Source organism: Rhinoderma darwinii, chromosome 2, assembly GCF_050947455.1.
Source record: "Rhinoderma darwinii isolate aRhiDar2 chromosome 2, aRhiDar2.hap1, whole genome shotgun sequence".
Taxonomy (NCBI): domain Eukaryota; kingdom Metazoa; phylum Chordata; class Amphibia; order Anura; family Rhinodermatidae; genus Rhinoderma; species Rhinoderma darwinii.
The window spans coordinates 455798588-456042380 of record NC_134688.1 but is presented as its reverse complement, the minus strand read 5'-3'; the positions used below and the strand labels follow the sequence as shown (position 1 = coordinate 456042380).

At 44.7% G+C, this 243793-nt stretch overlaps 3 protein-coding genes across 14 annotated transcripts; all 3 read right to left on the bottom strand.

Annotated features, from left to right (window-relative positions):
- Positions 1-562: 562 nt before the first annotated feature.
- On the bottom strand, positions 563-88746 carry SYNJ1 (synaptojanin 1). Of its 8 annotated transcripts, none has more exons than XM_075854533.1 (32): positions 88195-88327; positions 84035-84184; positions 62556-62642; positions 59413-59680; positions 57925-58150; positions 55852-55935; positions 53730-53791; positions 51853-51949; positions 51566-51738; positions 50634-50715; positions 48339-48491; positions 41835-42000; positions 40322-40345; positions 39739-39930; positions 36904-36988; positions 36278-36418; positions 35521-35713; positions 35261-35419; positions 33205-33361; positions 31505-31622; positions 31206-31421; positions 29960-30038; positions 28962-29124; positions 26566-26781; positions 24824-24961; positions 21978-22016; positions 21134-21181; positions 19404-19468; positions 17625-17727; positions 16808-17037; positions 15791-15811; positions 7626-7711 (listed from the first exon to the last, which is right to left on the bottom strand). In XM_075854533.1, the coding sequence occupies exons 2-31, from the start codon at positions 84156-84158 to the stop codon at positions 15794-15796; spliced, it is 3906 nt and encodes a 1301-aa protein (XP_075710648.1). In that variant the 5' UTR covers positions 84159-84184; positions 88195-88327; the 3' UTR covers positions 7626-7711; positions 15791-15793. The 8 variants fall into 8 exon arrangements, with proteins under 8 accessions (XP_075710642.1, XP_075710641.1, XP_075710643.1 ...); XM_075854532.1 differs by having other exon boundaries at positions 15791-15814; positions 88195-88326; XM_075854527.1 differs by lacking the exons at positions 15791-15811; positions 88195-88327 and adding an exon at positions 88670-88746 and having other exon boundaries at positions 563-7711.
- Positions 88747-92650: 3904 nt separating this feature from the next.
- Positions 92651-126729, bottom strand: PAXBP1 (PAX3 and PAX7 binding protein 1). The gene is made up of 18 exons (XM_075854534.1): positions 126385-126729; positions 120374-120499; positions 118652-118828; positions 114057-114278; positions 113555-113658; positions 112159-112379; positions 110789-110978; positions 108990-109113; positions 106963-107065; positions 106025-106140; positions 104422-104621; positions 103159-103303; positions 102855-102976; positions 101902-101978; positions 101620-101686; positions 101293-101439; positions 96714-96868; positions 92651-94761 (listed from the first exon to the last, which is right to left on the bottom strand). The coding sequence occupies exons 1-18, from the start codon at positions 126629-126631 to the stop codon at positions 94644-94646; spliced, it is 2661 nt and encodes an 886-aa protein (XP_075710649.1). The 5' UTR covers positions 126632-126729; the 3' UTR covers positions 92651-94643.
- Positions 126730-160808: 34079 nt separating this feature from the next.
- EPCIP (exosomal polycystin 1 interacting protein) lies at positions 160809-196097 on the bottom strand. 5 transcript variants are annotated; one of them, XM_075850948.1, is made up of 3 exons: positions 195894-196097; positions 193943-193991; positions 160809-161755 (listed from the first exon to the last, which is right to left on the bottom strand). In XM_075850948.1, exon 3 carries the CDS (start codon positions 161722-161724, stop codon positions 161041-161043), a length of 684 nt encoding a protein of 227 aa, XP_075707063.1. In that variant the 5' UTR covers positions 161725-161755; positions 193943-193991; positions 195894-196097; the 3' UTR covers positions 160809-161040. The 5 variants fall into 5 exon arrangements, with proteins under 5 accessions (XP_075707063.1, XP_075707062.1, XP_075707064.1 ...); XM_075850947.1 differs by having other exon boundaries at positions 195912-196097; XM_075850949.1 differs by lacking the exon at positions 195894-196097 and adding an exon at positions 195395-195869.
- Between the last annotated feature and the right edge of the window lie 47696 nt (positions 196098-243793).

Genomic DNA, 243793 nt, shown 5'->3' with positions numbered 1-243793 from the left:
GAATTGTAAATTATCTTTGTCACTATGTAATGTCTGATATTGTTTGTTTCATGTTCCCTCTAAATTGTAAAGTGCTGCGTAATATGTTGGCGCTATATAAATAAAGATTATTATTATTATATCGAGTATGAACGCCATGTTTAGAAATACACGCACTTCCACACCTCGGCATGCTATCAATGAGTCTATTAATGGTGGTCTGAGGGATGTTATGCCACGATGAATGCACTTGGGCACGCAAATCATCAAGATTGGCTGCTGGCAGCTCCTTTTGCAATTGCCGACCAATGACGTCCCGGATGTGCTGGATGGGAGACAAGTCTGGAGACGCTGCTGGCCATGGCAGCACGTTTAAGCCATGCAAGCTGCTCACCGTAGCACGAGCAACATGCGGCCTGGTATTGCGACCATTGTGCCAAGGGTATCAAAATGTATTTTTTTCGGTCATGCACCGAGGCAAGTTTTAAATGCCCTTCCCCTCCCCCATTTGATCCTATGATATTAATATAGTTTAGGTCCCTTTATACACCTCTAGGCAGACGTAGTTCGAATAATTAAATCATTTCTGTTTTTTTTTTTTATTTCAACTTCACACCACACGTCACAGGACAGTGCACAGGTTACATTGTATCGATACTGTAATACTGCAGATCTCCAGTATATAATCTTATACACATACCACAGAAGCAATGTAAATCTTACATGAACATTATCACATATACCAGTTTTCAGAAAACAAAACTCCCATTTTCCTTTGCAGTGGATTATGGATCAGTAACATATAGTTGGTTAAAGGGAATCCTTAGTATAGGATTCTATGGCAGAATAAGAAGAGACGTTAATTGTACCTGTATAACGCAGGCAGACATTTAGACTTTTTTTTTTTTTGTGTACAACCCAAATAAATTTTCTTATAAGTACGACCATCAAAACATCCTAATAAATCAGCACAAGAACTATTGACGGTAGAGAATAGCGCTGTAATCCTCCGAAGGTACGGCATTGAACGTGTAGAATGGGTTTAAAGGGGAACTCATGTAGGTAGACCTCTTTCAATTAAAGCATCTATTAGATCCAGTGTTAAAGGGGTTGATATAAAAAAAAAAAAAAAAGTCTTACATTTTTTTCCCATCACAGCGCCTCTCTTGTCCAATCGCTGTATCCGGTATTGCAGCTTATCCCCATTCAAGCAAATAGAGCTGAGCTGCAGTAAGACACAGCCCATGGACAATTCTGGCACCGTTTCTTAAAATCATGGACAACCCCTTTAAAACAATGTAGCGGGTTATGTGGTAATTAAATCTGCTGATTGGCTGAGAGGGATCACATCGCCCGGTGGGCCGTTGATCGGTGCCATATAACCTGCTGACTAATAGATGCCCTAATTTAAAATAGGTGTTACATCAGATTTAAGTAACATCAGTGGGGTGGTTTGAACATGGGACTCCAAGGATACCCACACACGGCGGAATTGTTGCGAGTTTTTCCGCAGCAAAATATCTGCAGCATTTCTGTTGCATGCGCAGGGGGCCTTATTGAGAATGAATGGGTACCAGGGACTGTTTTAAGGGAGAGGCGCCTGCTCATAAGCCTCCTTCTCTCCGCTGAAACCAGTAGAAGTTACGGACACTCACAAGTGTTCTCGCTTCTACCCCACTTTGTATTGGAATATTCCAGGATTATAAAAACATGGCAGCTTTGTTCCAGAAACCGTGCCACACCTGTCCACAGGTTGTGTTGGGTATTGCAGCTCAGCTCCATTGAAGTGGGGCGGAGCTGCAATACCAATTAAAACCTCTGGACAGGTGGGGCACTGTTTTATGAAGAAAGCGGCCATGTTTTCATAATCCTGAACGCCAAAACACTGCCAACAAATCATGACTCTTGAGGCAAAAAAAAAATCAATGGAAATGTACAGATTGGGCGATACAAACATATAAGGCCATTTACACAACGACACGACGATATAGTCAATAAATAAGTACATAATGTACTTGTACAATAGTCATAGATTTAGAGGAGTCCTAGATAAAAGTCCTGCTCTCTACAAGCATTGATGCAACTTGCTTTTCTATAAAATATACAAGATAGAAGCACAATATAAAATACACTACCCTCCCTCCCTTACTCTATCATTTGGAATATAGTTTTCTTTTATACAATTATACGGCCTTAAAAATCTAGCGACTCCTTTAATATAGTAAAGTTCTCTTCCATGCTAGTGTATATACTACAAAAGTCTAATGTGAGGATAAATCTGGAATATAAGTTAGTGGTGGGCCTCATATCAAAACTGACCTTGTTACCCATAGCAACCAATCACAGCACAGCTTTCATCTTTCCACAGCAGTTTCAGAAATAAAAGCAGAGCACTGATTGGTTGCTATGGGCAACAAAACAAGTTTTGATGCTTTAGGGCCCACTGTCGTGACGTCTTATTAGATGATAAGCAAAATATTTGGAGAAGCGACCGTGTGAAAAGGTCAATATATTTAGAGCGCTTAGCCCTTAAAGAAACAAAAAAAAAAACAAAAAACACCATCTTCTTGCGTTTTAAAAAAAATGCTATTCTGCCGTTCCTTGTTTTTGGAAAAGCTGAGTGACAACCAATATGGCTACCATTACCGTTCCAGAATCCACAACGATCACCCATTTTTGCCAAATTATTTACCCTCACAGCTTTCACAGGGTTTGTCTATAGCTTTTTCCAAATCCTGAAGAACCAAAGCATAAAACCCCAGGTGGGTGCGGTTACTTAAAGGGGTTTTCTAGTTAGAAAAAATTGATCGCTTTCCTCAGTACAGGCAATCAATATCTGATCGGTGGGGGTCCAACTCTCAGCACGACTTCCCCCTTCATTCCTTATCTGCTCGAACTGAATCGCCGACACATGTATAGCGGCGCTTCATAGTATTACAGCCTTTTCCTATTCAAGTGAATGGGAGAAGGCGGTCATACTGTGAACTGCCGCTACCGGTGTGTCAGCGATTCACAGTACGAGCAGTGACAGGAATGAAGCGGAAGCAGCACTCACATGGGCCCCTTTTAGAAAGCTGATCGGCGAGGGTGCCGAGAGTTGGACCCCCACTGATCAGATATTGATGACCCATCCTGAGGTTAGGCCATCAATTTCTTCTAACTAGAAAACCCCTTTAATGGCGGCCACATTAGTGTCATCCAGCTTTCCCATGAACAGATATAACTAGGAAATAGCGGAATATAATTTTACAGAAGAAAACGCCTCATCTTGACTGGGGTTAATCCCTTTACATTAGGTGGAAATGCTCTGCAACCACATTAGCACTGTCCTCTATAGGACATCTGTGCAGGAATGTATATACGCGCCTCACAGTTCTTAAAAGCCTATAAATACTGTTGAATATTATTATTTTGCAATATATTAAGCATTCATACCTGTAAATTGGATTTAGATTTCTACACTATCTAAAAACACCTAATTTGGACCAGACAACCATACAGTGTACTCCTATAAACTACCGGCTATATATACAGCGCTGTATGTATATTACATATAACACGCAATGTTATTCTAAGTGTACATTTATTCCACTTGCACCAGAGGCAGCCATTTTGTGGGCAAGCCAATATTCAGGAAACAGTGCTTCTTCCTGGATAAATGGCGGCCTTGCTTTGGCGCAGCTAGTATACACTTTTTAGAAGCTCAAAAAATGGACCTGCTGAGGATTTACAGCAAGAAATGAAATGCGGAAGGAGATGATATGGGTCAGGCACAGAACTGAAGCTCAGTCATAGAAAGTGGTCTGAAATGTGAAGACAATTAAAGTGCATCGTACGAATATCCGCAGCGTCCTGGTGCATAGAACGCAGGTGGAAAACACTGGGATACGGTAAAATTCACGGACTATGCGATTAGTGCCGGGTTAATCTATGTCTAGACAAATAAAGCTGTGGAAAATAAAACCGGTCAATGATATTAGTAATGGTTTTCCAGTAGGGAAGGTTTTTACAGACTTCTATAGCAGCAGTTATACCGAGTGCAAAATATAGAAATAACGTGCCCCATATATATGGCGAACAAATAGTAACGCAGGTTTCTGAAATCTGTCTGATCACCATATACAACTGCTACACTAATGGCCGCCTACACCTGCGGCCATATTTTAGCATTCATATTACAGCCGCAATATCTGGACCTCCCGCAGTTCTACTAAAGCGGACTTGGGTCCCCATAGGATCCTATGATGATCTAAAGAGGTCGGTTTCTTTCCATATGTGAAGCTCATTGTCCTCCTGTAAAATGGTAACCGGCCGTCTGAGGACTATCCAACCCAATGTATTTTATAAGCACAGGTTCTCATAGATCGAATGCGCCATAGGTAATTGAAGACGCTGACAAAAAGTGGACGTGTTGCCCATGGCAACCAATCAGATCCTAGCGCTAATTTTTTTTTCCAGCGTAGGTTAGAAAAATCAAACAATGATCTGACGGGTTGCTATAGGCAGCATGACGGGTTTCTTTACTAGATTTCACATGGCGACACATTGAGTAAGCATAGCACCAAATGTTCTGTTTTACAACTAAAAAACATATCCTGTATCTTTAGGTAGTAGTCTCCACCATAGGTGACACACGTCATTAAGCATCAGTTACCTGGAGAAAATAACTGCAGGCTGCTTGAAGGGGAAATCCATCAAAAACCTCTCCCGATATGTTATTGGTCTATATTTGACCCCCTTGGTTTCAAAATGATATAGAGCGCTGCAGGTCCTTCGAGCAATGCTCAAGCCATTCAAGCACTCGGAGACTTCACCGCACTCACAACGGAGCGCTATTGCTTTAAATGGTGCCATGTTGTATTGTAACGTTTTCAAGTTTTGGAAATCCATGGAGATATCCCCAATCTTCAGGAGGTGTAACTTCTGTAACAGGGACCCCAACTATCAAGTGCCATTTGCAGCTACCATCCTCCAGCCAATATTATCTCCTATCAACCCTGAATGACACGTCAGATCTTTGGTCGATATTCCTTGTAAAATCATAAAAGTCTACCACTAAAAGGTTAGCCCTTCTGCGCCGCAAGGGTTGCCTGTGAGGGCCAGTAAAATTGCAGGAAGTGCTGGCTATGGGAAAAAAGTATGCAAGTCACCATGTCAGATTTTTGGCGCTGGTCGTATGGAACCTTTTTTTTCCCATAGTGAAAACCATGACCCATGCCGATCTAGAGCACTAGCCCTATGAGGAACGTCTTTTCCTATATGGTATACCACATTGGAATTGGGATTTTTTCAGTCATAAATACAGCTTTTTTACAAGTAATACAGATCACTTTAGTTTAGACTACAACTCCGTCTGGTTTGCCAGAGGTAGATACGGTTCCTAGCTTGAAATCTAGTCCTCAGCCTGCTATAGTATAAACTACTGCACATTTTATCAATGGCAAACAATGCCCGACATACGTACTGGGCCAGTCACTGGGTCCTAAATGTAAATTTAGTCGCATTACCTTACTCTATTTATGGCGGTTTGGTAAGAGGAAGAAGCCGGGAGACTCAAGCAGAGGATTGTTCTATTTTACGATTAAAACCATGTCGGGGATTAAAAAGGGAATTCATATTCCCTTAATAGGATAGTCACGTTTGCAAAATGGTAGTCAATACGGTCATGCTCTAATGGCATTTATAACCGATGGCTGTTGCAGTTAGCATGAAAGATTACTGGTCCATTTAACCACGTACACGAGTAGTAGAGCGGAGTTTGTGATATTTAAATGTATTGAATGCCTCTAAACTCGGATACATTGTGTATTGAGATACCTGCAGTCCTAAGTAAAACCACCGATACCCAATTATACTACATTGTTTGTGTATTGAGATACCTGCAGTCCTAAGTAAAACCCCAAATACCCATTTATGATGTCACCGCTACCTTACCAAATGACATCAGCTCTCCTAGGTTAAACTGTCTTTTGAGCCCCTGTACTAATTCTTCTATGAAACTGCATAACCAAATCCCAAGGCGGTGATTACAATGAGGGGGTTTGGGACCGAATCCCTGCGATTATTGAAGCATCTGCAAAAGAGGCGTCACTTTAAACTAACATCAATGAATAAACCCACTTCTTAGCCTTTTATGTTTTCAGGGAGACTTGGTTAAGGAGTAGTCAGACGGGTCATGGACAGCAATAGATTTTTCTTTGCCATCCATTATTATATCACAAATAGTCCGCCTATCGATCGGTGGTGATCGCTCAAAAACCACTCACCATTGATTCCAGCGCCCATACCTATCTATACTAATGTAAAACGCCCTACATGGAAATATTTGGTTTCTGTTCAAGTTATTGGACACAGAAATATTTGCCTAAAGTGGTTCACCTGTTACTGCAGTAAACATAAAGCATGTAATAGTAGTTTCCTACTAAAACAATAAAATAAAGCGAAACGGGCTAGGTCAATGCCCTTACAGATGCCCTGATAGTGGCTACAAATGCTCCCTCAGTGGATTAGGCAGTATCTTAGGTCTCAAGTAAATTGGGCTGAGCCGCAATACCAGGCACATCCTATGCACAAGAATGGCACTGTTTTTTTGGAGACAAAAAGCAGACCCTTTTTTCTGATCATGAACAACCCCTTTAAGAACAGGAAAAATCCTTATCTGGCCAACTGACTGCCATTTTGTAGGGTCCTTACACCCACTAGTTTAACTTCCTACAGACGCCCAAATCTTAATGGACCCCATCAAAGTGACAGGTTCCCTTTAAGTGGCTTTCCACTGAGAATGCACATTTACAATAAACAACGCCAAAAAGAAAGTCACATTTGAAATGTTGCAAAGATATACAGAAAAAATACGGAGACGCATTAAATAGTGGTTATGTACGAGTGAATTCCTCAATCGGGTAAACTTATTGCACGCCAGTCAATAGTATTATCTTGGTTACCGGTCTGCAAATTCAAAACTTTGTGACGAGTTTGCCAACAGCTTGGCAGCGGGTGGTTCATTCTTTGTTCTTGATGGGACACGTGGAGGGGCTGGTGGCTTTCTAAAAAACGTAGTAAATGAAGATCCAGCTGGAAGCGTGTTCCAGTTGAGGTCGAATCCGGACGGCTGGGAAGGGTTAAGTAAGGTGACACCATCAAGTTCTACTCCATTGGTGGGGGGTGACTTGTTTGCTTGAGTAGTAATGTTGGTATCTTCAAAAGTTACCCAACCAGTGGGATTTGGGGCCGGCCGCGTGGAAAAGTTGTGAGGCAACGAGAGACTTTTTTCCGCTGGACCCACTGTAAACATTGGCCTGTTTTGCAGCAACTCAGGTTGGCTAACAGAATGAGATTGATCGAATAGACTTGTCTGCAAAAACGTTGGAGCCGTTGGTATGGTGGCCTGGGTCGTAAATGGGTTTGCCGCCTCTGCTGACCGTTCTGTAAATGGGTTTGCTGTGTGGGTGATGTTTGCTCTACTGGGAAATGGGTTGGGTGATATCCTCAGGCTGTCCCGCGATCCACTACGGGCCGGGATTGGAGGAGCAGCAGACAAGCAATTCATATGATGTAAGGTATGAAGGTTATTTGCCGATGACGAAGGCAGCAGTATTGGCTCCTTTGGGGTTAATGCCGGTATGTGAATGGGTGCTGGCAGCTTTAAAACGGGAGGTTGATGAAATGTCAAGTCCACGAACGGATCACTGTTAAATAGACTATTAACTTCACCGACTTCTGGAGGATAGATCTGCAAGAAACAAAACGACAAAAAGAAAAGAATTCAGGTCACAAAGAAGAACAAAAACTATTTTTTGGTAGATAATCGAACGTCTCCCATTTCCAAAACTAAAATGAACGAAATGGTAGAATGTCCTACAAAAACAACAAACTTCTACTACACCGAGATACAACCATTCACCGGCTACAGAAATGAAAAGATCTACCCCACATGAAGGCTCTGTTTTTGACGTTCTTCTACTCGCCTCATGCAATATTCATGCAACAATTGGGTTGAAAATCCAATAGACTCTGGGTGGTCCGACAGTCAAAAAGCAAAGACGTGACTTTTTCCCATAGAAAATAAAGGGATCACTGACTTTTACCGCTGCATCTTGATTGCTTTCTTTTCTATGAATCTTATGGTCAGTCTCATAGACCAGGATATAAAACGTGAATGGTGCCGATGCTGTATGGGAACATTTCATACTAAGAGGATTGGGAGGTTCTCATATGGATACGCACCTGAGAAGAGATCCATTGCATAGAGCAATTTTATGAAATTTAAGGGGTTCTTCATGATTAGAAAAACATTGCTGCGTTTTCCCCAAAACAGTGCCACACCTGTCGCAGGTTGTATATGGTATTGCAGCTCAGTCTCGTTTACTTTAATAAAAACGGAGCTGCAATAGTGAACGCAACGCATAGACAGCACGGTTTCTTAACAAAAAATAAAGTTTTGCTAACCCTGTACAGCTCCTTTAACTTCATAAGAAGAGATGATCGTGTTTATAAATGATAGACACACAATGAACTAACAAGACCTCTACGTGACTATCCACTAGGATTCATGCCCATTTTGGAGCGACAGTAATCCTCATATTTGGGAATTTAGCAGTTTTTTTCTTTCTAGAAAAGGCCAACAAATTTCCTACAGGTCGTCTCATGATACGGTCAGCAGAACACAGCCTAAATTCTGTGAATGGACAGAAGGAGCTGCTAAAGGGTACAGTCTGACATCACAAAAGTTCCCCTGCTCCTTCCACTAGCAGAATACAGACTTCCCTTCAGTAGGATACTTGTGCTGTTCATGACCGAGTCCAAATTCCCCAGTAGTTGTCTATTACTATTACCCTATTGCTCCTGATCTTAAAGGGCCCAATTAGCCCATGTTCACACACCATATTTCAGTACGTTAACGCTCGTATTAAAGCATCGAAATAACCTGCAATCAGCTCCTTAATGAATTTAATAAGAAATATGCCTTGTATGAACTACGCAGTATATTTTTTTGCGGTCGCCATTTTCTTGTGTGCTGGATGAGGACTGGCCCCATGCACACTACAGTATTTTTCATCAGTAATTACAGACCCATTAATTTCTATTGGCCATGAACACCTTTCAGTATTTTTACTGATGGCGTCCGTGCTGAAAAAAGGATAGAACCCGTCCTATTCTGGTGAGTAATTACGGCAAGGACTATCCCATAGAAGTCTATGGGAGCTTCCGTAAATACGGACGCTACTGATGTGCATCCATATACCGTCCGTATTTATGGAAGCATTGCTAGGCAACATGTGGATGACAATTTGCAACCTCCCTCTTTTTGTACGGATCCGTATAGGTGGATGGAATACGGACAGTATTTACAGACACCCTTCCGTATATACACACGAATGAAATACAGATGCCTACTGATCCGTATTTACGGACTGTATTTCTGGATAGATGAAAATACTGTCGTGTGCATCCTCATGTACAATACTTTGTCTTTCCCTCCAACGCTCAGCGGTTTGTGCTGCAGACCTCTCCTCCTTCCTAATTCACGAACAGGCAGGAGGTTATCATCATGGTCTGCCATGTCGCAGATATAGTGGAGCTACTTCTTCACCCGATCGCCGTTCCTCCCTTAGCCCGTTAATTTACACCTACATTCTGCTTAAATCAGTCCCTAGGCTGCTGTAATCACAGGACTTTATTAAAGGAGTTGTCCAGAATTAGAAAATCATGGCTTTCTTCCAAGAAAAAGGGCCACACCGGTCCATGAGTTGTGTCGAATATTGCAGATCAGCTTTATTGAAAAGAATGAGGCGGAGCTGGAATACCACACACAACCTGTGGACAGGTGGGGCACTGTTTCTGGAAGAAGCCATGTTTTTCTAAACCTGGCCAATCTCTTTAAACGGACATTCCCACATTTAAAGGCATATTTACAGGATATGCCAAAAATGTCTGATAGATGCGGGTCCCACCTCTATCTCCAGAATTAGGGTTCCACAACCACGTCCCAGAGAATCAATGGAGAAGTGTCCATGAATTATGTAAAAAGCCGAGCTCCCATTCACTTTTGCAGGAATTACAGGCACAGCAAGCTCGGCTTTTTCTGTAACTCCCGGCCCCTCTCCATTTATTCTTCGCCTATATGCGTCAGCTCGCACCCGGGATAAGGTTGTAGGACCCCTGTTCTAGAGATGGATGCCGGATTCGCTTCTATCAAACATTTATAGCATATCCTGTGGATATGCCATAAATGTTAAAGATAGATATACCCCTTTCAAGTAGCAAGTTCCTTCTATAGACACACTACCAGCCTGGAACTCCCTGTTTGTGTAAGATAGGCCATCAATTTCTTAGGACTGCAAAACACCTATTTTCAGGATAGGCCATCAATACCTGATCGGTGGGGGTCCGACTCCCATCAGTCAGCTGTTTTGAAGGGGCTACGACGCTCGCTACTTTCCCTTCATTTCAACCTGCTCGTATTGTGTATCGCAGACACACATGTAGCGGCGGTTCACAGTATTACAGCCTTTTCCCATTCAAGTGAATGGGAGAAGGCTGTAAGGCTTCATTCACATCTGCGTCAGGGCTCCATTCCAAAGTTCCGTCGGAACGGAGCCCTGACAGACCCAAACTGAAACCATAGGTTTCCGTCACCATATATTTCAAAAGGGACGGATCCAGTGCCAATGGTTTCAGTTTGTCTCCGTTGTGCAAGGGTTCCGTCGTTTTGACGGGATGAATACCGTAGTACTAGCCCTGATGCAGATGTGAACATAGCCTTATACTGTGAACTGCCGCTACATGTGGGTATGCGATATTCCTTATCTGCTCGTATAGTGTGGCGGTGAAGCAGAGATCGCACGAGTGTCACGGCCCCTTCAAAACAGCTGATCGGCGGGGGTGCCAAGAATCGGACCCACCCACCGATAAAAGGTATAGATGGCCTATTCTGAAGAATTCTTAGGCCTGAACAACCCCTTTAAAATGATTGTGTACATCATATCTCCCGATCTATATGTTCCTGCAGATGATATCAGCAGGTAAGAAGTGAAGGGCTGCAGTATTTCAAGTGTCCTTCTACCCGGTCACATATTGAAATGAATTCCATATTCAGCCTGCAAGCGAACTCTAGAATAGAAACTTGAATTTACTCATGGAGGTGCATATCCCGAGAGGTTTTTAAGTGGATAAGAGGAGGTATATGGTAAACTGAGAAAAAGAATTGGGGGAACGTTGCTACTGGAGGAACATATAGATATAGTTGGTGTTGCTGAAACATGGCTACTCTTCTCATAGGACTGGGCTGTAAATCTACAGGGTTTTACAGTGTTTTGAAAAGACAGGGCGAATCAGAAAGGCGGTGGTGTATGTCTGTATGTGAGAAGTGATATGAAGGCAGTGGGGCATGTCTGTATGTGAGAAGTGATATGAAGGCGGTGGTGCATGTTTGTATGTGAGAAGTGATATGAAGGCGGTGGTGTATGTCTGTATGTGAGAAGTGATATGAGGGTGGTGGTGTACGTATGTATGTGAGAAGTGATATGAAGGCGGTGGTGCATGTTTGTATGTGAGAAGTGATATGAAGGTGGTGGTGTATGTATGTGAGAAGTGATATGAAGGCGGTGGTGCATGTTTGTATGTGAGAAGTGATATGAAGGCGGTGGTGTATGTCTGTATGTGAGAAGTGATATATGAAGGTGGTGGTGTATGTCTATGTATGTGAGAAGTGATTTGAAGGGGAGTGTGAAAGAGACATTAGAGGGTGAAGACTGTAAGGAGGTTGAAACCTTGTGGGTGGAATTACAAAGGGAGGCAAACACTGGAAAAATTACTTTTGGTGTAATCTATAGACCCCCCAATATAACTGAGGAGATGGAAGGTCAGCTATATAAACAGATGGAGCGGGCTGCACAGGCGGGTACAGTAGTAATAATGGGAGATTTGAATTGCCAGGATATTAATTGGTGTCATGGTTCGGCTTCAACTGCAAAAGGGGAGACATTTCCTCAACCTGTTGCAGGAAAATTTTATGGGCCAGTTTGTGGAAGACCCGACTAGAGGTGAAGCTCTGTTGGATCTGGTCATTTCTAATAATGCAGAGCTTGTTGGGAACGTCAATGTTCGTGAAAACCTTGGTAACAGTGATCACAATATAGTTACATTTTACATATACTGTAAAAAACAAACACAGGCTGGGAGGGCAAAAACACTTAATTTTAAGAAAGCCAATTTCCCCAGGATGAGGGCTGCAATTCAGGATATAGACTGGGAAGAACTAATGTCAAATAATGGTACAAATGATAAATGGGAGATTTTAAAATCTACTTTGGGTTATTATAGTGCAAAATTTATTCCTATAGGTAACAAGTATAAACGACTACAATTAAACCCCCATGGCTTACACCTTCTGTAAAAAGGGTAATACATGACAAAAAGGGCATTTGAAAAATACAAATCTGAGGGTACATCTGCAACCTTTGTTAATAAAATCTGTAAAAAGGTAATAAAATCAGCAAAAATACAAAAATGAAAGGCAGGTGGCCAAGGATAGTAAAACAAATCCTAAAAAATTCTTCAAGCATATAAATGCAAAAAAGCCAAGGTCTGAACATGTAGGACCCCTAGATAGTGGTAATGGGGAGTTGGTCACAGGGGATCAAGAGAAGGCAGAGTTACTAAATGGGTTCTTCAGCTCTGTATATACAACTGAAGAAAGAGCAGCTGATGTAGCCGGTGCCAGTGCTGTTAATATATCAGTTGATATACTGAATTGGATGAATGTAGATATGGTCCAAGCTAAATAAAATAAAAATGTGCACAAGGCCCCGGTACCAGATGGGTTACACCCTAGAGTTCTTAAAGAGCTTAGTTCAGTTATTTCCGTCCCCCTCTTCATAATATTTAGAGATTCTCTAGTGATTGGTATAGTGCCAAGGGACTGGCGCAGGGCAAATGTGGTGCCTATTTTCAAAAAAGGCTCTAGGTCTTCCCCGGGTAATTATAGACCAGTAAGCTTAACATCAATTGTGGGGAAAATGTTTGAGGGGCTATTAAGGGACTATATACAGGATTATGTGACAAAAAATAGTATTATAAGTGACAGCCAGCACGGTTTTACTATGGATAGAAGCTGTCAAACCAACCTGATTTGTCTTTATGAAGAGGTGAGCAGAAGCCTAGACGGAGGGGCCGCTGTGGATATAGTGTTTATATGAGAGGTGAGCAGAAGCCTAGACAGAGGGGCCGCTGTGGACATAGTGTTTTTGGACTTTGCAAAGGCATTTGACACTGTCCCTCATAGACGTCGAATGGGTAAATTGAGTACTATAGGTTTAGAAAGTAGAGTTTGTAATTGGATTGAGAATTGGCTCAAGGACCGTATCCAGAGTTGTGGTCAATGATTCTTACTCTGAATGGTCCCCGGTAATAAGTGGTGTACCCCAGGGTTCAGTGCTGGGACCAATATTAGTCAACTTGTTTAATAATGATAGAGAGGATGGGATTAATAGCACTATTTCTATTTTTTCAGATGACACCAAGCTATGCAATATAGTTCAGACTATGGAAGCTGTTCATGAATTGCAGTGTTTGGGCATCCAGTTGGCAAATGAGGTTTAATGTAGATAAATGTAAAGTTATGCATCTGGGTACCAACCACCTGCATGCATCATATGTCCTCGGGGGAGCTACACTGGCGGATTCACTTGTTGAGAAGGATCTGGGTGTACTTGTAAATCATAAACTCAATAACAGCTTGCAATGTCAATCAGCTGCTTCAAAGGCCAGCAAGATATTGTCGTGTATTAAAAGAGGCATGGACTCGCGGGACAGGGATGTAATATTACCACTTTACAAAGCATTAGTGAGGCCTCATCTATAATATGCAGTCCAGTTCTGGGCTCCAGTTCATAGAAAGGAGGAAAAATACATAGAAGAGCAACGAAGCTAATAAGGGGCGCGGAGAATCTAAGTTATGAGGAAAGATTAAAAGACTTAAACCTATTTAGCCTTGAGAAAAGACGACTAAGGGGGAGACATGATTAATTTATATAAATATATTAATGGCACATACAGAAAATATGGAGAAATCCTGTTCCATGTAAAACCCCCTCAAAAAACAAGGAGGCACTCCCTCCGTCTGGAAAAAGAAAGGTTCAACCTGCGGAGGCGACAAGCCTTCTTTACTGTGAGAACTGTGAATCTATGGAATAGTCACCGCAGGAGCCGTCACAGCAGGGACAGTAGATGCTTTAAAAAAGGCTTAGATCATTTCCTAGAACCAAAAAATATCAGCTCCTATGTGTAGAAATTTTTACCTTCCCTTGGTTGAACTTGATGGACATGTGTCTTTTCTCAACCGTATGAACTATGTAACTATGAATCAATGACTGTAAATGACATGACTAATCAGTCCATTTAAAGCGCACAAAAACAACATCAACATTAGAAATTGATGACTATAAGATATATCCAATATTTCTGCTCATTCATGGATATGAGATGACAACGCTGGGGAACACCCGCTGTTTGTTAGGAAAGTATTGATTTCTGCAGCAGTAAAAGTTAATACGATATAGCAGGCATCATGTCATGATAAAGAAAGCGATACCTATATTGTCCTAATACTCCAGCAATCTATTTGCTGCAGGACGTCCACACAGATATAAACGCTGCTGAACCAGTCAGTGCAAGGACGGTGATCCATCCCATCTACAAAGAACGTATAAACAAGAGCGTGCTAGTCAACGTGTATACTAACAAAAAGAAAACCTTCTTGTATCCTATGGTTTGTTTCTCATCGATCTCCATGTGGGGTCTTGTTCTGTAGCCCAACCAGGTGTTATGATTTGGGTCTGGTAAGTTTGCGTTTTTAATTGTTTTTATCCGGTCTGCGTCTTTTCTTGTATAATTTTTTTATGTTGTCATAAAAAAAAATCTAATTTGCTGGAGAGGCGCAGTCTGATATACGCGTTTCTCTTTTTGTTAGTATATGTAGATGGTGATGATATGTAAAACACTAATATGTCTTACTGCCAGTGAAATGACTAAATGGGTACACATACCAGCTGGCACATTAAATCACAGTGAATGACAATTTAAAACTAATGTATTTCATTACCGGACCACAGATAAATAATAAAATTCTGTTTGCCTAATGACACCACTAGAGGGAGCTCTCTACATGCAGATTTATACAGATACCCTTTGAAGTCAATAACCCTATTTTAAATAATCTCCCCCTAGTGGTGGCCACAGGCCAGAATTCGTTAGGGAATATAGAGCTAAAAAAAAACAAAAACCTATACACCTAATAAAATTAAACGCAGAATTTTGGACCTAAAAATGAAATGGTGTTAAAAGGTGGAGATTCACTTTAAGGGTCCCCAAAAGATTAAAGGTGCAAACTGGGGAGGTGTGGGGACACAAGATCTCCTTAAGAAACATGCCCCCACCTCCATACATAAAAGTTCATGTATTTCTGGTTTTATCCCATAAACATATCTTCATAAGAGACTTCCAAGCCGGTCTAGAACAGACTCCCCATTAGTGGGGTTTGCATGGCCTAGTAAAGACAGCAGTCGCCATATATCTGGGCACAAACGAACAATAGACCCCACTGCCAAGAAAAGTTTTCAGTTCTTGGAGGACAATTTAGAGAATACCAAGTAGTAATAGATGGTCCCTTCTTTATCATGACAGCAAACTGCAGCGGTAATGATGGTTATCCGGATTAATACAGATGACAATTATCAGTGACATGAGACGTATGGAACTAAGGGTGTCATTCACTGATGGATATAGAAATAGGGTGAAATGACTGAGGTACCTGTTACCCTGATGGTTGCTCCTGCTAGTGATAAAAAAGACAGATATTAAAGAAAAATAGATAGAATAAGAGATATACACAATGTGATAAACTCGACATGCACTGCTAAAGTTTCCAGCCTTAAACCTTTAAAAGGCTATGTGCGCTTTGGAACCATTTTTATAGTTCTATTGTATCGAAAATAAAAAAGAAACATTGGAAAAAAAAAGAAAAAAAAAGAAAAATAAAATTCATCCCATTTTGTGTATACAGCGTCTATGCAGACTTATGTCTACAAAGGGGTACATACCTTTTCATGTTATATTTTCCCAAGTCACAAATGACACAATTACAGTATGTTCGGTGGCCACGCTATATAGGCAACACAGAAGAGGCAGCGAATAGTATAAACTGCCTTTAGATTTGAGACCTGAGTTACCTTAGGCAGACTGGTTGTTAGGCATCGTATCCCTAGCAACCAGACTGTCAGTCATCAGTTAGCTGTTCAGCTCAGAGCAGGATTATACATTGACTTATACCAGTAGTTACAGTATTTTGTGTTTTGTTTGTCCTGCAATACAATTAAAGAGATCCAGTCCCTTCTCTCAAAGTGGAGAAATTCCAAAATGTCAGCATACAACGCATATTATAAGGCATGGCAATCCCTGCCATTTTGTGAGATCTGCACGTTTAATTTATACAAAATAGCAGCTTTTGCTTAAATGGATTGTACAGGATTATAAAAAGATGGCTTTTTTTTTTCTCAACTAAAAACAGCGCCATACCTGGCCACAGGTTGTGTGTGGTATTGCAGCTCAGACATTTACTTCAATGGATCTGAGCTGCAATACAAGAGACAACCCATGGACAGTTGTTTTTTTGAAGAAAGCAGCCATGTTTTTCTAATCCTGGACAACCCCTTTAAATGTATTTAAACTGTTGGTGGTTACCGTCCCTCTATGAGAATTTCCTCTCCAAAGTTCAATAAATGAATAACTGCATTAACTAGACCATGTATTTCACGGTGGCCAGGCTTACCTGTTGAGAAGGGGTTTGCTCTGAAGGCAGGTTCTGGGAGGATCGGCTACGAGGAGGGGCTTGAGGAGGAGGCGGGTCTAGGATTTGCACTGGGGCTGTTTGGGAAGTAGGATGCAACGTTGTAGGTAACAGAGGTTCTGCCAGTTTTTGGCAGGGTGGCTGGGAAGTTGGGCTGGGCTGGAGAGGGGCTGCAAGTTGGGGTTTCAAGGGCTCAGGAAGAGAATGAATCGCTGAAAGAGAAGTAGAAACACAAATATGTTTTATTAAGAAGACCATATGTCGACATTTTTCAGCAGATCTGAGCAGCAACGGGGTGTGTCCCTACACAGTGACGGTCCAATCAGCACGGACATTGTTGTCAGACGGTGTAGGGACACAACCTATTGTAACGCTTATTTTTCCATATAGTCATATGGCTCCAGGAGGAATAATAGAGGAATGGGACAAGTGAAAAGATGCCCCAAAATTGTTATTTAATGGGCAAAGCAATTTTTTACAAGACCACCACATTTTAGGAGCAAGGACAGCTCCTCTAAAGTACATGGAGGGACACTAAGATTGATAGTTCGCATGTGCACGCCTAAGCCTCTGTTTACACTGGCTTCATCGGTTCCACTTTCACAAGATCAATGACAGATACCATTGCCATATTATGGCTCCGCCATCTTCCCATTCCTTTACTAGGTAAAATAGACTGCTTTTCTGGTTGTGAGAGGAGACGGAAACCTGATAAAACGGAATGAGGACGCCAGTGGGACCAGAACCCGTAGACCCTGGAGTGATGTCACATACACCTTGTATAGGAGGATACACTTACCTTTGGCTGGCTCAGCAGCTTTTACTGGTGCCTCAGTATTTGGTCTTGTCTGTGCTTGTCGGCTTTGGGGGACACTAATAACTCCAGCACGAGGAGGGATTATCTGGGGAAAGGTTATGATAACAGTCATTTAGTGCATCTCAGGATCTGTTCACATCACCGTTCGCTTTCCGTTCCGGGGTTCCGAGGTTTCCGTCATGGAACCCCGCAACGGAAAGTCAAATGGAAACCACAGCTTCCGTTTGCATCACCATTGATATCAATGGTGACGGAAACATTGCTAATGGTTTCCGTTTGTCACCGTTCCGGCAGGTTTCCGTTTTTCCGACGGAATCAATTGCGCAGTAGACTGCACTATTGATTCCGTCGTTAAAACGGAAACCTGCCGGAATGGTGACGAACGGAAACCATTAGCATTGTTTCCGTCACCATTGATATCATATCATAACGGAAGCTGTGGAAACCTCCGACGGAACCTCGGAACGGAAAGCCAACGCTGAGAGTTTCCTCACCAAAATGATTTCTAATTAATCCAATACCATAAAACCAGAGCCTGAGGTGAGCGCTGGCAAGACATGACTGCTGTTCCCCTTCTTTATGGTCAACAAAGAGAAAATCACACCTGACAATCTGGTTGCTGGGGATACACGGCTTAACAGCTTTATCTTTTTAATATGGGGTTGTCAGGCAGCACGTCTCCCAACAATTAAATCCCAAGTCTTAAAGGGTCTGTCCAAAATAAGAAAAACATGGCTTTCAGAAATAAAAACAGCCAATTTTTTTCCAATTCTAGACACCCCCTTTAAGCCGTATCCAAGAATGGTCCCAAAAAAGCCTATTTTTATGCAAATATACACAGCCCACACCTTTTCGGTCGTTGGGCAGCACATCTGGAGCAACTGGTCTGTCTCAGGCTAGACCTGATTAACAGAGTTTTAACACTACATAAGGTTGCAACGTATCCCACTGTGTAGGCACACAGTGGGATACGTCACCCTAAGTCCCCGGGCACAGAGCTACTTGAAGCGCTGTGTCCGGGGGAAAACCTGCCGTCACTGTTCGTATATGAACTGAAATGTCAGGGGCTTTCAGCCAGAGTCCCCAGCCAGAGTATCGGTAGCTCTCTGGCCAGGGATTCCGCTCCTGGAGTATCCCCTGACATCACTGTCCATATATGGACAGTGACATCAGGGACGTATCCAGTCCCAGAGTCCCTGGCCAGAGAGCTACCGATACTCTGGTTGGGGACTCTGTTCAAATATGGACAGTGATGTCAGGGGCTTGCAACTACAGTGACATCAGGGGCTTCTCCAGGCACAGAGTCCCCTAGTCGAGCACTACTTAATGATCTTCCCGGGGACTCTGGCCCTGGGAAACTCCCTGAGGTATATGTCTAATGCTGACAGATGCCACACAGTGGCATCCGTCATGGATAGGCTGCCATGTAAAAAAAAAAAAAAAAAAAAAAGAAGAAAAGTGTACCGACGTATATCAGGCCAGTCCAAAAGGACGCTTTCAATCTCAGTCGGGATAATGGAAACCTTTGTGCATGTTTATAGCGTACCTCAGGAGCTTTCCTGACGTACATGATAAACGTAGGGCACAAACGTGGTGTGAATCACTTAATTCAGGTCATCGGCTCAGAGTGGAGGGCAGAGAATGGAGAGGAGGGTCATCACTATGTAAAGAATGTTCCTCCATCTCTTAATGCCGCACTTGTAGAAATGTATGTGGCATAACCCGCTACGCTGCTGGTATAATAGAGGATATGATGCTCACCGGTCGCACTGAAGCGCAGGGGGCAGTCACTGGCGCCCCCAACTGGGGAGGAAGTTGTCCACGAACTGAAACACAAAGCGAAAACTCAAAACCACTTCACTTTCACACAAGTAACGGTCTGCACACGGACCATGAGGCCGGCCAGACATTACACATGCATTAATAATCCATCATGAAAAGTGTACTATATTAGTATTTAAAAAAAAGTCATCATAGGTCCCGGGAGGTGCGCCAGTTTTTTGGCGCAGTTTTGCTTTGTAAATCTCCCCCACGGCAATCTAAATCTGAAACTATACAGTAGGTCCTTAAACATTCCCCAATTATAGCGCACACCAGATTTGTGCATTAATTGGTGACTTTTTGCCATTTTCCACCACTCACGGCACTTCTTAAAACACATGGTCGGGGCTTAGCGGGAAGGGCAGCCGAACAGATTCACTATAATTTACGAGAATAACTGGCTTAAATTACAGTGGGAATCTATCCTTTAGGGAATCTAGGGGCTTTTAGGGACCTAATAGAGGCAATCATTTAGATCAATATGGAGATTTTTGCGTAGATCCATCCCTTGGAGTCGGCTCTTGCAGATCACGCTATGAATGTTAGACCTTTTTTTTTTTTATAGATTCTCTAAACCACAAAGTAATAGAATAATAATATTCTTCATCCAGTATTTTCAGACTGCTCAGTATTAGGTCTTCCCAGCAGTGCCTCTGACGGAGGATACCGATAGCGGTGTGATTTTCTGTAGAAAATCTTTTACTCTTTATACAGGGAGTTATTTAATTACGTAGAAGTATTTCCTGATGTGCCCTATTATAGCAGATCTGTCACCCTAAATGCTTCCTCTTTACCCGGCTTCCGACCTCCCACAATATACTTGGGTAATGAACTCTATACTAGTGAATATTTACATAGGCCCCTTAGCATTGGTATCAGTGATCTGCAGATTACAGATTCCTTGCTACCCTACCCCAGGAGTAGTAGTAACAATAAAGAAATTAAAAAACACAAAAAAAAAACACATTAATAAATAGTTAACAAAATCCATCTTCATTTAGTTAAAAAAAATAAAAATGTGCACATCAATGTATTTAGACATGGGCATCATGCGCTCGTGCAATAATTCTTCACAACCAAATTTTTTTTTTTATTGCTTTAATCTAAAAATTACGAAACGGGTATCCAAGGCACCGTATAAGAATTAAGACTTAAAGGGGTATTCCCATGTTAGACATATCCACATTTTCTGTGAAGTTCTATATATCTCCATGGCAACAAACAAACCCTGTGTAGTCTGATCCTACAGTCATTATCTTCTATCGGTCTACAACGTTTTACAAACATACTTCAGTATGTAGGGGACCATTGGAAGGGAGAGTGGCTGCAGGATCAGACTACAAAGGGTTTGTAGTCTGTTGCCATGGAGACATATAGGAAATACTCAATCAAGACCTTTGTCTACAACTCCCATTTGTAAACACGCTTAATTTTTCTTTTTATTATAGGATTTGCAGCAATAAAAAAAAATGGTTGCAGAGGTAGACATAGTTTTTAAAATATTTGGTATCATTATACATAGAAAAAAAAAAAAGAGTATTCATGGGGTTATAGATTCCAACTATATTAGAATATAACATCATATGCCCTGTCTAGCGGATGTTAGTAGAGTAGTTTTAGGACACATGTATAGTACACTCATGCAGTCCGCAGTATGGCGGTCAATTTACCTTCCGCATCTCTGCGAGCGACCCCCGGGCTGGGAGGAGCACCCGCACCTTGTTAAAGAGAGAAAAAACACTAAAGATTGTAGAGACCAAAACAGGAGAACATTGACAGACAGGTGACAGGGAAGACGGCATCAAGCACGGAGGCACAACAACCAGCGTCCTATTGTACAATGTGTGCGCTTAGCAGTGCAGTGGGTTTTTGAACTCTGGGTCTTGTAGCGGTGGTATGTTCTGGTGCTGTATATTCGGAATACATTGCTGCTTTTAAAGCATTAACCCCCAAATATAAACATTAACTGGGATTTACATGTGATTTTATTAATTGTTTTCCACTTTTTTCAGGAAAGCTGGGTGACCACCAATATAGCCGCCATCACTGTCACCAACCTTTTCTTTAGTCCTGATTGGCAAATCTGTGCCATGAGGGAGCAGTGTGTTCACCAGAGTTGCCGATCAGGATTTTGTGAAAGCTGGGTGACAACCTTAGGTTGCGGGAAGTTCTTGGTAAGGTCACGGGCCTTGTGACGGGATTGTCTGCGATCTTGAGGTCATGTTGGTGTAATCCTGCAACTTTACTGCATATTAGGGAAAGTGCCAAAATGTTAATGGCACCTTCGTGTTCTAGAGGGAAAATGTGTGACCTGTACTATGTCATCCATGATGATGTGTCTGGGTGGTGTACTGAACTATGCCCATGAATATTGTACAGCTGACATGACATGATGGGACGGGAGATACACAGTAACAACACTACATGAATGTGGAAGGAAAGGGAGAGGAAATGTAAACTGGACAGGTGCCCAATTTACATTCAGCACAGGAGACAAATGGACGCTACTATTACCTCCAATCTCTTTCCTAGCTGGCGCAGGGCTTCTAGCACCTTAACATGGCACATGGAGAGCAGCAGAAAGTAGAACAGAGAGTGAATGATCAGTGTGATGTATCGCTGGCAGCACTGTAGTCCGGGCATGGTTCCGACATTCGAGACACGCACAGCTCTGCCTATAGTGTGCGTCATACAGCTCGTGTACCATACAACCATTATCTAAATACTGTCCAATGTAATCTGGAGCCAAAACATGGCATACATATCAGGGCATACAATGATGTGCAGCCATGTAAGAGTGGTCTCAGGATAGACATCGCTGGCATATCACTACGTTTTGCCACCAATGGTCGACTGACAGGGTCCGATTTTGGTGACCACTGCCAATCACTAAAACAAAGTGGAAGCGTTGCTCGGAAAGCACTGACAGTTACTCTTGTGGCTTTGCCACCAATGTGTACCCCGAGACAACCTCTTTAACGGAGAGACGTCACGTATGTGGAAGATGCGGTGTAAGGCCCCATGCACACGACCGTGCCCGCAATCACGGCCCGCGATTGCGGGCACGGCCGGCCGCTGACTGACAGCCGCATTTTCGGGCCGTGCTCCCATACAAAGTATGGGAGCACGGCCCGCAAAATGCGAAAGAACGGACATGTTCCATAATTCCCGGAACATTTCCACGGCACTGACACCCTTCCGTAGTGCTACGGAAAGGTGTCAGTGTTCAATGAAAGTGAATGGCTCCGTTTTTGCGGACCGCAATTGCGGTCCGCAAAAACTGAGGTATTTTGCTGTCGTGTGCATGGGGCCTGACCCTCACATAACCCAGATCCACGAAGACATTTTAACTTTAACTAAAGGAAAGAGAAATCGATTAGGACATAATCACCTGTTGTAGTCGTTTCCAAAATACTTAGGAAATAAAGATATCATACTAAATAAACCAAAAGTTTTATTTTATTTTGAACAAGTTTTGAATTGGGTTTCAATAAAAAAAAAAAAATGTTTAACTTTGAGATGCAGCTTTGATGTATCCTGGATACATAGAGCCTCTTTAACTGCAAGATAAAGCTTCTGTCACCAGATTCTCAAATCCCTATCTCCTATTGCATGTGATCGGCGCTGCAATGTAGAGAACAGTAACGTTTTGTTTTTTAAAAAAACGTTCATTTTTGGCCAAGTTATGAGCTATTTTATATATATGCAAATCAGGTTTGAAATGGACAACTGGGCGTTTTTTTTCGTTATGTCCAACTGGGCGTGTATTGTGTTTTTAACTGGGCGTGTATTGTGTTTTTAACTGGGCGTGTTTACATGTATGACGCTGACCAATCAGTGACCAGTCAGCAGCATACACTCCTCTCCATTCATTTACACAGCAGCGATGTGCAGCCACATACACAGAGATTAACGTTAATCAAGTGTCCTGATAATGAATACACATGACCTCCAGCCTGGACGTCATGTGTATTCAGAATCCTGACACTTCTGAATCTTTTCTGTGAGATTTGCAGCAAGGGAAACGAAATCTCGTTTATCTCCGAAATCTCGCGAGATTTCGTTTCCCGTGCTAGAAATCTGAAAGAAAGGATTCAGAAGTGTCAGGATTCTGAATACACATGACGTCGCGGCTGGATGGTCATGTGTATTCATTATCAGGACACTTGATTAACGTTAATCTCTGTGTATGTGGCTGCACATCGCTGCTGTGTAAATCAATGGAGATGAGTGTATGATGCTGACGGGTCACTGATTGGTCAGCGTCATACACGTAAACACGCCCAGTTAAAAACACAATACACGCCCAGTTAAAAACACAATACACGCCCAGTTAAAAACACAATACACGCCCAGTTAAAAACACAATACACGCCCAGTTGGCCATAACGAAAAAAAACAAAACGCCCAGTTGTCCATTTCAAACCTCATTTGCATAAATATAAAATAGCTCATAACTTGGCCAAAAATAAACGTTTAAAAAAAAACAAAACACGTTACTGTTATCTACATTGCAGCGCCGATCACATGCAATAGGAGATAGGGGTTTCAGAATCTGGTGACAGAGCCTCTTTAAAGCCGAATCAGTCAGGTTAGCGGGACTGACTGCTTTGGTGAGCTCTGGTCCAGACCACGTAGGTGTGGTCGATAATAGCTGGAGGGTGCGCTCACCCAAGCGGTCAGTTCCACGGACCTGACTGATTCATCTTTGACCGCAAGATGCAGCTATGTATCCACGATACTTAGAAGCAGTATCTCAAAATGTTCATTTATTAATTTTTTTAAATAAAATCCAATTCAAAAGTTGTTCAAAATAAAATCAAGCATTGATTTAAAAAATAAAAAAAATTGCAGTGGTCAGAGGTTGGAGAACACGGCTTGTTGAAGTTAGATGTTCTGTCACCACATTATAAATGCTCTATCCCCTACATAATATGATCGGCGCTGGAATGTAGATAACAGTGGTTTTTATTTAGAAAAAAACGATCAATTTTGAGCAAGTTATGACCTATATTAGATTTATACTAATGAGTTTCTTAATGGCCAACTGGGCGTGTTTTTACTTTTGACCAAGTGGGCGTTGTAAACAGAAGTGTATGACGCTGACCAATCAGTGACCAATCAGCGTCATACACTTCTCTCCATTCATGTAATCCGCACAGCGTGTGCAGTCACTTACACCCACATTAACGTTCCTGAAGTGATGTCTATTCACTCTCAAGACACTTCAGGAACGTTAATGTGTGTCACTTGCCGTCATTTACAGCGTCATCTCGAGTAAGTGACACACACGCAAAGGGTTGTCAATCATTGCATTGCTTACATTTGCTTATATCAGCAGACACAGAGTTAACGCTTACCTGATGGAGGTGGTGGACGCTGTGGGGGTGCTGGACGTGCCGGTGGGGCACCCGGTCTCGGAGGGGGTGCTCGTTTAGGTTCAAGAGTCAGAGATTGAGCTTCCTTTAGTACTACTGGCTGGAGGTCCACTGGAGATCCTATTACAAACATAGGTATATAAGAACTGCTATATTCCAGCATGCAGTTCCACGTAAGCAGTATACACTGTGTGGTATTCTGTTATACAACGTTGTCCAGCATGCTCTGCTACCACTCACTAGATATCGGCCTTTATTTTTGAAGATGTAACTTTTCCATAAAAACCCACTTCTGTATAAAGTTACTCGGTCCGATTAGGATTTCCTCTTCAAAATGTCACGGCTTTCATTTTATACATTTTTTAAAGATATGTTTCGTTTTTAGCTATGCACCAAAATGTTAAACAGATTTTGTCAATAACGGTAAAATAGTGAAGTGATTTCAGCAAATAAATAATTTTTTAAGTTTGTATAACGGAAAGTTATAATTGTTCTAATATTTCAAGATCTCTGCTTGCTGTCATTCAATAGGAACCTTCATGGTTTACTTCCTGGTAATATAAAAATCTGTCCTGGTCATGTAATGGACACACAACGGCATGGCTTGTTTGGTTGTGTTCATGGATTGCGGTCAATTTGCGTTTTAATCTGCTATAATCATGCTGAAGTTGCGTGATTTTGCATAGCTCCTGGCTAAAAAACCCCAAAAAAACACGATGACTGCAATATGTGAACACAGTCTTTATAGTTTGTGTCTTGTGAGCCATGCACCTGTGTGTCAATCACTTGACTAGGATAGACTTATCTACCAAAAAGGCTTTAGTTCAATGACAACAAGCAAAGATCTTGAAAAACCGTAAGGAATGGTTACAGAATATATTGACAAATTTGGCAACTTCTAATTATAAAAAACTGAAACGGAAATCCCCTTTAATATAGTTTCCGCTAAAATTGCTACAGAGAAGCAAATATTCGTAAATGAGTGTACTATGGGGACACAGGACGCCAAAAGATTTCTGGTAGTTGGATTGTGAGGTGACAGGAATCTAATATGTAGGAGTGCAGACGCTACAGACCACAGGAGAGGTGACAACACGACAGTCATAATGTCCTGACAAGACAAGGACATATTGGGGGAGATGTATCAAAACGGGTGCAAAATGAAAAGTGGAGTAGTTGCCCATAGCAACCAATCAGATTGTTTCTTACAGTTCTAAAGGGCCTCAGCAACCAATAAGGTTCAAGCTTTTGTTTTTCAATGTGCAACTACTCCAATCAGGTTCAAGCTCTCATTTTTTCAGAGGCCCTTTTGAAAATGAAAGAAGCAATCTGATTGGTTGTTATGGCAACTGCTTGACATTTCCTTTGATAGATCTCCTATATTGTTTTCTTGAGACTTCGGCTTGCACTTTCATGTGATGTATTATATGGGAGGTCTACAAATTCTCTACATCAATAAAAAATAAATATAAAAATCACAAAAACACAGATTATATCCTCATTTTTATTCGTGCAAAATGTCTCCAAAGAAAAGGTGGAGATGCAGCTCAAAGCAACAGACTAGATTACAGCTGCTATTTTGTCCTGCCAAGTTTACAAAAAGGAAAATATAAATTATTTCAGAACAGCCCCAATGGGTAATATTTATAACGCAGCCGAATTTTTATAACCAAATTGGGAAATGACAGTCACCTCATATAAAGCTCCAGTCTATGGTAACATACCTTGAGATGAGAAAACTGGGGGTCCCGGTGTCTTTGCAGGTGCACGGCTTGGACGTACAGGCAGAGCAGGAGGCGGCCCCTCTGGCATGGTGGGTGAGGGGCATGGACTTGAACGAGGAGAGGAGCCGGGGGATGACCCCATAGTGGAACATGACGACAGCTGTAGATGCTGAGGAAGTATTTCCTCCACTTCTGCACTGTAGTCGTCCACATCACCTGTAGGATGGACAGACAACTGCTCTCAATATCTGGAAACACCATCATAAAATAACACAAAATAGTATACAAAAAAATAAAGTGAACTCCAAAACTATTGGAATCATATGGCTTAGGTTCTGTGTCTATTCGGGGAATAGGTCAGGAAAATCTCCTACATCACATATAACTGTAGCCATCCCCTTGTATTAGAAAGTGTGATAGACGACGCGTTCCGTAAGGCCCTGTTTTGGCGTACATCCAGGCAATTATAGGCTATGGAGAGGTTTGAACATAACCGGTCTTTCCCACATTCCCCCTTAAAAAATGGGGTTCTACACCTCAATACACTGGGGCTTCAGTAGAGCGGCACATCCTGAATGGGCTCTCCTATATGGAGCAAAGGAGCATATTGTATGGCGTGGGTCCTTCCCCACATATGACAAACGGTTCTACCGCTCCGCTACTTCCACCACCTTGATGCAAGGAAGTATAATCTACACAGAATAAGGCCCCATGCCCACTTCAGTTTTTTCCTTCAGGGTGCTAGGCATTTTTCTGACGGCTAGCACACTGACCCATTCATTTCAATGGGGCCATGCACACTTCAGTTTTTTTTGACGGTCCCGTTGCTCCGTTCCGATCCCAAGTAGAGCATGTCCTACTTTGGTCCGAGATTCCGTGACCGTGAGGCCCATGCAAGTCAATGGGGCCGTCAAAAAAAACTGAAGGCACACGGAAGGCATCCGTGTGCCATCCATGTGTGACGGAGCCGTTGCCTAGCAACGGCCGGGCCGAAAAACATAACAGAAATATTACACTAATCAGCAGCCACTTGTCTCCATTAATCACTGATAGAGAAAAGAGGCTGCTGATTAAAAATAAAATATCAGTTCATACTTACCCGGTCGTTGTCTTGGTGACGAGTCCCTCTTCTTCATCCAGTCCGGCCTTACTTTCTGACGTGGCAGCCTGTGATTGGCTGCAGAGGTCGCTGCAGCCTGTGATTGGCTGCAGAGGTCGCTGCAGCCTGTGATTGGCTGCAGAGGTCGCTGCAGCCTGTGATTGGCTGCGGAGGCGGTCACGTGGGATGAAGCGTCATCCCTGGAGGCCGGCCTTCTGACGTGCGTGAACGTCACTACAGCCTGTGATTGGCTGCAGCGGCGACATGGATGAAATGTCATCGCTGGAGGCCGGACAGGAGGAAAGTAAATATGAATTATTTTTTTTATTACATTAAAATTGTATTTTACGAGCGCCGAGCATGGTACTGTCCAGGGTGCTGAAAGAGTTACCGCCAATCAGTGCAGCCCATTAACTCTTTCAGCACCCTGGACAGTACCATGCTCGGCGCACGGAAACGGAAACACGGAGTAAACACGGGAGTGCACACGGAAATCACACGGCTGCTAAAACGGACACACGGATCCGTCAAAAACGGCCGTGAAAACCGTGTCGGAAGTGTGCACGAGGCCTAAACACTAGGAGAATAAGAGATGAAAACATATCCATTGTGACATATCCTAAGAAGGTCTGTATCTGTGCAGCGGTTTCTCCATATCCCATAAGGTGAAATTGTAGTGCAGAACAACATGCTCAACCGCTGCTCCACACGACTCCTCCTTACTGCAGATGTGCTGGGACTTGGGTGTCCCATAATACTGACCGGTCACTAACCTTATTACCCATCGTGTGGATAAGGGGTAAATATGGTTTATGCAAATACCCTGTTTAAGAACTACAGCTACTTGATCTCAGTGACCGGAAACTGCAGGATTTGAATGGCTGCCCATCTCCTGCTGACTACAGACTACATTATACAGCTAAATGGACCGGTCAGCGACTGTTCGGCAGTCAAATAAATGTCTGCGTTGTCCCTATATTCCATTTCAATCATGTCTAGGTCCTTAAGTCCTAGTAGGACATATGGACATCATAGAAGGGGATACTCCACTCAGGTCCCCCCACTTTTTGTGGTGTGGAGGAAGTGGTGCGACCATGTACCAGCTTCCCCTAGTGATAACAGTTGATCGTTGGGGGTTATAGCTGGCGTACCTGTGGCGACCCCTGCTGGGAGACCACCCAGCTAAAGAAGTATACATTAGTCCTTCGTAATATTTGTTTCTGGCAGACAGTAAGCTACGTTATACACATTTAGACATTAGTAAAAATGTTAGATGCAGTGATCTCTGCCTGAGCACCTTCCATGTCGAAGTCAGCAGCGACCTCTACATCTTCTCCCAGCAGCGTGGAGCTTGTAGAGCAAGGCAATGCTACGGTTATCCTCTCTAAACTCATCTCCTCCTCCACCTGCGCTATCCAGTCTGGGTTCTTCAGCTGAACATTCATAGTCTTCCCGAACACCTGTGTTTAACAAGGAATCACACATTACAACCTCAGCTTTAAGATCATTCATTTTGCTAATAGCTTATAAGAATTGCTTGAGGCTTATTTCACATGTTGCACGCGGAGAAGGAGCATCCATTATTCATTTTATAGGACTCTCCCTGCGGATTTAGGAAGTGATCGCTTCATGGCGGCAACATAGGAGATTTCTTTATTGATTCCATATCCAGTATTATAGCAAAGTGGCGGAGAGAACAATACAAATGAGATCCGTCAATAAGGAGAAAACACACAGCGACGAGACAAAGAAACGGCGACCTCAGCATCCGACCAAGATCTGTCAGATGGATCTGCAGCCAAGCGGTGGGTGAGTGCTGGTGTTCCCAGAATGCTTTGCAGCGGTCAGTGAGCCCGTGGCTATGTAGCTGCGGGAAGTTCATAATAGAAAGTGCGTTATGGCTGAACCGGAGCACTTTCTACAAAAGGCTTCACTGACGGAGTCATTTAAAAGGATTTTCCAGTTTTATGTAAATTAAATGTATAATAACCAATTGTTCTATTGTTTTAATATACTTCGTCTTTCAATGCCTCGCCATTTTCAAGATCTTTGTTTGCCGTTCGTGAATGGGAACATTCCTATTTATACGTAGAGGCTGAAAACTTGCCCTGATCAAGCCCAACTGACACAGCGGCTATAGGTTTCCATGGGGCAGATATATGTCTGTTTTGTTACCATATAATGAGCATATGGCAAAATATCTCTATCTCCATCTATCTTTATGCGCCGCGCACTATATACTAGATACAGATCAGAAAATAAGTTGCTTTTAAAGTACACAAAATTTTCATTTACCTCAACACCATCAAGGTTTAGAGCAGCAAGAGCAACACTTCCTTCAAGGAACGTAACCCACATTTTATCCTCGACAAACCTGCAGATGAATAGTTATTACACCATTTATAGTATTCCATTCTGCACAGCAAATTAAAGAGCGCCAAAACCAAATCACTGATCCTTCTAAAGTGTATGGACGAGGGCCGCCACTTCCCATTATGTCTGCTGTAGGCGGAGACAAGGATTCAGCAGGTTACATTTTAGTTTGTTAGACCCGCTGTTCCCACAGGTTATTAGGCCCCCCATATTCCTCCTCTCCCATTAAAATAAACATGCATGCTCAGCTGCACCATGTTGGTCCGGATATAGTCATCGGTCAGACAAATATAAAAGCATTTAGCCGACAGTTATATCATTACGTAAAAAAAAACAAAAAACGTAGTTACACAGACTGACAAGTCCGGCCTCGTTCACATCTGCGTCAGGCTTCCGTTCATGGGTTCTATCAGACCTTTTCGTCAGGGAAACCCATGAGCGGAAACCATAGCTTTCGTTTGCATTACCATTGATTTCAAAAGGTAATACTTCCATTGCAAATGGTTCCGTTTGTCTCCGTTCCATAAGGTTTCAGTTTTTTTTTGGCTGAATCAATAGCGCAGTCGATTACACATCATGGCCTCGGTCATGAATGGACACCATGAAGCATGTGTGAACAGAGCCTTAGAGACCTTTTTTTTGGATTTTAAAGATTAGAGAGCTCAATGTGATACAATTTAATTTGCCTTCAGCCATCACCAGGAGGAGTGGACTAAAGACGGTATAATACAGCGTTAATAAATCCGACTACAGTAAACTCCTATGCTCCCCCTACTGGGGGCTGCAGAAAGCAAGAATTTTATTATTTCACTCTATGGCTGCTTGACAGGAAGCAAGGGGATTCTGAGCCCCGGTTTAAGAAAACATTTACCGTATTTTTCGAACTATAAGTCGCACCCAGGTTTTAGTCAACAAAAAATTGGGAAAAAATTATTTATTACTACAAAGCAAAAAGTAATTTGTAATTTCATAACACACAAACGCAGACATGTGAAAAGCTTTTCTGGGATTAGTTAAAAAAAAAAATTAAATATAATGTAATACCAGACACAACCCATGGACAAGCGTGGCGCGGATTATGGGGGAAAAAAAAAAGACTGAACTCTCAGTTTTGGGTGAGAAATTTCCTTTCAATTCTCGGGTATTTTAATTCTCAGAGAACTCTAACCTTATAAGTATGACTTCTCCGTAGCCTGAAAACTGCTGCAACAACTCATCAATCAGGTTATCATCAAAATAGTTGTCTTGTGGGGATGTGCTGTGTATGGAGACCATAACAGTCCCGTCAGGTGGCCCCTGCGTCGCAACAACCTCCTTATATATCTTCTGTCGCTCTTCGGCCTCCGTTTCGAATATATCTATATCGATCAGTGCAACAACCGGCCTTCAGAACACAAGACAAGCGGTCAGTGAGAAGAATACAAGTATACTGGTTAATAGGAGGTAATAATCTGCTCCCAACATTACCTGTGATCGGAGGTTTTCAACTCTGCTCTGCCATAGTGCAACAGCGTACCTGGATTCCAGGTATAAGGAATGTTTCTCCCTTCTTGTAAACTTGAATTTAGGAGGTCCAAATCTTCAGCTGAAAGTAATGAAAAACATTAGAAATAAGAAAAACATTCCAAAAACGTAAAGGAGTCATCTACCAGACCGATGTCCTCTCTAAGTATAGTGAAAGAAGAGCAATGGCCAAGCTGCAGATTAGAGCATTCCTACATGGTCTTATTAAAGCGAACCTATTAAACCAACTTATTGTCCCCCAAGGTGGACAGAAAAAGTGATCCCCATTCCAGGACTCTTCCCGTACCTTTAAGGCTGGCCATACTTTTCAGATAGATGATCGTCCGGCCAACAGCTATTCCTGCCGACTCCCCCATACACGAGCATGGATGTGGTCTAAATAGGGAGAAGGAGTAAACCTCTTCCAGACTCCACAGGGTAAGTGGCTTAACTCCTTGCACAGAAAGGATTGGGCATGTTGGAATCCACCATGCTCGACCCTTCTCTCCACAGACATCTGCTGTCAGGGAAGAGTCGGGACGCCGCCATACACATTAGATGGTTGGCTGGTCTTTAGGTCTGCAGTGTAGTGTCATGTGACCCCATTTGGCTCTGCTGAATGGCTGAGAGGGCTCACACGGGGAGAAGAATATGTAGAGTTACTTTCCATGTCAAGAAGCGGTTTACTGTACACAGTGCAAACAGACCCTCTAGTTAAAGGGTTATTCCCATCTCATAAAGTAATGGCATAGGATACGCAATCACTTTCTGATCGTTGTGGCTTCAACATCTGCGACCCTTACCAATCTTGACAACTAAGGGACTGCAGCACAGGTTTAGAACTGCATCCATTTCACTATTTTTCCCTGCACAGCGGCACTCCTGGCCACGCGGCTGTGCAGGACTCCACAGCACCGCCCCAGTCACTGCCGCCGAGAGGAGAAAACTTTGAAGAGGATTCAACCCTAACCAGCCCTACAGCCCCTTTATACTCCGGATTAGTGGAGATCCCAGAGGTTTTAACGTTATACCAGGATAGGAGACGGAAAAACCCCTTTAAGGGTATGTTCACACGCACTGTTTTCAGACGTAATTCGGGCGTTTTACGCCTCGAATTACGCCTGAAAAAACGGATCCATTACACCTACAAACATATGCCCATTGCCTGCAATGGGAATTACGATGTTCTCTTCCCACGAGCCTTTATTTTACGCGTCGCTGTCAAAATACGGCGCGTAAAATGACGGCGCGTCAAAAGACTTCTTGGGACATTTTTGGAGGCGTTTTTCATTGACTCCATTGGAAAAACAGCTAAAAAAATGTCCGTAAAAAATGCAGCAAAAAACGCGAGTTGCTACAAAAACGTCTCAAAATCAGGAGCGGTTTTCGCCAGAAACCAGCTCTGTATTTTCAGACGTTTTTGGTCGCTGTGTGTGAACATAGCCTAAGAGTTATCAGAGTATCTTACAGACGTGACAAAGATAAAGCGGCTGTTCAGGTCTCCAGGGAGTCAGCAGCTGTATCCACCGCTTCTGCCAGCCCATTACCTGCATAGTGAATGTTGTGACACGTCCCATTTACATGATGCAGCCAGAAGACGTCACATATGTAATGCTAAGCAACTCTGATGACTGTATATCGAAAAGAGATGACACACTAAATACCTGATCTGTCAAAGGGCCATTTTCTTCTCTTCCAGAGAATCCGATCTGTCCAGGCAGGGGTCCGACACTTTTCACTTGTGTCATAATCGTCAGAGAACAGGTCATATTTATAGGTGGGGGCAAAATTTACTTTTCCTTCTAGGAAACCCCGGAATACCTAAGAGAAAATGCTACGTGTCACGCTTGATCCAAAACGATGTACAAAAAAACCAAAGCAAAGCTGGATGGCGAGGAGAAGATCATCCACGAGATACGGGAACAGGTTATAATTCACTATGTGTTAGACAGAACGCAGCAGGTGTGCACAGGTCGTCCAACCATGACTGACCAGGCAGAGAACAACAACCTAAGTCATTGATATTAGAGGCGGCTCCCGGATATATCACTACGGCTCAACTGGAAGGATTCGAGAGAAAATGGGACAGATTTATTATTACTTTCCTAAACAGCTTAAAACTAGACCAGGCAGAAGACGCGTCAAATTTATTACATTGGCACAGTGGAAATTTGGCGGATCTTGCTGGACAGGTTAGACACTTCTTCCTTCTTACGCCACCTATTGGTTGGCTTACTTTAGACTGATATTTAGCAATTTTGGGATTTTTTTAAGCCACACCCCTTTTAACAAGGACACGCCCCTTTCCTATACACTTTCAAAACGGTCCAGTGTGGCACAGAAAGTGTCCAAAACATAAACCTGGAGCAAGGCAGGTACGCAAGTTTTTTGGCGCAAATTGAGCGCATTTAGCTCGGAACGATACTGCTTCTAAGTATACAGGACACATAGAAGCTGGATCTTAAAATGTAGATAAAAATGGTCTACAATCAGTTAAAAAATTGATTTCAAGAACAAACAAACTAGTAAAATTAAAGATCCTCGACAGTTCCATCCAGTGGACAGATTGTCAAATAAGCAGCAGTCTCTGATTCTGCGGTGGGAGGATCCGATTTAATGCAAAGTTGTTTTTTATTTTGTAAGGTAATTATATTTTATGTAAAAAAGGAGGACAACCATCTCTATAAACCCTATAAAGACGTCGCAGAGGTTAGCCAGAGTGGAGAGCCGCTTCATGGAGAGGATTCGGCTTGACCATGTACTATATTACAGTCCTGCATTCATTTGAAGGGACGCCTTGTAGAAGAACTTCTCAAATCCCCTTGGTGGTAACAGCGGAGCCCTGGGAGGGGGTTTCAGATACCGGATGGGACAACCCTTTATTCATTGTATAACAAAACAATTCTGCAACTTGTACTTCACATTGATCTTTGTCTGTTTTTACATCCAGAGATTGAAAGCCTATTCTGTTTATGTGCTGATCACACAGGTGCATGGTCCGTTACAGTGTATCAGAGCGCTCTTTAAATTAGCCCTGCACCTATGTTAATTGGACATTACGGCAGCCTCTGGGTATGTTCACACGCTAAAGAAAAAACAGCTGTAAAATACGGAGTGGTTTTCCAGGGAAAACAGCCTCTGATTGTCAGCCGTTTCTCAAACCAGAAAACTTTTTTTTGCGGCCGTTTTTTAAGCGGTTTTTCTATTGACCATAAAAAAAAACGCCCCAAAAAACAGCTCAAGAAGCCTGCACTTCTTTTTACAGGGAGTTTCTTTACGTGCCGTTTCTTCAAACGGCCGTGTAAAAAAACTGCCCCTTCGGAACAAAACGCCGCTTTTCCCATTAAAATCAATGGACAGGTGTTTGGAGGCTTTCAGCTTCTGTTCTTTCAGCCGTTTTTTAAGAGAGTTTACGGCCTTGAAAAACGTCTGAAAATAAGCAGTGTGAACATAGCCTAAGATGTTTGAAAGTTTGGAAGAATTGAAACACAAAGTATTTTGGAACTTGCAGAACTTTATTATGCAATGAATATGCGTTATTTACATAGTAGAGTTATTTGCAGGGCATGGAAAATAAGACTTGGTTTGCACAAGTGCTAAAAATGCATAAGCAAAACGCATCTATTAGACAGCGCCATTATAGCATACGCTGTTCTAGAGATAACCAAGCCCAATGCCACATGGAGTGGATAGAATATACAATCATATTGACTTTCATACCTGTCCACCATTCTTCTGGTTAATCAACTGATCTCCAACAACGAGAGAATCCCAGTTCTGACTCCTAATCAGCTCTTTGACCTCTTCGTTCGGTAGGTCAATGCGATAGTTAAAATCTCCACACCAGAAGACGTAGTCGTGAGAAAACAACATTCTCCCCTGGAGGAAACGACAACACCAGTCACATTCTAAGACAATGCTAATCCTGCACAACGTGGACTGGACCTTCAGAAGGTGAAGGAGGTCAGGCCGGCCCTTACCATCGGAAAGCTAAGCTTGCGGGCAATTTCATGATAATCCTCATTCCTCTCTTTTACTTGGGACTGCCCAGCTGCAAAGTGACTGCAGACAAAGCAGAGGCTGGTGGTATGGAACAACATCCTGATGGCCACTGCGCCTTTGTTCCCCGTGGCTCCCCCCATACCGGTCTTCACTGTGTCTACAGCAACATCCCTGTAATAGAAAGGCAAAACATGAAGAAGTAGTGGTCAGGTTAAAGGGGAGGACTAGTTTAGAAAAACCATTTCAATACACCTTTTTAGGGTATTCTGAGTTAATAGAGGGGGGGTCCCTTGTTCAAGAACCTGAACTCTTGGCCAGAGTGGAGAGCGCTTACGATGAGTGTCTCTTGCTCTGGAGGACCGGTCCGATCCTGCATTACACAGACAGCCCATCGATAGGAATGTACACTGTGTAATGCTTCATTTCACCTGTGGTGGCGCTGCAGGGAAATGGAACACGCAGGCTAGATTCGCACGAACAGGTCTGTTTTGCATCCGCAGAAAACGCAGTGTTTATCCTGAATTACAGTTCCGTGCGGCATCAATTTTTACAACGTCCGTGTGGATCTGGCCTTACTGCCAGGTTTCCTCACAAATTACAGCGGTTTACTGGGGGTCCTGGCAGGGGGACACTTTGATCTGCTTAGGCCAAGGATCTCGATGAACAAGTAGGGATTGTCCAAAGCGGAGAACTCCTTTAAACTACTGACCTGTGAAACAGATAATGACGACTGACCTGATAAAAGGGGCGTGCTGGGGTCTTATGAAAAGGAAGAGACAGACGCCAACCAGCTGCTCCGAAGCCAAGAGAACATACTTATTATCCCTGGAGATGGTCTTCTGGAGCTCCACAGCCCACAACTTCTGGTTGGTTGTGCTGTAGAAACAGATATATAGTTACTATCCGGAGAGAAGAATATTGTCATATTGTGATCAAGAACCAGGTTAGAAAACCTAAAGCACATAATGATTGACCATACAGAAAATTCCTTTAACCCAGACCGGATAGGAGCCACGTGACCAGATATTCTGGAGAATCAGACTGTCCGAGAAAACATATAAAAGTCACTTGTATAGAAAGCCCAAAATAAAACATTACACACTACATGTTATGATAATTTTTTTAGTTAGGGGAATTTGCCTCTTCTCAGTCGTCTGCGAAATTCTAAATGATATTTCCGTTCGGTGGTTGATAATCCGGCACTTTTTCTGACTTCCAGTATTAGATGCCAGATTAAAAGGCATTTCCCACTTTGGGTTCAATTCCAGACATAATAGGGCACATGTATTATTCAGTCTAGGATTTAAAAAAAAAAAAAAAATAGCGCCAGTATATAAGAAACACACAATGGTTGCGCTCACCTGGCGTTGACAATGTTCCCGGCATTCAATTCCACCATCTCCTCAAACCCGATGGCAAATATATCAATTGGTTTGCTTCTTCTATCTAAAAACAAACAGACCTTTAGATTAACTGTTTGGGTCAGTTCACACAGTGTTTTTTGGCGCTGTTTGACAAGGAAACCGCGTTGGGATAAGCACCAAAAATTACCACCTGACCGATTTCAATAGCGGGCAGAGGCGGTTTTGTTTTCCTGGGCGGCTTTTGACCGGTGACAGAAAAAAAAAAAAAAAAAGTGGCATGCTTTTGGAGTGGTTTCCATCTCTGACCTTAATAAAAATAATGCACCGCTCGTTTGAAGAAGCAAAAACCGCTGCGGAAGAGCATTAAACAAAAAAAACGCTTGCATTTCAAAATCTGCGTCAAAAATCCTGAAGATTCCCCTTCGGGAATTTCTCTGTACAATGAAAAAAGTTGAAGCATAATACACAATAACTGAATAAAAAATGGTGTCAAATGTACAAGTAAAACTGGAACCAATTTAACTAAAAAAAAAAATTATATATTTCGCCACTGAGACCACAAGAGGGATATGAGAGGCTGAAGAGAACATTGCAGGACCGATGGGAACACCGAGATAAATATAAAATCACAAAGTCTGACCCCGGACAGGAGAGAAATGAAACCGGTCAACGGGCAGCTGCTCAATGGCGGTCAACGGGCAGCTGCTCAATGGCGGTCAACGGGCAGCTGCTCAATGGCGGTCAACGGGCAGCTGCTCAATGGCGGTCAACGGGCAGCTGCTCAATGGCGGTCAACGGGCAGCTGCTCAATGGCGGTCAACGGGCAGCTGCTCAATGGCGGTCAACGGGCAGCTGCTCAATGGCGGTCAACGGGCAGCTGCTCAATGGCGGTCAACGGGCAGCTGCTCAATGGCGGTCAACGGGCAGCTGCTCAATGGCGGTCAACGGGCAGCTGCTCAATGGCGGTCAACGGGCAGCTGCTCAATGGCGGTCAACGGGCAGCTGCTCAATGGCGGTCAACGGGCAGCTGCTCAATGGCGGTCAACGGGCAGCTGCTCAATGGCGGTCAACGGGCAGCTGCTCAATGGCGGTCAACGGGCAGCTGCTCAATGGCGGTCAACGGGCAGCTGCTCAATGGCGGTCAACGGGCAGCTGCTCAATGGCGGTCAACGGGCAGCTGCTCCTCCCGGGCATCCCGCACACGCCCAGCGTGCATTTGTTTTCAATAGGGAGAGGAAAATAAGCAGACGTCAGTTCTCCGGCAGCAGTTTGTCTCCCGCGTATTAGATTTAGGTCGGTCATTCTTAAAGTTCGAGTCTTCATTACGTGTCGTGCGTATTATGTTGTATACTGCATTTCGGGGATGTTAAAATCCAACATGTCAGGGGAGAGAAAGATCAGGCATCAGCTATCGGGACAACCCCATACACATTAGATTTTAGGCCGGTCCCAACGAAATAAGCAGGTTTTGCCAACTTTCCTGTAATATTAGATACCCTAAGGCCCTGTTCACACAGTTTTTTGGAGGCAGAAAAAAAAAATAGCCTCAGAATTCCTTCAGATTTTGAACTGCCTGCACGTATTTTTCTGCGTTTTTTCGCCAGCAACCATTGAAACTAATGCAAGGACTGCAGGCAAAAAACGCTCCGAAGCAAGCGTCGCAGGTTTTTTCTGCCTCCCATTGATTTCAATGGGAGGTCGGAGGTAGAGAATGCGGCAGGAAAGGACATGCCGCTTTTTTCCCCGAAAGCAGCCTAAAGCCATCCCGGAAAAAAACTGCCTCTGCCTCCCACCAAAATCGATATGGTGGGGGATTTCGGACATTTTTCGCACTGATTCTGCGTCGAAACAGCACCATAAATTTTTTTTTAAGTTCTAGTACTTTTGCACAATAAAAACAAAAAAAAATACAATTGTAGTTATTTTGGTTTTGACACATTCACACTAAGGGTATATTCACACGGCTATTGTCAGCCATTCTTCGGGCCGTAAACGTCCCACAAAATGGCTGAAAAATCTGAGGCAGAACGCCCACAAACATCTGCCCATTGATTTCAATGGGAAATCCAGCGCTGTTCCGACAGGCAGGTTTTTTACGCCTCATTTTCCAAAGACGGCGCGTAAAAAAAACGCCCAATAAAAGCAAGTGCATGTCACTTCTCGAGCCATTTTTCATTGACTCAATAGAAATACAGCTCCAAAAACGGCCGTGCAAAAAACGCTAGTTTGATTAAATATGATCTGTTACGCCTCACAGCTCGAACGCAGTGAATCCATTATCGAATGGAGCGGAAGTTGAGCACGGGGGGCGGCCAGTCCATTCAAAGTCTATACAAATGATAGAAGCAGTGGAGTTCAGCGCTTGTCTATGTCAGTCAGTCCCATAGGCATTGAATGGACTGGCGAGTCCATGCTTGACCGCTGCTACATTCAATCTCCTCCTCCCTGCAGGATTGTCGTGGGGAAAAAGGGGGTTTGGGACCCAATTTCTTGCAATCAGTGGGGGTTTCAGCACTGGGGGCCCCCAGTGATCAAAAAATTATCAGGTGATAATGGTAGTTTCTAGGAATACCCCTTTAAGGCGGAAAATAGGCTGGACCTTAAAGGGTCAAAATTAGTACAAAGTATAGCAAAATATTAAAAACGGTTTGTGTTAAAAGAGCAACTTCACGTTTTATTTTACCCCCCCCCCTCCCCTCCATTTGTACATCGGTGTTTCAGTGGGGCGCGGTGTGCAGAAATACTTGCTGTAAGATTCAGATCTGTCAAGGTAATATTGGGGTGAATGGCTGCGGGTGTGTGTGTACTTCATTAAATTACGTCCTCAGTTACCCTGGAATTCCTGGACTCCGGCAATTTTTGGAGCGTCCAGCAGCCAGTCCGTCAGCGTCTGATTCTTAAAAGCGATGCTTCGGAACTGCTTCCCGCCATTCACGTTCCAGGTCCCAGTACAGATCCGGATTTTCCTGGGCTTGGCGTACCTGTAATAGTTCTCACACATGCTCCGTAACACTCTCGGAGACGCTACAAGAAACAAGGCAATATACAGTCAGCCGCGATACGCGGAGCGGCTGGTGGAAATACACGCATGCGGTCACACAAGTTAAAGGGGAGTTCTGGGCCACCTTAACAAATATTTACTGTAGAAATGGCTGTATGTGTTCACACTCTGCAGATCTTGGGACGGTGACTCATCGTCACTCACGTATTTAACTAGCGCCACATACACATCATCAATGGGGGAGAACCGAAGTAAAACACTGCGTGGCCGTGATCTGCGTTCGATGGCTGGATTGGTAGATTGCAAAGTGTGAGAACATACCCTAAACTTTATAGTGTTTCAAAGAAAACTTTTCAAGTGAAATTTGGGGGAAAAACATGGCGTTTATACCACTGACCGTCTAAATAACTATACCTGATTGTAACATGAGCTCAGATACTGACCGTGCAGCAGGAGGGAAGGAAAAGACAAGTTAATAACAGGTTAAAAAAAAAAAAAAAAAAAAGATAAAACATCCATCAGCCTCACAAATTCATGTCATCGGGTCCTTTTACACTGGCAGATTTCTGGCGCCAAACTACGTTATAGCAGGTTGATCAGCGCCCGTTTACATGGAGCAATCATTGCACTGTTAGGGGAAGAAGGAGATCGCTCATCCCCATACAGTTTGCATCATTGTCAGCAGCACATCCCTCGTTTATCTGCTGCTGATCACAGTGATATTTATTGCCAAGTAAAAGATGTGATCAGGCGACAAACGAGCGTTTCCCTGATCATCGGCCTTAAATACAGTGGAAATCCGTGACAGGCGGCCTGAAAACGAAGCCACAAAGCCTTAAATGGAGACTCTTGTGTGCAAGAAGAGAAGCGGCATCCTCTAGGGCAGGGGTCAAAAACCTTAGGCATGCCAGCTGTTGTGAAACTACAACTCCCAGCATGGACAGACAGCCAAAGGCTTTATTATTTCAGTCAGGGGCTGTCAGGGCATGCTGGGAATTGTGGTTTTACAACAGCTGGAGTGACGAAGGTTTGGTTAAGAGGATGTAACGCGGTAACATTGAAGCGGGTGTCTCGTCTCTACAACTCCTTTCTATGTGCCCTATTAGACGCTCTGGTGGACATGACCGGTCCATATAAAACCATTGTATGCCAGGCGGGCGTCAATTGTGAAAGGGGTCGTTGAGCGGAGATACCGTATTTAATATAGGGTGAAAGTGGAATAACTCTTTGACTTGAGCAATCTGGAAATAACGTAAATCTAGGGACTCGCTGATGAAGCGACATCCAAAAATGCCCTTTGCAGTTATTAAAAAGTTTCTATTAGAATCAACCGAATAGCTGCTGAAATCGGCGGGTTTGGCTGAACGGTCTGTTTTTCTTACTTCACCAGCATTTCACCTATTGATCTCTACTTTTGACTGGCCGCTGCAGTCAAAAGTTCATTGGCGTTATCCCCTCCCCTAGACTCCTCCCCCGACTGTAAATAACGGTCTGCAAACATTTTGCACCTTTTATGGTAATAATCCGGCAGTCTCGTTCGTTCCCCTTCTTATGCCGCCACCCACCACCGAAAACTGGCCTGCCCTGAATGCGATCAAAACTAAGGAGGCGGGGTTAACTCGGAGGGGCTTGAGGAATGAAGATATGACTAATGCTCATTAGCATACGGCGCGGGAACACTAAAAAAACTGAATACTAAAAAGTACAGAGCCGAGTTAGAAGAGAACTATAGGTTACATAGATTCACTCTTCCCCAGGTATTCCTGGTTTATATAGGCGAAGTGTTGGTGACCGGTTCCCTTTAAGATTCTTGCTCCCTCGACAAGAGAAGACAAGCCATGCAGTGTTAGAAACGTTCACATGAAATAACTGGAAGATTCTGACATTTTATCTAAAATATTTCCGTGAAATAACAGCAAATATTTACCATGTAGACTTCCAGTGGTCAGAAGAGCTCGCGCTTTATCAGCCAAGTCACTGTTTAGGGTGTTTCCCAGGAGCAGCACATCGATTGCTTCTTGTTTTGAGCCATCGAAAAAGTTGCTCTGTATCGTCCTGGTAACAGAGCGGGCGCCGTCTTTCAACTTTCCACCCTGTAAAGAAACCAAAACACGGCTTGTGAATGGTTTTCTTCTTCTTTAGAAGGGAAACTATTCTTTTGTGCAAAAATTTCAGTTTAAAGTTGCATAAAATACATTGCTCTACTCGTCTTATCAAGATTTTAATCTCTTCTCCATTTATGCCTGAAGCTATATTCTGAATTCTGTTGGTTTTCGGTCACTGGAAACCAGTGCATCGTGGGAGCTCAGAGTCCAGACGTGGCGGATATTTTCCACACACCCATGGCAAATGAGCCACGAATCCGCGGGAAAATTGCCAGTTCAAGTCAGGAGGACGAATTATAAAAATAAAAAAAAAGTTTCTTTCAAAAATAATGAAACAAAAAAAACATAGCGGGTATTGCCACGTTCGTAAAAGTTTGAATAGTTATAACATAACATTTAACCCGCACGGTGAACACTTAAAAAAAAAAAACTGAAAAAAAAAAACACACGGAATTGACGTTTTTTGGTCACCTCCTCCGCATGGAAAAAAAAGGGACTAAAGTCTCATGTATTTTTTTTTTAACTGGTAAGAGTAGTAAAACATAAAAACATCGTTTTGGTATCGCTGTAATCCTATTGACCCGCAGAATAAAGTTAACATATCGCACAGTCGACCTCAAAAAACCCCCATAAAAGAAAGAAAAAAAAAAAGTGGCATCACTTTGTCCCAGATTTTTTGCGTAATTCAGGATCTCCTGTATACCCAGTATTTGCCCCCTTCTGTTTGTACCACCTGAGGCTATGAGCCTGTGACTCCGAGGAGCGCTACAGAAAGAACCAAAATCATCTAGGTGCACATACAGAATAGACTCAAGACTTTATATAACCATATAATACACAGATGTATGAGCAGCCATCATCCCCACGCTGAACTCCATTTGCATTGAAATTTGTAAAGAAATAATGAAATTAGAAGACTAAAAGGAAATGTTTAATTAAATAATGGAAAACAAGAGGCCACATGGAGACCCAGGTAGAAGCAAAGCCTCATACTAACAATAGGTCACACACGGTACCAATGACAGGATACGATAATCAAATTTAAGTCTATCGTTTCCCTTCAATAAACTAATGACCTTTTGCAGTAGTTTTCTATTGCGCCGTGACAACCAGTGCACAGAACATCTTTATAGTGTTTAAAGAGTTAAATCATAAAATTTTGACTGCCTGCAGCCACCACTAGAGGGAGCTTTTACTGTATAGTTTTATTTTTCAGTAAGCTCCCCCTAGTGGTGGCTGCAGGAAGTCAGAATTTCTCTACGCAAGTATATTGAATCTTTGAAAAAAGGAGCAACAATGGCTATCAAATTATAAATGAATCAGCACAAAATGTGGAACCTATTTAGTCTATTAATATTTTACCATTAAAAAAAAAAAAATACATAAAAAAATACAGCTCAAGGGCGTACAGTCACTACGTTGTTAGGAGTATATCATAAGGAAAACAGGCAGTATTACACCAACGTCTACATGGGCGGATGGTAAGTTACCCCTTTACAATACGGTTTTACTTATACTACAAGAAGCTTCATTAGAAATACTCACCATTCACACAGGGAATCAGGAGGAACCGAGAGGGAGGAGGAGAAAAGCAGGCAAGAAGTTAGACGATAAGAACGTGGACTTAACAATAAGGAGAAGAAATGTAAAATAGAAACCATCAGTGGCATGCAAGGAGTTAATATGGCAATATAACAAAAGGTTAATTGACAAAACACTGAAATGTTAGTAATATTATAAAGCCAGGACTGGTCACATCTGCAGCAAGGCAATAGTGAGAATCAGCATTACATTCAGACAATGGCAGAGTCCACCATAGCGAGATAAGCGGTGCCACTGGTATCTACCTCTCCATGGGAATCCTGCCTGATTGTCTAAGGCAAAGATACTTGTCAATAGCGGGTCCTTGTTGTGTGGTGCCAGCTGCAAGATCTTGTGGGTGGCAGCTTAATGGGCAAATAACTTACATCAGATTGTTTGGGCGGATGGTTGGCACAAATTGCTTTTGTTGGGGTTGGGCAAGAATTGATAAAAAAAAAAGGGTTAAAAAAATAATTCATGGCTCCATAGGGTTTTAGGTGTTTTCGGTCTAATGGAGCGACACTAGAAAACGGTCAGATTGAGAGGTTATATTGTGCGGCGACTTTCAAGCCTCTACACATCAGGGGTCAGCAACCACCGGCACTCCAGCTGTTGTGAAACTACAACTCCCAGAATGCCCTGACAGCCAAAGGCTTTATTATTCCAGCAAAATACGGTCAGGGGATTTCTAGCTTCATAACAGCTGGAGTGCCGCCGCTTGCTGCCCCCGGATATACAAAGTTATCAAAGAGTAAGTGGAATAATGGACGTTTGGAAAGGCCATGAACACCTTTGCAACTTTTTTATTGCTTTAAAAGAACAGAAAAGAAAAACCCTGCAGTCGGACCCTGCAGTCAGTCATACTCTATTCATACATTCGGCAGGTCCGTGAGAAATAGGAAACAGATTAAACCTCCGAGTCTGCAGCACACGACTATTTAAAAAAAAAAAAAAATCAAGACTATTAGCAAAGTTTCTTGGAGGGGTTTTGCAACTTCATAAAAAAAGTGGCCAAGGGGAGGGGGGGGGGGGGATACAATATAACAAACAAAAAATCATCAACCGACAGCTCCGCCGGTGTTCCAGTGCGCCGTTGCTCTGGTTCTCCCTGGCGTGATTTATGGATACGGCTGCAGGGATGAAGTGCCCGTATACTGACGTAATCTTGCAGTCAATCGCTGGCTTTAGCGATCCTGAGCCGTTTACCCACTGAGACCAGTTATTGGCTGCAGAGATCACATGGGTATACAAGCATGTCAATCACTGGTCTCAGTGAGTAAACGGCACGGGTTCACTAAGGCCAGCGATTACGTGGGTATATGTGCGCATCATCGCTGCAGCCATATCAATAAACCGCAGCGGGGAGAACCGGAGCGGCGCCGCTGGAAGGCCGGGGGATCTGCGAGGTGAGTAATGCTTAGTTTTTATTGCATCCCTTCTTTCTTGGACACTTTTCAGAATAAGTTGGAAAAACCGCAAATTTTTTATTTCAGATGCTTTGGATCAAAAGTGGACATGCCCTTTATCCTGACAACAGCAATAGAGAACATGTCCAGTTGGTGAAGATCTACAACCATTACTACTGAAGCCTCATACGACTAAAGACAGTACAAAGGACATCATTTAGTATCACTGCAGATTTTTTTTGTATAAATTTGCATACAAGGAGGCTCTTCCACTTCACCACCCGGCAGCGCATCACTGCCTAGCAGCACGGCAGCAAGAACCAGCGTTTACTATGCAAGCGCTCATGGGACGTGAAACCATGCCACTCGGGAGCCATGCACTGTCTAACCCTAAGAAAAAACCTGTGTGTACATCCATCAAAAAATGGAAGCAGTGGTGACTTCAGCAGCCATGGCGGATACGGGAACACCGGCTCTAAGAGGTGGCTACTATAACGAATGTGTGTCAGCTTAAGGCTTTGTTCACATCTGAGTCGAGGCTTCGTTCATGTGTTCGGTCAGAGCTTTCCGTCAGGGGAACCCATGAATGGTATCCAAACGGAAACCATAGGTTTCGGTTTGCATCACCATTGATTCCAATGGTGATGGATCTGGTGCACATGGTTTCCGTTTGTCACCATCATGTAAGGGTTAATTTTGACTGAATCAATACTGTAGTCGACTGCGCTATTCATTCCGTCAAAACGACGGTACCCTTACACAACGGTGACAAACGGAAACCATTGGCACCGGATCAGTCACCAATGAAATGAACAGTGATGCAAACGGGTTTCAGCTTGGATTCCGTTCATGGGTTCCCCTGACTGAAAGCTCTGACGGAACCCATGAACGGAGCCCTGAGGCAGATGTGAATGAAGCCTTACACCCAAGGTAGAGCTTTCACAGCGCAAGAAATATCCCTGGAATGTGTTCACTTCAGATGACTAAAAAAGGACAATGGTTTCAGGCAGATCTTCCGGAGAGAGACGGTGAAAAGTTCATGACATGATCCCGAGCGCAGACCCAGACAGGGACGAGAACAGCCAGTCCTGATTTATCTGATATAAAACATACAAGAGACCAGATAATCCAGAGAATATTACGCAGGCTGCTCTGCAATTCCTTTCTATCAGGGCAGAACATCTAGAAATGTCCAACTAAATTGTGCGTATTGTTTACTCAACCGTCAAAAAAAACAAAAACAACGAAAAAAAATAAATAGTTTTTAATAACTTTCTTTAAAAGAAAATATTTAGGTCTCTATAATTGAACTACACAAAAAATATATATATATTCAGGTTTCAGCAAGTTGCATAACTATACTCTATATCAATACCTCATGGTTTTTCAAGATCTCTGCTTGCTGTCATTCAATGGGAACTTTCATGGTTTACTTCCAGTGGATAAAAATCTGTCCTGGTCATGTGAAGGATGCCCACGGCTTGTTCTAGTACAGTTATCAGTTTTATAATGAACCAAGTGGGGTCTCAAGCGGGGGACTCTATGCAGTCTGCCCTAATTGGACATATGGATAGGGCTTGTTTGAGAAGACTTCCCATACAGACAGCCTGTTCGTTCTCATGACATGTTCGTTTTAGTAAATACTTGCACTCCCTATAACGTATCTTTGTTTAGGCCCTGTACGTTCCAAAGGTATACATCAGGTGGAGTCCTGACGTATACCTTCAACGGAAGGCAGCCGTGTATCCTAGTGTACAGGCCTAAAGTGGGATATGTCGCCCGAACTCCCCGGGCACATTGTTACTTGAATCCCTGTGCTCGGGGAAGCCCCTGCCGTCACGGTCTGTATATGGACAGTGATGTTAGGGGATTTAAACTATCGAGTTCCCGGCCAGAGCATAGGAAGCTCTCTGGCTGGGGACTCCGGGACTGAAGAAGACTGACGTAAATGTCCATATATGGACAGTAACATCAAGGGCTCCTCCAGTTCCACAGTCCCTGGGCTAAGTGCTGGCTGATGCTCTTCCTGGAGACTTTGGCCCTGAGTAAGCTCCGAGGTATACGTTTAACGTATACCTCTGACGGATGCCATTCATTTTTGGGGATGGAATAGTGTGTTTTAAATCATACATATTGTAGAAAAGCTTAGTCTGGGGTGGCTGACCTTGTATACAGAGCACCCGGCTGGCAGGCCACCCCAGACGAAGCTTTTCTTAGTGAAACGTACATCGGGTATTTCTGGGTATGCACGGCTCCCGGTCTCAGTCACTTGCCTCATATACTTTTGTATCTTTTAAAGCACTTGCCTTACTAACTATTGCATTTCTTTGATAGGCTTGCAGGTTTTTCTGTATTGATTCAGAATGTTTCATTTTATACACTCTCTTATTTGCACTAGCAGCTTGACCATCCTGCCCCTACTATTAGAACTTGATTTATAGGTCTGGTGGATTGCTCATCTTCCTTACATATGTGACCAGATATTTTGTCCAGGATACCCATTTCTGTTTTATGTGGTCTGTAGCTTTTCACTTTTTACAATAAGTATGTTTTTAATGTAGATCAATAAACTTTATACTTTTTTTATTGCATTTCTTGGGTCTGGCACGGATGCCTCTATAGGTGTTCATTTGGCTTTAGGAGTGCTTGTTTAGATTCAAACACTTCGTTATTGGGACCATTGCTTGGTTTTGGAGCCTTTAGTACAGATTGTGTAGAAACACCCTATTAATTAGCGGAACCGTAACACCCAGTTGGCAATATCTGCACACATTTTACATAGGTTGAAAAGAGACACAGGTCCATCAAGCGGAACCATTCTCAATCAATCAATTCCACGTCTTTCATTACTAGATTAGTTATAACCCTTAATGCCATCCGTCTGTAAATAATTTCTCCGGAGGAACAAGAGAGGAACGGCACAATGTAGAATTCTAAGAAAAGAAGCTTAAAAATTATTTAATGGGAAATCTTTACTAAAAGCCGATATGTCAGGAGAGCGGACAGGACCTCTTTACGGTATTGTCAATGGGAAATAATAGAAACCTCCGTTTTCAAGGCATGTATGGCAGCAGAATGCAGGGCAAAAACAATTGATAATTGATATTTCGGGGCTCAAGCCGCTGCTCATATAGTAAGATATCTTCAAACATAACACAAGAAATACAAGCACAATATCACAAATACAGGCAAGCTACTCTGTAAATCCATCCAAGCCTATGGCATCACGTGGACTGCGCCGAAGAAAAATGTGCAGGCAAAAACGCCTAAAATCATAACCAGTTCCTAGGAGACCGGGACATTTAGCAGATTTACAAGACTCCTTCCTCTGTACCTCACCTTGGCTTTTCCCTCGAGAGCTCCAGTGCCGGCGTATATTTTACTAATGGAGTCTCCATTTGTGGACCACATGGAACGGAAAACTTCCTGGAAGCGGGTGACCAGCTGCGGCTTCTCCGCTAGACCAAGGACTTCAAGCTGTTTTAAGAGCATCTGGGTAGAGAGAAAAATGAGAAGAGATTAAAAAATGCAATAACGCAGCAAAGATCCAAAGCTTCAATTATTTAGTCGTTTACGCCAATAAATGTGAAATGTAAAAGGCTTGACAGAGGAATCGTTCTAAAAAATTCAAAGGATTGCAGTAAGCCCTGGTCCCCATAGAAACTATGTGGTTGAGCGATCACACGAGCACTTCTACCGCTCGTTTCAGTGATTAGTGGGGGTCTCAGTGACTCGGACCCCCACCGATTCAACAAACTTCTGACATATCACTATGACATGGAAGACGTTCGTTGAAAATTTCGTTGCCATTTCATCTGTTCTGACAATGAAAGGGTTAACACGATCAGGTCATCATTATATGGGGATTAATCGTGTCAATGTGTCGGTAAATCAGGGGGTACATTACAGTATTGATCTATTACAACCTGTAGTTGATCGCTTACATCGGACACAAGACTTTGGCTGTAAGTCAAGAGATACATTCTGCTCCGCTAATCTAATATGGAATAAATGGAAGAGACCCATTCAGTAAAGTACTTCCTCACATGTATATACAGTCAATTCATTATAATTCCCTACTGTCTTATTATTGTGGGTTAAGACTTATGTCCTGGAAAACATGAGTCATACCGGCAGAGCGCTGACGGACCATAGGGCAGGAGGACGTCTGGAGAGATTACAGGGGGGGGGGGGGGTTGTGTCACGTCAAGCGTTACTTATGTGTACCGGTCAAGATAATGACTTCTGCATAAATCAGTACTACACGTGGATATAAAAACTTTGTAACGCATCAGAGGAAAGTGTCACCTTCCTCTCCTTTCAACAGCCTGTAGTCCCCCTTTTCCTGTCTGCAGGCTCCCTGTAAAATGCTCAGAAAACCTCTTCAGTTACTAAAATAAAAACAACTGACTGCCGTAACTGAAGACGCTGGACAGAGGGGAGGGGGAGATGGTGCTGCAGTCTGCGTATAAGACTCCTGCTGTGAGAGGGGAGGAGGAGCAGCAGCAGGGGTGAGGCAGCTGATTGGTCAGAGCACACAGCACATCTCCACACCAAGAAGAACCTGCCCTCTAAGAACAGTCATACAAAGAAAATTAAAATACAAAAAAAAAAAAAAAGAGAGGAGGAATAAAAAATAAAATGTGAAGGTTACACACATTTCCGGCAGATCATCATCTAATAAACATCCACATATAAGTTATTATTTTTTTGTAATAAGAGCTCTTTAAGAGGGTTTTTCTCATAATCATTTATCACCTTTCACAGGAATGGCAAGGTAAGCTCGTTCTTGTGATCGGTGGGGGTCCACGTGGTTGGACCCCCACCGATCAGATATTTATCACCTATTTTGAAGATAGGGATAAATATGGATTATGGAAAAACCCATTTAAAAAGGAGAACCTTTCACCAAGCCCATAAATGTGCGGCTGAGTGCACCGTGTAATAGACACTGCTGCGCAAACCCGGTCACTTAAAAAATAAATAAAAATAATTCTATCCTCCTCCGTTATTTAGATATCGGTGCCGTTATATCTGGCACACGATATGTAAATAACCCCCTGAACTGTCAATGGGGCTCTTCATTATTTCTAAATGGTAAGATGGCGTATAACTTATTGCTCTGACGCTGTCCAATCAGCTACGGACAGTGTCAGGGCGGCTTTTGGTGTGTGATCTCTCTCGCGAGATCACACAGTCTTTTCATTCTGCAGAGAGCGCGCGTGCGCACATCTCAGATGTCGCCACTCCCGCTGATACTCCTGCCACCATGGAACAGAAGATCTATACAAACCTGGATGTGAGTAGAGTTCAGTTCAGGAGGTTATGTACATATCGGGTGCCAAATATAACGGCACCGATATCTAAATAACGAAGGAGGGTAGAACTTTTTTTCAAGTGAGACGGGGTTTGTGCAGCCCTGCCCATTACATGGTACACTCAGCCGCACACGTATGGGGAGGTGAAAGGATCTCTTTAAGCGGTTGCTGGAGAAGCAAAATATCTTCAACCCTGATTGTTCACATTTTATATCTATATTTAGAAGATATAGCAGCAAAACACACTGGCAATGACAACGCAGCGTCCAGAAGTCTTAGCCGGTACCCAAGCCATGGAAACTAATCTTATTCTCACCTCTAGCCCAAGAAAAGCCTGGACGCTGTTGGTCCTGTCCAGACAGTCCAAGCAGTTGGTCCTTATGCTGCCACTCTGTGTTCTATGGTAGGAAGTAGAAACACAAAGCACTTTACACACTTCTCTTCAGAATCCATCATACTGGATCCCCTGCTGTCATAAAGCACCGGAGAACGACTGGAAGCATGACACTAGTACGGCCATTAACCTAGGTCCTCAACCTGTGGAAGGTGTACCCCAGGGAATAACACGCCCTGTATCTAGGGGGTACTTGGTGTCCAAATGCGGTGCTTTTAAAATGCAGAACAGCGTCTGAACACGCCTTTGGGGTACCTTGTAATCTGAGTTAGGCAATACTTGACATAGAAACACTGATCTAGGAGACCAAAGAGGAGTCATTGCTCTAGGAGACGAATGTTATTGTCCCGGACACCTAGGAGTAGAGACCGCCATTGCTCTAGAAAAGGAGATTATATCTAATGTAGATTCTCGCTTTGTCAAGCAAGCAACAAAAAACATGAGGGGCAGCAAACTGACCTCTACCCACTGGATATTCACCTGTAGTTTAAAGAATGTCATATGTAGGTTACTTAAAACCCAAGCTCTTCTGCATCTTCATAGCTTGGTTAAATGTAATTATTTGATAATCATAATATAAATGTTTAAAAAGGGACATTAGGAAAAACGGATAGACGGTGATGCCTAATGCAGGCCTTGAGGTGGGTGGAGCATGACACAGGGATTCAATGAACACCAAAGACAAAATCCCTGTGTCATGCTCCGCCTCCTCAGGCCTTGCATTAGGCATAACACTCAGTGTTCCTTTAATAAATAAAAAAATCTAATAAGAGAAATTTACAGACAACAGATAAGGACGGGGCTGGTTATGTGGACCACATGTATTTTCTACCAGAGATCAGGAGTCATCAGACCTGTGAACTCCATCTTTATCCATGAAAAAGAAGCCGCACTCCTCCAGGAAACTGGCTACTTTGGGCTTAAGGATGCTGTGGAGTTTCTCAGCTTTGCCTCCTCGAACCATCTGATGGTAGTCAAAATTCACCATCAGGATATCAGACACATGGTCTGACGCTTTCAAGTGACTCTGCAGGAGAGACATGGAGTGCCGCGCATTAAAATTCAAGATGTTTCACAAATAAGTCCTTTCAAGTGAACACGTCTATATAATATATTTCTGGGGTGATCGCCCCACACTTACCTGAAAGGCTTTGCTAAGCATCGTTTCTCCCTCCTTGGACCCAAGAAGATTGGCAACCACTTGTCTGCCATAAAGTCTCTTGAGTGTTTGGAAATGCCTAATTGGAAGAGGAAGACGACATTAGAGCAGTTCTGGTCTATCCACAGTAAACACGCCAGGACACGGGTTACCTTAGAAATATTCAATGAGGTGTCCAAAAATGATACAAAAACATGCGTCAATGCTTTCCTAAAACAGCAGGTACATGCAATGTGATCAGCTCCGACACATGCCAAAAACAAGGGATATTTTTTACAGTCGAGTCACATTATTATGACCACCTCCTACTTTGGACGTTGGCAGCGCGTAGCCCATGAAGGCAGTGATGTGTGGTGGGCAGGCTTGGTGGGTATATAAGGTGTGTGATAAGCTGTCTGAACACATATCACTTGTTGTTGCCATGGGAAAAAGCAGCGATTGATCAGAGTTGCAAAAAGGGATAATTATTGGCTCTTGGGTCAAGGGCGGCGGTATTTCTCACACAGCGCAGTTTGTGAACTGTTTGCGTGCTGCTGGTGACAGTATCGTGAGTGGACAATTGGGAATAACAGACGTGGAAACTGCAGAGCAACTCGTGCCATTGATGAGAGGTGAACGTTGGCTATGAAGGTGCGCGAGGGCCGAACACCACGCTACACCGGAGCAGCTCACCGTGAAAATAAACCAGGCGGCTACCAGACGTGTCTAAAACTGTTCAGTGAACCCTACAGCGTATGGGGCGCCAAAGCAGACGGCTGGTCACTGCTCCTATGCCAACAAAGGTGCATCAGGGGAAAAAAAGGCTTCAATTTGCACGGCAGTAGAGGAATTGGACCACCAATGATTGGCAAAGGATTGCCTTCTGCAATGAGTCACATTTTCTGCTTCATCGAGCGGATGGACGTTGGCGTGTCAGACGAGAAGCAGAGAACAAACACCCTGTAACCATTGCTGGAAGTACACAAGCCGGTGGCGGCAGCGTTATGGTCTGGGGAATATTTCATGGCATTCTTTGGGCCCACTCATCCATGTGGAAGACACACTGAACCGATTTGGGTATGAATCCATCGTTGCAGATCACGTCCACTGATACATGTGGTTTGTCTTTCCTGGGGCAGATGGAATCTTCCAGCAAGACAATGCGACAGGTCACACGGCTAGAAATGTCCGACAGTTGGAAGAGCACGACCAAGACTTCCAAGTACTTCCCTGGCCCTTTAATTTGCCAGACTTTAACCAAGATGAGAATCTGTGGAACCACCTCGATCGTCTTGTTCACTCTATGGATCCTCCGCCACGCACCCTCCAGTAAATGTTAGATGCACTGCAGTCAGCACAGTGCCAGATACCTGTGACAACCGACCAGCACCTTATTGTCACTCCCAGCCCGTCCAGCTGCTGTCCGTGCTGCACACAGCAGTTACTCTAGATATTAGCGGCTGGTCATAATAATGTGACTCAACTGTGTGTATAAGTATTTTCCATTTGTGTCCATAGGCTATAAAGGGAGTGTTCTTTTGGCATCGGGTGGTATGTCCAGAAGCGCCCCACCGCTTCTAAAGCAAGATGCAAGACTGTTAAAATGTGTGCAAAAAACCCCAAAAACACAAGATAAATACTGCACAGAAGAATTGTGCTTACCCGGCTCATGTGTATTATAACTAATGTGGTAGGTAATGGACCCCATAACGGATACCGTCCAGGAGCCAGGACAACTCCGTCCACCCCTGCTCTGGCAGTACATGGAATACATCATCATATATTTTTCTTGGGTTGGTAAATGTGCGCAAAGGTTTTGCACCAAAATATAAAAAGTGTGTTCCTACCAAGACAATAAAGTACAGAATTACAGGACATACCTGTCAAATGCAGGTGCATTGGCCTCAAACCCTCTGGACATCCTTACACGGTGAGATCCCACCTACAGAGAATATTACAATAGGTTACAGGGTCATTGGATCTCAACCAATTCATGGTACAGAGGTGATCAGAAGGGTCGATGAGCCCTAAACTACCGGTTACAACGGTGGCAGACACGGACGACGACTCACGGACGCAGCGTAATCACAATCACTGCATGACTTTAATGCTGCCAGAGCACAAACCTCACTATTGGTAAAGCGATCCTGCCGGTCAGTCTATTTGATCACTATAACATAAAGCAATACTTTTCATGTGTAAGGTTACCATCGTATGGTCATAGCTTGACGGGGACAATAAATGTTCCTCAGCTTTACAACTCTCCCATTACCCGGACAGAACATTATACAATCATCAGATGCATCTTTTCAGAATGTAAGAGGCAATCTATACAATGACATTTTACGGCTTGTATAGCGATATCATCTACATAAAAAGTTGAGTAACTTTGTAAGTACATAACATCATTTATCTTGTACTACAATCTGTATTATACTCCAGAGCTGCATTCACAGTTCTGCTTGTTTTCAGCAAAAGAGTTGACATATTGTTGACAACCACATAACAGATTAGCCGAGCTCCTACATCCTCTTGTGTTCGTTTACTGTAGAGAAAAGATCAAAACTGCCCAGAATAGAAACCACTGTCATACTTGGTACAAGACTCTGAACAAGCAGGGAATTTGGGCCTCAGGAGTGGACAAGAATGGGCTAGAATATAGAACGTATTTCAATGTCAGTATAAGATGAGTAAAGCAATGTATCTGCAGTGGCTTGGTGCCGAGGTAAAATCACGCCCCCTCGGTGTTGGGGAAGTCATTAACTCTAAAGCCGGGCAAGATTTATTCAGGGGGTTGTCTCATCACAGACAACACATTTGATATGAGAGCCGGTCCCGAGACCCCCTGGCAAACCGCTGATTTTTCCTGGGGCCGGCTATACATCTCTTGTAACGGCAACTACAGGGAAAACGTAGTATTAAACGGTGGACATTCAGATGGAAGGGCCGAGTCTACCACAGCAAACGCCAATAGGTCATATAGACAAGAGTTATTCTGATGGTTTTCCCACGAGAGACATTTATGACACATCCGCAGGACCCTGAACCTATCTCCAGAACGGGGCCCCCTAAACCCCGTTCAGCCGCTCTGTGTTGCGGCTGAATGAGGTGTTTTCCGACCATAAAAAACGTTATATGGTCGGGAGTTACGTAAATGGCGTAACTCGCTGAGCTATGCTGTTTCCGTAACTACCATTCAGTTCTATGAGACTTACGTAAACAGCGTAGCTCCGCGAGATTCGCCGTTTACGTAACTCACGACCATATAACGTTTTTCATAGTCGGAAAACACCTCATTCAGCCGCAACACAGAGCGGCTGAACGGGGTTTAGGGGGGCCACGTTCTGGAGATGGGTGCAGGTCCCAGAGGTGGGACCCGCATCTGACAATTAGGACATATCCTGCAGATGTGTCATAAATGTCTTGTGGGAAAACCCCTTTAATGCAATTACCGTTTATTTTTTGTTTGTTTGTTCTCTATTGCATGAAAAAGAATGTCGTTCATACTAAAAAAAAACACAAAAAAAAACTAAAACGTAACACCATGTTGAATTGAGGTCCAAAATTCTGTTTGGATTAGTTTCAGAATCTATATTTATAGTAGTCGGGAAGGGTTTATCTAATACAGAGCACCAAATCCGCTGCACAGAAAGATTTAAAACATTCTGTATACCTGCAGCAACCACTAGGGGGAGCTTACTGCATACTGTTATTATTGAGTTCATTGTATAAACAGTATGCAGTGAGCTCCCTCTAGTGGTAGCAGCAGGAAGGGAGATTATAATATAACTGTCTGTGCATGGGATTTGGAGCTCTGTATCAGAACGCAGCTCTGACAGATATAAAGATATATTAAGAAATTAATCAGAACAGAATTTTGAACCTATTTACAGAAAGAAAATAAATAAATGGTATTCTGCCTATTACAAACTCTCACATGTTGACATGTTATTATACCAAAGGGTTAGTTTAATTCCACAAAGCCGATGATAAAACACTCACCTGCAAACCAGGCTGCTCCCAAAACAGCGGAACAGAGCCTCGGATTTGTATAAATGATGACACACAGTCATCAAGGTAGATCACCTGCAGAAGAACAAGACATCCAACACGCTCACTACAAAGAACACTAGAATAGAACCATCTGCTGACAGCAATAAATAGATCTATACCTAAACAGCGAGAAGACGGCTGCACATACATCACTGATAGGAGAGATACATCACAAGTCATACGATGCGCTGACATCACGCATTGAACAGCAGGACGAGTACGTTCACTCGCGGCAGATTTATTGTTAGACGTTTCTGTGACGGTCTTATTCATCTGAATGGAACTTGGAGAAATCCATGCACATCCGCAGACACCATCACATTCAGATGCACGCAACGGATCTTCTTTCGAAGAAACTTCTGCTACAAATCTGCCGCGTGTGAATACACCCTAAAAGCTGGCTACACGCATTAGATAAAAGAGGACAGCAATGGCCGATGTTTCAGGCCACTTGTGTTTGAAAAATTAACGTGAATGGCCAACGAAAAAGTCATCAGCGCGGATGAAAAAAATTCTGCCGCAGTCGGTCGACACTTCATGTGCATGGCATGATTGGGGAATCATTTGCCACATTGAGCTAGACCCACGGAGGTTTTTTTTTTTTTTTTAACAGACTCCCTAATTGGCCGGTTAAGTCTTTTCTGTTACTGGTGGGATCGTTCGTACGAACAACCCCGCGGATGCATTGCGGCCGATGGTGTTCTTTTACATGTATGGCCAGCTTAGATCGGCCAAAATGACATTGTATATGGACTGAACAAAGAGCATTACTGAAAACAAGGAGTCATTACTGTGGATCGGTGGAAAGATGGTGAAAGCAAACAGCATTAACGGGGTTATCAGAGCTTTTAAAACGTATGGCCTATCCTTAGAATCAGTATTAGATCGGTGGGGGTCCGACTCTCGGCAGCCCGCCTATCAGCCGTTAGAAGGTGCCGTGGCACTCGTATGAGCGCTGCAGCCTCTTCATTGTTCACATAGATTTCCTTTATGTTCGTAATTGCAAATCCCATTTCTTTCATAGCGGCTGTGCAAGGTGTAGCGGTGCGGTCCCATTCACTTGGCAGGTTCCCATAACCCTTTAAACGGGTTTTCCAGGAATACATATGGATTGATTACCCTTAGGATAGGCCAGCAATGTGTGATGGTGGGGTCTGGGTTGCAGTACAAACACTGTGGTTAGAAGAGCATTTAAGGGGCCCATTCATTCTGCTCCAGGGGTTGGTCCTCCAGCAATCACACATTGCTGGACCATATTAAAGACAGGCCATTGATGTGTTTTCCCGAAAAACCCCTTTAAAAGAAGAATCATCCATTTTTGGCCTTCAAATTAAGACCAATCCTTGTAGTCCGTTACGTTCACCAAGAACTCCAGATAGAACAGGTCATCGGATCATGAGGAGTTCTACATGGTTACATAGGACTACAGGTAAACCCATATGCCATTACTGCTATATGTACTATACTTTATACGTGATGTTGCAGTCACAGTAGATTTGCACCGGTCTCTTTATTTCCTTTTGTTAGAAGGTGCTGACCAACTTTATCTTTTACATTTTACATTTGGGGGTTGGTGACTGCCTCCATCTTGATCGTGGACTCTTCCGAACTGTCCAGTAGAGTTTTTTTTCATTTGTATAGAATAAAGCTTGTTCTTACCTACCCGGAGTGCTTTTTTTAAGGCCTAGGAGAGGAATAGGCGAGTCTTAGGTTGTACAGGTGGACTGGTTCATGTAAGGACCCCCGTATGAGGTAGTCTTGTTGTGGCAGGTGGGCTCACACAATTTGATCAAAATGTATACTAAACCTCACATTTACAACATATTCAATATACAGTAAAGCAATTTAAAATCATCCATACATCTTCGCTCCCGCAGGGCTTGCACCTGCACATTTATTTCACTTTATAACACGCAGCAGTAACATACACTAGTTGGGTCGGTTCTATGTAGCATAGAGACTAATACGGACTGTAGGCTTCATCTACATAACACAGTAATGTATATCCAAGAGCCAACTCACCTGCTCCGTTTCAACAAAATTTGCCACTTGGCCATTATCATTTGTGCCGCGCACATTAAACCTGGTCCCGGCTCGCTCACAGCTGAGACGGGAAATGATGCAAGCCTTGGCCTGCTTGTGAGCTGCATAAATCGTCCTAATCTCGACTCCCCCACACATAAGGCGCAGCAGCCAGTCATCGCAGTCCACTCCATAGTGCTTCAGATGGAGGTGCAGAGACTGGTTCCTGGTGGAGGAGAAAAGGGGCCAAATTATAAAGCAGTAACATTCGGATATTGGACTTCTCATACAAACACGCACATATACTGAGTCACCATGCTGCCCATACTCAAAAATACCTCAATACACTAGTTATATACGGAAGATAGACCAGCAATGCAGAGTCCAGGCTCCCTGCAGTGAATCTGTACAGACACGTAAAGACGGAACGCCAGAGACAAAGCAGAAAAGTGTAGGTGCCAGTATGGAGCCTTCCAAGTAATATACATATAGTAGATTGTGTCGGCCCACAAGGAGCCTGGCTTTTACGGTTTAGCCCCAATTGCCTCCAGGACGTGTTGCAGAGAACAGACCATTGCAGAGAAGCCGGATCCCGCAATGCAAATGAAAATGCAGGACTGAAAAGTGTGAAATTGTGAGATGCTTTCCCTCCAGGCTGCCGTTTATGGCTTTACTAGGGCTCGTATCTGATGGGTCTGCAGGGATATTGCATTATATAGCCTTCCATACCACAGCTGAAGAGATAACAGAGAACTTAAAGGGGTTGTCGGAGATTAGAAAAAGGGTCTATATTCCTATCCAGAAACAGCGTCACTCTTGACTATGCGGTGTATCTAGAACTGCCGTTCAGAACGCAAATGGGGCCGAGCTGAAATAGCAGACACAGCCCAGGGCATTGCTTGAACATGTCTGACTAGAACTCAAGGGCTTATGTTCATCAGGTGGATTTTTCTCCTTTATTTTACAAAACCGCACGAGATTAATTCACAGTCTAAGCCAAACATATCCTGCAGGAAGATCCATCCGATTGTAACCGGCAACCTCTCATATTCTCAGTCCTTTGAGAAACGGAGCCTCATACCTGCCCCAGGCTTCCCTGTGGATACTTCGTGTTTCCCGCACAGTAATACAGGACTCATCCGCTTATCCGGCGGCTGCACAAAACTGGTTGAACTAGTGATAAATTATCCTGCTGTCCTCAAACAAAACGGATCAGGGTTGAGAGGACGGAGTCTCCGTCATTATTGGAGGATCAAAGATTCAGTTTGTGGCGCTGGTCCCTTATCTAAATACCCTAGACAAGGCTTGTTGGCGCCCACCCCTACTCCCCCGGCACCAGGCATGTTCGCTCCAGTCACCCCTAAGCAGATTTTTTTGGATTGCTTTAAAGAAGTAAATGCCTGATAGGTGAGGATCCCACCTCTGGGACCCCTACCTATTGAGAGAACAGGGGCCCATTGACATTTGGGGCAATAGAGACAGACCCACCAAAAGAAGCGGTTGTCGGTTCTTTGCTCCTGTGTACTCCGGTGAGCATTGAGGCTGAGGTCCAGACTGACCCCTGCAGAAGACCAGGCAAAGTAGAAACTGCCAGAGTTTAGGACCTTGCGGACTTCAGAAATGCGATCTTCGTCTGTTGGATCTGTTCTTAAAGAAATAAACTCAGTGGAGGTCACCCGGAAAACTTCTGAGTCCTGAATCTTTCCTACAGACATACAGCCGGTGACCACTACCAGGTAATGGGACATGGTCTCCCCTGAAAATGACAAGAAAGAATAATCAGCATTATGTGCCTTGTTCTCAATCCCAGTAAGAAACGATGGACAGAATAACAAGGGAGGGGTTGTGTGTTATGGTATATCACAGGCCGGAAGAACTCAGGTGCTACTGATGAATATCACAGTTGCAAGAAAAAGTAAAAAGTGAACCCTTTGGAATTACCTAGATTTCGGCATGGATTAATAATAAATGTGGTCTGAGTTATCCAAGTCACAATTATGGACAAACACAATCTAACTAAACACACAAACAGTGGTGCGGTTTAGGACTTTTATTGGGCACATTAAGTAAACATCTGCAGCGCAGGGAAAAGTAGTAAGTGAACATCTGTTTAATAATGAATTGGCAAATGTGTTTTAATAAAGATGATTGGAAGCGTGGGTTTCACAGCTGCTTTGCCCATTAAAGGCACACAAAGCCTGGTTACTGACAAATCTGTTCTTCTCAAGAAAGATTAGTTAGTGTGAACTATACTGTGAGGATAACAACTTGCAGAGGATCTCAGAAGAAGTGTTATAGAGATGCATGAAGCTGGAAATATGCTACAAAATCATTGCTAGAACCAGGGTGTACACAAATCTATGGTTAGACAAATTGTCTACAAATGGTGAACAGTCAGGACTATTGCTACTCTCCTTAGGAGTGGGCGTCCTGTTAAGATAATTCCAAGAGCACAACAGGCAACCCTGAAAGATCTGCTGAAGTATCTACAAACTGCAAAAACCTCTCTTTATGTGTCCACTATTAGAATAAAAGTGAAAGCGAAGGATTTTAAAGGGAGGACAAAGGAAGCCGCTGCTGTCCAAAAAAAAAAGAAAAGAAGAACACTACTGGACACCAACACCTCATCCCACTGTGAAGTATGGTGGAGGGAGCATCATGGTTTGCGGTGAAGTATGGTGGAGGGCCTGGATGCCTTGTGATCAGAGGGAACAATGACTTGATACACAAAAGGTGTATCAAAACATTTCACAGGCGAATGTAAGGGCAGTAGTCCAGGACCCCAAGCAGAAGAGACGTTGGGTGATGCAACAAGTCACTGACCCAAAGCACACAAGCAAAATCAATGCAAGAATGGTTGGAAAAGAAAAAAAAAAAAAAGTCTGAAACCTGACCTTAAAGAGAACCTTTCACCTCCCCATACATGTGAAGCATGTAATGGGCAGGGCTGCACAAACCCTGGGGAACTTTAAAAAAAAAATCTACCCCCATGCGTTATGGAGATATCGGTGCCATTATATTTGGCGCCCGATATTTAAATAACCCCCTGAACAGTCAACGTGGTGTGTACTGGCAAGGGGGCGTGTTACTATGGCTGTGACACTGTCCAATCAGATATGGACAGTGCCACAGCATGAGAGCGTGCGTAGAAGTGACACGCCCCCTTGCCAGTTTGGCAGAAGAATAATCTTGAAAGCTGAAGTCTCTCTCTCTCCTCGCTCTTGCTATAACATGGTCCATATCTGATTGGACAGTGTCACAGCCATAGTAACACGCCCCCTTGCCAGTACACGCCCCGTTGACTGTTCAGGGGGTTATTTAAATATCAGGCGCCAAATAGAAGGGCACCGATATCTAAATAACGGAGGGAGGTAGAAAAAAAAAAAAGTCAAGTGCCCCAGGGTTTGTGCAGCCCTCCCCATTACATGCTGCACATGTATGGGGAGGTGAAAGGTTCTCTTTATCCCCATCGAGATGATGTGACATGACCTGAAAAGGACTGGGCACACAAGAAATGCCCCCCCTCCCCCCAAAAAAAGAAAAAATGATAAACTGGAACACATTTGTAGAGCGGAATGGACCAAATTCCTCCTCAATATGAAAATCTTATTTGCAGCTACAGGAAATATTTGGTGATGACCGCTGCTAAAGGGGGATCTACAGGTTAGTCAATTCATGGGTTCACTTACTTTTACTCAGACCACATTTTATTAGTAATCGATGCAGAAATCCAGGTACTTTCAAAGGGTTCACTTACATATATAGGTGCAAGAAAAAGTATGTCATTATATATACATATGTTCAGCGTCCAGAAATTACCTCAGTGATATTGGTTCCTAAATTCAAGATTTACAGCAAATATCCGGTCTAAACCGATATATTCAGCCCTGATATTTCTGCAATATGTTGTATCCGTAGCAATGGCAACTCTTGTCGCTGTGACTTTCACATTACCGCTTCCCTCCAGTAGAGATCAGCACAGCGCAAGGCATCATGCACATGACAGTCAACTTTATCCGCCATTACGGATCCGTAGTTGCAGCTAAAAATACTGAACAATTCATTTCTATGTCCCACGGACACATTCCCGTATATTTACAGGTAATGTAATCCGGGCCGTAGAAATGACGCGCAAAAAATAGGCCATGTCCTAATTTTTTGATTTTACGGACTGCACCTCTAAACTTTATAATGGGAGAACAGCCCACAAATTCGCATGACAGTCCGTGCCCGTAATCACAGGCCGTGTGCATGAGGCCTAATGGATTAACACATGGCCGATTTGTTGCAGAAATTTCTGCGACTTTCCCATTCATCCGAATGGGGCTTGCAAAAAAATCCACGCACATGCCGCAGAAACAACCACGTTCAGATGCATGGGACAGATTTGCAGAAATTTCTGCAACAAATCTGCCGCGTGTGAATACACCCTGGGTGAATGGAGTGGGCAGACCGCTGGCGATGTCACGTAGCAACGGCGGCTGCCCACCTTCTCGGTTCTGAAGCAGTCGAAGAATACTCGTGTCATTCACGAATAACTATATCGGCCTTTAGGTAGATGAAGCCAGAAAGAGCCAACATAATACAAGAAGAAATAAAAAACGTATTGAGCCAAGTCAAAGATCTCTTACCGAGATTTAACCGAAGAACTCCCAGGAGGCCGTACGTGTCCATGACTTTAGTGTACGTGCTCTTAATGGCTTCCTTTTCTGCAGAGGCTGCGAAATTCAAGAATAGACGAGACAGGAGTTACCAACCATCAATGTGAGAAGGAATAAACGCTTGGAATAGGTTAGAAGACTATATTAGGGAATTGCAGGAATAGAAATTCTGCTGTATAATAATATTGGAGTCAAAGCACAATAACAAACCCAAATGTAAACGAGTCTAATAGAAGTATAGACTGCACATACATTGTACTTCACCTCAAGAATGGTAAGCAACGTTAAAGGAGAACACAAAGTAAACCCAAACGTTCCCCTCAGACTGCGTTTACGTAAATATGGTTTTTGTAATGTTGGCTTGATCATACTAAACATGGCTTACAGGTGGACAGAAGATAAATATTGCGGAGACACAACATACAGCTTGACTGGAATCATTACCACATAGTCACGGTGGCATGATTATCAGTCTGGACTGTGATTAATGTCCCATGGCGGCCATCGCTGGACTATACAAAGCAGCGTGATATCTCTATGAAAGTCAATCTCAGCCACAGACGAAGGCATCAGCCGAAACGCGTGTTGGGTCTGGCGTCTTTCCCTGTGCGGGAGGTTAATATGGTGGTGTGTTCATCTTTGGATGTGATTGATCTTTCATAGCCCTGTTGGTTACTAGGATATGTGACGATGCCACGCTCTGACTGACGCGTTATAAATACATTTGCACTTTGTTATGGTTTTCTACTTTTTTGACCACTTCAATAAACCGTATCTTCACATAGAAACCAGTTTGATTTTTCTTCAGGTCAGGTGTGCTTGTATACCTTGCTCTTATCCCTGTATCCTCCAGTCTATACATCATACGTAACATGTACACATACCTTGATTTTATTTTGTACCTCCTGCATAGGCGGACGCCATATTTTACATTGTTTGACTCATTTTTAAGTGTTTTGCATCTATCCCCTAATAAAGGGATTCTTTTTTTTTTATAACAGTTCATAAACTTTGTGCCATAATTGACCCGTTTGTTTGAAGGCTGATGTCAATCTCAGTCTTGATGTGTAAAATAACACTGCTCAATAGCCAGAAGCTACACATAGTAATGCCATCAATGGCCACCAGCTAGTGTAGACGTTCCACTGCTAGTGATGCCATGGTGCAGCACGGGAGACAGAGGGTGTAATAAGGGAGGATGTGAGTTGTAAGTCAATGGATGAGCAAATAGCACAAGCAGGGTGATAGTCGGAGAGTAGAGCGGAGATGTATGGTGGTGTAGCATAGTGGAGAGCTTTGTAGACTGGGAGGAGAGTTTTGAATTTAATTCTACAAGAAAGAGGTCAACAATGAGCGACACAGAGAAGCGGCGTAAGTATAACTGCTAGACAGAAAGATCACCCTTGCAGCTGCCTTCATGATGGAGTGAAGAGTAAGTAACTGTTTAGTGAAATGCAGGTTAGTAGAGAGTTAGGGTAGTCTAGGTGAGAAGTGATCAGGATCTGGATTAGCGTTTTAGCAGTTGTTAGGTAGGGATCGATAGGAGAGATTTTTTTTTTTTTTTTTTTTTAGAAAAACGACAGGATTTGGCAGTGGATTGAATATGAGGAAGAAAGTACAGATGAGTCATATATAACGTCAGGACATTGGGCCTGATGTCTAGGGAGGATGGTGATGGAAACGCTAGGTTTAGGTGAAGATGGAGGAAATGGAAGGAGTAGGGGACATGACAGTAGACCCAGGGATGGACACTCACTTGTGGGATTTAGGAGAGCAGGAGAAATGTCCTGGGAGGATGTTTATAGTCCCTTACATTAGTCCGTAGAATCAGACACATTCCTAATGAAGTGTGCGAAATTTCATTAGCTTTGCCATAAACATCTTTCCAACTCAAGTCAGTCCTAAGTGGCTGCAAAACGTTGATATTACTGCTATACTGCATGGTTTTTGTTTATTTTCTTTAATTGCGGAGTACATTTTATGCTAGACGTATTTATCTCCAAGACATGAACACTGTAGTAAACCCTAGTACAAAGATCGAATGAGAACAGGAGTCATGGCGGGCCTCGTTGTAGATTTAGTCCCAAAAACTAGACTAAAAGCACCAATTATATAAAATCAGACCACATATAAAAGAGATATTATACACATCTGTACGCTGTACTAAGATTACCGCTCCGTGCACAGCGTACAATACAAGCCCCCCCCATCTGTCACACTACATCCAGTCCTACTCCAGCCGCTCGCATGGTCTGTGCACAGAAAGGATTAGATCCTAATAAGACGGAGAAATGGTGAACTACTACATGATCATTACAACGGTACAATACAGCGCCTCCGCTAAGAAGGTGGTTTTGTACAACAGCGAAATTCCTGTAATCCGGCATCGGATAAACCACACAGTTTTATAATCCAAAATTTTGTTTCTAGCACAAAACTACAATATAAAAAGTAGAATATTACAGAAGCAGAAGACGGACAGATAAGAAATGAGGAAATTTCACTAACGAAGTAAGGCTGCCGTACACGCAGCGCTAGTGTTTTACCGCGTGGCCACAAATACGGTACGCGGCACCATAACCACGAGAGAGAGAGAGATATATTTTTACATACACACACATTAATCCAGCATTTGATAATCCGGCACGCTGACCGGACTTCTTCTATAGTGAGAATGTAGGTGTCCAGACGTACATCAGAAAACGCTATAGGGGAAATGGTCAGGTTATCTTACTGGTAATAACACACGGGAGACCTCTGCGAGAAAGGTGTCACGTAACACGGAGGCCTAAGTACATTATCTATCGCGGGGGTAGAATTACACATGAGCCTCACACAAGAATATCCAGGTTACACCGAGGTCCAAGAAAATACTTCTAGACGTTACTACGTGGAAATCTACAGACACGATATAGAAGGTCTAGAAAACTGACCTTTATCTATAGACTCGGACTCTCCTGCTGTTGCAAAACTACAACTCCATCAATACACGCTGGGAGTTGTAGTTTCTGCACTGGTCCCCCAACCTTTGCCTCTCCAGCTGTTGCAATTTTTTTTCTCATAGGCATACATTGTCGTTTTCTGCAGCGTATTTTTATGCTGCGGAAATATAAAGGAAGTACGCCACGTGTGTCTTGCTTGTTAGTAACCGGCCACTCTGGCTCTCAGAGATGGGTCCGAACCACGGCACTCCGCTCAACGTCCATATACCATAATAAAAAGGTACCTAAATCTATTTACAGCATTTTTTTTCCTTTTAATGTTGATTATGGTAACCATTAATGAAAACCCAAAATGTAGTATCTCAGAAAATGAGATTATATTATAAGTCCAATTTCAAAAATGATTTTTAATACCGAAATGTTGTCCTACTGAAATGTACAGTATATGCACTCAATACTTGGTCGGGGTCCGACTCTGCATGAATTACAGCATCAATGCGGCGTGGCATGGAGGCGATCAGCCTGTGGCACTGCTAAGGTTATTAATGCGGCGTGGCATGGAGGCGATCAGCCTGTGGCACTGCTGAGGGGTTATCAATGCGGCGTGGCATGGAGGTGATCAGCCTGTGGCACTGCTGAGGGGTTATCAATGCGGCCTGGCATGGAGGCGATCAGCCTGTGGCACTGCTGAGGGGTTATCAATGCGGCGTGGCATGGAGGTGATCAGCCTGTGGCACTGCTAAGGTTATTAATGCGGCGTGGCATGGAGGTGATCAGCCTGTGGCACTGCTGAGGTTATCAATGCGGCGTGGCATGGAGGTGATCAGCCTGTGGCACTGCTGAGGGGTTATCAATGCGGTGTGGCATGGAGGGGGATCAGCCTGTGGCACTGCTGAGGTTATCAATGCGGCGTGGCATGGAGGTGATCAGCCTGTGGCACTGCTGAGGGGTTATCAATGCGGTGTGGCATGGAGGCGATCAGCCTGTGGCACTGCTGAGGGGTTATCAATGCAGCCTGGCATGGAGGCGATCAGCCTGTGGCACTGCTGAGGTTATCAATGCGGCGTGGCATGGAGGTGATCAGCCTGTGGCACTGCTGAGGGGTTATCAATGCGGCGTGGCATGGAGGCGATCAGCCTGTGGCACTGCTGAGGGGTTATCAATGCGGCCTGGCATGGAGGCGATCAGCCTGTGGCACTGCTGAGGTTATCAATGCGGCGTGGCATGGAGGCGATCAGCCTGTGGCACTGCTGAGGGGTTATCAATGCGGCCTGGCATGGAGGCGATCAGCCTGTGGCACTGCTGAGGTTATCAATGCGGCGTGGCATGGAGGCGATCAGCCTGTGGCACTGCTGAGGTGTTATGGAGCCCAGGTTGCTTTGATATAACACAGTGGACCAGCACTGCTGCTCAGTGTCCAAAGTCGTGTTATCAGATGAAGGTAAATTTTGAATTTCATTGGGAAATCTCGGTCCCAGAGTCTAGAGGAAGAGTGGAGAGGCGTCAATCCAAGTGTCTTGCGGGCCAGTGTGAAGTTTCCACAGTCAGTGATGGTTTGGGGGCCGTGTCATCTGCTGGTATAATATATGTTGAAGCCTGTGGTGGCCATTGTAACCAAGCATTGTCCTGAGCCTCCCAATAGTTTGTATAGGAAACACATGGAGGAGATGCCCAAAGCAACCAATCAGATTCCAACTCCTATTGTTCAGAGGTCCTTTTGAAAATGAAAGACGCAATCTGATTGGTTGCTATGGACAACTCATCCCCTTTTCTTTTGCATCAGTTTTGAGAAATATCCCCCATTGTGTGTCTTGTTTATACAATGACAGCGTGACAACTGATAGGCCTTGTTCACACGGCGTGTATTTGACGCATGCTTTAATCTTCCCATTGACATCAATGGGAAAACGCATAGTGCATACGACCAATGTTCCCTCTAAGTCTTGGCAGCTCCTGAGCGGGGCAGTTAGGGAGCAAATGACCAAATGTAATACCCCCAGTAAACGCTAATATAACATACTAAATAAGAGAATAAGAAAACTTATATTAAAATTACTTTTTAAAATACCATAATATTACAAGTCCAGCAGTAAAATAGACCGGTTTAAACACCAAATTATAGGCATCAATGAAAGAATCCCTCATTACACCACTGCCCCTGTAGATAGCGCTACACAGACCCCCCCCTGTAGATAGCGCTACACAGACCCCCCCCTGTAGATAGCGCCACACAGACCCCCCCCTGTAGATAGCGCCACACAGACCCCCCCCTGTAGATAGCGCCACACAGACCCCCCCCTGTAGATAGCGCTACACAGACCCCCCCCTGTAGATAGCGCTACACAGACCCCCCCCTGTAGATCGCGCCACACAGACCCCCCCCCTGTAGATAGCGCCACACAGACCCCCCCCTGTAGATCGCGCCACACAGACCCCCCCCCTGTAGATAGCGCCACACAGACCCCCCCCTGTAGATAGCGCCACACAGACCCCCCCCTGTAGATCGCGCCACACAGACCCCCCCCCTGTAGATAGCGCCACACAGACCCCCCCCCTGTAGATAGCGCCACACAGACCCCCCCCCCTGTATATAGTGCTACACAGCCCCCTCCCCTGTATATAGCGCTACACAGCCCCCCTCCGCTGTATATAGCGCAACACAGCCCCCCTCCCCTGTATATAGTGCTACACAGCCCCCCTCCCCTGTATATAGTGCTACACAGCCCCCCTCCCCTGTATATAGTGCTACACAGCCCCCCTCCCCTGTATATAGTGCTACACAGCCCCCCTCCCCTGTATATAGCGCTACACAGCCCCCATCCCCTGTATATAGCGCTACACAGCCCCCCTCCCCTGTATATAGCGCTACACAGCCCCCCTCCCCTGTATATAGTGCTACACAGCCCCCCTCCCCTGTATATAGCGCTACACAGCCCCCCTCCCCTGTATATAGTGCTACACAGCCCCCCTCCCCTGTATATAGTGCTACACAGCCCCCTCCTGTGCTAGCAAAGCTACTGCATCCGCCCGCAACAGTGCACGGGCTTTAGAGTTTAGTGAGCGGGCGGATCGTAGAACGCCTGTATTTTAAAAAGCGCTTTACAAAAACGCTAATGTTTGACACTTTCACACGTAGTTTTCTTTAGCGTCGTGTGAACAAGGACATATGGTAACATGGCATCTGAACGGGAACAGTATGCTACAATGTGTAAAAAGAAAAGTCGTTTTGCAAAATTAAACGTTAAAGATAGACCAGGAAAAAAAAAAGTCATTTTACAATCTTCCTTCTATGCGGAGATATGAATGCTTGAAGTTACAGGCCTAAAAAGCCTGATGCTGCACTACTGAGAGATTCTGATCCCGCAGCCCAATCGCGTTGTCACGGATACATTGTGTACATTCAAATCACCATCGACAGACATCAGAAAGTAGATGATATGGTGACAACAATACACCAGAGAGAAATCAGGAGGGGACCAGTCACCAGAACCTCTCAGTGGTGCAGCCGACTTTGGGCCTGTAACTTCAAGCAATCAAATCTCATAGGAGGAAAAAAAAAAAAAAAGAAAAATGTTGCACAGCAATTTATGAACTTCTGAATAAACAACCCAGAATGGCAACTGCCACATGTAAATGCCCACGCCCAGGCGGCTGAAACTTCTATTCACATATAATACATTGAGATGGCCTTGGGTATGTGGCGCGGTACAGCACAACGAGTAAATAATCCTGGATGTAAAAGGAGAGGAGTAAAGCATGGCAGCTCTGCATATATAAAACATTCATGACTCAGGAAGATTTATGGAGAACCTCTCAAGAAACCCCCCGGGGAGACGCTCAGCGGTGATCAGTACCCGGCCTGTGCCGGGGCTTCGATTGGATTCACAATTCGCTCACGTTGCTGGATCCATTGTTATATGGACGATTTAGTAAGTATTATTACGGCAGCGCTTCTAGTCAAGACAGATTATTTCCTATAGAAAAGTCAGCCAGTTGTATTTATTGATTTATTTCCGTAGCTTAGATAGCAGCAACGTATTCCGCAGCGCTGTACAAATAGATGACTCACATCAGTCCCCATCCCAAACGGGCTCGCCGGCTTACTCCCATATTACAACCGCAAATTTGTCATACGTCCAAAGCCATCTACTAAGGCTACATGCAGACGAGCGGGTCCGATTTGCGCGAGAAAAAAAAATGCAGCATTTTTTCTACATTTCATGTCCGTTGCGTATTGGCATCAGTGAGCTTGGAGTGTTTTTCATGTCCGTGCGAGAGGGCAAGCAATGTACCCGAAATAGTCTGGCCAGCGCAAGGTTATCTCTAACAATAACAGAGCTCTGAGTGATCTGGCTTTATTATGCCGCTTCCTCATTTACTTTGGGTTTCAATAACGGTTTTCAAGATCTGTGCTTGCTGTTCGGTTAGTGAAGGGGAACATTCTTGTGTACAATCAACACGTTAAAAACCCATCCTGATCATGTCCTGACCACAAGAGAGCGCTCATACACTTACTGGGGTATTTCCACCTTTTTGTTCTCACTATAGGTGCGGGTTCCAGAGCTAGAACCCGCATCTATCAGACATTTATGGCATAGAATTTGGATATGCCATACATGTCTGACATGGGAATACCACTTAAAAAGGGCTTCGCCCAGTTCAGAGATTGTATGATAAGGGTCCCACCTCTGTGACCTCCACCTGTTGGGTGACCTGTGATCCCTTGACCCCATATGAGCAAGCCAAGAATAACAGTGGGGGCTGCACAAAAAAGGAAACATCTGTATGTAAAGAAGAATGTTTCAATTCACTGACAGAAAGCAGAAATTCTGAAACTTTTCATTATACAGTAATTAAAGCTTTAATTACATAAAACAAAAAAAAAAAACGTGAAATTTAGAGCATTACTAAGACTCTGTTTACACCTGCATGCCTCTTTGTTGCCCATAATATTGCGTCATGCGGTGCCATTCTATCCAGCAAGCCGGTCTGACCCTTTGTAAGTCAGCGGTGTCAGGACATTCACTACAGCTGGAGTGACACTATCCGAGGGGGGGGGGGGTATATGCCCCCAGGATTTGTTTTGAGTTGACAAGAGCAGATGACGCAGAGACTGGCAGTGATTGAATGCAGGAGAATACATCAGACGACCACGTAGCTCGCTGGGTGGGTATACACGGCCTGGCAGCGCTTATCTGCCATCTGCTTCCGTGTGGTAATGTACAATGATCCTCTCAGCAGATATTGTGTATACAGCCGCTCACATCTCCCGGGTATAATGCTGAGGGAGCCATATCCAGAAGGTTTGGACATAAGCCTTGTAAATCAGGGACAGGACAATCACTGTAATGTCTGCGTTCACTTGGCAGCTAAAATGGTTACCTTTAATAAAAGTCCGGGCCCTCAAAATCTGTACCATGACCCGCCCCAAAAGTCACGCGCTACTGTGTGCAATCTATTATAAATCGTGCCCCTTTATAATACGGATGTTATCTTATCTGGCAGAGAAGACTTGGCCCCATATACAGCCTGTGCATTACTACAGCTTCGCCTCCGCATCCCAAACCTCTGATAGTCAACCCTCGGGTGGGCAAATATAAAGCACAGCCGTGAGCTCTGACCCTGTACACGGAGTCCCTATAAGTCCGTATTACAGACCCATAGGCACTACGTGTTTCCCGGTGTCTCTGGGAGTCACCATGTTCGCCAATAGAAGTAATGTTTATAGGGGAAAATATAGACACACATTACAGGCCCATAACAGACTACGGGCGCCATATTACCGATCCAGACAACTCAGATCCGTAATACGACGGGAGTGCGAACAATTCAGCAGATATTGTTCCGCAGGAATGGGTTTGCTGCCATTATGGAGTTCTACGTGTCATTACGCATGGTTTCATGGACCAACACGATCTAAATGTGACGGGAACAGCATTAACCCACTATTGGATGTGGGAGTGCATGAAGATGGAGTTTACACCATCTCCCCCACATTGCCAAATAACGGGGGGCGCACCATTTGGTTCAATGCTGTGATGTTTTGTATCTGGTATTTATGTCCATTTAGACTTGTCGCTACCTGGTGTCCACTAACGCACTGTCGTAATATTAGAATTTTTTTTTATATATTTTTGGATTTAATAAAATGTATAATTTTTAGGCCTCATGCACACGGCCGTGCCCATAATCACCACCACAGGCCGAATTTTCAGCCCGTTCTCCCATACAAAGTATGGGAGCACAGCCCGAAAAATAGGACACGCTGCATAATTACCGACACCGTTCTACAGCCCGGCACTTATCCCTAGCGATAGGGAAAGGTGTCCGCGGCCAATAGAACTGAACGGGTCCGTAACTGCTGACCATATTACAGTCCACAATTCCGGAGATTTTTTACGGTCATGTGCATGAGGCCTTCTAATGTATTGGTGTTTGACACTTTTTCGCAGTAGGTTATCATTTATCTAAGTTCACACATAGCGTAAATATTGTTGAATTTGTGCGGAAAATCTCGTCCACTTTGCTGCTGCTGTAATGCGCTGCAGACTTTCAAGAACGAAATTCTGTGGTATTTACGCTACATGTGAACTTACCCCAACAGTGGCATCCACCACCGGTAGGCTAAAATGGCTTCCATTTAACATATACGTCATGAAAAGCTATTGAAAAGCTCATGACGTATATGTTTAACGGATGGAAAAGAGATGGAATAGTCTAGTCTAGTCTACCACACTATTCTTTTTTTGGGTATACCGGCGTATTCAGTCAATGAAGCCTTATGGTAAGTCAGTAGAATTCCCAGCGTACGCGCAAATGTGAGGTGAACAGCGCCAGGTTTATACGCCTTCAGTAGAGAAGTACGGGATGGGCAGCAGCCATAGCTCAATAGAATGAAGAATTCCACAGTGATTACAGTAAATTAGATTATTACAAGACATTAGGAGCGGCGGGCGCTCGGCATCTGGCCTCAGGCTGCGCCTAATCTTATAGAACAGCCAGAGAAACGGGCAGATCTGTCAGGAGAAGCCGGCACTGTGTAGTTATGCACTAGAGGGGGTGCAGGGGTACCAATGGCACCTGTGCAGATGTATTTATTTTTTAATAACAGATCTTTTAAAGGGAACGGAGCTTTTTTTTTTTTTTTTCAATAATATAACCGTCCGCCTCTAATCCACTTTACACCCGACATGAGAACAGTTCTGGCCACCTGCAGCTACCTCTATGGGGAGCTTACTGCATAAGTTTTTACAGAGCTTCAATAAGAAAAAAACCTGTATGTAGTAAGCTGCTTAGCGCCCCCTAGTGGTGACTGACAATTTAATAATTCCCTAAAATCATAAATCACCTAAAATTCTGATCGCTGTGGGTCCAGCTGCAGGGACCCCCACAAATTATGAGAACGGGGAACCCAAACCCCCTAGATTTTCCTCACTGCAACCCCCACAGTAAAGAGGAGCTTCAGTGGAGTGGTGGTCCAGCAGGCGCCAGCCGCTCCATTCACTGACTATGAGAATGAGGGTAAAAGCCGAGCGCTGTACTCAGCAGCTTCCGTCAGGCCTATAGACTTTGATTGGAACGGCCTTGACCAAATCAAGAATATGCTTGATTTGGTCAAGGATCCACTTGTTAGTTTTCCCTGCTGTGCTCAGGTATAGGGAAAAATCAGCCTGCGAAGATCTGCCAACAGGGGACATGGGACACTCATACTCCCAGTAAGTGAGGGTCCCCGAGGTGGGCATGTAGATATGCCATAAATGTTGAAGATGGGAACATCCCTTTAAGAAAAGGATTGGTTTGTTACCTTCCCTTAAAATTTAACTAAACGTTTGACAAACTTCTGACATGTGATAGTGACATGTCAGAAGTTTGGATTGGTGGGGGTCCGAGGACGGAGACTCCCACCAATTGCTAGAACGAGGCAGTGGAAGCACTCGTGTGAGCGCTCAGCCACTTCGTGTTTGTTCAGCAGTTTCCGGAAATAAATGTATCGGTGTACGGACTCAATACAAAGTCTATGACCCCGTACTCCGATACATCGGCTTTCCGGAAAAAGCCGAACAGACACAAAGCGGCTGAGCGCTCCCACGGGCACTTCAGCTGCTTCCTTCTAGCGATTGGTGGGGGTCTCTCTGTACTCTGACCCCACCAATCCAAACTTCTGACATGTCACGATGTCAGAAGTTTTTCGAACGTTTAGCTACACTTTAACTTCTTCCCAACATCCGCCATATATATACGGCGCTGTCGGGCAGTGGTTCCCACAAAGCCCAGTACCATTACGGTAATAATGCGGGCTCAGTAGCTGAGCCCCCACCCGGACCGGAGCTAGCCTCTGATCCGGCCGATTAACCCCTCAGATGATGCGTTCAATAGAGATCGCAGCATCTGAGGGGTTTTTAGCCACCTGCACCCCAGCAGCAGGATCGCTGGGTTGCCGGTGGCTGCAGTGGCAACCGGAGGCCAATACTTGCCTCCCAGCAACCGAAGCCTCCTATGCCCCGCTCAGAGGGGGGGGGGGGCTAAAAGGCTTCCAGTACCAACGGCAAGATATGGTCGGCTCAGAAGCCGAGCCGGCGTCAACAACAGTGGATGTCCGCTGTAACATACACCCCGCTGTAGCGGCAGGAACCGGATCTAGCTCCGATCCCTGCCATTAACCCCTAAGATGCAGCAATCAAAAGCAATCGATGCATCTTAGTGGTTTGTAGCAAATCGGCAGCCCTGCCATTACGGAAGCAGATTAGGCCCCGCTCAGAGGCGGAGCCCAATCGGCTTGCTGTCAGTGAACAGTTGACAGTTCTAATACACCGCAAAATCTGCGCTCCTTCCCTTCTAAGCCTTGCCGTGTGCCCAAACAGCAGTTTATGACCACATATGGTATGGGGTATTTCCGTACTCTAGAGAAGTAGCTTTACAAACGTTCGGGAGCTTTTTCTACTTTATTCTTTGTGGGAGGTGTTTTTTTTTTTGAAAAATGTAAAAAAAAAAATATTTTCACGTCAAAATTCTAAGAAGATCTATGAAACACTTGTGGGATCAAAATGCTCACTACACCCCTAGATAAATTCCTTGTGGGGTGTAGTTTCCAAAATGGGGTCTTTGTTTTGGCACCACAAAACCTCTTCAAACCGGACATGGTACCTAAAATATAATCTAATAAAAAGAAGGCCCCAAAATCCTCTAGATGTTCCTTTGCTTCTGATACCGGTGCTTCAGTCTGTTAGGACACTAGGGCCACATGTGGGATATGTCTAAAAAGTGCAGAATCTGGGCAATAAATATGGAGTTGTGTTTTTCTTGTAAAATCTTCTGTGTTACAGAAAAAAAAGAATTAAAAATGAATTTCTGCAAAAAAAAAAAAAAAAAAAAGGAAATTTGTAAATGTCCTCTACATTGCTTTAACTCTTGTGAAACGCCTAAAAGGTTAAGAAACTTTCTACATGTTTTTTTTTTAAAACTTGAGGGGTCTAGTTTTTAAAATGGGGTGATTTATGGGGACTTTCTAATATATAAGGCCCTCAAAGCCACTTCAGAACTGGTCCCTGTAAAAATCGCCTTTTGAAATTTTCTTGAAAATGTGAGAAATCGCTGCTAAAGTTCTAAGCCTCGTAACGTCCTAGAAAAATAAAAGGATATTCAAAAAACGATGCAAATATAAAGTAGACATATGGGAAATGTGAACTAGTAAGTATTTTGTGTGGTATTACTATCTGTTTTACACGCAGATACATTTACATTTAGAAAAATGCTAATTTTTGCAAATTTTCTCTAAATTTTGCTGTTCCTCACAAATAAATATTGTATTTATCGACTGCATTTTTTCAATTCCATAAAGTCCAGTATGTCACGAGAAAACAATCTACGAATCGTTTGGATAGGTAAGAGTATTCCCAAATTATTACCACATAAAGTGACACGTCAGATTAAAAAAAAAAAAAAAAAAAAAAAAAAAAAAAAAAAAAGGGCTGTCAGGAAGGTCAAAAGTGGCCAAAGGGAAAGGGTTAAATATAAAATTTGGGCTCCGATTCTCTTCAAACATTATAACAACTGGGCACTTATTACAGCATAGTAACAAGACTTCTCTCTGGTATTCTCTCCAGTTAAACATTCAGGACAAATCACAGCCTCCAAATAAACCTCGTCACTGGTCAAGAAGGTGGTTACTTGACTGAAAGCAGCCATGTTTCTTTAGTGCCACACCTGTCCACAGGTTATATCTGGTATTGGAGCTTAGCCCCATTCATTTCAACAGAACAGAGCTGGAATACCAACAACCCATGGATAGGAGTGGCGTGGTTTTGGCAGAAAGCAGCCACGTTTTTTTAAATCCTGGATGACCCCTTTAAAAAGGAACATGGACCCTATATATGAATGATATCATGAAATTACAGGCTCATTTCTATTGTGTAAAAAGAATAAATAAGCAAAAAATACGTGTTCACCGCAGCCTGACATCCCAGTCTCTACATTCTTCCACGCCGTCCAGGAATTTCCTAAGTAAGCGAATGGATTACATTCATGTAGCAGGAACAGCCGACATAGGTCAGTATGATTTTCCTTTCGGAAAAGAGACCTCATTGACTTTTTGGAGCCTTGTGTAAAACTTTGCAGACATGAAACATTGCCCGAGTGAGCACTGAAATCTGGACTCCATCTACACTGCTGTGCCCACCTACCTGGCTGCTGCCTGTATGTAAGGACTGTCATGATGTCACCAGCTAATCCCTACAAAGGAAATATTATTGTAAGTGCTGGCTGGAGACTTCTCAACCACAGAAACACTCGTCCTTGTGTATATGCACTAAGAATATACAGTTACACACTATATAAGCTACACCATGCATATAGCCATTCTGGGATTTACAAAAGAGGCATGTTTCTCATAGTTTTAGACAATCTGTTTTAGTAAGGTTCCTGGAAAGTCCACAATGATCTACTTTTCCTAGTTTTGGCACATTGCTTACACCAGGGGTCTCAAGCACGCGGCCCCTGGGGCAGTCATCTGCGGCCCGCGGGACACAGAGCCGCTAATACAGGCTCTGCTCCGGGACTCTGTGGAATTCCCTGACATCGCTGTCCAAATATGGACAGCGATGTCTGGGGCTTCCCCAGAGCCGGAGTCCCGTGCAGAGCACTAGTATCGGCTCTGCTTCGGCACTCTGTGGAATTCCCTGACATCGCAGTCCATATATGGACATTGTTGTCAGGGTCTTCACAAGAGCGGAGTCCCGAGCAGAGCGCTAGTACAGGCTCTGCTCCGGAACTCTGGGGAATCCCCTGACATCGATGTCTGGGGCTTCCCCAGAGCTGGAGTCCTGTGCAGAGCGCTAGTATCGCCTCTGCTGCGGGACTCTGTGGAATTCTCTGACATCGCTGTCCATACATCAACAGTGATGTCAGGGGCTTCCCCAGAGCAGGAGTCCCAGTGATGTCAGGAGCAGAGCTGGAGTCCCAGGAAGAGCCTACTAGCGCTCTGCCCGGGACTCCAGCTCTGGGGTTGCCCCCAATATCACATTCCCGTCCAAGAAAATCCCTGACGTCACAGTGTATGGACAGTGATGTCAGGGGCTCCAACAGCAGAGGAATCCCCAGCCAAAGCGTCGGAAACGCTCTAGCTGGGGATTCCGCTCCTAGAGGGAGCACCAATGGAGCCATCTACTTGTGGCGGCATCTAAAAAGGGGCTGCCAATCTTGACACGTGTGTCTGCCAAATGCTGCCAACTGACAACTGAGCCGCCGGACTGCATTTAGCGACACTTAAACTGGATTTTTGAAATAAGCACGTGGAGAATTCTCTCAAATTTTAAACCTAGCGCTATTATTATAGTAATGTAGTATTATTATAGTAATGTAGTGTTATAGTAGTTCAAATAACAGATTAACAATAATTTTGTATTCTATCAAATTTGAAAGTAATGCGGCCCATCAACTTCCCATTTTTTCTATATGTTGCCCACTTACCCGGTCGAGTTGGAGACCCCTGGCTTACACAGTACTTGTTCCTGCACTCTTTTCACCTGGACTTCTCACAGACCGCCCCTTTGATTGCTGCTAGTCCAGCGCTCAGGAGCCCCTGATCATAGGGGGGGGAAGCAGTCACATCTGTTATAGGGGAAATGTAGTATTACACCCAGACAATATATGTAATACATGAGTCTGCCGGAGCGAAAGCCGCTGCTTGTTAGGAGCTTTCTGCTCTGGCGCAGAGGAGATCCCCTTTATGATGTCTATATACCCTAATGAGGCAATCATACCCAACTGATCATGAAGTGATAGCATACCCTAGCGCAGGGATACTCAGCTATTTTTAGAGAAGGTCCATTTACCTGGGACTGCCGTCAGGTGAAGGTCCAAGCTGAGCACCAACAGTAGGGCTATATTCATATGGGTCAGATTTGCCGTAGGCAATTCCAACCCGCGGATCTGCGGCAGAAGCCGGAGGCTCATCTGCCCCCTGTAGATAGTGCCACAAAATGCGGCTAACAGAGAGTGCCACACAGTTCCCCCTGTAGATAATTCCACACCCCCCCCCAAACAAATAAAACAAACTTATACTTACCTAGCCGCGTTCCCACGATGAATGAAGATGCTCTGCAGGCCTCCTCAGCCACGTTAGGCCTGCAGCCTATGAGAAGCAGAGACGGGACACTTGTGCAGGCCAGCGTGATGCAACGACATCATCATGCCGGCCTGTGCAGGGTTCCCGTCCCAGCATTTTACAGGCTTAACATCGCCTGTAACCTGGTGAATAGGGAAGCAGGGAGCAGATGGCATCCTGCTACACCATAGTATTAAATTCTATCTGCGTCCTGAGGGCGCAAATACAATTGAATGTGGCAGTCACCCGCGGATATGGGACACCAGGCCAAAAATTTTGGCTTCTGCCCCTGATGCATCTGGACGCCAGTGGTCCAGAAAGCTGGCATCCATGGTCTGGTTTCAGTCCGCGGTCTGCCAGTTGTGATAAGAGGTACAGGCTGACACCCACCGAAACGCATCTACTTGAGGCAGCATAGAAACCCTGTAGTACTGGACACGTAAGATAACTAGTTCATTTTACAGGCCCCAGACTCTTAAATATTGCAGGTGCAATTACACAGATGGTCTCAGAATGAAAACCCCTGTCCATATGCCCTATTAAAGCATATGGACGTCAGAGTGCGGCCCCCTGCTCAGTACCCCCCCCCTCGAGGTTTCAAAACGGAGAGCAGCTCAGGCATGTAATACTACAGCCGCTGCAGGAGAATTCTATGCCTAGATGGAGATAACCGCTAAGGGGTTAGAGAAGATGGACCTGCGGCGATCAGGCGACTCCCGCACCAGTTTGGTCTTAGTCAGACTTCAGGTCTCCTATTCCGAACATTAAGGTGGCTGTATGTATCGCTGACCACAATGAGAGTTCCTATGTGACTGGATACTGTGTGCCCTAAGAAGAGGCGTCTATGGAAATTCAGCCGGATATGATCCAGTAACTAGTATATAAAATATGCCTAGAAAGCAGATTTTAGCTAAAACAAAAAAGTGAAAGTCCGCATCATGTGACAGAACGGGAAAGTGAAACTAACGTTTAACCAGAAAAGGAACAAGGTGCGGTCTTAGATTACGAGAAGAAACTATTCACTGTTCAGCAACAGTCCACAGGGACTCCGGCTGCAACGTCTCCATGTGTCATAGCTGTAACACTGGCTTAAAGGGGTCCTCCAGTCTCATGCAAATAAAGCTTAAAGAAAGACATTTTTATTAAATAAATAAATAAAAAAAAATAAAAAAAGTTTGGTGCAACTTTTTAGATACATTTTATTAAAAATTGTTTTTACTTTGTGAGATACAGCTGCTTTGTATCCTGTAAAAATAATTTCTAATAAAAAAGTACTTAGAAAGTTGCGCCAAACATACTAATAGACATTTTTGTTAAAAAAAAACAAAAAAAAACAACACGATTTTAAAGGTGTCTCAAAGCAGATCTACCAGTGTTTTTATTATATTTTCTTGTATTATCAGGAGTTACATGTGATATATTTCCCTGCCTGCATCCATCACCTATAGACTACAATGGTATCCACTTATTATAAAAGCCATAAAATGCTAGGAAAGCCCATGAAACATGCGTTAAACGTATACCCGTGTCATATACCACGTCACCCATAGGATCTCATGATGAAAACCGCGTACCGTAACATAGGGTTTTTGTTGCGTGATAGAAAAGTGTAGTCCAATACGGTAATCCACCTTAAAAAAATAAAAATATAAGGTATGCTGTTGTATACCAGCCCGACAGAGGCTTTTACCCCCATCGGGCGAATAGAGCGCTATGGACATGTTCAGCGGGTAGGTCAGAAGCTTTCCGGATGTCCACGCTAAACACGCGGCAAAACGTAAATTGCAAGGGGCCTAAACGGAAAGATTAGAAGCTAAAAATGTGACCTAGTCCTCCGCTCACAAAAGGTGCACATTATAAGGACAGGGATTTCACTTTTACATGTAAACAAGGATTGTTTCCATTCACTGACAGCAGGTAGATCCTGAAAAAATGGTTGAAACACAAGTTATGGTAGAAAGTTGTAGAATATACAATTATTATTAAGATACGGTTGGCCTAAAGTACCGTTATTTCATGCAGATTTCTGGAATGTGACAAATTCATCATATAAAACATTGCCGACAGAGCGGTCCCCCCTCGTCCCCAGCGCAGACACGCGACATTGGTCATTATTCGCTGCGGACAGATTTTTTTTTTCCCCCTATCATTAAGATTGTGACTAATTACACAGCCATTAATTAATATTTCATCATCTCCCTCCTCAGAGCTCTTAAAGGCTTTGAACACCTTTGTCTAAATTTATTTTTTTTTTGTTAATAAAGCGATTCGTCCGGCTTCTTCCACACTAGCGTTAGTCCACGTTCCGTCAGAGGGAGAGGATCGATACATTAAATGGAAAGTAACGGCTTCATTAGAATTTTCATTGATTGCAATGGTAATTCTTTGGTTTCAGTTGCTTTCCATTTGTCTCCGTTTTTTTTGAACGGAAACAAAAACTGCCGTCTGCAGAACTTTTTGTTTCCATTCAAAAAAACGGAAACCTAGCGAATGGAGACAAACAGAATTACCATTGGTTTCAATATATGTAGAACCTACACATGGTCTCCATGACAACACCGTACCCTACAGAAAGCTGGAAGGGAAAATTTTTTTATCAGGATCTCTCAGTAGTGCAGCCTCAGGCTCCAATCACAGGTCCTCGTAGAAGTAAGGCTGTGTCCACATCACATTTGCCCCATACAATAACAAGCTGACCGGTAACGGTTAGGGGGGACCTCAAATTGAGAAGGGTTTGTGCAAGCCCGACAGCCCCTTTAAAAAGGGATTGTCGTATGGACACAGCCGCATGTAAACATTACAACACAAAGTCAACTGAATTTTTTTTTATAAAAATACATTACAAAGTTAGTATACTTGAGAGAGGTATTCCAGCCTCCAGCATTTTTCACCTATCCATTGGATAGGTGGAAAAAGCCAGATGAGTGAGGGTCCGACCGCTAGGTGCAGCTCCATTCAAAGTCTATGGGGCTGACGGAAACAGCCGAGCACAGCACACGCCCAACCTCCGCTTTATTCAATCTCCTCCTAGCTGACGAGTCTTGCGGCTGTGGGGAAAGGGGAACCAGGGTCTCCCGTTCTGGCAATTCGTGGGGGTCCCAGCGGCCAGACCCCCATCAATCTAGCATTTTTCACCTATCCAATGGATAGGTGAAAAATGCTGGCGACAGGAATACCCATTTAAATGGTTATTCCCTCTTCAATCGGACACGGATATGCCATAAAAGCAGGTGTCAGTTCTGGGACTTACAACTATCTCAAGAACGGGGGGGTGGGGGGAGGAGGGGTTGCCCTACCCCGATCCCTGTCTGGTATGGTGGCCCCCGCAGCCAGGCTGAGAATGAACAGAGAGGTGGCTGCAAATGTACGGAGTTCTCTGTACGGATTCCTATTGGAGTTCAAGAAACAGCCGAGAAAGTGTTTCCGGAACTCCCATAGGAATGAAGAGAGAAAACTGTGCATATATGGGACCACCTCACTAGGCGGGACAGGGGTAGGGCAACGGGGGGTTCTCAAGATAGGTGCAGGTTCCAGATCTTAAAACTCGCATCGATCAGACAATAAATGGCATATCCTGTGGATATGAAAGGTGAGAATATTCCTTTAAAAGGGATTGTTTGGAATTAAAGTCTAGCTAAACATTTGACAAATTTCTGACATGTCATAGTGACATGTCAGAAGTTTGGATTGGTGGGGGGTCCGAGCACTGAGACCCCCACCAATCTCTAGAATGAAGCAGCAGAAGTGCCAGTGTGAGCGCTCAGCAGCTTCGTGTCTGTTTGTCTTTTTCCGGAAAGCCGATGTATCGGAGTACGAGCTCATAGACTTTCTATTGAGTCCGTACATTTATTTCCGGAAAAAGCCGAACCGACACGAAGCCGCTGAGCGCTCACACGAGCGCTTCAGCTGCTTCATTCTAGAGATTGGTGGGGGTCTCAGTGCTCGGACCCCCACCAATACAAACTTCTGAGATGTCACTGACATGTCAGAAGTTTGTTGAACGTTTAGCTACACTTTAAGCATCCAAAAAGCCTTATTATGCTGCAGGATTCCTCATTAATAATGTGAACGATGAAAACAAATTGATGTCAATAATATCTGCTCATCTCCTCGGTGCAGCCGTCACTCCACGAGAACACGGATATCTGGGGAAATTAAAATGTTCCCGATGTCTAATGACTGAACAGCAAATCTTATGTCATTGAAAGCCTCATAGAGCCGATAAATCAGTAGACTTCTTAATCCTAAACTGAATAATAGAGCTGGATTGACATATAGACATCCTGTACAGAGCCGGATTACGGCCGCAACACCCCCCTGAACCGAACTTAGATCACAGTCCATATAACAGCGGCAACACCCGGACCCCTTGTGGTTCTACTGAACCCCATAAGGACCCAAGTTCGATGCAGTATTGTGTTGCGGCCCTAACATGGAGACTAAAACGTGTCTGAATAACGGCCATATGGAACAGGCCTGAGCCCTCTTGCACACGACCCAGTGCCACTCGGGCTGGTTTTGTTCATGGCATCTTTGTGGCACCCATTTTGACGGACCCATTCACTTCAGTGGGTGAATCGAACTCTCTGATCTGTGGACAGATAGAACATGTCCGTTCTTTCTCCGGATCACGGATGGGACTCAGACGGCCCACCCGGTCGTGTGCAAGAGCGTCCCAGGCCATGTAAACGAGCGCCGATCAACGAGACTCGATCTGTGCTCATTTGTGCCTTTCACAAGGAGCTATGGATGGTGATGGGTCTCGTTACACCGATCGCTCGTCCCCGTACATCATCATCATGTCGGCAGTGCGTCTGTTTACACAGGGAGATTTGCTGCCGACAATGATATTTTACTTTTTTAAAGCGATACGAACAGCAGATGATTGAGCGTTTGCCCGATAATTGGCCCGCGCAAAAGAGCCTTTAGTCTGTAAGGTGAAAGTGAATGGGATTTAGAGGAACCAGAAATCACTTGAACCCTAGAACAGAAATACTACAATAGATATTAATAGAGAAATGCCTGAGATGAGAACAACCCTCAAAATTTGATATAAATCTAACATACTTCAAAAATGAAAGCTTCAAAGTGATTGGTTGCCAGCTTTTCTGTTAGACGGTTTTGAGAAGATCCAAATTCCGTTATTTCTTAAGGCCTGTTCACATCCGCGTTGGCTTTCCGTTCCGGGGGTTCCGTCGGAGGTTTCCATCAGGTGAACCCGGCAACGGAAAGTCAAACTGAAACCACAGCTTCCGTTTCAGTCACCATTGATATAGATGGTGAAGAAAACATTGCTAAAGGTTTCCGTTCGCCACCATTCCGGCAGGTTTAAGTTTTTTCTGACGGAATCAATAGTGCAGTCGACTCCGCTATTGATTCCGTCATTAAAACGGAAACCTGCCGGAATTGTGATGAACGGAAACCATTAGCAATGTTTCCATCACCATCGATATCAATGGTGACTGAAACGGAAGCTGTGGTTTCAGTTTGACTTTCCGTCGCGGGGTTCACCCGACGGAAAGCAAACGCTGATGTGAACAGGCCCTTAGGTGTATCAACTATTGGGAAAACTAAGTGATAAACGTGACCTCCATTAAAGGGGATTAGCCAAAAAAAAAAAAAAGTATCTGCTTTTTTGTTTCCCGAGAAACAGCACCATTCTAGTCTCCTGGCTGTGTCCGGTATTGCAGCTCAGTCCCATTCACACTAGCTGAAATACGGACTATATGAGATTTTTCCCCATCAATACATCATCGTGAAACTCCATCAAACATTTCCACAGCTCAGTCCTAATACTTCAGTTCTAATGGAAACCGCACATCCCATATGGTGATCTCACCATGGGAAGTGTCAAATGACAAACTCAGCTCTGCTGCATCTGTAATGAAGTATAGCCGGTAACTTACAGAGAACAGCGACTGCTCCGGACTCAAACATCAGACATTCCTCCTTGTTCCGAGCCTCCACCATTACGCTGAACGGAGGGGGGTCCAGCTTGTGAAAGATCCTATATCCTTTACTAAACGCCATGATTCTGCTGGACTGGGAAGTACGACCTGAAAAAGACAATTATAAACCAAAAGTTAAACTCTGCAATAGTAGAAAATACAAAAAAAAAGGAACCGATCAGTACAAAGTTTTTGCATAAACCAGCAGTAAATGTGAATACATAAAACTTTGTGATTTTATTAAGGGAAGGCGACATCCTACAACCCGTAGTTCCCCTTTCCCTTCCTGCCGACTCGCTCTGGAAATGTTCAAAAACCTCCTCAGTCACCAAAAATCCTTCTAGTGTAATACAGTAAATAGAAGACCGGGAGGAGGGAGAGGCAGCTGCAGATCATCTCGCTATTAGCGTCAGCTCACACAGAGTAAATACTGCAGATTTTCAGCAACGGATTTCTCTGCGGCGAATCCACAACATAATACAGAATTAGCAGAGTGGACGAGATTAACAAATTTCATCCACACGCTGCGTAAATGAGAAGTAGAAAAAACGCCCAGAAATTGACCTGGGTGCGTTTGTTTTTAGTCCGCAGCATGTCAATTGTATTTGCGTAATCGCTGCTTATTTGTTGCAGCTTCAAGCACCGACCCAGCATAGCTTCCGGCGCCTGGAGGCAGGCAGAACAGCTGATCGGTGCGGGGTTGGGTGTCAGACCCCCACCGATCATTTACTGATGACCTATCCTGTGGATAAGTCATCAGTATGAAAGACAGTCCCCAGCCTGGACAACCCCTTTAATAGACGAGCAGAGAAACAGGTAACCAAAAGCAACCAATCACAGTACAGCTTTAATTTTTCCATAACGGTTTATGAGCTGATCTCTGATTGGTTGATATTTATGGAGCCGTCTCATGCTGCCTCTGTCCGTCCCCCATATACTCCTCTAGAAGCAATGATTCCGGGGGGAGAGACCTGTAACATGGCAGGTGATGGAATTACACTAGAAATATTTTTTAGGAAGCTAAATAACCTAATGGCATATTCAGGCAATAGTAGTTTCACTCCATATTAGATCTCGGCTTGCTTTCAGTGAATAGAAGCATTCTTGTTTATATCCAGAAGCTCAAAAACCTGTCCTGATCACATCTAACTCAGGTCTCATGCTCCTCGTACGGAACTGTAATACCTCAGAGCGCCGCCCTATGGGCTCCGTCACCGTTCAGGTAATGCGGCATCTGATGAAACATGGCACACAAAAAAAAACCCTCTATATGAAATGGGGGGCATATGAAGATACAGTAGAAGACTCTTGCACCTCTACGTAAGTCAGAGGTCTGCCTGAGGCCTTACACATGTGCACAGCTCCTTCCAAGACAGCTCCCTGACACATTGAAACGAGCTGCACACCTGCGTGAACGGGAAACAAAGGACAGGTTTTTAGCCTCTGAATGTAAACAAGGTTGTTCCAATTCACTGAGGACAAGCAGAGATCTTGGTGCGAAATTGACACAGAAAAATAAATATTAGAAAGTTGGATAACTTTCCATTATACAATGATCAAGCTTTATTTACATAAAACCTGTGACAGCGGGACAACCAGTGTTTCCTGAGCAACACCCCGGACGTCTTCTGATAAGAAGGGTCAAATATTTATTCATGATGGGGCCTGAAGGACTCTTTGCAGCAGCGCTAACCAATCGTTGCAAAACTACAACTTCCAGCATGTCTTGACAGCCGTTGCCTGCCAGGGCACGTTGGGAGTTGAAGTTTCACAACAACTGGAGAGCCGAGTAGTTACACTAGAAAACCACAGACAGATTTACCCCGACAAGGGATCAGATATTTTTCCATATTGGACCATTTCCTTGTAAATATTTTACTCTGACATTTTGTAACAATAAAAAACTAAATTTGAAATTAGCAAAAAAAAATCATCGGGTCCGGTAACGTCAGACAAACCTCCCAGATCTCGTGACGGATCCGTCTGTTACCAAGGTGCTAAATATCGGCCTCTATTATACACGGGCAGTTTACCAGTGACAGGTCCGTAAATAATATCTGTATAAACATCACATGCTGATGTCAGAACCGGACGATTATACAGAGATAAGCGGTGCTCCATAGGTGCTGCCTATCTCTTCCTCCAGAAGCAGCCGGTCACAGATCAGTTTTGTAGGAAGTTGCTTCTCCTAAATTTCTTCGTTCTGCTGAAAAAGAGGTTTATCAGCAGCTGCAGTGTGTACTATACAGAACTATGCCCCAGCCACCACAGAGCACCCCGGCACCCGCCGCAGAACACCCCGGCACAGCCGCCGCAGAACACCCCGGCACCCGCCGCCGCAGAACACCCCGGCACCCGCCGCCGCAGAACACCCCGGCACCCGCCGCCGCAGAACACCCCGGCACCCGCCGCCGCAGAACACCCCGGCACCCGCCGCCGCAGAACACCCCGGCACCCGCCGCCGCAGAACACCCCGGCACCCGCCGCCGCAGAACACCCCGGCACCCGCCGCCGCAGAACACCCCGGCACCCGCCGCCGCAGAACACCCCGGCACAGCTGCCGCAGAACACCCCGGCACAGCTGCCGCAGAACACCCCGGCACCCGCCGCCGCAGAACACCCCGGCACCCGCCGCCGCAGAACACCCCGGCACCCGCCGCCGCAGAACACCCCGGCACCCGCCGCAGAACACCCCGGCACCCGCCGCAGAACACCCCGGCACCCGCCTCAGCTGCCGCAGAACACCCCGGCACCCGCCTCAGCTGCCGCAGAACACCCCGGCACCCGCCTCAGCTGCCGCAGAGCACCCCGGCACCCGCCTCAGCTGCCGCAGAGCACCCCGGCACCCGCCTCAGAGCACCCCGGCACCCGCCTCAGAGCACCCGCTTCAGAGCACCCGCCGCAGAGCACCCGCCGCAGAGCACCCGCCGCAGAGCACCTCGGCACCCGCCTCAGCTGCCGCAGAACACCGCGGCACCCGCCGCAGAACATCCCAGCACCCGCCGCAGAACATCCCGGCACCCGCCGCAGATGCCTCAGAGCTTTTTGTAAAGGATGAGCGCATCACTCAATCATGGACAGGAATCACACTCTCCCCAAACAGAGGTTCTGCAGCAGCTGAGGTGTGAACGATAATGATTAATGTGCCCCCTATTATGTATTGTATAGAATATCAGGAGTCACCTCACAGTTCAGTCCGCCGGCAGCCTCGAGATTACAGTAGGGGGGACGGACAGACGGACGTTATTTTATATATATTTACATGCAGCGGTAGTGGTGCAGCATCACAATATCATGATAATATAAATATATCACAATAATGACAAGTCCTGGTAAAAAGGGAGCATACGACATGTCACGATACAAGATCAGGAGATGAATACAAAGTATCATCAGTTTATCCAGGGGAGACGATACGAGTCAGAGGCACCAACCTCCAGTCTGGACAACGATGGCATTGATAACGATTGTGAGCGACATCGGTCTATAGATCAGATACGAATATATAATCATCAGCAGCGTTTACAATGATGAGAGTTATAATCACAACAATCCGCACATATAATCATGGACACTTATACTTATTGCAGACAATTATTGACGGTCCTAAATCTTTCCACCGCACACTGACAGACACGACCGGACAGTATTCTGAATGTACAATTGGGACGCGTTGGGGGCAAAAAAAAAAATACCCCTTTTATTACGTCCAATCATATAATACACTTATTAAAGACAGAATTTCCCCAAATAAAAACAGATAAAAATTGAACGACAATCAGGAAGCAATCATTTATCTTGTTCTCTATGATTACATGGGATCACGATATAGGAAACCGTGTCACAATACATGACAGTGAGTCATGACCAGCAGAGTATCAGTGACACAACATACACGTCAGGAGGATGATAGAGTCACAGTCAGGTTGTGAGTGTCACGATACAGGTCAGGGCGTCGTGACAGGGAGTATAAGAGAAGAGGGGGTGAAGGGGCCTGCTAAATGCTCTGGCCTGACATATGCCCGGACATGACATCTGTCAGACCGGTAGATGGAAGGAAGTAGAAGGCCGGTATAGAGCACCGGGAAGGCGGAGATGCTGTCAGGCTATGTACATACCGCTGCCCGGAGACGTCCTTTGCTCCCAGCGACCACCGCGCACTGACGGCTCCTCTGCCGCGGGTGTGCGCTCGCAAGGTAACAGACGAAGGGGGCGCGCTTACCCCGCCCTAACCGAACCAAAACACGCCCATCACTCAAACCTTTAGTACGAGGCATCAAACAAACTCGGTCCCCGCCCCACGTTCGTTGTCATGCAGCATTATCCGCCATCTTTGATATGGGCACAAGGTGATTGTGGGCGCTGCTTCGCTTAATGCCGGATCAGGAACTGTATGACATGACTCTTTACTAAGCAGAAAGCTGTAGCCTGTAATAATAGAACAGCAGGTAGTCTGCATTCAGTGATGGGAGACATAGAACTGGGGGTTGGGATCCTGAGATGATGGGTGTGGTAGGAAGGTTATCTAAAATTAAATTATATATATATTTTTTTATTAGAAATGTTCTGTTTATAGAAAATAAGGAAACTTACCAATATAGTTATTATAAATTCAGTACCGTTCGCTCCGCCAGTGTCCCCGCCGGCTTCATACAGCAGTCACATGACCTCATCATGTCACCAATCAAAGATCTGTATACAGAGATGTCAACCTCTCATAGGGTGATACTAGAGCAGTAGGTAGCTGCAAAAATGGGAGCAGCCTTTTTGAGGGGGTGTAGTTTATCTAAAAGGGCGTGGTTACATATATTCAAACTAAAGTATATTAATATCAGACCGCATGCCAGACTTTATACTTACCCTCCTCGCTCTTGCTCGGCGCCGTTGTACTGGGTTCTAACGTTGGAAATCATGGATATTACCAGATGCTGAGTCCCCCTCCCCCCCCCTTGAGATGTTTTGCTTTTACCGCAGTCGCCTTCAGTGGCTTCTTGTTTGTGGCTCTTTCTGTCTTCAGTAAGTGAAAAGCTCAGTCATGTTGAGGGCCGATGACTCGGCCATTGAGGAATATTCCAAGTCTTAAAACCTCTTGTTTCTTTCATACTATGTTTTGGGTAATTTTCCATCCGTGCTGTAAAGCGCCGTCCTATCAGTTTTGCAGCCCTTCACTGAATCTCAGCAGAAAATCTCACTCTATACACTTCAGAATTCATCCAGCTACTTCTATCCGCAGTCACATCATCAATAAACAAGTGACCCAGTTCCATTGGCACCATACATGCCCATGCCATAACCCTGCCTCCACCATGTGTGACAGATGACGTCATATGCTGCAGATGAGGGCTGGCTCCAGGTGTATATGGGCCCTTGGGCGACAAGACTTCGTAAGCCCTCCTCCCCATAGGTTGCACCTTTGGGGTTCCCTCTAGGAGTGGAATCCCCAGCCAGAGCATTGCCGACACTCTGGGTGGGGATTCCGCTTCAGGAGAAGCCCCTCACGTCACTGTCCATATATGGACAGTGTTTTCCGAGGCAGCCCCAGAGCCATAGTATTGGGCAGAGCACTCTACCCCGGGACACCTGCTCTGCTCCTGACATCATTGTGCATATATGGACAGTGATGTCAGGGGCTTCCCCAGAGATAGAGTCCCGGAGCAGAGCCCCTCTGCCTGGGACTCCTCCTGACATCACTGTCCATATATGGTCAGTGATGTTGTGACTACGGCAGCGTCAGCACTCAGCGGTCGTGGGGTCCGTCACTCGCCCGGATTCTGACACCGGCACTGCTGCAGACCATGAGACCTTCCTGTCCTCCTCCATACTGTTCTCCTCCCATTATTCTGGCACAAGTTTATTTTAGTTTCATCTGTCCACAGAATCTTGTTCCAGAACTGGGCGGCTTTTTTTTTTTTTTTAGATGTTTTCTAGTAGTCTAATCTGGCCTTTGTGTTCTTAAAAAGGGGTTGTCCCAAGATTAAATGTTATCCCATAACCACAGGATAGGTGAGAACATGCTGATTGGTGGTGGTGGTCTACTGGGACCACACTGATTACAAGAATACAGGACATGTCCTATCTTTTGCTTTTTACGAGCTGTGCTCCCATACTTTGTATGGGAGAATGGGCTGAAAATGTGGGCGGCTTTCGGTGGCCGGCCGTGCCCGCAATCGCAGCCCACGATTACGGACATGGCCTTGTGCATGGCGCCTTAGAGTGTAATAAATCGTTGATCTGGCTGCTCCTAAATTTGCTCTCTGTTTATTTTTTTTCATTCTAATGATAGCCGTCTTCACATGGACAGGTGATCGACACATCTTAGATGGATTTAAAAAAAAATATAAAAAAAATTAAACAGCTGTGACAAAGAATTGCCATTCACTATGGTAGGTTTGATGGTGAATAATTTCTTCATGTCCTGGTATTAAAGTATGGCAAAACAATGAAAGATCTGCTTGTGAAATCTAAGGCTCGGAACATAACTTATTACACTATAAGGACTGATCACATTTTAAGGGGAAGGTCGCAGTTTTTTTTTGGCATGTTTGTTGACAGAAACCACGTCAGAAAAACGTGCCAAAAACACCTCCCATTGATTTCAATGGGAGGCAGAAGAGTTATTTTTTTTTTCCACATGAGCCCGGAAAACATCCGAAAATAAGCTGTGTGAACATAACCTATCGCTGTAGCAGAGAGCAGTGTCAGTGGAGGAGCCTCAGTGCTGGTGATATATAATGCAGCAGGGTTACTAGTTCTGTGTAGTACTGCCGATAATAATCTAAGAGACTTGCCACAGGAGTTATGTCCAAAGAGCAGTCATAAATCACATGCAGGCTTTGGGGTTAATTTATCAACCTTTGGGCCTGTTCACATCACCGTTACCCTTCTGCTGAAGGGTTCAGTCGGAGGTTTCAGTTGAGTTAACCCCCTCAACGGAAACCTCAGCTTCCATTTTATTCACCATTGAACGCATGACAGAAACGTAGCTGATGGTTTCCGTTTGTCACCGTTATGACAGGGTTCCGTTGTTCTTGACAGAACCAATAGAGCAGAACCCGGTCACATCGATGACAGACAGAAACCATTGGCTAGGTTTCCGTCATCATTGAGTTCAATGGCGAGGGAAACGGAAGCTGTGGTTTCTGTTTGGCTTTCCGCTGAGAGGGTTAACCCGACGGAACCGCTCAGTGGAAAGCGACGGTGATGTGAACACAGCCTTACTACACCAGAAAAGTCACAAAAGGGCCCAAGGGTTTAAATTTGCTATGCAAATTTCGACTTGCCCTTTTTGCGCCACCCACGACACTTTTGTAGAAAGGGGCGTGACCACTCCAGACCAACAAATTGATTCTAATTTACAACAGGCTAATTGTAACACAAGGACACATTAAAGGGCCTATTACACCGGCCAATTTTGGCAGGTGCAACGAGCGCGATCAACAAGACCGCTCGTTGATGGTCGCTTGTTTGCTCCTGTCACAAGGAGCTATGTATGGGGACGAGCACTCCTCACTCCAATCGCTCATCCTCATACATAATCATGTCGGCATATGTGCGGTCAACGATAATATTAAAGTTTATTTAAAAACGATACGATCAGCAGATGATCGAGCATTTGCTCGTTCGTCTGCTGATCACCGACCTGTTTACACACAGGGAAATTATAGTCAACGAGCTTTTTTTATGAACGCTGGTCTGCCCGATAATCGCCCAGTGTAACAGGGCCTTAAAGAGGCTCTGTCACCAGATTTTGCAACTCCTATCTGCTTTTGCAGCAGATAGGCGCTGCAATGTAGATTACAGTAACGTTTTTATTTTTAAAAAAACGAGCATTTTTGGCCAAGTTATGGCCATTTTTGTATTTATGCAAATGAGGCTTGCAAAAGTACAAGTGGGCGTGTTTAAAAGTAAAAGTCCAAGTGGGCGTGTATTATGTGCGTACATCGGGGCGTTTTTAATACTTTTACTAGCTGGGCGTTGTGCATAGAAGTGTCATCCACTTCTCTTCACAACGCCCAGCTTCTGGCAGTGCAGACACAGCCGTGTTCTCCAGAGATCACGCTGTGTCGTTACTTCCCCAGGTCCTGCATCGTGTCAGACGAGCGAGGACACCGGCACCAGAGGCTACAGTTGATTCTGCAGCAGCATCGGCGTTTGCAGGTAAGTCGATGTCATAAATTGTCATAACTTGGCCAAAAATGCTTGTTTTTTAAAAATAAAAACATTACTGTAATCTACATTGCAGCGCCGATCTGCAGCAATAGCAGATAGGGGTTGCAAAATCTGGTGACAGAGCCTCTTTAAGCGCGCATGTCTGGATCTTTCCAAGCGTACACGCTAACCGTAGGAAAACAATTTATATGAATGGGACCTTATGTGTAGTTTACCACAGGTTTCCGCTGCTCATATGCACCACACCATATATACTGTACATTGGTTACTAGCAAAGTACCATAAATACCCTATCTTAGTATTATTTTTTTTCAGAAAAATCGAAAATCGTCCATAGGGTTGAAAAAAAAAAAATCTAGATTAGAGAACAATTAAAAAAGCAAACTTAAGGAAATTTATTCATCATTTCAAGCACTTTCCAAAAAAGAAAAAATATATATACAGGAGATCTGGTCAGTAGTTTAGAGCTCAGCCTCTATACAAGATTATGACGTTTACTGTACACAACGCACAAAATAGGAGCCGACTGCAAACCGACATGAACATAAAGTATAGGATTAGACATGGCAGCACGTGGCAGGTACAGATCTGTCACGACACACATAGTAGAGCCCGATATACCGTGAGCAGAATTACATTTTCTATGTAGGAGAGCGAGATTGCAGCAAGATAGGATCCGGGTTCGTTATGGGATTCCTCTAACTTTGGGCACTGCTGAGAAGTTCTTTTAAATGGTCATTTCAGAGACGTTCCACTGTATATTTAATAAAGATGCTTAATCATGTGACAAAAAGTCATCGACAAACATCTAAAAAGTGTAACTAAGCTTTTCAAAAAAACTTTTGGCCATCAGAAGTTTTGATCAGTGCGGTTCCGAGCACCGAGACCCCCTTTGATCGCTGAAACTAAGTGGCAGAGGCACGCGGGTTAGCGCTGTGCCGCTTTGTTTCTGATCAACTTTCCTTGGAGCGGTGTACGGGCTCAATAGAAAGTCTATGAACCCGTAGACTGGTCGCTCAGCTCTCCGAGGAAAGCCGATCAGAAACGAAGCAGCACAGCGGTCACCCGAGTGCTCCTACAGCTTCGTTTTAGCGATTGGTGCGGCTCTCCGTGCTCTGATCCCCATCCTTCAAAATTCTGACCTGTCAAATATTTGTTAAGTTACCCTTTAACATTGTACCTTATTTTCCAAGCACATGTTTAGTCTCCTGCCGTAGCTGTTCCTTTCATTTATCTATCGGCATTGATCTATTCATGTCCCTGAATGTAGCAACCAAAACGAGAACATCCATTGTTTCCATTGCTGGCAGCATTCAGAGAACTGGAAAACATGATGCGCCGTAGAAATAAGGTTTATAGCAGAAAATGTTCACATCAGTCTTCACCGGCCGGTCACTTTTGACCGCAAGAATAATGCAGCGCTATTCTAAAACAGGATCCACAATGGAACAGGGACCATTAGACTCTAATGAAGCCCCATATCTTGTTATACACTGAATTACGCAAGCGTGATCACAACCAAAGTGACTATTTTTTTGGAGACTGAACAGCTTTATTTATAAAAAAAAAAACAAAAAAAAAAAACAAACGACTTCATGGAATTGCTCTCATCACCCCACTATTTAATAGGCTTGGCTTAGGACAAATATACCCCACACAATGGCTGCCTACTGTTTTATAGATGGGAGGCACAAGGTAGAAAATAAAACAATTAATCTAACTGGACGAGTGAGGCTTATAAGATGGAGATTGTAAAATGCACTTATGCAATTCATGAAGATACAGTTAATAAATTACATTACTTACATAGCAATACATAGAACAAGCAGCTCTTCACCAATCGCTAGAACATGTGAAATGTTACAGCGGTGTTATAGGGGGTCTTGGGGATCTTGCCCACTCTTGTCAGCAAAATGTTTGTCAGCAGAAGTTTAGGCTAGGGTCTCCGCAGCAATGCACTGTCACTTGGTGACCTCAATGTCATGGGCGACTTGCATTCATATTGGAAATAAGTCCCCAAACCCCACCCCGGCAAACCACTGAGGTTTCTGTAATCCGCTATTTTCCAGTGACTGTTGCGTAACCAAAAGTCGCCATGGACCACCAGCCTTAAATATACCGGAAGTTATGACACTTCATTGGTCAGTAAAAGCTTCACATCACTTAAAAAACGGATTTGCAATTTCTCCACAAACGGAAGCAATGTGTTGTCATATTGTCATGCCATGGCAGCCAGTAGGAACATGTGCGCTGACACATGGTTATATACACACAGGACTGGGCCAATATATTACAGCTCATTTTATATCGACTGTTACGTTAAAAACAAAATCTTTATACAGTATTAGAAGTTTTACAGACTATGTACAAAACAAGAAAGAGGTGAGGAGCCGCCATCTTATTTCCCGTCTGACGGAGCTTTGACGTCTTTCACGTTGTAATTGTTCGCAACAGACACCGCGTATTCCAGGGAGTGGATACTTGCGAGCAATTTCACTATCTGTCGGATTTGGTCTCTGGGAGGTAAAAAATAGAAAATACATTTGTTACGACAGAAGATTAAAAAACACAAACAGCAAACTGAATCTAGACAGTAGAAAATGTAGTGAGTGCTTCATGAAATAAATCTAATATCTGAAGAAAAAAAAAAAAGTTATCCTTAGGGTGGGCCATCAATGCTTAATTGTGATGGAGCACATGCGAGCGCCATGGATTTCTAATTGGTACTGCAGCTCAGTCCGGATCACTTAAATAGGACCGAGTTACAGTACTAAGCACAGCTGCCCACACACAAGCGGCAGTGCCAGTCCAAATCTTCTGACTGGTGGGTCCTGGGGGCTTGGACTACCAACAATCAAACATTGAAAGAAAGCAGAAAACCCCTTTAAGGCTGAAATCAAACGGAATTTTTTGCAGGCCGTTTGCCGCGAAATACGCTTTCTCTGCCTCCCATTGATGTCAATGGGAGGTCAGAGGCGTAAATGCCCAAAGACAGGGCATGTCACTTTTTACCTCTCGCGGTAAAAAAACAACACATCCACCTCCCATTGAAATCAATTGGAGGCATTTTCAGCCATTTTTTGGCGCGTTTTCCAACGCGGTTTCCACGTCAAAAAAACTGTGTGAACAGGGCTTAACCCCGCCAAGGAAATGTTTCACACGTCCTGGCAGGAAGGCACTTTAGTAGCCAAGGACGTATCGGATACATTCTCCTTCTAACAGGTCTGACTCTAGGTCGCAACTAGAACTCAGATCCAGGTCTTGTTAGAGATGTAAGATTCTCAGCCCGAGTTAGAGCAGGCTGAAGTGGCAGCGGCGTATATTTGCAGCTTTCACTTCAGCAGAGTGGAGGAGAGGGGATGACAACAGGGGGATGTGCTGGCAGTATGCAGGGCGAGGAGGAGAGAGTGTGATCCTCCTCATATACCTCAATGGCTGTAGATGACCCAACCGGAGATGGACAAACATTTCTTCATGTTATCACCATACTTTCACTTTGACTGTCACATATGGGGGGGGGGGGGGGGTTTGAGTCTTTTTTTTTTTCTCCCAAAAAAAAAAAAAAAAAAAAAAAAAGAGTATCCCTCTTTGCCTAATTTACTTGAATTGAAGACTACGGCCCCATGCACACGACCGTAAAAATTGTCTGTAATTGTGGACCGTGATATGGTCCGCAATTTCAATCCCATTCAGTTCTATCGGCCACGGACACCTTTTTGTATCGCTACGGATGGGGGTCCGTGGAGTAGAAATGTTCCGAAAATTAGGGAACATGTCTGTTATGCATTTTACGGGCTGTGCGCCCGTATTTTGTATGGGAGCACGGCCCAAATATGCAGGTGGCCGTCGGCGGCTGTCTGTGCCCGCAGTCGCGGGCCATGTTTACGGGCACGGCCATGTGCATGGGGCCTTAAACTGTAAACCGCCGCTACAAGTCAGTGTTGAGTAGCAAAGAGAATGAAGGGGAAAAAGCACTTGCTCAAGCGCCTCGGCCCTTTTAAAATAGCTGATTGAGGAGGATACTGAGGGATGGACTCCCACCAATCAGATATTGATGGCCTATACTGAGGATAGGCCAACAACTTTCGCTCTACGGAAAAACCCCTTCATAATAGCATTTGTAGACCCCATTAAAGCAAAGGAAAATGAGTCACCGCCAGTTCCTGTTTACATTAGGACTAGTGGGGTGAGCAAATTGTATAAGTTATAAAATACGATGAGAACTACAATACCCATATTATTCTCATAATCCTGACAACGGTGACTCTTAAACCTGGCAAATTAATTTCACAATACATCCCAATGGTTGGCAAAGTGGTCAAACACAAATGGAGTGAAACATTTGCTCACATTTAGTTAGGACAAATCAAAGATTTAAAGAGATTTAAAGAGGAAATTCAGTGTTTTCTGAGGGTAAAGACAGGTCATCTTACTGGTATTCGTGTCATATTAATCTATAGACACTCACCTGGCATTCCGCTTCTCCATGTCTGAACAGCCAATATTCTGCCTGTATATGACACCAGCCAGATGTGAGAGATACCGGGCAAAGTTTTCTAACTGTGGAATGGTTTTACCTCCTTTAAGGCCTGAGAACCACAGCTTCGGAAAACAAGCAATAACCTGGAAAGGCAAACAAAAAAAATAAAAACCAAAACAACCACAAAAAAGTCTGACGAATGATAAGCAGAGTAAATAGTGTCCTGGAACAAGTATCTTTTAGAAACAGAAGAGGAGACGTTTTAAAACAATATACGTGGGAGAGCGGACCCTATGACTTTACTAGGAACTATGGACATCAACCGTGGATTAAAGGGAGTCTCCACTTTTGCAAAACATCACATACGGTCTGGTACAGGTATAACAGCTGTGGAGATGTAAATCACAATGACTCATGGTCTGTCACAGATCAAGGGGCTGTTTCCAAGTCAAATCATCAGACTGTACCGTGCTCACAGCTGTCCAAGTAAGGAGCCATTTACAAAGTCATGTGCTGATTCAATTACTTCAATATAGTTTAATAGAGAAGCTCCATTTTTCTGATAGAGGGCTCCAAATCCCCAGCATAGCCATAGATTTAAAGATAGCATTCTGGCTGCGTGTAGCCTCCACTAGAGGGTGCTTAGGAGCCAACTGCATACGGTGTTATTATTGCGTTCAATGTATGAAATAAGCTCCCCCTAGTGGTGATTGCACATACTCAGCAGGTTTATTTTAAAGGGAAGGTGTCATAAATTTTTTTTTTATCATATTGCTTTTAGTATGATAAAAAAAAAAAAAAAATGTATTTATTTATGTTCGTGTGTTCTACTTTTTACTTTTTTTTAATTTTTACTTCTCTATGGGGACTGCCGTTTTTTTTCCATCTCTGTATGTGTCGATTAACGACACCTATAGAGATGGAATACGGCACATACATCCCCATAGAGAATCGGAACGGCGCATGAGCCGCTCCCACACAGACCAAAACGAAGCTCGTTAGCAGAGTGAAATCCGGCGCCATTTTCATGTGGACCGGAAGCCGCGGCCGGACAGGAAGATGACTACTTCCGGCCGCGGCTTCAGGTCATATGTTCAAGGAAGCGAAGGCGCAAGGCATAGGAGCAGGTAATTTATGTTCGTGTATGTGATGTGTGTATTATGTTCGTGTTATAATGTCTGCTGAGCACTGTATCTAATCCTCCTATACTGTGCAGTCGCTCAGAAAATGGCAGCACACAGTGTAGGAGGTTTGAAGATTCAACCTCCTCCTTCTCCTGGCACTAGCCAGAATAAGGGAGGGGGGATTGTGTGAGGACACTAGAGCGTGTGTGTCTACCCCAAATTTGCAGCATAAAGCAATGAGGTTGCTTTACCACATTAGCAAGGCTGCAATTTTGGGAACTGCTCCCTCTAGTGACCAGCACATGGAAATGTTATAAATTAGAATCTAATTTATAATATTTCCTGACTTGTGAAAAAATTAAAACAATGTGTAATCACTCAAATAATGATTGTTTAACTAAAAAAAATTATTAAAATAAATAAATTCTAGCGACACATTCCCTTTAAAGAGGCTCTGTCACCACATTATAAGTGCCCTACCTCCTATATAAGGAGATCGGCGCTATAATGTAGGTGACAGCCGTGCTTTTTATTTCGAAAAATGATCTATTTTAAACCCCTTTATGAGCGATTTTTAACTTTATGCTAATGAGTTTCTTAATGCCCAAGTGGGCGTGTTTTACTTTAGACCAAGTGGGCGTTGTACAGAGGAGTGCATGACGCGGACCAATCAGTGACCAATCAGCGTCATGCACTTCTCTCCATTCATTTACACTGCGCTAGCGATATAGTTATATCACTATGTGCAGCCACATACACAAACACTAACATTACTACAGTGTCCTGATCATGAATATACATCACTACCAGCCTGGACGTCATGTGTATTCAGAATCCTGACACTTCTGAATCTTTTCTGTGAGATTCCAGCAAAGCAAGCGTAATCTCGTAGTATTACGATGTAACCTGTCATTTCAAACAAGATTACGCTTGCCTTGCTGGAATCTCACAGAAAAGATTCAGAAGTGTCAGGATTCTGAATACACATCACGTCCAGGCTGGTAGTGATGTATATTCATTATCAGGACACTTCAGTAATGTTAGTGTGTTGATGTGGCTGCATATCTATATCGCTAGTGCAGTGTAAATGAATGGAAAGAAGTGCATGATTCTGATTGGTCAGAGTCATACATTCCTCTGTACAACGCCCACTTGGTCTAAAGTAAAACACGCCCACTTGGGCATTAAGAAACTCATTAGCATAAATCTAAAAATCACTCATAAAGTGGTTTAAAATAGAGAATTTTTCGAAATAAAAAGCACGGCTGTCACCTACATTACAGCGCCGATCACATTATATAGGAGACAGGGCACTTATAATGTGGTGACAGAGTCTCTAAGTCTAGGAGCCCAGTATAAGAAAAACAAAAGCTTCGACCACTATAAACATACATTAAGAAAGAATCAACACAGAATTTTTGAACTTATTTAGAATTAGGGAAAAACCCTAAATGATATTTAAGCGTGGACATTCACTTTAAGGGGTCTCTGTCACCACATTATACGTGGCCTATCTTGTACATAATGTGATCGGCGCTGTAATGTAGATTACAGCAGTGTTTTTTATTTAGAGTTGTGACCTATATTAGCTTTATGCTAATGAGTTTCTCAATGGACAACTGGGCATGTTTTACCATATGACCAAGTGGGCGTTGTACAGAGGAGTGTATGATGCTGATTGGTCAGTGACATACACTTCTCTCCATTCATTTACACTGCAGATAGCGATATAGCTATATCGCTGTGTGCAGTCACAAACACAATATAACGCTACTCATGTGTCATGACAATGAATATACATTACCTCCAGCCAGGACGTCATGTGTAGTCATTCTCCTGACCACTTCTGTAGCGTCTCTGATTTACAGCACAGCACAGCGAGATCTCGTTGTGAAGGACAGTTTACAGCGTAATCTCGAGACTACACCTGCTGTGCTGTAAATCACAGACGCTACAGAAGTGGTCAGGAGAATGACTACACATGACGTCCTGGCTGGAGGTAATGTATATTCATTGTCATGACACATGAGTAGCGTTATATTGTGTTTGTGACTGCACACAGCGATATAGCTATATCGCTATCTGCAGTGTAAATGAATGGAGAGAAGTGCATGTCACTGACCAATCAGCGTCATACACTTCTCATTGTTACAGTGTGATTGTGCAGTGACAGAAGCTGGGCTGGAACAATGAGACGTGTATGACGCTGATTGGTCACTGATTGGTCAGCGTCAGACACTTCTCTGTACAACGCCCAGTTGGTCAAAAGTAATAACACACCCAGTCGTCTATTAAGAAACTAATTCGCATAAATTTAAAATTGCTCATAACTTGCCCATAAATGAGTTTTTCAAAATAAAAACCACTGCTGTTCTCTACATTACAGCGCCGATCAGATCATGTAGGAGATGGGACACTTATAATCTGGTGGCAGAGCCTCTTTAAGCCTTGAAATGCAACAGGAATTGAATGGGTAAATGAAGTGGTTTTCGTTATCTTCAGTTATGATAAGGCAGTAGCAGAGAGCAGTGTCAGTGGAGGAGCCTCAGTGCTGGTGATATACAATGCAGCAGGGTTACTAGTTCTGTGTAGTACTGCCGATAATAATCTAAGAGACTTGCCACAGAAGTTACGTCCAAAGAGCAGTCATAAATCACATGCAGGCTTTGGGGGTCATTTATCAACCTTTGGGCCTGTTCACATCACCGTTACCCTTCTGCTGAGGGAGGGGTTCAGTCGGAGGTTTCCCTCAGGTTAACTCCTCAACGGAAAGGCAAACGGAAACCTCAGCTTCCGTTTCCCTCACCATTGAACTCAATGGTGATGGAAACCTAGTTAATGTTTTTTGTCTATCACCGTTATGACAGGGTTCCGTTGTTCTTGATGGAACCAATAGCGCAATAGACTGGACCCCCTCTGCTGTCACAATCGGATAGCAGGGAAGATTGTCTATCGATGCATAGCATGCATCGGGTAGGCTGAGAGCGCTGCAGCCATCTTGGACGACAGCAGAGGTAGTCCGGGTATCGGTCGATTGGTGGCACAAGCAGCTAAATGGTGAGGGCAACAGGCAAGTAAACTCTGTATTCCTCAAACTTAAAATTTTTAACTAAAACTGGAAGGTCGCTTTAACTGACCTAGGAAGACAAGACACCTTCCAGCACCTCCTGCAGCATCTTATCTCCCAAGAGTACAAAGGACCTGGCAGGTTAGATTCCAATATGATCAGACCTCATTTCCACTCACAGCAGAGGCCCTCACACACACTAGATGATCAGAGGTATCCACTGATAATTCACTCATGTTTATGGCCAGCTCTAGCGTTGCCAGACAAATGAATAAAGTTTCAGACTGCTGAATTTATATCATCCCTCGTGTGCATCGCAAGGGCCTGTAAATGTTCGCATAGCCAAAGCGACGGTACAATGAAGTATCCTACTCACACACTGCGCTTTCTTAATACTGTCTTCTCCGTTCTCATTATTCTGAAAAGCCATAAGAATATATCTATTTAGGAGTCCATCGATGGCCAGCTCCTGTAAGTTCTTATTGGAAAGGACTCCGTACCACTTCAGGAAGTTTCCTAGTAACTAAGACCATAAAAAAGAGAAATAAATACAACCGGCCACCCATCAAAAGTCTTCACAATGAGAAAAATATTAGTTCAAATTGGAGTTTCTGGATCATTTGCTTCCTAACAACTAGAAAAGCAGGAGATATTCTACCGTCATATATGGAGTGGCTCCTAAGTAACATACTGTAGTCCTTACCTTTACAGAAGACCAGAACTGGCGCTGGAAGAACACACAGGGCCCAGAGTTTTTATTCTCGATCACACTAAAAATAGATATTGAAAAGTTTAGATTAGTCTGTTATTATTGGGGTCGAGAATATATACAAATACGTTCGACCTCATGCACACAGTGCAGATTGTCAGTATTTGGGATATTTATTTAAGCCAAAATCAGAAGTGCTATTTATTTTTTCCTGGCGTTTAGAATCAGCATTTGCATACGAGCTAACCAGAAATTAACACAATCATAAGCACTTACTTTTTGGGATAAAGAGGCATAAAAACATCATCGTCCAACGTTCTCCTCATTCTCATTAACAGCGCTTTCAGTAGTGCCTGAGAAATACAGAACACTTCAATATGAACAAATATGGAAACGCCGGGTGCAATTATATGAGGATGCTCAATATTGGTTACTGTGGAAGGAAAGGCAAAGTAAAACGAGATTCACGTCAGACGGGACGGTTTCAAACGCCTACAGAGGTCTGACATTAACTGAAAAAACCCCACCAAGAACACCCTTTTGACATATGTTTTGCCATTTAAGTCTATGGGCATGTTAGTATATACATTGAGAGGTTTTCCTGGCATGTATGCAGACCATGCACCCCAGACTTGGCATTAATTGGGCTTAATAAGGAAACGTGAAATAATCGTGTATAAGTCAGGACACACTGAACATCAGTAAATTAACTTTACACAAAACACCACAATTAACCAAACCATTTAAAGTGTAATTCTATTTTCATTAAACTTTTGACATGTCAGAAATTTTGATTGGTAGAGACACAAGCACGGAGACGCCCACGATCAATAAAATGAAGCGGTGAGCGCTGTGCCACTTCGTTTATAATCAGCTCTGCTCAGCTTTCCACGGAAAGCCGAGCAAGCGGTGTGCGGGCTCAATAGAAAGTCCTTCTCCGAAGAAAGCCGAGCAGAAACGAAGCGGTACAACACTCACTTGAGTGCTTCTGCCGCTTAGTTTTAGTGATCGGTGGGGGTCTCCGTGCTTGGACACCCGATAAATTCTGACATGTCAAAAGTTTTATGAAAGTTTAGTTCTACTTTAAAGGACATGTAAATCTATTGCTGGGAGGAAAATGATTGGCCATACATTGTAGGCGAAGCCAAAATAAAACGACTTCTTATTCTAAGCCGTATATCCCTTCTGTAAGTAAGTAGAGTCGTCTTTTAGAACAGTGTTATTTATACCTCAGTGTTTTTGTTGTCTGAATTGACGACAGTCGGATATCCGCTTATTAGTTTCTGAAACACTGCTGCCAGCCTGTTGGTCTGCGTTGTAGAAAAAGGGTCCCACACGTTTTCTGCGACAACTGCGTGAACAAGAGGTAGAATAGAAACTGAGCAACTGAAAAGTATTAAACGCCTTTCACACTCCACATTGTCCTGAGCTCCTTTGTGACTAGAATGGTCCTGTGGTGGTGGCTTTATATAGAGCAGTTAGATTGTTGTCACCTTTATTACAGGAACGAGTAAGGAAATCAGCCACACATACCGGTTACTTTGGGTAGGATAAGCTTTTCCACTAATGAAGGCAAAAGCACAATGTCTGCATCTTCCTTGTCACATTCTTTCTCTTCACAGCCATAAAAGAGCAGAGATTCAAACCAGACCATACTTTCAAAACCACGACATTTGGGCTAAAAGAAAAAAAAAAGAAAAATAAGACTTTTTTCCGTTTATGACTGAACAAGAAGGGCTTGTTTACAAGGTCACTTTTTTTTTTTCTATTGCTAATGCTGCAGTTCTACTGTCTGCAACAATGGTCAAGTATCTCACCAGCAGGACACTCGTGCGGTTTACATGAAAAACACTGAATAATTTCAGATCCCAACTAAGACTGAAATAGTGTCCTGGGAATTGCAGTAATTCATAGCTCAGAATCACGAGGCACATAGTCCCCAAAGGAAAGCGGTCAATACACATCAGATAGCTATTGGTTGAATGAGTGTTTGGCCCATGGCCGTCTCTTACACATCCCACAGCGAGTGAGCAGGTTTCTTGTAATGAGTAGGTATGAGCCTGAAATCCAATATGCTTGATCCCTTAAACTTCTGCAGTCGGGGGCCGTCAGAAGGACCACCTACACATTAGTTCAGCCACTCTCACAAAAACTAGCAGATTCAGCAGACTTTGATCTAATGTCTATGGCCAGTTTAAGACTGTCCCTGATGGTTAAAGCCTTATTTGTGCAATGATCGTGCAAAAAATCCTAGTAACATTATGACGGCTCAATCGAGAGTAGATGGACAGATGCCACCTCAGTCCCTTCAATCTCTTTCTATAACTCCCTGACAAAAAGTTTAATGATGTTTTGTCTCTCTCGGGACCATTCATGTTTTGTTTTTGTTTTTTAAACCAAAGACCAAGAAGGGAACTGGTCACGTTAGACATGCTATAAAATCTGCGGGCTGCATGTTAGAGCAACATGAGCAGAGAAGAATGACATCTAGCTTTGAGGGAATAGGATCGTTTGGGCTTGTAAGTCCAGTGGATGGTACGACTCAGTGATTGACAGCCATCCTTTATGCATACCCGGAAATGCCAAGGCTGCCAATCACTCAGTAGTACCACCCAATGTACTTCAGGATTTAAAATACAAAACCAATACATTAATTTGCTCATTTCCTCTTCCTTTAGCCCACAGATCGGAAAGCATATCCAACATTTCAAGATCACGTCCACACACTAAATGTGAATGATCCCTAAAGATACCTAAAACATTTTCCTTGTGAATATCGCAGTGTTCGTAACCTACCTCCAGCGGGTCCCAAGTTAAAAGTTGGAGACGAACAAGAGGATTTAATAGTTTTGGTAAACATAGCCCAATGTATGCATCTTTATACGTATTATAGTAAGAGGAGCGCCAGGTCTCGAATTGAAATTTGATACAATCAATAGAATGAAAGTTCTCAAGTGCGTCTTCGAAAACTTTGCTGGATTCTTTCAAAATACGATCTGAAAGAAGAAAAAGAATGCATTAAAATGTTATGTTAGAATTCTCTCAGATTAGAGGTCTTCATGTAATCTCAATAGAAATAACGTTGGTAGATATTGATAGAGGTGGTGTAAGTCAGCGCTTACAGTCGTGAGGTGCGGCTGGGGAGGCAGTTTTGACAGACGTGATCATAAGCTGCACAGGGCTTTCTCTGGCTGCAGCAATTACGCAACATAGTGGACTCTGTGCTTTAAAGGGTAACTAAACTTTAAAAAAAACTTTTGATATGTCTTGATTGGTGGGGGTCCGAGCGCCAAGAGCCCCACCAATCGATAAAACGAGGCAGCAAAAGCACCGGAGTGATCATTGTGCTACTTCGCTTCTGATCGGCTTTCCTCAGAGGGGTTACGGGCTCAATAGAAAGTCTTTCAGCCCGTACACCGCTTGCTCAACTTTACGAGGAAAGCCGTTCAGAAACTAATCATCACATCGCTCACCGAGTGCCTAGTGCTTGGATAAGGTAGAGAATAGAAAAAAAGAGGGACCAATACGAGGCGCTGCTAATATCAAATTGGGTGTTTATTAATAGTAGGATAATGGTAGGCTACGCGTTTCGACGCAGGAATTGCGTCTTCATCAGGCCTGTACTTGGCTGTACACACCCTGGGTGTGTCTCCTCACTTCGCATCTCCACAGCAGTGAGCTCTCTGGAGATCGTTCCACACTCTTCAACAGTGTTATGCCTGGTCAGCATAACCCGACTAGGTGAGTGCAAATCACCCTAGCATCATTTGTTGTTCCTTGACCTCCGGATAATTGCACTATGTGGCGCCGTGTGTTTTCTCTTCTTTTCTAGTGCTTGGATACCCACTGATCAAAACATCTCTATGACAAGTTTTTTTTTTAAAGCTTCGTTACCCTGGGTTCAGAAGCCAAATTGCGCAATATTTTATAAGAACTTCGGTCACTGTTGAGGTCCAGGCATCAAATGTTCTGTCTGGCGAGGTCCCAGTAGAAAAAGGTTTAGGCCCCATGTACACGAACGTATTATTGCGGCCGCAATTCACCCGCAAATCTGTGGGTGAGTTGCGGCCCCATTCATTTCAATGGGCCCATGCACACAACCGTGGCTTCCACTGTCCGTGCATTGCGCAGGAGCCTGGACCGCAAAAAGATCGGACATGTCTTATCACAGCCGCATCTTGCGGTCCATGCTCGTTGAAATTTATGCACACGGCAATGTGCACGGCCCGTGATTTGCAGGCGGAAGCAGGTGACACTCCGTGGCCGCCCGTGCCGCATTTCAAAGCCTGTGAACACCACTACGGTCGCGTGCATGAGGCCTTACAGAAGTAATGTCTGTGTGTAAATATTATCCATAATGAAGCAGAACAAAAATAAATAAAATAAAGAGTCTACTCGCCTTTCTCCATGTTAAAATTGGTGATGTCTGTAGAGGTCTCTTCATCATCGCTAGAAAGACCTTCAAGGTGTTCGGCCATCTTACCAGAGACTTCACGAGCTTGTCGCCGCCGTGCTCTGAAATGAGGAATAATGTGTTCACTCTATAAAGGTCATAAGTGTTTGTATTTCGCAGAGACTTTGAGTGCCTTATGACTCAATTTGAGATACTATCAACTTTCTCAATCACTTTTTCCGTATCACCCATGGAGTTGTATGGAGTGGCAGTGCTCACACTCCACTGCCACTCCATACAACGTCAAGCTTCATACATTAGGAGAAATTGTGTTGCAGTCTGCTAAACAAGAAAAAGCATTGCAAGATAAAACAAAAATAGTGTGTTCACCCCACTCATTTCAGGTCCAGACTTAGGTAACAGCATTTCCACCTTATACACCAGTGTTAGACTCTTACCCAATAGTGACCAACGTACTGTGGACAGGGCATGCTGGGAGCTGTAGGTTCACAGCAGCTGGAGAGCCACTGGTTGGAGTCTACTGCCTTACACTATTAGGGTATGTTCACACACTGTTTTCAGGCGTATTTCAGGAAAAACGCCTCAAAAGACGACTGAAAAAATGGTAGCTAAACGCCTACAAACATCTGCCCATTCAATTCAAAAGGCGCTTTGTTCTGAAAGTTTTTTTTTTTACACTGCCGTTTTAAAAAACGTAGTGTAAAAAACGCCCCGTAAAAAGTAGCATGTCACTTGAGCCGTTTTTGGAGCGGTTTTTCATTGTGTCAAAGGATTAACCGCTCCAAAAAAACGTTTTCAGCTTCAGAAAAAGCTGAAAATCAGAGGCTGTTTTCTCTGAAAACAGCTCCGTCATTTTCAGCCATTTTGGATTCTGCGTGTGAACATACCCTTAGAATATGCATGATTTGTGCCGAACTTCTTACCTTCTGGCTTCTCTCTCGGCTATCCTCCGCTGCTTTGAATGCTCCTGATAAGCTGCTCGATCTCGCCCAAAAGAGTCTAGATTTGGTGCCATTACAGCTTTACCTGAGAATTCATATAATGAAACAGTTATTCAGATACTATTCGAAGGACATCTTCACATATAACTTCTAAGACACAGATCCTAAGGGGATGAGAAACAATACTTCGAGTTGACACTTCCTTAAACTAACCAGACATTTAAAACAGATTACAGACTCAAGGTAATCCATTAGTAGACAGTATAATGTGCAATTCCTTAAAGAGTCACTATAATTGCATTCTTCCGACCGATCTTACATCGTGTGTGTAGACACAGGGGACCATGGCGAGCGGTGCAGTTGTCGAGGCAACCAAACGACACACGAAGAGTGTTGTGCACAGGTCCTATTCTAATTAGAACAAACTCTTCAGGCGTTGTATTGTAAAGCCCAGTGCTCTCCTAGTTCCTCTTCCGACCAGACGAGAAAGACGCAATTATAGTGATACTTTAATGTACGTAGAATAACGGATCTGTAGCTGGAACGGGACCGGTGGCCAAACTACTTCATGGTTAACTTGGTGCAATGTACGTCCCCTTTTGCTTCTCGTCATCAGCCAATCACTGGGCACTTTGGTGACATGCTGTTATTGTAATGTCATCTTGCTGCGATGACAAACAGCCGTGGACCAGCGATCAGCAGTGCATGAACGGTAGGAAATGGTAGGGAAAGTTTTTTTTTTTACATAGTGAACTTTAGCAAAATCATGCCTACAGAGATCTTATTCTAACTCATATAACATAGGACATATTGGCTTTTAATCACCGGGGTGGTTGCCAGCCATTTAAGCCAAAAGTCTCAGTGTTGCATGTGCAGGCTCCAATGGTCTAAGCAGGGCATAAAGGGTGTAGCAGGTGTATCAGAGAACTAGCAAATGCCTTGTCAATGTAGTTTAAGAAGTAGATTTCAGTCATAATATAGCCTTTCCAGTGCTTTATAAAGTTGTCCATTTACTTCAGGAAATCCCTGAGTCCTGTGTGAGGTCCTGTACATCAAAGCCTAACATCATACCCTGTCCGCCCTGTGTCTTGTATACGGGGGAATAACCACGACATAAAACATTCCTATACCGAAACGAAAGAGTTTACTGTAAAATCATTATTATGGGACAATATAATAAAAAGGGTCTATCAATTAGAAAGGTAATTTACAGAATACATTACATGCAGGTTATTACTACTAGATGTCATCACTAAGCCATAAACAAGACTTCCTAATGGAGTATCTATTAGGCCCAGCTCACACTTTGAAGTAATGTTTTCTCTGTGCAGAGCAGTAACGGAGTCTAAAAAAAAAAAAAAAAGTCTGCATGAAAGTTATGAGGTTTTTTTCTCCCAAAAAAATCCATTAAGTTTGGGCTTTAAAAAAATAAAATAAAAAAAAATAAAAACGCATCAAAATGCAAAGTGTGAGTTTGGCCTAAGGTAGTCTTTGCAAAAGGGTAATTAAGAGCGACACAGCCCAGCAACAGGTAGAGGTGACAATGCGGGGTCTGCAGGTCACAATAAAGGAATGCCACAGCACTATGTGCAGAAGATTGCGGTCAGTCCTCAGCGCTGGAATGGAGAGAATGAAACCATTTTTTTTACCTGTGCAGAATGGGAGAGTGACAGGAGAGACAATATGTGGCAGAGGTTTTCTGTAAGCTGGATGTTGCTTATTTGCTAATACTAGGATAGCCTCATATCACTGTGTATTTTTGTACCATCTGACAGCCTGCAACACTACAGCAAAGAAACTGGCTATAAGAAGATATCACCGCAAAAGGGGCAGCACTGCAAAGTCCACCGTCACTAAGGTTAAGATCACACCTAGTTCAGGATAAGCCTGGGAAATGCTACAACAAACGGTACTAAATACATTTCCGGTACAGGCATATAATATACATTTCAGGTGATCTACTAACAAGGTTGTTTAATGAATAATAAAAACCTTCAAGATGGACTGACTTGAATGGCTCGAAAACTCCGAAGATTCATCTTTTATATCATCTTGTCGTCTTTGGACAAGGCGGGCAGCTCGCTGTTTGTACAGCTGGTACATTGCGGATTCGAGCTCATTTATCAGAGGAACCTGAGAAAATACAACATATGTACCGTAATACCATATTTTGTGCACAAGAAAAAGGGGGTGGGTTATTCCACGCAAAATGAAGTACTTTTACCAGTAGTGTAACGGGTTAACTAAAACAAAAGATGTATTTAAAGGGGTTTGCTAGGATTGCTGTAGGCGGGGTTACCATGTAAAGGACTACAATTCCCATGATTCCACTCTCACATCGCCTCACTTTACAGCTGCCTTCTCTATTACAAGGTGTAAGGTAGCGCTGTTATTACCCACTGTCTGCTACGGAGACAGCTCTGTACAGCATGTGACACAATCCCGAATTTTAAAGATCGGATAACCCTATTTAAGCAATATATTTACTGGGGACTAATCCGACATTATAGGAAACATACGATACCCTAGCCAGTCGATCCTTTATGATTTAAAACGGTTTTCTATATTTTAAGTATGATGGCCTATACATAAAACAGGACATAGATGTGATGGTGCGGGTCCATGTCCCCTAATATTGCAGCATCCTACACAGTGATGGTCTCCTCCATGTGGTTGTGTCTGGTACTGAAGCTCAGCCCCTTTAACTAAAATGGGAAAGGCTGCAGTAACCGGCACAGCTACACGCACGAGGACGGCACAGTATCGGATACCACAAAGGGGCTGCAGCCCCAAGGTTCAGACCCCCACCACTTAATATCCTAGATGGGCTATCAATAATGAAACCTGGGATAACCCCTTCAATACAGCATACGCTGACTAATATATGCCTTGGATCAATCAGCCGTGATGTTAGTCTTCCTGCCACACATTCATACTGGCGTATATATAACCAGTGACATACCCACATCTACAGTAAAATTCCAATAACGTGGCATCCTTAGACCGCCAATGTGAGTGATTATCAAAAATGCCAGACAATTGGAATTTTTTAATACACAAACAAAACACAATATACTGTGGCGGCCATCCTTTGTGGAAGTCATCGGGTGTCCATTGTAACTTAATACTCTTCACGGCTCCCTATGGGCTTTAGCGACTGATATGCCACCCTGAAGAATATACTATTCAGTATCCAATATACATAACTATATATGTAGGCCCATACCAGTATCTACACTACTACTATGGGTACCCTATGGACATAAGGGAACATACGTGTCTGGTTATTGGCTTCAGCATGTTCATGCCCCAACACGGATTTTCCTACGTGCCCATAGGAGACATACGCAGTAATAAAAGACACGTCAATTGTTTACTGAATGATTTCATATTATTAGGAGTGTTGCAGCAGTGCCTGATGCCAATAGAGAGCAGTGGCAGTCCAGCATACAACGGCTGCAGAGGACCCTGTACAATGTCTGACTATCAGGTGATTTATAGGATACTACAGAAAGAACCACAGGCATCTATTAAAACAACGGACACGTGTGATGCTTTCCCAGTATTTTAGGGAAAACAAGCAGGTGCATGAAGGTTCCCCGATGATAACGGTGATCACCACATCAGGAGGAAAACAATCTGAGAAAGACGGGGTCTCAACTTTTTATATAAGAAAGGCATTAAGCAAAAAAAGAGGGGAGCAGAAAACTTTACATCTTCATGTGCTACATAAATATCTATTTTGCACATTTTGGTGACTTTTTTTGGCATAGACATACAGAATAAAGAGAAATTATTGCATTCTTACCTTTTCACGGAAACACTCAAGCAAGTCTTGGACATACCCTCGCATTTCTTGCAAAAACTGATACCGTTCACCGTTACCTCCCGAACACAGTTCCAATCGAGTAATAGAATTATTGGAATCTTCCTGGCTTTTCTCGTGCTTCTCGTAAAGTTCTAGATTTGCTTTGTGCGCGTCCTCCATTGCGTTGAGCCTGTATGTGGCACAAAACAGAGTTACAAGTTGGTATACTGCATTGTGTGCTAGGAACACATTCACACTGGGCAGGTGACATTCAATGGCAGCACATTGGGCTTTAGCAACAGAAGAATTAAAAAAGCCCCCCCCCCCAAAAAAAAAGTTACAAATCTGATGCAGAATGTACATTAAGACTTATCACTGATACAATATTATGTTGATCCACGCCAGACAATAAGCCTTGCGGTGCTGAGAAGAGACCACACTTCTAAACTGAAGGAATTCTGGTCATTCACATTCCAGACAATGCAGAGATATGACCAGCTATAACCTGATTGGGAAGGGTAAAGTCGGCTGAGTGGTCCAGCAGCAGGACTTTCAGCTCATTGTCGGGGACCAGTCCCAGAAGGAGTTATCCATGCCAGACACAACCCCTTTAACTCATTTCTGGGACCCCCAGCTATCAAGAACGAGGGCTCCGTGATCCACCTGGTGAGGCGGTCGAAGGATCCAGGCAAAGATTAAATGAAGGAATGGATGTAGCCAGAACTTGCGCAGCAGTTTCCATAAAACCCATAGACGAGTGGAGGGAGCCAAGGACATGCGCGGCCATCTCTTCATTAAACCTCCGTCCTGATGCAAAGGCCGCACGGGGGTTTATATACGGTGCATGACTAGCCCTTTAAGCTCACCTATACTGTATGCAGAACAGATATCACTACACTACTTTACCGCTTTTTTGCCATTTCTACCAGATTAGGAAATTCAAATATTTTATTTTTTTCTAAGATACGAACAAAAAAGTTTAGCCTTTAGATCTTAAAATCCAATCCTTTATACCAGTCGGAGGCACAATGAGCATTTTGTGCGATGGCAATTGAAGCTTGACTTATGTATAAACCTGTATACCTTCTGTGAACTCAGCCATCTCTCTCCTTCATACATAAAGGGTTTCAAAGTGCAACTGTCCACAAAGTAGCACTGACAGCCCTGAGTTTTTGGCACATAAGGACATATCACTTCACTAGGCTTTAATGACTTTCCAAGGCATTTGCTCATTTCTTGCTTCCATCCGCGTTCTTCAAGCAGTTCATTGTTGTAATACAAGAGCTCTGCGTCCCTGGCCCCATGCAATATGAGTCAGGGACACTGAATGCCTGAGGTAGTTCCCCAAATGGAAGGATAGTCTGCCCTACCTGTCTTTAAGCTGTTTCTTTACCAAATCAATAGTAACAGGAGTCATCTCATTACTGGGAGTTTTGTAAGTGACAGAATTATCTGGTTTCTGAGATTTTGTCTCAGCAGCTCCGTAGGCAGCGTAAGTGTAAGGGATGTTGTAAGCGGAACCGTAGGGTATTCCATGGTAAGTGCTGGGGTAGAACAAATTATTTGCTTCGGCAGGCGGTGGTGCTTGAACCTAAAAAGACAAAGCACAAATACAGATCCATTATATCCAGATGCTTACATGTATATGAAAATATTGGTTATAGATGTGCATTCAAAAAAAAGCTATATATCGTGTTATAGGGCCCAGTGGAGGTAATAGTTTATGTTTCCCTGAGCTTTATTTGCAAAAATAATACAACATTTATCATCACAGATCAAACCTCCAAGTATACATTAAAGGGGTTCTCAGGGCATTTTATATTGACGACTTAAAGGATAGGTCATCAATATCGGAAATACTGGAAATGCAGCTCACTCCCGTTCACTTGAATAAGACGAACTGCAATCCCAGTGCCGGGAGTCCACCGATTGATATTTAGGAGCTATCCAAAGGAAATTCAATAAATTAAAAAATGCCTGGAGAACCCCTTTAACCTTCTACATGAGAAGTGGAGTAACTTTGTATATAGGTGTTTCTATTATTCCTGCCTGCATTATAGTCCCGAGCTGCATTCACAAGTCTGTCGTGTTCAGAGCGGAAATCACGTAACATTCCCTGTTGGCACAACATCTGTCAGCAATGTCCAGTAATCTAATATATGAAACACTAACTACTGCCCCCCGGCATTATAGGAGCTCAGCTGTAAGGGGAGTACCTGACAAAACGCATTGACTGTTTCCGATAACCAACAGAATCATTAAGGCAACTGGAGACTATAATACAGGATGTAACGAAGGACCAGTTCAAGATGAGCAATGCCAAACGTTAAGAAAGGTATTAAACATTTTTAAAGCCAAATTGGTGATAAAAACCTGAACATATCCTTTAAGCTGGTCCTCCACAGACAAATATCTCACCGACACACATGAACTGTGTCAAGTCTACCTGCCCGTGAAGCCCATCAGGACCCTTCTGTGCCACCAGTGAGATCTTAAGAGTGGCAGAGGGATCTGTAGCATCACAAAGATTATCCACCACGCCAGAATCTCTAACTTACATAAAGAGATTCACCCGCAATTCCCCTCAACCAAGCAATATATGTCCTGACTTTTTAATTTGGATCAGGGAATACCACACATCATTGTACTGTACAAGACATTCATATCGGTATCAGTAGACCAATTTCCCGTAATGTTTGGGATAAAATTCTTCCAGCATAACGTCCCAGGGGGTACAGCGATAAACAGATCATTAAAAATACATGCCTGTGGTATGCTAATTCCTTTCCTGATCTGTTCTTGTTCCCAGCGGCTGATCTCTTCATCCTGTTCCCCTGTTGCTAGAGCGTCATCGTCACTGTTCTCAATACCTAAAAGGGAAAAAGGTAACAGACACTTAAACGGACAGCATGCTTTTTGTTCCAGTTATAAATCTGCTGTTTGCATTATGAAGACTTTCAGAGCAAAAACAAGTCATGGATTAAGCTGCAACATAAAGGTGATCTTTTTTAATCTTCTCAGGAGGTAGAGTCTCCTTGCAGAGATCTTTAGGGCAAAGCTCTTGTACAAAGCCATAGGTGTATATAGATCTTATATACACACACATATATTTCTGCATGTATAAGAGTCCAATGCAGAAGGGCTGGTGATTATGACACAATCATAACGCTTATTCTCAACTAAAAAAACAAAACGAAAACCCCTCCCTGCTCACTTACCAAAGCTCTGGACTCATTTTCTCAACAAGACTGAAAGTTTTAGAACATACCAATTTCCTCAGCAATCTTCTGCCTTTGCGTCTTCTCTCGTACTGAAAAGATTATACGACGCTTTTCATCATCATCTTCGTCATCGCTGGCATCGTTCTCGTCCTCACGAACCAGACGGCTTTTCCCACCTTCCAAATCAATGGACGGGATGTCTCCAAGTTCTCGAGCCAATTGTCTCTTTTTCCGAGCAGCGTGGATGAAAGCTGCATCTGGAATCTCTCCTTAAACATTAAGGAAAAAAACAAAACGGTAGATCAGTACAGTGTAGACTAAGGCCGCATTCACACGGTGTGAATTTGACTAGGATTTTAGCGCAGATACCGTGCTGAAGTGGTCATCAAATCTGCAAACATTTTATCTCCAATGAATGTGAATGTAGTTCTTGTAACCCAGTTTACTTGCTCCAGAAAATAATAATCACCCACTGGAAGAATGAGCATGTACGATCTTCTCGAAAATTCCACACGGATTTGAATGGGGCAAATCCTTGTGCAGATCTGAAGAACATTATCATCACATCTGTGGCAGAAACCAGGGTCAGCTGCAGATCCTCTTCTAAATACACCTCGGATTAAAAGGAACTGTGACTGCGGTTACTGCCCATTGGGGTATATGCAATAGGGGCTTGCAAAAAACGAGCAGCAGTTTCCTCTATGCACATGAGCCTGGCCAGCACCGTCCCCGAAGAGTAGATCCAAAACTGAAAAGCTTTAGCTGTCCCGGCACTACATACTATATATGCATTGCAGAGGTAATTCAGTAAATACTTAGATATATGGCTCCTCCCCTTTGTGCTGCCCCATTTTTCTTCCTTTATACGTGTATGATGGATATGGCGTAGAATCCTCCACATCTGACATTTTTGTCGCCATTCTTCATGGGACGATTCTCATTTTAAAAACGTTCAGGATTGGTATATTGGATCTCAATTTTATGCTGATACTTCGGTTTGGATGAGTCTCCCTAAGATCACTGTATTTTGTTTTTTTCTACTATTGTGATTATTTATGGGTCTTTGTCACGGTGTGTTTCACTCCTTATTGGTAAACATACTTTATTATTATTATGCACTATTTTGATTGTACTGTTTAGTGCCATATTATGCATTATTGTAAATCTATGTTTTTACATGATTTGTACACATTACATATGGATTGGACATGATGTAATAGTGTCATATTATACATGTCCCTGTTCACACACTAATTGTTCCGCATTTATTTTTTTTGCGGATTGAATTGTAATATTTTATTCTATCAGCACGGGGACTTTAATTTCACTTCTTGTCATCAGATCTGTATTTGTGTATCCTGACTGTATAATAATGACCGTATATAATGTTATACGCGGTGTATTCGGATATCGGTGGATGAAAAACAATTTTTCCATTAGCGGTCACATTAATTCTGACATGTTCAGATCTTCTATTAATCTTGACATTTATTCTAGGTCTTCCTCCTTTTTCTTGTACTACATGCACATCCTGGCCGCCCTCCCATTCACCCCTGCCTCCTTGTGGTGGGACGGGCGTCTAGTGATGGCGGCCATCTTGCCTGCCTTCCAATGAACTCATGGGCTAATATGCATTTTGACAATGTTCTTACGATCAGTATTTCCCGGGCGGCGGACTGTGCTCCCCTCCCTTTGTGGGGGACGGGTCAGTGTGATTGCAGTTCGCTGCACCTGAGTTTTGTTCTGTGAACAAACTCACAGATCCACACCCTGTTTCCATGCGATGATACTCGGGAGGAATCTACCAATGGGATTATATTATGTAGGACTTTAAAGGTAAATTGCTGTTTGTTATCTGCTGTATGTTTTAGTCGTTCATTGGTGGGTTGTGCTTTATATACCCTCATATCTGTGCTCCTTGGTATAGCCCCCGGAAGAAGCTACGTGCAAAATACGTGTTGGGGGTTGATCCCCCCCATAGTTCTGGTCTGTATGCCTCCTTAATTGTACCTTTCTGCTGTCTGGTTTTTTATACTACTTTGCTTTGGATGGTTTCTATCCATATTCATCGTATTACTGATGTACCAGTCTTTGCATGCAGTATTTGCACTTTACTATAGAGGCTGTGGGACCCGACCTATGGGTAATGTTACTGCCAATGTACTTATTTTTAATGATTTTGTCTTTCAATAAAATATGGTCTATTTTTCGCTAATAATGGTTCATGTGTGATTTCTTATATAGGTGTTCATACTATATACATTGCAGAGGTAATTCATTTTAAAATGGATTGTGTCAAGTGATAGTGGGGCGATCATCTACAGACCATACACCCCGCTTATCTAACCCCTGGCGATCAGCTGTCAGTCGGGGGAAGCTGTGAATCGGTAACATTCTGGCCTGGTACCTCAGGACTGGAGAAGCCCCTGACGTCACTATCCATATACAGACCGTGACGTCAGGGGCTTACCCGGGCTCAGTGCTTAAAGAGGCTCTGTCACCAGATTATAAGTGTCCCATCTCCTACATGATGTGATCGGCGCTGTAATGTAGAGAACAGTGGTTTTTATTTCGAAAAACGATCTATTTTGACCAAGTTGTGACCTGTTTTAGCTTTATGCTAATGACTTTCTTAATAGACAACTGGGCGTGTTTTTACTTTTGACCAAGTGGGCGTTGTACAGAGGATACAAGAAGAAAAGATTTGATCCAGCGCTGCAGTGATGTTCTTTAAAAAGGAACGTATTCCCACTTTTATTGGTATCAAAAAAAAGACTTGTTAAAATGTCAATAACAGGCTTGGCGTCAAGGCTGGTGCCATGACTAATGAATGCCATGACTAAGAGCACCAGCCGTGCTTGAAACGCGTAGGCCCATTACACCTACCGAATACTGCCTTGACGCCAAGCCTGTTATTGACATTTTAACAAGTCTTTTTTTTGATACCAATAAAAGTGGGAATACGTTCCTTTTTAAAGAACATCACTGCAGCGCTGGATCAAATCTTTTCTTCTTGTACCATTGCTTACCGTGGACCGTTGCGGAGATCCGGGCGAAGCAGGACTGTCAGGAGGCGAGTTGGTGAGCTGGAGGTTTCCTCCCCCTGTATTACGTTGTACAGAGGAGTGTATGACGCTGACCAATCAGTGACCAATCAGTGTCATACATTTCTCTCCATTCATGTACTCAGCACATCGTGATCTTACGAGATCACGATGTGCGGTCACATACACACACATTTACTGAAGTGTCTGGAGTGAATAGACATCGCCTCCAGCCAAGACGCCATGTCTATTCACAATCCCAACACTTCTGTAACGTTTATGTGGGACTTACAGCACAGCGTGATCTCGTGAGATCACGCGGTTAGGCCTTATTCACACAAACGTGTCCGTTTTGCGCGCGTAAAAAAAACGCAGCATTTTTCCTGTGTTGCAGTTCCGTGTGACAATAGTCTATGGTGCTTGTCAGCGTTTTTTACGCGCGTATGTCATGCGTTTTTTACGTCAGCAAAATAAACTGAAGGAGGTGATTTTCTTTAGCAACTGTTGCGTGAATCACGGACAAGTATAGTACATAGTGAGTTTTACGCAGCGGACACGCGCTGCGTGAAAAACACTGAATGTCTGAATGGCCCCATTGACTTGCATAGGTCCGTGTGATGTGCGTTGTTTTCACGTGCGTAACACGGACGTTAAAATACGCTCGTGTGAATAAGGCCTAAATGACAGCACAGCGTGATCCCGATGTGCTGTAAGTCCCACACAAATGTTACCGAAGTGTCGGGATTGTGAATAGACATGGCGTCCTGGCTGGAGGCGATGTCTATTCACTTTTAAGACACTTCAGTAAAGTTAATGTGTGAGTAAGTGACAGCACATCGTGATCTCGTAAGATCACGATGTCTGAGTACATGAATGGAGAGAAGTGTATGACGCTGATTGGTCACTGATTGGTCAGCGTCATACACTTCTCTTTACAACGCCCACTTGGTCAAAAAGTAAAACACGCCCAGTTGTCTATTAAGAAAGTAATTAGCATAAATCTAAAATAGGTCATAACTTGGTCAGAATTGATAGTTTTTCTAAATAAAAACCACTGCTGTTCTCTACATTACAGCGCCAATCACATTATGTAGGAGATGGGGCACTTATAATCTGGTGACAGAGCCTCTTTAAAGTAGCGCTGTGTCCATGGAGTTAGGGCAACGTATCCCACCGAACGCCTATACATTAGGATACGTCTGAGGTATACGTGGGGACTCCACCCGACGTATACCTCCAACGGAAGGAAAAAAAAGTGTGATGTGAACAGGCCCTAACATGCATCTGAGGAATAGGAATTTGCAAGCAAAAACACAGAGCGCAAATATCATGAAAACATGGTTTCAGGAAAATGAACACCTTATCACTGACTTCTACAATAAACAGCGATTGTACTAGTTCTGTCTCTATACAGGGATAGATAGAATATTCCAAATTCTAGGAGTCAGTGGCCAGGTAATAAAACTTTCACAAAAAAAACAATACAAAAAGGTTTGGAGCCAGAGGCAAATTTCTTGTAGGATTTTCCACCAGACTCCAAGGATTTCTATAAATGACTGTGACTGACAGCTCAGGGTCTGCACTTGTGCGATTAGTACCTGGGCGTAAGGCATTTAAAGAGGACAGAGGATTGGTGAAGGATCCGGCTTTGGGTTTCTCGTCTTCTTTCTCACTTTCTACTTCCATCTCCTCCTCGCCCAGTTCACTGCCAGCGGTCACCTCTTCCTGGTTGTTGTTATCTTTGGAGACTACACTCCTGCCGAACTGTGGCTCACCTGCAGAAAATAAAGCAGAAACCAAGATGAAGTGATAGCGCACATTCTGACAGACCGATTTATAATGATAAACAAACGTTGCACACATTATTCTAAGGAACATGTCACATAGGAGTCAGCTTAAAGAGAACCTTTCACCTCCCCATATATGTGCAGCATGTAATGGGCAGGGCTGCACAAACCCTGGGGCACGTTACATTTTTTTTCTACCTCCCTCCATTATTTAGATATTGGTGCCGTTATATTTGGCGCCCGATATTTAAATAACCCACTGAACAGTCAAGGGGGCGTGTACTGGCAAGGGGGCGTGTTACTATGGCTGTGATACTGTCCAATCAGATATGGACGGTGTTACAGCAAAAGCGAGGAGTGCGCGCGCGCACGCTCTCTCGCTCTTCAGCTTTGTAGATCAGTCTTCTGCCGAACTGGGAAGGGGACGTGTCTCTGCTGCGGACAGTGTAAAGAGCTGGGGAGCGCGCTCTCATCTCTTCAGCTCTTGTGAGAGATCAGTCTTGTACTTTGTCTGCCGAACAGGCAAGGGGGCGTGTCTCTGCTACGGACAGTGTTAAAAGAGCTGGGGAGCGCTTATACTGTCCGTAGCAGAGACACGCCCCCTTGCCAGTTCGGTGGGCGGGCGATCTGAAGGGCGGGTGATCTGAAGGGCGGGCGATCTGAAGGGCGGGCGATCTGAAGGGCGGGCGATCTGAAGGGCGGGCGATCTGAAGGGCGGGCGATCTGAAGGGCGGGCGATCTGAAGGGCGGGCGATCTCTCTCTCGATGTAACACTGTCCATATCTGATTGGACAGTGTTACAGCGATGTTACACGCCCCCTTGCCAGTACACGCCCTGTTGACTGTTCAGGGGGTTATTTAAATATCGGGCGCCAAATACAACGGCACCGATATCTAAATAATGTAAAGTGCCCCAGAGTTTGTGCAGCCCTCCCCATTACATGCTGCACATATATGGGGAGGTGAAAGGTTCTCTTTAACCATTATGTTATAGAAATACATCAGTAATTCTCTAAACTATATCTATACGGCAGGTCAATATGGCTGCTGACAGGAAGGCAAAGGGTAATGTGATCTCCAGCAGAACAGCACATTATTATCACACGCTCACAATGTTACGATAATAGGAGGACATTATGGAACGGCCACGTATGCAATCCTCTAATATACTAGTTTGCCCACATGATCATTGTGACAGTCCGGCTGTGATTGACAGCCGGGCTCTCGTAGTAACAGCTGGCATCGGAGAAACCTCTGAGCCTGGCTGTTTAGCCCCTTAGCTGCCACATTTAGTATTGACCGCAACATCTAATCTAAAAAAAAAAAAAAGTTAAAATGAATAAACTATATGCACCCAAAATGTTGCCAATAAAAACCTTATGGCTCTAGGAATACGAGAAAAAAAACAAAACAATAATTGGTACTGAAAGCCCAAAATAGGTTGCTACTTAAGGGGTTAATGATGAATTTCTTCATGAATATGATGACAAATCGGCAAACCAAACATTATTCTTACTTATTACTTCTCCTTACCATCTAGTCCAAAGTAAACGTCAGAATTGGGCCTGAATTTCTCCTGATCATCTTTATATTCTTTTTTAAGCAGTTTCACAATTTTCTTGCTGTGAGTCGATTTCTTCACTTTAAAAACCTCCACTTCTATGGAGATAAAAGTTTGCAAAACACATTCAATATTTCTATGTAATTACACGAGTCACTTACCAAGCCCCGACGTACCCAACATGGCTGCAAAGTTTATGTACACAATGAATCTCTAAGCAGCAGTGTAAGGCTGGGTCCCCACAGGTCAGCTACACTGTGCAAATCTACGCAGCATATCCGTCCTGGAAGCCGCAGGGAATTCCGCCCGAAAAACCGCACCAAAATGTGGTGCAGTTTTTCCAGTCCGAGATGCGCAACGCCCATGTAAATCCGGCCTTAGACCAGGATCACACACAGTTTTGATGCAGTTTGTCCACTTTTATGTTCGGCTAAAAACAAAACAAAAAACTGCATCAAAACTGTGCGCGATCCTGGTCTAAAGTAACATCTGACATCATGAAAAAAATTTGCAGCAGATTACAGTAGCAGCCACGTGGATGACATTTAAAGAGGCTCTGTCCCCACATTATACGTGGCCTATATGGTACATAATGTGATCGGCGCTGTAATGTAGGTGACAGCAGTGTTTTTTATTTAGAAAAATGATCATTTTTGACGGAGTTATGACCTATATTAAATTTATGCTAATGAGTTTCTCAATGGACAACTGGGAGTGTTTTACTTTAGACCAAATGGGTGTTGTACAGAGGAGCGTATGACGCTGACCAATCAGTGACCAATCAGCGTCATACACTTCTCTCCATTCATTTACACAGCACAAAGCGATATAGCTATATCGTTCTGTGCAGCCACATAAACACACTAACATTACTGCAGTGTCCTGATAATGAATATACATCACTACCAGCCGGGACATGATGTGTATTCAGAATCCCGACACTTCTGTAGCGTCTGTGTGAGATTCCAGCACAGAGATTACGCATGCTGTGCTGTAAATAACAGACGTGCAGAGAAGTGGTCAGGATTCTGAATACACATCACGTCCTGGCTGGTAGTGATGTATATTCATTGTCAGGACACTTCAGTAATGTTAGTGTGTTTATGTGGCTGCACAGAACGATATAGCTATATCGCTAGTGCAGAGTAAATGAATGGAGAGAAGTGCATGACGCTGATTGGTCACTGATTGGTCAGCCTCATACACTCCTCTGTACAACACCCACTTGGCCAAAAAGTAAAACACGCCCAGTTGTTCATTAATTTTAGCATAAAGCTAAAACAGGTCATAACTGCGTCAAAAATTATCGTTTTTCTAAATAAAAAGCGCAGATCACATCATGTAGGAGATAGGGCACTTATAATGTGGTGACAGCCTCTTTAAACATCTCATCCACGTGGCTGCAGAATTTTTTTGGAACCTGCGGTACGGATTTTAGCCCCTTAATGACCGCCGATACGCCTTTTCACGGCGACCTAATCATTGTCCTGCACAGGTCTCCCGTGCAACCTGGACTCGGCTGTCTGATGTCAGCAGGGCACCTGCTCCGACGGTTGCTATCGAAGTTTAACCCTTCAAATGCCACAGTCATTAGCGACCGCTGCATTTGAGTTGTTTACAGAGGTCGTGACCTCCCTCTGTCACCCATCGGCGGCGGCCTGCAAATGCAATTGCGGACATCCGATGGGGTACCATAGCAGCCGGGGGCCTAACAGGAAAAAAAAAAAAAAAAAAAAAAAAAAAGAAGATTCCACAGCATTGGATCTCTGATATTATACGCCAAGAGTGGCACATCCTTAGGAACTCGTCTGTTATGGCTGGATCGAAGCCCTCCGAACGGGGGGGGGGGGGGGGTGAAGGCCTCCGTATCAGAACGTCAGAATGGGGGGGGGGGGTGAAGGCCTCCGTAACAGAGCGGGGGGGGTGAAGGCCTCCGTAACAGAGCGGGGGGGGGGGGGGGGGTGAAGGCCTCCGTAACAGAGCGGGGGGGGGTGAAGGCCTCCGTAACAGAGCGGGGGGGGGTGAAGGCCTCCGTAACAGAGCGGGGGGGGGGGTGAAGGCCTCCGTAACAGAGCGGGGGGGGGGGGGTGAAGGCCTCGGTAACAGAGCGGGGGGGGGGGGGGGTGAAGGCCTCCGTAACAGAGCGGGGGGGGTGAAGGCCTCCGTAACACAGAACGGGGGGGGGGGGCGTGACGCCCTCCGTAACAGAACGGGGGGGGAGGGGGGTGAAGGCCTCCTTAACAGAACGGGGGGGGGGGAGGGGGGTGAAGGCCTCCTTAACAGAACGGGGGGGGGGGGGTGAAGGCCTCCTTAACAGAACGGGGGGGGGGGGAGGGGGGGTGAAGGCCTCCGTAACAGAACGGGGGGGGGGGTGAAGGCCTCCGTAACAGAACGGGGGGGGGGGGGGGGTGAAGGCCTCCGTAACAGAACGGGGGGGGGGGTGAAGGCCTCCGCAACAGAACGGGGGGGGGCTGAAGGCCTCCGCAACAGAACGGGGGGGGGGGTGAAGGCCTCGGTAACAGAGCGGGGGGGGGGGGTGAAGGCCTCCGTAACAGAGCGGGGGGGGGGGGGGTGAAGGCATCCGTAACACAGAACGGGGGGGGGGGGGGTGACGCCCTCCGTAACAGAACGGGGGGGGAGGGGGGTGAAGGCCTCCTTAACAGAACGGGGGGGGGGGGGGGTGAAGGCCTCCTTAACAGAACGGGGGGGGGGAGGGGGGGGTGAAGGCCTCCGTAACAGAACGGGGAGGGGGGGGGTGAAGGCCTCCGTAACAGAACGGGGGGGGGGGGGGGGGTGAAGGCCTCCGTAACAGAACGGGGGGGGGGGGTGAAGGCCTCCGTAACAGAACGGGGGGGGGTGAAGGCCTCCGCAACAGAACGGGGGGGGTGAAGGCCTCCGCAACAGAACGGGGGGGGTGAAGGCCTCCGCAACAGAACGGGGGGGGTGAAGGCCTCCGCAACAGAACGGGGGGGGTGAAGGCCTCCGCAACAGAACGGGGGGGGGGGGGGGTTGAAGGCCTCCGCAACAGAACGGGGGGGGGGGGGGGTTGAAGGCCTCCGCAACAGAACGGGGGGGGGGGGTTGAAGGCCTCCGCAACAGAACGGGGGGGGGGGGGGTGAAGGCCTCGGTAACAGAGCGGGGGGGGGTGAAGGCCTCCGTAACAGAGCGGGGGGGGGGGGGTGAAGGCATCCGTAACACAGAACGGGGGGGGGGGGGGGGGGGTGACGCCCTCCGTAACAGAACGGGGGGGGAGGGGGGTGAAGGCCTCCTTAACAGAACGGGGGGGGGAGGGGGGTGAAGGCCTCCTTAACAGAACGGGGGGGGGGGGTGAAGGCCTCCGTAACAGAACGGGGGGGGGGGGGGGGGGGGGTGAAGGCCTCCGTGACAGAACGGGGAGGGGGGGGTGAAGGCCTCCGTAACAGAACGGGGAGGGGGGGGGTGAAGGCCTCCGTAACAGAACGGGGGGGGGGGGGGGGTGAAGGCCTCCGTAACAGAACGGGGGGGGGTGAAGGCCTCCGTAACAGAACGGGGGGGGTGAAGGCCTCCGCAACAGAACGGGGGGGGTGAAGGCCTCCGCAACAGAACGGGGGGGGTGAAGGCCTCCGCAACAGAACGGGGGGGGGGGGGTTGAAGGCCTCCGCAACAGAACGGGGGGGGGGGGGGTTGAAGGCCTCCGCAACAGAACGGGGGGGGGGGGTTGAAGGCCTCCGCAACAGAACGGGGGGGGGGTTGAAGGCCTCCGCAACAGAACGGGGGGGGGGTTGAAGGCCTCCGCAACAGAACGGGGGGGTGAAGGCCTCCGCAACAGAACGGGGGGGGGTGAAGGCCTCCGTAACAGAACGGGGGGGGGGAAGGCCTCCGTAACAGAGCGGGGGGGGGTGAAGGCCTCCGTAACAGAACGGGGGGGGGGGGCGGGTGAAGGCCTCCGTAACAGAACGGGGGGGGGTGAAGGCCTCCGTAACAGAACGGGGGGGGGGGGTGAAGGCCTCCGTAACAGAACGGGGGGGGGGGTGAAGGCCTCCGCAACAGAACGGGGGGGGCGGGGGGGTGAAGGCCTCCGCAACAGAACGGGGGGGCGGGGGGGTGAAGGCCTCCGCAACAGAACGGGGGGGGGGGTGAAGGCCTCCGCAACAGAACGGGGGGGGGGGGGTGAAGGCCTCCGTAACAGAGCGGGGGGGGGGGAAGGCCTCCGTAACAGAGCGGGGGGGGGGGGAAGGCCTCCGTAACAGAGCGGGGGGGGGGGGGGTGAAGGCCTCCGTAACAGAACGGGGGGGGGGGGTGAAGGCCTCCGTAACAGAACGGGGGGGTGAAGGCCTCCGTAACAGAACGGGGGGGTGAAGGCCTCCGTAACAGAACGGGGGGGTGAAGGCCTCCGTAACAGAACGGGGGGGTGAAGGCCTCCGTAACAGAACGGGGGGGGGGGTGAAGGCCTCCGTAACAGAACGGGGGGGGGGGGTGAAGGCCTCCGTAACAGAACGGGGGGGGGGGTGAAGGCCTCCGTAACAGAACGGGGGGGGGGGGTGAAGGCCTCCGCAACAGAACGGGGGGCGGGGGGGTGAAGGCCTCCGCAACAGAACGGGGGGGGGGGGGGGGGTGAAGGCCTCCGCAGCAGAACGGGGGGTGGGGGTCATGGTGAAGGCCTCCGCAACAGAACGGGGGGGGGGGTGAAGGCCTCCGTAACAGAACGGGGGGGGGGGTGAAGGCCTCCGTAACAGAACGGGGGGGGGGGGTGAAGGCCTCCGTAACAGAACGGGGGGGGGGGTGAAGGCCTCCGTAACAGAACGGGGGGGGGGGGGGTGAAGGCCTCCGTAACAGAACGGGGGGGGGGGGGTGAAGGCCTCCGTAACAGAACGGGGGGGGGGGGTGAAGGCCTCCGTAACAGAACGGGGGGGGGGGGGGGTGAAGGCCTCCGTAACAGAACGGGGGGGGGGGGTGAAGGCCTCCGTAACAGAACGGGGGGGGGGGGTGAAGGCCTCCGTAACAGAACTGGGGGGGGGGGGGTGAAGGCCTCCGTAACAGAACGGGGGGGGGGGGTGAAGGCCTCCGTAACAGAACGGGGGGGGGGGGTGAAGGCCTCCGTAACAGAACGGGGGGGGGGGGTGAAGGCCTCCGTAACAGAACGGGGGGGGGGGTGAAGGCCTCCGTAACAGAACGGGGGGGGGGTGAAGGCCTCCGTAACAGAACGGGGGGGGGGGTGAAGGCCTCCGTAACAGAACGGGGGGGGGGGGTGAAGGCCTCCGTAACAGAACGGGGGGGGTGAAGGCCTCCGCAACAGAACGGGGGGGGGGGGGGTGAAGGCCTCCGCAACAGAACGGGGGGGGGGGGGGGGGTGAAGGCCTCCGCAACAGAACGGGGGGGGGGGGGTGAAGGCCTCCGCAACAGAACGGGGGGGGGGTGAAGGCCTCCGCAACAGAACGGGGGGGGGGGGGGTGAAGGCCTCCGCAACAGAACGGGGGGGGGGGGGGTGAAGGCCTCCGCAACAGAACGGGGGGGGGGGGGAAGGCCTCCGCAACAGAACGGGGGGGGGGGGGGGTGAAGGCCTCCGCAACAGAACGGGGGGGGGGGGGGAAGGCCTCCGCAACAGAACGGGGGGGGGGGGGGTGAAGGCCTCCGCAACAGAACGGGGGGGGGGTGAAGGCCTCCGCAACAGAACGGGGGGGGGGGGGGGGGGTGAAGGCCTCCGCAACACAGAACGGGGGGGGGGGGATGAAGGCCTCCGTAAGAGCGGGGGGGGGTGTGACGGCCTTGGTAACACAGAACGCGGGGGTGGGGCGAAGTCGTCCGCCGTAACACGATACAATGACGATTTCTGGCAGCCAAATTACTGGTTGCTATGGGCAACTGCTACACTTTTTCTTTGCATCAGTTTTGTTAAATATCACTCTCCTGGTCTAGGGGAATCGCAGATTATTTTGCAGTAATGTACCGGACTATCAGATGCCGCAATAAAGTTATGTGTGTGTATGAGGTAAGAAGCGCTCACCCTCATCGTCTTCCTGGAAGCTGAGCAGGTTCACAGGCTTGGTAATACCGAAGACAGGCTCCTTGGCCGCTTTCCGTGGCTTGTTCGCCTGGAGGCCGCAGTCATGTTGGATGAGGCCCAGAATGGAGGACGGCTCGGCGGTACCAGTCTCGGGCTGCTCCAGCACCATAGGCGCATCGTGTTCCCGCTCTTCTTCCTCGGAGTCATTTCGCTTCCTCAGATTCACCCGCCGAACCTTCCGGAACATGATGGACACCGACAGGCAAAGAGAACGGCAGCCCGGAGACCTGCCCGCATGAACCACAGCAAGCACGGTACTGGAGATACGGGGAGATACTCACAGCGACCCCTGCTGCACGGCGGTGTTAATAGCAAGCCTGGAAACTTACCGAGAAAAAAAGGTAATGGTGACACCTAGTGACTAGGAGAGGGAATGGACAGATGAACCTACATAGAAATAAATAGCGGCATCTAGTGGCTAATGGTGGGATTACAAAATTATTAGTTGAGAGAGCAGAAAGAGAAGGAAGGGAATGATGGCGCCTTCTAGCGACGAACTAAAGTATTGCGCATTCTATGACTGAAAATTGATTCAGAAAATTTTACATTTAGCAATTATTATTAAAAAATATTAATAAAGATAGAAGATAATAAGCACTAATAACCACCAGTGTAAGGGCATGTTCACACGTCTTATTTTCCGGAGAATTTCGCTTATATTATGCTCTGCAATACGCTTGAAATATGCCTCCAAACAGCTTCCCATTGATTTCAATGGAAAATTAATTGTGTAGTTCATATGAGGCGTATTTTTACGCTGCTGAATTAAAAAAACAACTCTCAAAAATACGCTTCATAAAAAAAAAGGGAGGTTTCTTCTTGAAACGCTTTACAAGCTGATTTTGCATTGAGGTAAAACCTGCAGCAAATAGCAGATGTTCTAAATCTTTATTATTACACATAAATAAACAATGTAGAAACTACAGAGGATCCAAACAGGATTTAACTGTGTATGAGCCACTATGGAATATATGGATCACCAGATAGTAACAGATCTAGTACATCGGTCCCGCACAGCGCTAGAAATAGCATATTCAATTGAAGGGGACTAATAAAATGTTTAAAAAAAAATTAAATTAAGTTATTAGTGAAAAAAATGAAGTCAATTTTTTCGCTAAAGCAATGTAGAAAAATACACAAAATTGGTATCGCTGTGTCCTTAAAAGTCCGAACTATTACAATATACCATTATTTAACTCGCACGGTGGACACCGTAAATAATAATTTAAAACGCCAAAATCGCTGTTTTTTTGTCACCTTAGCTCTAAAAAAAATGTTCATAAAAAGTGCTCAAAAAGTTGTACGTACCAAAAAATGGTACCAATAAAAACTACAGCTCGTCCCGCAAAAAATAAGTCCTCAGACCTTTCAATCGACCAAAAAATAAATAAAGTTTTGCCTCTCGGAATGTGGTGAAACAAAACGTTTGTTTGTTTTTTTAACAAATAGCTTTTAACTTTGTAAAAGTAGTAAAATATAAAAAAAACGGTATAAATTTGATACCACCTTAATCGTATTAAGTCTCAGAAAAAAATTAAGTTGTCGTTTTTACCGCACGGTGAAAGCCATAAAAACGAAACCCAAAAAACAATGGAGGAATCGCAGTTTTTTCAGTTTCAGCCTGAAAAGACTTTTATTTCAGTTTCCCAGTTGATTAAATGGTACTTTAAAGGGTGTCACTAGAAAATACAACTCCTCCCGCAAGAAATAAGCTCTCACGTGAATCTATTGATGGAAAAATAAAAACGTTATGGCTCTTGGAAGAAGGGGAGTGAATAATAAAAATAAAAAAGCAAAAAATGGATCAGTCCAGAAAGGGTTAATTAATTCCTAATAAAAAAATATTTATGACCACATGTGGGGTATTGCCGTACTCGGGAGAAATTGCTTTACAAATGTTGGGGTGCTTTTTCCTCCTTTATTCTTTGTGAAAATTAAAAAATTCAAAATTTTAGTGGGAATAATGTTGATATTCATTTTCACGGCCTAAATCTAATAAATTCTGCAAAAGACCTGTGGGGTCAAAATGCTCACTATACCCCTACATAGATTCCTTAAGTGGTGTAGTTTCCCAAATGGGCTCACTTTTGTGTGGTTTCCACTGTTTTGGTACCTCGGGGGCTTTGCAAATACAACTTGGCACCTGAAAACCATTCCAGCTAAATTTGAGCTCCAAAAGTCAAATAGCGCTCCTTCCCTTCTAAGCCCTGCTGTGGGTCCAAACCGCAGTTTATTACCACATATGCGGTATTTCCGTAATCGGGAGAAATTGCTTGACAAATTCTGGGGTGGTTCTTTCCTTTATTCCTTGTAAAAATTAAAAATTTCTAAGTTTTTTCAGAAAAAAAGTGTATTTTCATCTTCACAGACTAATTCAAATACATTTAGCAAAAAAACGTCTGGGGTCAAAATGCTAAGTATATCCCTAGATAAATTCCTTGAGGGGTGTAGTTTCCAAAATGGGGTCACTTTTGGGGGGTGTCCACTGTTTTGGTCCCTCCAGTTCATTGCAAATGCGACACGGCACTGAAAACTAATCCAGCAAAATCAGCGCTCCAAAATCCAAATGACGCTCCTTCTCTTCTGAGCCCTCCTGTGGGTCCAAATAGCAGTTTTTTTTAACCCCATATGGGGTATTGCCGTAATCGGGAGGAATTGCTTTACAAATGCTGGGGTGTTATTTCTCCTTTATTCCTTGTAAAAATTACAAATTTCTATGTTTTTTCAGAAAAAAAGTAGATTTTCATCTTCACAGACTAAGGCCTCATTTACACGAGCGTGTGCGGTTTGCGCGCGCATAAAATGCAGCGTATTGCGCGCGTTGACATTGCGTTTTGACTGCGTATAGGCAGCGTTGTTGCGTTTTAAACGCGCGCACGACTAGCGTTTGCAACGCGCATCAAAAACGCAGAGGGGATTAATGGCAAGCCAGCCTACAAATAGGCCAGCTGGCCCAACCCCTGCTTGCTGGGAGAAGCAGGTTTAGCACCTTAATCTCCGCCTCTGCCGAGCTCGTCGAAGTGTGGAATGTGCCTTTGGCATTATGTCGAGCAGGTGGCGTGTATTTCTGAGGACAATGCAATTGTCCATGCAGAATGTCACACGTGTTATAGAAGCGTGTGTCGGGCTGCATAACTTCTGCCGCATTAATGATGCTACCTTTGATGCTGAATATATCATAACACATGCAGGCAGCAGCCACACTGTCCCGGTTATTCCTCTCGGCCGATCTCTCTCATCCGGCCTTCGCGTGAGGGATACTTTGCCGGCATATTTTGAGTGTCGATCAGGAGCCGCCCCGTGGGTGCGTGATGACCTTTGAAGGGTTCTCTGTTATTTGGCGGCTTCACTACACACGTCACATGTGGCCAGGGTTTTTTGTTTTTTTTGGGGTTTGTGTTGGGTTAGGGACTTGCAAAACATGAGGACCCTTGACGCGGGTTGCGAGCTTACATCTGTCGGGGTTTGAGCAGGACTTTTGAAAGTTGGCAACCTTCTTTCTGGAGATAGAATGATGTGCGGCCTAAAGTTAGGAAAGTCCAATTGCAAGTGTACTTAGTTTGCTTCGGGGCCCATGACAGCACCTAAACGTTCGCACCTCTTGGAAACCATGTCAAACCCCGAGAGATGAACTAAAACCTCATATCACGTGTGTATGCATTGTGGCCAAAGGCCAGAAGTGTGAGAGGGTATAGCCAAAGGAAATGTGGCTCAAACATTGTGTTGAGGGGTATCAATGAAAAACAACACAAAATCTAACCAATCAACATCCATTTTTTTAATAATGTGTTTGGAAAACACACAAACATATGGCATAACCAACAAAAACACCAACATGGTGTATAATATACATCAAAAATACATAAGACGGCGAGTTGCCATTCCTGCATCAAAATCAACTATGGCGTCAAAATATCAGTCCTCCAACACACTCAAAGGTGTTGGTACTGGTGGCCCGGGGACGAATACGCCTGCATTTCAGCACCACTATGCTGGACCTGGAGCTGTGGAGGTTGTTCCTCGCCAGCATAGTGGTGCTGATGTTGCCCGTGGTATGTTGGGGCAGGGAAGTGGGGAGCCATAGGGCGCATATAGGGATGCGGACGTGACATCTGGGGGCCTGGATGGAATGGGCCCGGCATCTGGGGCGTGGTGGCCGGCATGGCTAAACTGCGCCACTGCTCAATGGCCGTGAAGCACTGGTTGGGATTGTGGGGCGGTCTGGAGGCGTCGATCAACGTTACGATCGACGCTTGCAGACAGCCCATACGGTCCATGGGGACCAGACGGAGTAGGGGAACGATGCTGCGCCCAAAGGCGTCATTCCCGTCCTCATCTGCGGCTCGCCTCAGATATTCCAGGACCCGCGTATCGACTTGCCCAGCTGTGGAGGCCTGTTGAGCACGGCGCCGGCGAGTGCGGGCACGCACGGGGGGATCCTCAGCCGGAGAGGCGACGGCCCGTGCAGACTGGCCAGGGGCGGGGTCCAGGGGTGTCGGCTCGGGGCTAGGGGGCAGGACATGGGCAGCAGGAGGTTCCGGCAGAGACTCTCCAACGTCCGTCTCCTCTGTCGTATCCTCCAAATTGTCGGTGGTTCTATAATGAGAAAATGACGTTAGAACAGAATATAGAACAATGCCCACAACAACACGATGGCAAACAGGACATGGGCGAACACACATTAGACACATGCAAAAGCAGAATCTCTTACGTGCGCATCGCCATTATGTCCTTCAGGAACATCAGCTGTTTCGTGTACATATAAGGGCGCTTACGCGATCCGCCATCTCCGCTGCGTCCCTTTTCCCCCATTGGTCACGGCAGCTCCGCCACCGTGTTTTGATGTCTTTGACTGTTGGAGTAAAAACAAATATCACGCCATTAAGAACTATGCCCTCTCACTTAAATGAGGGGCCCTGCACTGCCAATTACGTGGTACACGGTGATGCGCATGCTCCACAAAAGGTCATCGGGCAAATGCGCGGAAGACACATACAGGGCTCCAGTTCTTCAATGGGGATGACATTGCATTGACAGAAAAAGCCTGGTACTCACCCAACCGACTGCGGTCCCGGGTTCGGCCACTCTCCCACTCCTGGCCAAAAAGCTCCCTCGCGACCTCCTCCCAGGCGTCCTCCTTGACCGTGCGGTCGTGGTACGCCTCCGCGCGAGTGTCCCAAATTGCATGATGGCCCTGGACCAGGGTGATGAGGCGCTCCACGTCCATCCCACGCAGCATGGCAGCATATGTCAGTGGAAGCTAACTTCTGTCTCCAGTCAATAGCCTTGCCCACTCGCAGTCAAAACGCAAGCACTTCCTGGTTTTTGTTTGCTTTGTCCAGCTTTATAGACTCTTTTTGATGGACATAACAAGTGATGCGTGATTTTCGCGCATGCAACGCAGGAGCGTCCGTGTGTCATGCGTGTTTTTCACGCACCCATTGATTTCAATGGGTGCGTGATGCGCGAAAAACGCACGATTATAGAACATGTCGTGAGTTTTACGCAACGCACTCGCGCAGCGCAAAATTCACGCATCGTCTGCACTGCCCCATAGACTAAAATAGGTGCGTACGACACGCGTGAAATGCACGCGCGTCGCACGCGCGTATATTACGCTCGTGTAAATGAGGCCTTATTCAAATACATTTAGCAAAAAAACTGTGGTGTCAAAATGCTAACTATACCGCTAGATAAATTCATTGAGGGCTGTAGTTTCCAAAATGGGGTCACTTTTTTTTTTTTTTTTTTACTGTCTTGGCACCACAAGACCTCTTAAAACCTGACATGGTGCCCAAAATATATTTTAAAAAAAAAGGAGGCCCCAAAATCCTCTAGGTGCTCCTTTGCTTCTGAGGTCTGTGTTTCAGTCCATTACTACACTAGAGCCACATGTGGCATATTTCTAAAAACTGCAGAATCTGGGCAATAAATATTGAGTTGCGTTTCTCGTGTAAAACCTTCTGTGTTACAGCAAAAATTGTATTACAAATGATTTTTGGCAAAAAAAAAAAGAATTTTGGAAATTTCACCTCAACTTTGCTTTAATTCCTGAGAAACACCTATGAGGTTAAAACACTTTCTGAATGCTGTTTTGGATACTTTGAGGGGTGCAGTTTTCAAAATGGGGTAATTTATGGGCACTTTCTAATATATAAGGACCTCAAAGCCACTTCAGAACTGAACTGGTCCATGAAAAAATGGCCTTTTGAAATTTTCTTGAAAATATGAGAAATTGCTGCTAAAGTTCTAAGTCTTGTAACGTCCTAGAAAAATAAAAGAATGTTCAAAAAAGATGCAAACATAAAGTAGACATATGGGATATATGAAATAGTAACTATTTTGTGTGGTATTACTGTCTGTCTTATAAGCAGATACATTTAATGTAAAAAAAAAATGCAAATTTTTGCACATTTTCTCAAAATGTTGGTGGTTTTCACACATAAATATCAAATTTATCATCCAAATTTTTTTACTAACATAAAGTACAATATGTCACGAGAAAACAATCCCAGAATCACTTGGATAGGTAAAAGTATTCCCAAGTTATTACTACATAAGGTAACACATGTCCGATTTGAAAAAATCGGCTTCGTCCTCAAGGCCAAAACAGGCTCAGTCCTGAAGGGGTTAAACATCCGATTTTACCACAATAGTCCACCAAAAAGGTAGTCTAAGGTCTCAAAACGTGCCATTTTTATCAGAGTGGTGCATAGCTTGTGATAGATTGTTGGATACATGATAGACTAGATACATGTTGTGTACTTGTCACAACCTGCAAAGGTGCCAAACACTAGCCCTAACGCCTCATGCACACGACCGTTGTGCCACTCGGGCCATTTTTGACGGCATCCGAGTGACACCCGATAGTCTTCACAGACCCATTCACTTTAGCGGGTTAATCGGGTCCGTGAAAAATGATCCGAGTCTCCGATCCGAGGAAAGATAGGACATGTTCTATCGTTCCTTGGATCACTGATGGGACTCGGCAGGCGCACACGGTCGTGTGCGTTAGGCATAACGTCAGGAGGAGGTCGTTTTTGTATCCGTTCCGTGTCCATGTTTCCATTTTTTGACAGCCGATTGTGACCCATTTTGCATCCGTTTTTCACTGTCTTTTTTAAAAACTGATGAATTTCATTTGTAGATAATGCCACAGTGCCCTCCGTAGATAGTGCCACACACCCCCTGTAGATAATGCCACAGTGCCCTCTGTAGATAGTGCCACACCCCCCTGTAGATAATGCCACAGTGCCCTCTGTAGATACTACCACACACCCCCTGTAGATAGTGCCACAGTGCCCTCTGTAGATAATGCAGCAGTGCCCTCTGTAGATACTGCCACAGTGCGTTTTGTATATAGTGCCACACACCCTCTGTAGATAATAGAGATATTTAATAGATGAATGCCTTCTTACTGTAACGTCCGTGGTCGCTGACCCCGAACTCCTTCCATCCAGTCGACGCCCCTCTCTCAAGAGATGTCTGCACATACGGCCGTCCTGCTCCACAGTGACCACCAGGGTGCACTCACGAGCTCAGTCCAGACTTGAGAAGCCAGAGCGCAAGCATGTTGGTGATTGAGCTAATTGGTCCAGAGTACCCTGGGCTATAAGAAGGTCCCAGCCCCATCCTCCCACGCCTGAGCTTTGTTGTTGTATTCCTAGTCTGTCTTGCAAATGGTCCCCTAGTTTTTCCTGCTCCCAGTGTTTCCTGTTCCTGTTACCTCTATCCTGATCTAGTGCCGTGCTTAGCTGTAGCTGTGCTGTGCTGTATACCACGCCTGTCCTGGTTCTCCACGCCTGACGTCTACCTGCTGCCTAATTCCTGCCAAGCCTGCCTTGCTACTGTCCGAGCTGCCACAGGTACCCTATATAAACTATAGACTCTGAGCTGCACCCTGTTGGCCAGCTGCCATACCGCCAAGGCGGTATGGCCCAGTGGGTCCACGAACCCTATGTGACCGTAAGCTCAGGCCATGGACCCCGCTGGTCGATCCAAGACCATGACGACGTCACAAGAGATGCGGGCGGATATGCTAGACCTCCGGTCTCGACAGGACCAACTCCTCCAGGCTTTGAACATTCTCGCACGTCAGCAGGAGGCACGAGCTGTCGTTCCTCCTACTACACCTTCTGGCAGTGTTGATCCACAGACTACACCTCCTGGCAGTGTCGACCCGCGTTTTTCTTTGCCACTTCCGGACCGCTATGATGGAGACGCAGGTACCTATCGTGGATTTTTTAACCAGTGCCAGATCCACTTCAGCCTGTATACTAGGACATTTTCATCTGACGGCGCAAGAGTCGCTTTCATCATCTCTCTCCTCACTGGCAAGGCTTTTGCATGGGCGAACCCTATCTGGGAGAGACAAGGACCAGAGACCTGTGACTTCCAGGGCTTCCTCCGGACTTTTCGCATGGTGTTTGAGGAGCCTGGACGGGTCTCATCTGCAGCGGCTTCCTTGATTAACCTACGCCAAGAAGACAACTCCGTGAGCGAGTACACCATCCACTTCCGCACCCTGGCGGGAGAACTGTTATGGAACAATGAGGCCCTGGTGGCTGCATTCTGGCATTGACTGTCTCCTAAAATGAAGGACGAACTTGCCGCTCGAGACCTGCCATCTACCCTGGATGACCTCATCCTTCTGTCCGCCCGGATTGATATGCGGATCCGAGAACGCCTCCAAGAGGTTCGTCGGGAGGGAGGCCTTCCTAGTCTGGTCCCTACTTTGCAGCAACCCCTGCTGTCCTCAGATGTCGATCCTCCTAAGGAGTCTGTGATGATGGACCAGTGTAAGCTATCCACCTGGGAGAGACAATGCAGACGCACATCGGGACTCTGTCTATATTGCGGCCTCGGTGGCCATCTTGTGCGCCTGTGTCCCCAAAAATCCCAAAGCCTAGGGTTGCTAGGAGAGGCAACCTTGGCTAAGAAAGGACTTCTGTCTAAATTGTCCATACCAGTGACCATAGTGTCTGGCGAGAGAACGCATCAGGTCTCTGCGTATCTAGACTCTGGATCCGCTGCTAATTTCATCCATGGAGACCTGGTGGATCTTTTTCAATTACCCACCACCCCTCTGGAGAGGCCATTGACCGTTGCATCAGTGAATGGACTACCTCTACCAGACCCAATTATAGCTGTGACCAAGCTGCTGAGGCTCCAAGTGGGAGCTCTTCACTCCGAACTCCTGTCGTTCTATGTCCTATCCAAAGCCGTTAACCCTGTGTTGCTGGGCCTGCCTTGGCTCCGACTACATGCCCCAGTCCTGGACTGGAATTCAGGAGAGGTTCTCCAGTGCGGCCCTGAGTGTCTAAGCCGATGCCTGGTGCAGATTCGTTCGGCTCAGCCTTCGCTGCCTCGGTCATTGGCAGGATTGCCGGGTCATTATGCTGCATTTTCGGACGTCTTCAGCAAGAGGGAGGCGGAGACATTGCATCCACACCGGGCGTATGACTGCCCTATCGAGCTGACTCCTGGTGCATCCCTTCCCCGTGGCAGGGTATATCCTCTCTCCTTGACAGAGACTGTCCATGTCCGCCTATGTGAAAGAGAACTTGGAGAGGGGCTTCATACGGAAGTCTTCCTCCCCGGCAGGAACCGGGTTCTTCAAAAAGAAGGATGGTTCTCATCGTCCTTGTATTGACTACCGAGGTCTCAACCAGATAACTGTGAAAAATAAATATCCGTTGCCGCTGATCTCAGAACTGTTTGATCGTATACGTGGTGCCAAGATTTTTTCCAAACTAGACCTGCGTGAGGCTTACAACCTAGTCTGGATTTGCCAGGGTGATGAATGGAAGACTGCATTTAACACCCGTGATGGACATTATGAATATCTAGTAATGCCCTTCGGCCTGTGTAATGCTCCCGCGGTCTTCCAGCAGTTTGTTAATGACATTTTCCATGACCTCCTCTATGTTTGTGTAGTAGTCTACCTTGATGATATCTTGATTTTTTTTCTCCAGATCCTGTGACTCATCAGAGACATGTCCGTCAAGTTTTGCTGCGGTTAATAGAGAATCGTCTGTATGCTAAGTTGGAAAAGTGCATGTTTGAAAAAGATCTTCTACCCTTCCTGGGCTATATCATCTCAAATCGAGGTCTCGAGATGGATCCTGAAAAGGTAAAGTCTGTTCTGTAATGGCCACGCCCTTTTCTCAAGAGATGTCTGCACATACGGCCATCCTGCTCCACAGTGACCACCAGGGTGCGCTCACGAGCTCAGTCCAGACTTGAGAAGCCAGAGCGCAAGCATGTTGGTGATTGAGCTAATTGGTCCAGGGTACCCTGGGCTATAAGAAGGTCCAAGCCCCATCCTCCCATGCCTGAGCTTTGTTGTTGTATTCCTAGTCTGTCTTGCAAATGGTCCCCTAGTGTTTCCTGCTCCCAGTGTTTCCTGTTCCTGTTCATGTAACCTGTATCCTGATCTAGTGCCGTGCTTAGGTGTAGCCGTGCTGTGCTGTATACCATGCCTGTCCTGGTTCTCCACGCCTGACGTCTACCTGCTGCCTAGGTCCTGCCAAGCCTGCCTTGCTACTGTCCGAGCTGCCACAGGTACCCTATATAAACTATAGACTCTGACCTGTGCCCTGTTGGCCAGCTGCCATACCGCCAAGGCGGTACGGCCCAGTGGGTCCACGAACCCTACGTGACACTTACAGTTTATTTTTAATTTTTAGAGCAGAAAGAACCACTCTAGGTCTGTCATGTTGGGTACGTGGACCCACTGGGCCGTACCGCCTTAACGGTATGGCAGCTGGCCAACAGGACACACGTCACAGTCTATAGTTCGTATAGTGTACCTGTGGTAGCTCAGACAGTAGCAAGACAGTCTCGGCAGGGACTAGGCAGCTCAAAACGGTACTTGACCAGAATTGCACAGGATACAGGTTACAGGTAGCAGGAATGGAAAGCACTTGGAACTGGGACACTAACACTAGGAGACCATTTGCTTAGACAGACTAGAGTAAGACAACAAGGCTCAGGCAAGGCAGGAGGGGGCTAGGCCCCTCTTATAGTCCAGGGTGCTCATGGGCTAATTTTAACATTTTCAGGTGTGCGGCCGGGACCTATGGGACCCGGCCGGGACCTATGGGACCCGGCCGGGAGAAGCGGAAGTGAGCGCTGGCGTCTCCTGAGGAGGAGATGGGGACCAGCGCTCACAGTTCCATGGCTGCGGGCGTCAGGAGGTGAGAGAGCCTGATGGCCCGCGGCCATGGGCATGACAGTATCCCCTCCCTTACGCCCCATCCTCTTGGGGCGAGAACGTGAGAGAAACTTTTTCAGGAGGGTAGGGGCATTGAGCTTTTCTATTCTGGCTCCCAGGACCTCTCTTCAAGACCAAACCCCTTCCAATCCACCAAATAAAAGGTTCTTCCACCCACTCTCTTGGTGTCCAGGATCTCCTTAACCTCAAAAGTCTGTGATGAACCGCTGGGAGTCACTGCAGGAGTGGAAGTCTTGGAGTAGCGGTTCAAGGTAACTGGCTTCAGCAGGGAGACATGGAAGGAGTTGGGGATCTTGAGGTTAGGAGGCAGCCGAAGCTTCTTGGAAACAGGGTTAATTTGTTGCAAAATCTCAAATGGTCCAATGAACCTGGGAGAAAACTTGTACGATGACACCCTCAGCCACATATTCCTAGAGGACAGCCAGACTTTCGTACCTGGAAGGAACTGGGGAGGCTCTCGTCTTCTTGTGTCTTCTCTTCATGCAGTCGACCGCCAGCAGAATAGAAGATTGAGTCTGCTGCCAGATCTGTAGAAAGTCCCTGAATGCAGAGTCAGCTGCAGGCACCTCGGACATATTGGAAACAGGAAGAGGTATACGAGGGTGTTGGCCATAGACAATGAAGAATGGACTCTTAACGGTGGACTCACTAGTATGGTTGTTGTAGGAGAACTCAGCCCAAGAAAGCAGCTGCACCCAGTCATCATGCTGCCTGGAGATAAAGCGTCATAGATAGTTCTCCATAATCTGGTTTATTCTCTCGACTTGACCATTGGACTGGGGTTGGTAGGCAGAGGAGAAGTCCAGTACGCAGAGGGCTCTCCAGAACTTAGAGGTGAACTGAACCCCATGATCTGACACAATATGTAGAGGCAAGCCGTGCAGACGGAAGGTGTGTTGGACGAAGAGATTGGCCAGTCGGGAAGCGGACGGTAGGCCGGTCAGTGGAACGAAATGAGCCATTTTGGAGAATCGATCCACCACCACCCAGACCGTACTGCAACCAGCAGAGAGAGGCAGGTGCGTGACAAAGTCCATATCAATATGTTGCCAGGGGGCATCGGGCAGAGGCAACGGCTGGAGCAGGCCCGCCGGTTTGGAGTGGGCAACTTTATTTGCTGCGCACACCGTGCAGGAGGAGACAAAATCTGTGATGTATTTGGGCAGTGTGGGCCACCAGAACTGACGAGACATCAGGTTTCAGGTCTTACTCACACCCACGTCACCTGCCAATTTGGAACTGTGTCTCCAGCGGAGGATTCTTCTTCTGTCCGCCAGACGCACAAAAGTCCTCCCCGGTGGAATGTCTCTAACTTGCAGAGGGTTGACAGGGAAGATGCAGGATGGGATAATGATACTTTGTGGAGATTCCATAGTGTCCTCTGTCTCTAATGACCTGGACAAGGCATCGGCCCTCACATTCTTGCCGGACGGTAGTGGAGCTCAAACTGGAACCGGGCAAAGAACAGCGACCACCTGAGGAGGATACAGTGGTTGGGCCGTCTGGAGATAAGTGAGGTTCTTGTGGTCCATAAATATCAAAATGGGATGAACTGCGCCCTGTAATAGATGTCTCCACTCCTCCAGAGCCAACTTGATGGCCAGTAGCTCCCGATCGCCAATCGAGTAGTTGCGTTCTGTGGAAGAGAAGAGCTTAGAGTAATAGCCACATACCATTAACTTGCCCTTGGAGCCTCTCTGGAACAGGAGTGCACCAGCACCGACAGAGGAGGCATCCACCTCCAACGAGAACTGTCGAGAAACATCTGGATGATGGAGGATACAGGCTGACGTGAAGGCACTCTTCAGGCTATTGAATGCGGACTCTGCTTCTGGAGTCCACACCTTGGCGTTCATGCCCTTCTTGGTGAGGTTAGAGATAGGAGATGTCAGTGAGGAGAAGTTTGGAATGAACAGTCTGTACAAATTGGCGAATCACAGGAAGCGCTGTATGGCCCTCAAGCCTTGAGGGCATGGCCATTCCAGGACGGACTTTACCTTTTCAGGATCCATCTTGAGACCTTGATTCCAGACGATGTAGCCCAGGAAGGGTAGAGCATCTCTCTCAAACACGCACTTCTCCAACTTAACCGCAGCAAAACATTGACGGACATGTCTCCGATGAGTCATTGGATCTGGAGAAAAAAATCAAGATGTCATCAAGATAGACCACAACACAAACATAAAGGAGGTCATGGAACATGTCATTAACGAACTCCTGGAAGACCACGGGAGCATTACACAGGCCGAAGGCATTACTAGATACTCATAGTGTCTGTCACGGGTGTTAAATGCAGTCTTGCATTCGTCACCTCGGCGAATCCGGATTAGGTTGTAAGCCCCACACAGGTCTAGTTTAGAAAAAATCTTGACACCACGTATACGATCAAACAGTTCAGAGATCAATTGCAATGGATACCTATTTTTCACCGTGATCTGGTTGAGACCCCGGTAGTCCATGCAAGGATGCAGAGAACCATCCTTTTTCTTTTTTTTGCAAAATCTCTTTTTATTAAACTGGTACACAAAACATACAAGGGAAGACAACATACGATACAATACAAGTCAGGTATCAGGATTTGCAAAATGAAAACAAAGCAAGAATACAGGTCTTGGGTATCATTACAACTCTCTGAAAATGACGTCAGATAGACATCGCAAAGGAAACAACATCCTCACAATACAAGCTAACCCACAAGAGACCCTGAACTGACATGCATCTCAGTAAGAGTACAAAATAGCTAAGACATAATACAGGAAAATAAGAACATGGTAGTAGCATCCTCCGGTGTCACGCCTTTATGTCACATTGCCACATTACAATGGTTGAAAGTATGCAAATAGGACTCAACTTGACTTGAATTTAAATTTAAAAGGTCTCTTAATTCATACCATGACGTGAATAACAGAATTGTGCTGAGTTGTGGAGACAGTGTTTATGGATATCTTATGACCCCCCCACCTCCCGGACCAGCCATGGTTTCCATATTTTCAGATATCTCTCCCTTGAATGGTCTATCCAGGCAGCCATTTCCTCCAATCTACATATCTGCTGCATTGTATCTAACCATATCTCCACCGTCGGTGGGTTAGACTGTCTCCAAAAGGTAGGCACTAGCAATTTAGCAGCAGAGATCATGTGGGTCGGAAGACTGTGTACAGATGGCGTAAAATCAGGTATTGGCAACCAGAGTAGTATCAGTGCTGATGTTAGTGTAATATTTGTGGAACAGACAGAATTTATTATTTTTTCAACCCCCCTCCAATAGCTTAATATCTTGGGGCACGACCACCAGATGTGAAGGAAGGTGCCCGGACCCTCTCGGCACCTCCAACATAAATTATCAGAGACTAAACCTATAGAAAATAGGAAGTCCGGAGTTCGGTACCAACGTGTTACCAGCTTGTAGGAATTTTCTTGTATACGTACACACTTAGAAAACCCCTGAGCGGCTTTCAATATAAACCCTACTTCCTCTTTGGAGAGAGACAAGCCCAAATCCCTTTCCCATTGTCTCACAAAATGAGGTTTTTGCGAAGATGTCTCCAATAGAATGCCTTTATACAATTTAGACAGAACTTTAGACGGGGTGGCCGGTAATAATATGTAATTTTCTAGCCAGGTCGGGTCTACTTTTAATGGAGGTGATTGAGCTTTGAACATACCAATGGTAGTTGTATAATCTGCCATTTGTAGTGCGTTTGGTTGCTTCAGATCCCGTCCCTTAAAAACCGATTGCAAGTCGGGCGGCCCATCTAGTTCCCACAATTCAGATACTTGTACCTTATTTAAGCACCTCCAAAAATCCGCTGTTCTATCGGACGGTCTACCCAAATATGAGGGCAAGACACTCAAAGGAGCAAGAGGCGAGAGGAGCTGTTTTGACATATTCAAGGCTTTTGCCGTGTGGCACACCGCCATCGTTCCCTTAGTGATTGGGCTCAAGTATCCCTTTGAGGAGTACGAGGCAGATCGAACCCATAGCAATCCCAACATCTCTGGTCCCATGAGGGATCTTTCCATAACCACAGACAGAGAGGTATTACCCCCGTCTGCCAGTTGCGTCCAGCGGGCTAAATGGTTCGCTATAAAATAAGTTTCCAGATCCGGTAAGGAGATGCCCCCTTGCTCCTTCTTTTGTATCAGGAAGGAGTATGCTAGTCTGGATCTCTTAGAGCCCCATAAAAAGGAAATGAATAGGGATTTGAGATTCCTGAAGTAGCTCTTCGGAACCTCTATAGGTAAAGCACACACCAGGTACGTAATCTGCGGAAGTATATAAGTGGCGAGTAAGTTCTTCCTACCAAACCACGACATAAACGGGATTCTCATGGATAACAATTGCTTACGGATCTTAGCAAAAAGGGCTTTATAATTGAGACTAAAGAGCTCCCTCAGGTCAGCAGGAATCATAACCCCCAGAAATTTTATAGCCCCGGATGGCCACCTGAAGGGGGTGCAATTTTGCAGTTTAAGAATGATCCGGGAGGAGACATTGATATTTAACGCTTCCGACTTGCTAAGATTTATTTTGAAGTTGGAAACGAAACCAAACTTATCGAACAGCGTCAGTAGGTGCGGCAGAGCCGACAGTGGGTTGGTGATAAATAAAAGGAGATCATCAGCGAATGCTGCAATTTTATGCTCTACCGCCCCTACCTTCAATCCTCTAACCTCTTCATGCTGTCTAATATATAATAACAGTGGCTCTAGGGCCAAAATAAAAAGAGCCGGGGAGAGAGGACAGCCCTGTCTGGTGCCATTTTTTATGAAGAAAGGGGCTGACAATATTCCATTTACTCTAATTTTGGCTGAAGGCTTTGAGTATAGGGAGAATATGGCACTTATAAAGGGCTGGGGAAACTTAAATTTTTCTAAGGCACTTTGGATAAACCTCCAGTCGACCCTATCGAAGGCCTTTTCAGCGTCAGTTCCTAAAAGGACAAGAGGAACCCTCTTCCTTCGCGCGAGGTGTATCGCATTAATAACTCTAGTGATGTTATTCTTCCCTTCCCGCCGCGGAACAAAACCCACCTGCTCTTCTGCTATCAATTTCGGTAAAAATTTAGCTATTCTGCTAGCCAGTAGTTTGGCCCACCACTTCACATCTGTGTTTAACAGTGAAATCGGCCTATAGCTTGCACAGTCATCAGGACTCTTTCCTTCTTTTGGAATGAGAGTAATGAAGGCTTCCAGAGCCTGCGGCGGGAGGGAAGAACCACTCAGGAGAGAATTACATACCTCCAGAAAGTGTGGGAGAAGTATGCTACTAAATTTTTTGTAATACGTGATGGGTAGTCCATCTGGCCCTGGACATTTCCCCGAGGGTATGCTCGTTAAACTGGTCTGCAACTCTTCTATCGTGAAGGGGGCCAATAGGGATGTATTTTCACTATCTGATAATTGGGGAAAAGTCAGTTTGCTGAGGAAAGACCGAACCGCCACTTCTCTGTCTTCGTGTGCTGAGGCTAATGAACTCGCTGGACCTTGAGCGTCTAGATTGTATAAGTTAGCGTAGAACTGTCTGAAGGCTTCGGCCACTTGAGGAGTGGTAGAAACCCGCTGACCCGAGGCAGTCTTAACAGAGGAAACAAAGGATTTCTCCGTTTGAGTCTTGAGCATTTTGGACATCAATTTTGAGCCCCTGTCCCCATGTAAATATATACGACATTTGAGTCTCTGAAAGGCCTTTGCTGTCTGTATATTTAGCATATCTTTAAGATTATGACGGAGGGAGTCCAATTCCTTGCGTAATGGAGCTGTCAGAGTTTGCTGGTGTAGTCGTTCAAGAGCCGAGATCTGCGCCAGCAAAGACTGCATTTTCTTATTCCTATCCTTCTTCAAACGAGAGCATAATGCAATGAATTCACCTCGGATAAATGCTTTATGGGCTTCCCATATTACTGGCACTGTTACATCAGGTGTACTATTTAGACAAAAATATTCCTCCAATTTCGCACCCAAGACCCCCGTGTGCACCTCATCTGAGAGTATCGTGTCATTAAGCCGCCAAGACCAAGATCTGACCGGCAGATCTCGAACATGTATTGTAGCCAGCACCGGGGCATGATCTGAAACTGTAATATGCCCTATGGAAGTTGACTGCAAATTCGAAAGGCACGGCGTAGACATAAAGATGTAGTCTAGTCTGCGATATACTTTATGTCGATGTGAATAAAATGTATAGTCTCTTTCCTGTGGATGGGAGAGACGCCATACATCCGTTAGCTGGCAGTTATATAACATCAATTTAAGTTTGTGCATAGCTCGATGAGTGAACACACGGGCGGTCGAAGTAGAGTCGAGATCAGGTTCCAGCGCCACATTTAGATCCCCTCCCACAACTGACATCCCCTCCCCAAAACTCTTAAGTATACGTAATGTCTTAAGCAACCACGGAATCTGTTTATCATTGGGGGCATACAAACATGCTATAGTCATCCTGGTGTTGCAGAGAGAACCCTTAAGAAAAATATATCGGCCTGCCGGGTCAGCCTTTGAAACTTCTACTTTAAATGGAAAATCTTTATGAATACCTACAGTCACACCTCTAGAGGCCGATGTATGGGTACTATGGAACCACTGGCTGTACGAGGACAACGGCAAGCGGGGTAACCTCTCATGGCGGAAATGAGTCTCCTGCAACATCAAGACGTCCGGCTTATCCTGTTTAAACATTTTGAACACCTGAGACCTCTTTTGCGGTGTCCCAAACCCATTTACATTCAGTGTCAAGAAAGTAATCGGGGCCATGACCCATTCAGAAAACAATTAGCTTCATAATACAATGTAGGCGTGAACACCGGAGGGATGCAAAACACACATATAACTATATACAAAAGAAAAAATAGAAAAAGATGTAGTGAGGCAACGACATTCCATAGGCAAAAAGGTATTAAGGGGGAACCTCCTATCCCACAGAGGATGTCCCTTGTCTTAAGATGTCGTGGCCCGACTACAGAGTTGCAAGGGGGGTGAAACGAGGAAACCAACCTCATTCAATGTTAAGAGAGAACACAGACTTCCATATAATCTACAAATCTTGTGCCATAAAAGGAGGGTGTACGTGCTGATGAACATCATAACAACACAATGACAGGGCATAAATCTTATAACAACTTAGCCAAAAAGTAAAGGATATAAAGTGGTCAAATCCCCTCTAGCGGGGGCCCCGAACGGGCTCATGGGGCTTCCAGTTGCTGTCCAAACCCTCTCCTTGTGTTGCTACGTGGGGCCTTAAACTTCCGGGGTTTCTGCCAAGTGTGCGGATCAGGGACCTCGCATGTCGGGACATCTCGCTGTATCGGCATCCAGTCCGGTATGTCGATTTTCTCCATGCCTATTTTCGGCCAGGCTTTAGCGAGGTCTTCTGGCGTCCTGATAGTGATCTGTCGACCCTCCCTCAGGATCGCCAGGCCGAACGGGAACAGCCATCGCATGGGTATCTTCCTTAGCCTCAAAGCTTCGGTCAAGGGCTTCAGCAGCCGTCTTTTGGCCAGGGTGCTGGCAGCTAGATCCTGGAAGACCAGTATCTTGCTATCCTCAAATGCCAAGTCGGGAATCACTCGTGCAGCCGAGAGAATGGCAGACGTGTCCAAAAAATTGAGCAGACCGCAGATAACATCTCTGGGAGGTTCGTCTCGAGATGGCTTAGGTCGTAATGCCCGATGGGCTCTCTCAATAATGACCTGCGCCGCTTTTTCCTGTCCCAGAATGGTCGAGAAAATGATCCTCACTGTTGGCAAGATCTCCTCTGTGGATACCGTCTCTGGGATGCCTCTCAACCTGACATTTTTCCGCCTGCTGCGGTTCTCCTGATCCTCCAACTGTAGGTAAGTATGATTTAGATGGGAGACATGTGAAGCTACTGCACCTTGCACGGCCTCCACTTGTTGCATAATGGCGGATTGAGTGTCCTCCAGTACTGCCACTCTTTGCCCCACATGCTGTATGTCCGCTTTAATGGAAGACAGTTCCTTTAATACTGGGGACATCGCGCTAGCCAATGCTTTTTTCAAGAAAGCTCTAGTGATAGGTAATGGATCTGACCCACCTCCAGCATCAGAGTGCGTACAGGAGCTCTCTTCATCAGAATCATCGTCGCGGCTTATTTCCGGCGGGAGTGATTTCTCCGGCGCCATCTTGCTTTTCCCGGCCGGGGAGAGATGCTTTTTATGGAGGAATTTCTCCATCTCCGACTGCGTTTTACCGGTTTTCGGGGTCGAACCATCCTTTTTCTTGATGAAGAAGAACCCGGCTCCTGCCGGGGAGGAAGACTTCCGTATGAAGCCCTTCTCCATGTTCTCTTTAACATAGGCGGACATGGACAGAGTCTCTGGCAAGGAGAGAGGATATATCCTACCACGGGGAAGGGAAGCACCAGGAACTAGGTCGATAGAACAGTCATAAGCCCGGTGTGGGGGCAGCGTCTCCGCCTCTTTCTTGCTGAAGACGTCCGAAAATGCAGAATAATGACCAGGCAATCCTGCCAAGGACCGAGGCAGAGGAGGCTGAGCTGAACGAATCTGTACCAGGCAATGGTTGAGACACTCGGGGCCCCACTGGAGAACCTCTCCAGAATTCCAGTCCAGGACTGGGGCATGTTGTCATAGCCAAGGCTGAACCAGCAGCATTGGGTTGACGGCCTTGGGCAGGACAAAGAACGAGAGGAGCTCGGAGTGGAGGCCTCTCACTTGGAGCCTCAGCGGCTTGGTCACAGCTATAATTGGGTCTGGCAGAGGTAGTCCATTTACAGATGCAACCATCAACGGCCTCTCCAGAGGAGTATTGGGCAATTGGAGAAGATCCACCAGGTCTGTATGAATGAAATTAGCAGCGGATGCAGAGTCCAGATACGCAGGGACCCGATGCGTTTTCTCGCCGGACACTATGGTCACGGGAATGGACAATTTAGACGAAAGTCCTTTTTTACCCAAGGTTGTCTTTCCCACCAACCCTAGGCTCTGGGGCTTTTGGGTACACAGATGCACAAGATGGCCTCCGAGGCCACAATATAGACAGAGTCCCAAGATGCGTCTACGTTGTCTCTCCTGGGTAGATAGCTTAAACTGGTCCAACCTCACAGACTCTTTAGGAGGATCGGCATCTGAGGACAACAGGGGTTGCTGCAAAATAGGGACCGGACTAGGGAGTCCTCCCTCCCAACGAGCTTCTTGGAGCCGTTCTCGGATCCTTATACCGGCCAGAAGGATAAGGTCATCCAGGGTAGACGGTAGATCTCGGGCGGCAAGCTCGTCCTTGATCTTAGGAGACAGTCCCCACCAGGTTCTCATTGTTCCACAACAGTCCTCCTGCCAGGGTGCAGAAGTGGATGGCGTACTCTCCCACGGAGGTGTCTCCCTGGTGTAGGTTCAGCAAGGAGGCGGCTGCAGACAAGACTCGTCCAGGGTCCTCAAACACCGTGCGAAATGTCCAAAGGAACCACTGGAAGTCACGGGTCTCCGGTCCTTGTCTCTCACAGATAGGATTCGCCCATGCAAGGGCCCTGCCGGTGAGGAGAGACGATGAAAGCGACCATTTCGCCATCAGACGAAAAGGAAGTGGCAAAGAAAATCGGGGATCAGCACTGCCGGGAGGTGTAGTCAGAGGATCAGTACTGCCAGAAGGTGTAGTAGAAGGATCAGCAGCTTGCACCTCCAGCCAACATGAATTACTGTTCAAGGTCTGGCGGAGTTGGTCCTGTTGAGACCGGAGGTCTAGCATATCCACCCGCATCTCTTGTGATGTGATCATGGTCTTGTATTGACCAGCGGGGTCTATGGCCTGAGCCTACTGTCACGTTGGGTACGTGGACCCACTGGGCCGTACCGCTTTCACTGTATGGCAGCTGGCCAACAGGACACAGATCACAGTTTATAGTTCATATGGTGTACCTGTGGTAGCACAGACAGTTGCAAGACAGGCTCGGCTGGGACTAGGCAGCAGGCAGGCGCCAGGCATGGTGTAGCAGAACAGGCATGGTTTACAGCACAGCGCGACTTCAGCTCAACACGGTACTTGACCAGGATAGCACGGGATACAGGTTACAGGTAGCAGAAACGGGAAACACTGGGAACTGGGAAACACTAGGAGACCATTTGCTTAGACAGACTAGGGTAAGACAACAAGGCTCAGGCAAGGCAGGAGGGGGCTAGGCCCCTCTTATAGTCCAGGGTGCTCATGAGCTAATTTTGTACAATTTTGAGGCCAGCGCGCGCACCTGAAATTTGGGACCCGGCGGGAGAAGCGGAAGTGAGCGCTGGCGTCTCCTGGGGAGGAGATGGGGACCAGCGCTCACAGTTCCATGGCTGCAGGCGTCAGGAGGTGAGTGAGCCGCATGACAAGGTGTACACCACCAAGGTAAATATATAAATATATAGAAAGTAGGTAAGGGACAGTAGGAAAGTTGTGTGGTTGAGTAGAATGTAAATAATAAAAAAGTTTTATTGATAATTTAAAAAAGGCAATGTTGAATGATTAATAATCAGTGCCAATGTCTCCTTACTCAGCACTGTAGACAAATTAATGTCTTATAATTAGCATACTCCGTATGTATAATTATTGGATGCCTGTAATTGATGTATGGCAAATTCTTAATGTCCTCGGTAGATAAATCCTGATCACCTATGGTTGTACTAGACAATCAGGTCAGAAAGAAATTGTTGACATAATGTCTATTGATACTACACGGAGCAGGTATATGCCTATAAGTAAGGGTCAATATGATCCCTTTGATGCCAAGTTGGAATTGTGGGCTGTTAGTATACCTATATTACCGATCGAGGATTAAGCACGGTGCCCAATATATTTGTGCAACAGGGCATAATCCTGTTTCCCACCATGCATTGGGGTTCCTTCACCGGGCTGTAATATGTAGCCCAGCAGTGGAGCAACCCGTCATGGATAACAAACACGGCGTGATCGTGAACAACGCCGTGTAGAATAGAATGTGCATAGGGAGTAACAACTAAGTGAGCCGTAACTAACTGACTGAGTGTGTTCTCAGTGCAAGTCAGTGCGGCTCCTGTTGCTCTTCTACCGTTGATGAACGGAGAATTAGAGGCCACACACGCCGTGTGCACAGGGGTGTAACTAGGAAAGACTGGGCCCCATACAAACTTTTGACTGGGGCCCCCCCCTCCCCTGGGTATCACACAACCCCCCTTGTAGATAGTGCCTCCCTATAGATTCCGCCACACAGCGCCCCCCTATAGCACCATATAGCCCCCCCTGTAGATAGCGCCATACACAGCCCCCATGTAGATAACGCCATACAGCCCCCTGTAGATAACGCCATACAGCTCCCCCTGTAGATAACGCCATACAGCCCCCTGTATATAACGCCATACAGCCCTTCACCTGTAGATAACGCCTTACAGCCCCCCTGTAGATAACGCCATACAGCCCTCCCCTGTAGATAATGCCATACAGCCCCCCTGTAGATAACGCCATACAGCCTCAAACCCCTCTGTAGATAACGCTAAACAGCCCCCCCTGTAGATAACGTCATACAGCCCCCAACCACCCCCTCCCAAAAAAAAACGGCCTATAGTTTGTCCTACAAAAGAGATGTATCCCCTATCCACAGGATAGGGGATACATGTGTGATCGCTGGCAGCGATAAGGAGAACGGGGGACCGAAAGTCCCCCGAAGTTCTCCATGAGAAACCTCGGACTTCCGGGGTCTGCGCAGTTCAATAAAAATGAAAGGAGCGCTGATCACGCATGCGCACAAGCGCGACTGGTACACAATTCATTTCTATGGAGCTGCCGACAGGCCCCGGAAGCTCGAGGTTTGTCATGGAGAACTTCGGGGGACTTTCGGTCCCCCGTTCTCCTTATCGCTGGGCATCCCAGATTCCCAGTGATCACACATGTATCCCCTATCCTGTGGATAGGGGATGCATGTCTTTGGTAAGAACAACCCCTTCAGTGGTGTCGCACTGTAGCAGCCATAGTGGCTGCTGGCGGAGCCTCCGGCCATGGGGGGGGGCCATGCCAGAGGGCTGCGGGCCCGGTAGCAGCCGCTACGGCTGCTACAGCAGTAGTTACGCCACTGCGTGTGCATCTCCAACTAGGAAAGCGATGGTGTGTACCAGACTGTAGCAGATATTCTGCCACTAACTAATATGGTAGTGAATACAGGCTAGATTGCCAATGTACGGAGTATGTGTTAGAGCATTAACATTGCTAAGATATTATTAACCCCTTCCTGACATTTGTCATATGGATACGTCATGGAAAGCCAGTGCTTGCCGCAAAATGTCGTATACGACAAATGCAAGGCCCCGGCTCCGAGTCGGTGCCATCATCCCCGGATGTCAGCTGTATCTTACAGCTGACATCCGGCTGTAATGGCGGGGACCGAAGTTATCTTAGATCCCCGCCATTAACCCCTTAAATGCAGCCGTCAAAAGCGATCGCTGCATTTAAGCTGTTTGCAGCTCATCGACACCCCAATCGCCGGGGTGTCGGTGGCTGCAATGGCAATCGGAAGCCTAATACTGGCCTCCCGGTGTGCCTAGCATGGAAAACTTTCAGCCCCCGCTCGGAGGCAGGGCCTGAAAGGCTTTCTTAACCATCGGCGAGATGGCGCTGGCTCAGGGGATGAGCCAGCGTCATCAGCGGTGGATGTCAGGTGTATGTTATAGCTGACATCCACCTGTAACGGAAGGGACCGGAGCTCGCTCCGAACCCTGCCATTAACCCCTCAGATGCAGGGGTTGTATTAGAAAAAAAAATCTGACAGTTGGACCTTCAAGTCCTCTAGTGGCACTAAAGTAAAGTGTAAAAAAAAGTGAAAAAAGAAATGTTGTAAAAAAATAAATAAAAGTTTGAAGTAATAAAATAAAACACAATTGCCAATTTTCACTTATCAAGTCCTTGAAGTATTGAAAAAAATGAATAAACCATACATATTTGGTAACGCCGTGACCGTAACAGCCTAAACTATAAAAAATATGATGTTATTTGTTCGACGTGGTGAACGGCGTAAAAAAAAACCTTAAAAAACAATGCCAGAATTTCTGTTTTTTGGTTACTTTGCCCTACAAAAATTGAATAAAATGTGATCAAAAAGTCTCATGTATCCAAAAATTGTACCTATAAAAACTATAGCTTGTCTCGCAAAAAACAAGCCCTCATACAGCTCCGTCGACCCAAAAATGTAAAAGTTATGGTTCTCACAACTTGGTGACAGAAAAAATTAATTATTTTTACAAAAGTAATTTTATTGTGCAAAAAGTTGTAAAGCATAAAAAAGTTCTATAAATTAGGGATCGCCGAAATCGTACTCACCCGCAGAATAACGGTAACATGTAGTTTATAATGCATGGTGAACGCTGTATAAAAAAAACTTTAAAAACTATGGCAGAATTGCTGATTTTTGGTCACCTTGCCGCTCAAAAAATAGGATAAAAAGTGATCAAAAAGTCGCATGTACCCTACGTCCATGAAAAAATAAAATTAGTTAAGGCTCCAATAAGTCAGGAAATAAAAATAAGCGGTGGTGTGCATCAGAGGGGAACATTTCGTCTATTTCAAGAGGCGATTTATCGGGGCCCTAAAATTAGTGAACCAGAAAGGGTATGGCCCAAACATATCTGCTAGAAGTGAGGGCACCCGTATTATACCAGGACAACACTTCCCAGTGAAATTCCCCAAACTGCAAAGGTGTGGATTGTGGACCAAAAGGGGGGATAAGAAAGGACATTTATCCGTGCGACACCGGCCTGTGCAGAAGGGATTGTGTCACATCGTAACACACATCTATGGATTATTTTATTGTTTACCCCATTATTATACCCCCTGACTATGCCCCTGATGTACTCTGCCCAGCTTACATATGCCCCCACATTATAAACTGAAACATCAGTAATACTCAAACAAAACTACTACCAAGCAAAATCCACGCTTCAAAAGCCAAATGGTGCTCCCACCCATCTGAGCCCTACTGCGTGCCTAAACAGCCGTTTACTTCCACATATATGGCACCGCCATACCCGGGATAAACCTTTTAACAATTTTTGTGGTGTCTCTCCAGTGGCATAAGCTGGGCACGACATATTTGCCACTGAAATGGCATATCTAGGGAAAATTTTAATTTTTACTTTGCCCTATCCGGAGCGCATTCATTTATGGAAAAGACCTGTGGTGTGAAAATGCTCACTACACCCCTAATAAATGCCTTGAGGGGTGTAGTTTCTAAAATGGGGTCACTTCTCAGGGGTTTCTTTTTAGTATTTCACATCAGAGCCTCTGCAATTGTGAACCAATACTTTATATGTTGCCAAATTAGGCCTCAATTTCGCATGGTACTCTTTCACTCCTGAGCCCTGTCAAATGTCCAGGCAAAATATTAGTGCCCTATGTAGGGTGATTCTAAAACTGGGAAACACAGCATAATAATTAGAGAGCTGTCTTGTTATGGTGGCACAAGCTGGGCACCACATATTGGCATATCTATGGAAAAATCCCATTTTCACTCTGCAATATCGAGTGTACACTAATTTCTGCAAAACACCTCTGGGGTTAACATGCTCGCTACACCCCTAGGTGAATACAAAATGGGGTCACTTCTGGGGGGTTTCCACTGTTTTGGTCCCACAGTGGTTTTGCAAATGCGACATAGCGCCCAGAAACCAATCCAGCAAAATCTGTACTCCGAAAGCCGAATGGCGCTCCTTCCCTTCTGAGCCCTGCCGTGTGCCCAAAAATTTGTTTATGACCACATATGGGGCATTGCCGTACTCGGGAGAAATTGCTTTACAAATGTTGGGGTTCTTTTTTTCCTTTATTTTTTGAGAAATTGAAAAAACATGTCATTTTTATTTTCACTGCCCAATTCAAATAACATCTATGAAACACCTGTGGGGTCAAAATGCTCACTACACCCCTAGATTAATTCTTCAAGGGGTGTAGTATCCCAAAGGGAGTCCCTTTTGGGTAGTTTCCACTGTACTGGTACCTTAGGGGCTTTGCAAATGTGACATGGTGTCAAGAAACCAATCCAGCAAAATCTGTGCTCCAAAAGTCAAATGCTGCTTCTTCTCTTCTGAGCCCTGCCGTGTGCCCAAACAGCAGTTTATGACCACATATGGGGTATTTCCGTACTCCAGAGAAGTTGCTTTACAAATTTATTTTATTTTTTTTTCCTTATTTGTTGAGAAATTGAAAATTTTTGAGCTAAAGCTACGTTTTATTGAAGAAAAAGGATTGTTTTTATTTTCACTGCCCAATTCGAATAAATACTATGAAACACCTGTGGGGTCAAAATGCTCACTACTCCCCTAGATAATTTCCTCAAGTGATGTAGTTTCCAAAATGGGGCCACTTGTGGGGGGTTTCCACTGTTTTGTCCCCTCAGGGGCTTTGCAAATGCGACATGGCCTCCACAATCGATTCCTGCTAAATTTGAGCTCCAAAAGCCAAATCGCACTCTTTCCCTTCTAAGCCCTGCCCTGTGTCCAAACAGCCGTTTAGTACCACTTGTGTGGCATTGTTTTACTCGGGAGAAATTACTTTACAAATGTTGCAGTGCTTTTTCTCCTTTAGTCCTTGTGAAAATGAGAAAAAAATTAGCTAAACCTACATTTTCTTTGAAAGAATGTAGAGTTCCATTTTCATGGCCTAATTCTAATAATTTCTACAATAAACCTGTAGGGTCAAAATGCTCACTATACCCCTAGATTATTTCCTTAAGGGGTGTAGTTTCCCAAATGGGGTCACTTTTGGGGGATTTCCACTGTTTTGGCACCGCAAGAGCCCTTCAAACCTGACATGGTGCCTAAAATATATTCTAATAAAAAGGAGGCACCAAGATCCTCTAGGTCAGGGGTCTCTAACTCGGCCGGGTAAGTGGGCCACATATAGAAAAAATGTGAAGTGGTCGGGACGCATTACTTTCAAATTTGATACAATACAAAATTATTGTTAATCAATTAGTTATTTGATCTACTAGAACACTATATTACTATAATAATAAATACTACATTACTAGAATAATACCGCTAGGTTTAAAATTTGAGATATTTCTCCACGTGCTTATTTCAACAATCCAGTTTTCCAGTTTAAGTGTCGCTAAATGCAGTCCGGGTGCTCAGTTAGCAGCGTTTGGCAGACACACATGTCAAGATTGGGCAGCCCCTTTTTAGATCGTGCCACAGTGCCCTCGGTGGATGCTGCGGAAGTGCCCCCGGTGGATACTGCCGCAGTGCCCTCGATGGACGCTGCCGCAGTGCCCTCTGTGGATGCTGCCGCAGTGCCCTCTGTGGATGCTGCCGCAGTGCCCTCTGTGGATACTGCCTCAGTGCCCTCTGTGGATGCTGCCGCAGTGCCCTCTGTGGATGCTGCCGCAGTGCCCTCTGTGGATGCTGCCGCAGTGCCCTCTGTAGATGCTGCCACAGAGTCCTCTGTAGATAATGCAACACACCCCTAGATAATGCCACAGTGCCCTCTGTAGATAATGCCACAGTGCCCTCTGTAGATAATGCAATACACCCCTAGATAATGCCAGTGCCCTCTGTACATACTGCCACAGTGCCCTCTGTAGATTCTGCCACAGTGCCCCCTGTAGATGCTGCCACAGTGCCCTCCGTAGATGCTGCCACAGTGCCCTCCGTAGATGCTGCCACAGTGCCCTCCGTAAATGCTGCCACAGTGCCCTCCGCAGATGCTGCCACAGTGCCCTCCGCAGATGCTGCCACAGTGCCCTTCGCAGATGCTGCCACAGTGCCCTTCACAGATGCTGCCACAGTGCCCTTCGCAGATGCTGCCACAGTGCCCTCCTCAGATGCTGCCACAGAGATGTCAGGGAATTGCCCAGAGCTGGAGTCCCGGAGCAGAGCCGCTTCTAGCACTCTGCCTGGGATTCCAGCTCTGCTCCTAACATCACTGTCCATATATGCACAGAGATGTCAGGGGCAACCCCAGAGCTGGAGTCCCGGGCAGAGTGCTAGTAGGCTCTTCCTGGGACTCCAGCTGTGCTCCTGACATCACTGGGACTCCTGCTCTGGGGAAGCCCCTGACATAATTGTCGATGTATGGACAGCGATGCCAGAGGCTTCCCCAGAGTCCCAGAGAAGAGCCTATACTAGCGCTCTGCCCGGGACTCCGGCTCTGGGGAAGCCCCAGACATCGTGTGTCCAAACATGGACACCGACGTCAGGGAATTCCTGAGTCCTGGAGCAGAGCCGATGCTAGCGCTCTACCCCGGTCTCCGCTCTGGGGAAGACCCTGACACACTGTCCATATATGGACAGTGATGTCTGGGAATTCCACAGAGTTCCGGAGCAGAGCCTATACTAGCGCTCTGCCCGGGACTCCGCTCTGGGGAAGACCCTGACACACTGTCCATATATGGACAGCGATGTCAGGGAATTCCACAGAGTCCCGGAGCAGAGCCTATTCTAGTGCTCTGCATGGGACTCTGGCTCTGGGGAAGCCCCAGACATCGTGTGTCCAAACATGGACACCGATGTCAGGGAATTCCACAGAGTCCCGGAGCAGAGCCGATACTATCGCTCTGCCCGGGACTATGCTCTGGATAAGACCCTGACACACTGTCCATATATGGAGAGCAATGTCAGGGAATTCCACAGAGTCCTGAAGCAGAGCCTGTACTAGTGCTCTGCAAGGGACTCCGGCTCTGGGGAAGCTCCAGACATCGCTGTTCATATGTGGACAGCGATGTCAGGGAATTCCACCAGAGTCTCCGAGCAGAGCCTATACTAGCGGCTCTGTGTCCCGTGGGCCGCAGATGACAGCCCCAAGGGCCGCATGCGGCTCCAGGGGCCGCATGCAGCCCCTGCTCTAGGTGCTCCATTGCTTCTAAGGCCGGTGCTTCAGTCCAGTAGCACGCTAGGACCACATGTGGGATATTTTTAAAAACTGCAGAACCTGGGTAATAAATATTGAGTTGCGTTTTTCTGGTAAAACTTTGTATTACAAAAAAAAATCGATTAAAAATGGATTTCTGCAACAACAAAAAATGAAGTTTGTAAATTTCACCTCTACTTTGGTTTAATTCCTGTGAAACGTCTAAAGAGTTAAGAAACCTTTTAAATGCTGTTTTGAATACTTTGAGGGGTGAAGTTTTTAAAATGGGGTGATTTATGGGGGTTTCTAATATCTAATGCCCTAAAAGCTTCTTCAAAACTGAACTGGCCCCTGTAAAAATAGCCTTTTGAAAATTTCTTGAAAATGTGAGAAATTGCTGCTAAAGGTCTAAGCCTTGTAACGTCCTACAAAAATAAAAGGCTGTTCAAAAAACGATGTCAATCTAAAGTAGACATATGGGTGATGTTAATTAGCAACATTTTTGTGTGATATAACTGCCTGTCTTACAAGCAGATACATTTAAATTTAGAAAAATGCAAATATTTGCAATTTTTCGCTACATTTTGGTGTTTTTCACATTTAAATACTGAATGTATCGAGCAAATTTTTCCATTATTATAAAATCCAATGTGTCACGAGAAAACAATCTCAGAATTGCTTGGATAGGTTAAAGCATTCTGAAGTTATTACCACATAAAGTGAAACATGTCAGATTTGAAAAAGGTCAAAAGTGACCAAAGGGGGAAGGGGTTAAACACCCTGTTTAATAATATCTTAGCAATGTTAATGTTCTAACACATACTCCGTACATTGGCTATCTAGCCTGTATTCACTACCATATTAGTTAATGGCAGAATATCTGCTACAGTCTGGTACATACCATCGCTTTCCTAGTTGGAGCTGCGCACGGCGTGTGTGGCCTTTCATTCTCCGTTCATCCCACAGCGGGATGTGATCAACGGTAGAAGAGCAACAGGAGCCGCACTGACTTGCACTGAGAACACAGTCAGTTGGTTACGGCTCACTTAGTTGTTACTCCCTATGCACATTCTTTTCTACACGGCGTTGTTCACGATCACGCCGTGTTTGTTATCCATGACGGGTTGCTCCACTGCTGGGCTACATATTACAGCCCGGTGAAGGAACCCCAATGCATGGAGGGAAACAGGATTATGCCCTGTTGCAGAAATATATTGGGCACCGTGCTTAATCCTCGATTGGTAATATAGGTATACCAACAGCCCACAATTCCAACTTGACATCAAAGGGATCATATTGACCCTTACTTATAGGCATATACCTGCTACGTGTAGTATCAATAGACATTATGTCAACAATTTCTTCTTGACCTGATTGTCTAGTACAACCATAGGTGGTCAGGATTTATCTACCGTGGACATTTAGAATTTGCCATACATCAATTACAGGCATCCAATAATTATACATACGGAGTATGCTAATTATAAGACATTAATTTGTCTACAGTGCTTTTTACATTCTACTCAACCACACGACTTTCCTACTGTCCCTACCCTACTTTCTATATACACCTCTGTAGATAATGCCACAGTGCCCTCTGTAGATAATGCCACATCTCCCCTAGATAATGGCACAGTGCCCTCTGTAGATAATGCCACAGTGCCCTCTGTAGATAATGCCACACCTCCCCTAGATAATGGCACAGTGCCCCCTGTAGATAATGCCACAGTGCCCTCTGTAGATAATGCCACAGTGCCCTTTGTAGATAATGCCACACTGCCCTCTGTAGAAATTGCCACATACTACCCTATGTAGATAGTGTCACACACACTCCCTGTAGATAATGCCACACACCCCCTGTAGATAGTGCCACCCACTGCCCCCCTGTAGATAGCGCTATCTCCCTGTAGATAATGCCATTTGGGCTTCCTCTAGGAGTGGAATCCCCAACCAGAGCGTTGCCGACGATCTGGCCGGGGATTCCGCTCCTAGATAGAGCCCCTGTTGTCCCTGTCCATATGTGGACAGTGACGTCAGGGGCTCCTCCATGAGTGGAATCCCAGGCCAGAGTGTTGGCAACGCTCTGGTTGGGGATTCCTATGTCGGGTGCTGCCGGAAGGTGGATGCGGCAGGACCTGCCGTTCATTTGGGAAACCGTACATTAAGATAGGATATGGCTCTGGACCTGCCAGGAAGCAGGTCACAAAAACACTGCAGGTAACGTTTTCGGATGCGGCTCATTCACAGGTCCAGCACCAACTTATGTCCCATGTGCTAGAACAGATCCCGTAGAAAGAAATTGGGTGCGTTCCAGCATCAGTTTCTCTCTGGCTTTCCTGCAACACTCTGGAGGAAAATGAACAGGGACAACGGATTTATGTAAACGGCCCTTAAGAAGTCAACTCTACTATAAGGCCTGATTCACATGGGATGGAAATGCTGCAGAGTTTCTGTGCGGAAATTCCCCATCTGATCACAGTTCCAGTCTTTTGTATAAGATCTAAACAAACGTCATCCACATAATACTGAAGATTTTCCGAACGGAGAGCAGAGCATGCTTATTCTGTTGCGGCTGTTTACTGCAGATTTTGCTCTTTTCTTATTTTAAAAACAAAATCTTTTTTTATAACATTTTCCAAAAAGTTATAAAATGCATTGAATCAACATTGCCCGACCTTTTGCTATTTTCCATGTAGAAGGCGTGAAATCCGCTGTGATATTTGCACATAAAGCATTCAGATATTGCTGCGTACTCGCTACAGATTTGCTGCGAAAAAGTCTGCAGTATTTCCTTCCCGCGTAAATCCAGCCTTACTATCAGCTGACAATCTACATGTTCGGCATAAGATGGATATCTGTCACAGACAGGCCTGTGGACTTTAATGGAGACACTGAGTCGCCAACAGATTTGACTGAGGGTTAAACCTGGGGTCAGAGTCTAAAGGATTGTCTATTCTTCACCTTGAAACCCATGCAATGAGGTATAGACCATCCCAGAGGGAATCCCAGGTTGATTCCCCAAAATAGTCATCAACAACTGACAGAGGAGAAAGCTTGCAGATCTGTGGTCTTCATCAGTTGCAAAAACACTATATACAATAGTAGCATTTGTACAGATGTTTCTCCTGTAATTTGCACTCCAGCACATATCGTCCTTAGACCAAGTACTGTACAGTAATGTGATGTAGGAATAACTAACTGTCCCACTGCAATAAAGCTCAGCTAATCTGTAAGGGGTTCAGCTGTTGATAAGCTTGTTGACTGTTTCCATTAATAACCAGCAGAATTGTGAATGCAGCTCTGGAGTATAATTCACACTATAAGTGAGGTGTAGTGAAAGATAAGTCATATAATGTACACTAGATTCTAATACCATAAAATATTTCACAAAGCGGAACACAAGATTTAACCACTTAGGCCTTGTTAATAAGCCCCGTGCCGGGAGGAGTGGATGCTCAGCTGTCTGATGACAGTCAAGCTCCTACTCAAACGGCTGTGACTGAAGAGACCTCGAATCGTGGCCGTTTAACACCTTCAATGCTGCGGTCAATAGTGACAGCAGAATCTAAGTGGGGGGGGGGGGGCTCCCTGTGTCACCCATCGGTGGCCCGCGAATGTTATCAACATAAAAAAGTATACATATTTAGTATCGCCGTAATCGTATCAACCCATAGAATAAAGGTAACATGCTTTTTATGCCGCATGGTGAACGGTCTAAATTTGAGATGCCATAGACAATGGTGGAATTGCTTTTTTTTTTCCATTCCCCAAAAACAAAGTTAATTTAAAAAATAATCAATAAACTATATTTACCTCAAAGGGTTCCATTGAAAAATACAACTTATCCCGCAAAAAACAAGCCCTTATACTAATATGTTGACAGAAAAATAAAAAAGTTATGGCTCTTTGAATGTGACGATGAAAAAAGGTGAAAATTACATGGTCATTGAGGGCCAATATAGGCTGGTCACTAAAGGGTTAATGGGATTGTATCATCAAAATAAAAACATCTCGTTCAAATCAAGTTTTTTCAGAAAAGAAAATTAACGCTTTTTGGTGCTATTTTTTTTCTTCTTCGATGAGTCTCACGATAAACTAAGGTACTTTTCCTTTTACATCTGCAGATAAATTTGTTAAAACAAGGGCCGATCGATGAAATAGCGAGTCGTTAAGGTTCAAAAGACATGCGTTTATATGTAATAATAATTGTAGGTTTTTCTCAATTTTGATCGTATGTAAGATCGTTTGTCTTTGCTCCTTTGAACCTTGGCCAACATATCACACCTTCTGTCCCATCTTCCAATGTCTAGTGGATGCCTGTTTCCACGAGGGGATATAATGCAGACAAATGATAATTTTTAGGCCATGATAAAAGATCCGATCAATGACAACTTGTTTACACTGCCCAATGATTGTAGACTTTTACTCCACATTACAATAATCTACATGATAATCATACATATATGAGGACTTATTTTCTCCTTAACGAGTTGTATAATTTAATAGCACCTTTTTGGGGTGCATATATTTTAGCGGTTAACTATTATCATACGGGGGGGGGGGATTTAAAAGAAAGCAATTTCGCCATTTGTTTTTTTGCATTTTTATTTTTGTTACATCATTTATTGTGCGATATAAGAATTATATTTAAATTATTGATCTACATATGGCAGCCATGGGGATCTATCCTAACCTCTGGCTGCCATAATTAACCACCGCTCCCTGCAATCACATCACATCATTGGCAATGGGGAGTCAAAGGTAGCCACTGTTTTCATAGTTGTCAACCAAGGGGGTTAAAAGGGCAGAGATCCGAGTTATCTCCGATCTCAGCCAATGCCGCAGGAGGCCGGCTGTCAATCATATTTATGGCGCTGTTCAATGGTAGGCTCTCAGCACCGTAAATATACAGCGTGTGACTCCAATTGGTTAAAGAGGCTCCAATCAAAGGGGTTCTCTGCTTTGGACAGTCTCTACTTGTTAGCAGGATCCCTGGACCAGAAGCTGATCACAAAGTGTCTTTCAAACTAAGACCAACAGTGATCAGCTGTAATGTGTGGGTAAACCTGGCAGTAAATGTTCAATTTCTCTGCAGCGCCACCTCAGTTGTCTAGGTAATGCAGGACACGACAGGTCCTCCAGAGTGAAAGACGCTCTTTATAACCGTTCTCCAGATGAGGATCCTGAACAATCCTTAACTCCCAAATAGGGTGTATGAAATTGGGTTTACTAAACTGGATAATTCCTTTAACTATACCTGGAAAGCCTAGATAATATAGGCACAGCTGTAAGAATGAAAGAATAATACGCCATCTTGATCTCCACCGTTTTATTAGAACTATTATTATTGTTTATTGACATAGCACCAACATATTCCAGAGCACTGAATACGTTCATTCACTTCTCCAGTGGAGCACGAAGAGTCATTTCCCCCCACCACACACACTTAGGTCGAGCTATCATGAACAATAGTCCTGATATAGTCATATTATATTGTCTTAGACTAGGCTGGAATGGCAGCTCACAGTTCAGTCCATCTCTGACCATCAGTATATTAACGTGACAATGTAGCTGTTATTTGTTGCCGTTATCCAGGTGGAAAATGGGAGGTTCGGAAACTGTTCCTTTATGCTTGACACGTTCTCCACACTGTACGATTTTAATAAGGGAAGTCCATTAAACAATGAAGTATCCAGGTAGGAGATGTGCAACGGTGGAGTTGTAGGCACTTGGCACTGTCTATCCTTGACATTGCAATGGGTTATTTTCAGACTTTGTTCTTGGATGGTCTCAGCTTGAACCCGAAGGTTCCTAAGTCCCAGGATGGCCAGATACTCTGTTGGGAGAGTAGTTGCTCCACATAATGATAGTTTTAGGTTATGTACAAAGGTAAAGTTAACCAAGCGTCCCAGAGTAGTTGTGTCGGAGAACCAGATGGTCAGGTCACCATTGTAGCTCAGCCTGAACCCTGTCTTGTTTTTTGGAAGGATGATGGTTTTACAGTTACACATCAGGTTGGCCAAACTATAGTCACAGCTTTGGATGTCAAAGGAGCAACTGCAGTTCCGGATGTTGTTGTCCTTGGAAAATATCAGTGTATGGTTCTGGCTGTGTACAAGGTGTTTAACTACGCAGAGGTTCAGCAAGCCAAGTAAAAATAACTGGTATTTATAGAAGGACATTGATATCCTAATATCATAGGCATCTGGCTTCAAATGGAACAACTCCATCCATCGGGGGGTTGCAGAGGCCAATCGTAATCTAGAGAGATAATTAAAAAGAGTCATCAGTATGGAATCATGATATATTATTTAGCTCTGTGCTCTTATACAAGACAAAGTACATTACATAGATAAGTATATGTAAGGGTTTTTCAGGAATGTGAAATAAAAGAAAATGTTTGCTCCCAATGTTTACAATGCTGAGCAGCTCAATGTGGGTGGGACTACAATGTGATTGACAGCTTTGCAATGAAACTACACGTCCTGTTAGGCCATATTACTACATTGGGAGATCACTGCATGTAGCCGGTGTGGATGAATATATTTCACATTATTAATGACTGTGTGCAGAATAAAATACATATACAGACACATGGGATAAAGCAACATTGTTTAATTATATCTCCTAAAGTAGTAGGTTTTTGCCAGTGGCGTACATAGAAGACAGAAAATCTCATAGTGAATATTAAAATGGACCCCTTGTGGTGCCGGGTTATGCCACCCATGACAGAAAGGTATTTGTTGCCCTCTTCCCTTTTTATGACCCCCCATCCCTATGTTTGCAAACATTGCAGTTCCTCTGTAGAAGGTCCTGCACAGTTTCTTGCCACCCAATAACTAAGAGCATTTGACCAACCAGAACTGGGCCCCTTCTTTCCAAGGACCCCACATCAGCTGCATGGTCTACCTCTATGGTATGTACGCCCTTGGTTTTTCCCGCTAAATAAAAAAAAATATCACCAATGCATATAAATCTTGGAATTGACTTATGCTATGGTGTAAAATGGTCGACTCCGATGTTTCTTAGCTTCTCTACATCTGTGTTTGGGAAAATTGGGTGACAACCCACGTGGCCACTATTCCAGTTGTTACCCAGCCAGGAGTATAAGAATATATGACAACCCCTAACCGCACATAACATGATGGATAACCCCAGCATAGATTTTCCTCAAGATTTTCTAAATCTTGGGCAATGAGCATGGACTACATAGAGGTTTTCTTATCCGGACCCCTCTCTATATGCTAGAAAGGAGAGCATCGCTTTATGATCGGCTGCTGCTCTGGCACACTCGGCATGTGGGTGTACCGTGTGTAATTCTACATATGCCTAGATGCGGCATTCCCTGGCAATAATGTGATCGCCGGGGGTCAGAGAAGGGGTTAGATGTCTTTGTGAGACAACCCTTTTAAATTTCTCTTTACAGTTTAGTACACATGCATTGATACAGAGGTGCCAAACTGAGGGGAAGAGGTCAGGATCCCAAAGGGGATACCATGCGTTTTTAATTATTCCATTCACATAGTCAGAGCAGTGTTCGAGCACCACCAGTCAATGCATTAGCAATTCATGATCGTTGGTAGGGACTTGTGAAAAAAAATGGGCAGAAAGCTATTCTTCAAAAGTGTTACCTACAGAAACAGAGGGAGACTCAGTAGTCATTAATATTAGCACCGGGGGCTAAAGGAGGCCACTGCCAGTTTACTTTTGGTGCCACCAAATCCAATCTCAGGAAAGGACGGCACAAAAGTAGGGAAGAAGGGCAGAATGACCAGAGTGGTATTTATGAATAAATTGACAACTGAGCGGTCTCCACTGCACAATTACCAACAGGACGTAACCCTAAGTCGATCTGACAAAGCGGCTTAGGTCCATGCCCCGTTGATGCCGGACATTGGAGACCATATAGTTGTCAATTTATGCATAAATTAGCATATCAGCCGCCGACATGAACGCTGGGGGAACAGAGGCACCTAAAAACATTACATAAATGCCGCTTGTATCGAGGGTGTTGAGAGGGAGCAATGCAGGTATGGCAGAAGATTAAGATTTCTAGGGACATGACAGGTCTTCTTTAATTCATAGCAGCATGCACACGAAGGATTGTGGACGATGACAGATGGGAATGGTCAGACTGGTAGGAAGGCGGAAGTAGCTCTATTAGTGGTATGTCGGAGCTCACAAAGCGTGCTCAATCTTGAAATAGATGTCTCCAGGAGCAGAAAACCACTCGTGTTCCACTCTTGTCAGTTACTGTATGAACACAAACTAAGGTTACAATGGTCACAGGCCACCAAAACGAAATAGTTGAAGATGGAAATACGTTGGGGGGGATATTCATCTGTATCTATAGGGGGCTGTGTGTTACGCTCCCTATGGGGGGGGGGGGTGTGTGTGATATCTACAGGGGGCTGTGTGTGGCACTATGTACAGGGGGCTGTGTGTGGCACTATGTACAGGGGGCTGTGTGTGGCACTATGTACAGGGGGATGTGTGTGGCGCTATCTCTGGGGGGTGTAATATCTACAGGGGGCTGTGTGTGGCACTATGTACAGGGGGCTGTGTCTGGCACTATGTACAGGGGGCTGTGTGTGGCGCTATCCATGGGGGGTGTAATATCTACAGGGGTCTGTGTGTGGCACTATGTACAGGGGGCTGTGTGTGGCACTATGTACAGGGGGCTGTGTGTGGCACTATGTACAGGGGGCTGTGAGTGGCGCTATCTATGGGGGGGTGTAATATCTACAGGGGCTGTGTGTGGCACTATGTACAGGGGGCTGTGTGTATGTGGTGTTTTACAGTGTGTAGTATTATATTCAGGCGCGCAGTGTTTGGTGCTATTATATTTAGGGGTACAGTATGTGGCACCATGATAACTTTATTTTAATTTATAGGTGTGGAAATGTTGGAAAAGTGAGGAGTCGAAGAAATCTGAGTTGCAAATTCTGCAGAAATCAGTCATGCCCGGGAGACGTCGTCATGTGCTCTGGACCGGATGGAGAAGAAAAGAGGAAAAAAACTACTAGAATCTGAGACGTCGTCACATGTGAGTCACTAGATTTATAGAGAATCTGTCACCTCTCCTGACATGTCTATTATAGGAAATCCTTGTATTTCACAAAAAGTCTTTGTGCAGTCCAGGACTGATAGACAATTCCCCTTGTCAGGAGGACGTGTCCCTGCACAGTGTGAAACTGTCAGTATGTAGGGACACAGCCCTGTGACAAGGGGAATCCATAACACCCATTTGTTAATGCTTGGCCCAAAAGGTAGTGTTAAAAATAGTTACGGCGCGGCAGGGCGGCTGTGCGCAAGCTGGGCCCAAGTTTGGGTAACAGCCCAGGGCCCATCGTCTACTTAATCCGCCACTGGCTATATGTGGGACACTATATACAGGGGTGGGTTACCTGTGGGGCACTAGCTACAGGGGGGCTATATGTAGGCCACTGTCTACAGGGGTGGGCTAAATGTGGGACACTATATACAGGGTAAGCTATATGTGAGGCACTATCTACAGAGGTGGGCTATATGTGGAGTACTATCTATAGGGGAAGCTATATGTAGGGCAGCACAGTGGCTCAGTGGTTAGCACTATTGCCTTGCAGCTTGGGAGTCCATATGTGGGCACTATCTACAGAGGGCTGTATGTGGGGGTACTATCTACAGGGGCTTCTATATAGGGCACTTTCTACAGAGCCTCTATGGGGCTCACAATCTACAGGGGGCTATGGGGGCACTATCTACAGGGGGCACGGTGTGTGTGTGACAGTGTATGGTACTATTATAATCAGGGACACAGTGTATGGCATTATTATAATTAGAGGTGCAGTGTATGGTACTATTATAATCAGGGACACAGTGTATGGCACTATTATACTTAGTGGTGCAGTGTATGGTGCTTTATTATATTTAGAGGTGTTAAGAATTGTAACTTCGTTTACAGGTGCAGAAATGTTTTAAAAGTGAGAAGTGAAGACATCTGAGCGGAAAACTGCAGAAATGGGCCTTGGCCGCAAGAAATCCATCATAGAGGTCTGGACCGGAGGGAGAAGAAAAGAACTAGAATCTGAGACGTCACCAGTGAGTCACTTAATGTCAATGTTTATTCTGCCTCTAATCAGTACTGTAGTCACTGTATGATCTGCAGCGAGATGATGGGTGGTATGATTATTTTTGTGAAACAGCATCTCCCAGCATATCCTTACCATTGTTCGGGCCATGCTTGGAGCTGTAGTTTTACGCCGTACAAACCTATACGGCAGGGGTGGAAACTAAATTGAGCTGTATTTGTTCTAGTGCTGTATATATGTACTGAGCTTGGTTCTGATGCTGTATTTAAGTACTGATCTTTGTTTTGGCTCTCTATATATGTATTGAGCTTTGTTCTGGCTCTGTATATATGTACTGATCTTTGTTCTGGGGATGTACAGGGTGGGCCATTTATATGGCTACACCTAAATAAAATGGGAATGGTTGGTGATATTAACTTCCTGTTTGTGGCACATTAGTATATGGGAGGGGGGAAACTTAAAGTACCAAGCACACCATTGTTTTTCTTGTGAAATTCTCGATAAGTTTGATGTGTCACATGACCCTCTTCCCATTGAAAAAACTAAAGTTGGATACAAAATGTTCGACTTCAAAATGGCCACCATGGTCAACACCCAGCTTGAAAAGTTTCCCCCCTCCCATATACTAATGTGCCACAAACAGGAAGTTAATATCACCAACCATTCCCATTTTATTTAGGTGTATCCATATGAATGGCCCACCCTGTATATATGTACTGAGCTTTGTTCTGGTGCTGTATTTATGTGCTGAGCTTGGTTTTGGTATGGTATATATGTACTGAGCTTGGTTCTGGGGCTGTATTTATTTACTGATCTTTCTGCTGGTGCTGTATTTATGTACTGAGGTTGGTTCTGGTATTGTATATATGTACTGAGCTTGGTTCTAGTCATGTATTTATGTACCAAGCTTGGTTCTAGTGCTGTATTTATGTACCGAGCTTGGTTCTGGGGATGTATATATGTACTGAGCTTGCTTCTAGTGCTGTATTTATGTACTGAGGTTGCTTCTGGTATTGTATATATGTACTAAGGTTGCTTCTGGTATTGTATATATGTACTGAGCTTGGTTCTGGGGATGTATATATGTACTGAGCTTGGTTCTGGGGATGTATATATGTACTGAACTTGATCTTAGTGATGTATTTATGTACTGAGGTTGCTTCTGGTATTGTATATATGTACTGAGCTTGGTTCTGGGAATGTATATATGTATGAGCTTGATTGTAGTGCTGTATTTATGTACTGAGCTTGGTTGTGGTACTGTATATATGTACTGAGCTCGGTTCTGGTAGCTGTATTTATGTACTGAGCTTGGTTGTGGTACTGTATATATGTACTCAGCTTTGTTCTGGTGCTGTATTTATGTACTGAGCTCGGTTCTGGTAGCTGTATTTATGTACTGAGCTTGGTTGTGGTACTGTATATATGTACTCAGCTTTGTTCTGGTGCTGTATTTATGTACTGAGCTCAGTTCTGGTGCTGTATATATGTACTGAGCTCTGTTCTGGTGCTGTATATATGTACTGAGCTTGGTTCTGGTGCTGTATACATGTACTGCGCTCGGTTCTGTTGCTGTATATATGTACTGAGCTCGGTTCTGATGCTGTATATATGTACTGAGCTCGGTTCTGGGGATGTACACCGTGTTCCAAATTATTATGCACATTGGATTTAAGTGTCATAAACATTTAATTATTAGTTTTTCAATTAAACTCATGGATGGTATTGTGTCTTAGGGCTCTTTGGATCATTGTAATCAATCTCAGACACCTGTGATAATTAGTTTGCCAGGTGTGCCCAATCAAAGGAAAACTACTTAAGAAGGACGTTCCACATTATTTTAGCAGGCCACAGGTTTCAAGCAATATGGGAAAGAAAAAGGATCTCTCTGCTGCCGAAAAGCGTGAAATAGTGCAATACCTTGGACAAGGTATGAAAACATTGGATATTTCAAGAAAACTTAAGCGTGATCATCATACTGTCAAAAGATTTGTGGCTGATTCAGAGCACAGACGGGTTCGTTCAGATAAAGGCATAATGAGGAAGGTTTCTGCCAGACAAATTAATAGGATTAGGAGGGCAGCTGCTAAAATGCCATTGCAAAGCAGCAAACAGGTATTTGTAGCCGCTGGTGCCTCTGCAGTCCCGCGAACCTCAAGGTTTAGGATCCTCCAGAGGTTTGCAAGTGTGCATAAAGCTATTATTCGGCCACCCCTAAACAATGCTCACAAGCAGAAACGGTTGCAGTGGGCTCAGAAATACATGAAGACTAATTTTCAAACCGTGTTGTTTACTGATGAGTGCCGTGCAACCCTGGATGGTCCAGATGGATGGAGTAGTGGATGGTTGGTGAATGGCCACCATGTCCCAACAAGGCTGCTACGTCAGCAATGAGGTGGCGGAGTCATGTTTTGGGCTGGAATCATGGGGAGAGAGCTGGTAGGCCCCTTTAGGGTCCCTGACGGTGTGAAAATGACCTCTGCAAAGTACGTAGAGTTTATGACTGACCACTTTCTTCCGTGGTACAAAAAGAAGAACCGTGCCTTCCGTAGCAAAATTATCTTCATGCATGACAATGCACCATCTCATGCTGCAAAGAATACCTCTGTGTCATTGTCTGCTATGGATATAAAAGGAGAGAAACTCATGGTGTGGCCCCCATGTTCCCCTGACCTCAACCCTATTGAGAACCTTTGGAGAATCCTCAAGCAAAATATCTATGAGGGTGGGAGGCAGTTCACATCAAAACAGAAGCTCTGGGAGGCTATTCTGACATCCTGAAAAGATATTCAAGCAGAAACTGTCCAAATACTCACAAATTCAATGGATGCAAGAATTGTGAAGGTGATATCAAAGAAGGGGTCCTATGTTAACATGTAACTTGGCCTGTTAAGTTTTTTTTTTGATTGAAAGAGCTGTAAATATGACATCCTGATGCTGCAAATTCAACAAATTACCATTTTAGTTCTCTTTACAACCTTTAAAATGTTTTGATCTCTGTTGTGCATAATAATGTGAAAGAGATTTTTACTTCTAAAAAAAAATCTATCATTAGATTTGTTCAATAAAATTCGCATTATACTCCAACGATTGATGGCTTGAAGATTATACTGACTGTCATTTGCATCGACTATTTAGGAAAATCAGCGAAAAATAACATTTGCATAATAATTTGGAACGTGGTGTATATATGTATGAACTTGGTTCTAGTGCTGTATTTATGTGCTGAGCTTGGTTGTGGTACTGTATATTTGTACTGAGCTCAGTTCTGGTGCTGTATATATGTACTGAGCTCGGTCCTGGGGATGTATATATGTATTGAGTCAGAGATTGGCTCTGGAGCTGTAATTATATAGAATATATTTACAATAACAAAATTGCAGGGCAGATGGAATTGTTCTCAATTTCATGGGAACCTGTCTGGTAGTTTTAACCCTTTGAACCGCCACCATGCGGTAATACATGACCTGATCATATATCCAGGTATATATATCCAGGTATGTTTTTTTCAGATGCAGCAAAATCTTTAAAATCCACTTTTAAAACGGCGCACGTTATATGCTAATTACTCATTAAAGGGTCATGGGGCGGTGCCCCTATCCTGAAGAGTCACATAGTCCTGCCTCCAAACCCAACTTTCTATGTTTGATTGACATCCCCCTGGCTGATACAACTTTCTCGGATGTGCCATTACCTTGTGGCACTATACAGAAGGGGGGGGTTGTGTGGCACTATACACAAGGAGGGGCTGTGTGGCACTATACACAAGGGGGAGCTGTGTGGCACTATACACAAGGGGATGTGTGGCACTACTAAGGGGGGGGGGCGGTGTGGCACTATCTACTAGGGGGCTGTATGGCACTATTTCCAAGGGGGAGGCCTGTGGCTCTATCTACAGGGGTCTGTGTGTGGCACTATCTCATATCTATCTATCTATCTATCTATCTATCTATCTATCTATCTATCTATCTATCTATCTATCTATCTATCTATCTATCTATCTATCTATCTATCTATCTATCTATCTATCTATCTATCTATCTATCTGAGTGTCATCACGATAAGAGTTTTTCGTTTTTTGGGATTTCAGGGCTGTAGGGCACAGACAGGAACATTTGGATATGGCAGCTCAGGACTTGGTTTCAGCGCAGCTTGGAATAACTTGTATAAATAAATCCTTACCAGCTCTGGTCATTTCTCCGCAGCTCAGGTTACTCTGTGGATGTGCGGATGCTGCTGCCTTCTTGAATTGCACTCTACTGATGAACACTGTTGCATTATAGGAGTTTTATTCTCTCGTTTCCCTGTATTTCTGTTGTTTTTTCCCCTTGATCTATCTTTGGTTCCTCTGCCACGCAGCAACAGCAGTAGCAGGAAATGAAGCTCAGAAGTTTCTGGCTAACTATCATGAGTTAGTTAAAGGAGCAATGGCTCTTTCTACGCAATGCAGTTTAGATTATAGGGCAATATTGTGTTATATCGCCTTCCTGTAAACACCTAGAGATGAAATGACTCACACCGGATGCTGGGAACCGTTATTATGTAATTTCCAGCTGTAGATTTAGCTATAATACTTTATGTATTGATTCTTAAAGGGCTACATCGCCTTTTGTCCATAAGGCCAAAGGTAAAAATACTGTAGACTCATCCTATGCGGGTTTGCTCTGCCTTCATGATTAAATATAGAAATGTGGTATGTAAATATATCTGCTAAGACATGTTCACACTGTGATAACAGTGTACATATGGTGTATGCAACTGGAAAGCTAGCGGCACATACACCACACATTTCCATAGGACCCCATTGACCTGACATTTGCCAAAGAGTGTCCTTTTGTCATCCGACAGACCGGTATCTGTCGACATAGCTTAAAATGTATGGAATAGCGTAGTTAACTACATTAAATGCAGAGGTGAGTAACAAGGTCTTCCAGAAGATGACACACATGTCGCAATTGAACAAATTTCTTCTTTATTTAACAGTAGCACACACTCATCAAGCGGTAATCAAACTGGGTTAGAGGTCTCACGCTGCAGAAGTTCCCATCAAGTCAAGCTGCGCAAAAGTGACTGTAGACTCCATAGCCTGTCCCAGCCTTGCCTCTACGAGTCGTTGAGAGGCTACCCTCTACCATGCACCTTGCCCTGTTAATAGAGGCTATCTCCAGGGTGCACCAGTCACTTTGAAGGGGTAATGACCTGCACTTGGGGCACTTTGCAGGGTCTCATAATCAGGGGCACTTTACCGGCTCTGTTAATCAGGGGGTACACTACTGTCAATGTTTATGGGTGGCACTCTGATACCACTGTATATGGTGCATTCTGATGGCTCTGTTTATGGGTGGCACTCTAGTACCACTGTTAATAGGGTCATTTTGATGGCACTTTTTATTGAAGGCACTGTTTATGGATGGTACTCTGATGGCTCTGTTTAAGGGAGGTAGTCCAATAACACTGTTAATATGGACACGCCGATGGTGCTGTTTTTGGAGGTCACTTTGTTGCCACAATTTTTAGAGGGCACTATGATACCACTGTTTATGTGATGCATTTTGTTGGCACTATTTATGAATGGCACTCTGACGACACTATTTATGGATGGCACTATGACGGCACTATTTATGGATGGCACTCTGATAATACTGTTAATAGCGTCACTGTGATTGCGCTGTTAATGTGACTACTCTGATTGCAATGTCAATAGAATTACTTTGGCTGTAGTTCTGGTGGTGTGTAGCCGGAAAGTGATTCTTTAGAGTGGGCAAGCATGCTTTAAAGAGTAGGTTCACCTTTGTTAAACTTAAACTAATACATAAAGTAATTGTACAAACAGTAATTCCCTAATAAACCTCTATAAATAGAATCATAAGAGGGAAAGATCGAATAATAAAGAAGAAAATCTGCGAGGAAATGAAAATCCCCTGTGCTAACATCACAGCCCACCAGTAGACACAATTTTTTTTACCACTATAAACAGATTGCAGACTGCTGTACACAGTGTTTTATATTCTGCTGATGGATTTGCAGAGTTATGGTGGGAAATTGAATTCCTTTGTGCCTGCAAGCTTAGCATTAGATTATTGTATATTAGGGAATTGTTATCTTATCCTTAAATATATGTGGGTTCACCAAGTCTGCAAGGTGCCTATAAAAAGTATAAATGTAAACCTTAAAGGTTCAGATCACCAAATGATGTAATATCCTGACAATATGGCTGCAAGCTGGGATAGACCACTGGTAAGAGTGCCCACAATGCCGCTCCACACCCTGAGGGTAGATGGGAGGTACATGGATCTTCTTGCACGGGAAATGGACAGCTGGGAGATTCAGCGTGAGGATATTCCTGATTCAGTGTCTCTCTGCAAATCAGTAACTCCAGGTCAGGGGAGGTGTACAGTGATCGCTGTCAGGGTTCGCTAGACTGACCCTTGACAGGTGCTCTGTATTATAGTATTATAGACAGAACTGACGTGCCACGATGTACCAGGATGGACAGGTCGCACTCGCAGTGTTGTTTTGCATTCATTGTATGCATGCATCCTTGTTCCAATAATTGTATATTATTGTTCCATACAGGTTGTGTCGGTTTCTGCCTATTTATGGGAGAGAGTGACAGAAAGAAGCTTTCTTGGGCTTTAGTGCCAAAACATAAGAAGGATTAAAGATTAATCGCCTTAGTAACTAAGAAAGAAATTCTCAGCTGGGAATGAAAACATAAAGGTAATTAAGGAATTAATTCAGCTTCAGGCGCCTGAATCAGAGCTAAAAGTCCCCTCTGTGTGCTGCGAATGTTATTTTCCTGTCTTACTTTCAACTCTTTACTCCGTACTTATAGATTTTGTAAAGAAAACATCCATACATTGACATTAATATTCATAATGACTTGGTGGAAATTATTCAGCATGATGTGAGGTAAAGCATGGAAAAAAAGATGCAATATTGGGAAAGAGTAAGGCCTCATTCAGACGGTGTATTGTAGTCGTGTTTAACAGTTCATATATTTGATAAAACAATCAGACTCCTGTGATTCTAAAAAAAACTAATTTACAGCACCATAGATCTATTTGGTACTGTAAGTTTGGTTCAGTAGAACCACAAGGGGTCCATGTATTACGTCCAGAGTTAAGAGTTTTAAAGAGCTGTCAGCTCTCCTGTGTGGTGTAGTATAGAGGAGCTGTCCTGTGTGGTATAGTATAGAGGATCTGTCAGCTCTCCTGTGTGGTGTAGTATAGTGGAGCTGTCAGGTCTCCTGTGTGGTGTAGTATAGAGGATCTGTCAGCTCTCCTGTGTGTAGTATAGAGGAGCTGTCAGCTCTCCTGTGTGGTATAGTATAGAGGATCTGTCAGCTCTCCTGTGTGGTGTAGTATAGAGGATCTGTCAGCTCTCCTGTGTGTAGTATAGAGGAGCTGTCAGCTCTCCTGTGTGGTATAGTATAGAGGATCTGTCAGCTCTCCTGTGTGGTGTAGTATAGAGGATCTGTCAGCTCTCCTGTGTGTAGTATAGAGGAGCTGTCAGCTCTCCTGTGTGGTATAGTATAGAGGATCTGTCAGCTCTCCTGTGTGGTGTAGTATAGAGGAGCTGTCAGGTCTCCTGTGTGGTGTAGTATAGAGGAGCTGTCAGCTCTCCTGTGTGGTATAGTATAGAGGATCTGTCAGCTCTCCTGTGTGGTGTAGTATAGAGGATCTGTCAGCTCTTCTATGTGGTGTAGTATAGAGGATCTGTCAGCTCTCCTGTGTGGTGTAGTGTAGAGGATCTGTCAGCTCTCCTGTGTGGTGTAGTATAGAGGATCTGTCTGTTCTCCTGTGTGGTGTAGTATAGAGGATCTGTCAGCTCTCCTGTGTGGTGTAGTATAGAGGATCTGTCAGCTCTCCTGTGTGGTGTAGTACAGAGGATCTGTCAGCTCTCCTGTGTGGTGTAGTATAGAGCACTGGCGTAGCTATAGGGGTCACAGCGGTCGCAATTGCGACCGGGCCCCGAAGCCAGGGGGGCCCACGGCCCCCCGCACCACATCAATAAAAAGTTACTATAGTAACTCGGGCCGCGGGCCTCTGTTACTATAGTAACATACTTTACTTACCTTCCTGGTTCCGGATGGCAGCAGAGGTCCTGAGGTCAGGGGCTGTGCGCAGCGCATGACGTCACAGCACTATGCGCCGCGCACAGCATCGAGACGACAGAACTCCCGCCGCGGCCGAAGAGGAAGGTAAGGTTTGCCCTGACTGGCGGGGACCGACTCCCGGGACCCGCCAATCAGCTGTTTTGAAGGGGCCGCAGCACTCGTACGAGAGCTGCTCCCCTTCATTCCGGTCACACTGTGAATCCGTGTCGGCGATTCACATTGTGAGCGAGTAGTGAAATGAAGGGGAAGCAGCTCTCGTACAAGTGCTGCGGCCCCTTCAAAACAGCTGATTTGCGGGTCCCGGGCGACACATCAGCTATTGATGGCCTATCCTGTGGATAGGCCATCAATATTTAGGGACTGCACAACCCCTAAGCCTACGATGTAGCAGGCTTAGGGGCCCCATGAGACAGGATCACAGATTGTGTGATCCTGTCTGCTGGGCCCTGTATCTAAGCCAATCACATGGTAGGCTTAGATACATGGCCCATGTGTGATCCTGTCTGATGGGCCCTGTATATAAGCCTACCACACTAGGTTTAGATACAGGGCCCCAGCACACAGTAATCTTATACTGTATAAGATTACTGTCTGCTGGACCTTGTATCTAAGCCTACGTTGTGGTAGGCTTAGATACAGGGTCCCACAGACAGTATCACACATGGGCCCTGTATCTAAGCCTAACACACGTGTTACTAATAATTTTTTGTGTGTTTTCTTACAGGTAAGGTCGTTGGACTACGTCGGATTCCAGGACTACTTCGATGACGGCTTTTTCTTTATTATCAATAAAATGGTTAATGAGGGCTGTGTGGGTTTTTTTATTTCAAAAAAATATTTTTTCTATGTCTTTGTGTTTTTTTTTAAACTATATTACTACCGCCTTAGTAATGGCCGCCGGCTGATTGACAGCATCCTTTGCTAAGGCGGGGCTTAATGTTAGCCGGTGCAGAGGCTAACACTAACCTCCTTTATTACCCCGGTACCCACCGCCACCAGGGGTGCTGGGAAGAGCCGGGTACCATCCAGTACTTGACCATCTGTAGTGATGGTCGGCCACTGGGGTGGCCGCAGGCTGGTATTATCAGGAGGGGAAAGGCCAAAAACAGTGGCCCTTCCCACCCTGGTAATGCTAGGCTGCTGCTGCTTTATTGAATCTGGCTGGTTATGAAAAATGGGGGGGACCCCACGTCATTTAAAAAAAAAAAAATAATTTTTTGGGAAAGAACGATGTGGGGTCCCCCCCCAATTTTCATAACCAGCCAGATGCAACACAGCAGCAGCAGGCAGCATTACCAGGGTGGGAAGGGCCACGGTTTTTGGCCTTCCCCAGCCTAATACTACCAGCCTGCGGCCACCCCAGTGCCTGCCCGTCACTACAGATGGTCGGGTACTGGTTCGTACCCGGCTCTTCCCAGTACCCCTGGTGGCGGTGGGTACCGGGGTAATAATGGGGGTTAGTGTAGCCTCTGCACTGGCTAACATTAAGCCTCGCCTTAGTAATGGAGGTTGTCAATCAGCCAGCGGCCATTACTAAGGCAGTGATAATAAAGTTTAAAAAGATACAAGCACATAGAAAAATATTTTATTGAAATAAAAAAACACAACCCCCATTAACCATTTTATTGAGAATAAAAAAAACGCCGTCATTGAAGTCCTCGAATCCAAAGTCCAACAACCGAACCTGTAAAAAAACACAAACACACAAAAATAATCAGTAACACATAAAGAAGCAAAATTATTATTCTTACCTATCCTGGGTCCAGCGCTGGAGACGCAATGTCAGCGAGCTGGGCCCTGTATCTAATCCAATCATGTGTGATACTGTCTGCTGAGCTGTGTATCTAATCCAATCATGTGTGATACTGTCTGCTGAGCTGTGTATCTAATCCAATCATGTGTGATACTGTCTGCTGGGCCCTGTATCTAATCATATCTTGTGTGATACTGTCTGCTGAGCTGTGTATCTAATCCTATCATGTGTGGTACTGTCTGCTGAGCCACTGTATCTAATCCTATCATGTGTGATACTGTCTGCTGAGCTGTGTATCTAATCCTATCATGTGTGATACTGTCTGCTCAGCCACTGTATCTAATCCTATCATGTGTGATACAGTCTGCTGGGCCACTGTATCTAATCCTATCATGTGTGATACTGCCTTCTGAGCCACTGTATCTAATCCTATCATGTGTGATACTGTCTGCTGGGCCCTATATCTAATCCTATCATGTGTGATACTGTCTGCTGAGCCACTGTATCTAATCCTATCATGTGTGATACTGCCTTCTGAGCCACTGTATCTAATCCTATCCTGTGTGATACTGTCTGCTGAGCCACCGTATCTAATCCTATCCATAGTTTATAGGGTCGTAGTGCTATAGATATGCTATGCTGTCTCATATACACACTTTTTTGGGGGCGGACACATATGTATTGGGGCTATTTCCCCTGACATTTTAAGCCCTGAGAGTATGTTCACACGGCAGCGTCTGTTACGGCTGAAATTACGGTGCTGTTTTCAGGAGAAAACAGCACCGTAATTTCAGCCGTAATGGCATGTGCAGGCGTCTTTTGCTGCGTCCATTACGGACGTAATTGGAGCTGTTTTTCTATGGAGTCCATGGAAAACGGCTCCATTTACGTCTGAAGAAATGACAGGCATGGGCGTCTTTTTTACGCGCCGCCTTTTGACAGCGGCACGTAAAAAAAAAATGACCGTCGGCACAGAACATCGTAAGACCCATTCAAATGAATGGGCAGATGTTTGCCAACGCTTTTGAGCCGCATTTTCGGACGTAATTCAATGCTAAAACGCCCGAATTACGTCCGTAAATAGGGTGTGTGAACCCAGCCTTAGTGACGCCCCCCGGCTGCTAGTGCTGCATTGTTGGGTTACTTAGGAGACCCAGCGATGCAGCTGAAAGCTGCGGACCGTCGGCCATGAGAAGTTTGCGGGGGGGGGGGCGGGGCCCAGTAAGAATTCTTGCATCGGGGCCCATGAGCATTTAGCTACGCCCCTGGTATAGAGGATCTGTCAGCTCTCCTGTGTGGTGTAGTACAGAGGATCTGTCAGCTCTCCTGTGTGGTGTAGTATGGAGGAGCTGTCAGCTCTACTGTGTGGTGTAGTATAGAGAAGCTGTCAGCTCTCCTGTGTGGTGTAGTATAGGGGATCTGTCAGTTCTCCTGTGTGGTGTAGTATAGAGGATCTGTCTGCTCTCTTGTGTGGTGTAGTATAGAGGCTCTATAAGCTCTCCTGTGTGGTGTAGTATAGAGGATCTATAAGCTCTCCTGTGTAGTGTAGTACAGAGGAGCTGTCAGCTCTCCTGTGTGGTGTAGTATAGAGGATCTGTCAACTCTCCTGTGTGGTGTAGTATAGAGGAGCTGTCAGCTCTCCTGTGTGGTGTAGTAAAGAGCATCTATAATCTCTCCTGTGTGGTGTAGTATAGATGACCTATAAGCTCTCCTGTGTGGTGTAGTATAAAGGATCTGTCAGCTCTCCTGTGTGGTGTAGTATAGAGGATCTGTCAACTTTCCTGTGTGGTGTAGTATAGAGGATCTGTCAGCTTTCTTGTGTGGTGTAGTATGGAGGATCTGTCACCTCTAATGTGTGGTGAAGTTTAGAGGAGCTTTCAGCTCTCCTGTGTGGTGTAGTATAGAGGAGCTGTCAGATCTCCTGTGTGATTTAGTATAGGGGATCTGTCAGCTCTCCTGAGTGGTGTAGTATAGAGGATCTGTCAGCTCTCCTGTGTGGTGTAGTATAGATGATCTGTCAGCTATCCTGTCTGGTGTAGTATAAAGGATCTGTCAGCTCTCCTATGTGGTGTAGTATAGCGGATCTCTCAGTTCTCCTGTGTGGTGTAGTATAGAGGATCTGTCAGCTCTCCTGTGTGGTGTAGTATAAAGGAGCTCTCAGGTGTGGTGTAGTATAGAGGAGCTCTCAGTTCTCATGTGTGGTGTAGTATAGAGGAGCTGTCAGGTCTCCTGTGTGGTGTAGTATAGAGGAGCTGTCAGCTCTCCCGTGTGGTGTGGTGTAGTATAGAGGATCTGTCAGCTCTCCTGTGTGGTGTAGTATAGAGGATCTGTCACCTCTCCTGTGTGGTGTAGTATAGAGGAGCTGTCAGCTTTGCTGTGTGGTGTAGTATAGAGGATCTGTCAGCTCTCCTGTGTGGTGTAGTATAGAGGATCTGTCAGCTCTCCTGTGTGATATAGTATAGAGGATCTGTCAGCTCTCCTGTGTGGTGTAGTATAGAGGATCTGCCAGCTCTCCTGTGTGGTGTAGTATAGAGGAGCTGTCCTGTGTGGTGTAGTTTAGAGAAGCTCTCCTGTGTGGTGTAGTATAGAAGAGCTGTCAGCTCTCCTGTGTGGTGTAGTATAGAGGATCTGTCAACTCTCCTGTGTGGTGTAGTATAGAGGAGCTGTCAGCTCTCCTGTGTGGTGTAGTAAAGAGCATCTATAATCTCTCCTGTGTGGTGTAGTATAGATGACCTATAAGCTCTCCTGTGTGGTGTAGTATAAAGGATCTGTCAGCTCTCCTGTGTGGTGTAGTATAGAGGATCTGTCAACTTTCCTGTGTGGTGTAGTATAGAGGATCTGTCAGCTTTCTTGTGTGGTGTAGTATGGAGGATCTGTCAGCTCTAATGTGTGGTGAAGTTTAGAGGAGCTTTCAGCTCTCCTGTGTGGTGTAGTATAGAGGAGCTGTCAGATCTCCTGTGTGATTTAGTATAGGGGATCTGTCAGCTGTCCTGAGTGGTGTAGTATACAGGATCTGTCAGCTCTCCTGTGTGGTGTAGTATAGATGATCTGTCAGCTCTCCTGTCTGGTGTAGTATAAAGGATCTGTCAGCTCTCCTATGTGGTGTAGTATAGCGGATCTGTCAGTTCTCCTGTGTGGTGTAGTATAGAGGATCTGTCAGCTCTCCTGTGTGGTGCAGTATAAAGGAGCTCTCAGGTGTGGTGTAGTATAGAGGAGCTCTCAGTTATCATATGTGGTGTAGTATAGAGGAGCTGTCAGGTCTCCTGTGTGGTGTAGTATAGAGGAGCTGTCAGCTCTCCCGTGTGGTGTAGTATAGAGGATCTGTCAGCTCTCCTGTGTGGTGTAGTATAGAGGATCTGTCACCTCTCCTGTGTGGTGTAGTATAGAGGAGCTGTCAGCTTTGCTGTGTGGTGTAGTATAGAGGATCTGTCAGCTCTCCTGTGTGGTGTAGTATAGAGGATCTGTCAGCTCTCCTGTGTGATATAGTATAGAGGATCTGTCAGTTCTCCTGTGTGGTGTAGTATAGAGGATCTGCCAGCTCTCCTGTGTGGTGTAGTATAGAGGAGCTGTCCTGTGTGGTGTAGTTTAGAGAAGCTCTCCTGTGTGGTGTAGTATAGAAGAGCTATCCTGTGTGGTGTAGTATAGAGGAGCTGTCCTGTGTGATGTAGTATAGAGGATCTGTCAGCTCTCTTGTGTGGTGTAGTATAGAGAATCTGTCAGTTCTCCTGTGTGGTGTAGTATAGAGGATCTTTCAGCTCTCCTTTGTGGTGTAGTATAGAGGATCTGTCAGCTCTCTTGTGTGGTGTAGTATAGAGGATCTGTCAGCTCTCCTGTGTGGTGTAGTATAGAGGATCTGTCAGCTCTCCTGTGTGGTGTAGTATAGAGGATCTGTCAGCTCTCCTGTGTGGTGTAGTATAGAGGACCTGTCAGCTCTTCTGTGTGATGTAGTGTAGAGGATCTGTCAGCTCTCCTGTGTGGTGTAATATAGAGGATCTGTCAGCTCTCATGTGTGGTGTAGTATAGAGAATGTGTCAGCTCTCCTGTGTGGTGTAGTATAGAGGATCTGTCAGCTCTCCTGTGTGGTGTAGTATAGAGGATCTGTAAGCTCTCCTGTGTGGTGTAGTATAGAGGATCTGTCAGCTCTCCTGTGTGGTGTAGTATAGAGGATGTGTCAGCTCTCCTGTGTGGTGTAGTATAGAGGATCTGTCAGCTCTCCTGTGTGGTGTAGTATAGAGGATCTGTCAGCTCTCCTGTGTGGTGTAGTATAGAGGATCTGTCAGCTCTTCTGTGTGATGTAGTGTAGAGGATCTGTCAGCTCTCCTGTGTGGTGTAGTCTAGAGGATCTGTCAGCTCTCCTGTGTAGTGTAGTGTAGTATAGAGGAGCTGTCCTGTGTGGTGTAGTATAGAGTATCTGTCAGCTCTCCTGTGTGGTGTAGTATAGAGGAGCTGTCCTGTGTGGTGTATTATAGAGGAGCTGTTCCCTATTTTGTTTAACCCCTTCCCGACATTTGACGTAAATGTACGTCATGGAAAGCATTGACTTCCCACAAAATGCCGTACATTTACGTCAGCTTCTGAGCCGGTGCCATCATCGTCGGATCTCAGCTGTATCTTACAGCTGACATCCGACTGTAACGGCGGGGACCGAAATTAGCTTCGATCCCCGCCATTAACCCCTTAAGTGCAGCGCTCAAACGCGATCGCTGCACTTAAGGTGTTTGCAGCTCATCAGAGCCCCAGCAATGAAATTGCCGGGGTTCCGGTGGCTGCAATGGCAACCGGAGGCCTAATACTGGCCTCCCGGTCTGCCTAGCACCGAAGCCGGTCAAGATCCGCCCGGCGGCGGAGCCTGATCGGCTTCCGTAGCTGCCGGCAAGATGGCGCCGGGTCAGGAGCTGATCCGGCGTCATCAGCGGTGGAAGTCAGCTGTACTGTACAGCTGACATCCACCTGTAACGGCAGGAACCGGAGCTAGCTCCGATCCCTGCCATTAACCCCTTCGATGCAGCAATCGAAAGCGATTGCTGCATCGTAGCGGTTACTAGCAGATCGCCAGCCCTGAGAGGCAATCGGGACTGGTGACTGCTATTATGGCAACAGGAGACACAATGGTCTCCTGCTCTGCCATTACGGAAGCCGATTTAGGCCCCGCCGGGAGGCGAAGCCTAATCGTCTTGCTGTCAGCGAATGACTGACAGATCTAATACATTGCACTACATAGGTAGTGCAATGTATTAGAAAAAAAAAAATCTGACCGTTGGACCTTCAAGTCCCCTAGTGGTACTTGAAGAAAAGTGTAAAAATAGTATAAAAAAAGTGTAAAAAAAAGTGCAAAAAATAAAAGTTTGAAAACAATAAAAGTTTCAAGTAATCAAATAAAACACAATCCCCCTTTTACTCTTATCAAGTCCTTTATTATTGAAAAATAATAATAAACCATATGTATTTGGTATCGCCACGACCGTAACTACCTGAGGTATCAAAATATTATATTATTTATTGCACGCGGTGAACAGCGTAAAAAAAAAACGTAAAAATCTTTACCAGAGTTTCTGTTTTTTGGTCACTTTGCCCTACAAATATTAGAATAAAAAGTGATCAAAAAGTCGCACGTATCCAAAAGTGGTACCTATAAAAACTATAGCTCGTCCCGCAAAAAACAAGCCCTCATACACCTCCGTCGACAAAAAAATTAAAAAGTTATGGTTCTCACAACTTGGCGACAGAAAAAATACATTCTTTTTACAAAAGTAATTTTATTGTGCAAAAAGTTGTAAAACATAAAAAAGTGCTATAAATTAGGTATCGCCAGAATCGTACTGACCCACAGAATAAAGTTAACATGTAATTTATAACGCATGGTGAACGCTGTATAAAAAAAACGAAAAAAGCTGTGCCAGAATTGCGTTTTTTTGTTTACCTGGCATCCCAAAAAATAGGATAAAAGGTGATCAAAAAGTCACATGTACCCCAAAATGGTACCAATAATAACTACAGCTCGTCCCGCAACAAACCAGCCCTCATACCGCTACGTCTATGAAAAATAAAATTAGTTATGGCTCCAATAAGTCAGGAAATAAAAAAATATGCAGTTGTGCCCGAGGGGAACATTTCTTCTGTTTCCAGAGGCGATTTATCAAGGACCTAAAATTAGGGAACCAGGAAGGGGAGAGCCCAAACATATCCGCTGGAAGCGAGGGTGCCCGTATTATACCAGGACAACACTTCCCAGCAAAATTCCCCAAACTACAAAAGGTGCGGAGTGTGGACCAAAAGGGGGATAAGAAATGACACCATTTATCAGTGCGACACCGGCCTGTGCAGAAAGGATTGCTTCACAGCGTAACACACATCTATGGATTATTATTTTTTTTTTATACCACCTGACTATGCCCCTTATATACTCCGCCCCGCTTAAATGTACCCCCACATTATAAAACACCAGCAATACTCAAACAAATATAGTACCAAGCAAAATCCGCTCTCCAAAAGCCAAATGGTGCTCCCTCGGCTCTGAACCCTACAGCGTCCCCAAACAGCAGTTTCCTTCAACATATATGGCATCGTCATACCCGGGAGAACCCTTTTAACAATTTTTGGGGTGTGTGTCTCCAGCGTCATAAGCTGGGCATGACATATTTGCCACTGAATGGCATATCTAGGGAAAAATATACATTTTTAATTTGCACCATCCGCAGCACATTCATTTATGGAAAAGACCTGTGGGGTGAAAATGCTCACTACACCCCTTAATAAATGCCTTGAGGGGTGCAGTTTCCATAGTGGGGGTCACTTATCAGGGGTTTCTTTTTATTATTTCACATCTGAGCCTCTGCAGTTGTAAACCAATACTTTGTAAATCGCCAAATTAGGCCTCCACTCCGCATGGTACTATTCACTTCTGAGCCCTGTCATATGTCCAGACAAAAGATTAGGTCCACATGTAGGGTGTTTCTAAAACCGGGAAACACCGCATAATAATGAGAGAGCTGTCTTGTTATGGTGGCACAAGCCGGGCACCACATATTGGCATATCTATGGAAAAAAATCCCATTTTCACTCTACCACATGTGGGGTATTGTTTTACTCGGGAGAAATTGCTTTACAAATTTTGTGGTGCTTTTTCTCCTTCAGTCCTTCTGGAAATGAGAAAAAATTAGCTAAACCTAGATTTTTTTTGAAAAAATGTAGATTATTATTTTCAGGGCGTACTTCCAATAATTTCTGCAAAAAAACTGTGGGGTCAAATCGCTCACTATACCCCTAGATAATTTCCTCAATGGGTGTAGTCTCCAAAATGGGGTCACTTGTGGGGGGTTTCCACTGTTTTGTCCCCTCAGGGGCTTTGTAAATGTGACATGGCCTCCGCAAACCATTCCTGCTAAATGTGAACTCCAAAAGCCAAATAGCTCTCTTTTCCTTCTCAGCCACGCCGTGTCTCCAAACAACCGTGTGAGGTATTGTTTTACTCGGGAGAAATTGCTTTACAAATTTTGCGGTGCTTTTTCTCCTTCAGTCCTTGTGGAAATTATAAAAAATTAGCTAAACCTACATTTTCTTTGAAAAAATTTAGATTGTCATTTTCAGGGCCTACTTCCAATAATTTATGCAAAAAACCCGTTGCGTCAAAACGCTCACTATACCCCTAGATAATTTCCTCAATGGGTGTAGTTTCCAAAATGGGGTCACTTGTGGGGGGTTTCCACTGTTTTATCCCCTCAGGGGCTTTGTAAATGTGACATGGCCTCCGCAAACCATTCCTGCTAAATTTGAGTTCCAAAAGCCAAATGGCGCCCTTTCCCTTCTCAGCCTCGCCGTGTGTCCAAACAGCCGTTTATTACCACATGTGGGGCATTGTTTTACTCGGGAGAAATTTCTTTACAAATTTTATGGTGCTTTTTCTCCTTTAGTCCTTGTGGAAATGAAAAAAAATTAGCTAAACCTACATTTTATTTGAAAAAATGTAGATTTTCATTTTCTCAGCCTACTTGCAAAAATTTCTGCAAAAAACCTGTGGGGTCAAAATGCTCACTATACCCCTAGATAATTTCCTCAAGGGGTATAGTTTCCAAAATGGGGTCACTTGTTGGGGGTTTCCACTGTTTTGTCACCTCAGGGGCTTTGTAAATGTGACATGGCCTCCGCAAACCATTCCTCCTAAATGTGAACTCCAAAAGCCAAATAGCGCTCTTTCCCTTCTCAGCCACGCCGTGTCTCCAAACAACCGTTTATTACCACATGTGGGGTATTGTTTTACTCGGGAGAAATTGCTTTACAAATTTTGCGGTGCTTTTTCTCTTTTAGTCCTTGTGGAAATGAGAAAAAAAATCGCTAAACCTACATTTTCTTTGAAGAAATGTTGATTTTAATTTTCACGGCCTACTTCCAATAATTTCTGTAAAAAACCTGTGCGGTCAAAATGCTCACTACACTCCTAGATAATTTCCTTGAGGTGTCTAGTTTCCCAGATGGGGTCACTTTTGGGGGATTTTTACTGTTTTGTCACTGCAAGAGCCCTTCAAACCTGACATGGTGCCTAAAATATATTCTAACAAAAATAAGGCCCCAAAATCCACTAGGTGCTCCTTTGCTTCTGAGGCCGGTGCTTCATTCCAGTAGCACGCTACGGCCACATGTGGGATATTTCCTAAAACTGCAGAAACTGGGCAACAAATATTGAGTTGCATTTCTCTGGTAAAACCTTCTGTGTTATAAAAAAAATTGTATTCAAAATTTATTTCTGCAGAAAAATATGAAATTTGTACATTTCACCCGTACTTTGCTTTAATTCCTGTGAAATGTGTAAAGGGTTAAGACATTTTCTAAATGCTGTTTTGAATACTTTGAGGGGTGAAGTTTTTAAAATGGGGTGACTTTTTGGGGGTTTCTAATATATAAGGCCCTCAAAACCACTTCACAACTGAACTGGCCCCTGTAAAAATAGCCTTTTGAAATTTTCTTGAAAATGTGAGAAATTGCTGCTAAAGTTCTAAGCCTTGTGAGGTCATAGAAAAATAAAAAGATGTTCAAAAAACGATGCCAATCTAAAGTAGACATATGGGTGATGTTAATTAGCAACAATTTTGTGTGGTATAACTGCCTGTCTTACAAGCAGATACATTTAAATTGAGAAAAATGCTAATTTTTGCAATTTTTCGCTAATTTTTGGTGTTTTTCACAATTAAATACTGAACATATCGAGCAAATTTTGCCAGAAACATAAAGTCCAATGTGTCACGAGAAAACAATCTCAGAATCGCTTGGATAGGTGAAAGCATTCCGGAGTTATTACCACATAAAGTGACACATGTCAGATTTGAAAAATGAGGCTCTGTCAGGAAGGTCAAAAGTGGCTAAAGAGGGAAGGGGTTAAAACTCTGCATTGTGCTGTTTTTTTTAGTTATTTCTTCTTGAAATGTATGAATAAATTGACAACTGGGTGTCACCTTTCCCCTTGTGAGCGGGATGTATCTCTACAAACTAACAATGTCAGCGATGATTGGACAGAACTATTGACAAGGGGAATAGTAACACCCAGTTGTCAACTTATTCATACATTTCTTGGAGGAATCACAAGGAAACAGCACAATGCAGAGTTTCTACTAATTACTAATTTACTAAAACAGACATGTCAGAAGAACTGACAGGTCCTCTTTAATTTATGGCTGCCACTTTTCTTTTTACGTTTCTGTTTTTTTTTCACCACATTCCAGAAGCCATCATTTTTCATTTTCCCACAGGCATAGCCATGTGAGGTTGCATTGTTAACTTTTGTTAACATTTTTTTGGGGGGAGGGGGGGGGGCTGGAATAGAAAAATCCCAGCAATTCTGCCATTCTCCGCCAATACACACCTAGTTCAGCCTACACAGTATCATGCTCCAATAGTGCCTCCACACAGTATAGTGCCCCAATAGAGCCTCCCACTCAGTATAATGCCACCATAGCTGCCCCCATACAGTATAATGACCCCATAGCTGACCCCACACAGTATAATGCCAACCTAGCTGCCCCTACACAGTATAATGCCCCCATACCCAGTATAATATCCCCATAGTACATGGAAAAAAATGAATAAATACCTAACTCCGTTCCCACGACGACTAAAGGAGATCCTTCTGCTCCATGCTCTGTGTGGCTCGGCGTAGACAGGCGTGATGTCACTGAATCGCATCTGTCTGTGCCAAGCCGCTCACAGCTGGCTTTACGTAGTGAATGGTGGAGCAGGGAGCTGACGTCTTTCTTCTCCACTATTGGGCTTTAACTGTATCTCCATCCTGAGGACGCAGATGCAGTGGCCACCGGGACATACCACCAGCTGCCCGGAACAGCGGGACACTGCCCGGAATCCAGCACTGTTCAGCTGGATCTGGGACAGTTGGGAGGTATGCTGACAGGCATTCTATTAGAACTCTCCTCAGGCAGGGCCTAATAGGCATACACTGTTGGTAGATCTATGGGCCCTTTTTAGGTCATGGAAACCATTGGCACCCTACAATCACATCGCGGGGATGCCTATGGGGTGACAGATGGAGCCTCCTCCCTCTGAAACCTCTTGGATCCTGTGGTCACTATTGATTGTGGCATCTAACAGGTTAAACGTCTGGGACCGAGAGCAGAAACCCGGCTGTCTTTAGACAAAAAATTTAAATCCTGGAGAACTCTCTTAACAGTAACTTTCACTACTTTAGCTTTCTTCCTGAAGGTCCACACACTTTCAAGTGATGATTTATATTTGCATTTTTTTTTTAGGTTGAATATATCGATTCTTGAATAAGAAAATATCGTGTATATGTCTGTCTATCTATCTCAAAATTGTTTTTATTAACATTTTCCAATAAGGGGTACAAAAAGTAAAAAGGGGAGGATGGGGGCTGAGAAATATACAAGACATCGAGAAAGATCAAATAATGGGATAAAACAATAAATAAAAAAGGAGAAAAAAAAATATTAAATAAAATAAAAGAGAAGTAAACAAAAATAGGGGGGGGGGGGGGACTAAAACATAACAGTCATAACCGTTACTATTAAGCTCATTATATCCATAATTCTAATAAGTCAGGTGAGGGGATCTACATATTAGGCAAATGCAGGCTCTCCCCTCCTCGTCGGGTTTTCAACCCCAGTGTGACGATAGCATGGGCATGGAACCAGCCAAATACCCTGTGCCAGTCCCACCGATATGTTATCCAAAAGCTTTCTCCGAGAAGTGAGATCGCCAATAAGCAGATCAGAGGCGTGACCCCCGCAGGCATCGTAAGAATCCGAATCCCCGACATCTCATCAACTCGCAGTGAACACACGTTACAATATAGGTGTGTCCCCCATAAGTAGCTGTTCGTTAAACCATATAGTGGAGTCAAAGCAGTGTTTTATTTTCATTTGCACGTTCCGTGGGAGGAGTGAGATAAAGGATTCACAAGTATTGAAAAATTGCTTGACCTTTTGCTCTTTATGGAGAGATGCCTCCATCCAATCCATCTTCATCAGATAGGAAAGCTTGTCAAGAAACATTTTGAACGGCGGGGCCTGATCATGAAGCCAGGTTTGTAGGATAGCCTTTACCCCCGCTGCCGCCACGTAGTGCAATAGTCTGTGCGCCCCGGGGGAACAGTGGTGTGTATCAGTGTCCAGGTACCCAAAGATTGCCCATAACGCTGTGTTAGGAACAAAGTTTGTGAGGTGTTCAGAGGTGAATGATTGTATTCTGGACCAGAAAGTTTGGATATTTGGGCAGAACCATAGACAGTGATAGAGGTTAGCCTCTGGTGTGTAGCATTTGAAGCAGTGCGAGGTGTGATAGACGCCTATTTTGTGCACTATATGCGTATGACCTATGGGAGACTTTCAATCTCATCTCCAGGAAACGTGCCGAAGGGAGAAATTTATGTGCCTGTGTCAGGGCCGCTAAAATGGTTGTGTAGGTGAGCGTGTGGTCATCTGTTTGCCATTTGCTTAGGGGGGTTTGAGTTTGAGAATAATCTAAGGGAATGTGGATAAATTGATAATTACGAGTGATTTGACCCCTGAGGTAGTTTTGTTTTGAAAAATGATGTCGCAGGCATGGGTTCCATTCTTGGTCAGGTAGCGGTGGTAGTATCTTTGTTAAGTAGCTTTTGACTTGCATATAGCTAAAGAGATCAATCTGGTGATCCGGAAACTTAGAACATATCTCCGTAAAGGAAAACATCCTACGCTCTTCTATGTTCACAAATTGTCCCACAGAAGTGAGCCCCAGCCTGTACCATCTGTGGAAGACGGCAGCAGGGTTACCATTCTGAAAGTCAGGGTTACATACTAAGGGCATATGAAGAGATGGCAGAGGAGAAAGATGAAAGAGAGATCTTATCTTCTGCCATGCCTTCCATGTAGTAAATAGTAAGGGGTTGGCCCTCGTTTCCCTCGTCAAGCTCCCATAAGGAAGATGCAAGAGTCCTGATAAAGCGTTCCCCATGAACAATGCCGAGTCTAGAGGTGAGGAGGTGTATACGGAGGTGTTGTGGATCCAGTCAGAGATATACCGATATAGAGCTGCCAAATTGTAGTGCTTAATATTGGGGAAGTTAATACCCCCATTACCCCTGGGCTATTGCAGGATGATATAGGCTATTCTGGATCTTTTCCCGCCCCAGATAAAGGTTCTATAGAGATAGTTGATTCTGCACTCGTCTTTGGGTGTGAGGTAAATTGGGAGAGTGTGGAAGAGGTACAGGAGGCGTGGGAATTCTGTCATTTTGAGTAGATTAGCCCTGCCCAGATAAGAGAGTATAAAGTGTTTCCAGGAGAGGAGCGTCTTCTCCAGTTCCGTTATATAGTGCGATATGTTGGTGCTATAGAGTGCGGACGGGCGTCTAGTGATTCGAACTCCTAGATATGTGAGGGCCTGAGAGCGCCATTTAAATGGGAATTTCCGTGACCACAGGGGTGCGGAGGGGCCTTTCAGTAACATCGCCTCTGTCTTATCTAGGTTCAGAGTGTAACCGGACAGTCGTCCCACCCCCTCCAATTCACTCAAAAGAGGGTCTAGAACCTGTTTGGGGTTAGATACTGCTAACAAAATATCGTCAGCAAAAGCAGCCACTTTTATTTCTATATTACGTAGTTTAATGCCCTGAAAAGTAGGTGTCTGGGAAAGATGACGCAAGAGGGGGTCTAAGGCGAGATTAAAAAGGAGGGGGGATAGGGGACAACCCTGCTTGGTGCCCCTAAAAATAACTATCGGAGCCGTGTTATGCCCATTGACCGTCACACTAGTTGCACACCCTACACAAAGAGATTGCAGGAATTGTGTAACAGTCGATCCAAGGCTCGTTCGCTCCATTACCTCATCGAGAAAAGGCCAAGCGACAGTGTCGAAGGCCTTCTCAGCGTCAAGGCTCATCAGCATGTTAACTGGTTGATCCTGCTCCTGCGCCATGACTGTGGCAGCAACAGCTGATCTTATATTCTTGATACTAGTCCTGCCTTGTGTGAAACCCATTTGAGCTTCGCATAAAAGGTCGGGTAGAACAACCTGGAGTCTGTCAGCCAATATCCTTGCCAGTAATTTATAATCTTGATTGAGTAGTGAAATTGGCCGATAAGATTGGGCCAGAGACGGGTCCTTATTTGGTTTTGGTAAGAGAACTGTGCGAGACTCTGTGAATCGGTCAATGGGCATTTGGCGTATAAAGGCGTCGTTAAATAAATTAGCGAGAGTGGGGATTATTTGGGGAGCCAGGATTTTATAATATTCCGCCGGGAATCCGTCCGGACCCGGTGTTTTGCCATTGGAGGTCAGAGAGATGGCCCGTCGCACTTCCTCCTCCTGTATGTCCGAATTCAGCAAAGATTGCTGATCTTCAGATATGGAGGGCAAATTTATGGTGTCCAGAAAGGTCTTGATATCTGGGATAGAGGCCGGGGCCGCTCTATAAAGGTCTTCATAATAGTCAGAGAAAATCTGCGCTATATCAGAAGCGTCGGTGACAAGGGAGCTGGTGGTAGGGTGCCGCAGGGACAATATGGGTTTGAATGGACGTCTTTGCTTAGTTAGGGTGGCGAGTAATTTTCCAGTTCTATTTCCCATCTATAAAATTTATTGTCTGTGCTTTTTACCTGCCAATGGGATTCATCGTGGACAAATGTGTCTAGTAGATGCCTGGCCGTCTGATAAACATTTTGATTATATGCAGAAGAATCTGCTGCATATGTGCGCTGAGCGGTCAGTAAAGCCTTATGTAAGGCGTCAAAGCGCTCCCTTCTCGTTTTCCGCCTACGGGACAGATAGCTGATGACATGACCTCTCATTACAGCCTTAGAAGTCGCCCACAACAAGGGGGAGTCATCCGTATGAGAGATGTTGTCGTCCAAGAATTGACTCCAATATGTTTGGAGATACTGTTTAAAGTCATCAGAATCTGCCATGTACGCAGGAAACCTCCATATTCTAGTTCTCACATTGGATGGGGATAAGGATAATGACATTGTAATTGGAGCATGGTCTGATATGGTGATTGGATGTATACGTGATGAATAATGCGCCTCAAACAGGAGGGAGGATATCAGAAAGTAGTCAATACAGGAGAATGTTTTATGGGCTACAGAATGACATGTGTATTCTCTCGCCCCAGAATCCATCACCCTCCAGGGGTCGCACACATTGAGGGAGTCAATGAGAAGAGTGAGGGAGGCGGTCGCTACCTGGGACTGGGGTGTAGAAGGGGACCTGTCTAGTGTGGGGCATTGTACAAGATTGAAGTCGCCTCCAATTATTAAGCGACAGTCGGGAAAGCTCGTTATGATTTGGAGAACCTCTGGGTAAAACGTGTGTTGGTCGTGATTAGGGGTATAAATGTTCACCAGTAAATATGCTATCCCGGCTATTAAGACCTGTAGTATTAGGTACCTGCCCTGAGGGTCTGCTATGGAGTTCTCTACAGTGTATTGAATGTCCCTTCTGAAAAGTGTCGCAACCCCCCGCGAAGAGGAAGAATGTGAGGCAGAAAGGCAATCCGCTAGCCATGGGGCTTTCAAGTTGCTTTGCGTGCCTGATCTCCAGTGAGTCTCCTGAAGAAAAATAATGTCAGGGGAGAATCTTTTGGGATGATTAAGCACTTTTTTCCTCTTCAGGGGCGTGTTCAGTCCTGCTACATTCAAGGAAAGGAATTTAATATGAGGGTGGGTACTAAAAGTGTCGGGGTGTAGTGTGTTTGGGGTACTCATCCTGTGTCGAGGTGGTAGATTCGGATCAAAGGTAGTGAAAGCCAGGTGCTGCACCCCACGGTCCCAGCGAGCCGCGAGTACAGCCCCTTCCTCCTGATGCCATTACAAGCGGGAGTCACGCCTCCCACCACCTGAAAAAGGATAAAATACATGAGCGAGCATAAGTAACACAAAAAATGCATAGAAACCACAAAACTTATAGCAGCATTAACAAGTAACTGGTGTTCTGCTATGAACACAACTGCCGCAGTTTGCGCTTTAATTCGCCAAGGTAAGCGAAGTAAGCACATGTCCATTGGTAGGAGGGCTAACTTTTCCTCTCAGAAGGTCTTCATTATCCTTCATCCCGCACTTCCAGATGGAGGCCTCTGCGGGCCAGGACTGTCTATCTATCTATCTATCTATCTATCTATCTATCTATCTATCTATCTATCTATCTATCTATCTATCTATCTATCTATCTATCTATCTCTCTGTCTGTCTGTCTGTCTGTCTGTCTGTCTATCTATCTACATATCCAGCGTGTGTGTGCATTTTTTTTAGACCATTTGGTCTGTACTGTATATGGATTTTTTGAGCTGAGACATTCTTTGGTCTCAGGCTGGGTTCACACGACCATGTTACGTCCTTAATGTACGGAACGTATTTCGGCCGGAAGACCTGGACCGAACACAGTGCAGGGAGCCGGGCTCCTAGCATCATAGTGATGTACGATGCTAGGAGTCCCTGCCTCGCTGCAGGACAACTGTCCCATACTGTAATCATGATTACAGTACGGGACAGTAGTTCCACGGAGAGGCAGGGACTCCTAGCATCGTACATAAGTATGATGCTAGGAGCCCGGCTCCCTGCACTGTGTTCGGTCCGGGTCTTCCGGCCGAAATACGTTCCGTACATTACGGACGTAACATGGTCGTGTGAACCCAGCCTCATAGTTGACCCTCACAGTTGGCCTATATTTTGTGTATTGAGCGCCGCACATAGTCTGCCATAAAATAATCTATGTCTGCAGACCAGCTGGAAAAAAAGGCGCTAGGAATTGCCCCGCCTGCCCTACTGTGTTTTATTTCTATAATAAGTATATATGTTATGGAATTGTTATTTGGTAATTGCCCAAAAGATTTCTATAGCATTACCAAAACTAAAACTGCGCTTAAAAGGTCCAGTTTAAAAACCCAATTTTCATACACCCTATTATGGTATTCTGAGTTAATAGAGGGGGTCCTCTGTTCAGGATCCTCATTTCTTGGCCAGGGTGAAGAAAAAATACGAAGAATGTGGAGTACCTGTCCCGTCCTGCATTACACAGCAATACTTTGAATTGAATGAGACCTGTGTAATACTTAATTTCCCCTGTGGTGGTGCTGTAGGGAAATTGAACACTCACTGCCAGGTTTTCCCCACAGATTACTTCTGATCGCTGGGGATCCCAGCAGGGTGTCACTTTGTGATCAGCTTATTGCCAAGGGACCCTCCTAACAAGTAGGAATTGTCCAAAGCGGAGAACCCCTTTAATGTTTATTCTTCACGGCTTTTCTCAGGGCGTCAGTACTAAATTTGCCTTCTTCTCACTCTCTCCTTAACCTCACTTCTCCTCGGTCTTATACCTCTGCCCACTGGCAAATTACCGACTTACTTTAAACATAAATTAATCTAAGCAACCCGTTCCAGACCACCCAAAAAGTAGAGTATGGTCTCTCAAATAACCCAGACTATATCATTCTACTTGGTACAAATCATAATGATCATCTCAAACACATAAATGAGAATGTTATATCCGGTGGTTGTAATGTGCGATGCTTTCATAGCCGTGCTGTGGTAAGTAATATGTTAATGCTCGTTCAGGGTGGTGAAAACAAGATTCTTGAAGCACATTGCTCATTTATCACCGACGCGTTAATGTCAACACAAAAAGACATTAATGGGAGTAATAAAGCAGGAGATAGCGTAAATGCCCGGAGTGTAACATTTTCTCAGTAATCTCTGTTTAGGTTGTGATTCCTGTTCACACTCCAGATATGACTCGACTCCGGATAGTTCCTAGTAACATTAGAAAATTCTTAAGACATTTTGTGCTGGAAGTTTTTGGAAATAAACCAACTGAAAATATAACATTTTATTCTAAACTAATTCAAAGGCAGACATAAGATTATGTATAAAGTTGGTGCCAGGCCAGGAGCTGTGAAAGTAGTAAAAAAATGCAATGTACACAAGCGTTACAAAGCAAAAAATGGCCCTTGGTTTGGCGCTGTTTCCTTCTTATTTTGCTTTTTATAGAATAGCTCCGGAGTAATACAAGAGGTTTATCCTTTTATTCAATATACAGTCAGATAAGCTACGCATTTCGGAGCCGAACCGGCTGTGAAAGAGCATTTTCCCTTTAGTAAAACATTCAAGTCTTGTAGGCTATGCTCACACTAGAGTGATTACTTCATAACGATATGCTGGATCTGTCATACGACGGATTCAAATGGCGACTGATAGACACTATTAATTTATAATGGGGTCCGTTTGGGTTCCGTCAGGGTTTCCACCATTTTGACAGCAAAAAAGTCAACAGTGTATTATTCTGTGAAGTTCTATACATCCTTTTTTTGATACACAGAAATATAGTTATTAATAAAGTGTATCCATTATTTAATTAGAAGCCAGTTAATACTAGATAGGAGAGGAGGAGAGGAGGGGGATGCAGCTGTAGCTTCTCATTCTTTCAGTGAAACTGAGCAGTTACTTAAAGGATAACTAAATGTTTAACAAGCTTCTGACATGTCATAAGTTTTGATTGGTGGGGGTCCGAGCACTGAGACCCCCACCAATCACTAAAACAAAGCAACAGAAGCACTCGTGTGAGCGCTCAGCCGCTTAGTTTCTGTTCGGCTTTTTCTGGAAATCAATGTAGCGGAATACGGGCTCAATATAAAGTCTATGAGCCCGTAGTCCCCTACATCGGCTTTCCGGAAAAAGCCGAACAGAAACAAAGTGGCTGAGCGCTCGCACGAGTGCTTCTGTTGCTTCGTTTTAGCGATTGGTGGGGTCTCAGTGCTCGGACCCCCACCAATCAAAACTTCTGACTATAACATGTTTGTTAAACGTTTGGTTACCCTTTAATAGTCATTTATCTTTTGGGCCCCAATGTAAAATTTGTAACAGACCCCTTCTAACTGGTGTTTTCTTTTGTGGCAGGGGGCCTTTAGGCCCCCGCAGGCACCAGGGCCCGGGTGTGACTGCTACCATTCCATCCACTATAGTTATGTCACTGGTAGGAGCCCCCTGCTACTTTTTCGCATGTAGCATGGAACTTACCTTGTCAAAACCACAATGCGAAAATCTTCCCTAGAATTCCACTGTTGATCTGAAAAAGAAATGAGTATAGAAGAAAATGCTATATTACATTGGTCTTCATGGTATAATATACTCGGGGTACTCTTTATTTATAGTAGCACTATATATTCCCATGGGGTACAGTTGGAGCTTCTAATTGGTCATTCGGGCTCAGTGACAGTAATTAAAGGATACATGCATCTAGGAATATCTTTTAAAAGAGACTCCACAAATCACTAAATTGGAGAGCCAACACTCTACTCACTGGAGTAAAGGGCTTTAGTGCTCTAGAGATTTCCACAGTGAGGGTGTCTGCTACTATCTTCTTTCGTTGCCACCATTGTTCTGACATGTTAGAAGATGTTCAAAAGCCCACATAACATTTTTTGTACGGTACATTACATTTTAAGACCCCCCTTTCCTCATTGGTGGGCTACTTGACAAATGCACCCAGTAGCTCACAATAAGATCATCTCATTGATGCCTATAACAAAAGGATTTCCCTACTGATATACCTTTTAATAAGTTTTCCGAATTAGTTAATACAGTCATATACCAGTGTCAGTGACGCATTACTGATTTATATATATATATATATATATATATATATATATATATATATATATATATATATATATATATATATATATATATATTTATATATATATATATATATATATATATATGTATATATATATATATGTATATATATATATATATGTATATATATATATGTATATATATATATATAAAAAAATATATATATATATCGGTCCTGGCAATCTCGGTAGCATTCAGCGACTACTAAGGTAATAATAGCCTGGATCCATCCTAGACTATCACTTTTGTGACGTCGTCCTTGTATTAGGAGCCTACGTTGGTAACTCTGGGGAATATATTATATGTTGATTTGTAACAAAGATACTTGATCGGGTCACAGAGCGTGCTCAAATTTGTAATATACTGCATAAGGAAAAGCAATTGGACCACAACAGCAGATCTAAGGGTCAGCGGCAGGGGCACGTGTTAAAGTGCAAATGGGACTTCCTCGTGTGCATGTTCTAGTCACCCCCCTCCAAAAATCTCGTGCTCAACGCTTTCCTTGGCGACAGGAGGGGGAAGATGGGCGTTGGGCCTGTGGAGAGAAGGCTCCATCAGGTCTCCATTACACATGGGGGTGAGGCTAATCTTAGCAGGGTACTATAGCAGCCGCCTTGTCCTTGACTATACGTCCATAAGTAAACGTCCATGGAGGAGGTATATGTACACAGAGTGCTATATATCCATACTTCTTTCATAGACAGGCTGAATATAAATATATAATGGAGTCCGGTAGCCACGGTCCCATATAAGCTCATATGGGGCTCATTTCAATAAAGTAAACCTGTAAAACTCCTTTAAACAATACAAGCCAAATAATAAGACAAGTAGTACCTTAAATGAAACATACGATTCATACAGGAGGTTTACTCCTACATAATACAGTTCCCAGCAGAGCATCACGGTACTTGTAGTTCCCCAACATCTAGTAGGCACCAGGCCTCAGGTCTATAGAGTTGTACTGCTTGGACCCATGCCCATTTGGAATAGAGTGCATGGACAAAGTTTGTAGGAATTGACCTGCTCATTTATTTGCTTTGAAAGCTAAAACAAATTGTATTAGGCATCATAATATTACAAGCACATCATACTACAAGTATATACCTTATCATATAGCGTCTTTATACACTACCGTCCTGCATGCTGTAATCCAGGGGTCTACAAACTGTGGCTCACCAGCTATTAAAAGACTTCAACTCCCACCCGTCTGCAGGCTCTTGGGATATGTTGGGAGTTGTAGTATTTTTGCAGCAGCTGGAAAACCACAGGTTGCAGACTGCTGCTGTAATCCGTCATGTGTTCTACAGATAGATATATATAGAAGTATATTTACATTGGACATCAGACGTACCCGGGTTCGGCTACCTTCAGATAAAGTTCAGACATCAGCTTGGAGCTGCAGTCATGTCCCAGCCTCTCTCAGCCTGAAAATGCCTTCCCATCCCAGAGATTACAGACTTAAATTATCACATGGCACAAGGAGAATGGGCAGTGCCGATTACCCACGCGAACCTTCCAATGTTTTCTTTGATAAATGGCTGTGTTTAGATTTGATTTGTACTTTGCATTCCTGGGAAACACTCCCTTTAGGAGCTGGGAAAGTTTACCAATCTCTGAAATGCCTGTCTGACTAATGACTTGGTGGGATTAATTATTACTAGATGCTGAGTTACACTTATTGGATTGAAGAGCTCATAACTTTTTGGACGGTCAAAGAGGGACACTTATGGCTCATTGTGTGAAAGATCCTTTTTTTTCATGCTTATCTATAGGCTTGAATAGTTTTTAATTTAAATATTAACACAAGTCATCTAAATATAGACATTTATATTTATCGAAATCGCACCAAATGATGAAAAAATATACAAGTTGGGGACTATTATAAAGTTAGGGATCAGGCAGAGAAATATAGCAAGTTTTATGGGGCTTGGGTCAAAAAAAGGATTGTTTCTCCAAAAGAGGGGCACTTGGGGGGTATGTAAGTGTAAATAAATAGATTTATATAAATGTATAAATAAATTAGAAATCAAATACAAACAAAAATAAGATAAATAGATAAACATTAAGAAAGAAAGAAAGAAAGAAAGAAAGAAAGAGAAAAAAAGATGGTACATATATATATATATATATATATATATATATATAAAAAGATGGATATTAGATGATAGATAGATAGATAGATAGATAGATAGATAGATAGATAGATAGATAGATAGATAGATATTTGATAGATGGATAGATAGATAGATGGATAGATAGTTGGATAGATAGATAGATAGATAGATAGATAGATAGATAGATAGATAGATAGATAGATAGATAGATAGATAGATAGATAGATAGATAGATAGATAGATAGATAGATAGATAGATATGAGATAGATAGATAGATAGATAGATAGATAGATAGATAGATAGATAGATAGATAGATAGATAGATAGATAGATAGATAGATAGATAGATAGATAGATAGATATTTGATAGATGGATAGATAGATAGATGGATAGATAGTTGGATAGATAGATAGATAGATAGATAGATAGATAGATAGATAGATAGATAGATAGATAGATAGATAGATAGATAGGTAGATAGATAGATAGATATTTGATAGATAGATAGATAGATAGATAGATAGATAGATAGATAGATAGATAGATAGATAGATAGATAGATAGATAGATATCCTTAAGGAATAAATAGAATGGAATCTGATGTTGAATTCTGGTTTTCCATCATTCTCTATAAGGTTTGACATTCACTACAGCCAGAAATGATAATTCCAGTAAGAATTGGCAAAATATGTCTGGTATTCAGCCTAAAGTTTTATTGATTTCACAGTCATCTCACTATTTTATGAGCTAGCAAAAAAACATTTTTATTCCCTTTCTAATCCCCCTGTTAATGTGGCAATTGATTCCCAAGTACATATTTTGGATGCAGCGTTGCCCCCCGTCTCGCTGGCAGTGCAGGGGTTGTGGACTGTGTATTGTGTCCGGTGTGGAAACTTCTAGCATCAGGCAATAAGACAAGTCTGTGGGAAAATTCAGCAAGACAAAGAGCTAATCCCGTCTAGTGGATTTCACTCTTTCTAAATAAAGGACAACTAATTACAAATTTTCTTAACCCAGTGAAGGATTCTGGTGGCGAGCGGGTCTGTCTGCCATCTTTTCTATAGTCAAGTGAAAAGCTGCATTTATAAGCAGTAAATGTTCAATAGCCATATAGTTGTATGTGTAGTACACATTGTATAGCTACAGTCATGTAAAAAGCATAATATGATACTAAAAGTAGCACTGCAAAAGATTCTGGATTAAAAGTGTAAGTAAAGGCAGAACAGGCTGGGCAATTGCTATGGGGCCCATGAACATTAGGGCCCATTAATAAGACAAAAAACTGTCTAGGAGCCTTTGTTTAAAGGGATTTTCCCGTATTTGACTTTTTATGACCCATTATCCCAGCTGCCTAGGTAAAGAATAAGAGGGTCCTGTTTGCCCTTGTTGGAACAAGTGCTTCTGCTTGTAGATTTCTATAACACCAATTTATTCCAATGAAGAGGAAACAAGAATGTGCGTTTACGTTGTTCTTACGTGCCCCTTTTGTAGCTTAGTGATGGAGTCAAGAACCGCATTTGACCTCCCCACGATATAGGTTGGGTTGGGTTGGGTTGACCACCACAGGGTATATGTCCACATTTAAACATAATTTTCTAGTTCACATAAAGATTAATTCTATATAAAAACTTGAGTATGTTTTACAGCCTGTATTATGCTCCAAAGCTGCATTAATAATTCGGCAGGCTTCAGAGCTGAAACCTTCCAGCATTCCTTGTCATTGCCTGTACCGAACTTGCTCTGTTGATTTGCATTTTGGGTAGTGTTGGCTTTTCACCAATCACTGTGCAGTAATCTGAAGTCAGGAAAACTGACTCTGCCACCACATTATCGGAACTAAGTTAAGCCGCTAGGCATGTGTCTGACAACAAGCTTGAGCTTGTTGACAGTTTCCAGTGACAACCAGCAGATTTATTAATGCAGCTCTGAACTATAATACAGGCTTTAACTCGGGATCAGTACAAACAAGAAACCAGGAGAATTCTTATTGTAGCTGTAAATAGGAATAGATATGTTGTAGTGAAAGATTAAAGAAGCAACGTGTTTGCAAAAAATATACTGTATACATAACATACATAATACACAAGAAAGTTTGATCAGCACATTTTAGCAAAATGAAAAAAACGTGTACAGATGCAAGTACGCCTGTGACTGCAAAAGAATATACAAAATAATGGCGACAGCACTCTGCGAACACCAATGCCACCTAAAACACTATGTATAAATAAATATGCATTGCTGCTGAATCTACTTACAATAGTAGGGTTCTTAGCACTCATTTTGATCAAATTTTGTGAGTCCACCTGCCACGATAAGGTATATTCTGAAGGCTCAGACCCAGAATAGAGTGTATGTTCAATGTAGGGACCCACCTTATTGAGGGCACCATGTCGTGGCAGGTGGACTCACACAATTGGATCAAAATGTGCGCTGAGAACCTCCCTATTGTAAGTAGATTTAGCAGAAATGCATATTTATTTACTAATAGTGTTTTAGGTGGTATTAGTGCTGTCGCCATCATCTTGTGTATTACATAATATATATATATGTATAGATATCCAAAAAAGAGAACGTGAAGCAGCACTCAAATAAAGTGAATTTATTCATCCAACATGGAACCACAACGTTTCACCTCCTCTATGAAGGCATTTTGAAAATGCCTTCATAGAGGAGGTAAAACGTTGTGGTTCCATGTTGGATGAATAAATTCACTTTATTTGAGTGCTGCTTCACGTTCTCTTTTTTTGGATATCTAACACATAAGGAGAGGTCACTCCTTTATTTTTGAAGCTTTGCACCAGCCTAGTCAGGCATTTGTTCACAGTGCTGCTCCAATCCTTTGCTTTTTTCTATATATGTATAGATATATATGTATACTGTATATTTATATATTCATATATTATAATGATTGTCATGGAGATAAAACGCATGCATCACATATGTGATCTGTAAAAATGCAACAAAAATCCTATAATCTTACAACTTATGCGACAGTTTTTGTGTAAAATTATATTTCTTATTCTGACTAAAAGATTACTAATTTATGCAGAACAATAGAAATGGCTCTGAACGTGGAGGGGGCTTGACCCTGCACCCGCAGGAACTTTAATGGCGCAGATGATGGGCAAATGGACTTGCAGTTAAAATGCAGCAACTTAAACTTTTACTTAGTACTCAGGCAATGCAGGCTTGACGGTGTCAAATACTGTATATACACAGTTCAACAAGTTTACGGTTACAGTCTTTCACTCATAGGGCATAAACTTGTTGCAGACTTATAAAGAATGTGCGCGGTGGTTGGCAGAGTGGTGGAGGTTATACACTTTGGTTCAATGCACTCTACCACCTCGGGTTTCCAGCCAATCTACTGTATCTTATTTTTTTTCGACCCCAGCTCAAGATTTCGGCAATCAGCCTTTGTCAGTTTGTCTCTCAGGTCATGTAGCACTCCTTACCTCAGACACTAAGACCCCATTCACTTCACAATGTCTCTGACCAATTCTTGGCCTCACCACTTGCAACCAGGTTACTGATTTGGCCCCACTTCCTCAAAATCCGAGCATGGGGTACCCACACCTTCAACTTCCACAAAATGTCAAAAGTTTTTTTTAAGTTTAGTTACCCTTCAAAATGTATTTGCGGAATTCACTTCAGTAAAAAATGAGTTAATCACAACAACTACCTAGTCATTTGTTTTCCGTCCACCAACATCAAACAACTGAAGCCTGTGAGGGATCCAAACAATGATTGACGGACCCTATTGACTTATAATGGAGTTTGTCTAGGTTTCCGTAATTTTGACAGCAAGAATAGTGCTGTGCCGTCAAAAGTAGTAGAAACCCCCATGGGACCCCCGACAAATACTTTACAGATGTGAATGGAGCCTTTGTCAGAATACAGCAAAATTGTACTACGAGCAGTATCGTTCCATACTAGGCATGCACCAGAGTACCAACAAGTGCAGTGTATGCAGCTCGCAGACCGCGCCACACTCCTGCCTGACTTGGCTCCTGTTCAAGCATTAGCTGATATCCTCTGTAGGAGTACAGTACAGTAACTTCTAGTAGCTGAAGGTATCACTAAGTAAATCATTATATGAAATAGATAACTACAAAAGATATTAAGAGCGGAAAACCCTTATTCTTCCTTTCTTAGTGTAAGAATAAGGCAGAGCGCACATAATAAACCATGTCATCCGGGGGCTGCACATAAATATTGTGCTTTAACTTCATGTATCCTATTTTATATACCCTACGATACATTCGCTGCTCAAGCCAGACGATGCCGCATCTTTTAAATATAATCTACATAAAAAGTTGAGCATTTTTATAAATACTTTACATTGGTTATCTTGTAATAATCCTAATTTACAGCCTGTATCCAGAGCTGCATTCACAATTCTGCTGGTCCTCATTGGAAACACTCAACATTTTTGTTGTCAGATAGATTCTCTAACAGCTGATAATTCAGTGGGAAAGTTATAATGTAAAAATAAGCATTACACTTCCCGAAAAACAAATTGTCAGAGACAGCTCTGTGCAGCTATAAAGCCAGCATGGAATTCTGGGAGATTTCAGCTCTGAAGCCAGCAGAATTATGAAGCGCTGGAATATAAAACAGGCTGTAACTCAGGATTAGTAAGACATAAGTAATGGAATGTATTTACAAAGTTATTCAACTTTTATGTAGGACAATCCTCTATGGAAACTCTAACAAAGGTGACCATATACAATAAAAAATAACCATACAAAATTAAGGAGTAATGGGAACAGAATCTTATATACAGAACATTTAATGTCTCTATCCACTTCTTTTTTTTATTTTTTTACAAGCCCATTTTTATTGAAATACTTTTTTACATCCTCATTAATTCAGGCAAAAAAAGAAAGAAACCCCTAGAGCATCCTAAACATCCAGAAAAACGGCTGAAAATCAGAAGCAGAATGCCTACAAACATCTGCCCATTGATTTCAATGGGAAATACGGCGTTCTGTTCCGATGGGGTGTTTTTTTACGCCTCGTTTTCCGAAAACTGCGCGTAAAAAGACGCCCGCGAACAAGAAGTGCATGTCACTTCTTGGGACGTTTTTGGAGCTGTTTTTCATTGACTATTGAAAAACAGCTTCAAAAACGGCAGTAAAAAAGGCCGCGAAAAACGCGAATTGCTCAAAAAACGTCTGAAAATCAGGAGCTTTGTATTTTCAGACGTTTTTCAGTTTGCGTGTGAACGTACCCTTATAGACCACTAGAGATATACATGTATTAACTTCTAAGCCCCCTGAACTACCAGGGATATTGCCGTGAATTTCTAAGCCGTCGTAAGAATATTCACTATCTACAGTTAGGTCCAGAATTATTTGGACTGTGCGAAGTTTTGGCATTTTAGCTGTTTACCAAAACATACTGAATATACAGTTAAATAATTTTTATGGGCTTAAAGTGCAGAAGCTCAGCTTTACTTTGAGGGTATTCACATCCTAATTTGAGGAAGGATTTAGGAATTACAGCTCTTTAATATGTAGCTACCTCTTTTTCAAAGGATCAACGGTAATTAGACAATTATCTCAAAAGCTATTTAATGGGCTTCATGTGCTATTCCCTCGTTAATCCATCATCAATTAAGCAAGTAAAAGGTCTTGAGTTAATTCCAGGTGTGGCATTTGCATTTGGAAGTTGTTGCTGTGAACCCACAACATGAGGTCAAAAAAACTCTCAATGCAAGTGAAACAGACCATCGTTAGGCTGAAAAAAAATGAAGAAATCCATCAGAGAGATTGAATAAATGTTAGGAGTGGCCAAGTCAACAGTTTGGTACATTCTTGAAAAAAAAAGAGCGCACTGGGGATCTCATGAGCTCTAAAAGGCCTGGACATTCGCAGAAGACAACCGTGGTGGATGATCGCAGAATCCTTTCCACAGTGAAGAAAAACCTCCTCACAACATCTACCCAAGTGAAGAACACTCTCCTGGAAGTAGGTGTATCAGTATCTAAGTCTACCATAAAGAGAAGACTTCATGAGAGCAAATACAGAGGGTTCACCACAAGGTGCAAACCATTACTCAGCCTCAAAATAGAAAGGCCAGATAAGACTTTTGCCAAACAACATCTAAAGAAGCCGCTCAGTTCTGGAACAGCTTGAAACTAAGACCAACCTGGACCAGAATAATGGGAGGAAGAAAGTATGGAGAAGGCTTGGAACGGCTCATGATCCAAAGCACACCACATCCTCTGTAAATTATGGTGGAGGCAGTGTGACGGCATGGTGGAGGCAGTGTGATGGCATGGTGGAGGCAGTGTGATGGCATGGTGGAGGCAGTGTGATGGCATGGTGGGGCAGTGTGATGGCATGGTGGATGCAGTGTGATGGCATGGGCATGCATGGCTGCCAAAGGCACCGGGTCACTAGTGTTTATTGATGATGTGACTGAAGATAGAAGCAGCCGGATAAATTCTGAAGTGTTCAGGGATTTACATTCTGCTCAGATTCAACCAAATGCAGCAAGGTTGACTGGACGTCGCTTCACAGGACAGATGGACAATGACCCAAAACATACTTCGAAAGCAATCCAGGAGTTTATAAGGCAAAGAAGTGGAATATTCCGCAATGGCAGAGTCACCACCAGATCTCAACCCGATAGAGCTGCATTTCACTTGCTTAAAACAAAACTTAAGGCAGAAAGACCCACAAACAAGAAACAACTGAAGAAGCCGCAGTAAAGGCCGGACAAGGCATCACAAAAGAGGAAACCCAGCGTGTGGTGATGTCCATGGGTTCCAGACTTCAGGCCGTCATTGTCTGCAAAGGATTCTCTACAGGGGCGTAACTAGGAAAAACTGGGCCCCATAGCAAACTTTTGACTGGGGCCCCCCCTCCCCTGAGTGTCACAAAACCCCCCCTTGTAGATAGTGCCTTTTTTACAGCCCCCCTGTAGATAACGCCATACAGCCCTCTGTAGATAACGCCATACAGCCCCCTGTAGATAACGCCATACAGCCCCCACTGTAGATAACGCCATACAGCCCCCCATGTAGATAACGCCATACAGCCCCCATGTAGATAACGCCATACAGCCCCCTGTAAGGAACGCCATACAGCCCCCCTGTAGGGAACGCCATACAGCCCCCTGTAGATAGCGCCATACAGCCCCCTGTAGATAACGCTATACAGCCCCCCCTGTAGATAACGCTATACAGACCCACCTGTAGGTAACGCCATATAGCCCCCCTGTAGGTAACACCACACAGCCCCCTGTAGGTAACGCCATACAGCCCCCCTGTAGGTAACGCCATACAGCCCCCCCTGTAGGTAACGCTATACAGCCCCCCCTGTAGGTAATGCCATACAGCCCCCCCTGTAGGTAACGCCATACAGCCCCCTGTAAGTAACGCCATAGAGCCCCCTGTAGGTAACGCTATACAGCCCCCCTGTAGATAACGCTATACAGCCCCCCTGTAGATAGCGCCATACAGCCCCCCCTGTAGATAACGCTATACAGCCCCCCTGTAGATAACGCTATACAGCCCCCCCTGTAGGTAACGCCATATAGCCCCCCTGTAGGTAACGCCATACAGCCCCCCCTGTAGGTAACGCCATACAGCCCCCTGTAGGTAACGCTATACAGCCCCCCTGTAGGTAACGCTATACAGCCTCCCTGTAGGTAACGCCATACAGCCCCAACCCCCCAAAAAAATTCGACCTATAGTGTGTCCTACAAAAGACATGTATCCCCTATCCACAGGATAAGGGATACATGTGTGATCTCTGGCAGCGATAGGGAGAACGGGGGACCGAAAGTCCCCCGAAGTTCTCCATGACTAACCTCTGACTTCCGGATTCTGCGCAGCTCAAGAAAAATGAAAGGAGCGCTGGTCACGCATGCGCACAAGCGAGACCGGCGCTCCATTCATTTCTACGGAGCTGCCGACACAGACCCCGGAAGTCCGAGGTTTATGATGGAGAACTGTGGAATGGGGATACAGTGAAGGAAATAAGTATTTGATCCCTTGCTGATTTTGTAAGTTTGCCCACTGTCAAAGACATCAACAGTCTAGAATTTTTAGGCTAGGTTAATTTTACCAGTGAGAGATAGATTATATTTTTTAAAAAAACAGAAAATCACGTAGTCAAAATTATATATATTTATTTGCATTGTGCACAGAGAAATAAGTATTTGATCCCCTACCAACCATTAAGAGTTCAGCCTCCTCCAGACCAGTTACACGCTCCAAATCAACTTGGTGACTGCATTAAAGACAGCTGTCGTAAATGGTCACCTGTATTAAAGACTCCTGTCCACAGACTCAATGAATCAGTCTGACTCTAACCTCTACAACATGGGCAAGACCAAAGAGCTTTCTAAGGATGTCAGGGACAAGATCATGAACCTGCACAAGGCTGGAATGGGCTACAAAACCATAAGTAAGACGCTGGGTGAGAAGGAGACAACTGTTGGTGCAATAGTAAGAAAATGGAAGACATACAAAATGACTGTCAATCGACATCGATCTGGGCCTCCATGCAAAATCTCACCTTGTGGGGTATCCTTGATCCTGAGGAAGGTGAGAGCTCAGCCGAAAACTACACGGGGGGAACTTGTCAATGAACTCAAGGCAGCTGGGACCACAGTCACCAAGAAAACCATTGGTAACACATTACGCCGTAATGGATTAAAATCCTGCAGTGCCCGCAAGGTCCCCCTGCTCAAGAAGGCACATGTACAGGCCCGTCTGAAGTTTGCAAATGAACATCTGGATGATTCTGAGAGTGATTGGGAGAAGTTGCTGTGGTCAGATGAGACTAAAATTGAGCTCTTTGGCATTAACTCAACTCGCCGTGTTTGGAGGAAGAGAAATGCTGCCTATGACCCAAAGAACACCGTCCCCACTGTCAAGCATGGAGGTGGAAACATTATGTTTTGGGGGTGTTTCTCTGCTAAGGGCACAGGACTACTTCACCGCATCAATGGGAGAATGGATGGAGCCATGTACCATCAAATCCTGAGTGACAACCTCCTTCCCTCCACCAGGACATTAAAAATGGCTCGTGGCTGGGTCTTCCAGCACGACAATGACCCGAAACATACAGCCAAGGCAACAAAGGAGTGGCTCAAAAAGAAGCACATTAAAGAGGCTCTGTCACCAGATTTTGCAGCCCCTATCTGCTATTGCAGCAGATAGGCGCTGCAATGTAGATTACAGTAACGTTTTTATTTTTAAAAAACGAGCATTTTTGGCCAAGTTATGACCATTTTTGTATTTATGCAAATGAGGCTTGCAAAAGTACAACTGGGCGTGTTGAAAAGTAAAAGTACAACTGGGCGTGTATTATGTGTGTACATCGGGGCGTGTTTACTACTTTAGTAGCTGGGCTTTCTGACGAGAAGTATCATCCACTTCTCTACACAACGCCCAGCTTCTGGCAGATCACGCTGTGACGTCACTTCCCCAGGTCCTGCATCGTGTCAGACGAGCGAGGACACATCGGCACCAGAGGCTACAGATGATTCTGCAGCAGCATCGGCGTTTGCAGGTAAATCGATGTAGCTACTTACCTGCAAACGCTGATGCTGCTGCAGAATCAACTGTAGCCTCTGGCCGACACGATGCAGGACCTGTGAGTGACGTCACAGATCTGCACTGCCAGAAGCTGGGCAGAAGTGGATGATACTTCTCATCAGAACGCCCAGCTAGTAAAAGTAGTAAAAACACCCGGTGTACGCACATAATACACGCCCAGTTGTACTTTTACTTTTCAACACGCCCAGTTGTACTTTTGCAAGCCTCATTTGCATAAATACAAAAATGGCCATAACTTGGCCAAAAATGCTCGTTTTTTAAAAATAAAAACGTTACTGTAATCTACATTGCAGTGCCTATCTGCTGCAATAGCAGATAGGGGTTGCAAAATCTGGTGTCAGAGCCTCTTTAAGGTCATGGAGTGGCCTAGCCAGTCTCCAGACCTTAATCCCATCGAAAACTTATGGAGATAGCTGAAGATCCGAGTTGCCAAGCGACAGCCTCAAAATCTTAATGATTTACAGATGATCTGCAAAGAGGAGTGGGCCAAAATTCCATCTAACATGTGTGCAAACCTCATCATCAACTACAAAAAACATCTGACTGCTATACTTGCCCACAAGGGTTTTGCCACCAAGTATTAAGTCTTGTTTGCCAAAGGGATCAAATACTTATTTCTCTGTGCAAAATGCAAATAAATATATATAATTTTGACAATGTGATTTTCTTTTTTTTTTTTTATATATAATCTATCTCTCACTGGTAAAATTAACCTAGCCTAAAAATTCTAGACTGTTCATGTCTTTGACAGTGGGCAAACTTACAAAATCAGCAAGGGATCAAATACTTATTTCCTTCACTGTACATGTCTTTTGTAGGAACAACCCCTTTAATAGCAGAGCGGGGAGATACCTCCCTGCTCTGCCATAGTGTTTAGTGGCGTCGCGCTGTAGTAGCCACAGAGGCAGCTAGCGGAGCCTCCGGCCATGGTGGGGGCCCGTGCCGGCGGGGGGCGACACGGGCCCCCTCATGCCGCGGGCCCCGTAGCAGCCGCTACAGCTGCTACAGCTGTAGTTACGCCACTGATGCTCTACAAAGTATTAAAAAAAACATTTTATTTATGGTAATGTGAATTTGTCCAATTACTTTTGAGCCCCTGAAATGAGGCGGCTGTGTAGAAAAATTGTTGCAATTCCTAAACGTTTCACAGGATATTTTTGCTCAACCCCTTGAATTAAACCTGAAAGTCTACACTTCAATTGCATCTCAGTTGTTTCATTTCAAATCCAATGTGGTGGCAGCAAAACCCAAATCATGGAGATTGTGTCACTGCCCAAATAATTCTGGACCTAACTGTATAACACATTCATAGAGGAGCCTCAATACTAGATATACCGCATGGACAAAGGGGCTAATGTGTAAACTAACTGGTGAAGGGGCGCTCTCACTCGGTTTTTTCATGCTGAGCTCCATGTAACTCCTCAAAAAACAATCTGACATTTATCGCCTACCCTGTAGATAGGTTGTATATGTTAATTATTGCTCAGCTTTTAGCTCAGTTCCTGTAATCTATGACTACAGTTTACCTACAGTGAATCTGAGGTAGTCTGAGACACACCTCCTGTCTCATCATTGGTTCAGGCTGCTGCTCTCTCCCTCTCTACTACAGCTCTGCCTATTCTGATTGGCTGCTGTGTACAAACACAAGTCCAGCACCAGTTCTGGTGCAGGTTTTTTTTTTTTTTACAGCATAAAAGATGCAATCAGCTGATGAACAAGTGTCTGCTTGATTATTGGCTGATCTTTGCCCTGTTTAGACATCTGATCATTGGACTGTGTAGAGGGCCTTTCGTGATTGACCCCAACTGATCGCTAGAAATTTTTACTCCACAGCACCACCCCCAGCCAGGCACTGTGCACAATGGCGGATTATCATAGCCGTTTTGGGCGGCTGCCCGGGGGCCCGAGGCACCAGGGGGGCCCATGGCCGCCCAAAGTACATTGTAGTTTTGTCGTGTTTTTGCCGCGATTTTTCCTCGAAACGCGGCAAACGCAACGAAACTGCATTGTGTATGTTCTGCAAAAGGACCTGTAGACATAAGGTCACATAACCTCATCTCTAAACAGTAGTAAGAACTTCAGAGACCTGCTGGTCACATGACCACAGCAGCAAGACTCCACAGAGAAGACTGAGGTGAGCTGCTATGTAAGTAAAGGGGATGTATTTGTTTAAGGGGTCTGTATTTAGGGGGACTGTATTTAGGGGGTCTGGTGTGGGGTCTGTATTTAGAGGGTCTGGTGTGGGGGTCTATATTTAGGGGGCCTGGCTTGGGGACTGTATTTAGGAGGTTTTGGTGTCTGTATTAGTTTAAACGGGTCTGTATTTAGGGGGTCTGTATTAGTTTGAGATCTGGTGTTTGTATTTAGGGGGTCTGGTCTGGTGTCTGTATTTAGGGGGTCTGGTCTGGGGTCTGTATTTAGGGGTCTGGTCTGGGGTTTGTATTAGTATATGTATTAGTATAGGGGTCTTTCTTTAGGGGTCTGTATTAGTTTAGGGGGTCTGGTCTGGGGTCTGTATTAAGGGAGTCAGGTCTGGGGTCATTATTAGTGTAGGGGGTCAGGACTGGGGTCTGTATTTAGGGGTCTGGTCTGAGGTCTGTATTTATTTAGGGTGTTTGTTCTGGGGTCTGTATTTGTTTAAGGGGGTCTGGTCTGGGGACTGCAATAGTTTAGAATGTCTGGGTCTGTATGTATTCTATGATCTAGTCTGGGGTCCAAATTTATTAGTCTGAGTAAAAGGAACATCAGTATAAAAACAGTCTGTGCCTGGATAACCCCTTTAATGTATGGTTCTGGGACTTGGTGTCTAAATTTGTGTGTTTCTGTAGAGGCTGGAAATGGCTGCAGAAGTGATGGGCAAAGATGTCTCATAAGGAGAAGTCGCCATAACGGTCTGCGTCAGATGGAGAAGAAAAGGAAACGGCTCCCATCAGAGAAGACGTCACTTGTGAGTCACTGGATCTGTCAGGGTAACTTCCTTTTCCCTGTTATTTCACACCGAATAACCACCTCCGTAAGTTGGAATCTGAGGGCATGGGTGAAGAAAATATACCAGGAGACAAGTTGGTACAGATCCTCCCTCAGTCAAGTAGGAAGCAAGAACTAAACTTTTATTGAACAAAAAAAGAATCACAAGTTTCCTCCCTATGTAAGGATAATATTTTTGCAAACAATATACATGGTAATGATCCCTGACAGTCCCCCCTAAAAATATTATTACTCTATCCCTGAGTCTTACCTAGCAACCTACTACTGACCACTCGAACCAGGCGGGTAGGGGTTTTGCATTTCTTCAGCAGCTTGAGACGAGCTACTCCTTATGAGTAACCCCCCTTTGTACCTGGACTTCCAAGGTTTCGGAGTGGTCCTAACTTTCCCTATTCTCCTCAGGATACAGGATGGTTGTCTTGGTATAATCTACAAACCGCTGCTGGTTGTAATATATATAATTAATCCAGTCTTCATTTTTATTAACAGTAATAATTGTCGCACTGTCACTTACTGTCCTAATGGGACTTTTACCCCTGCAGACACAACAGGTCATGGGCAGCATCTTCCCCAAACCTAAAGACCCCCGGGTAACATAACCTCCGGGCTCTCCTTGCTGCCATGTACTTCTTACATATGAGTGACAACAACCAGTGACCTTCACCTCACACCTCCACATAAAACTCCTCAGATTGTAATTTGCAGCACCGTGGCATATTTACACACATTATAATTATAAACCTCAGACAATATAAACAATAGGGCCTCAATTAATAATATAATGCTATCACCAATCTCATGCTATCACCCTCAGGTTTTGGGTCCCATCAGTTCATTGCCAGTCCTGTACATCATCGTCCTCTTCTTCTCCTGTCTTCTGTTTTCTGTGGAGTCAGATTACCCATTGGTGTCCAGTGGGGGATTTATTATTATCCTCCACCTGGTCACTTACTTATTAAAACACTTGATACTGCTGACGGATTCACTCAGGTCTTTGGTCTTTACTTTACTTTGCTGATGTCATCAGGACTTGGTTTGGTCCTTCTCATCTGTCAGACACCGTCTCTTTTAGTATACGTCACCGGGCTGTACATAGCACCTCATACTGTGAGCCTGGGGTGAGATCCCACGTAGACGGAGTAGTGGAGTTTTATTGTGACTACCACAAACCCTCCGCATCTGTCCGCTTCCTCCGGTAAGTTACTTGTCTTCACGGCTGCTTAGAATTGTGACACTGCCGTCAGTTCATGACAAACGCGTTGTACTGGCTCTGGCTGCGCCTGCCGCATCTCAGTGATGGAGTTCATCATATTAAAAGTCTTTTAGTTCATGTTTACTGGCACTTGCCGGGGACCCAACCGTTGATAATTGTTAAAATAAATGCTAATCTGGTGATAACATCATCCGCATGCACTATAAACATTGTTCTAAGTACATACAATAACAATGACAGGCCCTTAAACCACATCAAACACCTTTATATAAGAAAAACTTCTCTGTCCCACTGAACAGGGCACCTAGAAGATGTGTAATTACTGGGTTCATTATATTTGAACTTGGTGTTACACTTTCCAGCAGGATTTATACCTTATTCTCAGCTGATTACCTGGAACATCTCCTATTCACAGAAATATACACAGATTCCACATGTTTATCTGACAAGTGTCTCAAATCAATTTTTCTCCCCCTAATCTGTTTTTTTTTTTTACCTGGGAAGGCCTCTCAAGGTATGTTCTCTTTGTGGGAGGCGGGTATGATAAGGTTGGCACCGGTCTGCCAGGACTGTTCTGTAGGCAAATCAAACAGCTCTAACAGAATTTAGCAGCATCAGCTGTAAAGCCTGCGACATACCAATTAGATCTTACCACATCGATCCTTGCAGTCTTGGGGCATATGTGAGGTCATACACCATCAATGCAAGTGCCATCAAAAGTGCCTTGGGTGCTACCGGTTTACCTTCCTTTATCCATCCACATTCTGTTAGAATCTGGTTCTCACGCCTTCCGCTCCCAGTTGGACACTTCCTGTGGAGAACAAGCTTTTCATCGCATAATCAGTAATTGATCTTAATCAGATAATTGAGTTGAAGAAAAACATTAACAATGACAGATTTATGTTAAACGTTCACACTGGGCAGTAACTAAAACTGATACCTACAAACTGATTCTTCTTCTCTTTATATATCTATACATACACATATACACTGCACAGAATTCTCTGCACTAAAATTTTCCTTTCACAACAAAAATATTTTAAAATGGGAATCTACTGGCAATGAGAAGTTCTCATTTACACAAACATAATACTGACGCATGCCTCCAATAGTCCAATGCTGAGGCTGGTCCAGAACTTTAAATAAAACTTAACCTCAGCAATTAATATTCCCACAACACTTTTTGAATATCGTTATTAAACAAACTAACTTTGGAACAACATCTGGAGAACTGCTGACATCTTATCATTGTACAAACAACAGTTCAATACTTGGGATAAAAACTATTCCCCTGAAGATACCGGCCGGGCTTCAGGCCTCCCTGAGAACTGGTCTACACATACGAGCACATTGTCATACACTTCTACCTCGGGTAGTTGTATGTTCTGCAGTCGCTGGGACGGGTAATCTGGCCGGGCTGCACTTTTCACAGGTACCTTTGCTGTTTTACCTATGTCATGCCGTGCGCACATCATGCCGGCTGCTACAAACCTAGTGGTGGCATTATTGTATCCAGGGACAAGCCAATTTACTGACACCTGGCCGGACATACCCTTGTTGTCAGTTCTGTCTTCTCTTGCTCTCTCAATTGGCTTACCCGATGATCCAATAAAGTTCCTACTACCAATGGGCCCATAATTGTGGGCGATGCCAAAAGCGTACCTAGAGTCAGTGTAAATGTTGGCCGTTTAACCTTCTGCCAGGTTACAAGCCTCAGCGAGCACCTCCAGCTCCGCTCCTTGAGATGAATGACAAGGTGAGAGTGGTTTCTGGATGATTTACCTGGTGCCTCGTATCCTGTCTTGTACATACTGTATATGATCAAGTATTTCTACATTACAAATTTACATTAAAAACCCATGTCACTTATAGATAGAACATTTCAAGAACATTTCAAAGGGATGGCGTCTTCATTCTCTAAAATAAAAACAAATGTTATACACTTCTCCACACTCATCTGATAATCCAGAACACTGTGAGAATCTCACTTTTATCAGGTTCTGTAAATACTTGATTAATACAAAAACAAATAAAAATTACTAAAATCTTTACATAAAATTAACAATGTTCAGATAATTTTCACCTCCTTCCCTACTAAATCTGTAAAGACTCATCTGTGAGTGACCTCGGCCTCTTGTGTAAATTTGCTAGAGGGGGGATGGTCTCTTACACATTTTGTAGATCTCCTGGAACCAAATTCAATAATTCAAAACAAACCAAAATTGTACCTGATCAGTCCCTTCACCTTTCCCCCCTTTTTGGACTCTGCAAAAGTAATGTAGCAGGGTTCAAAACTACATATCAACATAATAAGGTTGGGCACTCTATCTGGGGGGCACTAGTTTAACCCCCTGTAATACACAACAGCCTGGAGCAAAAATGACTTTCTCCTGACAAAAATACATCTTATCTTTAAAATGACTTGCAATCATTAACCTGTAAAACATCTCACATTTTCCAAAATAACATTTAGGCCGCACTATAGCACGTGCCTCATGTGTGAAAACAAAAACAAAACAATTGTAATTAGTTATTCAATAAAACTGAAAATAATATATCTGGTAATATTAATTACTGCAAACCAATAAACTGTATATAAAAATAGGGAACAGTGGGGGCACATACATTTTCAAGACCCCGTGTCTCACAATATCTGTAGTTTAATACATTTGAATTAACATCAAAACACATTAAATCTTATCACATCATAACACATAAATATGCAGCGTAACTTTTATCTTTTTTTTCTTTTCAGACATATCCAGCGGTCTCGCAGCTTTTGGCAGACTCCCAAGCATGCGCCGGAGACCGGACCGAAAAGACACACCGGAACAACATTATTTTTTCTGATCGTCATGACCCCGCTATATAAATATGACAATTTCATTTGTTACATACTACCCCCTGAGGAAGCTACATTAGCGAAACGCACATTGGGGCGCCAATACATCAGGCTACACTGTGTGGGCTATCTGACCATCTTTATCCCCATGGGTAAGCTTATGTTGATATCTGCCATTTAGGCAGATCCCTGTTTGACGGAACATTACAATATTTGCCGGGATATCTCTCCCTCTTTGAACTTTTTTCAAAGACAAGGGCCTTTTTTTCGGATGTTGTTTCTTTCTAGCGTCTTCTTTACTACTTGACATTATTGGCACGGGGACCTTTGTGTCCTAATATGTTGTCATTTTTTTTAATACCTACACTAGAGATATAGACGCTATGATAACACATCATTGACATTGGCCTGTGGTTATTGTTTAGGGCATATTTGTTCAGTTGCATTTCTCTATACGTAAGAAGCTTGTGGCTAAACCATTTTTTTTAATCATCCACACTAGTATTTTAGATCCTTATACCTATTTTAATCTGTGTTATTTAATATTGTATGTTCATTATTAATAAAGTTTTGTAATCAATTTCATTATTTGTGGCGTTTGACTCCTTTTTCTCAATTTCTTCGCTTATGATATATTGGAGTTATGCTACGTTGTAACTATACATTGGAGGTGCTTTGACACTGTGTTGGTGGCACCTAACCTGTGACTTGACCTGTGAGTATATATTTATATATCCAGCGGTCTGTAATATTTTCCTCACTGGGTGAAGGTTAGGACAACAGCGCATGCGCAAAGATAAGAAACTTTCCTGTACACAGAAAAAAAAAAGAAACTGATTTTAACCCCATACACAAAACACTAAGAATTTTTTTTAGACATTACTGCTGTTAAAAATAAGAGCATACAATAGATCTAAAATCAGTGCAATATTGTAATCACTTGTCTCATCAGTCCACGCCCTGTATACCAGTCTGCTTTTCAGACTTTACACTGCACACAGCCCCCCTCCCCCACACAATCGCATTCTACAGGAGGGGGTCACACACTCACTCCTCACAGCTTCTATTCTCACAATCTTAACAATTTTAATGCCGGCAAAAATTCTCCCATACAATGAACCTCCAAGAGTCATACATCTATACAACACAAGAGAACGTACATATCTGCAATCATTCATCACACTATTGTATAGGAATTATCTACGTTCAAAACATCAAACACATAATCTGTAACAGTGTCCAATCTGTCGGCCACCATCTCTATATTATGATGACGTGTCTTTTCACCAGTGCACAGTGTCCTGCACCCCAGGACGGAATCTAGAATAGAAGAAAACACTGCAGCATGTGTTACTGGCAACTCTTTACTGAGGGAAATGACAAAATTAACAAGGCTATAATTTCATACTGATTTGATTGGGCCGGGCGTGACCTCATCAGGGGTGGGGGGCAGCCTCTCCCACAGGAAGCACATTGCTCAGCTGTGAGGGGGGTTTTGCTGTCCCCAATGAGGACACACTCAACATGAGGGACTGCCGCCATTACAAGGCGGCGGCTGGTCCTCTAGTTTCTAATACATAACATAATACAATGCCTTTCTTATTCCTAACTTCCATTCGCTTCACCAAATCATACGAATAGGATCGTCCGGGTACGGGTGGTCCTGATGATTTGAATATGGACCGTAAACCATCCATTCTAACCGTCTATATTATACACGTAATTTATATAACAATTTTTGGCCTGCAACCCTCTGGTCTGGCCAATATATTACCCACGACTTATCAGTGTTTATACACCCCGCTTGCACCTGTCCCACAACTTATCACACATTTTATCGTGCCCGCATGCCCGCGTATAAGACAGGTTATAATACTACCCACGACTTATCACACATCGTATTGTGCCCGCGTGCCCCTGTATAAGACAGGTTATATTTTATATCTAGTCCCTAATTACCCAGAGGATGGTTAGTCGGGCGCGACTAATTTCGGAGATGTCGCCCCTGTCGCCTGAGAGCTAATCCAGGCAACCGACAAGGGTTATACAGATTCCCACAAGACCGTCCACTAACACAGATAAGTCGAAGATTAATAAAATCAACTGACTTACCGTGTTATTGTGGAGGTGATCAGGCTCCTTCAGTGGGCAGTCCTTGGTCATCTGTTTCACCCTGTGATTGTCGGTTGTCCGGATTCCGAGATCCCCTCAAGTGTGGCCCCACGTTTGGGTGCCAATTGTCAGGATAACTTCCTTTTCCTTGTTATTTCACACCGAATAACCACCTCCGTAAATTGGAATCTGAGGGCATGCGTGGAGAAAATATACCAGGAGACAAGTTGGTACAGATCCTCCCTCAGTCAAGTAGGAAGTAAGAACTAAACTTTCATGAACAAAAAAAGAATCACAAGTTTCCTCCCTAGATATGTGGGACGTGCTTAAGCACCATTGGCTCTTCAGCTGTAAGTCCATCTGTACACTCCTCTTGCATTCCAGGGGCGGTGTCTCCATAGGCGTGTTTCTGATACATTCTCCATTGTTCCATAGATTCGATTTCTTTGTGTAATATACTGATATATATATATATATATATATATATATATATATATGTGTAAGGATAATATTTTTGCAAACAATATACATGGTAATGATCCCTGACAGATCTACGGGGGATGTTACCATTCTCATTGTCAAGAGGAAGTGTGATACTGTCAGCGATGGTTGGAGACTGTCAGTATGTAGGGACACAGCCCTTTGACAAGGGGAATCGTAACACACATTTGTCAATGCTCACACAAAAAGGTGGTGTTCACTATAGACACGGCAGGGCGGCGGTGGGGAAGGGGGGGGGCCCAAGTTTGTGGAACAGCCCAGGTCCTATTGTCTTCTTTATCCGCCACTGACTGTGCAGGTACAGCACCTCAACTCCATTTACTTGAATGAGGCTGAGTTGCAGTTTTCCGCATCAGGTCGGGAAAGGTGTTTGTTCTTGTGATCGAAGGGGGTCCCAGTGGTATACCATCATTCGTTAAGATAGTAAAAAACCCTTAAATGTATCTAAATTGAGTTTTATCTATGTGCTCCTAAAGAGATTCTTTGGAGCCACTTTAAAGGGGTTGTCTAGTTTAGTAAACCCATTTCCATAAACCTAGAAGGGAATTATTAGGAATTAGTGAATACAGAGGTATCATTTGTTCAAGATTCTCATCTCTTGGCCAGAGTGGAGACTGTCTACAAAGATCGGTTCTCGCTCTGGAGGACTTGTCCTTTCCTGCAATACACAGACAACACATTGATTTAAATAGGCACTATGTAATTCTTGAAGGCTATGAAGACCTAATTTTTAATTAATGTATGTGTTTACCGTTTTTAAACATTTTTGCAATATACATTTCTTACATTTTTTTTATTCGTTTTAGCGCTGCAGCTTCTATGTAATCCAATATACATAGAAGCTGCATAACACCACTGTAAGCCGAATCCGTCAATAAACTGGACTGGCGACTTGGCTGACAGAGGCTCCTGTGTGCCTCTGAAACACAATCTAACCTTAATGCCGATCAAATCTAAGTGCTTTAAAGAGTAACCGATGTGGCGGTGTACAGGCTCATAGACTTTCTATTGAGTCCATACACTGCTACATTGATTACCGGAAAAAGCCGAACAGAAATGAAGCAGCTCAGTGCTCACACGAGTGCTTCTGTCGCTTTGTTTTAGCGATTGGTGGCGGTCTCAGTGCTCGGACCCCCACCAATCAAAACTTGTCACTATAACATGTCAGAAATTTGTTGAATGTTTAATTACCCTTTAACTTAGATTTGATCGGTATTACAGTAAGTTCACACGTAGCGTGAATACTGCAGATTTCGCATCATAATACAGTAGCAGCAAAGTGGATGAGATTTGAACAAATTTCATCCACACGCGTAAATGATAAATGGAGAAAATGCTCAGAAATTGACCTGCGGTGCGTTTTTTAAATCCACAACATGTCAATTGTATTTGCGTAATCGCTGCTTATCTGTTGCTGGTTTTCCCCATTAAATTCAATGGGGAGGTAAAACTGCAACAAATAGCAGATGTTGAGATTTTTGCGGCGGAAAAGCTGCGGTTCTGCCGCAAAAACAGCAACCCAGAAAAAAAAAAATCTTATACATACCCAGAATTCTCATGAGATAAAACGTCGTCCCAGGGGGCGGCCTGCAGGACGACAGAGTGAAGAGTTGCCATGGTTACGTAAGTATGAATTATTTTTTTTCAGTTGCAGCTTTCCGCAGCGGACATTCTGGCTGAAATACTGTGCCACAATTTGGTGCGGTTTTTCGGACAGAATTCCCTGCAGCGCCCAGGGCGGATACGCTGTGTGCTTTTACGCAGCCTATCCACCTTGTGTGAACATAGCCTTAGGGTTAGATTGTGCGCCAGAGGCACACAGGAGCTGCTGTCAGCTGAGCTTACTCATGGATTTGGCTTACACCGGCGTTATGCAGCGTCTATGTATAGTGGATACATAAAAGCTTCAGCGCTAAAACTAAATAACATTTTTGATAAATGTATATAAAAAACATGTTTAAGGCCCTATTCACACAACAGGGAAAGTCGGCCGCAGTAAGAACAATAGACCCCAAATAAGGTTATTCACATGGCCGATTCACATAGAAGTCTATGGGGCAGTGTAAAGCACAGCTGTCACTTGGCTGTGATATGAGTGACGGCCATGCTTTCTGCCACTCGCTTGCTCTCGTCTCCTCCTCACAGTGCGAAGTATGTATGAGGAGGAGGAGGAGGAGATTTTTTTGCTCCATGTAGGAGTGGAATCCCTATTCCCCGGCCACAGCTGTGGCTTGGGATTCCGCTCCAGGAGAAGTCCCTGACTTCACTGTCCATATATGGACAGTGACATCAGGGACTTCTCCTGGAGCGGTCCCCTACTCCTGAAGCGGAAATCCCCGGCGCTGTGGCCGGTGATTCCGCTCCGGGAGAAGTCCCTGACTTCACTGTCCATATATGGACCTTGAAATCAGGGACTTCCCCTAGAGCGGTCCCCCCACAGTGGCGCTATCTACAGGAAGGGGGTGGGGGTGCCATCTCTAGAGGGGTGCCATCTACGGGGGTGCTATGTACAGGAGGATGTGTGGCACTACCTACAAGGGGGCTGTGTGGCACTACCTACAGGGGGGCTATTAATAACCAAGAAGGTCTCACAGGTATGGTAATTGGCTAGGTATCACCCTCAAGGTGAAATATTTTACCTCCAAAATGTCACTATAAGCTAGCGAAAACTCCACAATACATAGAAAACCAAGAGGAAAAAGGAGTCATAAACTATAAGTACACAAGAATATATAATTTTATTGTAACACTCAAAAGATACAAAAATACATAAAAACACAAGTACACAATGAGGTGTATAAAACTGAGGGTCAATAGGCGGGTCAAGTGTAAAACAACCTACAACACAGGCATGCCATAAATATAGCAGTATTAGAGGTTCCGTTAGTAAATAAATAGGTATGTCGGGGAGAGAAAAAGCACCAAATCGTCATATGCAAAATATTGCCGGTTCACTATAACGGGTGCAGTACAATCATACCACCAGATAGTATATCAAGGACAGCAGCAGATGAAAGTAACAACTACCGACTGCTACCATACGAGTTATTTATAACTGTTCGATTGTATGGTCCCAGAAACAAATCCAGGGAAAAGAGGAGCCGGCCTGCTAAAGCCTAATGAACCACACGTCCTTAAACCAGAACCACTGATGAAGAAAAACAACAAAAAATATATCAAAAGATATGGCTTACCCATGGAGGTGTTTATATCAGTGAAGTGACCCACCAAGTGTTGAGGCACCCCGACGCGCGTTTCGCGAGTATCGCTTCCTCAGGGGGTGTGAAGTATGTATGAGGAGGAGGAGGAGGAGATTTTTTTGCTCCATGTAGGAGTGGAATCCCTATTCCCCGGCCACAGCTGTGGCTTGGGATTCCGCTCCAGGAGAAGTCCCTGACTTCACTGTCCATATATGGACAGTGACATCAGGGACTTCTCCTGGAGCGGTCCCCTACTCCTGAAGCGGAAATCCCCGGCGCTGTGGCCGGTGATTCCGCTCCGGGAGAAGTCCCTGACTTCACTGTCCATATATGGACCTTGAAATCAGGGACTTCCCCTAGAGCGGTCCCCCCACAGTGGCGCTATCTACAGGAAGGGGGTGGGGGTGCCATCTCTAGAGGGGTGCCATCTACGGGGGTGCTATGTACAGGAGGATGTGTGGCACTACCTACAAGGGGGCTGTGTGGCACTACCTACAGGGGGGCTATGTTGAACTACCTACAGGAGGGCTGTGTGACACTACCTACAGGGGGCTGTGTGTGGCAGTATTTACAGAGGGCAGTGTGTGTTGCATTATCTACAGAGGGCAGTGTGTGTTGCATTATCTACAGAGGGCAGTGTGTGTTGCATTATCTACACAGGGAAGTGTGTGGCATTATCTACAGAGGGCAGTGGGGCATTATCTACAGAGGGAAGTGTGTGGCATTATCTACAGGGGGGTTATGGGGCACTACCTACAGGGGCTGTGTGGCACTACCTACAGCAGGGCTGTGTGGCACTACCTACAGGGGGGCTGTATGGCAATACATACAGGCGGGCTTTGTGGCACTATCTACAGGGGGGCTGTGGAAGTATCTACAGGGGGCTGTGTGGCACTACCTACAGGGGGCTGTGTGGCATTATCTACAGGGGGGCTACGTGGCACTACCTACAGGGGGGATGTGTGGCACTACCTACATGGGGCTGTGTGGAACTACCTACAGCGGGGCTGTGTGGACTACCTACAGTGGGGCTGTGTGGCACTATCTACAGGGGGGCTGTGGCCGAATCTACAGGGGGGCTGTGGCAGAATCTACAGGGGTCTGTGTGTGGCACTACCTACAGGGGTCTGTGTGTGGCAGTATCTACAGAGGGCAGTGTGTAGCATTATCTACAGAGGACAGTGTGTGGCATTATCTATAGAGGCCAGTGTGTGGCATTATCTACAGAGGGAATTGTGTGGCATTATCTACAGAGAGAAGTGTGTGGCATTATCTAAAGAGAGAAGTGTGTGGGATTATCTACAGAGGGAAGTGTGTGGCATTATCTACAGGGGGAAGTGTGCGGCAAAAAATTGACAAATGAAATGAATCCATTTTTAAAACAGACAGCGAAATAAATCGGATGCAAAATGGGTGAAAATTGTCCGTCAAAATCGGAAACATGGCCAGAACGGAAACGGAACAGATGCAAAAAGGGCGAGAAAAACGGACTAAAACAGACGTTTTTATCGGCCGATACTCGGACCCTGTCGTGTGAATAGAGCCTAACAACACTAAACATATACATTAAATTAAAAAAAAAAGTTTACATAGCCTTTGTGTTCTCCTGTGGTGGTGCTGCTGCAGAGAAAACTCACTTCCTTTATGACTTGTCCATTTACTTAGCCCATGAAGCAAAAAAAAGTTGCTGTATTCTCCCGACACCTGCCTATAACGCAATTCTCTATTATACTATTAAACATGGCTTTACTTTAATATTTTGATCTTATTACTTTTATAATCTCTACACAACAGTTCTGCAGAATATCGCATTAGTACAGTTATTTATTGACAGATATCCTCTGCAGATATTTTCCTAGCCTGGATCTACGTAGAGTTGCGTGATCTGTTAAACACGTCTGGGAAAAAAGTGAGGGATTGAGACATCTGTGCTGTTTTATTTTGTGCCTGGCCTGGCTGGCAATGAAGTGAGATCAGGTCTATGACCGATCACAAAAGTATCCTATGTCCTGGCGGGTCAGTCTGAGCTAGATTCAACCTGCACTGGGTGGTTCTGTACCTTTAGAACTGACCAAAACCTGATGGGACGTAACAGACTTATGGGTCATGACATGCATCGCGGTTCTTATCAAGATGAACTTCTAGCCCGAATCCTAAGCTGTGTTTACTTAAAATTGTAATCATACTAAGTACTTTAATAGCTAACAGAGGTATTCAGAAGTGTGCCAAAGCCGTACATTCACCACTAGTAGAAGGAATGTGACGACACCTCACCATCCATATAATAATTCAATAAATATATATCATACTGACTTAGTTTAAAGGATACTAAACCTAAACCTTTTTCTTGATCATGTCAGAAGCCAAACCTTAAAAAAGTAAAGTAAAAAAAAAAAAGTATATATGGACTCAGGGGCACTCATCTTGCCACCCCCCTTCCAGTGCTAGAGCACCTGAGACAATGTAGCATCCATGGCCGCGGGCTGTCGGGTTTACTCACCTCCCGACGCCCGCAGCCATGGATCCGTGAGCGCTGGTTGCTATCTCCTTCCTAGGAGACGCCAGCGCTCACTTCCGCTCCGTCCTGCTGTGTCTCGTAGGGTGCGCGCACACGCTCGTGCCCGGCCTTAAAGGGCCAGCGCGCGCACAAAGGAAATCGTCATCATCATCAACTGCCATGATTTCCTGGTCTATAAGAAGGCCCCAGGCCCTCTGATCCTTGCCTGAGCGTTGTTAGTATATCCCAGTCTGTCTTGCAAATGGTCCCTTAGTGTTTCCCGTTCCAGTTGTTACCCGTGCCCTGTTTCCTGTTCCTGTGTCCCGTACTGTTCTTTTTCCTGTGCATACTAGTGTTGGTTTCGTGCCTACTGCACCTGCTGTCGTTTGCCACGTCCAGTGTCTTCTGCCACGTCCAGTATCTTCTGCCACATCGGATACTGCCCGCCACGTCTGGCGCTACCTCCTGCACCGGCCTCCATCAGTGCTGAAGCCACAGCCACCGTCTGGACTAGTTCAGGTACCCAAGCGTTACTATTCACTTTCATATAGACGGTGACCTGGTCAGCTGCCTCTCCGCTACAGCGGAGCGGCCTAGTGGGTCCACATACCCTGTGACCGTGACAGTACGCTCAGGCCATGGAACCCACTGGCCAGCCCAAGACCACAGTCCAGAAGATACAGACGGAGATGCATGACCTACGCACATGTCAGGATCAACTCCTTGAGGCTGTGAATTCTATCCTGGTCCGTCTGGATCTACTCACTGTTCCACCTCCGGTTCTTCCTCCTGAAGCTGTTGCTGTGCCACTGCCCGTTGCTCCTCCTGTTTGTTCTGGATCCACAGTTCCTCTGCCTCTTCCTCCTCGCTACGATGGTGATCCCAGAGCATGTAGAGGATTTATTAACCAATGCACAGTTCATTTTAGGCTATGGGCTCATCTCTTCCCCTCCGAGGAGGCAAAAGTGGCGTTTATTATCTCCCTCCTCGCTGGCAAGGCCCTCGCATGGGCGAACCCAATCTTGGAGTAACAAGGACCTGTATCCTCGGACCTAGCCTTGTTCCTGCAGTCCATTTGTGCCGTGTTCGAGGAGCCGGGTCGAACATTCTCTGCCACAACCACTCTGTTGACCCTCAAGCAAGGGGGCTCCACAGTAGGGGAGTATGATATCTCCTTCCGTACCCTAGCAGCTGAGCTGGCATGGAACAATGAGGCACTGGTTGCGACCTTCTGGCAGGGTCTGTCCTCTCACATCAAGGACGAACTGGCAGCCCGCGACCTTCCTTCTACCTTGGATGCCCTCATCCTGTTAGCCACCCGGGTTGATATGAGAATCCGGGAGCGCACTCAAGAGGTTCGACAGGAGAGCCGGGTCCACAGACCAGCACCCTCAGTCCAGAGACCACTATTGCCTTCCCCTAGTGCGCTACCTGAAGAACCCATGCAGGTAGACAGAGTCCGGTTATCTGAACAGGAGAAGCAATGCAGACGATCCTCTGGACTATGTATGTATTGTGGCCTTAAAGGTAATTTTGTGCTCCAATGCCCACAGAAACTGGGAAACTCCAGTACCTAGGGTTGGTTGGAGAGGCAACTCTAGGTGGAACGTCTCCAAACGTTAAAACCTCTTCCAGATTATCGATTCCTGTGGCCATCGTCTCCGGAGAGACGTCACATCCTTCCTCCGCCTATCTTGACTCTGGAGCAGGCTGCTAATTTCATCCAGCAGGATCTAGTGGATCGTTTACGTCTACTCACAGTCCGTCTGGAGAGACCCCAGGCTGTTGCCTCTGTGAATGGTCTACCATTGCCCGATCCGATTATGCTCATCACGGAGCCATTGACACTACAGGTCGGAGCTCTTCACTCAGAACAGATCACCTTCCTGGTACTACCTAAGGCTATCAATCCTATCCTGCTGGGTCTGCCATGGCTCCGCTTACACGCCCCGGTTCTTGACTGGAGTTCCGGAGAAGTTCTTCAATGGGGTTCCAGATGCCATAGCCATTGCCTGTCACAAGTCCGTCCTGTTATGCCCCCTCTGCCTCAGTCACTCTCCGCTCTACCATCTCAGTATGCCAGTTTTGTAGATTTCTTCTGCAAACGAGAGGCTGTGATGTTGCCTCCACATTGGAATTATGACTGTCCCATCTAACTGGTTCCTAATGCTTCTCTTCCCCGTGAATGAGTATATCCTCTCTCCTTGCCAGAGACTTTATCTTTGTCAGCCTATATCAAGAAGAATTTGGAGAGGGGTTTTATTTGAAAATCTTCTTCTTCGTTAAGAAGAGAGATGGATCTCTTCGACCCTGCATTGACTACCGTGGTCTCAACCAGATCACGGTCAAGAACAAATACCCGTTGCCACTTATATCCCAAAAAAATTCTAAGCTAGATCTGCGGGGGGCTTATAACCTAATCCAGATTCGCTGGGGTGACGAATGGAAGACGGCATTTAACACCCGCGATGGGCACTACGAATACCTTGTGATGCCCTTCGGACTGTGTAACGCTCCTGCAGTATTTCAGGAATTTGTCAATGATATTTTCCGAGATCTCCTCTATATGTGTATTGTAGTTTATCTCGATGATATTTTGATTTTCTCCCCAGATCCGATGACCCATCGGAGGCATGTCCGTCAAGTTCTTCTGCGACTAAGAGAGAATCGCTTATATGCCAAGTTGGAGAAGTGCGTCTTTGAAAAGAAGTCTTTGCCCTTCCTGGGCTACGTCATCTCGGATCAAGGTCTTAAGATGGGCCCTGAGAAACTAAAGTCTGTCCTGGAATGGCCACGTACTCAGGGCCTAAGGGCCATACAACGGTTCTGGGATTCGCCAATTTCTACCGGCAGTTTATTCCGAACTTTTCATCTTTGACGGCTCCCAAGAAGGGTGTGAACACCAAGGTATGGACTCCAGAGACAGAGTCCACATTCATTAGCCTCAAGAAAGCCTTCACTTCAGCTTCGATCCTCCATCACCCTGACGTATCTCGACAGTTCTCATTGGAGGTGGACGCTTCCTCTGTTGGTGCAGGTGCACTTCTATTCCAGAGGAGCTCCAAAGGAAAGGCTGTAATATGTGGCTACTACTCAAGACTTTTTTCTTCTGCTGAGCGCAATTACTCTATTGGAGATCGGGAGCTACTGGCCATCAAATTGGCTATGAAGGAGTGGAGACATCTTCTAGAGGGCGCAGCTCACCCCATCTTGATCTACGCCGACCACAAGAACCTTACCTACCTTCAGTCCGCTCAAAGACTGAATCCTCGTCGAGCCAGGTGGTCGCTGTTTTTCACCCGTTTCCAATTTCTGCTCCACTACCATCCCGCTGACAAGAATGTGAGGGCCGATGCCCTGTCCAGATCGTTTGAGACGGAAGACACGGTGGAGTCCCTTCAGACTATCATAGACCCGTTGTCACGGACACTGGGTTTGTGAACCCACTAGGCCGCTCCGCCGTAGCGGGGAGGCAGCTGACCAGGACACAGTCTATGCGAAAGTAAAATGGCAGACAGTAATGCTTGGGTACCTGAAATAGTCCGGGCGGTGGCTGTGGCTTCAGCACGGATGGAGGCAGGTGCGGCAAGTGGCGCCAGACGTGGCGGGCAGTATCCGATGAGTGGTAGACACTTGACGTGGGAGATGATACTTGACGTGGCAGATGGCACTTGACGTGGCAGATGGCACTTGACGTGGCAGAAGACACTTGACGTGGCAGATGGCACTTGACGTGGCAGATGGCACTTGACGTGGCAGATGACACTTGACGTGGCAGATGGCACTTGACGTGGTTGCGCTACAGTATCCCCCCTCTTACACCCCCTCTTCTTGGGGCCAGAGTGAGAGAGGAACTTTTTAATAAGAGTAGGGGCGCTGAGGTTCTCTTCTGGCTCCCAGGACCTCTCCTCAGGACCAAACCCTCTCCAGTCCACCAAATAGAAAGTCCTTCCTCCTACCCTCTTGCGGTCCAGGATCTCCTTTACCTCGAATACATCAGAAGGGCCGCTGGGAGCAACTGTGGAACTAGAGGTCTTGCTGTAGCGGTTCAGGACCACTGGTTTCAGGAGGGACACATGGAAGGAGTTAGGGATTCTGAGGGTAGGGGGCAGCCGCAGCTTATAGGAAACAGGGTTAATTTGTTGCAGGATCTCGAAAGGACCAAGGAACCTGGGAGCGAACTTGTATGAAGGCACCCTCAAGCGAATGTTCCGAGAGGACAGCCAGACTTTAGTCCCAGGAAGATACTGAGGCGGCTCTCTTCTCTTGGTATCTGCCTTACGCTTCATGCGATCTACCGCCAGCAAAATAGAGGACCGTGTCTGTTGCCAGATTTGCAGGAAGTCCCCATATGCAGAGTCAGCAGCGGGTACCTGAGATGAAGTCGACACTGGAAGAGGAACTCTGGGATGTTGACTGTACACGATGTGAAACGGAGTGGAAGTGGTGGACTCACTTGTGTGGTTATTATATGAAAACTTGGCCCATGGAAGAAGCTGTACCCAGTTATCGTGCTGTGAAGAGATGAAGTGGCGGAGATAATTTTCCATGATCTGGTTGATCCTCTCAACTTGCCCATTGGACTGGGGGTGATAGGCAGAGGAAAGTCCAAACTCACATTCAGGAGTTTACAGAGGTCTCTCCAGAACTTGGAGGTAAACTGAACCCCCCGGTCAGACACAATGTGAAGAGGCAAGCCATGCAAGCGGAAGATGTGCTGAATGAAGAAACTTGCCAGTCGAGGAGCAGAGGGTAGGCCGGTCAGCGGGATAAAATGTGCCATCTTAGAGAACCGGTCCACCACCACCCATATGGTGTTGCATCCTGCTGAGAGAGGAAGGTCCGTGACGAAGTCCATAGCGATGTGCTGCCAGGGGGCACTGGGTACAGGCAGGGGTTTAAGCAGGCCGGCAGGCTTGCTGTGAGTCACTTTGTTAGAGGCACACACCGTGCAAGCAGAGACAAAGTCCAGAACATCCTTAGGTAGCGTGGGCCACCAGAAGTGACGAGCGATCAGGTCTTGGGTTTTACGGACACCGGTGTGCCCAGCTAGTTTAGAACTGTGTCCCCAGTGGAGAATTATTTTTCTGTCTGCCAACCGAACAAAAGTTCTCCCCGGAGGGATATTTCTAAGCTGCAGAGGATTGGCGGTGACAACGCAGGATGGGTCTATGATCGTCTGAAGGGACTCCACCGTGTCTTCCATTTCAAATGATCTGGACAGGGCATTGGCCCTCACGTTCTTGTCAGTGGGACCGTAGTGGAGCAGAAATTGGAAACTGGTGAAGAACAGTGACCACCTGGCTTGACGAGGATTCAGTCTTTGAGCGGACTGAAGGTAAGTGAGATTCTTGTGGTCGGTGAAGATCAGGATGGGGTGAGTAGCGCCCTCCAGAAGATGTCTCCACTCCTCCAGAGCCAATTTGATAGCCAGTAGCTCCCGATCTCCAATGGAATAATTGCGCTCAGCAGAGGAAAACAGTCTTGAGTAGTAGCCACATACTACTGCCTTTCCTTTGGAGCTCCTCTGGAACAGAAGTGCGCCTGCACCAACAGAGGAAGCGTCCACTTCCAGTGAGAACTGATGAGATACGTCAGGGTGATGGAGGATCGAAGCTGAAGTGAAGGCTTTCTTGAGGCTAATGAATGCGGACTCTGCCTCTGGAGTCCATACCTTGGTGTTCACACCCTTCTTGGTAAGGGTAGAGATGGGGGCCGTCAGAGAAGAAAAGTTCGGAATAAACTGGCGGTAGAAATTGGCGAAACCCAGGAACCGCTGTATGGCCCTTAGGCCTTGAGGACGTGGCCATTCCAGGACAGACTTTAACTTCTCAGGGTCCATCTTAAGGCCTTGATCCGAGATGACATAGCCCAGGAAGGGCAAAGACCTCTTTTCAAAGGTGCATTTCTCTAACTTGGCATACAAGCGATTCTCTCTTAGTCGCAGAAGAACTTGACGAACATGCCTCTGATTGGTCATCAGATCTGGGGAGAAAATTAGAATATCATCGAGATAAACTACAACACACGTATAGAGGAGATCTCGGAAGATGTCATTAACGAACTCCTGAAATACTGCGGGAGCATTACACAGTCCGAAGGGCATCACTAGGTATTCGTAGTGCCCATCGCGGGTGTTAAATGCCGTCTTCCATTCGTCACCCCGGTGAATGCGGATTAGATTATAGGCCCCCCGCAGATGTAGCTTGGAAAATTTTTTGGCTCCTCGTATGCGATCAAACAGCTCGGAAATGAGTGGCAACGGGTATTTGTTCTTGACCGTGATCTGATTGAGACCACGGTAGTCAATGCAGGGTCGGAGAGATCAATCTCTCTTTTTAACGAAGAAGAATCCTGCCCCGGCCGGGGAGGAAGATTTTCGAATAAAACCCCTCTCCAAGTTCTCCTTGATATAGGCTGACATCGATAAAGTCTCTGGCAAGGAGAGAGGATATACTTGTCCACGGGGAAGAGAAGCATTGGGAACCAGTTCAATGGGACAGTCATAATTCCGATGTGGAGGCAACGTCTCAGCCTCTCGTTTGCAGAAGACATCCGCAAAACTGGCATACTGAGAAGGTAGATCGGAGAGTGACTGAGGCAGAGGGGGCACAACAGGACGGAATTGTGACAGGCAATGGCTATGGCATCTGGAACCCCATTGAAGAACTTCTCCAGAACTCCAGTCGAGCGTCGGGGCGTGTAGACGAAGCCATGGCAGACCCAGCAGGATATGGTTGATAGCCTTGGGTAGTACCAGGAAGGAGATCTGTTCTGAGTGAAGAGCTCCGACCCGTAATGTCAACGGCTCAGTGATGAGCATGATCAGATCAGGCAACGGTAGACCATTCACAGAGGCAACTGCCAGGGGTCTCTCCAGACGGACTGTGGGTAGTTGAAACCGATCCACTAGATCTTGGTAGATAAAATTAGCAGCCGCTCCAGAGTCAAGATAGGCGGAGGAAGGATGTGTTGTCTGTCCGGTGACGATGGCCACAGGTATCGATAATTTGGAAGAGGTTTTAACGTTTGGAGACGTTCCACCTAGAGTTGCCTCTCCAACCAACCCTAGGTACTGGAGTTTCCCAGTTTCTGTGGGCATTGGCGCACAAAATGACCCTTGAGGCCGCAATACATACAAAGTCCAGAGGAGCGTCTGCGCTGCTTCTCCTGTTCAGGTAACCGGACTCTGTCTACCTGCATGGGTTCCTCAGGTAGCGCACTAGGAGTGGACAATAGTGGTCTCTGGGCAGAGGGTGCTGGTCTGTGGGCCCGGCTCTCCTGACGAACCTCTTGAGAGCGCTCCCGGATTCTCATATCAACCCGGGTGGCTAACAGGATGAGGGCATCCAAGGTAGAGGGAAGGTCGCGGGCTGCCAGTTCGTCCTTGATGTGAGAGGACAGTCCCTGCCAGAAGGTCGCCACCAGTGCCTCATTGTTCCATGCCAGCTCAGCTGCTAGGGTACGGAAGGAGATCGCATACTCCCCTACTGAGGAGCCTTCTTGCTTGAGGGTCAGCAGAGTGGCTGCGGCAGAGGTTGTTCGACCCGGATCCTCGAACACGGCATGAAAGGACTGCAGGAACAAGGCTAGGTCCGAGGATACAGGTCCTTGTTGCTCCAAGATTGGGTTCGCCCATGCGAGGGCCTTGCCAGCGAGGAGGGAGATAATGAACGCTACTTTGACCTCCTTGGAGGGGAAGAGATGAGGCCGTAGCCTAAAATGCACCGTGCACTGATTAAGAAATCCTCTACATGCTCTGGGGTCACCGTCATAGCGAGGAGGAAGAGGCAGAGGAACTGTGGATCCGGAACAAACAGGGGGAGCAACAGGCAGTGGCACAACAACAGCTTCAGGAGGAAGAACCGGAGGTGGAACAGTGAGTAGATCCAGGCGGACCAGAATAGAATTCACCGCCTCAAGGAGTTGATCCTGACGTGTGCGTAGGTCATGCATCTCTGTCTGAATCTTCTGTACTGGGGTCTTGGGCTGGTCAGTGGATTCCATGGCCTGAGCGTACTGTCACGGACACTGGGTTTGTGGACCCACTAGGCCGCTCCGCCGTAGCGGGGATGCAGCTGACCAGGTCACAGTCTATGCGAAAGTAAAATGGCAGACAGTAATGCCTGGGTATCTGAAATAGTCCGGGCGGTGGCTGTGGCTTCAGCACGGATGGAGGCAGGTGCGGCAAGTGGCGCCAGACGTGGCGGGCAGTATCCGATGAGCGGTAGACACTTGACGTGGCAGATGACACTTGACGTGGCAGATGGCACTTGACGTGACAGAAGACACTTGATGTGGCAGATGGCACTTGATGTGGCAGATGGCACTTGACGTGGCAGAAGACACTTGACGTGGCAGATGGCACTTGACGTGGCAGATGACACTTGACGTGGCAGATGACACTTGACGTGGCAGATGGCACTTGACGTGGTAGATGGCACTTGACGTGGCAGATGACACTTGAACGCGGGTAGGCACAGGAACAATACGGTATACAGGAACGGTAACAGGGCACGGGTAACAGTTGGAACGGGAGACACTAAGGGACCATTTGCGAGACAGACTGGGAAAGACTAACAACACTCAGGCAAGGATTAGAAGGCCAGGGGCCTTCTTATAGACCAGGAAATCGTGGCAGTTGATGATGATGACGATTTCCTAATTGCGCGCGCTGGCCCTTTAAGGCCGGGCGCGAGCGTGCGCGCGCACCCTACGGGACCCAGCCGGACGGAGCGGAAGTGAGCGCTGGCGTCTCCTAGGAGGGAGACGGAGGCCAGCGCTCACAGATCCATGGCTGCGCGTGTCGGGAGGTGAGTAAACCCAACGGCCCGCGGCCATGGGCGCTACACCCGTCCTGCATTGTCACTGCTAATCCTCTGCAGCTTGGAGACATCCCTCCGGGGAGGACTTTTGTTCGGTTGGCAGACAGGAGAATAATTCTCCGCTGGGGACACAGTACTAAACTAGCTGGGCACGCTGGTGTCTGTAAAACCCGAGACCTGATTACTCGTCACTTCTGGTGGCCCACGCTACCTAAAGATGTTCTGGACTTTGTCTCTTCTTGCACAGTGTGTGCTTCTAACAAAGTTACTCACTCCAAGCCAGCCGGCCTGCTTCAACCTCTGCCTGTACCCAATGCCCCCTGGCAGCACATTGCGATGGACTTTGTCACAGACGTTCCCCCCTCAGCAGGATGCAACACTGTCTGGGTGGTGGTGGACCGGTTCTCTAAGATGGCACATTTTATCTCAAGTACCCACTGCTGGCTCTGCATATGGGGACTTCCTGCAAATCTGGCTACAGACCCGGTCCTCTATTTTGCTGGCAGTAGATCGCATGAAGCGAAAGGCAGATACTAGAAGAGAACCACCTCAGAAACTTCCTGATACTAAAGTCTCGCTGTCCTCTCGGAGCATTTGCTTGAAGGTACCCTCATACAAGTTTGCTCCTAGGTTCCTTGGTCCTTTTGAGATTCTGCAACAAATCAACCCTGTCTCCTATAAGCTGTGGCTGCCTCCTACCCTCAGAATCCCCAACTCCTTCCATGTGTCCCTCCTGAAACCCGTGGTCCTGAACCACTACAGCAAGACTTCTAGTTCCACAGTTGCTCCCAGTAGTTCTTCTGATGTATTCGAGGTAAAGGAGATCCTGGACTGCAAAAGGGTATGAGGAAGGACTTTCTATTTGGTGGACTGGAGAGGGTTTGGTCCTGAGGAGAGGTCCTGGGAGCCAGAAGAGAACCTCAGTGATCCTGCTCTTATTAAAAAGTACCTCTCTCGCTCTGGCCCCAAGAAGAGGGGGCGTAAGGGGGAGGATACTGTAGCGTCCATGGCCGCGTGTCGTCGGGTTTACTCACCTCCCGACGCCCGCAGCCATGGATCCGTGAGCGCTGGTCCCCATCTCCTTCCTAGGAGATGCCAGAGCTCACTTCCGCTCCGTTCTGCTGTGTCTCATAGGGTGCGCGCACACCTTAAAGGGCCAGCGCGCGCACAAAGGAAATCGTCATCATCATCAACTGCCATGATTTCCTGGTCTATAAGAAGGCCCCAGGCCTTCTGATCCTTGCCTGAGCGTTGTTAGTTTATCCCAGACTGTCTTGCAAATTGTCCCTTAGTGTTTCCCGTTCCAGTTGTTACCCGTGCCCTGTTTCCTGTTCCTGTGTCCCGTACTGTTCTTGTTCCTGTGTATACCAGTGTTGGAGTCGTGCCTACTGCACCTGCTGTCGTTTTCCACGTCCAGTGTCTTCTGCCAAGTCCAGTGTCTTCTGCCACATCGGATACTGCCCGCCACGTCTGACGCTACCTGCTGCACCGGCCTCCATCCATGCTGAAGCCACAGCCACCGTCTGGACCAGTTCAGGTACCCAAGCGTTACTATTGACTTTCATATAGACTGTGACCTGGTCAGCTGCCTCTCAGCTACGGCGGAGCGGCCTAGTGGGTCCACATACCCTGTGACCGTGACAGACAATATGTTTGTATATATTGGTAGGACTTTGGTTTTCTCACTAACAGGATTTAAAAAATTGCATTTTTCTTGGCCTCAAAGCTTCTGGACATCTAATTGGTGATATGATTATTCTGCCATATGTGATTATGTTCAACTGTTTAGGATTTATATGTAATTCTAAGAAAATTATTCCTCTACTCCCACCATCTATACAGAATATGTGCATGTCCACTTTAAAATGCAACATATATTTTTCACAAACAGGAGATATGGGCAAAAGAATGTGAATACCTGTCCTAGATATTTATTTTAGTTGTTATAGCCACATCCATTGCAAACAGGTGCATAAAATCAAGCACATAGCCATTCAATCTCCATAGACAAACATTGGTAGTAGTATGGGTCGTACTGAAGAGCTCAGTGACTTTTAACGTGGCACTGTTATAGGATTTCACCTTTGCCACAAGTCAGTTTGGGAAATTTCTTATCTGCTAGATCTCCTCCGGTCACCTGTAAGTGCTATTATTATCTGCTAGATCTGCCCCGGTCACCTATAAGTGCTATTATTATCTGCTAGATCTGCTCCGGTCACCTGTAAGTGCTATTATTATCTGCTAGATCTCCTCCGGTCACCTGTAAGTGCTATTATTATCTACTAGATCTGCCCCGGTCACCTGTAAGTGCTATTATTGTGAAGTGGAAGCATCTGGGAGTAACAACAGCTTAGCCACAATGCGGTAGACCACGCAAAAACAAGGAGCGGGGTCGCAGAGTGCTAATAAATCACTTATCTGATGTATTACTCAACACAGATCCAAAATACCTCCGTAAGTGACATCAGCACAAGAACTGTGAATACGGAGATTCATGAAATTGGTTTCCATGATCTCTGCACATAAGCCTAATTTCATCATGCACAATGCCAAGCGTCGGCTGGAGTGGTGGAAAGCTGCCACCACTGGACTCAAAAGCAGCAGGTTCTCTGGAGTAATGAATGACATCTCACTATCTGGCAGTTTGTTGGAGGAATCTGGATTTGCCAGATGTCACAGGAGAACGCTACCTACTGGAATGCCTTCTTGATCCCATCGAACACATTTGGGATGGATTGGAATGCTCAATGCGGGCAAGGCCAGTATAAGTACCTGACCTCACAAATTCTCTTTTGGCCGAACAGACACAAATTCCCACAGACAGACACCAAAATCTTGTGGAAACCTTCTCAAAAGAGTGGAAACTGTTATAGCCACAAAAGGGGCCCAACTCCATATTAACGCCCATGGCTTTTGAGTTGGATGTCCAATAAGCTCATATAGTTGTGATGGTCAGGTGTCCACATACTTTACATCATATAATGTATCATTAATAAGGTCTAATAGGTTATTTCTGAAAGAACCCATAAGAAATAAACCCTAGTGTCAAGTGATTTCTCCAAAGTCTTCTCCATATGGGGTTGTCTTCTGCTGGATCTTTGGGGTCCATTATTGTGTCAGAGCCTGGCCACACCCAAAAATTCTGATACTCTGGTGGGCCAGATTGACCTTGTATATGATATTTAAAAAATTGTTGCATATTGCGTATTATTTAAAGAAATATGTGTCTAGTGATATAGGCCTGTATGTAAAATGACGTAGCATGGAGCCTTCTTGCTGTAGTGGCCCCCAGCAGGATTTGCCTCCAGCAGTAATGGCCCGGTTGGGAACACTACCTCTGTGCCCTTATAGTTACACCATTGTTGGTTACCTAGCTTTAAAGTATCATATTGATCATACTACCAACTCATACAATTGGCACGAAGAAACAGCTCCCTTGGACTGCATAGTTTTGTACTTGGCCGCACCAGAGAAATTCCAGCAGACTGCCAAGAGGTGGTCAGTTTGAATTGCCCATATCTCTAGCTCTGTAGCTCAGCCCTGATAGTGTGAATTATAGGTACCACTGTGCCCCGTGCACTGAACATTTTGGGTCCAGTATGTGCAGAGCAGAAATGTGGGAGAGAATAGCCAATGATTGCATATCTACTGAATGGTGGTGATGCCAGCAGTGGTCAGTGGGCGCAAAAGACTGCAAACAGTTCCCCATCACCTACTTCCACAATAAAAAAAAAAGTTGTAAAAAATAAAAAGCAAATCTATGATGCAGCACTGACAGACGACATTCTCCAACATTCCTCTTCAGCAGGGAATCTGAAGTGCTTCACTAGCACAGTATATGAAACATTTCTATCACACAAGCATGGAAATCAACAGTATAACAGATAGGCAATTACCTTGACTACTAAGCATTGACCCATCATTTGGGAACGAAAAAAAATAACCATTAGGGAGTCTGAAAGACCATGTTGAATTGGAGCCACACAAGCCAGTCCGACCAAAAATGGTAAAAGAATAGTATTGCTCCACCATAGGACTACTGTAAAGCCATCGACTTTGCCACAGCCAAAAATGACCTACAGGGGTGCTGAGTGCTGAAGTCCTTTAAACTTCCTAAAGAACACAGCAGGCAGCGACCTATGCCTGTAATGCTGAAATGTAATCTTGACCACATTAAAAAGAGGTCTATATATATACCGTATAAGCCGGTGTAGTAAGGATAAAGTATAGGTTTGCATTTGGTGCATCTATACATATAATGAATTGCACAAAGAACTAGTCCCTAACATATATATCTACTATCCACTTTAAAAAAAATAAAAAAATAATTCTATCTGTGTCCTTCAAAAATCTTGCGCCTCAAGGTGCAGTAGGTGTTTTTAGGGTCAAGTAACAGCCCTGGTCATCATGCGACACCCTGGAAGGCTGGCGCTTTCAAAGACAGGATGAGGTGAACAGAAAGAGAGCAGGAAGGCTGGCAGCCTGGCACAAAGAATGGAGGCACTCTCTGGCATCTGCACAGTGTATGGGGCCACACATTGGCTACTGCACTGTATGGGTATGTTCACACGGCTTATTTTCACCCGTTTTTCAGGCCGTAAATGCAGCAAAAAATGGCTGAAAATAAGTAAGCTGAACGCCTCCAAACATCTGCCTATAGATTTCAATGGGAAAAACGGCGCGTAAAAAAATGCCCCATAAAAAAGAAGTGCATGTCCCAATAGAAAAACGGCTCCAAAAACGCTTGATACATAAAAAACAGTTGAAAATCAGAGGCTTTTTTCCCTTGAGAACAGCTCCGTATTTTACTGCCGTTTTTCGATTGTCGTGTGAACATACCCCATATGGGGCCACTTTCTGGAAGTTGTTCTTTATATAGGAACACACTCCGGCAGCTGCACTTTATATGGGGCTACTCTCTGACAGCTGCACTGTGGGGCAGTGGGCTGTAATGGGGCCCTGGGCATATCAGCTTCCCCTTACTTCCTTGGCTTTCTCTCTATTGTGGGTAAGAATGCTCAGTGTAAATCGGGGGATTATGTGAGGTCCCAGCCTGTCAATGTACAATGCAGAACATTAAAGTGTGTAAGAGGGGGCAAAGCCATCAGAAAGCAATGTGTGATGTCCCCTCTTTTCCTCCATGCCTGGTGTAGCCTTGTCTATTTTCCCAAGTTTGTCCCCTCTTGTTTGACTCCCTGTGTCTGGCAGGACAGCTGGCAACACGACTGGTACTGAAGAGGGAGCTCCATAGGGACACGAGAAGGTTGCCATGATGACGGCGATGGAAGAGGCTGTGCATCATGACATAGCAGCTCCTACAAGGAGGAGTTGAGAAGATCCTTCCCCTGAGGTGCTGGGGCTGTGCTGGCGCAGAGCAACGTTGACTAGCGTCACTGTACGTGTACAACAGGGGAGGAGGGGAGAGGGCTTAATATACAAGAGGGGGCAGACTGAAGGCGGGAAAGCGGTGAGGGAAGTGCACGTGTGAGAGACAGACTGCAGACATACAGTGGATACAGAGGAGAGGATCGCTGGAAGTAACTGAGGATACATATTTGGTCATAGCAGCTTAAGTCCAGCACTCTAGTGAGGAAAGGTTGAGTACTCTAGTTACTCAGTGTTGCCTGCCTACCGTGTTGTATCGTATAATTTCTATACCATATATCGTACATCGGAAGTGTTGCTGAGTTCCGCTGTGTTAAAGAATGTGGCAGGGAGATGAGTGACCCAAAAAGGGGCAAGTGTTGCAGCATAAGGACTAGTGGAATATCTGTAGAATTTCTTGCCCAATCCAATTGGTGCAAGATAGGCCCTATGTTGGGACCGTCGCCCGTACGAAGAGGTAGAACGCTACGTAGTAGCGACAAGCAGCAGTTGAGACCCGGGGAGGTGCTGGTGACTTTACAAGACTGTCCTCAAGACAGCCAAAGGTTGTAGGGCAGAGCTTTGGCGTTTGGGGGGGGGGGGGGGGGGGGAGGGGGTTCCTGGAAAGGTAGTGGGTATCTCCCATCATGACCCAGGGAGGTGACCCGTAGTGATCTGTCATACCGGATTGTGTGAGTAGCAGCAAAACTATCTCTGGGAGGGACTCCAGCATGGCCGATGTCCCCCAAACTCAGGAATAGACCATCCTACACCAGTGAACTGAATCGAAGTTTACATTTCTGTATTTGGGAAGACTTAGTAAAGGAACCCGTTCAAGTTCTTTATTACCAGTGTATGGGGACAAGCAAAAGATGCTCAACAAATACTTATGTAAAAAGTAGAAATCTCTAATCTCTGCTGTTTAACTCTTCGAATGTTGCGATCAGTGCTGAACGTGACATTCAAAGGGAGGGAGTGAGGAGGGACCCTGCTGTTGGAGTGCATAACAGGGAATCAATATGATGGTGGCTTATACCTAGTATGGACAGACAGCCATGGGGCGATTATAGGACCACAGGGCTGTCAGTCCATATTTCCTGTTGTTAGGGCATACTTAGATTTGTACTAACTGCACGTGTACTATTACTACATAGGCTATCGGACTGGCGTATAGATATATGCCCCTACATTATATTTAAAAAAAATAAAAAATAAATCCGGATTCAAATTTTTCCTATAGAATTAAAAAAAAGAGTTAAATTCATAAAAATAAGGAATGTTAAAAATAAAAAAGGAAAAAGAAACCACACAAATGCCCATATTTTTTTTTTACGGTAAATAAACTTTATTTAATAAAAGTGCTAAAACATAAAATAAAATAAACATATTTAGTATCGTCATTCATAATAAGTTGATAGCGTCATTTCTGAAGAACGTTGTATGCTGTGAGAAAAATAAATTAAAAATGTATATAAATTAAACGCTACCAAGAAAGTTGCACCTACATAAAGTATCACTCATCTTGCAAATAACAAAGCATCATACAGCTAAACTGAACAATAAATAAAAAAGTTCTGACCGCCGAAATGCAAATGGCAAAAATAAAAAAATTGTTGCGGTCCTCAAGGGGTTAAGGCCCCCATTGCTTGTCAGGTTGACCACCACTGTCCTAGGTTCTCCCTCTGTGTGTATCCTGTATCCTAAAGTAAAATCAAACATAAACCTCAATCAAACAGTGCCCCCAAGTGGTCAAACACTAAATGTTTGTTCTACATTGCAACCATCCTTCTTACCAATAGATGGCGCTGCTTACTTAGAAAATTGGACTTTTGGTCTTTTAGCGGATCACAAGTTTATTTAAAAAAAAAATTGGAGTGCAGTGGTGTAAGAGCTAAACTTATCAATGTAGTAGAGCTAAGTTTGTCGTCTGCCACTCTTGGTAATTTTATGATGGGTTATCTGCATTTTCCGCATTTTCACATTGGACTGTGGTCGAACATTATTTATTAGCTTAGTGAGTGCACAACCAGGTCAGTGACACATTCAGCTCTGCTACGTCTGTATATTAATTTCTGTATTGCAAACAAGTCTATGGGCCTTATATTGGATTTACATTAATTCCGTCTTTTTTAATTGAAAAAAACGATGCCAATACTTTTAAATGGTTTTATTTCCATTTCCATTTTTTTATACGCACGTTTTTTTTAATGCGTTTTACTTTAATGTATATATTTGTATTTAGAATGTGGATAGTATCTGATTTATTATTCGCTATCGGTTGGGTTGTTATTTTTGCAATGTTTTTAATGTAAAAAAGAAAACATGAGCTTATACAATTTATTGAATGTGAGAATTTTAGGTTTATTGTAATGGGCTGTATATCTAACCAAATTCTGCCCCCTACAGTCAGGGAAGGGTGCTGCAGATAGCAGAGTTCTCATCTTGCCTCATGGATCCACAGCTTTGTTTTTGCGTACTTTATTGATGTCATAAACCCACAGAAAGAAGATGATGACATAGATTTATCAAAACTGGTGCAATACTGAAAAATGAGATCTGGAATCTGATTGATTGATTGAAATATATAATTGCAATAGATTGTAGACAACCAGTAGATGAGATCTAATGCTATATGTCTATTAGATTGCCTGTCAGTTTCACAGGCAATAATGATTTGTTATACTGAGTATACCAAAGCTTATAGAAGCGATTAAGGCTTCGTTCACATCTGCGTCGGGGCTCCGTTCATGGGTTCCGTCGCAGCTTTCCATCAGGGAACCCATGAACGGAATCCAAACTGAAACAAACGGAAACCATAGGTTTCCGTTTGCATCACCATTGATTTCAATGGTGATGCATCTGGTTTCCATTTGTCACCGTTGTGTAAGGGTTCTGTCGTTTTAACGGAATCAATACTGTACTGCGCTATTCATATAATCAAAACGACAGAACCCTTACACAATGGTAACAAACGGAAACCATTTGCACCGGATCCGTCACCATTGAAATCAATGGTGATGCAAACGGAAACCTATGGTTTCCGTTTGTTTCAGTTTGGATTCCGTTCATGGGTTCCCTGATGGAAAGCTGCGACGGAACCCATGAACGGAGTCCCGACGCAGATGTGAAAGAAGCCTAAATGATCGCATATAGATGTTCTCTAGTAATCTAAAATAATCAAACAAGGTTTATTAAAGTTTATTTTAAAAAAAAAAGCATTCACAGTAAAAAAATAAAAAATTGTTTTCCATAAAAAGTGGTCTTATTTTTCAAAATTGTTAAAAAAATTCACATATATTTTATCGCCGCAATTGTAATGAACAGTTTAATTAAGTTAACACGTTATTTAAGTCCCAAGGCAAGCAACATAAAAAAACGTAAAAACATGTTTTTTTCCATTTGCCATCCCTCAGAAAATAATAAAAGTTAGGCATCATGCATACGGCCGTAGTTTTCATCCAGAATTACGGATGAGGTAATTACGGATGAAATCGCAGACCCATTTATTTCTATAGCTCACCATTACGTATATTTATGGATGTGTGTCCAGGCCGTAGAAATGATCTGCAAAATATAGAACATGTAATATTCTTGTCCACAATTGCAGCACGGACTCACCCATAGAAGTCTATGGGCGCTTCCGCAATTGCAGATGGCTACGGATGTGCATCCGTATTTGCAGATCCGTATTTGCGGACAGTAAAAATCCTTACAGTCTTGTGCATGAGGCCTTAATCAATTATTTATATGTACCCTAAAATGTTTCTATTAAAAAATATGAGTAGTCTCACAAAAAAATAAGCCCACATGCTGCTACATCAACGAAAAAATAAAATACATATTATGGCTTTTCAAATGCGGCGACATAAAAACAATTTTTTTCCCAAGAATGGGCTACTTGTCTCTCAAAAAACATGTCGTCATACAGCTCCGTCAACGGTAAAAAAAAAATCTTTTATGGCTCTCAGAATATGATGACACAAAAACAAATGATTTAAGAAAAAAAAGTTTTATGTATTGTGCAAAAGTAGTAGAGCATAAAAAAACGATGTCAATTTTGTATCACCGTAATCGTAACAACCCGCTGAATAAAGTTAACATGCCAATTATACTGCATGCTGAACGCCTTAAAAAAAATCTAAAATATCTATGACAGAATTGCTTTTCCCTCTAAAAAAATAATAAAAGTTATTCACTACATTATATGTACCCAGAATGCAAAAACGAAAATAATCGATGTCCTCAAGGCCCAAAATAACTGTCCTGAAGAGGTTAATAGGGCACCCTGATGGCACCATTAATGTGGGGGGCACTTAAATAGCACTAATAATGGATTTTATTGAAAAAAGCTAAATTATTCTTTATTAGTTCTGGCCTGATTTTGTCAATTTCTTGAAAATTATTTTATTTTATTATTGCGCTAGATTTTCAAAATCTTCCATATTATTCCAGTAGATCTCGATATCTCAAAGATTGGCTGCCCCTGCTCTCGATGATGGCAGTACATCTATAAGGGTAAGGTCACATGTGGCAGAAAGAAATCGTTGGAGATTTTGCTGCAAATCTGCAGAAAAAATCGACTGTAAATTTGCAGCAAAATTTGCACTTTTTACAATCTACTGTGAACATCCACAACTAATGAACATAAGAAATGTGGATTTTAAATTTGGAGCATGCCGTGAATTTCATGCATTTTACTGTAAATTGTCACAGATTTTCGGTGCGCGGATTCCGCAATGTGTGAATTCACTCGACTTTGTATACGACTGCAGTTATGATGCCACTGTCATGGGTTACAGTTTTTTAAAGAACAAAAAGTCTCAAATGGCAGAAGAAAAAAAACAAACAAACTAATAAACAAAAACATTTTGGATTTAACTGCCATTTTTTTTTTAAATTACTTATTCATTTTATTTTATTTCTATTAAAATTTTACCCAAATTTTCTATTGAAACTAATAGATTTTTTTTTCTTTACTGGAAGTGATAAGGCTGTGATAAATAAAAGTGAGTTACAATAACGCTGATAATGAACAATTGCTATTTCATGGGTCATTTGCCTGTTAGACATTAACCCCTTATGAGACATAGATCTGAGATACACTAAATAGTATCTAAAGAGATAAACAAGCTGCACATAAGGGCTGCTAATAGCGGCTTGTATACCACATTTATAACAGAAGATCACCTTGTCATGGTAAACAGCAATTTAAATGGAGCACAAGTCTGCCGGGACCTCTGTCTGCAATCTTTAGACCTGCCGGGTACCAACTGGGACCAATCATGTCACCGGTAATTATTCTTAGTTTGTGATTTAAAAGAACAGAGTGTTTTTTTTTTCCCTTTACTCAAACACCACGGAATTTCAGAGCTTAAAATATTCCCCTGTGGATGGTATAAAAAAAGCAAAAAAAAAAAAAAGCAACAACACAAAAACATAAAAAATAAATAAAACAATATATAGAACTATAGAATGGTCATTTTTGTGTCTCCCCTTTTAAGGCCATGATACAAAATAAAAAGAGGCATTGTGATGAGAATGTATTGGCAGGGTCCATTTTTGGCATGTGGTGGTGACGTTGCTATAGCAACCTATAGGGAGCTATAGGCGAATATTCACATGTCCTGTGTTGTGACCCATTTCATCGGCTCTCAGTTTTCCTGCTGATTTTCAGCTCATATTCACCTAGTAATAGTATGTATAATGTAATAAAAATAAATCACTTGTATATAAAAGTTCATAAATGAGTTTTTAATAAAATAATTACAACAAAAAAAAGCCTGTAACTTTTTAAATATTTGTAGTTTAATCAGTAAATATTTTCAAGATCTCTGTTTGCTGTCAATGAATTAAATATTTATTGTTCACATACTTCACAAGGTGTTTTTTTTTTTTTCGCAGTGTTTTTGTATTGGAGTTCTTGTTGTTTGTTTTAGTAAAAAAAATGTCAGAAATGTAAAGAAAAAGACAAAATAAAAGCACAATAAAAAATAAAAAAACGCTGCAAAACTGCAATGTGTGTTGGCCCCAATCGGATGAAACGAACGTTGAGGCGTATCCTAAGTTGTCTTCTATCAATCCTCATTCTTAATTATATGGGTATGTTCACACGAGGGCGTCCGTAACGGATGAAATTACGTGGATGTTTCAGCCTGAAAACATCCCCGTAATTTCAGCCGTAACGGCATGTGCAGGCGCTTGAACGCCGCGTCCATTACGGACGTAATTGGCGCTGCTATTCATTGAAGTCAATGAATAACGGCTCCAATTACGGCCAAAGAAGTGACAGGTCAATTCTTTGACGCGGGCGTCTATTTACGCGCCGTCATTTGACAGCGGTGCGTAAATTACGCCTCGTGTGAACAGACAAACGTCTGCCCATTGCTTTCAATGGGCAGATGTTTGTCAGCGCTATTGAGGCGCTATTTTCAGACATAATTCGGGGCAAAAACGCCCGAATTACGTCCGTAAATAGGCCGTGTGAACATACCCTATCTGTTTCTGGGAAATCTGCATGAAAACCAATATGACCGCCATTACTGCTTCTACCGGGGTTGTCACCCACTGCATACCTAAATTGATTAGCCATTCAGGACTTTAGGAAAGTTGGGTGACAGCACCTATGGGAGCTCGATTGGGTGCTATACTGGTTGTTACCCACATAGAACTAGGTATAGAAACAATTAAAAATGTTTTACTTGACCGCAGAGGACAACTAAAGAACAATAAAATCAGAGGGAAATTTTTTATTTATTTTATTTTATAGTAATTAAAAAATGTACTGTACATTTAGGCCCCATGCATACGACCGTGCCCGTAATCGCAGCCTGTATGTGAGCATGGCCCGTAAAACATGAAAAAACGGACATGCTCCATAATTCCCGTCACAGTTCTGTGGCACGGACACCCATGTGTAGCAATACGGAAAGGTGTCCGCGGCCAATAGAACTGAATGGGTCCGTAAAACCGTGGACCGTATTACAGTCTGTGGTTTTACGGTCGTGTGCATGGGGCCTTACACCTGCAATACACAAATATTATACACACCAAGCAAATACTATAAGGGTCAGTTCACACATAGCGTAAATACTGCAGATTTTCTGCAATGTATTTAGTTGTGGGAAATCTGCAGTATTATACAGTAGCAGCAAAGCTTGAACAAATTTCCTCCACCCGCTGCGTAAATCATAAGTGGAAAAAACGCTCAGAAATTTACCTGCAGTGCGTTTTTTAAATCCGCAACATGTCAATTGTATTTGCGGAACCGCTGCTTTTATGCTGCGGGTACTCCTTATTGAATTCAATGGGAGGTAAAACCCGCAACAAATAGGTGTTGAGTTTTTTGCGGTGGAAAAGCAGCGAATCCACAGCAAAAACCGCAACTCAGAAAAAAATAAATCTTCTACTTACCCAGAATTCTGTGCTTCTTCGTCCAGGCCGGCCTCCTGGGATGACGTTTTATCCTATGCGACTACTGTGGCCAATCACAGGCTGTAGCACTCACATGGGATGAAATGTCATCCCGGGAGGCCGAGCTGACGGAGGACAGAGGGACGCGTCTCCATTATATGTACTTTAGTTTTTTTTGTGCAGTTTTCCACAGTGGACATTCTGGCCGAAAACCTGCACCACAATTTGGTGCGTTTTTTTGGCGGGAATTCCCTACAGCCGCCAGCGTGGATAAACTGTGTACTTTTAGGCAGGGTATCCTCCCTGTGTGAACATACCCTTAGTCTTAAGAAATGTTAACTGCGGCCAATGCATTTTAATGGTCCCAAAGTTTGGTTCCATGATGCATTGCGGTCATTCAAAATATTCCTGCATTGTATAGATTTTCTAAAAATTTACCCATTCACTCCTATGTGGAGGAGTAGAGAAAAATAAAGCCAATACTGACCTTCACTGGCGTTGCCATAGCGACGTCCCTCTGGTCTCCGTGCAGCCCATGACGCTGAAGTCCATGTGACTGCTGCCATCTTTAACTGACTGCAGCAGTCA

Bases quoted from the DNA above. Each gene is read 5' to 3' on its own strand.
- SYNJ1 (XM_075854527.1), bottom strand. From the start codon at position 84,158: ATGGCGTTTAGTAAAGGATATAGGATCTTTCACAAGCTGGACCCCCCT. The intron at 17,038-17,624 runs GTAAGTGTATCC...CTTCTCTTTCAG, and splicing joins AGCTGCTGAGCCAGCCAAAG to CGATTCATTCTCTTCCTGAG. The intron at 7,712-16,807 runs GTAAGCCTGGCC...TGTTTCTTGCAG, and splicing joins AGCAAACCCCTTCTCAACAG to ATCTATCCTCCAGAAGTCGG.
- PAXBP1 (XM_075854534.1), bottom strand. From the start codon at position 126,631: ATGTTCCGGAAGGTTCGGCGGGTGAATCTGAGGAAGCGAAATGACTCC. The intron at 113,659-114,056 runs GTATGTTCTAAA...TTTCCCTTTTAG, and splicing joins GAAGATTGCTGAGGAAATTG to GTATTGAGAACAGTGACGAT. The intron at 109,114-110,788 runs GTAAGAATGCAA...GTATTTTCTCAG, and splicing joins TTGAGTGTTTCCGTGAAAAG to GTTCCTCTGATAAATGAGCT.
- EPCIP (XM_075850946.1), bottom strand. From the start codon at position 185,609: ATGCGATTCAGTGACATCACGCCTGTCTACGCCGAGCCACACAGAGCA. The intron at 161,756-185,517 runs GTATTTATTCAT...TTATCTCTCTAG, and splicing joins CGTCGTGGGAACGGAGTTAG to ATTACGATTGGCCTCTGCAA.